The sequence below is a fragment of the Lepidochelys olivacea genome, assembly GCF_965140295.1.
Source record: "Lepidochelys olivacea isolate rLepOli2 genome assembly, chromosome: 6".
Taxonomy (NCBI): domain Eukaryota; kingdom Metazoa; phylum Chordata; order Testudines; family Cheloniidae; genus Lepidochelys; species Lepidochelys olivacea.
In genome coordinates this window covers 117,349,901-117,591,087 of record NC_140416.1, presented here as the reverse complement: position 1 = coordinate 117,591,087, position 241,187 = coordinate 117,349,901, and the positions used below count along the sequence as shown (strand labels likewise).

The following is a 241,187-nucleotide window of genomic DNA, read 5'->3' as shown; positions in this document are numbered from 1 at the left end:
GATCTCTGAGTTGTTATTGCTCTTGATTGCTGCAGCTCTGCAGGGGACAAAGATTCTCTGTTTCATCCATTTAGAATTCTCAAAAATGTAAACAGGAAGAAAAAGGCCATGCAAGGCTGCAAATGTATCACAACTGGTATTCCAATTCCTCACTGCCATCTAACATTCGGCCATCTCCTCCCCGTGATTTCCTCCTTCCTACCCATTTAGGATCTTAAGCTGTTTTTACTGTGTTTTATTTTTAAAGTATCACGATGGATCATTTTTAAAAACAAATCTGTACCTGTTCACATGTACAGATAAGGGTTTGGGGAGGGCGTCTCTGTGTATCTCTAGCTGTATATTTTATCACACCTCTCCAGTGCAGTTATTTTTAGATACGTTTTGTATTTATTTGGTGTTTCATTTCCCCTCTTTTTACGATAGATGCCCCATGCATTACAGCCTGGGATTTCCCTTGCTCTGCCCAAGGCATGTGCCAAGAGACCTTTGATACTCCCTTTATTTTAACCAACTCTCTAATTACATTTGTCCCCAAAGAGGAAAACTGCCTTGTTAATTACTCTGGATGGGGGGTTGGTTTTTTTTCTTTAACTCTGGGGTTTTAAAAGTCCATATGTGCTCATGGAGCGAGTGAAGCCCTGCGTTGTAAAGCAGCCATATGTTAGATACAATAGGCTTCCCCAAGAAAGTAAAACTCAAATTTAAACTACCAAAAGCTCTGCTTATATAGGTTAAAATCTTCCATTGATCCTAATGCAGAGGGACAGTTCCCACTTGTTGTAGCAAAATTCCTTATCATGTTTCCAATCTGTTCTACCAATAAGCTTTGCTTCTCTGATGCATTATAGCCCCTGGTTTTTCCCCCACTTCTTGTCCTTATGGCTTTCCAGCAGTGGCATTGGCACTGATGTTGTATCTATGTCTAAAGCCCCAGAAAGAGGCACGGGTCACTTGCTGGTTTAACCTAGTATGAATGGTGGATTCTCTGTAACTTGAAGTCTTTAAACCATGATTTGAGGATTTCAGTAACTCAGCCAGAGGTTAGGGGTCTATTACAGGAGTGGGTGGGTGAGGTTCTGTGGTCTGCGATGTGCAGGAGGTCAGACTACATGATTGTGATGGTCCCTTCTGACCTTAAAGTCTATGAGAGATCCTGCAGGAGGTGTAAAAAGTGGAGTGTGATTTTTTTAGGTATAATATAAAAGGGCTGTGTCCATGGCCCTTCCCTCTTCTCGCTGTACGCCCTGTCTCTGAGCGATCTCATCCACTCACACAGCTTTGGCTCCCACAGAATCAAAATGTAGGACAGGAAAGGACCTTGATGGCTCATCTAGTCCAGACCCCTGCATTGAGGCAGGACTAAGTATTATCTAGACCATTCCTGACAGGCGTTTGTCTAACCTGTTTTTAAAAACCTCCAGTGACGGAGATCTCGCAACCTGCCTAGGTAATTTTGTTCCAGTGGTTAACTACCCTTATAGGGAAAAGTTTTTCCTAACGTCTAACCTAAATTTCCCTTCCTTCAATTTAAGCCCATTGCTTCTTGTCCTGTTCTCAGTGGATAAGGAGAACACTTTATCATCCTCCTCTTTATAACAACACTTTATAGCAACCATCTCCACTGATCTCTCCCTCTGCTGCTTCCATCCAATCCCACCTCTCCACCTATCTCTCTTGGAAGTCTTATCTTACACTATACATGGCCAAACCAGAACTCCTTATGTTCCATTCCAAACCTGAGCACATCCAGGCCGTATGCAAATTCTGCCACCACGTCCTCCTCAGCAGCAAGAGATGTCCTTTTCTTCCCATCTCCACAAGCAAATCATTCCTTTAGCCCTCCTTATATTCTGCCTTGACTGGTCCTTCTCTCTGGCCCTCCAAACACATACTCCATCCCCCTTGAATCTACCCAAAATGTAGATACTGAACTGATCTCCCTTGCTTGCTTTGAGCACATTAGTCCCCTCAGTTGAAGGAACTGCACTGTCTCCGTGTTTCCAAAAATGTCAAATAAAGCTTCTTGCCACGGCCTTCAAAGCTCTACGCCATTCTGCCAGGGCTACAGCACTCACAGAAAAGAATTAGCAGGTGCTTAGCACCCACCAGCAGACAGCTTCCCCTCTCCTCCCCCCACCCCCCCCAGCGCCTCCCACCCGCCGGCGACCCCACTGATCCACTTCTCTCCTTCCTTCCCAGCACCTCCCACCTGCCGCAATCAGCTGTTCTGCGGCGTGCAGGAGGCACTGGGGGGGAGGAGCAGGGATGGGCATGCTCAGGGGAGGGGTGGAACTGACAGGAAGAGGCAGGTGGGGCGGGAAGAGGCGAGGTGAGGTCTTGGGGGAAGGGGTGGAGTGGGGGTGGGGCCGGGGCCTGGGGCTGAGTGAGGGTTGAGCACCCCTAAGGAAAGTAGGAAGCTGGCGCCTGTGGCCTCTCCAGCAGTTGATTCCTTTCATCTGGTTCTTTAGGCCTGGTGCGACCACCCCAAGCACATCTTCTAGGCTGCCGCGAGCGGGACAGCTAAATCGTTCCCGCCAAGTTGTTTACGGTGAATTGAGCTGACACATTCATTGCCTGTTTGTTGTTCCTCGTCCTCTAAAATCTGTCCTTAACCGGCAAGCTCTCAGGGCCAGACACCATATTTTCTTCAATGTCTGGAACCTGCCTAGCATGCCGTAGACAGTACCATACAGGTGCTGAAGAATAACAACAATAATAATGTACCATGAGTGTGAGATTGACAGTAACTGAGCTACCAGTGGGATTTCCAGGCACGGCATTGTGTACATTAAAAAGGCTCATTCTTCCCTCAGTACACATATTAATGAGCAGACTGTGTGTGCAATGAGGGGCTACACAGACCCCTCCTCCCCCATCCCCTAGTGATTGCTATGGCCAACCATCCGCCCTCCCTGTACAATGCAGATAACCATCCTGTCCCAAGATGCTCGGCTTCCCTGCAGAGGAGACCCACACAATACAGCAAATCCTGCTGGGACAGGTTATACAAACCCCGCACCAGTAAAGAAGGGGTTAAGGAGCTGCTCTGGGTTCATGTTGCCCCACTCTGCCACACCTGCAAAGCATGGAGGAGGAGCTCCAGAGACGAGCAGGCCACTCACTAGAGCAGCAGACAGTGGAGGTGAACTGACCTCCACTCTCAGCTCCTGGGAAGGAGCACAGCAGGAGGGCCAGTCGCCTGGGCCCTCTAGCTGTGGGGACTTCTCCAAACAACTTGCTACAGAAGGGACTCATTACACTCAAAAGGTCTGAGACTTTACCTTTGATTTCAGTTGTTTAATGTGTCTACCCCCTTGGGAAAGGGTAGGAAGTGACCCAAGGAAGCAGCAGAACTTAGTTGCCCATCACTGGGACCCAGATTGGAACCTGGTGGAGTGGGTGGGCCTGAGGTCCCCTACCAACCCCTGGGTGGTGCAGAAGGTGGAAAGCCTACCCCTGATATGAGAGAATCCGGACAAGAGAAGGCCCTGACACCAGAAGGGTCAAGATCCCAGGACTTGCACCGAGGGGAGGCCTGGGGCCCCTCACCTGAACGTAGGGCTCTCCCTGTGTTGGACTCTTGATATACTCGAAAAGGGATGGACATAAATATGTGACCTGGATGGTGGGCTGAGTGATTAGGGGAAAGGCAGACCATCATAGTGCTGGAAAAGCTGTCAGCAGGGTACACCAGGAAAGAGAGGAACCTGCTATGCCCATGCCTGGCCACAAAGATACCTGCAGTGAGTGAACGCCTTCATATCTGCTTCATAACCAAGTTATCCCCATGGCACATTCTCCAGACTGTGTTCTTGGGACCTAGTGTTCAACTGAGCAACCCAGGATAGTGGAGCTGCCAAGCTTCACGTTTACCTAATGGTTCAATAGTTCAGTCAAACAGAGATTTAATGGCACATCAAGTTAGGTTAGAACATTACAAGGCTCACTTGCATGACAAACAGGCATCGAGATGGGGTCAGCATCCCTCTTGCAGCTCCATAGAGAAGGAGAAAAATATCTCTGGCTCTGAAAATGCATAAGAAAGTCTCCAGGGACTTTGCTCTTTTGAGTTCTGTTGCCTTTTGTTATTTCTAGTTTTTTATTCCTATTAGGGCTGTCAATTAATCGTGGTTAACTCACACGATTAACTCAAAAAAATTAATCGCGATTAATCTCACTTATAACAATAGAATACCAATTGAAATGTATTAAATATTTTTGGATATTTTTTCTACATTTTCAATATTGATTTCAATTACAACACAGAACACAAAGTGCACAGTGCTCACTTTATTATTATTTTTTATTACAAATATATGCACTGTAAAAATGATAAACAAAAGAAATAGTATTTTTCAATTCACCTCATACAAGTAGTGAAGTGCAGTCTCTTTATCATGAAAGTTGAACTTACAAATGCAGATTTTTTTTGTTACATAACTGCACTCAAAAACAAAACAGTGTAAAACTTTAGAGCCTACAAATCCACTCAGTCCTACTTCTTATTCTGCCAATTGCTAAACAAACAAGTTTGTTTACATTGACAGGAGATACTGCTGCCTGCTTCTTATTTTATGTCACCTGAAAGCGAGAACAAGCATTTGCATGGTACTTCTGTAGCTGATGTTGCAAGGTATTCACATGCCAGATTTGCTAAACATTTGTATGCCCCTTCATGCTTCAGCCACCATTCCAGAGGACATGCTTCCATGCTGATTATGCTCATTAAAAAATAATGCGTCAATTAAATTTGTGACTGTACTCCTTGGGGGGAGAATTGTATGTCTGCTGTTCTATTTTACCCGCATTCTGCCATATATTTCATGTTATAGCAGTCTCGGATGATGACCCAGCACATGTTCGTTTTTAGAACACTTTCACAGCAGATTTGACAAAAAGCAAAGAAGGGTACCGAGGTGAAATTTCTAAAAATAGCTCCAGCACTCGACCCAAGGTTTAAGAATCTGAAGTGCCATCCAAAATCTGAGAGGTATGAGGTGTGGAGCATGCTTTTAAAAGTCTTAAAAGAGCAACACTCTGATGAGAGAACTACAGAACCCAAACCACCAAAAATGAAAATCAACCTTCCCCTGGTGGCATCTGACTCAGATGATGAAAATGAACATGCGTCGGTCTGCGCTGTTCTGGATTGTTGTCCAACAGAACCCATCATCAGCATGGAAGCATGTCCTCTGGAATGGTGGTTGAAGCATGAAGGGACATATGAATCTTTAGCACATCTGGTATGTAAATATCTTGCAATGCCAGCTAAAACAGTGCCATGCGAATGCCTGTTCTCACTTTCAGGTGACATTGTAAACAAGAAGTGGGCAGCATTAACTCCTGCAAATTGTAACCTACCTTGTTTGTCTGTGTGATTGGCTGACCAAGAGGTAGGACTGAGTGGACTTGTAGGCGCTAAAGTTTTACATTGTTTTATTTTTGAATGCAGTTATTTTTTGTACATAATTCTACATTGTAAGTTCAACTTTCATGATAAAGAGATTGCACTACAGTACTCGTATGAGGTGAATTGAAAAAAAATTGTTTCTTTACAGTGCAAATATTTGTAATAAAAAATAAATTGAGCGCTGTTCACTTTGTATTCTGTGTTGTAATTGATATTAATATATTTGAAAATGTAGTACACATCCAAAAATAATGGTATTCTATTGTTTAACAGCATGATTAATCGTGATTAACTTTTTAAATTGCTTGACAGCCCTAATTCCTATGGAAGATCCAAAAGTAGGCTAAGCCCTTTTAGACCTCAATCATTCATTTCATGTGTTTGTCACAAGCCATATTAAAATGACATGCGCAGAAAAAGCTGATGGTGAATGATGGAAACTCTGCTATTTCTAATCATTAATATTCCCCAAATCAGACCAGTCCAACGAGCAATTAATGGATGTTGCCTCTGAATAATGTAGCCATTTCTTTACTCCGTTGCTGTTTCTCTTGCAACTTTGCCTCTTTTCCTGTGTTACAGGTCACAAGGAAACAAGTGAAAGCATCAATCACGCTTCAGATTAGGTCACTGCGAAGATCAGAAGCTAATCCATTAATATTTGGCAAAGAACACTGCCAAGTGAAATATATATCAAAGTTGAGTGTGCTGTACTGAAACATGCCTCCACAGCAATGGCATAAGAGACTTCACAGCCAAAACAAAGGGAATAGGATGAAATAAAGAGCAGAAAGACAGAGTGGGCTAGTGCACTTGGAGGTTGTACAACCTATCCACCCAGATATGCAGACTACAGACATGTAAAGTAGCACTCAATTCACAGACACAGATCTAGAGAATGGCCAAATCCCTCTAGCAGAGAAAGGTCTAACACAATCCAATGGCTGGAAATTGAAGCTAGACAAATTCAGACTGGAAATAAGGTATACATTTTTTATGGTGAATTTAATTAACCACTGAAACAATTTACCAATTTACCAAGGTGGATCCTCCATCACTAACAATTTTAAAATCAAGATGCGATGTTTTTTCTAAAATGTCTGCTCTAGGAATTATTTTGGGGAAGTTCTCTGGCATGTGTTATACAGAAGGTCAGACTAGATTATCACAATGGTCCCCTCTGGCCTAGGAATCTATGAATCTGTGAAAAACCCCGACTCCAAACACTGCCAGAATTTAGGGAGATCTCAAATTTGAACCCAGATCTGGATTCAAATATTATGGATTGAGACTCTCTATTGCAGGTGATACAAATAAGGATGCACTGTAATAATGTAATGTTTATTAGGATGGAGCAGGTCCTCAAGGAATCCATTTTGAAGCACTTGGAGAGGAAGGTGATCAGGAACAGTCAACAGGGATTCACCAAGGGCAAGTCATGCCTGACCAACCTGATTGCCTTCTATGATGAGATATGGGGAAAGTGGTGGATGTGCTATATCTTGACTTTAGCAAAGCTTTTGATACAGTCTCCCACAGTATTCTTGCCAGCAAATTAAAAAAGTATGGATTGGATGAATGGACTATAAGGTGGATAGAAAGCTGGCTAGATCGTCGGGCTCAACAGGTAGTGGTCAACGGCGCAATGTTGAGTTGGCAGCCGGTATCAAGCGGAGTGTCCCAGGGGTCAGTCCTGGGGCTGGTTTTGTTCAACATCTTATTATTGATCTGGATGATGGGATGGATTGCACTCTCAGCAAGTTTGCAGATGACACTAAGCTTAGGGGGAGAGGTAGATATGCTGGAGGGTAGGGATAGGGTCCAGAGTGACCTAGACAAATTGGGGGATTGGGCCAAAAGAAATCTGATGAGGTTCAACAAGAACAAGTGCAGAGTCCTGCACTTAGGACAGAAGAATCCCATGCACCGCTACAGGCTGGGGACCGACTGGCTAAGCAGCAGTTCTGCAGAAAGGACCTGGGGATTACAGTGGACGAGAAGCTGGATAAAAGTCAGGAGTGTGCCCTCATTGCCAAGAAGGCCAACGGCATATTGGGCTGTATTAGTAGGAGCATTGCCAGCAGATCAAGGGAAGTGATTATTCCCCTCTATTCGGCCACACCTGGAGCGTTGTGTCCAGTTTTGGTCCCCCCACTACAGAAGAGATGTGGACAAATTGGAGAGAGTCCAGTGGAGAGCAACAAAAATTATTAGAGGGTTGGAGCACATGACTTACAAGGAGAGGCTGAGGGAACTGGGGTTATTTAGTCTGTAGAAGAGAAGATTGAGGGGGGGATTTGATAGCAGCCTTCAACTACCTGAAATGGGGTTCCAAAGAGGATGGAGCTTGGCTGTTCTCAGTGGTGGCAGATGACAGAACAAGAAGCAATGGTCTCATGTTGCAGTGGGGGAGGTCTAGGTTGGATATTAGGAAACACTATTTTACTAGGAGGGTGGTGAAGTACTGGAATGGGTTACCTAGAGAGGTGGTGGAATCTCCATCCTTAGAGGTTTTTAAGGCCCAGCTTGACAAAGCCTTGGCTGGGATGATTTAGTTGGTGTTGGTCCTGCTTTGAGCAAGTGATTGGACTAGAGGACCTCCTGAGGTCTCTTCCAACCGTAATATTCTGATTCTATGTCTGCGGTGAATCTAAAACTGTTGTCCAATCTTTGAATGCCACCATAGTGTAAGCATTAGAGCTAGTTGGGAATTTTTCATTGGGAACAAAAAAAAAGTTTAGAGAAAATGCAGTTTCCACAAAATCTCAAGTATCTTTGTGGGAAAATTTTGATTTTTCCTCATGGAAAATTTCCTCACATTCAAATTAAAACATTTCAATTTGTAGAACATTCCTTTCAGATTAGTTTGACACTGAACTCCATCCTCCTGGTCTGCCACTGTACCTCATGGGAGCTGTATTTTGGGTGCCTCATGTGTCCATTCTCTTCTCCTGGCTGGGCTCACTGGCTCTTCTACATCTCCCATGATACACCACAGTTTCCCCTGTGGTCAACTGCTATGGTGCTTTATGGAAGAGCCACAACCATGGTGCATCATGGGAGATGTAGTCTGACTGGAAAACTCAACCCTAGAGAAGAATAGGGACATGAAGAACCTGAACTGCAACTCCCATGAGGCACTGCAGCAGCTCAGGCAGACACAGTTAAATGTTGAACCAACTCAAAATGAAACATTGACAAACCAAACTGAAATGTTTTGACATTTCTGAGTTGAAATAGTTTCAAACTTTGTTCCACAAAAAAATGTGTTAATTAAAATGTTTTCCCCCATTCATGACAAAAACAGGTGTCAAAATATCAGAATTATTAGACTTCCCCTTGAGATGTCAATTCCAATTTTTGACCAGCTCTGGTCAGAACACAGTACTTTAAAATACATACATTTAAAAATTAATCTATTCAGAAGGATGTTGTATCAGCAAAAAACAAAGACAAGACTTCCACGTAGTCACATCATGATGGGCTAGATTAGGCCCCAGTTCTGCACTGCAGCACAAGGCAGTACGATTTTATAGCCCACTCATCTGCACAGATACTGGGTCTAGACACTGTGGTGGGGGGAACAGGGGCTCCATGCCCAATGCTCTGCTTATGAAGGGAGTTCAGAATGATAGGAAAAGGAGCAGAGCAATGGCTTGGTTCCCCAGAATGTATGTGGGAAACATGCCGTGCTTTGTAAATGGCTGATGAAGCATACTTAGGCGAGCAAAGCAAAGAACATGCATTGCTGGGGGCTAGCACATGACACAGAACAAGGCTTCAGGAAGACACCAGATGGGCATTTAACAGTGCAGGACTTTACAATAGAACTGCGAAGAGAAAGGAAGGGCAGGGCTGCGAGATTAGAGGAGCCTAGGCATGACGTGGGGCCATCTGATCATATGCTCTCCTGACTGACAGCCCTGCAACCCCACTGAACTCAATAGCATTGCCTGGGGTATGAGTTGAGGCAGAGTACAGCTCAGATGTTTGCAGCCGTGTATTGACCCAAGCCATATAGATAAACTTCCTGAACAATGGAAATGGATTTCAGAGCAGGGTTTTTGGTTATCCCATGGGGAGAATGTCCCAGAGCAGTTATCCTATCGCACAATCATAACTGGGCATTAAGGCTAAAGTCAATGGAAAATGACTGCTCTTTTAGGGCCCAAATGAGAACTTATAAGCAAGGGACAGTGCGGAGGAAGGGCATTATTATCATTTAAAATGTAAAGAAACTCGGGGGGGAAATATATACAACAGTATCTTTAGTGAGAATTGAGAGAATACAAAGTCAAAGCTGTGTCTTGAAAATTAAAATACTGCAGATCTAATCAGTGGTAAAATGATCATAATTATTTGCAATTACTTAGTTTTATGGCTGCAAGGAACTGACATGCATCATTGGTTGCATCTTCAATGCCTGTTCGGTCACACTGCGCAGTTCAGGGGCCTGCACAGGAAGAAGAGAGATCAGGCCTCATCTCTACTGTCTGCTAGAATGGCAAAAACCATCTGGGGAAATCACTTATTTTCTGGAGTTTTAATGATTCAGGTAAAAATTTGGTTTCACCCTAAACAGGCGCTGTATGTTTGTGGAGTCAGGTTATCATATAATGAGGACTTTTCACACCATAGGATACGTTTTGTAAAGCTGCTTCAGCGTATCCTTAGCAACTGCTTCCCTTCTCATGTTGGAACATATCCAACTCTCAGCCTTACAGCCTGTTTTTACTGAGTTTAACCCTAATAAATAGTCTCTATTAATAAGTAAGCAACCTGTCCAACCTGCTGAGCTACAGGTCTGAGCATGTCCCTCCATAGAAATTACTCAAATTATTTCAGGATGAATGTGTCCAAATAATTGCAATTAATTAGTGAATATGTATATGAATAACTGCTGTCTGTGGGATGGAATCAGAGCTATTCAGCTGTGTGTGACACAGACCCTATATAGCTCCTACTTGTTAGAGACTTTATGTTAGGTCAGGTGTAGGGGCCTGTGCTCTTTGGATGATGAGGATCTGGGGTCAATCCCTGCTATCACCTTGCAGCTTCAAGTGACACAGCCTGGTCATAGGCAGCTGAAACAGGTTTGTTTGTATCTCTGCAGGGACTATGTGGCTGTGACCCTTGGCTCTTTGATCAGCCCTGCTTTTGAAAGCTGTGAATGGTTAATTGTTCCCTATTGGTGACAGGCGGAGCTGAACACAGAGGCCTAGTTTTGCTTGGCAAACTTGTGAGCTGCAAACAGATTTATTTTTTGGAGGACCTGGGTCAACCGACCCAATACAAAATATTTCATTTAGATTTTCCCATGAGAAAAATCAAAAACGTTCACCTCTACCTTACCCCTGCCTGCCTCCTGTGCCAGCTGCAGGGCTGGCATGAGAGTGGCTCTGCAGAGTCCCTGTGACTGGAGGATTCTCCTGTGCTGGAGCGATCGCTCTGTGATCTCTCTTTTAAGCCCACTTTGCACTGCTGGTGTGACGCAAAGCAGCTGCACTCCAGCCTACTGCTTAGTTTTTACTATTTTTTACTATCTCCTTTATTAAAAAAAGCTAAGCTAAAAGATCCTGAGCCTAGTTCCCAGGTGTAACAGGCACTGCTCCATTGACTTCAGTGCCACCAGCAGAGAGTTTAGCCCTCCTGACTTACACTTATAGAAGTGCTAATCGGAATGCATCTATGTTTCTAGACACAGCATTAATTCTGCTGTGGGCCAGACACAGAACATACAGTACATCCCATGAAATACTCAGTGCAGGCATTTAGCTCTCAGTTGCATATAAAATATCTTTATTAAATCTGGGCTGTATAAACACTAGTGGCTTTCTAGCAAAATGTAACATTCATTCTCCAAGCCCCACCCTCTAAAATCATCAACTCTGTGCACTCACGTCTGCGTTCCTACTCCATGAGAGACGCCCATTGACTCAGTTATGGGCATTTTTGCCAGTTGTTTTCCATCTCAAAGCTGTTTTCTTCCCTCAGGCTATTGGACAAAGGGCCCAAACCACCACTGCTGACTTAGGTAAAGTGCCCAAGGGGAGCAAGGAACACAAGCCTGGGTCCAAAGCGTCTATATTTTGTGGTTTCTAAGAATGAGATAACAAATGTGATTTTATTAATAGTCAATAGGCACTTCAAAGCAAAAATGTAGCTCAGAAATTAATCGTTCTGTACCTGCTGCCTGAGATTTATGTTGACTCCAAAAATGACACAGGAATGAACTGAAAGCTAAATGTATAAACCAGTTTCTACAAATACAACTGAAAGAACTTTAATTGCTACAGAACCTGTTCCAGCCAAATAAGTTAGGGAAGTGTCTAATTTTTTGACTCCACGAATTAGAATAATTTGTTGGTACTTTAGATATTGAATTAGCATCTAGATAGAGCTGGGTGAAATAATTCTCAGCACTGACAAGACTCATGTCAAATAATGGTTTCCCAGATTTCTCAAAAGTTTGGTACAGTTCTGTTGATGTTGTTTGTGGTTTCCAATATGTATGTTACCCCCAAAAAGGCTCAGAATGATCTTCCCAGGAGGAAATGCCTAATATCTATATTTAGATATAGACAGGCTCTGGCTGTGGAAATTTGCATACAACATATTTATTTGCCTCAGTTGTATTACAAATGATGTTGGAGATCAATGCAAAATTTCACAGTTTGTAAATATTTATAAACTTTTTTTTGGGAAGGGGGCGGAATTTTCAACATTCATAGTGATCGTTTTGTGGAGTAAAACTTTTCACAACTCTAGACAAAGAGTCAATCCAGCCTGAAAAATAACTGTAGGTGAAGAGTATCTGTATCTAACACACCATCGTACTAGGCATGATGGGCAGACACAAGGTGTACATCTACACTACAAAACACAAAGAAACCCACAGCTGCGGGTCTATAGACTTGGGCCTGTGCTCCAGTGCTAAAAATATCAGCGTAGACATTCCTGCTCAGGCTGGAGCCTCGGTTATGAAGCCTGGTGTCTGGGGTGGGTCTAAGAGCCTGAGCTCCAACCTGAGCAGGGACATCTACTCAGGTATTTTTAGCACTGGAGTGCAAGCCCTGTGAGCCCAAGCCTTTTGACCCATGCTCTGAGACTCACTGCAGTGGGGATGTTTTTGCAATGTGTTTGTACCCAAGGTGCAGTCTTCCTTTCTGGCTCCCTTCCTTGGAATGCGGGACTCCATAGTCCAACGGTCCAAGGGACTGAAACCAGGGTCGAGACCTCCCAAGCCTCCCCAGTTAATTATTCATGCTCTCGCAGAATTCCATTTTCTTGGGCACCCTAGTTTATCATTTAACTCTTCGGGGCTGGTGGCAAGTAAAGTAAGGAACATAGGCTGTGCACAGGAACTTCTTAGCCATGCTCACTTTATTCATAGCCTGCACAAGTGCATTACAGATCTTTGCAAACAATAAATGCCTGAACACAGCTATCCCCCTTCAGTGCCCTCACTGCTCCTGAGAGTCCTTGGATTTGGTCAGTAACTTTAGGTAAAGGCAAAGCCTTTCCTCCATCAGTGTCTTTTGGTTCTGGCATTGGTATGGCTTGCTCAGAGCATATTCTGACACCTTTTCTGTTTCTCTTCTTTCTATGCTCCAACCCCCCTGTCAGTTGCTGGGCAAAGAGTCATTAAAAGCCAATGGCTATGCTGGTATAACCCCATTGTCCCACCAGAACAGAATCATCCAGTGTTGATGGCACTGTTTCGTCTTCCCAGACACAGTCTGTTTCAGCTTCAAAACAAGTTCTAATCTACACTGAAGGTCGCAATCATAAATGCTGTTCATAAAGCAAAAAGGGATGTATAAACTGACCCAGACTTATTCCTCAAAGTGTCATGGAGGGCACATAAGTGGGCGTGTTAAAATACACATTAGCTGGCCTGAGGCAGTTCATTGGGCAGGGGAGGAGGGAGCATACAGGGGGCTTTAGTGGAGCTGACAGACTAAGTAGCGAAGGTAAGGCTTGACGCACATGGAGACTGAACTACCCTCTGAACCTTATGACATGGGCTCTGCCCTCAACATATTGGCTAGGCTACTGCCAAAAGCTTCTTTTGCTACAGCCCTTACTGAAACTGTTGGGTAGTTAAATAAGACTCCAGGAAAATTATAGACCTCCAGGGAGGAAGATGGCCTGGTGGCTAAGGCACAAGCTGGAGACTCAGGAGATGTGGGTTCAATGTCTAGATCAACCATATCTTTATGGCGTGATCTTGGGTCACTTAATGTCCTCTGTAAAATGGGGATGAGAAAGTTGGGCACCTTAGCAGGGTGTTGTATGGATAAAACCCCAATACTGGCAACTCTCATGAATCTAGTGAATTTAGAGTCTTTTTTTAACTGTCTCATGAAAACATGAAAAACAGTAATTTTCCCTTATACAAAATGGCCACCATCACCCACTACTATCAATGGGGCTGAAGGCAGCAAAATGCCACCATTCCCTACAGTCGCTTTGCATGTGGAAGTGAGCCTACCCCTAACAAAGATGGCTGCAAATTCCTATTGTTTTCAGTGAGACTGAAGCCATACCCACAGGCAAAATGGCTGCCATACAATGGTTTGCGCAGCTGGACAGAACACAGGGACTATGAGAGACAGCAGAGGCATGGTCAAAGGTGCATGGGGAGACTGAGGAGGGAGCTGGAGGCAGATTTAAGGGTTACAGGGGAATGTAGGCAAGAAGGGGATGCAGGCTCAGGAGGAGATGAAGAGAAATGGGGTCATATGAGGAGCAAGAGGTAACCTAAGATTGTGCAGGAGGAGTCTTGGAGTGCGGTGGAAGATGGAGGGGGTCAGATGGCAGCTTCCCCACTCTGGGGGTAGTGAAGGGAAAGGAGAGTCCCCTCTGAGCAGCCGGCTGAAAGATCACCTTTCTGCATGTGTATTTAAGACTGGATTTTGACCCTTAAAAGCTCATATGAATTGGCGGGGGTGGGGGCTGATTCATGATTTTTGAATGGGTAGGTCTGGCGATACTGAAATCCATGAGTGGCTGTGAGGGGCTCAGATACCATGGTGATTGGGGCCATAAGTGGAACTAAAGGGAGAACTATTCCAATAGGTTTCCAGAGGACAAAGTTCAGTTTGAAGAGAGAAGAAAACAAGAGACAGCAGAGCAAACATAAGAGCTTAATGGCGGAATAGCTTTTAATGGGAATAAAACATGAAATCTCTACATATAAAAGAAGCTGGGACTTATCCTTACCTAAACTCATTAGGGTTAATGGCTACCCTTACATGCTGCACTGTGTAAGTCTTGCTTGTCTATGGCTTTATAGTTAGTGCCAGAATCACCTCCAGGACACTTTGCTTCCTCCTGCTAGAAACAGCCGCATTGATTTTATTTCAGAGTGCTAGCCTGTTAGTCTGTATCAGCAAAAAGAACGAGGAGGACTTGTGGCACCTTAGAGACTAACAAATTTATTGGAGCATAAGCTTTCATGGGCTACAGCTCACTTCATCGGATGCATGCAGTGGAAAATACAGTAGGAAGATAGATATATAGATAGATAGATACACACAGAGAACATGAAAAAATGGGTGTTGCCATACACACTATAACAAGAGTGATCAGTAAAGGTGAGCTATTATCAGCAGGAGAAAAAAAAACCTTTTGTAGTGATAATCAGGATGGCCCATTTCCAACAGTTGACAAGAAGGTGTGAGTAACAGTAGGGGGAAAAATAAGCATGGGGAAATAGTTTTACTTTGTGTAATGACCCATCCACTCCCAGTGTTTATTCAAGTCTACTTTAATGGTGTCCAGTTTGCAAATTAATTCCAATTCAACAGTTTCTCGTTGGAGTCTGTTTTTGAAGTTTTTTGTTGTTGTAGTATTGTGACTTTTAGGTCTGGAATCGAGTGATCAGGGAGATTGAAGTGTTCTCCAACTGGTTTTTGAATGTTCTACTTCTTGATGTCTGATTTGTGTCCATATATTCTTTTACGTAGAGAGGCATTGCTGGCACATGATGGCATATGTCACATTGGTAGAGTGCAGGTGAATGAGCCTCTGATAGTGTGGCTGATGTGATTAGGTCCTATGATGGTGTCCTCTGAATAGATATGTGGACACAGTTGGCAGTGGGCTTTGTTGCAAGGATAGGTTCCTGGGTTAGTGGTTCTGTTGTGTAGCGTGTGGTCGTTGGTAAGTATTTGCTTCAGGTTGTGGGGCTGTCTGTCAGCAAGGACTAGCCTGTCTCCCAAGATCTGTGAAAGTGATGGCTCGTCCTTCAGGATAGGTTGTAGATCCTTGATGATGCACTGGAGAGGCCCAACTAAGAGGTCTTCCAGAAGTCTTCCAGGGATACATCAATTCATCTAGATATTTGCCTCGTTTTACAACAGCTACATAAAAAGCACTAGCGAAGTCAGGACAAACTAAAATTTCGTACAGACACTGACTTGTTTATAAGCTCTATATGCTATACACTGAAATGTAAGTACAAGATTTGTATTCCAATTGATGTATTTTATAATTGTATGGTAAAAATGAGAAATTAAGCAGTTTTTCAGTGATAGTGTGCTGTGACACTTTTGTATTTTTATGTCTGGTTTTGTAAGCAAGTCGTTTTTAAGTCAGGTGTAACTTGGGGGTCCACATGACAAATCAGACTCTTGAAAGGGGTTCAGTAGTCTGGAAAGGTTGAGAGCCGCTGACTTAGAATATCCCTAAGGCTTCTCTAACTTACATTAGGGGCTGGAATGGTCCTGGGTCAGGGAACTGCAATGGTGGACTAGAGCCAACTTTCCCCTCCCTGCACTGCAGCTGGGCCATAGCTGAGGATCTAGGCCAGAGTCTCTGATTCATGTGAAACTTTAAGCACCTTTAAATCTGTAAATGGTAAAAGCCTCCCCCTCCATTCACTTGCACTGTCCCCTGCCTCTGCGTCCCATCCAGGTAAAACTCTAATACACACGCACAACTCCCTTTGGCTTGCCTGGCTCCCTTATCAGTTCATTTCCAGGTGTTCTAATGGCTGGAGTTTGCAAGGGTGCGGGAGGTGGTTTCTAAAGAAAAGGCATTGCTGGCTGTGGAGGTTAGCTGGACTTTCATCCCTAACTCTGCCTTAACTAAATATTTGTGTGGGAATGATTCCACGCTGAAAATGCTTTTTACTGCTCAGTTTGGGAGTACACAAGGTTGTCATAGGCCAAATCCTGCCCATTTTGCAGACAAGGGAGAAAATGCCTTTCATATGTCTGGGCCTGTCCTCTGGAGAAACTCCTACAGTCACGTTGATGCAATTTATCAGACAGGCAGCTTCTTCCTTTACTGATGTATCCTCAGAGTGCAAATGCGTCTTCCTTTTCCTGCTTTGTGAGGAAATGATTTATCCTGAGTTCCGGCTAGAATGATTCTCTGGTATTCGGATGGTGAAATTTACCAAAGTGCACGAGTTCCCCGTACCCATCTTAATTCCCATCAAAGTACTGTGGTGGTACATGTGCTGCAAAGAATAACATTATTTCATCCCCAGGGGACACAATTTCTTATTTATTAGACCCTTAATAGGTTAGATCCGTTGGAGTCATTTGTCTCTCCCAGAGTTCCTTACAGGCAGCGGGTGCCATGTTATAACCCAGTTTGTCTTCACAGTACATTCTGTTTGTCTTACACTGTACGTTGCTGAAATATTTACTGGGAGATGTAGCTTTGTCTCTTTCTACACTATTTGTATACAACGCATGCTTTCACCAGAGGGGTGAAAACAATCAATCAATCTCTCCTAATATATACTTGCCTAGTGTACTAAAGTGTCTTATAACCATTCTATTTTCCACACTCTCTTTCACTTTTGTTTATTTATTTTCAAATGCATGAAATCTTTGACTAGAAATATATGCCAGCTTGCGTGGCTGGCATAAACTGCTTAGAGAAAAATGTGACAGTGATATGAAAGGGAAATTCAAACATCAACATCAAATCCTTAGACATATTTCAAAGAGTTTCCTGTCTTTCAAATCATTCAGGGCCAGGCTGTGCGCCTCTTACTTGCATTTGGTGAGCAGCTACTCTCACACGTAGTCCAGCTAACTTCAGTGGGATTCCTCATGTGCTTAAAATAGGGCACAGTCCTAAACATCTTGCTGACTTAGGGCCAGATTGTGCCTCCCCAACTCCAGTGATGGTCTCAGCTCTTTGCAGAATATGGTACTGCTCAGTGACCTCACTTCAACAAAGCACTTAACTTTGTGCTTAAATTTAAGCACATGCTTAAGGTCCTCCTGATTCAGCAAGTCATTTAAGAACATGCTCAAGTATTTGGCTGAATCAGAGCATCGTGAATGATGGCACAGTTTAGCCCAAGGAGAGTTTAAATGGTCATCCAGGAATTCCTTTATTGCCATTCTGTGTAAATACAGATTAGACTCACTACATTGTTTGTACATCTGCAAATTCCTTCTACAAACCAGAGAGAATATAGCTTACATAGTCAGCTTTGAGAAAGTGTTCATTTAAAAATAAAAGGAAATAGAATAATAGAATCGTAGGACTGCAAGAGACCTCGAGAGGTCATCTAGTCAGTCCCCTGCACTCACGGCAGGACTAAGTATTATCTAGATATGCAACCATAATATCAGCCAATCCAAATGAAACCCATGAACTCAATCATGCCCTGTGCTAACTCCCATCTGAGCTGCCCCAGAGGACAGTTTTTAGACAAAAAACCAGCATAGCTCTATGCCAGTCCCTACTGGGAGCCACCCTGATAATTTTATATTTACTTGCAATATATTATTCAGCCACTAGCTGTCTTTGTATATTGTATAGAGTTCCAGGCACATAGGCATGGTCCCTTGTAAACAAGGGAGATAGAGCAGGAACTCAAGCTGTGTTGGAAGCTTGATTGTTTGAAGATCTGGTCATAGTTGTTTTCTGTAATAAATGCCTTCTGTTTTAGAAGATCAGTGAGTCCATATATCATGACATGAGGTGTGCCAGGGGTCAGAAGGGATGGGTTGGGTACAGTGCACTCTGGTGACCCTGTGCCAACAAAATATCACATAGGGAGATGTAGGGAAATGTTCCTGCTGCTGTAAATATGAACAGGACAGGCTGCTTTAATTTATGCTGAGGGCTGAATAAACCTCACCCAGACCCACGATTACTGTGGGTGGAAAATTAACATAATACTACCTCTGTCCCGCATTCTTCCAGGTGCATTAAGTTCAGCTCAGGCTCAGGATTGAGCTCCATGAGTTTTGCATCAATACTGAATGAATCCATTCTAGATTTTCATGTTGAGTTGAATTCCAACCCCTTCAGCAGCAGCCTTCTTGGTTGTAAGCAGACCCTTGGTAATGCACAAATGAGAGGACAAAAAGGTGTGCATAGGTTTTTAATGATAAATTTCTCTCTCTCAGGACTAGTGCACAGTTTTCCACACCTTGAAAACTGTGTGGTTTTACCCAACCCATCCCTTCTGACCCCTGGCACACCTCATGTCATGATATATGGAATCATTGATCTTCTAGAACAGAAGGCATTGATTACAGAAAACAACCAGGACTAGATCTTTCACACCTTGAGGTATACTAACATGTTACCCAAGACTATGTCCCATCAATGTTTACCACATAAATCCTGGTTTCCCAATGGGAACAACTGGCTCACAGTACAGCCAGGGTTAAAGAAACCCTCTGAAAACCACACACATGCTTCTCTTCTGCAACATTCCTGGCAGAGGCTTGTACTTCTATCATTTGCAAAACCAGCTACATGTGCTGTGTTGAACTATAACTGGAATTCTGACTCCATTATTATGACCTCCGTTAGACAAGCTAGCCAGCTGCTGGAGTGTAAAATTTAAGTTCTCGGGCTTTCCCAAGAAAACGGTAACACCACAGTGAATGAAGCTGAATAGAGAGTCAAGACAGCTCCAATACATCTGCTGCAAGCGAAACCAATTGAGTGTGTAAACAAATCTTTCTTAAAAGTCTATATAGGGCCATGTGCTCCCATTTCTTTCACACCTCAACATGTAGCAACTTACTGCAAACCTGCTTCTGGCTTGTGCCCCAGTGCTACCCACTTCTCTTGGCTGCACCCATTAGTTTCCACTTGCTGAGTGTCCTGATCATTTTGCCATGGGCTTTTGTTTGCTCTCCTCTTGAAACCAGCGGGGAGGTTTGGCCACCAGAATCAGCAAATCTTGGGCCATCCGCTGGGGACGGCACTATCTGCATAAGAGTCTCGGGGCCGCTGCACAGTTCCCATGACTCAGCTTCTGAGTGGATTCTCATGTCGAAAGCCTGCCTGAACCAGAGGTAATCATGTGGCATGGAGTCACTGCTTCCAGGTTCGTTCCCATCCTTTTTGCTGGCACCACCCCGAAGCCACAGACCTCCAGCCCTGTGGAGGGGCTGTCACAGTGTCTTTAGGCCAGCGTTTGACCCCCTTATCTTGTCCCAGTTGTCTGCTTGCTTCACTGCACAGCAATGGGCAGCACTTGAAGAAGCTAAAGCTCCCTACTGGCTTGACTGCCGTACCAATTTACAGCACAAACATTGGTCCCAAGAGCTGCAGACTTCGGAGTGTGATCTGAAGAAATGTGGGAAAAGTCAGAATTAAGATACAGTCACTTCCGTGCATAAAAGCCAAGTCAATTATTACTACACACAATTGAGCTGCATTAACTTGCTTTAGGCAGAAATCCACATCCCAGCATGGCAAGCTTTCCTTTTCACTGCTGTCCAAAGCATATGGGAGGCATCTGCAAATGCTGCGAATTTGCGACCTTCATCCCAGATTGCAAGGGTCTTGGGAACGCTTGCTGCATACATCCTGGTCCCATCTTTGCGTGTCTGCTGCATGTGTGAGAGTCCAGTGCTCTGCCTTGCTCACACAGTGTGTCTACAGATTTTGAATCACTAGACTGGGTGCTTCCAGCCATGCTCTCTGTGTTATTTCTATGATGCTGGCAGACCAGGTGCCAGGTCATGCCAAGGCCCCAGGACTCACTAAACATTGACAAATGCATAGCTGGAAACCAATCTGGTTCACCTGTATGTTGGCCTTGTTAAAATAGATGTTAAGTTGATAAGAATGTGTTTAGATGGTAGGATGCTGCATGTATTAATCTCACTTATCTGTACCCAGTGTTATAAAGCAATAGTAAATGTTTGCGTTGTAAACCTCTGTAACTGTGTAACTCACCAGACAGGAAAGGAGCATTAGTTAATGTAAAGTGCTCCTGTTGCACAAACGAAGGCACATTCATGAAGCATCAAAGGACAGAGACCTTGTTGACCGCACTCCTCACATCCTCCAGGAAGGGGAGACCTGCGCATGGACTCATCCCATCATCTTGGATTCTGGGGTGAAGGAGTTAAAAATCCCTGACAAGGGGAAACTTGTTTCTTTTTGCTGCTCGGACTCTAAAGGCGCAAGAATCACTAAGCATCAGCAAAAGACACCCCTACCCCCACCCCACAGCTGCTTTGCCTGGGTTAGCCCCAAAGGACATAGAGAGTCTGCTTGTGATAGAAGTTTCTATAATCTTTTGAAACTCCAGGCTGATCCCCATCTGTGTGTGTATGTGTTACCTGCTTTCACCTGATAAATAACTCTCTTTTTTTTTTTCTTAGTTAATAAATCTTTAGTTACTGTGTTACAGGATTGGCTACCAGCATTGTCTTTGGTTTGATCTGAGATACAACTGACCTGGGGTAAGTGACTGGTCCTTTGGGACTGGAAATAACCTGAGGATTCTTGTGTTTTTTTAGTGTAAGGCACCATGTATCACATAGTCCAGCTTGCCTGGATAGCAAGATAGACTAGAATGCCCAAGGGACCATAATAGTGCTTTTAGGAGTTCACACTTATTATTGGGTTGGTTAAATCTAATTCTAGAACATGCAATCAGTTTGGGGTTTGTGCCCTGCTCTTGACAGTCTGCCCTGAGACTGGCACTCACAGTCGTGATCCACTCCAGACAGAGTGACCACTTCAAAGGACATTTTTTCTCATGGCATGATACTTAATATATTAAATGGCCCATTTGGTAGTTTGTTTATATTTTGGCACCTTTTTACTACAAAGGGGAACATACGGCCCTGATTTCTTACCTTCATTTTTGGGATGGCTGGTACAAAACATGCAGCATTGAAAATAATTTAGAAAATGGGGGAATATAACAACTCTGGGCTTCATTTTTCAGAAACTGGTCAATGACAATAGAAATGTTTATCTGTTTCATTTTGTCTGTTAACAGGGTCCAATTACGCGCCTTTAGAAATTATAAGCATTTAAAGGGACATCACCCCATCACTCCTCACTTCCAAACAAAGTCTTTATAAATATCTCAGGAGTCATAAATCATTATGACTGTATACACAGAGTGTTCTGTGCTGTAACTCATCACCAGAGTACAATTGTAACTCCTTCGCTGTATTACTTGTATTTGCTTGCCTAAAGTAACCATCACGTATCTTCAGTGAGCAGTAAAGAGGGGGCATTTCAGCTCACGCGTGCTGTGCTCCCAAACAAAAGCTGTCTTTGAATCAGAGCTAAGGTTGAAAGTAGGCTGTCAATTAATCACAGTTAACACAAGTGATTAACACAAAACAAATTAACTAGATTTTTTTAAATAGCCATGATTAATCACAGTTTTAATTGCACAGATAAACAAAAATAGAATACCAATTTAAATTTATTGTACATATTTTGAATGTTTTTTTACATTTTCAAATATATTGATTTCAGTTACAACACAGAGTACAAAGTGTACAGTGCTCACTTTATTACACTTTATTACTTTATTTATTTTTATTACAAATATTTGCACTATAAAAAACCCCAAAAGAAATAGTATTTTTCAGTTCACCGCATACAAGTACTGTGGCGCAATCTCTTTGTCATGAAATTGCAACTTACAAATGTAGACTTTTTTTTATATAACTGCACAGAACAAAACAATGTAAAACTTTAGAGCCTACAAGTCCACTCAGTCCTACTTCTTGTTCACCCAATCGCTAAGACAAACAAGTGTCTTTACTTTTACAGGAGACAATGCTGCCCACTTCTCATTTACAATGTCACTTGAAAGTGAGAACAGGCGTTCGCATGACACTGTTGCAGCCGGCAGTGCAAGGTATTTATGTGCCAGCTATGCTAAATGTTTGTATACCTCTTCATGCTTCGACTTGTAGGTGCTAACATTTTACATTGTTTTGTTTTTGAGTGCAGTTATGTAAAAATAAATTATACATTTGTAACTTGCACTTTCACAATAAAGAGATTGCACTACATTGGTGGCCACTGTACTTGTGGTATGTGGTGTTTTTCTTAAAGCCCTCAACTCCTGGAGTCATGTGATTACATTGGAATCTGTATTCACTTTTTTTTTTTAAGGGAGTTTCTGGCTTTCATGGTTGCCGAAAAAAAACATGAAAATGTGTACTCTGAAAGAAAATAAAAAGACCCAACTTCTACTATTTTTAAAAATCTCATGGTTTGGAGGGGCCCAACTCCTATTCCTTGAATACTTGGAGTTGGCAATACTGAACAGACAGGAGTCTCTTTGCTGCAGTAAATAATTTTGAAAGAAAGAAAGCTTACAGCTTGGATCTCAATTTAAAGAATAGCACCAAGCCAGAACGATCTGAAAGTCCAAGAACGCATTGAGGCAGTGAGCCTGAAGTTTACAACTTGGCTTCAATGGAGCTCTGCACAGCAGTCCGCCTCTGCATAGTAAGCTGCAGGATCAGGGGCTTGCGTCGTCTCTCGCACCTACATGGAGCCCCACATACTTCACCGGTGCAGCTTTGTAGGTTGCAGGATTGGGGCCTTAGTGTGAAATCGTTGTTATGTTTTGCACATGGACCTCATGCTTTCCGTTTGAAAAGCACAGCCTGTGTGGGCAAGTTTAATACCCAGAAATCATTCACAATGTAAACACGGGCACAGTCTTAATTAAGGAGAATGCCTGTAATCTGTGTCCACTGAATGCATCCGATGAAGTGAGCTGTAGCTCACGAAAGCTTATGCTCAAATAAATTGGTTAGTCTCTAAGGGGCCACCAGTCCTCCTGTTCTTTTTGCAAATACAGACTAACACGGCTGTTACTCTGAAACCTGTAATCTGTGTGTTTGTGTACAAGCAAGCTCTGTGTTTTCCTTCACTTACTACCAGCAGTGATGTATCATGCTTCAGGGTCTAAGCAATACTCTGTTTTGCTATTTTGTAACTGGAAATAAAAATAATTTGCTTGAAATTAGCCCACAGATTAACACCCTCTAACTGTTGCTTTGATAACATACATCCTAACCAAAATCATTAGTCCTGTAGTTCATAATTCTTTTCTTGTACATCTTCCTACAAATTCTCAGCAAGTAGGATTAGTTTGGGATGGTTTTTCACATGCAGTTCGGTTTGTTTGATAAGATTTTTTAGACTGTTTAATCCAGTGGTGCCCAACCTTATTACAACCATATAAACCTAAGCACAACCTTGTGTGGGCCAAACAGATTCTACATATTTTAATAAGATTTAAAGACACCCGTATTGATTTATATTTTAAGTTCAGCTTGTTTCATATGTATTTAGATAGGTTGTTTCTATATACAGTATTGTCTAATTACACACGTGTGTAAATTAAAATAATGTAACCATGATGACAAAACGCTAATGAATCGGCTGTTAACATATTGTGTTGAAGCAGGTCTTAGGCCTTATGAATTGCTCTGGTAGGCTACAGGTTGGGCACCCCTCGCTTAATCAATAGAATATATAGATTCTGCAGGTAGTTTTAGGGCAAAAATCTGCACACCTGCCTGAAAACAGATATGCAAAGTATCTGAACTATAAAAGTTCTAACGTGGCACTGCAAGACTTTTCTGCAAAGCAGGCGGCTTAGTTTCAATAAGCACTGAATTCAGTTCAACTCTCTTTTCACTCTCTTTATCTCTCTAGGTTGGCTAGTTTATTTTCAATGTGAAATTATTAAAGCGTTGTGTTAGGACAGAAAATGTAAAATGCTGAGAAATGTTTTCTTCATGTAATAATTGTAAAAAGTTTTGCAAGCTACTAAATTGTTATCTGATGTCCTTCAGCTCCCTTGTTTCTCTTCCAAATTCAGTACTCTATTGTACTGAATTTACTAAAAGAAAACAGGCCAGCTCTTTAGCTGGTATAATTTGACACACCTCTGACACTGCCTCACTCTTTCATCTTGGGCCAGTCACTTAGGGCTAGGCTGCACCTGAGGCTGCATGGCTGCAAAATGGCACTAGAGGGCATAAGACCCCCTCCATGTTGCCATATAGCCTCCCTGGACATTGGTTGTAGGTCCATAGAGGTAGGTGGAAGTTATGTGTCTGCTCCTCCAAAGCGGGAGCAGGAAATGGACAGGAGTCGGTGAAACCTTGTCTCTGACTTCTCAGTGCACTGGCCAGCACTGCTGAACCAGCACAGAGGGCTGGTAATCTACTATGGGGATGGGCCAATAGCAGAAAAGGAATCGTATCTCTGAGTCACAATTTACTTTTTGAAGTGTTTTTGGTGGGGCACAGCTAACGCAGGGGAGACCATAATTGTACAGGTTTCAGAGTAGCAGCCGTGTTAGTCTGTATTCACAAAAAGAAAAGGAGGACTTGTGGCACCTTAGAGACTAACCAATTTATTTGAGCATAAGCTTTCGTGAGCTACAGCTCACTTCATCGGATCATAATTGTACAGTCTAGCCTTTAGTCTCTCACCGTCTATAAAGATGGGCTAATAACATTTATACCTACTTCATAGGATCAGTCAGTGTTTGTAAATGAATTGAAAGATAGAACATGTTAAGTGTCACTATAGAAAGATAACATCTCATTATTTCAGGTTTATTGGACACCAGGATCACTTTATGACACTTTAAAGGAACTTCTTTCCCTGCATCTGTGCCAACATATGGGAGATGGGGAAAACCCTGCTTTAAACAGATGGACAGTAGTCCAATAGAAACAATGACAACTTTTATAGGCAGCTACAAAGTTGATTTAATCCAGGAGCAATGAGTGTTGAATGGCCAAAAAAAAAAAAGACATATAGAAGATGGACCTGAATGTTCACTGCTGTGTTTGTTTAGTAGGTCCTTGCTGTTATGCATTGAGGCATGTTTTGTAATAGGTCTCTCCCTTTGTTTGATTTGGATTCTTCTTGCAGTGTTAAAAACTAATAAAAACAAGGCTATTTAGTTTCTTTTTTTTAAAAAAAAATAAGTCTATAAAAACTCCTATTGCAAGCCCTAGGTGCCTGTTACCAAATCCAATCCGCTAGTGTAAAATTACTGGAAAGTCTTTTGAGGAGCACATTGTATGTTATGTTGGAACTGCACACATCTCCAGAGCTCATGGGTGGCAAGATCAAACTGAACATGCACATGCTGGGTGGATTTCAGGATACTGTGTGAACAGAAATGTTATAAACCTGATTTTGAGACATGATCTGGAATTTTGCAAAGAGAAATGTTGTGCCTGTGATTAATTCTGTGCATCTAACTACCAGATTTGTGGATATGTTAATAACATGAGGTGTACCTACAATTAATCACAAGTAGGTGCAAAATTGGAAGCTGGATTGTGGCCTTTTGGGGGGGGGAAAAAGAGAGGCTATCCGGGTATGTTATATCGTGTCAGAAAAGGGTCCTTTATCATGGTGGAAGACTGATTTTCAGAAGGTCGGTTATTCCATCTGTGATCCTCAGGGTTTATTCAGTTGAGATATTCCTGCCTCTTTGTGCAGTCCTCCAAATCTTTTAATCACTGACTTCAACTCTCAATTTTTACAGTTAGTCTGTCTAATTCTGTGATACATAGTAAAGGAAAAGGGGAGCTCATAATCAGTCATTATCCACAATTAAGTCAAGTGTGAGAAAAATCAGACCTTGGATATTTTTGTGAGTGAATATAGAATTACCCCCAACAAAGGTTTTATGATAGGCAGTTGCAGACTATCCCCTCACAATTAATCAGTTACATGGAGCAACTCAAGAGTTTTAAATTATCTTTGTCTCACAGTAAAGACTGGGATGTTTGATGACTTTGTCTTTCTTGTTTCTGAATGACTACTGTTAGGTGCTCAAGTACTTGACTTCTTTATAATTTCCAACTAAGTTATTAATTAACTGACACTAGCAACCCCCCAACCTCTCCAAACTCAGCATCAGAAGTGAGCTCCCCGCAGACCAGAATGCACCAATTCAGAATGGCACTAGACCCTGTCAGAACAACAGATGCAAAATCTGTAGATATATCTCCACTATTACAATGATCAATACCGCCCCCCCCCCCCCGCCACACACACTTCTCTCAAGATCCGTGGGTCCTACACATACCTACCACAACATGTGGTGCATCTCATCCAGCACACTAAATGCCCCAACAACTATGTGGGTGAAACCAGAACATCACTACGCTCTCACATGAACTCACACAGGAAAATGATAAAAGACAAAAACACCTTATCACCTGTGGGTGAAAACTTTTCTCAAAGTGATCACTCTGCATCTGACCTCTCAGTCTTCATCCTCAAAGGAAACCTGCACAGCACTTTCAAAAGACAAGCCTGGAAGCTTAAATTCATAACTCTGCTAGACACTAAAAATCATGAATAAAATAGACACTGGATTTATCTTATTACAAAAATCTATCATGCACTAACAACCCCCCCCCTTAAAAAGAAAAGGAGTACTTGTGGCACTTTAGAGACTAACAAATTTATTTGAGCATAAGCTTTCGTGAGCTACAGCCGATGAAGTGAGCTGTAGCTCACGAAAGCTTATGCTCAGATAAATTAGTTAGTCTCTAAGGTGCCACAAGTCCTCCTTTTCTTTTTGCAGATACAGACTAACAGGGCTGCTACTCTGAACCCACCCCTTGTCTCCCCCTCCTTCTCCCCCCCCCCCCGCCCCAGGGGTGTTAACAGGCCACTTCACCTTGAATGGTCCCTTGAAATACGTGTTAACTACTTATGCTAAAAAACAATCTGTTCCACATTGTATTTAGCTCTGGCACTTTTATTTCCCAGACAAGAAGAAGAGCTCTGTGTAAGCTCAAAAGCGTGTCTCTCTCTTACCAACAGATGCTGGCCCAATAGAAAATATTACCTCATCCACTTTGTCTCTTTTATATCCTGGGACCCACGCAGCTACAACATACATTTGGATACTGTATCCAATTAGTTTCCTTTAGTACCCGGCATTTAGGCTTTGTGTACAGGGTTGCTGGTATTAGTAGACTGGCATAGCTATGCTGGCAAACCCTCTTAGTGTAGACACTGCAGCTTATACTGGAAAAAAAACTGATTTTGCTGGTGTAGCTCAGAAGTAGTCAATTATTTTTTTCAAGGTCCAGATTTGTTGGTCACGGTACAGTCCCGGTCCAGATTCCAGAGAAACATATTTCACACGTCAATAACAATAAGTAAATAAAAAGATTTTGTGGTCCATTCAAAAGCATCTGGCGGTACGGATTTGGCCCACGGTCTACCTCTTCACTACCTCTGGTATAGTTGATACCAGTTCTCCATATGAACTGAGCTATACCATCAAAAGGACTTTTATGCTGGTATAATTGCAACTGCACTAGGGCTTTTGCCAATATAAACATATAGTTATTTAAAAAATAAAAATCACACACCTAAGCAGCATTAGCATTCCTGGGAAAGTCTCTAGGGTAGACCTGGCCTTGTGTAGGTAAATAAGGTGGAAAGAAGTGTATAGTACTCAAACTTCTTAGTTTGAATATTAAAAGTCTTAATTCAAAGCCCATTGAAGTGAAAGGGTGTCTTTCCATTCATTTCAAGGGGTATTGAATCAGGCCCTAAATATCCCATGTAAGTGCTTATTATTATTGTTATGATGAAGCATAGCACCAGTTTTCAGTTTCAACCTCTTGCCTATAAACTTTTCAGGGCAACCATATTAATAAAACTGTTCAGATTAGCCTAATATATTGCGCTGTTATGATTATGGGTCCTATGGCAGAGGTAGAGGATGTGTAACTAGTACCATTGTTTCTGAGCATTTCTACATGATGAGTCTCTTGGTTAAAGTGGTGAGTGAGAAGTCTATAAACTGAATAAAGGGAGGACTTGTGGCACCTAAGAGACTAACAAATTTATTTGAGCATAAGCTTTCGTGAGCTACAGCTCACTTCATCTGATGCATTCAGTGGAAAATACAGTGGGGAGATGTATATACACAGAGAACATGAAACAATGGGTGTTACCATACACACTGTAATGAGAGTGATCAGGAAAGGTGAGCAATTACCAGCAGGAGAGCGGGGGTGGGGGGAACCTTTTGTAGTGATAATCAAGGTGGGCCATGCTCACCTTACCCGATCACTCTCATTACAGTGTGTATGGTAACACCCATTGTTTCATGTTCTCTGTGTATATAAATCTCCCCACTGTATTTTCCACTGAATACATCTGATGAAGTGAGCTATAGCTCATGAAAGCTTATGCTCAAATACATTTGTTAGTCTCTAAGGTGCCACAAGTCCTCCTTTTCTTTTTGCGGATACAGACTAACACGGCTGCTACTCTGAAACCTATAAACTGAATAGAGTTAAAAAAACAAAACAAGAGATGGTGAAATGAAAAGAGAAAGTGGCAGGGCCACTCCACCCTGTCAAATCCTTTTTCAGCATCACTTGAAACATCCATAAAAGGTGAGTAACTATCTCACAGTGACAAGGTAAGCTGTGACACCATAGGAGATGTCTGGTTACCACAGAAGTCAAATCTTCTATTAACCCAGCCTTGTCCTAATCATAGAATACCAGGGTTGGAAGGGACCTCAGGAGGTCATCTAGTCCAACCCCCTGCTCAAAGCAGGACCAATCCCCAATTTTTGCCCCAGATCCCAAATGGCCCCCTCAAGGATTGAACTCACAACCCTGGTGTAAGCAGGCCAATGCTCAAACCACTGAGCTATCCCTCCCTCCAAATGAATTCATTTGAAACTGATTTCAGTGAAAACTCCACCTAGCTTTTGTGTTGTGGATGCTAATGCCATACTTTGGGTGGAGGAGGGCTTGGGGGAGAATGGAAGCCACTCAGAATCCTTATTAACCCTGGCCTTGGTGATTACATTGTCCCAGCAATTCATTAATCTTCTAAAGGCTTTAGTGATGGGAAAAGCAGTGCGCTCTTGAGCAAAGGACTAGGAAGTGGAATCCCATTCTGTTCTGAGCCCAGCTCTGCCACTCATTCACTGTGTGATCATTGGTCTAGTCATCTAAACACTCTGTGTCTGTTACCTCACCTGAAAAGCGGGGAGAATACTTACCTGCTTCTCCTTGTCCCATTAGTCAGCATCAGCAGTGCAGATGCATAGAGCATAGACTAATAGAAATGCAGGGCTGGAACAGACTTTGAGAAAGAATCGGGTCACCCTCTGTACTGAAGCAGGATCAAGTAAACCCAGACCAGCGCTGACAGGGGTTCATCTAACATGTTCTTTAAAACTTCCGGTGGTGGGGATTCCACAAGCTCCCTTGGAAGCTTATTCCAGAGCTTAACTATCCTGATAGTTAGAAAGTTTTTCCTAATATCTAACCTAAAGCTCCCTTGCTGCAGATTAAGCCCATTCCTTCTTGTTCTACCTCCAGTGAATATGGAGAACAATTGGATCAATCCTTTTTATAAGAGCCCTTAATATATTTGAAGACTATCAGGTGTCTTGAGACTAAAGATGCACGTTTTTTTTTTTTAAATCTTTCCTCATAGGTCAGGGCCTTTTATTATTTTTGTTTCTCTCTTCTAGACCCTTTCCAATTTATCCACATCTTTCTTAAAGTCTGGCACCCAGAATTGGACACATTACTCCAGCTGATGCCTCACCAAATGCCAGCTAGAGCGGAACAATTACCTCCCGTTAACACACCATGGAATATTAGCCTTTTCACAGCTGCATCACCTTGTTGACTCCTATTCAATGTCTGATCCACCATAACCCCCAGATCCTTTTCACTCATATTGCAATCTCACTAGTTATTTCCCATTTTGCAACTGATTTCTCTTTACTAAGTCAAGTACTTTGCACTTGTCTTTACTGAATGTGTGACTGACACACCTTTTACAAACCCGCTGGCCAGGTCTGACAGTCTTGGTTTGAAATAGTTTTCCTTCTCCTAGGTGGACTGCCTGCCATGGCGAACAAACACCACCTGCCTGCTAGAGGGACAGAGAAGTGAAATTACTTGCGCAAGGCCACCCTGCAGGTCTCTGGTAGAGCCAGGAATAGAACCCACCTCTCTGGAGTTCTGTTCTGTACCCTCTCTACTGTACCACGCCAGTGAGGAGAATACATACCTACCTCACCTAACATTGTCAGGCTTAGTCAATGCATGTTTGTAAACCATTTTGTCATCTCTCGTATGGCAGGCACTACAGGAAGTCAAAGGAAATTGTAATGCCAGAATTCAGCAGAGTTGTAGGCTAAATTATAGCTGACAGTGTAAAGAACATTCTGGGAGGGGATTGTTAAATGTATCGATGTACAAAACAAACTAGAGAACACTCAACAGAATGAGTAATCTATTAATCTGGCCTCGCAGCAGCGGATTATAACTTTTAAAACTTCCATTTAGATTGTTAAGAAAAAACAACTGCTGAATAAAAATAATGATGTCCTTGCTTTGAACTGGGATTATTTGAAGGAGAGAAGCACCTAACTCCCTTAAGGCTCCTTTGAACATCCCAGATTTATACTAGAAAGCCCTGAAGAAGTGTAGGTGCTGTGTAATCTGAAGAAAATAAAAACACCTGTGGGGGAATAAAGTCATCAGCAATTTGAAACTAATAAAAACCCACCTTGTCATAAATATAAAGGGAAGGGTAACCACATTTCTGTATACAGGGCTATAAAATCCCTCCTAGCCAGAAGCAAAACCCTTTCACCTGTAAAGGGTTAAGAAGCTAAGATAACCTCGCTGGCACCTGACCCAAAATGACCAATGAGAGGACAAGATACTTTCAAATCTGGAGGCGGAGGGAACAAAGGGTTCTGTCTGTCTGTGTGATGCTTTTGCCGGGAACAGATCAGAAATGCAAGCCTTCCAACTCCTGTTAACTTAGTAAGTAATCTAGCTAGAAAATGCATTTGATTTTCTTTTGTTTAATGGCTGGTAAAATAAGATGTGCTGGAGGGAATGTATATTCCTGTTTTTGTGTCTTTTTGTAACTTAAGGTTTTGCCTGAGGGATTCTCTATGTTTTGAATCTAATTACCCTGAAAGGTATTTACCATCCTGATTTTACAGAGGTGATTCTTTTACCTTTTCTTTAATTAAAATTCTTCTTTTAAGAACCTGATTGATTTTTCATTGTTCTTAAGATCCAAGGGTTTGGGTCTGTGCTCACGTGTACCAATTGGTGAGGATTATTATCAAGCCTTCCCCAGGAAAGAGGGTGTAGGGCTTGGGGGGATATTTTGGGGAAAGATGTCTCCAAGTGGTCTCTTTCCCCGGTTCTTTGTTAAAATGCTTGGTGGTGGCAGCATACTGTTCAAGGACAAGGCAAAGTTTGTACCTTGGGGAAGTTTTTAACCTAAGCTGGTAAGAATAAGTTTAGGGGGTCATTCATGTAGGTCCCCACATCTGTACCCTAGAGTTCAGAGTGGGAAAGAGACCTTGACACACCTCGAGGAGATGGAAGAGCTTAAGGGGCTCATGAATTGGAAATGGAACTCAGAACTTTTGGTATGTTTGGCAATCTAATTTTTTTTTGTGTGCTACAAAACAGTACGCAGGGAATTTGAGCCAGCAGTTCCCTGTGCAGGGTGGAGGAGAGAGATTCTTACAGTGACAATGCCAGTAACAATGCATTTATTCTTTACCCTTAGCATTCTAAAAGGAGGTGCTTTTCATGCAGATTTACGAAGTGCTTGAATGAAATATCCGAAACCGTACAAACAGCCTGAGTTTCATAGAGTACCAAAAGAACATTTTACACACACGCTCTCTAATAAACAGCAGTGAAAGGGGGAAATAATTCTATCCCAGCAGTCTGGAGAACTCATAGACCACTGCAGCTCCAGTCCTGTGGTTTATGAAATCACCAGGAACCCTGAGAGGAATGGATTCCGTAGCTCTCGCTGCGCGACGTCCATTATTTTCTGCATAATCACGAGAAAAATGGAGAAAAATTGTTGGAAGAAGGGTGACTTTTTCGGAGCAGCGGGGAAGCTCTTTACAGCCCAGGGGGTTTTTAGACTGAAGTGAGTTAAGTGCCTCTTCAGCAGCCCAAAACCTGAGCCACTTTGGATGATAATATTGGTGTATTTATTGAATCAAAGAAGGTTTGTAGCTGGCCTGTTGCCAACAACCTTTCAGAAGAAGAATAGGCCTAATAACAGTTTCCTTTTAAAATCCCATTAACTTGCATGGGGTCTGGATAACATTCCCATCTCGATAGCAGTGCTGTTCTAGGGGTTGGTCTCTGCTCATCTGTAATTCCTACATTTGGCATGGTCAAGGGACAGTCCTGAGTTGGGGTGTGGAGAGGACCAGATTTTACTTAAGATTGGTTTTTGAGGTGAAGATTAATTACATGGATGCCAGGCCATCGGAGAAACTGGAGCTTTACCTTGCATCGTAGATCTTGAGATGTGTGAGACATCTTTGAGCTTTCGAAACATGCTCAATTGACAGTTCTATAAACTGAAGGCCTGTCGGTGGGGTTGATTTTCCCCTGTCCTTGGTCTAGTCATTTACACCTATACCAAGTGAGGGTGAAATCCTGTCACTCTCATTTTGGTAGCATTTGACAACCACTTTGCCCTAACCTTGCCCACGTGTAAGTGGTCTTCATAGATTCCAAGGCCAGAAGGGACCATTGTGACCATCTAGTCTGACATCCTGTAGAACCAGAGAAATTTCCCCAAATAATTCCTAGAACAGATCTTTTAGAAAAAACATCTAATCTTGATTTTAAAATGGTCAGCAATGGAGAATCCACCACAACCCCTGGTGAACTCTTCCAATGGTTAATTACTCTCACTGTCAACAATTTACCCCTTATTTCCAGTCTGAATTTATCTAGCTTCAACCTCCAGCCATTGGATCACCTTCCTCTGCTAGCCTGAAGAATCCATTATTAATATTAATATATGACTGTAAGCAAGTCATCCCTTAACCTTCTCTTTGTTAAGCTAAATGGAGCTCTTCGAGTCTGTCACTATAAGGCAGGTTTTCTCATCCTTGAATCATTCTCGTGGCTCTTCTCTGAATCCTCTCCAATTTCTCAACATTTTCCTTGGATTGTGGGCATCACAACTGGACACAATAATGCTGGTGCGACTGCTGCTGGAATAAATGCAGAGATAAAATAACCTTTCTACTCCTACTTATGTTTAGCTGACTATCCACCATGACCCCCAAATCTTTTTTGGAGTCACTGCTTCCCAGGATAGATTCCCCAATCCTGTAAGTATGATCTATATTCTTTCCTCCTATATATATATATATATATATATATATATATATATATACACACACACACATCTACCCATATTAAAGTGCACATTGTTTGCTTGTGCCCAGTTTACCAAGCAATCCAGATTGCTCTGAATCAGTGACCTGTCCTCTTCGTTATTTACCACCCTCCCAGTTTGGGTCATCTACAAACTATTAGTGACAATTTTATTTTATTTTTCCAAGTCATTAATAACAAATTAAATAGTTTAGGGCCAATCCCCAATCCCCATGGGACCCCAGTAGAAACACACCCGTTTGATAAATGATTTCCTGTTTACAGTTACATTTTAAGACCTATCAGTTAGCCAGTTTTTAATCCATTTAATGTGTGCCCTGTTCATTTTATATCATTCTAGTTTTTTAATCAAAATGTCATGCAGTATCCAATCAAAACGCCTTCTGAAAGTCTAAGTATATTATGCCAACACTATTATTTTTTTAAATCAACCAAACGTGTAATCTCAAAAAAGAAAAAAAAAAAGGGGGGAGATCAAGTTAGGATCTATTTCCCACAAACCCATGTTGATTTGCATTAATTACATGCCCTCCGTTAACTCTTTATAAGAGTCCTGTATCAGCTGCTCCATTAGCTTGCCCATGATCTGTCAGGCTGACAGGGCTACGACCAGATGACAGGCAGTAGAAGAGAATCAGGTTCTATCTGCACAGAATGATTTAACACGGAGGCAATGACAGTGCAGGGTTCCCCAGCCAATGAAATGGAATGTTGTTCTGCAGGGACTCTGTTTGGCATACCCCATAAACAGCAAAATATTAATGTCAGCTTTTCAATGGACAGAGTTACTGGAGGTAGCTACACGAATTCAAAGTCAACTCTTACTCACACCCCCACCGTGGGGGAAAAAATATTGAAACTGAAGTTGGTAATCTACCTGTGACTAAGCAGCATGCAATGGACCCACCGCTAATTGGACTGACCATGGCTTTTCCCCCAAGTCAGTTTGCCAGCTCCCATGCATTGCCTGCTGTCAGCGCCTCTCTGTCCTCCTGTGAATATTTGCATTACTGCAGCTAGCTTCAGCTTGGGAAAGTCCTGCATTGGTGTAGGCAAGGCATGGAGAGATATGCCAGGAGTAGGAGGGGGCACTCTGCCCAATCCTCTGTCAGCAGAGCTTCCCTATGAGAGTGCTCCTGCAGGTACAGTTTAGAGTGTCTTAGGCCATCACACAGGGAAACGTAGCTTTGTATGAGACATTTTATGTCACAAAAACACAGTATCCCTAACCCGCAGATTTAGCAACGAACGCTAGCACGTCCTCCGGCAAAGCAAGGATCTTGCATAAGGCACAAACGGTGCAACCAAAAAGAAACATAAATCTGCAAACAGATTTGCAGCATTGAAGCTATAACCAGAGAGCAAATAGAAACCTTCACCTGCCCCTTCCATGAAAAATTGTCTATGGCTACATTCAACCAATAACCTCCCAGGCTAAACTAGGAGCCCACATCAGTCCAGCCAGAGACTTTGGGTCTGAGTTTCCTCTTTTACACTAGTTTTTACACCAGTATAGTGCCACTGACTTTAAAGTGCTATATCTGATTTACGTAACTATCAAATCAGTCTCAAGCCCTTTGTATTAAAAAATAATCCAGTTACGGAACTACAGTAGCTTGTGACAATATGAAGGATACCATGAGCATGTACCTCTTATTGAAACAGACATACTGAGCAAGGGGAATTTGTACAAGTGTGCTGCTCGCTGCATCTTCACAACCCAACATTGCTCAGAGGTACAAAGAAGTCTTAACGCTGCAGTTACTGGACTTGCAGGCTGCCAGCAGATCTTGATAGGTCTTCAGTGGCTCAGCACCCCCAGCCATGTCACAAAGTCCAAGTGAACCACTTCTGGGGTATTAAGGAGTCCAACAAATGAATAATTTTTTTGCCCTTGCTAGGGTCTTCAGCCCAGACTCTGGGCCCTTCAAATTCAGCCCTTTGTTTGGGCTCCCAAATAAGCCTTGTCCCCTTCTTGGGGTTTATGCCACCTTACCTGTGGCCAGTCAGGGAACCTAGCTTGCCCACTGCTCCAGGTTCCAGCCCAGGGACCCTACCCACAGCAGCCACGTACTGCTTACTCCAAACCTCTGCTGCTATTTCCCTGGGCCCATTGAAAGCCAGTGAGACAGACTCCCAAGGGCCAGATTTATAAAGGCATTTAGGCACCTAAAGATGCAGATAGGTGCCAAGTGGGATTTTCAGAAGGGTCTAGGCACCTACTTCCCATTGGCTAGCAGAGCTGGGTTGCAATCAGACCTGCAACCTAGAGGTGAAAAGCCCTTTGGTTCCAGAGGGTGAAGTTCTGCAGGTGTGCAAGGCTCAGAATGCAGCAGAAACCTCATGTTTCCATCATGCCATGCTGAGACCCGCCTAGGCGGCTCTGAGCTTCCGCTGCACATCGCAGAGCCCATCTCGCTCTGCAAGAGTTGTGGAAATAAGAACTTTCCGCTTCTGAGGATGTGGCCTCATCCAACTAACTGAGCAACCACTGCAAGGCAGCTTTGCAAAGGGTGAAATTCACAGTCAGCCCACTTCCATCTCCTCCACATGAATTCCATTGGAAGCACTAATTTGAGGTCTTCAGTGGGATTAAGTGATGCACAGATGTTGCCCCCCTCTGCACAGGTGTGTGTGTGTGTAAAAGTCACCCATACGGGATATAAACAAAGTCTCTTGCTTTAGGTTTTTATACTGCACTCCTCTGAACATAGTATGGGTGTAATTTCCAGCTCAGGTGAACACACCCATGCTAACTCTGAGCAAGCCAGAGCACTAAAAATAGAAATATAACTGCAGCGGTGCAAGTGGCAGGACAGGCTAGCCGCCTTGAATATGTACCTACGATCTCAGATGGGATTGTACTAGAACGACTAGCCTGTCCCACTTTCTGTGCCACCACGCTGCTTTTTAGCACACTAGCTGGATCAGAGCTAGCTCAGGAATGTCTGCTGGAGCTGGAGATGACAACTGCAGCTCCAGTGTAGACATACCCTGTTACTCAAAAGCCATGGCTCTCCTTAAAGTCTCTTCCACTCAAACAAGCAGGGTCAGATCCACAGCTGGGGTAAATTTGCATAGGTCCATTGGCTTCATGGACCTAGATTCTCAGCTGGTGTAAATAAGTGTAGATCCTAGACTCTAATGCCCCTTTTCACCTCTTTCTCCAGGTCATTATGGAGCTCCATGTCTTCTGAGATTACTACCCCTCTTGCTTAAGGCAGCTCATCACCTTTCACATTTATGCTTCTCTCTGTAGATAAATAGTGTCTAACACAAGATAGATAATTGCCTGTTAGCTTTTATTAGCTGGTATTTCCACAGCATGTATCTTGGAGCAACAGTCTCTCTGGCTCTTTGAAGCAACCTCCATACGCACAATGTCAGCTCTCTTCTGCATTGAATGGGAAAAAAGGAATGACCAAAGCTGGGTTTACCCTGAACCTCGAACGTTTACAATGCCAAAAATCCTGCGGCAGCAACGCTGAGCCTGGGTTGAGTGCTGGGCTCATGCTACAGGGCTAAACATAGCAGTTTGCACACTGCTGCTCGGGCTCCAAGACCCACTCCCTCACTGGGCTCAGGCTCCAGCTGGAGTGGGAATGTCTTCACTATGATTTTTAGCCGCTATCGTGAGCCCAAGTCAATTTACCTAGGCTCCAAGACTCGTTGCCACCGGAGTGGGGAGGGGAAGGAGTTTGGCTGTGTGTGGATGTACAAGACAGCTATTGAGGGACTGTGGTCAATAGGCACAGGCAAGGAGTTGCCTAGAAAGAAGACCCTGAAGGCAGGAGACCCAGCTTCTGGCTTTAGTATTATTATTTACTATTTGTATTGCAGTATCACCTAGGAGCCTTAGTTAGTGATCAGGGAGGGACTCCCTTGTGGCACACTGTACACACTCAGCAAAATGTTGGCCAGGGCCTCAGAGACCTTCCCTTCTAAATATTTAATGGAATACAACAGGTAGAGATGACAGATGGGAAGCGTAAGGTAACAGGGAGGCGGTTCTGATTAGCATAATAAGCAGATGAACATTCTAGGCAGATTTCAAAGGGGTAGCCGTGTTAGTCTGTATCAGCAAAAACAATGAGGAGTCCTTGTAGCACCTTAGAGACTAACAAATTTATTTGGGCATAAGCTTTCATGGGCTAAAACCCACTTCATCAGATGCATGGATGAAAAATACAGTAAGCACTATATATTACAGCACATGAAAAGATGGGAGTTGCCTTACCAAGTGAGGGGTCACTGCTAACGAGGCCAATTCAGTTAAGGTGGATGTGGCCTATTCTCAACAGTTGACAAGAAGGGGTGACTATCAAGAGAGGGAAAATTACTTTTTGTAGTGACCCATTCACTCCCAGCCTTTATTCAGGCCTAATTTCAAGGTGTCAAGTTTGCAAATTAATTCCAGTTCTTCAGTTTCTTGTTGAGCTATAGCTCAAGAAAGCTTATGCTCAAATAAATTGGTTAATCTCTAAGGTGCCACAAGTACTCCTTTTCTTTTTGCAAATACAGACTAACACGGCTGTTACTCTGAAACTTGTTGAAGTCTGTTTCTGAAGTTTTTTGTTGAAGAATGGCCACTTTTAAGTCTGTTATTGAGTGTCCAGGGAGAAGGGACCAATCCTGGCAACTGCAACAGCTGTAGAGTGAAAGACTCTACAAAGGCTTTTAGGGCCTATGTTATTAATGGCTTGCTAGGCCATCATCAGCAAGCCTGTGTGTCATAGCTCATTACCACTCCTCTGAGTTATCCATGCCCCACAGGTTAAAGCTGCTTGCAGAAAGGAAGCAGGAAAAGGAATCACATTCTGGAGGCCACATGTAAGCAACAGTAGAGGATTTCCATACAGACTGTTTAAAGTTCTTTCAAACCATACATTTTCAAGCCACTATTATGGAAATTTGAGTGCTGTGATTCAATTACTACAGTGACATTTCTGGTGGGAATTCTTAATTAAAGGCAGCGTCTAGTCACAGTCTGCTCACTAATTATTCCTGACAGTTGTCCCTTCTTTGAGGACATATTAAAATAAAAGAAAAATCTCTTGACTGCAATAAATATTCCTAAGGGTCTATTAATAACAACAAGGCCCAGAGTCAGGAAATCATGGAAGCATATGCTTAACTCTAAGCATGTTAGTACTCATATCCCTATTCAATACAATACTTAAATGTGTGCTAAACTTTATGCTCATATTTAAATCCAATTGAAGTCAATGGGAACTTCTCACATACTTAAAGTTAAGCACCTGCTTACCTGCTTTTGCTGAATCAGGGCCTCAGACTGCTAACCCTCCAGAGCTAAATCGTGGTTTGGGAAGTACATTGTTTCCCCTTTGAGTCTGGGAAACACCGATTCTAGGCATTGCATTACCCTGCTCTCTTGGGTGCCAGTAGCTCCTTTGAATCCTGTGGACAGACTGGGGTCATAGCTATTAGCGATAACACCGGTTTAGGATAGGGTTTGTTTTCAAAGAAGGACTCACAAATCAGTTACTGAAACACAAAATATATCATAAGAGTCTAGTGTAACCAGGTATGCTACTCACTGCTACTGCGCCTCCTTGTGGCTCACCTGGGGATTAGTTCTTCACTGGTCCGATACCCCATCCTTGGGTTGTTTGACCTGTTGTGTGTGTGTGTATGTGTGTGTGTGTGTCTCTCTCTCTCGTCCTCTCTGGACTCAGGTTACTTCCTCTTCATGGCTTGGCCCTCTGCCCAGGTCACTACAGTTTCCTCCTTCCTGGGTATCAAAGTCTTAGAATTATAGGAGATTAGGGTTGGAAGAGACCTTAGGAGGTCATCTAGTCCAACCCCCTGCTCAAAGCAGGACCAACACCAACTAAATCATCCCAGCCAAGGCTTTGTCAAGCTGGGCCTTAAAAACCTCTAAGGATGGAGATTCCACCACCTCCCTAGGTAACCCGTTCCAGTGCTTCACCACCCTCCTAGTGAAATAGTGTTTCCTAATATCCAACCTAGACTTCCCCCACAGCAACCATTACTCCTTGTTCTGTCATCTGCCACCACTGAGAACAGCCAAGCTCCATCCTCTTTGGAACCCCCTTTCAGGTAGTTGAAGGCTGCTATCAAATCTCTCCTCACTCTTCTCTTCTGCAAACTAAACAAGCCCAGTTCCCTCAGCCTCTCCTCGTAAGTCATGTGCCTCGGCCCCTTAATCATTTTCATTGCCCTCCGCTGGACTCTCTCCAATTTGTCCACATCCTTTCTGTAGTGGGGTGACCAAAACTGGACGCAATACTCCAGATGTGGCCTTACCAGTGCCGAATAGAGGTGAATAATCACTTCCTTTGATCTACTGGCAACGCTCCTACTAATGCAGCCCAATATGCCGTTAGTCTTCTTGACAACAAGGGCACACTGCTGACTCATATCCAGCTTCTCATCCACTGTAATCCTGTAGCGGTGCATGGGATTCTTCTGTCCTAAGTGCAGGACTCTGCATTTGTCCTTGTTGAACCTGATTCGATTTTTTTTGGCCCAATCCTCCAATTTGTCTAAGTCACTCTGGACCCTATCCCTACCCTCCAGCGTATCTACCTCTCCCCCCAGTTTAATGTCATCTGCAAACTTGCTGAGGGTGCAATTCATCCCATCATCCAGATCAAGTCCCACTGGACAAACCAAATCAGGCAGTCTTCCAATCCACTGTCCTCACATGCCACTTCCCCAGTGGTCAGTAGGGGCACATGGGCCCACGTATTACGCTGCGTTCCAGCCCAAGGATCCAATGCCCAGCAACCACAGTCTGCTCCAGCTCCCAGGCCTTGTCACTAGTTCCTTGGATTCCTTCCTACCTTTCTTCTCTGTCTTCTGCCCCCGACATTACCACTGGAACTTCCTCTGCTCCCTGTAGCTATTTCACCTCCTCTCAGGTTCTTGCCAGAGTCTGTGTTCCCAAACAGGATCCCATGGCTTACTCTTCCTTGTGCCGTGCCGTGCCTTGGGAGTAACTGCAGAGTGCCTTCCTACTCTTCTTACCACCAGCTTCCTCTCTTTATGCCTGTCTGAGCTCTTCCCTAGCTGGGCTTCATCTCTAGGCCTTGTCAGCCCTGGCTCTCCCCCAGATGCAGCCTGTTAAGGGTTAATTGGCCCTTTTTACCTAGCCAGGTAGACACCCCATCACACCTGATCTCAGAAAGACAAAACATACCTTCCCCAAACTGAAGACCTGACCCAATTCCAATGGAAGCCAGTAGAGATCCTTCAATGAGCTCCAGAGGAGCAGTAGAAGATGATTGACCTTCGTGAGACAAAAATTTGGGATTTTGTTTAGATGTTTGTCTGCGACAATTTGGCACAAGTCCACAGCCTAGCCCTAGCAAAGATTAAATAAAGGCTACTGGCCATTTTTCTGTTCATTTAGATCAGCTGGGGGCAGAGCAAGGATCTACAATCATACGAGCTGCTGCTATTTTCTTGTCCAAAAACAGCCCTAACAGGTTTTAAAAATGTGACCATTTCTGCATCCAATTACCAATTGCCTGAGCTGTCCCTGACAGTGACCTTTTACATACTAACCGAAATTTCACTTCCGCAGCCACATGAAAGCTATGTCCTAGGGCTACTAACATTATTGATCTTACATATGTCTAGCTCAGAAAACTTTTCTTGGGTCCAGTGAGCACCCCACACCTCCCTGTGAGACTTTTCTCCAGCAGAGAGTGACTCAATCTAGACACAAAATCAATAAATAACATCACATTTAAAGGCCTTGTCTACACTACACAGCTTTCGTTGACAAAACGGTGGAGGTGTACACACAGCAATGCTCCTCCTGCCGATTTAACTCCCCTGCTATGCCGACAAAATAAAACCACCTTGACTTTTTGCGACGTAGTTAGAGTGACACAGCGTCAGTGTAGACACTGCACTTGTTTATTTTGCCCTAATTGACCTCCAGGATGTGTCCCACAATGCCCATCATGACCGCTTTGGTCAGCACTTTGAACTCCACTGCCAGGCCGTGCACAGTCATGTGCCCCTCCCCCATCTAAAGGCCTGTGAATTTTTGAAATTCCTCTTCCTGTTTGCTGGTGTGGACCGTTCACACAGTATCTTCCCAGTGGACCATGCCAGCTTTTCGCAACAGGCGCGCTCCTGCATGGAGTACACCAGAGCTGTGGAGCTGCTAGGTCTGGAGGGTGAGGGAGCTGTGCAGTCACACATGGGCGGAGGGTATCCAAGGCAGGGGAAGGCTCAGCGTACCCAAACTGCGTACTCCACCCCCAGGCCCCCTCCTGCTTCTCACTGTGCTCTGCTGCGGGCACAGATCTTCCTTCCCATGTGGCCGGGGCCCCGGGCCAGTGGCACTGGAACTGGGGTGTGAGGAAGGGGGCCATAGCCCTCCCACTTTTTGCCGGGGCAGACCCTGCCCCCTTCCCCTCCCCCCGCCCGCCCCCTCCCCCCCCCGCCAGGCCAATGTGGAGCCGGGCCAGGGAGCCCGAGCAGCTGCGTGGAGCCATGGTGGACCCGACACCTGCCCGGGGGGCTGAGAGCAGCCCTCAGCCCGTATCCCCATGGTCCAAGACTCCACGCTGCGTCCTCAAAGCTGCCCATGTGGCTCTCCCCGACCCGGACCCAGCCCCAGGGGGCAGGGCCTCAGAGCCACAGCCTGGCCACAGTAAGAGCTGTGCAGGCAGCTGTGAGGAGCCTTGAGTCATGGACCCTCCACTTGCCCCAGGCGGGCGAGGGAGCCCGGGGACAGGGACAAAGAGGCTGCTTGGGCCGCCTGCAGTGCAGGCAGGTAGAGGGTCCACCACGGCTCCCCCAGGGCCAGATTATGAGGGGCCTAAGGCTAATGGGCTGGAAAGGCCTAAGTAAAAATTACATATTGCAAAAAAAATTAAGTCATCAAACATTTCTCTACATACATATTACAGATTTATTTATGTAAAATTAACAAGTTTAGTCTACTCTCACCACACTCAATTCTTCAAACAGATACTTTTGAGTAAGAGGTAGCAGGAGGGTTGCTACGCTGTCCTTCTCTTAGGCCCCCTTCCTCCGAGGTAGTGGAGTGAACACTGCAACATTCTCCATCCGGCTCACCTCTTTCAATCTTGTGCTTCTACCCTCAGCTCTCTCCTGGCACAGTGCAAGGCCAAGCCCTGCAGGTGTTTCCCCCAAGCTATGGCCTCTACACCACATAGTCTATCTCCCTCCCTCTGACTGCAGTCTGGGAGGCAGCCAGCTTTTATTATGTAAAAGAAAACCACTCAGGTGTAAAATCCACTGAAGTAGAGGAAGTAGTTGTGGGAAAATTACATTGGGTGGCATTGTATTTTAGGCTGTCTTGCTCTGAAAGCTGTCTCCCAATGTTGCACTGGCTGAGGACAATGAATTACTGTTTTCAACTTTTACCCAAATATTATTTGTGGAATCATACCCAGTTTGTGTAGTTAATCTGCAGTGATTCATCACATCAGGCCATTCTGTTACCAAGCTCTTCCACAATTAGGATCATAAAATAGAATCATAGGACTGGAAGGGACCTCGAGAGGTGATGTAGTCTGGTCCCCTGCACTCATGGGAGGACCAAGTATTATCTATTCTAGAATTCAGAGTAACAGCTGTGTTAGTCTGTATTTGCAAAAAGAAAAGGAGGACTTGTGGCACCTTAGAGACTAACCAATTTATTTGAGCATAAGCTTTCATGAGCTACAGCTCACTTCATCGGATGCATACTGTGGAAAATACAGAAGATGTTTTTATACACACAAACCATGAAAAAATGGGTGTTTATCACTACAAAAGGTTTTCTCCCCCACCCCACTCTCCTGCTGGTAATAGCTTATCTAAAGTGATCACTCTCCTTACAATGTGTATGATAATCAAGGTGGGCCATTTACAGCACAAATCCAGGTTTTCTTCCCCCTCCCCACCCCACCCCCACACAAACCCACTCTCCTGTTGGTAACAGCTTATCTAAAGTGATCACTCTCCTTACAATGTGTATGATAATCAAGGTGGGCCATTTCCAGCACAAATGCAGGGTTTAACAAGAACGTCTGAGGAACAGTGGTGGTGGGGGTGGGGGAATAATAAACAAGGGGAAATAGGTTACTTTTTATAATGACTCAACCATTCCCAGTCTCTATTCAAGCCTAAGTTAATTGTATCCAATTTGCAAATTAATTCCAATTCAGCAGTCTCTCGTTGGAGTCTGTTTTCGAAGTTTTTTTGTTGAAGGATAGTCACTTTGAGATCAGAAATCGCGTGACCAGAGAGATTGAAGTGTTCTTCAACTGGTTTATGAATGTTATAATTCTTGACATCTGATTTGTGTCCATTTATTCTTTTACGTAGAGACTGTCCAGTTTGACCAATGTACATGGCAGAGGGGCATTGCTGGCACATGATGGCATATATCACATTGGTAGATGTGCAGGTGAACGAGCCTCTGATAGTGTGGCTGATGTTATTAGGCCCTGTGATGGTGTCCCCTAAATAGATATGTGGGCACAGTTGGCAACGGGCTTTGTTGCAAGGATAGGTTCCTGGGTTAGTGGTTCTGTTGTGTGGTATGTGTTTGCTGGTGAGTATTCGCTTCAGGTTGGGGGGCTGTCTGTAGGCAAGGACTGGCCTGTCTCCCAAGATTTGTGAGAGTGTTGGGTCATCCTTCAGGATAGGTTGTAGATCCTTGATAATGCATTGGAGGGGTTTTAGTTGGGGGCTGAAGGTGACGGCTAGTGGCGTTCTGTTATTTTCTTTGTTGGGCCTGTCCTGTAGTAGGTGACTTCTGGGTACTCTTCTGGCTCTATCAATCTGTTTCTTCACTTCCGCAGGTGGGTATTGTAGTTGTAAGAGTGCTTGATAGAGATCTTGTAGGTGTTTGTCTCTGTCTGAGGGGTTGGAGCTTTAGATAAGCTATTACCAACAGGAGAGTGGGTTGAGGGGGGAGGGGGAAGAAAACCTGGATTTGTGCTGGAAATGGCCCACCTTGATTATCATACACATTGTAAGGAGAGGGATCACTTTAGATAAGCTATTACCAGCAGGAGAGTAGGGTGGAGGGAGAGAAAACCTTTTGTAGTGATAAACACCCATTTTTTCATGGTTTGTGTGTATAAAAACATCTTCTGTATTTTCCACAGTATGCATCCGATGAAGTGAGCTGTAGCTCATGAAAGCTTATGCTCAAATAAATTGGTCAGTCTCTAAGGTGCCACAAGTCCTCCTTTTCTATTCTAGAATGTGTGATCAGCAGCTCTGACATGAGGTTTTTTAAGCATGAGTTCTGTGTGCACCAGCCCCTATAGTTTGCATTTGTTTGTTTTAAGCTTTCTGTAAAAAAAAGGTAACAGCTAGAAGGGACAGATCTTTAGATGGTTGCTCAGTCATAATATTTAGCACTTCTGTACTATGTTAGCTCTTCAAAATCACTATACAAACATTAAACAAACTTAATCTAAAGACTTCCAGCTTTTGAATGACTAGGAGTTGACAAAACAGAGCTATTCCCTGTTGTGTTCTCTGCCCCCCTGAACAAAAAGACTTCCCTGAAAATCAGCATCTTAAAAGAACCATTAAGGATCTTTCAAAAGAACAGTCCAACCAAGGCTGCTGTAGGGATACCCTTGTTATATCAGATCTGGTGTTTGTTTAAGGCTGGTGTAGAATGAAAGGAGAGCTTCCTGTTTCATTTGCATGTGTAAATCGAGCAGACCTTGCTCCTTTTTTCCTTTTAAAGTGCTCAGAGTTTAGGGGAGAAAAGTGAATGAGATTCTGCTTATACCAGGTGTGAAAAAGCAGAAGGGATCAAAATCTATTCTTGTGCAAAAATCTGTTCTCCCTGAAGTCAACAAGGCTACACAGGTGTCACTGTCAGCAGGAATTGGCCTGTGTTCTCATTCCCTTCCCGAATCACACCCCATGCTTGCTCAACATTTTCCACTTGGGAAAGAAGTTAGTTTAAGTTGGGGCACAAAAAAGAGGCCTAACTTCAGGTTTATTTAGCTTTAAGTTTTTGGAATGAAACTCAAAAGAAATCAAATATGAGGTACTTTTATGATGGCTTGAACTGCTAGAGAACCCGCAAATGGACAGAACCTATTCAGCCAGTCTTTCTATCATAGCCTGCTAAGAAGTGGATTTAAAATCCTCAAGGGAGAGGGGAGGGAGAAACCTACAGCATTGTGTGTTCAGCTTCCTCCAGTGCCTTTGCAACCCCTTAAAAGTACAAAGATGCGTTGGCCTGTGGAGCTAGGCTGAGCATAAGGAAAGAACTTGGTGGCCTGTGCATCCCAGTGCAGAAAAATACATCAAAGAAAAATCTTGGATGTCTTTGCTTTTTAGTACAGTTCAATACAGTATTGAACACCGTGCATCAGAACTCTGAAGCCCCTCGATGGAAGGTTCTGTAAAAGTTAAAGGACTGGTATCCGGAATGGGATGTTTTGTTTTGTTTTTCCTACAAATGTGTGGGAATTCGTTCCTTATACGTGTGAGGGGCAATCATTCTGGCTGGAGCTGGATGGTGTGTGTGCAGGTTCTGTGCAAGCCTCCTCCCTACTGCTCTGGTGCTGCCTCTTCCCCTGCCACCCCCACAGGCACTCACCAGTTGGCCAGAAACAGGACCCACCCAGCACACATGGAAGGCGATGATGATGGGCATTAGGGCCCGGAGGCAGCGTCTTGGAGCAGCCTGACAGCCTCAGCCCAGGAGCGGGACAGGGGGAGCCTCCTCCTTTCCTGACAGCTAAGCCGAGCTCCGGAGAGATGGGGTGCGGGGGACAGTGGCTGCTCAACCTACAGCCACAGCTGGCATGGTTCCAATGGTAATCGGATTGTTAGAGTCCGGTCAGCAGTGTTAACGGGATCCTTGGCAGTGTGTTCCTGCAGCGCGTCGTCCGTCCCTGCCAGCTGAGCTTCTTCCAACCCAGAGGGGGCTGCTTTGCCTTTCCCCTCACCCCGGCCGCGCCCCCTGCCTGACCAGTAGGGCCTAAAAATAGGAGGGCCTAAGGCTATAGCCTTATTAGCCTAATGGTTAATCTGGCCCTGGGCTCCCCACAGCTGCCCACCCAGCCCTTACATGCCCGCCCCGCCCACTGTAGCCAGGTCAGGGAGAGCAGATGGGGCAGCTGTAGGGAGCGATGGGGCAGGGGGCGGCTTTTGCCACCATCTTTAATTTTTTCCATCCATGCACGGAATAAATGTTATGTGCACCGAGGGATGTGTACCACCAGTAGAAACAAAAAACCTAGATATAATATATATTTTGTAAACTTTACCGTAGGGATAATTACTCCAGCCAGGACGGTTTAGGCATTTTAGAACTCACTACTCAAAGAACTAAATTTAAGTGTAAGAGAAATAAAAATTATGAAATGCATAGACCAGTCAAAACAGTAAAATAACACACACTGAAAGAATAAAATTACAGAGAATACATGTGCACTGCAGGAAGTACCAAGAAGTAACAACAATAATACAAGTACTTGTTGGGAGGTGAGTGTGAAAGAGACAGTGTGTGTGTGACCCAGAGACTGTGTGTGTGTGTGTGTGTGTGTGTGTGTGTGTGAGACACAGAGACAGAGAGTGTGTGTGTGAGAGAGAGAGAGAGACACCCACACCCACATAGAGACTCTGTGAGTGTGTGTGTGTGTCACAGAGACTGTGTGTGTGCTGGCTGCTTGGGGAGTTTCTGAGAGATGCCATGCGCTGTCTCTTTAAGGCACTCACTGAAAGCTCTCCTGCTCTGTCCTGACCCCTGAACACTGTCTCCCCTTCCCCACTCTGTGGAGATGGGGTACATGATGTGGGGGAGACCAGGGGGTCTGATTCAGTTCTTTTGTTGTACACCCAGTGATTTCATTATGGGTCTTGGGTGTGACTTGAAAGCAAATATTGGGCCTAAAGAAGATAACTATGTTAAAATCTCGATAACTTATTCTTATTCCAGCCTGTGCTTCTCATATTATATTGTGTTCTATGCCGTTCATGTCAATTCCCATAAGGATGTTCCTCCTATCTCTTTTACTGTGCCCTCACTGGACTTTCCTGATATCTCTATGGCTGTATATGTTATGCATCTTGTTGAGTATGAAATACAGTCCTTATGGATATCTTCTCTTCTTGCCTTTTGAACCTTTTGCGTACTGCTACTGCTGAGATATGCCATAGTAAGATGTAAGAAAACTTGACTCCTGCATCCAAATTTGTGTTTACTTAGGCTAAAACATTACATACAATTAATTGTACCTTGAATTTTAATTTCCTCCCAAATGTACAATTAATCCTCCTGGATGACTGTCCACAGCTTTATCTTGTGCAAATAGCTTATTTTAGAGTCCCAGTCGTATACTAGCAGTCCAGGATTGCTATGCTGACTTAATTGAAGTTGGATCTCTTGAAAGAGTAATTTATAAAATACAGAATGAAAACCAGAGAACAGTGTAGGCTGGGAGAATTTTCTTGGGCCACATTAAAAGTGGCTTGAATATTAATCTTGCGTATACATGACAACTTGCATCACCAAGCTGATGACAGCACAGCTTAATAGAACATTCCACATTATCATGTGAAAAGGATCATCAGACTCAGGTTTTCAAATTTATTTTATTTTGATGGTTTATTTGTTTGTTCTGGTTTTTGTTTTTTCCTTCCTATCTCATATCTCATTTAAAAAACAAACAAACAACCTGGAAAGATCCATAAAGCCACTACCTGATCCTGCTTCGGTTCCTTTCTTAAGACCCACCTCTGCCATGATATCTACAAAGTGCTACCAGCTGAGAGCGGTGAGGTGGTGGGCTGAGATCTCCTGAGGTATGATCAGAGGGTCATTTTAATGTTACCTCATCCTTCCATCCCTTCCATTTGTTCCATCCACTTTAATCATAACCTAAGCCCTCCCTGGTCCCGCAATCAGTGACACTGCACACATGCATAAAGGACCCTGGAGTGTGAACTCTGGTGCAGTGACTGTCTTTTGACGGCATACTAGAATAATGCTAAGCACAACGAGGCTGTTTTAGCGTGGTAGCCGTGTTAGTCTGTATCAGCAAAAACAACGAGGAGTCCTTGTGGCACCTTAGAGACTAACAAATTTATCTGGGCATAAGCTTTCGTGGGCTAGAACCCACTTCATCAGATGGAGTGGAAAATACAGGAGCAGGTATAAATATATGAAAAGATGGGAGTTGCCTTACCAAGTGTGAGGTCAGCCTAAGGAGACAATTCAATTAACAGCAGGATACCAAGGGAGGAAAAATAACTTTTGTAGTGGTAATGAGAGTGGCCCATTTCAAACAGTTGACAAGAAGGTGTGAGTAACAGTAGGGGAAAATTAGGTTTAGGTTTTGTAATGACCCAACCACTCCCAGTCTTTATTCAGGCCTAATTTGATAGTGTCCAGTTTGCAAATTAATTCCAGTTCTGCAGTTTCATGTTGGAGTCTGCAAAAAGAAAAGGAGGACTTGTGGCACCTTAGAGACGAACAAATTTATTTGAGCATAAGCTTTCGTGAGCTACAGCATCCGATGAAGTGAGCTGTAGCTCACGAAAACATATGCTCAAATAAATTTGTTAGTCTCTAAAGTGCCACAAGTACTCCTGTTCTTTTTGCGGATACAGACTAACAGGGCTGCTCCTCTGAAACATGTTGGAGTCTGTTTTTGAAGTTTTTTGTTGAAGAATTGCCACTTTTAGGTCTCTTATTGACTGACCAGGGAGATTGAAGTGTTCTCCTACTGGTTTTTGAATGTTATAATTCCTGATGTCAGATTTGTGTCCATTTAAGGCTGTGTTCTTTGACAGGTACTCCAGGCACTATTGCAATAAAAATAAAGAATAATAAATCTAGTGTCTTATCATGTCTTATGTGTTGGTCTTAGCATGTTTATGCCTTTGTGTATATGTCTTATTATCGTTGGACTGTTTTTGCATATTATGTGTATTTGTTAAATGCTTTAATAATTAATACCATTTGTGAAACAAGACTGCACGGTTTAAATGCATGTTCTGTCTCTCTAGCACCATTGTGAAAAGCACATGCCTGTTCCCACTTCTGAGAATGTTTTAATGTTGATTATTAAAGAGGTCTAATAAATTATTTGTTATTTCTATTATTATTATCTGGGTGGTTTTGGGTGGGGCGATGCAAGTTTTAGGGGGGGAAATCTTTAGCCTCCTAGACTATGCAAATTAAAAGGGATGCTAATTTCTTTGGCGTTTCCAGCAGTTAGAAGAGAAAGAGGAGCCCGGCTGCAGGAGCACCGAACAAAGAATTGTTGCCTGTTATTAGGGAGGCAGTTATTACAGCAGCAGCTGACAGCTCTGTCTCTGTCTCTCTGGCATGAGAAACTGCTGGGGCTGTGGATTTCACCGTGTTATTTCTAGTGAATGACTCCGTCATTGTGGCTGATTAGCCTAGTGAACTGTGTTCACTGCGTTTTGATCTGTCCCCCCCCCCCCAGCTCAATTGTTTGCCAAGCCCCGAACAGGGAACTTTTCCTTGCTCTAAATGGCACGCGGTTCCAGGGCAGTCCCCCCAACCCCTGCCAAGGGAAGCGGCGTGCTGTCCATGACAACGGGGTAGTGGAAGAAACGGAGAGGTCGATGGGAGGAAAACAAAAGCCAGGGGTGCTAACTGCGCACCAAGCAGGCACAGCTGGGCCGCCTGGGGCATTGGACGGGGGAATCGGGGCTCGGCTGACCCGGCTAGGGCAACGTCCCAGTGTGCACAGCAAACTCTTCCTTGCTAGGTTTGTGCCAGGCGGGAGCGGGGGACAGGGTGGCCGGCCCTCCAGCCGTTAGGGTGACCAGACAGCAAATGGGAAAAATTGGGGTGGGGGGGTGTAACAGGAGCCTATATAAGAAAAAGACCCCCCAATCGGGACTGTCCCTATAAAATGGGGACATCTGGTCCCGCTACCCGGCGTGTCTTGGAGGCTCCAGGAATTAACAATTCGTCTTTACAGGTTGTGTCATGGGATGAGGCCTCCAGGAACAGTCCAAGCAAAACCGAGGACCCTGGGGTGGGGTGTGTGTGTGGGGGGCTGCTGAATGACAAAGGGCAGCCCCGCTGCGCCAGCCGGCTCCATCCTCCCTGCCGGGCACGCTCCCCGCTGCTGCAGCGTGCCCGCTGGGGAAGCATTCCAGCTGGGGCTGGGGGCAGAGGGGGGGCTTGGGAAGTGTAGTCCCAGCTGCACGGCGGCCGTGGGCACGGCAAGGCGCCGCCGCACTCCAACTCCCAGCAGGCGCTGGGGCGGGAGGGGTGGCTCACCGAGGCCCAGCGCATGCGCAGCCCCGGCCACCGTCTATCCTATTAGGCCGAGCGGGGATGATGTCACCTGCAGGCTGGCGAGCGCCCGGGCGGCGGGGACGGGAACTGGCGGAGCGGCTGCTCGGGTAGGCAGGGCTGCGGCGCTGGCTGCTAAGGATGCCCGGGGTCTGCAGGTAAGGGCGGGCGGCGGCGGCGGCGGCTCTCGCTCTCCCGCCGGGCAAGCGCAGGGGCGAGCTGGGCTGGGCTGGGCGAGCCCCGGGCGCGGGGGGCTGCGCCGAGCCGGGCGCTCGCTCCCAGCCCGGGGAAAGTCGGTCACGGCTGAACCGGCCGCTCAGGTCGCGGGTGGGACCGCGAGAGGACAGCGCCGGCTCCGCGGGTGGCTGCCGGCGCGGAAAATGGCTGATCGCAGGCGGCTTCTGCGGGGATGCCCCCTCGCCAGCGAGGCGAGCTTTCCACCCCGGGGGCGGGCTGGGCGAGCAGCTGGGGCCGATCAGCCCCCCGCCTCCTCCGGGCGGCAGCTGCATCTCCGCCGGGGGCCGGCTAACAAAGAGGGACGTTCCCCCTCGGCTCCGGCTTGGGCGCTGCCCCCGGAGCCATGGCCCGAGCCTGGCTCCCAGCGGGCGGCCGGTCAAGATGCGGCGGCGAGCCGCACCTGGGCGTCAGGGGCGCCTGAAACCGAGCGGCCAGGCTCGGGCGTCCGAGCTCCCTGGGGGTGTGGCACCGGAGCGCCTCGGACCCCCAGAGGGGTGTGACACCCGCGGTGGGGTGGGGCTTCCTCTCTCCAGGATCCCAGCCCCCGCAATGCCCTGGCCCGCTCGCTGCCCCCTGCCGAGCTCGGCGAGCCCAAGGCAGGGCTGGGGCTTGGCCGCCTCTCGCTTCTGCAGCCCAGTGCCGGCGGCGGCCCCGGGCAAGCCGCTGGGCGGAAAAGAGGCGAATCAGGTTTCCCCAGTGGGTGACATTGAAACTGCGGCCGGGTTTCCGCTCCCCGGGCGAAGGACCAGGGCGCCGCGGGGGGGGGGGGGGCTCCCGTGGGCTCGAGCTCCTGGGGGCTCGCTTTGGAGCCGCGCCGGGGCAGGAGATCAGCAGTGAGCCGGGGGCGCTGGACCCTCGGCGGGGGGGGGGGGGGAGCGGAGAAGCACCTGGCTGCTCCGCATCCTGACTAGTTGTCGTCAAATCCGGAGCGAGCTGGGCTGCAGGAGAGTGTCTGCAAGAGCAGGGGAGATGGGGGTGGGTGGGTATTATGACTCTGGTTGCTATGGTTATTCCTGCCACTGGAGCCTCTAGTATTTCCTCTGCTCTGTCTTGGGGGGGCTCTTGCTCATAGCTGGGGAGGGTGTGGCTAGTGGGTGTGCCCAGTGCCATCCCCATTAACCTAGGGGTGTGTTTCCTACCGGCGACCCTCCCAGAATACTGGAGGAAGAACAGCAGGGCTGGAGTAAACCGCAGACCTGGATCTGCCTCCCCATTGTACAGACCGTGGTTTGTGTGTAAAGCAGCCTTGGAAGCCAGCCGCCTTCTGCTCCCACTGTATCCCCCATGAAACTGGCCAAAGGATGGTATTGACATGGCTGCCGGCTCAGGCAGTGGCTCATGGGCTCAAGCTCCTCGCCTTGGCTTGCTTGGGCATCTGTGATCTGGCCCCTATGGAGCCACCAATGAACCCCCCATCTCTAGCTGGCAACCTTCTGCTGACTGGAGAGGGGAAGCCACTGACTGAGAGAATAAAAATGAACAGCCAGGAGAGGGGTGAACAGGAGCGGAGGAAGATGGGAGAGGGAAACTGAGCGTGGTTGCTTCACTTGGACAAGTCGCAAATTGAGATGGGGGAAGTACATGGTGGCCTCTGTCAGTGGGTTGGGAACCATTGGCCTAGCTGTTTCTCTTCCCCCGTCTACTTACTGCTCCCCCTTGGTTGCTCTCGCTCCTTTGTGGGAGTGAGGATGCTGTGCCTACCTGTTTATCTAATGGCATCTGAACAGACGTGTAGGGAACATGCACGATACCCCACAGGGTGTTTCTGTTTATCCTCCTGCTGACACAACCACTTACTTATGACTTGTAGCAAGAGGAGTGTGAGTTGTAGGCTTTTAAACATGATTTTTACGGACACAAGGTCCAAAACTTGCTTTTCAAATACACTTTTCCTAAGTTTCCAGTTGTCTGGCTGGTGGTTGGGACAGACTTTGAGATGCATATTGTTGCTAACAGAGTAATGGTCATTGTTTATGGAGTATCAGGAAGAGTTCCTGTCACTCTGCAAAACTAAGACGATAAGGTCCCCTCCTCTGAGGACATTACAGTCTAACTCAGCATTACAGTAGTGTGTGATGGGGGGAATTACTGTGTATACTAACTGTTGTTGTTATTATTTGTAATACAATATCCTAGTTATGGCAATGTCATAGACCAGGATCCCATTGTGGGAGGTGTTGTACAAACTGAACAAAAAGAGGGTCACACTCCAAGGGGCTTACAAATGAAGTTATGAAATACCAGTGTTAGAGGGAGAATGGGCGTGTGGTTCATGTATAAGACTCGTGATCTGGGATCTACTGCAGATTTGCTCTGTGACCTGGGGTAGTCACTCAAGCCACAGTTTTCAACAGTGTCTATTCATTTTGGTTGCTCCCATTTTTTCAGTGACTAATTTGACATTGAGGATCTGATCTTTGTTGGGTTTTTTTTAATGTTCAGTTTTTTAGAGGTGCTGAGTGCCTGGACCCCCAACACCTCTGAAAAATCCTGATCCCTTGGAATTCAATGGCAAAACACTTATTAACCCCAATGAAGTAAAGATTTCATCCTTAGTGTCCAAAGATGAATGCCTAAAAGTAGTAGCCACTTCTGAAATGCTACTCATTCAGTGTTGGACATTATAGCTTATGTGCTGGGGAATGTTGACAGGATGCTGGGGCGTAAATAACAAAAAAGTTTTAAAGTGGAACGTCTATTCCTCGCTTCTCCTCTAATATTAAACAACTCAATGTACCAGAAGAAATATCTCTCCCACTCACACATCTCCTCAGTTTAACCCTTGAGAATATCACCTAGTAAAGTAAAATGCCAAAAGATCTCTGGAGGACTTTAAAGATCCATTGGTTCAAACAAGTCCCACTATCTCTTGTGTGGCTAGATACCAGCCAGAGAGGAGAAAGAAGAGGTGTAGCTGTTGGGGCAATGACCCAGATGATGGTAGTCAGAAGAGGGCAAAATTATAGTTTGTTTCCTTTTCTAACCCAGGTCTCAAACCAGTCATGATCCACCCTGATGCCTCAGCTATCCTGTTCTGCCAGTTTGTCCCCTAGAGGTTGATTTTGATATTGCATGCTAAATCTCTTGATACTGATTGTTCCAACTTTCTTTTTTTTCTCCTGTTAATAATAGCCCACCTTAATGGATTGGTCTCCTTAGGGCTGGTATGGCAACCCCCATTTTTTCATGTTCTGTGTGTGTGTGTGTGTGTGTCTTCCTACTGTATTTTCCACTATATGCATCTGATGAAGTGGGATTTAGCCCACGAAAGCTTATGCTCAAATAAATTTGTTAGTCTCCAAGGTGCCACAGGTACTCCTCGTTCTTTCTTCCAACTCTTTGAGCCATAAATGTCTGTCTCCTTCCACTTTCTGGAAGTGAAATTTACAAACTGCATTTCTTCATAGCAATGATTTCTGCTAGGGGGATCAGTGAACCGTCTTCCTGCAAGTGCTGAATTTGTCATCTCCATGAGGATTAAATTAGTCCCACAGTGTCAGAATCTGTTACCTGAGTCGGATCAAATTTGCTCCTCAAACCGGCAGATTGAACTATGTATGGTATTTATTTTTAAGCCAAACATACACCTCCCATATTACTGTCTTGATTAATCAATTACAGAAGAATAGGAAAACCCCAAGTATAGTACAAAATATTCAGGTGTTGTGTCTACCCTGAATATGTTCTGTTTGCAATTGCCTTATATTGGAACAAAATAGCAAAAGGAACTTCAAGCTTTTCAATTCATTTTGTAGCTATGGCCTTGGTCTTCCAAGGTGTGACTTCAGTGGCAGCCGAAGGCACTCCGTGCTTCACAGTTCTGTGCCCTGTTTGCCCCTGGGTTTATTTGTGATGGGAGTCAGCCCCTTTCTCTGGTGTTACTATAGGAAGTCCTTCAGATTCCATCAGCGAACCAGGCATACATCCAGTTTTAGTATCTGATTTAGACCCTGTGCTGGCCCCAGTGAAGTAAACAGGATGGGTAGAGTATAAGGTAGAGTAGAATTTGTACATTAATACTTTAAACTGCGTAAAACCAGTCTCGATCTGAGGCTCCTTTTCCTCTTGCTTCCAGTGGGGGAATGAGGGAATGTAGCAGGAAGATGCCCTCTTTCAGTTACACTCTCTGCTAACACTTCTGTGGCACTCTAGACAGCCCTTCCCTTAGATTCAGAAGATGGGAAGAAGGCAGGGGCAAGGGCGAGACAGCAAGTCTGACTGGATTATGTTTATCTCTTTGCTTGTTTCCCTTCTGAGCTGTCATTGTTTCTATTCACCTCCCAACTGAGAAGTCCCTCCTACTGAAAACACTCAGGAGGTGCAAAGATATTCACAGCTTCTTGCAAGTCTTGTTTACCTGCTCGTCTGGAACACAACTCCTGCAATCTAGGTTCTTCCAAGTGCCAGGACTTCCTGGATTTGCTTGCCCTTTACATGCTCTGTCTATCAGCTGTTGGAAAAAACCAGCGGGAACCTGGCAGGGGAAAGAAGGCAATGGAGTGTCACAAGCAAAAGTTTAGGGTTTTTTGGGGGAGAAAAGGAGCAGAATGTGCGTAGTTAAACTTATCTTATGTTCCCTGATAAATCTGCAACTCTTGTCGGGCTTTGAGGTAAAAGTGTTTCTACTAAAAAGTTGGAAGACTCCACATTATTATGTATTTTTTGTGGGGGCTGATGCAGATTAATGTTAGACTTTTTTTGAGGTTCCAGTTATAAAGGGTTCAAGATTCATAGATATTTTTAATAAATGGTTAGTGTTCAATAGGTTGTTTATAAGCCCTTCTGTTGATGTGCATATAATCCTCTCTAACACAATCTGAGAGGTCTAACATGGTTATTATAAAAAGAAAAGGAGTACTTGTGGCACCTTAGAGACTAACCAATTTATTTGAGCATGAGCTTTCGTGAGCTACAGCTCAATAAATTTACTAAGCCCACCTTTCATAAAGTGTGGTTCTTTCCCCCACCCCGGTATTCAAATATACACTTAAATTGTTAGCATTAGTCATTCCTATTTCTCTTAAGTGTTTAAAACATAAATTGTCAATCTTTGTATCTTTCAAGAGAGCTCTGGGCTGACTCGCAGTGTCAGAATGTCCTTTGCAGCAATGCTTCAAGTATTCATGGGTTTAATTCTTTCATGTGCCACCAGCAGATAAAGTCAAGGCTCCCAGCTGTCATCTTGGGCGATTTCTGAAGCCTGCTTGACAAGATTTCTCCAGGCTTCTTTTACAAACAAGGATTTTGTTGGACACTTGGGTTCCTGGCTTGACTGTCATAATTAAATAATTGAACTTTTCCAAAAGTTGCAACTGCCATGAATCAGCTCTTGGCGCCATGTTAAGCAAGGTGTGCTTCCTCTGTTGGAATTGAATATGATTTAACCAGAGCTGTTAAGTAAGCTGTATAAAAATGCACTACAGATTTAAAAAAAAATCTGCATTTTATTGTTGAGCTAAAAAGCTCACATGGATCCGTTTCCAAGTGCTGTTAGTTTCATGCTTTAAAATTCAGTTCATGTCCTTACTGAATTTTTTAAAGATAATGCGTGTGTGGTTGCACTTTGTAACAAATAAGTGGTGGGCTATAGAAAGAGGCATGATTTAATCCTGGGACTGGAGATGAAGCTAGGAATGCTCAAAAGTTTCCAGTTCTGATACTGATTCCATCTGTGGCTTTGGACAAGTTACTTAAACTTGTTGCTTTAGTTTCCCTATCTGTATAACTTAGATTATAGTACTTGCCTGCCACGTGGGGGGGATGTGAGGATTAATTAAAGTGTTTGTAAAGCAGTTAAGTATGTGAGTATTAGCTTGACTAAACAATTGCATTAGTCCCTCCTCCTGTTGCTCTATCTTTAACATTCCATTTAATGCAAGAAGTCCTACCGAGCAGATTACAGAACCACTGGGCTTGATTTGCTCTCCAGCCCCTCCTTGGTATGTGAGATTGCAATTTGCACAGCACACTCTTTGCTAATAAGGAAGGGTGGGGTGGGGGGGTGAAGAGGGAGGGAGGTTGCTCATCTTTAGCTAGGGACCGGTGGTGGTGGTGGTATTTGTATACAAATATCTAAGAGCCCCAGTCATAGCCTAGAACCCCCTTCTGCGAGGCACTGTATAAAGAGAACAAAAGACAGTTCCCCACCCCTGAAGAGCTTACTATTGAAGTATAAAAACATGGGACAGCAGATGGATGCCGACAGACTGACAGGAGAGTGCAAGGAAACAATGGGACAATATTGGTGAGCATGATAGGCAGTCATCTTTGCACCAGCAGCTTAACAGGTGTCAAGTTCTTTCTTTTTTCTTTCTTTCTTTTTTTTTTGGTAGGCATCACAGCAAAGAAGAGAGGAGGAGGGTTTTTGGAGGAGGAGGTAGTTTTCGGGGTGTTTGTGGGGAGCTCTGCCCAAGCATGAGGGGCAGCGTAGCAGAAAGGTGCTTGTTTGAAAATGTCGCTGATGGTGACTGGCATCATGAGCCTATCTGAGGCAGGAGTCGACATTCTTGATGGTCAATGAGAGGGAAGGGCCTTGAAAGTGAAGATTAGCAGCTTGGGTTTGATGTGACCGAGAGAACCCTGTATCTGTGATAGGAGAGGAGGGAATGGACGGCAAGTTCAGGGGAGGGGGACGGTCTGGTTGTATCCTGTCAGTTTTCACTTGGAAGAAATGGAGAACCTTTGCAGACAGAGTGATGAAGGCAGGAGGAGGTGGCGGTGGGGAGGGTTTGAGGAATGAGTTGCCATTGGTGAAGAGGTGTCTGGGATTCAGTTAAACTGGAGAAGCAGAGCTGTGTAGTGAGGGAGATGACAGTACTGGGGGAGGAGAGAACGAATGTGCCATGGAGGAAGTTAGCCTGGTCACAGGATTTCCACCAGCGATGCTCTGCAGAGCACGCACCGGAGTGGAGGAAGTGGGTGTTGAGGGCAAATGAGGGTTGGCAGGGTAGATCTTCTCATGGAAGAGAGGGGCAAAAGAATCAAGGGTGGAGGAGGAGTGAAGCAAGGACAGAATCAACAACCAGATTGGCAGAAGAAAGGGAGGAGAGGGCGGAGAGCAGACGAGAAGTCCTCAATGCTGGTGGATTGGAAGCCCCAGAATGGCCAAGGGACGGGGGTGTGATGTGGGAGTGACGGATGATGCAGAAAGAGAGACTGGTGATGCTCAGGGAGGGGAAATGCAGCAGGTGAGAGAGCCGTGGGGGGGCGACCAAGTCGAGTGAACAGTCCTGTTGGTGAGTGGGAGTCAAATAAAGAGGTGAGGACGAGGGGATATGCAGTGAAGGATCAGGTGGATCATCGACATGAAAACTGAAGTCACTGAGGATGCATGTGGGAGAATCTGAGGAGAGAAAGAGAGAGCACCAGGAAGGCTGATGGGGAGGAGTTGGGTGGATAATAGATGACCACTACATTTGCCCTGTTACCCTCCCCTAGGGATTGAGCCAGTAGACAGACTTTCAGTGATGCCAACTCTTATGATTTTATTGTAGTCCAGTAATTATTTTTTTATGCTCCAGGGCCTGGAGTCCTGTGATTGTGAGAATTTCAGCTTTCCTTTCAAAAATAAAAATAAAATTAAGCTTCTAGCCCTTATGGTTACAGAGAAAAGCCTGAAGCACTGTAAGCATTCCGCAACCTGAAAGCAAATGAAAAGAACCCAAATATATTAGTGTTTGTCTTAAAAGCCATGAGATTGTTAAAATCTCATGATTTTTGGAATGCTTGGGTTGACAATACTGGACTTTAAACTGCAGTCAGGGATTGATAGGTCACTTTGCAGAAGCTGCGTTTGAGCAGGAGGGAGGGGGGAGCTGCAGTGAATGGACACAGCATTCCAGTATCTTGGCCTTGCCCACTCCAAGTGCAGCGTTTCCTCTTGGACTTTCCAGTGCTGCGGGGCTCTGGCGACTCTTGCACCTAGGGACATGGAGCCCATTTTTCTCATCTGAAAGAACAGACAGTGTAACACAGTATCATGTAGATTTCCCTAATAGGGATTTCATACTCTGGGTTTGTGTACACTGGTATTCAAAATTGTTCATCAGCTTCCCTGGAAAACTATAGCTGCTTTTCCCCTCCCCGCCTCCATCACTGCCCTGAAAGCTGTGGCCACAAGAAAAGCCCCTGGTGGCTGCATGCAAGAAATGCTGCCCTATAAAGCAACGTTTACACTCCCAGGCAGTTAATGCTTGGCAACTGGGTGTCTGGTATCTTGAACAGAAGGATGGCGCTTGGAAATGCAAGAGTCTGTTTTAAACACCAAGCAGTGGAAGATTTCAGGGTATTGAAATATTCGGAGACTTTAAGACCAGAAGGCATCATTTATGATCAATTAGCCTGGCCTCCTGTATGAAACAGGCCAAACCATTTCACCCACTAATTCCTGCATCAAGCCAATGTCTTGTGGTGGAGCTAGAGTGCTCTGTTCAGATAGGCATCCAGTCTTGATATAAAGACTTCAAGTGATGGCAAACCCACTACATTGCTTAGTAAGCTGTTCCATTGATTAGTTCCCAATGGCTTAAGGGGCAAATTTTTAATCTCTAGCTCGAATTTATCTTCCTTTGGTTGCTAGCTGCTGGGCCTTGTTATGCTTTTGTATGCTAAATTAAGGAGTCCTCTGTTGGAAATCTCCCCACTTATAGACAGTGGTCAAGTCACCTCTTAACCTTTTTGATAAGCTAAAGACATTGAATAGCCCAAGGCTCACTATAAGGCAGGTTTCCCAGACTTCCGTTCATTTTTGTAGCTCTTTTCTGAACCCTTTCAGATTCCCCCCCCCCCCCGATATCTTTACAAGCCACAGCAGCCATTACCTCTTGCTGGGTATGGGCGCTCTCCTAGCGTGGCTAAAGGCATTTGTTACAGGCCCTTCTGCATGGCCTTTTTGGAAGAAATGGCATCTTCCTTCTTCAAGTATTTCTCTGCACACCTACTCCACTGAGAGCTCTTAGAAGGCATCCTACTGGGAGAATTCCGCTCCACTGCATGAATGGGGCCTTACAAATTATTTAAGAGCAATTTGCCTTGTCAGGCAAGTGGCTTCACGTCTTGCTTATCAAAAGGAATGTAGAAGGCAATACTTAACTATGCACATCTAGCTACTTGATGGTTAACTAAATCATGTCTTCCATGTTTGTACTGGTTCGTGAGCTTCCATTCAAGCTTATTGGCCCAAGTAGTTCCTTGTCTCACCCAGGAGGTTTGGGGCTAGTGAGGTGAAGTTAATTGATATCACAGACAAGTGTCTCTCTTTACAATGAAGTGTACATTCTGTGAGGTCTAACCTCTGGCACCCATTGAAGTCCATGACCATATATCCACCAGCATAAATGGGAAGAAGATTGAGCCTGATGGTGTTTCACTGACCATAGTATGATGTGCTCCAATGAAAAATAAGGCGGTCTTTCAGCATCTGTGCCCATTGAAATACTGAGTCTGGCTAAATACCGCCTCTGCCCACAAAGAGAGACCCTCGAAGTGAATAGGAAAAATGGAGCCATCTCTTCTAAACTCTACTGGAACCCTCTGGTATAGGGACTCTTGCACCACTCCTTTCCCTGCTGCAGGGGTAGCGATGAAAAAGACCCAACCAGGACCTGGTGTCATGCTGACTTTCAGTTGTGGTTTTGTTCCTTTAGAATTGTGTCTAGGAGACAATGTCTTGCCCTGCCCCCAGATCAGTGGGGTACAGAGGGGAGCTTTGATTGACTTTGTCACCGCATCCCTGTGTTGTACTCTGTGCAGATTAGCTGTGCTGCCCTCCCCTAGATCTGGTGCATATTTCCCAACAAAGGAGGTGTGTGGGGTTTCCACTGAGCTCTCTGCCAAGATTGAACGGACAGGACAAAATTTTATTACCCAGGATTCTCTTAAACTTGGCAGAACTTCTTAAGATATATCAGGATTTTACATAAGGAGCTGCTGATGCTTATTAGAAAATGCCACAAAAACATCACAGGGTATGTCTACACTGCAGTTAAATACTCAGCTGGCCCGTGCCAGCTGACCTGGGCTTTCAGGACTCAGGCTAAGGGGCTATTTAATTGTGGTGTAGGTGGTGTAGATGTTTAGACTCTGGTTGCAGCCCAAGTTCTGGGACCCTCCAACCTCATGGGGTCCTAGAGCCCAGGGTCAAGCCCAAGCATCTATACTACAATTAAACATCCCCTTAGCCTGAGCTCTGAGAGCCCAAGTCAGCTGGCAGGGCCCAGCCACAGGTGTCTAATTGCAGTGTAGACATACCCATAGCCTGCCTTTCTGCTAAACTCAGCTGGTTATTTTCTATCTCTTCCTGCTCTTCATGCAAATGTTGCCTGCCATAAACAGGCTCTTCTGAGTTCATTTCCTTGTGCTTATTTTTCACCTGTCATTTACATTTGTCAGTGACAACATAATAATCTCCGTAGCAATTGATTGGGAAGTCATAAAGCAGAGACCATGGCTCAAGGTGGGGAATAAACCACAGCAGGAGGAAAGCAGGTGAAAATAGGGCACATGAACTGCTTACGCTGTCCGATGGCTTCCAAGTTTCCCATCATGCATCAGCAGTCCTTTATTATTATGCGATGTTTGGATAGCGTGCCGAAGGCTATAAAGGGCAGAGCTGCTTTAATATGATCCATAAAATGCTCTGGGCTCCTGCCCTGTCCCATGCTAAAGCAACCCATAGTGGGAAGATGAGGACTATCCCGGACGTGGAAGCATGAATTGCCATGGACATGGAATGCATGAAAAGGTAAGGATGAAAATTACTATGGGGAAATATAAATTGCTTAGCTAACTCTGGGCCAGACCCTCAGGGGCATGTCTGGGGAAGGAGTGGCTGATGTCAGGAGCCCAGAGCATTCTGTGCTTGATGATCTTCTGATGTAATGCCATCCAGGTTGTCCATTACAAATCAGTATAGATTAGAGCAGCCTTTAGGCTGCTAGAGACCAGTTTGGCTCCCAGCCAGTCCCAGGATTGGGAAGGCAGGCGAGGCAGTTTAGAGCTGCTTGCCCCCACCCGCACGGAGCTTTGCTATGGCACAGCTGCGAGGTAGTCCTGCATTTTGAATGGATGGCCACTTGCAATGTTGATCCCTTCTGGCCCAAACACGTTTGGGTGATGCTACCTTCCATCACAGTCTCTCTGCCATCTAACTTGCTGCTGTTCTGTAGCTGTTACCTAGTGTATTTTCCTTGCAAATGTATAAGAACCCAAAAGGATTTAGTGCTGGTCTGGGGCTGTGGCGTAATCCATTTGTCTGGCTGGAAGGCTGTCTGAACAAGCAAGTCTTGTTTGCCCCCTCCCCCCCATCTCCTAGTAAATGGGTGGGACTTAAAGGAGCTGTAAACTCTTGTGTGACCCTATGAAATGTCTCTACTATAAGTAAGGGACGTACAGCTGGTTCCCTCAAGGATGCTTGTGTGTATGTAAGTGGCTGTAAATCTGTTAATTTAAAGACTTCTGTTCCATGACCGACAGGGACCCCTCATTTTAACATTCCTTTGTGTTTGCTGCTTTTGCTCTTTGGTCGGCACAGTGTCATCTCCTGATATGGGATGAATGCAGACTTGTGTGAGGGGCAAATGCGTCCGCGAAAATTTGTGTACCCTTTTCAGGCCCACCTTGATGGAAACTCTGTGAAAGCAAACACTTTACTCAGTGCAGTGCCCATAGAAGAGGGTCTGTTTGAACTATACTAATCCCTGTTGCCTCCAGAACAGCCTTGTTTACAAGAGATGGTATTTCAAATGTGTATCCTGGTAAAATATCTTACATAACTGATTTGCGTGCTAGACACCAATGTGTGCAAGTGTTTGGTTTTAAAACCAAACATGTTCTCGAATGCAGGAGTTAATCCACATACCTCCTTCCTTGTTCTGAAATATATCAAGACATTTTGTAGGAGGTTGAAGGCTCTTCTGAGTGTATTATTCCATTTTTGAACTCCAATTATTTTCTATGAAGATTGTCTGCCTGGCAAATTGCATGTGAAATAACTGTGGCTATGAAACCACCAAAAACTCAACCAATTGCATAGGACAAAAAAAGGAAACATTTTTATAGCACATTAAATACTGTAATCTGTGCAGTCAGTTTACTCTCAGATCCATAGTTGGAAACCAATTTCTTTTAATATTAATAGTTTTTCTGGAACTTAATTTTGTCATAAATGCTATTCTTCCATTTGTGAGGCCCATAAACATTTCTTAATCCACGAATGAAACAAAACTGCACTTAATTGTTTAAAATTACATGAGACACTCAATATACTGAGAATCAAATTATATAATCTTTGAATTAATAAAGCATATAATTTCAGTGCAAGAAATGGGATGTCTTCTCGGATAACTTATGAGAATCCTGTAGAAAATGGTAACCTTTCTATAGTTTGAGATGGCTTTTGTGTAAAAAAACAAAACAAACAAAAACCACCTAAACTTTTCTAATAAATATACAGGAATTGTATCCCTGCTACACAATTTTATAAGGTGACTGAAAAATCCCATAGAAAAGAGAGAATTTCCTAAAGTCTAGTTTGTGGGTTTCCATAGAATCCTACAAAGTTAAATCATTATTAAATTCTGTAGGGCTCTTCCATATGGCTAGAGGCTTTAATAAGTCAGTGTACTGTCATTCTTTCTCTAATATTACATTAACTGGAAGCTAATGTACTTCTTCTGTTAAGTGATGTGTCAAGGCTGGTGTATATGTTATCCCAGTGCTGGTGAAGTGTTCTACAGAGAGCTGGTTGGAAAATGGTGGTGGTTTTCTTTCCCTACAGAAAATGTTGACTTTTTTTTTTCCAGTGAAAAACTGAAATATTTCAACTGAAAACCACGGTAGTTTGATTCGGAAGTGCTGCTGCAGTGCCTTATGGGAGTTGTGGTCCAGTTGTCTTATGTCCCCTTTGTGTATGGGCCAAGCTCCCAGGTGGGACTATGTTGTCCATGGCCTGCCCTGTTGGTGAGGGGAGGTAGTATGTAATCGTGGTTGCAGTCCAGCTGGGGAGTCCAACTAATAGAGGAGAATGGGGATATGAGACAACTGAACTACAACTCCCATGAGGCACCATGATGGCATGTCTGAATCAGAATATATCAGTTTTCATGTGTTTGGCTTTTTGACAAATCAAAAATTTTTGGCAGAAAACACACACTTGTTGGCTGTGAAGAGCGTAACTCGGTTGAAATCAAATTTTCTATCAAACAGTTTCGTCAGAAAATTTTCTGACCACCCCATGAGCTATATCTGGCACTGCTAGTTTCATGTCGAGCCCTGGGAACCTTGCAAGGGGGTGGGTCGCTGAGCTCGAGTGTCTACACTGCAGCTTTTAACCTGTGAGCCCAACTCAAGTGACTTGGGTTTGGAGACTTGGTGCCTCAGGGTTGTTTTTGTTGTTGTTGTGGTAGTGGTGTAGATTTACCCAATGATTCTAGGCTCTTTCACGGGGGAAAAGAAGTCCTGATCCTCACCAAACACCCGTTTCAGCATCTTTGCATCTTTGCTGCTTTTGCAGCCCTGTAATTTAGCTATTGTATAATTTCTAATAAGCAGTTATGAGTATGGCTTTTATGTTGTTTAAATTATTGTACAGCAATTTGAGTGGGCGTAGGCGCCGGGGGAACTGGTAGTAAACCTCCCGCTCTGTGTGTTTAAGAAACTTTTATAACAAAAACAATACTTTTTGAATTATATAAAAACTAGGAGCATTTGCCTTCCAGGAGAGAGAACCCCAGCCCCCTGGAATCTTAGTGGCATATTAGCATAGAAGCAATGTGTTCTATCTCTGCATTTATACTCTCTCCCATCAAACATCATAGCATTTCATCACCTTACAGTCACTGATGAACGTAGCCTACCTCTTAGCACCCGATGCAGTTGAGAGAGAGAGAGTGTGCAGAGGGAGCTGAGGCATGGATCACCTAAGGGCCTGATGCAAAGTCTATCAAAGTCAATTGAGTTCTTTTCCATTGGCTTTGAACAAGTCTTGTACAACCTGATCTAAAGGCGCACAGGCTGGGAAGTGGACCCATATTTCCTGAGTCTCATCTGTTTGACAGTACCATGGAAAAATGTGCATCTAGTTGAGGAAATGTCAGTTTGCAGTGGAAAGGATGGGCAGTTAGCTCTTATTAAAATGTAACTTTAAAGAATTCTCATTAGCTATTGTTTAAAGAAACTGAAATACAGTAGCTATTCATTAGATGTAGTGTTCATTAGGTATAGTGTATTTCAAATGTGAAGCAGAAGAGAGACCGAACGGCTTTGTTTTCTAGCTAATCTGCTTTTTAAAACACACACAGTCTTCTTGTTCCTAATTCACTATCTAGTTACTGTTACTCATTTTAAGGACACTCAGGAAAATGTGCTCCTGAACTATTACATTCCTTCTAGCATCTCTTTCTTCTTCAGCTGGAGTTCACAGAGTATAATGGGCAGATTAACAACCTTATTTGTGGAATAACCCGTCTTTGTGCAGGTCTGGCTAAAAACCAATTAAGTTTGTCCTGATCTCTAAATAAGATTTTTGTCAAATGTCTTTATCCAACTGCAGTGTTACTGTCCACTAATAGAGGGATTAAAATAGCCGATGGTGTAGACTGTATGCTGGATAAATAGAGAAGAATTTAGTCGTGCTTGAGGGTTCCATAGGTGCATAAACTTGTCTCTTCAGTTGTTTTTGCAGCTCAATTTCCTAGGATTAAAATCTCTGGTTACTTTATGTGCGAAACCCAAGTATAGCACAGCAGATGTAGGGTCTTACCAAAAGCCCGTTGTACAAAATGAAAGTCTCCTAACTGATTTTGGTGGACTTTGGATCAGGATATTAATGCAGCCATCTACTTGAGAGAGAGATTTTTTGGTGCATGACTGTGTAATTCTATAATGCCAAACAGGAAGGCCAAGACTTTTAAAACTGACTAGTGATTGATATATAATATTTTGGTTGCCTAACTTGAGATACCTTTTTTAAAAGGGGCACGCGCTCTCTCTCTCTCTCCCCCTCCAAAAAGTGCTGGAAAATCAGGTCCCATTAAGGTACTTCAAGTTGGGCAGAACCCTGGATCATTAGTCACTTTTGAAAATCTTTGTCTAAAAAGGGCTTGGTCAGCTTTTTATATCGGCTACAATAGAACGGTTTGCCTGCGTGGTACTGATTATTGTGTGTAATAGTGCAGCAAGCCTTGCATTGTGTGTCACAGCCTTGATTGGAAAGAAATCTAAACACAAACTATCTAGATGTGAGCATTTGTCAAGAGTACCCCAAATGTTTACTCCATCCACAACAAGAGAAACTAGTTCTGTGATCACTTTTAAAATAAAAAAAAATAACGAAGATGCATTTTATACTGTTCTCTGAAGGTACTGCTATATATTTCCCCTAAATATTTCTAGATCATGATGTAGAATTGCAAAGCTGTATGGTTTTTAATCCAGGCAAACTGGAAAACAAGTGCCCCCATTTTTTTTTTTTTAAAGGTTGAAAACAATTATTTTACAAATTTAAAGTAAGAGACTGATGGTATAGAGAACGGGATGAAATGTAATCACCTTATCTATTGCATTAATGCCTTGCATCTTTTTTTCTTATCTACCAAGGTGGTAAGAGAAGGAGGGATATAAGACAAACTATAAAATTAGCAGAAGAACCGATCATCTGATCACTGTTGCATTTGGGGTATCATTTATGGTGCTTTATCTATAATGGCATGTGGCTCAGTCCAATGTGGACTGGACACGTATGATGCCAGCACTTCACTGTGACACTCCTAGAAGGATCATGCCTCAAGTGTTGACATGTTTTGTACGTGGTGGGTCAAATGCTAGGTTTCAGGTATCATCATTTATTTCATTGGCCACTAGGTCATACGGTAGTGTACCTTTATTGTAAAACACAGAGGAAAGAACCACTGTTGCAGTGGTTTATATTAGATCAGATAGAGTAGACTTACGAGCCAATCTAACATTGCTATGTCTCTTTATTCTGTCTCTAACATTGCTATGTCTCTTTATTCTGCATGGGTCATTTCTCCATCAACCTGCTTCTTGAAGACTGGAATTTCTGCTCTTAAATTACTTGTGGAAATACTTGGCCTTTTTTAAAATATAAAAGCCAGGTAGGAGGTATGAAGACATGGATTTCAAGATTTGAGAGATTCCAGCTAATTAGGGCTGCTTTCAGGCCCCAGTTCGGTGAAGCACTTAAGCATGTGCCGAACTTTAAGCATGTGTGTAGTCCTGTTCACGTCAATCCATATTTGTTCTGTGCAATGTGATACTTGAGTTGTACATCTAAGGGGAAAAATGAGAATAAATCTGAAATGCAGTCAGCCCATTTCTGTAACAGACACGTTTATTTACTTGAATGCCTTCTGCTAACAAATGCAAAGTGAGTGACTATCTTTACTGAGATCTTGTAATGTTTCAGAATGGATGTGGCAGATGGCCAAATAGTCTTTCGGTGACTTGAGTGGCTGTATGGGTAAGTCAACCCATGTACTCCTTGCTGTGTTAGCAAGTTTGTCTTGTGAAGTCCATGACTGAAAAACCAAGATGCTTAACACTAGTAGACGTAAAAATGCTCTGTAGCAGGCCACACCGGTGCTTGTATTTACCCAGGGGGTAGGAGCTTGTGTCCTTTCCCAGACTCCTTCCTGTTGTTGTGGGTCTGAGCAAGAGCTGTGAGGTGATATGACATGGCTATCACAGCTGGCAGAGACACTGTTTACTCAGCAGAAGAATCTAATAATACCCCAAGCGTTTGCTGTGTCTGAGTTACCTGAGCCCAAACAAACCACAAGGAAGGAATCCGGTGTCATTAAGAGTCTGAACAGAGGAAGCATGCAGTGCACCCAGTGCTGATGTCTACAGCCCAGTGTGTGTGGGGGGGAAATCCTGGCCTTTCTCGTTTTCGGGGAAGGAGAGGGTGTACAGCCCAAAAAGGGTGGAACAGTGGCTCTGCTGCAGGGCATGGATGCAGAGGGATAGGCAGGATGCAGACAGCCCAGAATAGGAGGTTCTGCTCCCTGGGTCTAGTGGAGTAGAGGAAGGGTTCATTTACTAATTCCCTGAGCCACTGCAGAACCCTCTGGTCAAATCCCAGTCTTTGCTAAGTAGGGCGGCTTAGCATCTAGATGGGAGCCCTTCTAGAGCAGCATATATAAGGCAACGAGGAGCCTTTGTGCCTATCCTGCTGCCTAGCCAGTGTTGAACAGTCCTTCGCTATATACAAATATTTTCCTATTAAAGCTGCCCAGGAGCAGAACTCTCCTCCTACTCCCCCACATGCCACTAGATTGTGGAGGGCAAACGTGTGGGACTTGGGCAATGGGAGATGAATTCCTGGGGGAAGCACAGATTAAAATGACTTTAGTATGGTGGGCGCAAATCCTGTCAACTTCTGTTTACTTACCACCACACGAAAAAAACCCACCCCACTTCGCTAGGCTGGGGCTACTTGGACTCAAACTATTGCCAGTCCAAACTGTAGTTGGCTAACTTCACGCTGACTCTGGAGGGAGAGAGCCTCACGTCGGAAAAGCTTCTGATTGCTAAGAGCTATGGGTTTTTTTTGGCTTGTACTAACCCAGGTTCAGAACACAGTCAGTCTAGGCCAGAGGGTTTGCTCTGACAGAAGCAGACCGGTCAATCTATAACAGCGAGGAGTTATAGCTCTGGGTTTATGAGGCAAATGGATGTCTGAAAATGTGCTAATGCGGATCACATTGGGAGGCAAAGGCAATAACAGACTGTGAGGCTAAAACAGTGGCTCTCAACCTCTCTAGACTACTGTAGTCATTTCAGGAGTCTTATTTGCCTTGCGTACCCCAAGTTTCACCTCACTTAAAGCCTATTCACTTACAAAATTAGGCATAAAAATATAAGTGTCACAGCACACTCTGACTGAAAAACTGCTCATTTTCACTGTATAATTATAAAATCAACTGGAATATAAATACTGTACTTACATTTCAGTGTATAGTACATACAGCACTATAAACAAGTAACTGTGTGAAATGTTAGTTTGTACTGACTTCGCTAGTGCTTTTCATCTAGCCTGTTGTAAAACTAGGCAAATATCTAGATGAGTTGATGTACCCCCAGGGGGTACACGTGAGAGAACCACTTGGCTAGAAAATCTTCTTCTTTTTTTTCTTGCATATTTTAAAATCCAGTGACTGTGGTGCAAGCATCTAACCGTAGCCAAAGATTGCATGAAGGGAAACAAATTCTCTCTATCTCTGGTAGATCTGCTAGGGTAGAATATATTTCTGAATAAAAGGAAGTAAAATGTAACTACCCTGCCTCCTGTTCCACAAGAACAGCCAATCTAAGGGGAAGGATTAGGAGAACAGCAAACATTGGGCCTGATCCTACAGTTGGCTCTGTAGGGGTGAGACCGTGTGCCTGCATAGTGCCCTGTGTAAAAGCAATGGGCCTCCATACAGATACAAGGGTCTGCTCATATAAATCCCGTTGCAGGATTAGGGCCATGGATTAATCGCCTTGGGACAGGGCGCTGTCATGTTGGTCCGCAAAGTGCAGTACATGGCTGTGTTTCAGATGGTAATTTGAGCCGCTCGGTGCCCAGGTGAAGAGCAGGATGTAGAAATGAGCCAATGCAGTGGCAGTGCATGCATTTTGAAAGGGCTTTTATGTGCGCATTTCAAGCGTAGTGCAGGCAGCCATGCTGGAAACGCTAGGGCAAGCCGCAGAAGTAACCACGGTTGCAGGGGTGCTGCCCAGTGGGGGTGTGTACTTGCAAATGAGCAGGGAATTGGGTAAGTCTGGGGACAGATGTGAGCATTGCAGTATTGCCAGTCCAGAGCATTCTGAACTCGTGAGAAAAACCGTGACATTTTAAAAAATAAATGTTGGGTGCTTTTTTTGGGGGGGCCATCCAGTTTTTGAGCCTACAGGGTGCACTTGGGTCACATTTTCAAGCATTTGTCTGAAAACATGAGCACTGGAAATGTGTTGGTTTTTTTTTAAACTATATCTGATATTCATCTGCAGTAACATGAATCCAGGAGCTGTGGCTTTAAGAAAAACATCAAATATCAAAAGAGTCATGGGGAAAATTGCAAGACTTGGCAACCCTGCCAATGCCTTTTCTCTGGTCACAGCCTTCAGTGCAGAAGTTGAGGATTGCTCTTCTTTTCTGAAGCATCTTTGATAAGGAATTCAAAACAGCAAAGACTAATTCCTCAGGATCATTTAAAGAAATGCATGTTAAAATTCTGTGTGTACGCAGCATTCACGGTAAGCAAGAGTTGTGTGAATCTTATAATATTGTATGTAAATGTACAGTACGCGTATAAGGGTTGCACTTGGTTACTATCTTGATTCTAATCGCTTAAGCAAAAGGTTGGATTGTACTGAGAATTGCGCGCATGCATGTCTTATTTAAAGTGCTCTTTGGTATGTGGACTCTCGTGATGTGACTGAATTGGAATAGACAGAGCAGTAGAGGGTCCACAGCCAGAGAGCTGATCTGACAGCTGGAAGTCAGAGCTTGTCCTACTGCAAGTCCAATGTTTACCCTCTTGGAAGTGATTAGTTTAAAAACCTTTTGGGGGGGCATAGTTTGGGGCACTTTAACTGTTCTTTAAGATAAAGGGTTAGAAGCACAGGAGAAGGTGGCATGAGAAACAAGTAAATACCACACCCAGACAGTATGGTGATATGCAGGTTTTAAAAATAAAGAGTGTGTGTGTGTGTGTGTGTGTGTGTGCACGTGTGTAAATAAACAGTCCAGCGTGATCTCTTGCCCCTTGACTTGCCATTTGCAGTTTAGTGTTTTTTTTTAAAAAAAATAACTCGTGGTTGACTAAAATATCTGGTAAGACATTAATATAGTTGCCTCTTTCCTATAATGCATCCAGCTATCTGAAACAGAGCAGCACTCAGGGGTGGTACCTGATTTCAGACTATGGAAAGAAGAGATCTGTTACTAGGTCTGGTCTTCCTGCCCTCATGGTAGATTGCTCTGATAGCAACTATTCAAACTGTGTGTTTGAATAAGACCAGGCATGAAAATCGGTCACTTGGAAGGGTTAAAATTACAGGGCAAAATGTTAGGAATCTCTCTCTCCTTCTCCCTCAACCTTTCTGAATCCTTGTTCTTCAGTGAAATTCCCCTTGGTATCTTCAGCCTCCCCCATTCCTCCTGCTGGAATGGCTGGTGCTCACTGGAAGTGTTGAGAATAACAAGTAAATTATTGCTATGCTGGTTGGTTGCGTTTTTTGGAAGTTGTCCTGTAGAGCTGCATTATGTGACTTTTACATTGCTTCAAAATAAAGCCCTGAGATCGTCCTGTTAGTTTGGATGTTGATTGTGAATGGCAGCTAAATAAAATGCCCACTGTTTAACTTTTTTAGGTTTGCATGCATGCACACACCGTAAGAAAAAATGCCAGCCTAGAGGTTCTAGCCGCCCTTGATTTAACTTTAAAATGTAAGAGTGAATGTATGCCCCAGCATAACTAAAGGACAGCAAAACGATTCTATTGAACCTGCCCCCAGAAAACCAGGCAATGCGAAAGATCAAATGTATCTCTTTCCTGATGTCTTCCTTCAATGTGTTACACCTCTTTCTCTCTGCTTCCTCACACAACCTGAATACACAGTAATCAAGAGCGGGCATTGCATAGTGTGCTACCCTTCTCTCCTGGGTATACGTGACTGGGGTGAGGCAGGGAATGAAAGTCTGATAGACTGAACTCCAAGAATGCACAGTATAAGAAAATATAGAAAAAGGAATACATGCTAACTTGTCTTAATGGGGCAGAAGAGCTCTAGAGGCTTTATTGGAATATCTCATCATGCACTTGTTAGCTGTGTACTGTATGGTAATATTTTGTGTATGTATCTGCATGCATGCACATGTGCTGAAAGCTCTGAATTTTGACAACTCTCCACTTCAAATAGCTGGTGCCTTTCTGAAACTGGATTCACTTCAAAATTGTCGGGCTGTGTGACTCTTACAGTCTGTGGGTTGCAAACCCTCAATTGCTGTTTACAGGTATCACTGGCTGTGTGTGCTAGCCAAGGAAACTCGCTACTGCAATTATGGAATTAAATGTAAATCAATTCCCTCTTAAAGAGACACACACCCTTTTATTTGGTTTAGTCAGTAATCTCTTTTCCTTGTCTTCCTGTGGGACAACCACAGGTATGGCAATATGCTGAGGTTGGTCTGGTTACAATAACACTTCCATGTGCAGAAAGAGAACAAATTCTTCTCTATTAATTACTTGGAGTGCTATGAAATTGCTGCAATAAGTCATCTTCTGTGTCCACTGAAGGTAGGACATGAAGTAATTGGCTTAATTTGCAGCAAAGGAAAATTAGATTAGATATGAGGAGAAGCTTTCTAACTATAAAGATAGTTAAGCACTGGACTAGGCTTTGAAGGGACGTTGTGGAATCCCTGTCATGGGAGGTTTTTAAGAATTGATTAGATGAACACCAGTGAGGGATGGTCTGGGTTTACTTGGTCCTGCCTCAGTGAAGGGGGCTGGACTAGATGGCCTCTTGAGGTGCTTTTCTGCTCAATACTTCTCTGAGATTGGTGCCGGTTCTGACTCTGAAAGGATCAGCTATTTAAAGGCTAGGCACTTTGGTTTGAAAATTCTGCAGTTGGGCTCGTTAGTCCCTATGTAGGTACCCCAGTAAAAGTGGCCTGACTTTCAGGGCAGTGGTGAGGGGGGGTCAAGAGATCATTATTTACGTGGATCCCAACTTGCTACACAAGTGGTTCAGGTGGCTGTTCTTACCCTGGTAGCCTTGCTACCGCAGGGTGTAAGTGGGGTGTGCACAGGAGCTTCGCCCCAGGTTGGGGAGCTGGATTTTGTACACGCTCAACTTCTTTCTGCATTTCACCCCCACAGAACCTGATTGGCTCACTTGAAAGCCAAATCCTGCAGCCCTTACTCAGGCTAAACTGCTTGTGACCTTCCCGAGGCTGTTTGTGTGCAAAACTTCCTTCTTAAGACTTCCCACTGTAGTTGTGATCTACACTGCACTGTCCATGGTAGCAGTAGCGGTAGACCAGCCAGAGTAGGCCTACGCAACATGGTGACCTGTCAGCGTTAGCATAGCCACTGTGACTACTACTGGTGAGCTGCAGTGATGGGAAATAAGCATAGTGCAGACAAGGCCTTAGCCTGTCTAGTCCCTGTCGGTGGTTCTCCCTATGGAGTATGTTAAGCAGGTGAATGTCCTGTTTTTTGCTTTTTCAGCTCTATACAAAGCAAACACATTTTTTATGATGTCCATCTTGCATTCTTTCTGTACAGACCCTCTTAAAACTTCATGGCCCTGTTGAATTATCTAGTAATGGGGAAACATCTTGACTAGCATGAAGCAAAGGAAATGCAAACTTCCCCCCCATCTCAGAAAAATACCTTGGTCCATGTATATCTAGAATATAGTATGGCAGATAAGCCATTACTTTCAGACACAAAGGTCTGATGACATGCCCTCTGGGCCTACGGCCGGTGGTTCCTTTTGGTAGTCAAAGCTCTTCAGTAGCAAAAACAAAAGCTCTAGTTACATCCACACCTTTATCACGGTGTAGAATTTAACTATACATTTACAGTAGTTGGAGAAATACCTATTCTTTTTATCACAAGAGTTAACCAGAATACCAGCAGGAGGAACAATTTAACCTAAGCAGTTTCTGATATGAAAAACGGAGAATATAGCGGTAGGGGAATGTGCAAGTGAATGGCTCTGATTAAGACCGGTCCAATGTGGCTTTTAATCTTTAACTCTGCTGCCCTTAAAGGAGGGTGGCGGGGAATGTTGGCTCCTTCAATTGAGAACTCAACGTTCATTGACATTTATTCTGTGAAGTTAGTTTGTGCAGAATAGCTTCTTGACGGTGGGGTAAGTGATAAGATATGACAAGTGTATGTTACTGTGAAAAATCCGTGTGTGTGTAATAGGCCCTTGTTAATGTGAACTAGTAACTGCTGGGTGATCCCAGTGCAGATGAATGAAGGATATTGCATCACTGAATGTAATCTATTTGTTGAGAACTAGCCTCGATTTTGATATGATTGAGGTGAGGTGTTTCTAGCGGGGGGAGGAGAGGGAAGTGTCCATAGGGATTGGCATGAGGCCTGATGCTCATCGTTCGTTTCATCAGTGATTTGGAAGGATTAAATGTGTAGGTGCCCCAATGATTGGGGAAACGGTAAATAAAGCTCAGGAGAAGGCAGTCCTACAGCGAGATTTGGTATGGTATTTTATGGTATGAGATCATTTGGTATGGTATTTTAATACCGCTAAATGCAAGGTCATGCTTCTAGAGACCAGGAGTGCAGGCCATATCTACAGAATGGGGGACTGTGCTCTGAAAAGGATTTCAGGGTCCTAGGGTACGTCAGCATAGAGATAAGACCTGTGACACAGCTGCAGCTGACTCAGGCTCATGGGGCTCAGGCTGTGGGGCTATAAAATGTCATTGTAGATATTCAGGCTTGGGCTGGAGCCTGGGCTCTAAGCCCCTGCGTGGCGGGGTGGGGTGGGGTGGGGGTGGAGGGGCTCAGAAGCTGGGCTCCAGCCTGAGTCCAAATGTCTACAGGGCAGTTTTTAGCCTTGCAACCTGAGTCAGCTGATCCGGCCTCTGAGACTCAGTGCCAGGGTGTTTTTTAGCACTGTGTAGACATTCCTATAGTGGATAGGCAATGCCATATGAACTCCCAGTGTGGTGCTGTGGCAAAAATGGCTAATCTGATCCTTGGGTGTATAAACAGAGGACTAATGAGCAGGAATAAGGAGGTGATTTTTACCTCTGTACATGGTGTGGTTGAGACTGAGACTAGAATACTGTGTACAGATCTGTTGTCCATATTTTTAGAAGGAGGTTGGAAAAACTGGAAAAGGTGCAGAGAAGAGACACAAACACTACTCAAGGACTGGAGGAAAATGCCTTACGGTGGACAACTTAGAGCTCTATCTGTTCAGTTTATCAAACGGAAAGTTCAGAGATGATTTTGTTAGTGTGTATGTACCCGTCATAAGGAGAAAATACCAGGCTCTAACACGCTCTTCAATTACTGGCAAAAAAGCATAACAATAACAGCTGGAAGTTGAAGCCAGACGAATTCAAACTGTTAAAAAAAAGTGCCAAATTTCTAGTGAGGGTGAGTCACCATTGGAACAAATTGCAAAGGAAGTAGTGGATTCTCCACCATTTGATGTCTCCAGATCAGGACTGGAGACCTATCTGGAAGATATGCTTTAGTCAAACCCAAGTTACTGGGCTCCATCGGAGAACTTCTTGAAGTTTAATGCCCTGTGATATACAGGAGGGCAGACAAGATGATCTAATGGTACCCCTGTCCTTAATCTATGAAAATGATTCTTCATAGTTTGCAAGTGATACATACATTTGTCTTAGTACCTTTAGATTTCATTACTGCTGAAGAGACTTCAGCGAGTGCTCTGCTGTTAAATCTTAGTTTTAGAATTGGGCCAAGACGTCGGTGTGTGTGTGAGAGAAAATGACTGAGTTAGTAGATCAGAAAGACGAAAGCTACTGGGATGATGTACATATTTTTAATTATGCCGCAGGCTTGAAGTTTAGAAAGAGACATTTTTATTCCCAGATTCAACAGGTTTTGGTAAGGAATGTCTTATTTTGAAAAGCTGAGTATATTTTTATTGAGGTAGCGCCTAGGAGTCCAAGTCATGGAACAGGACCTCCTCCTGCTGGGTGTTGTGCGACCACATCTTTGTATCCCCATCTGTAAAATACGCGAAAGAGAACAATTTCCGCAGTTAGCACTGGGCTGGGGATTTTCATTTTCTCAGGGAATTTGATGTTGGGCTCCTAACTCATTATATCTCCTTTTGGCTTCTGTGGGACTGCTTGCATGCTTTAAAGCCATGTGCTTTGCCAGATTGGGGCCTTAGTTTCCAGACTTCTCCAACTATGTGAGAGGATCACTTGACTGCCCTCTCTCGTTCGTGTGTGTGTGTGGGGCGCAGGGGAAGAGGAAGGGCTGAATGTCAAAGAATTATATCCATCCAATGAAGTGAGCTGTAGCTCACGAAAGCTTATGCTCAAATAAATTGGTTAGTCTCTAAGGTGCCACAAGTCCTCCTTTTCTTTTTGCAAATACAGACTAACACGGCTGCTACTCTGAAACATGCACTGATGGTGTCTCCATCTATTCAGTAAGCTGTTAAGCAAGCAACACTTCCCGTTCTTCAGTCAGAAATGTGTTTTTCTCAGATCAGCACTTGCCATGTGCCTCTGAAATAACTATGTAGAGTGGATCAGTTGCAGAAGAGACCTTGCATACATCTATGAGAGCAGAAAAACTTGACACATAATGAACTCGCAATACTGGGCAAAGAAATAACTGCTAGTGCGCTCTTCAACAATTCTAGCTGCTGTTCAGAAATGACCGAGCCCATGAAATAAATGGGACTAAGGCAGTGTGTGGGGATTTGGTTTTGTTAAACAGCATTGCAAGCATGCTGCTTTCATTATTTGTGGGACTCTGTAACTGAAAGCTTAGTTTCCCCTTGCATGGGAAGAAGGCTGTCACCTGAGACCCGCAAGTTGCCATAAGGAAACACCTGTGCCTGTTCCCACAGGCCGGCACTTCTACACGCTTTCAACACGCAGCACTTGTGGATTGGTTGTCTCGAAATTCTCTCTCTCACAAAACAGTCACTGTTTTAAAAAAGTCTACGTTTGTCAACACATGTGGCACAACTATGCACCCGCACATATTTCCTGTTCCTGGCCTAAACACAGAGGAAAGCTGTGGCATTGCAGATACCCCTGTGTTGTAAAAATTGGCTGACTTCCTACTGTTTTTGCAGTGTCAAATTGCTGACTTCCGAACTGTGGCCACTGCATTTTGATACCCTGTTGCATAAAAAAGTAATGTGCCTGCTTAGGATTGAAGCAGGTCCCCGTACAGCAAAACCCACAGGAATATGATACTAGTTCTTAGGTCATCACCATTTGACCATGCACATTCCTTGCCCTCTTGTGCATATAGATTATTGGTAAGAGGTTCTCTATGGTAACCAGTGTGCTCCTGGGAATTAGGGAGTAAATGACATATTAGTGGGAGGAAGTTTGCTTCAGAATTGACATTTAAAAAGCATTCTATAAACATAGCTGCCAGTTGAGGTGTTCCAGGGGTGTCCCCATTCTTCTCCTATTTGTGCTGAGCCCATTCAGTGGGAGCTGGCGTATGGGAATGCTGTCTGTCTTTCACTTGGAGAACTACTGCATTCAGGCCCACAGACAGAGGAGGGAAGTACTAACCACGCTGCTAGCAGCAGTTGGTACAGTGAATGGGACATGCATGGTAGGACCCTTGGACTAGTTCTCCCCACTGGTAGCATGATCCTTCTCTAAAAGAAAAAATGCAATGTGGGGTGTGTATTTAGAATGTGACCTTTTATTTGTCACTTATACCTCTACAATGCATGTGTCTCAGTTGCTCCCTGCCATGATCCACCTGCTCTTGGGGATATGTCTTGATTTAGTAGCGTAGCACTGTACAGAACTTCTCCTGTAGCTTTAATAAGGCCAGGCAATGTTTTTTGGCTTGGGTTGGTAGAGCATGAGAGAATTGGCTTGTCTCCTGCTTGCACCATGCAGGAGGTATTGAGGAGACAGAATAATAGAAATGTAGGGCCAGAAGGTATGGCTCATTGAAAGCTCTCCAGCACCTGAGTGTAAGGGTTCCTTTTCCTCCATTACATTTTAAAGCAGCATTTGAATCCCCGACTTGGATGCTGGAGACTCTTTTGGTACCAGAAAGACCATAGAGTCTATCTGTTCTGCCACTAGAATTGGAGAGATGGTTAGCCCCGGTCTTCCCTGGGTGCCCTTAGTTCCTTGTCCACAGGGGCAGAATAACAATTAGAACTGTTCAACTTTTTGTTTGGGGTCGCATTTCCATTTTGTCTTGGTTAGGCAGAGCCCCTATCCTGGGCCATTCCCAGACTCCTGGAATGGCAGAGAAAGATTGTTCCATGGGCTGATCAGGAGGAGGGCTCTGATAATCTGTGGTCTTGTCTGCCCTGAGGATTTCCACCAATGGTAGCCAGCGACAGGGTCTGCAATATTAGTGCAAAACCCCTGCGTAGGAAGACAAAGCCACTATAGGTTGCGACGTGCACTTGTACCAGTTTCAAGCAGGGATAAAATGCACTGGTGCTAATTGGAATTTAGAGGCTTTGCTGACCTACGCAAGAGGTTTTCACTGATTGCACATCACCAATGGCCATAGCAGGCACAGATCCCCAGTGCACACGGCCTGGGTAGACAACCTGATTGCCCTTTGGGTAGGGCTGGATGACTTCAAAAAGAGTGATTTCCCTGCTCTGTCCCCAGTACAGGATGTTTCTGAGAGGCATAGCACCTTGCACCACAAAAGGGCCTCTATAGAAATGTAGGTCTGGAAGGGATCTCAAGAGGTCATCCAGGCTAGCCCCCTGCTCTGAGGTCCAAGTAAACCTAGACCATCCCTGACAAGTCTTTGTCAAGCCTGTTCTTAAAATCCTCCAATGATGGGGGTTCCACAGACTCCCTCGGAAGCCTGTTTCAGAGCTTAACTACCCTTAGAGTTAGAAAGTTTTTTCCAGTATCTAACCTAAATATCACTTCTCCTTTTCGTCATTGGTTTCCTCATGTTACACTGGGGCGTTCAACTTGGAGAGAACAGAGGCAGCTGGGGTTATATAGAGAAATCCTCAGGGCAGACAAGGCCACAGATTATCAGAGCCCTCCTCCTGATCAGCCCATGGAACAATCTTTCTCTGCCATTCCATGAGTCTGGGAATGGCCCAGGATAGGGGCTCTGCCTAACCAAGACAGAATGGAAATACGACCCCAAACAAAGAGTTGAATGGTTCTAATTGTTGTTCTGCCCCTGTGGACCAGGAACTAAGGGCACCCATGTTATCACTCTTTCTTGTTGTTAAAGATTAAACGTGGCGGCTGTGTCTGATCCCATCTCTGGGAGGCATGGGCCATGAGCTGTGGTATGTAATTTGTGTCAAGTTATGCTCTCTTGACATTATCAGAGGGTTCAGCTCTGCTGTTTGGAGCTTCAGTTCCCTGAGTTGCTGCAGAGGATATTGAGCTGTAGTTTAAGCTGTCTAGTTTGGTTTCTCCAAAGCACATATGACGGGACCTCTTGTTCAGATGCTGCTGTGCCAATGGAGCCACTGAAGGTCCAGGTTTTAGTCTTCCTGATGTGGAAGCATTTTTCACTAAGCTGATTGAGCCAACAAAACCCATTGTATAGGGAGCATGATGTAACCACAAACTGTGCAGTTCTCTCTCCACCTCCTAACTTTTGCCTGAATGGAAATGGACCTCTGGTTTTAATCCATGTCCCCAGCTGTGAGTTGAAAGCACCATGAAAGCTGGCAGAGAGGGTGGTGTGTGGGATGGGCATGCATGAGGGGCAGCACCTGAGTAAGAGCCTGAGCTAACTGTGCAGGGAAGACAGACCTTTATGGTAGGGTTGCCAGGTGTCAGGTTTTTGACCAGAATGCCTCAGTTGAAAAGAGACCCTGGTGGCTCCGGTCAGCACCACCGACCAGGCCATTAAAAGTCTGGTTGGCGGCGTAGGCAATCTCCCTACTCAGCTCCGCGCGACTCCCGGGAAGTTGCCAACATCTCCCTCTGGCTTCTAGGTGGAGGGACAGCCATGGGGGCTCTGCGCACTGCCCCCAGCGCCAGCTCAGCTGTTCCCATTGGCCAGAAACTACGGCCAATGGGAGCTGTGGGGGCGGCGCCTGTAGGCGCAGGCAGTGCGGAGAGCCATGTGGTCGCGCCTCTGCTTAGGAGTTGGAGGGAGCTGCCTAAGGTAAGTGCTGCCTGGAGCCCGCACCCCCTCCTACACACCAACCCCCTGCCCCAACCCAGAGCCCCACCCTAGACCCTGCATCCCCAGCCGGAGCCCTAACCCCCCCTACCCCAGCCCGGATCCCTCTCCTGCACCCCGGACACCTCATTTCCAGCCCCACCCCAGAGCCCGTACCTGCTTCCAGAGCCTTCACCCCCATCCCCACACCCCAACCCCTTGCCTCATCCCGGATCCTCCTTCTGCAACCTGAACCCTTCATTTCTAGCCCCAGCCTGGAGCCCTCTACTGCACCAAACCTCTCATCTCTGGCCCCACCACAGAGCCCATACCCCCAGCTGGAGCCCTCATCCCCTTCCATACCCCTGTCCGAGTCTGGAGCTCTTTCCTGCACCCCAAACCCCTCATCTCTGGCCCGGAGCCCTCACCGCCACTACCCCCCACACCTCTGCCCCAGCCCAATGAAAATGAGCGAGGGTAGGGGTGAGCAGGGGGTGAAGCCTTGGAAAAGGGGTGGGGCAGGGAGCCGAACCAGGGTGTTCAGTTTTCTGCAAATAGAAAGTTGGCATGCCCACTTTAGTGGGGAACAGTCACTTTGGGGGACAAAGCGAGTAGATTAAGACAAAGGTATGGGTTATATCTGAAGCAACTGGAATTCTGTTCAGAACAACTGTCACAAGTGCCTCGTCGTTCTTAGGAGCACTGGGAGTTGTCTTGTGTCAAGACTTGTGTAGCTGCTGCTGTCAGATGATCTCGGCAACTGGGTCGTGTGAGGTTTGCTTAGGAGCCACCTGGAGTCAATTGTCTGCAGTTACTTAACACTGCTACATCAACACAGGAGGGCGTCTAGCTTCATCAGAAGGGTTCTTCCTGAACTATCCATCATCCGTCCCAGGGTGGTTAGCTTCCTACAGTGCAGTGGTTCTTTGTGCACTTGGTTATTTGGAGCTGCAGAAGGGAAGTTGGGCAAACCAACAAAAGGGCCACTCCTCTGTCAAGCTAACTGCTTTCCCATCCTGTTGTGTGGCAACATCACCATCATCCTCACCACACTCTTCCAGGTGGGGGGCAATCACAGTTAAGCTAAGGATACAAATGGAGGTGTGCGAAGGGTTCTGTGTCTGTAAAACTGATGACCTGTGTCCTAGAACTAGTCTGTCTACTCCGGACCTTGCTAGCATTGGTGCTTTAGCTGGGTGACTATTTCCTGAGGGGAGCAAACCCGATCCCATTTCCCTACCAACAAACATGCTCGCTCGCGTGCTTTCTCAAAATACAGCAGCAATCAATCAATCAATAAATACCATTCCTCCCAGGACAAAAATTCTATGGATCTCTGTCCCACAGTGCAGCTCGCATGGCAGCGTGGATGGTTAGAACTGGGTCAACAGCAGAGCCCACAAGCCTGATTTTTGTCTCGCCCTGTTTGACTGAATGAAGTCATTTCCAAGGGCATTTTCCACGAATCAATACCTCTGTCCTGTTTTCATGCCTTGGAGGCTTCATTTGCTCTGCATACTGCACAAAATGTTGCCCCTGTCCTGTGTCATACTGCAGAGATTTCCGCTTTTCGAGGGAGGGACGTTATTGGAGTCCACCAAAGGCAACATGTTGTGTAGAGCCAACGTTTCTCTCCCCTTTGAAATTGCATTTGATAATTTGGGATAAAGGTAGGTGTGTGTATGTAAAATAATCTCTCTCGAGGATGCATGTGGAACTTGGGGAATTTGTTAATATGCCAAACAATTCCTGATGTTTATAGGACTGAGGAAACCTAACCCAAGAATGGGGTTGTTATGGCTTTTGAAGGATCACACTGTTGGGAAATGTACCTGTAACGGAGATTTCCTTTTCATATTTCAGCATGGCATTTCCTGCTAAGTGGAATTGAAAAATTCCTCTTGCAATGCACCACAGTCTCTTCCTAACACTGCTTTTGCCAGCCAAAGAATATGCATCTCATACTAGCATGTGTATTTAGGAGACCTAATACAGTAGCCTCCTATGAGAGGCACACTCAGTCCACAGCTGCAGCACACAGAGGGGAGGGAAAGGTGGCTTTTGGCCATCTTTGCACCACGCCTGCTCCTGGGCTGACCAGAGTGAAACTGCTTCATTAGACTTCTGTTTTCTTACTTCTTCATGTCTGTCCCACCCCAGAGCTACTCTTAACTCATGTGGGCTAGAATGGTCCCTAAGGACTATTCCTCCAGCTTGGGATCATCACGGCACTGCATGTTCCAGTTATGTACCCATCCCATCAGCTTCCCTGATCTAAGTTCACTTGCCAAGAGAACCCTCAGGTAGAGTTTTCAGGTCACTTTGTGCCTCTCCAGGATCAGGCCCAGGGCTTGAGACTGGGAATCTGGAAATATCCACAGATCCCAAATTAGAGGAAAGAGTGAGTTTGGTTCTGGGTTCCTTTATTTCTGCTATAATAGCACAGAAGCTGTACACTATACTCCCAGCCTTTACCTTCTCCTCTCCCTTCAAAAATCTTTCTTCCCTTTGTTTTAACACTTACCTGCTGTTAGCCCCTTTCTGTACCATATGATGTCTAATTTTGGAGCGAAATCCCATATATCAGTGTTGATGGAATCCCTTTTCTCCTACTCATGCCTTAGGCTAATTGGTGCCAGTGTCTGGTCCTAAATATCCAGCTCTGGCCTGGAAGAAAATAACTCTGCTAGGGCATGCTCCAGAGCCCTTCGAAATCCACTGAAAGATGGATCAGGCTCTTTTTGGCTGGAAGAGAGGCCAGGTGGTTTTCTGAAGGCTGGCTAGAGCCTTTTTTTAATTGGTGTGTCTATTTTATGTGCATATGCTTTTACTGTACTCCTTTATTTTTATGCACGCTCTGACACGCAGTTATAAAAATGATGCAGCACCCAGCGCTTGTACTCTGAAGGCTGGATACAGAGCTGCTTTTTGCACGAGACAGCAGAATGGAACAAAATGCAGGGCCAAAGCACTGATGTGCTAAAGCAAATTGGAGTAGTGATATAATGATGTCGTTTAAATAATCCCCGGACCGATTTTCATTGCCGATTTCTTTCTCTGGAGTTCCTCTCTCCCCCCGGAAGGGGCTCACCAAATCAGGATTCACACTTGGAAAGGGAGCTTGTCTATATAACACTGGTATCTCTGGGTGTAAATGGGATTGGATACTTAATGGTGGTGACTCTCTCTCATGCACAAAGTCAAATCAATTGATTACCAAGGTTGGGTTTGAGATTAAATATCCCCTTGTGCCATATTGGTAGATACCAGGGTGGGAGAGAAGTAGAGAGGGTGGAAATGGGCTGTCTTCGTCTGAGGGAGGAAAAGGAGTGTCCATGTGTGATCAGGTGAGCACACCCCTGGTAGTTTATTCTGTTTATACAGTCCTAAGCGTAATGTCCAGGCACTACTGTAATACAGGGCAAACAATGCACCTTGTTGCAATGTGTGGGGAGGTGGAGGTTGTTGATGGGCCTTCCAGGCCTCCCTGCATGGCTGTCCAGCCTTGCCTGTGCTGTACATAGCCAGGAAGCTGCAGCACCCTTGTGTCTCATGTGCTCCCCAGAGCTCTTTGATGAGCAGACTTCAGCCATTCTTGTTCTCCGTAGTTGCAGTCTGCATCAGAGGAGAGAGACGGATGCACTGTGCTCCCCAACAGGGACTCTATTTTTGTTCGTTCTTCCCTTCTTGTAAAAATAGGTGGTTTTGAACATGTCTGGCTGCTCTTTGTGTATGGGGGAAGAAACTTAGTATTTCCCATGAACACAGCTAAGAATTTCTAAGTATTGCACGTTTAGAAATGTGGCCAGCCGCTCAAGAGTCATGTGAATATCTGCTCAGAGCACTTGACTTTCATTGTGGTCTAATTTTAGCTAATGTCGACAGAATCCCTTAAGGGTATGTTAGACTTTAAACCTCCCCCTTCCCTTATTTTTGTTTTGTTTTTTTGGAAGGGTGTGATTCTTTTTTGGTTTCTTTTCTTTTGCAGACAGCACACACAAAAATATCACCTTGGCTCTCAATTACAGTCTGGCTAGGTCAGGTTTTTGAATTTACGAGATTTAATCAGGATAATTAGTTACTGTCTGTTTGTAACTTTGTTTTTGCTCCAGAGCTTCCAAAGGGCATATTTGTCTTTCAGCGTTCTGTCTGAGCTTTGCTTAATTGTTTAGGACAGCATCTCATTTCCTCAAGTTCTCTGTCACTCTTATGTAAGTCAAAAACACAGGCCAGATTCTGCTTGGCAGGTACAAAATCGTGAATCTAGATTAACGTCTCTGACTTCAAAGAACCGCTCCTAATTTACACTGGTGTAAATGAGAACAGGATTTGGCCCCATGTCATTATGTAGCAGTAAATATTAAAGATCAGAGGATTGTATTTTTGATTTATGCTTACTGACCGAACCAATATAATGTGGCTGCTTTTAATCAAATTTTAATATAGCCTCCTGGACTGGATAGTCTTGATTATATCACCTGAATGCTACTTTTTTTAATGTCTTCTAATATTCTGATAGGAAGAAAGGGATTTTGGGTATAGTGTTTGAATTTATTTTTTGAATTTATAAATGGGAAAGGGACACTGCCAACTTAATCACCCTTCTGTCTGGAAACATGTTTCTCTCCCCTCAGTTATGGTGATCTAAGTTGGAGAGACCTTGTCATTGTTCAGTATGTTGCATATGATTTTGTATAGTCAGTTTCCCCTTTTTGTTTGTGTGGGGAACAGGGGGAAAGCACACTAGAAAACAGGAAAATGTGATTGTAAAACCACAGCAGGAGGCAGGTGTGGTACTGAAATGACTTTTGACTCCTCCTAATATAGCCAATTAGAAATTATGTCTGATGTCCCTTTAACATTCAGAGGCCCAAAGAGCAGTTTAGTAGATCAGGTCCCTTATTATCATACTTATCATAATTATCATACATTAGAAAGGAAGTGTGACTAAATTGTGGCTGGAAACTACACAGAATTAGCAGATTGCCTTTGTTTTCCTTTTTGCTTAGTACTAAAATGGTGGTGGAACAACCCCTGTGATTCTGAGGCACCTGTAGCCCTTACGTTCTGTATCAATGACTGTAGGTTATTGTGTTGAATATCCTGTATGTAAATTTAGGGGCTGATAGTATGCACTTTGACTATTTTTTATTACGATTTTCTGCCTGTGTGAGAGAAATATCTTTAAGGCCAGAAGGGACCATTACTCTGACCTCCACCAGAATGCAAATTTCTTCTAGTAACTCCTGTATTGCACCCAATAACTGGCGTTTAATTAGCTTTTATCATGGGATGAAACTCACCTCTGGGTGGAGGGCCAACACAACTGTTAAGTAGGGCCAACAGGGCCTAAATGGGACTTCAGTGATTTGTAGTCCTTTTGCTCAACCTCTGCACAGGTGAATTTTGTCTGTAGTCACCAAGGGTAATTTCTTCTCTGCAAACTGAACAGTGCTTTGGTTATAATTCGGAAAGCAGGCAGGGAGAGGAAGTGTTAGGTGAGAAATGCATGTCCAAGCTCCATGCTATTCTTGCACTGAAATTTGCAAATCTGACCTTAAATGTGTTTGAAAGCATCTTCCTGCTTTCTGATGCAGTGGTTATAATGTGAATTGTAGCAGAAAAATTCTATCTACAAGAGGAATTTAGGGTTTTAAAAATACTGTATTTGAATCCTAATATTAGAGCACATAATTCTTAGGATCTCTTTTGGGCTAGAATCTAACAATCAAGAGCAGCAATATAGCATTTCACATAGTTTACCTTTTCCACTTTCTCCCATTAGAAGACATTTGTATTTTAAACATGTTTTCTGTTATAACAGTTCCTGGCATTAAAAGCCATCCTTTTAACGCACAGTACGTTTCCTTGTGAGCTTGCCTTGGGTTAGGAATTCACATAGTGTTGGTCTTGTGACTTTGCTGTAAAAGTATGATCATTTTAGTGCATTCCTCTTTCGGCGTTTTGAAATGTGATAGCATATACTGTAACTGACTAATATCTGGAGGCAAAATGCTAGTTATCCACAGTTCTCTGAGCATATTAAACTGAAAACGTAGAAAATAACTAGGGGGAGAAAAGAATTTAGCATTTATTGCTGTTCATCAGATGGTAAAATGGCAAATGTACTGTGGGACTTAAATTGGGAATGAGGTTGCCAGTGACACTAACCCAGTTCTAGAGTTCACTTCCAAAACAAACTTTTGATGGTGTGTACATTGTGTATTGGATTCCAGTGTTCTTGTCTGCCGCTGCTCAGAAATGTTAATTTACCATGATTAAAGTAATCTCACTTTCCTTGGCCGTCAGTCCAGCTCGTCTCATGAGCTGCTGTTGGTTTCCTTCATGTCCTATCTCCTGGTAGGGCACATGCTTACATTTGAAATGCTTTACACTTGTATGTTCTGTGGGGTGGATGCTGTATATTCCATTAGGAAGCTGCGGCTGGAAGGAAATTTGGAAAAAAGCTGAACTTCTTCCTTTGAGGTTTCTTGTAAATAGGCAGTTTTATCATGTCTGGTTCACCATGGGCAATATGTATTGAGTTGCTGTTGACTGATTTTTAAGGAGTGTCTCCTTTTCCTGACTTCCCAGGACCAAGAAAAGAACAAAGTTCTAGAAACTTGCTTTGCAAATTACTGCAACCAGCAATCTTTTTTAATGAGGGGTGTGTCTGTGTGTTAGTAAACAGATTCCTTTTTTTTTAAGAAGTCAATTTAAGAGGCAAAACTTAAAAGCGATACTGTCAGCATGAATTTTTTGCAGGTTTGACTAAGTTTAAAAAGACAATTTTGTGAGAGCACCTTTTAAATAATGTCCTCAAATTTTTAAAAAAGAAATTTAAAGTTTCAATGATCTTCCTGCCCCCTGTTGATGTTCAGAAGTCCCCTTTTTTGGGTGAGCCTGACAGTGACAACAAACATGATTGGGTTTATTCTTCCTCCAGCCCTTTCTCATCTCTGCATGTTCCTGCCTTCTGCCCTTTGTTTGTTTCAGCTCTGCTGTGGCTACTGAGAAGACTCTCTGTAGGGAGCTACCCCCAGAGGAATGCATCATGGTAGTACATGAAACAGGAAATGCAACTGCCCATCAGTAAAACAATGAAACTGACTGTGCCTTTGCATTGTGGGCCTAGTGACCAAAACAGACACATCATTTTCTCTAATCTCTTCCGTTCTAATCATCTTGGGAGTAACCTGTACCTTCTATAATTAAAGTGTTAGGGATGGAAATATTTCTTTTAGTAATTGTCCTTCTTTCCCCCCGCCCCCAACTTGATATGACTAGGCCGGATGGTGGGTTATGAAATTAAAGTCAATAGACATCTTGTCTCTTGCACAGTATATTACGACTCTAGCTTCCCTTTGGAGCTTTAGAACCTGCATTAAAGCCCTGCTCCATTAAATCAGGTGTGAGTTAGGGAGTTAATTTTGGCTGGAATGTATGCTGCCTTTTTAAATGACCTCTAACGTGAATGGGGAATGATACTGAACATAGCTTAAATTGCTACCTGAGACTTGGTGCCTTGTATCTGCTACACCTCTCCTCTCCAACACGCAAGGAGTGTGGATCCCTCCCCCAGAATCTGGCCATTGGAACCCTGACCTCAGGCATGTGCTACAGAAACTGTTGGATGTCACGCATTGTAGAAAACTCTGCTCCTGTCCCCATTCCAGCTCTTCTTGCCAAACCAGGACTCTGTCCTAGGTCTTCCTACTTCTGCAGAGCCCAGGAACAGGGAGCAGTGAGGAATTTCTTTCCTCTGTGCGGTACTGCCCTTCCAAACTCTCAAAATGTGCATATTTGTGTCTGGTAGCACTGTGCCTTCTCTAAGCTTGGTATAGACATTCACTCACAATCCTCCTAGCAGCCCTAGTAAGTAGATGAGTGTCGCCCCCTGATTACAGCTCGGTGACCCTTAGCTTCTCTGTGCTGAAGGCTAAGCGAGCTAGGGATGTGACTCCCCTTCCCCCCCAGCTTGTGACACTGTCAAGGTTCCTCCCCCACTCTGAACTCTAGGGTACAGATGTGGGGACCTGCATGAAAAACCTCCTAAGCTTATCTTTACCAGCTTAGGTCAAAACTTCCCCAAGGTACAAAATATTCCACCCGTTGTCCTTGGACTGGCCGCTACCACCACCAAACTAATACTGGTTACTGGGGAAGAGCTGTTTGGACGCGTCCTTCCCCCAAAAATACTTCCCAAAACCTTGCACCCCACTTCCTGGACAAGGTTTGGTAAAAAGCCTCACCAATTTGCCTAGGTGACTACAGACCCAGACCCTTGGATCTTAAGAACAATGAACAATCCTCCCAACACTTGCACCCCCCCCTTTCCTGGGAAATGTTGGATAAAAAGCCTCACCAATTTGCATAGGTGACCACAGACCCAAACCCTTGGATCTGAGAACAATGAAAAAGCATTCAGTTTTTTACAAGAAGACTTTTAATAAAAAATAGAAGTAAATAGAAATAAAGAAATCCCCCCTGTAAAATCAGGATGGTAGATATCTTACAGGGTAATTAGATTCAAAAACATAGAGAACCCCTCTAGGCAAAACCTTAAGTTACAAAAAAGATACACAGACAGAAATAGTTATTCTATTCAGCACAATTCTTTTCTCAGCCATTTAAAGAAATCCTAATCTAACACATACCTAGCTAGATTACTTACTAAAAGTTCTAAGACTCCATTCCTGTTCTGTCCCTGGCAAAAGCAGCATACAGACAGACACAGACCCTTTGTTTCTCTCCCTCCTCCCAGCTTTTGAAAGTATCTTGTCTCCTCATTGGTCATTTTGGTCAGGTGCCAGCGAGGTTACCTTTAGCTTCTTAACCCTTTACAGGTGAGAGGAGCTTTCCCCTGGCCAGGAGGGATTTCAAAGGGGTTTACCCTTCCCTTTATATTTATGACAGACACATACTCATGCTTGCTCTCATCAAGCTAACAAAAGTATAAATAGCAGTATAGCCATGGTAGCAGCCATGAAGGCAGGCTGAGTATAAACCAGCCTGAAACTGGCCGGTAGGTACTCCATGCCAACGCTCCCACCACCACTGAGTGCTACCGCGGCTATGTGTACCTGAGCAGGGGCATCATGCCCCGAACTCCTCATGTAGGTGTGCGGTCCTCACAGACACGTGTGTAGGTAGAACACAAACAGAATTTCCCCTTTTCGTGATCATCAGGTGTGGGCCACGAGAGCAATAGTATCCAAACGATGTCAGCTGGATTTATCTAAGCTGCTCTCGCTCAAGTCTGGTATAAAATACTAAGGAACGGGTTAGCCATTGCTGACTAGAACTTTGGCCATCTTTGTCACTTCTCAAGATGCTGAGAATAAAACTCTGGAGACCTAATTAAAAGGAGGAAATCTGTTGATGTTCGGATTCTAGTTCTGCCTCCCAGAAGGGCAGTATATTTATTAAAGCATTGTTGGATATGAAACACCCCACTTAAAAACTAGTGGACAGTTTTTCTTGGAATATCCTCTTTTCCGCACATCATTCTTTAATGTGTTAATAAGTGTTCCTTCTGAACCTCTGCTTCCTACTACCTGATACAGGAAGGACACAGCCCTAATGTTGATTAGTATATTATAAAGCATTTCCTCAGCTGAGCCATATATGCACCCCGTATGGTATGTTACACTGAAAATATATTGTGAACTACAATTACAAATTTAATCCTGGACTTCTGTGCAGGTCATGACTCGTGAGTAACATAGAGCTAATGGTCAGTCTCCTAATTAGACCACCCACTGAGAGCTCACCATATAAATATGTGGACAGCCCATGGCCTGCTGTTAGAATCCAGTATAATGTACCTTTTATGTAACGTCCTTCGGGGGGGGTGTTCTTGCACGCTAGACAGTCCGACCTAAGTATGGCTTCCAGGACTTTGCAGCTTCAGAGAAATTTGGAGTTTAGAGTCAATCTACAGACTCTATTGTGTCCCTGCGAAAGGGCCTTTTCAAGCCTTCTGGTGGGGAAGATGGCTTTCATAGTGCAAACAGATGCACTGCTGCAGCTAGAAAGGCGAACGTGGACTGAAAACAGCAACACCAAGGATACTATACCTCAGCATTTGGGTCTGTTAGGCTCCTTTCTTAAAAAAGAGCATTGTTACATAGCCTGGATTTGAGTGAGTGTGTGTGTGTGAGGGGGTTCTTTAAAAAGCCCTGAAGGCCAAATTTTGCCCTCCATTACCCTTTCAGCTGTTTTCATTTCCACAGTGTTGCACAGGTGTAAATGAGGGGCAAAGTTTGGCCCACAAACTATAGTAGTGTAGAAGTGGCACATAGGGTTGCCAACCTTCCAGGTTTGTCCTGGAGCAGTAATACTCAGATTGAGGCTCGTGAGCCCCAAGTGGCTCTTTAATGTGTCTTCTGCAGATCTTTGCAGCACACAATATTAAAACAGTGTGATATAATTATTAACCAATCACAATGCTTTGATTATGTTATCAACCAATTGTCATTGATAAAATAATAATACTTGGTCAGCCATTTTGCTGTGAGAATAACCCTATATAAACTAAATATTTCTCATCATATTGTTTAAATATGAATATATAGTACTATCTGCAACAGTGAATTCATACAACTGTGGCTCTTTTGGGTAATATTGATTGGCTCATTTGGCTCCTGAACCGTTGAGGTCTGAATGTCACTGTCCTGGAGTTTCCAGGAATTAAAGATTAATCCTTAATTAAAGATTATGTAATGCGATGAAACCTCCAGGAATACGTCCAACAAAATTGGCAGTCCTAGTGGCGCACAGTCCTAGTTGTAGGAGATTCGGGCAAGTAACTTCTAATCTAATTCCAATGATGGTTCTTCCCCTCCCCCCCCCTCCTTGTTTGCTAATTGTTGACCAACGTATGCGTGTGCTGCCTTAAATGTATTCGCTGAACAGATATTGAAGATTAATCCTTGGTCTCTAGTAAATCCAAGTGCAGTTCACTGCAGGCATTTGAAATTCCAGCTGCTTTGGATACGCAAAGTTCCCAGGGTATTTTCCAATCACTAACTGGATGTGTCACTCCTAGAATCAGATTTCTGATGCAGTTCTGAATTCCCAATTGCACTCTAGAAATACTGTGCAGTATTACCTAAAAAGCTGCTGTTTATATGCACACTTCTGCTAGCAAACTCATGCTAAAGTATTTGCAGAATGGGCTCTAGGAATATCTACATTAACTATCCAAACTAATACTCAAAAGGCTTCCCCCCCCCCCCCCCCCCCCCGCCCCAGCATTCACTCAGTGCTGTTGGTCTTGGTGCATAGCTAGTACTGTATTTACCCTGTAGTCTCCCTCTGGCATGTAACATGAATTTGCTGTTAGAGGGCCCTATTAGTTTGCCTGATCCTTAGCTGACCAGGGAATCAGAGACTCCACTGAAGTAAATGAAAGTTGCAGGCATTCAGCCCTTTTCATGATCAGGTTCAGAGTATTCAGGAAAACTGCCTGCATTTTAAAAATTATTGATGCAGTAATTGGCATAGTAGCACTGGGGGAATGTTCCAATAAAAAGACTGACACTGTAATCAGTTGGGGGCTCTTAATATTTTGTAATTAGTGTAGCTACCATTTTGGGGTCTGAGCCAAACCCCATTGAAATCAATGTGGTCTTTCCATTGACTTCGGGTCAGGGCATGGATCAGTGTTCACTTTGCACTCCCCATCAGTACCCAGCTGGGGCTGGGAAGCTAATGATCCAACCAGTGGACCAAACTTGGTGATGAATCCTGGTCACATGCCGCCTGAGGCACGTAAGAAGATTTACTTTAGTGAGCTTTAGATCACAAGCTTGGAGCACAAGGCATGGTGGAAATGGACGAATAGTGTCAGAATTCCTTGTCTGTTATGAGACTGGAGGCCATGTGGTGACTTTCAGCTATTCAAGACATGTGGTGACAACTTTGTTATATGTCCCACTGTCTTAGTGCTAAGCTAGTGTGAATTTTTTTTAAAAGGGGTTTTAAAAAATGAAAAGCTGCTCAATTGTGTGTGTCATGTAAGTCAAAAAATAGCTAAGACACCAGAACCATAGCTTGCCTTAAACAGCTGGAGCTGGAGAGATGAAAACTCATTAGGCCGCAATGCATTCTTTTTTCAGTAGCCCTTACGCCTGTTGTTAATTGTATTGTGGTCACGCCTGGAGGCCCCAATCAGGCCAGGGTCCCATCCTCCTTACTATTGTACAAACATTTAATAGCAACGATAGAGATCGCGGTGGGAAAGATGCCCAAACCTTGTCTAGCAGTACGGCTGCCGCTGACAGAGGAGTGTGGCCAATTAAGGGACCCATTTTTTGCCACTGTAAACACAACCACAAAGGGAAGGTTTGAGTTCCGATCTCAGCATTACGATTTTGAGAACCTGTAGCTCTAGGCTAAAATCCATTCACTTGGCATTCTTTTGACCAACTCCAACTTTGGATCAAGCCCATTTTTAGGAGATTAATGGGTCAGACTAGGTCTATTTGTCAAGGGTTCTTTCTAGTTAGTACCACACATGAACTACCTGCTCAAACAGGTGAGTATCCATAAACTCATTACATGCACAGACTTACCAGGGAAGGATGTTAAGCATCTCTTTCTGGATTTTTGGACAACGCACACGGAGCACTTGATTTGCTCATGGCAAGTCCATGATGCCAAAACATTAAAGATCTGAATCTATTTAGAATCATAGAATCATAGAATATGAGGGTTGGAAGGGACCTCAGGAGGTCATCTTGTCCAACCCCCTGCTCAAAACAGGACCAAATCCCCAATTTTTGCCCCAGATCCCTAAATGGCCCCCTCAAGGATTGAACTCACAACCCTGGGTTTAGCAGGCCAATGCTCAAACCACTGAGCTATCCCTCCCCCCGAAGGGAGGATTATTATTTATTCAGTAAGGCTCATTTTCTTTCTAATTTATAATCCAATAGCAGCTTTATTTACAGCAGTGTCAATTACTTCTATTTCGATTATAAAATTGTCTGGCAAGATGACCGAGTCTATCTAAAATTCCGATCTGTAACAAGTCTAAGATATGTTCATTGTATATTTGGCTGAATGATAGCATTTGTTGGCAGGTCAACCATCTTGATTTTAACTGTATCAATGTGCCAATTAATTCTAACACCACCGTTTCTTCTCAAAGCCAGCTATGTGGGCAAAGAGTGCATGAATAAACTGGCAAAGAAATTTTTATGCTGCAGGTAAATAAAACAGATGTAAGGAAAAAGGCCACTGCCTATGCCTATGTGAACTTGATGCCAATGATCGGCATTGTACGTGTGCTAGCCGTGAAGCAAATGAGAATTGTTCATTTAGTTCATTTATGAGAGAGCTGCAAATTCCTCCTTTTATGATGGAACTTTCTTTTAATAAATAAACATAGAACATCCGTGTTTGACAGGGGCAACATTATGCTTCATGGAGCACAGTAATGTGCATCGTTTAAAAGACCCTCAGTTGTACAAGAGAATGCATGGGCTCAGTGTTCCATGGACTTTCAGCAGGCCTCTGGGAGCAAATGTCTGCAATTCTGATTGGGCCCTTTGCAGGATTGGCACCTAAAATTGTGTATTCTGTTCTTCATCAAAAGCCTAACATGCTTTCACATCTGCTAATTAAATCATGCAATACAAGGGAAACAAGAAGGTTGCAGACTAACTTGTAAGTAGCCATCTGTTGAAGACTTGACAGGGATGCAAAGGATGCACAGTTAGACACAATTAGGCATATAAAATGTTACAGAAAACTGCAGTTGCGGGGGAACGTTTGTAATAGTGTATTGGGGTGGGGGGAAATTGAAATTGTTGGGTGTATTTGGGGGAAAGGTTTATTAAAATTGAGCATTGACAGTAATTCTGCATATTCAGTCCCTTCCAAAATGTGTTTAACACGCTGGGTTTGACAGTTGTTTTACTGACACATGGTGAAAGTAAGAGTTGAGCGCTTCATTCATAGCCTAGTAATCTCATTAATGATGCACAGGGTTTATTAAGGAAGTTGATAGGTGTTTCCCTCTTTACTAGGCAATAAACTTTCTCCCTGGCAAGGGACTGTCCCACAGATCTACTTGGCAAAGAAATGTAAAATTCCCTTCCCTCCATGCTCAGGTCTTGTTGGAAGCTGTAAAATTGTTTCTCCTGCATGGTCTTAAAAGGACATACATTGTTTAAGCTCACTGGGAGTGTAAGTGGCTGAAGTAAGTGTTTGGGTTTTGTTTTGGAAAGTTATATGTATTTTAAGCAACAATCTGTAGTACATTATTAGTGTGAAACAAGATTTAATTGATGCTTTGATGGCATCATCTGTGTCTCCTTAAAAAATCAGCTGGTAGAATTCAAATAGGAGCTGCCATGAGAGCTTCTGTGTTGTTTAGTGTAGTACCGGGGAGGCAGCATGGCCTAGTAGTAAGAGCAGGGAGCTGAGAGTTTTTGGGACAAGACAGTTACCCTCTCTGTGCCTCCGTATCCCTATCTGTGAAATGCAAAGATGATACCTGTGCCCTTCACAAGAGTGTTGAGACTTAGTCAACTTAATGCTTGTAAGGAGTTTTGCTGTCATGGCAGGGAAAGCGCTGACAGAAATTCTAAGTACTGCTGTTACTCTGGGCTGTATAGTCTGTAGCTAGAGGAGTTAAAGGTTCACATACAAGATCCCTAGCAGCCAATATCCATAAGCTGATACGAAACACGGGAGTCTCCAAACAGGTTCTAAGAACAGTACACTAGTCTAAATCCAAGCACCCTCTTACTTCCCTGGAGATGAATGTGGGGGAGAGAAGGTGGAAGGCTGATTTCTCGTCCGCTCACTGAACCTTACTGATGCGCTCCTAACTTTTTTCAGATCTACCACTTGGCTAGTAGGTGTCAGGTAAACTTTCCAAACCCTGCCTTCTCTCCGGTTTTCACTTGTCTATCTCTATTCCTGTTAATGTTTTGCTTATCTCTTTTGTCCTAGCCACATCTGCCTTCTGTTTTCCCTAGTAAGAACACAGCTGAAGGACTGGGAGCCACATTAATACTGTATAACGTGCATTAGCTTATTAGGAACCATGTCCATGTGTGCTGAATAAACACCTAGATTAGCTTGAGAATAGTCATGTGATTGAGTTGCATAGTGCGCATTCCATTTTTTCATTATGTATCCGAAAACTACTGAAGGCCTAATTTATATAACATATATGTATTTCAAGTGCTCCTATTACTCTGGTAATTTAGATTTTTGAACACCAAGCAGAGTAAAGGCACAGATGATTTTTCCAGAAAGTGGTCTTGTCCTGCAGCTTACATTAGTCATTGGGAACAGCAGGTGCTCAGCATCTTTGAAAATCGCCGCCAGTTTTATGTAGTCACCTAAATATGAATTAAGGTGCCAGATTTTAGGCAAGCAACTTTGAATGTTTTGGCCTGTCATCTCTTGTTTTAAAGGCATGTTTTCAGATATTTTGCTCCCTGCAGCCATATTCGTGGTCTTAGTGCAGTGGATCAAGAGTTGGTAAGGTAACTAAATCCAATGCACATCTCTCCAAACAACTATTTAAGGTGAAAATAGTTGTTAGAACTGGAATGCGCTATAAAACAATTAAAATCCAAGAGCACTTTCCTTGCGGTCCACTACAGATGATGATCATAGGACTACAAAGGAACTCACGCTAATCCTCATGGAGACGTTTCTTCATATCCATTTAGGGCATCCCATCCTGATTCGCAGACTTTCTCTCTAAGAGAGACAACACTTGCGTTCACCTTTGTATGCTATTCATCATAGAGAAACACTACACTTTCATCTGTAGTGAAACTGATACACAGCGTGTTGGATTTCTTTCTAACCCTGCAATACCTCATTCTTCAGATGTAGAGCCTTCATCCATAATAGGAGAGTCATGCATGGAAACACTGAATAATGGTGTGGTGGTGGCTTCTGAAAAGCATCCAGTCTTTACTGCAACAATACTCTCTAGTACGTGTATTGATCAGTGACTAGAGATCATAATTCCATGAGCACCAGTGCGGATAAAGGACCTTTTTTGCACAACTGGCCACTGCCTTGTTTCAATCAAAGTGATATGCACTTGTCATGGAACATTGGCTCATTGAGTATCCCAATCACAATAGGATTATCCCACTATTGCAAATCATAGAGATTCAGCCTCCCAAGACACAGATTTTTGCAGCTCCTCATGTTTGCACTGGGAAATTCACAGGAAGAAAACCAGGCATGAATTTTCTATCAGAACTTGAGTTTGTAATAAGACATGAGTCTTATCCAGTGATGAGCTGCCAAAATCCTAACAACGGGTTCCCTCCTCCCCCCACGAGGGGGTCGTTGCCCACCCCCGCCCCCCGGGTCTCCTGCTCCATCCACCCCCCCGACTGCCCCCAGAACTGTGCAGGAGGGTCTTGTAGGCCATCATAGTGGGTGCCCACCCCACCCCTAACAGCCAGAGGTACCTGCCGGGGGACGAGGTGGGGAGTCCCAGAGGTGCTTACCTGGGGCAGCTCCCAGGAAGCATCCAGCAGGTCCCTCTGGCTCCTAGAGGTGGGGGAGCGTAGCTGGGGGTGGGGGGTGGCTGCTCCCCCACTGATCCATCAAAAGTGGCGCCTTAGGCGCCGACTCCCTGGGTGCTCCAGGGCTGGAGCACCCACGGGGAAAATTGGTGGCAGAGCACCCACTGGCAGCTCCCCGCCCCGCGCCTGGCCCCAGCTCACCTCCGCTCCATCTCCGCCTCCTCCCCTGAAAGCACCGACCTGCTCTGCTTCTCCACGCCCCCCCGGCTTCCCACGAATCAGCTGTTCAGCGGGAAGCCGGGGCAGGCTGAGAAGCAGGCAGCGGCTTCCTGCTCAGGCCCAGGGAGGCGGAGGTGAGCTGGGGCAGGGAGCGGTTTCCCTGCGTGCCCCGCCCCCGGCTTACCTGCTGCTGCGCAAGTGGCCCTCCTCACGCCCCCCCGCCCCAGCTAACCTGCGCATCCCTGAGCCTGAGCGGGAAGCCGCGGCCTCCTTCTCAGCCTGCCTTGGCTTCCTGCGCGAATCAGGTGTTCGGTGGGAAGCCGGGGGGGGGGGCAGGAGGGGAGACAGAGAAGCAGGCGGCGGCTTCATACTCAGGCTGAGGATGGCGGAGGTGAGCTGGGAGCGGTTCCCCTGCACGCCTCCCCCCCCGGGTTACCCTCCTCATGCCCCCCTGCCCCAGCTCACCTGTGCAGGAAGCCGGTGGCCTGCTTCTCAGCCTGCCCCAGCTTCCCGCGCGAACAGCTGATTCGCGGGAAGCCGGGGGATGGGGGGGGCGGAGAAGCAGAGCGGGGCGCGCGTGTTCAGGGGAGGAGGCAGAGCGGAGGTGAGGTGGGGTTGGGGGTGGGGCAGGGAGCTGCCGGTGGGTGCTCTGCACCCACCAAATTTTCCCCTTGGTGCTCCAGGGCTGGAGTACCCGTGGAGGTGGCGCCTAAGGTGCCACTTTTGGCCGGTTAAATTTAGAAGCCCTTTTAGAACTGGTTGTCCCTCGCGGAACAACCGGTGCTAAAAGGGTTTCTCAATTTGACAACCAGTTCTAGTGAACCGGCTCCAGCTCACCACTGGTCTTATCCTGCCATTTCCTCCTTGCATGACTAAAGCTTAGAAAACGTTACCTTTTGAATTGTAGTATGTGATATAATTGAATCCCTTGAACCAATAAGGAAAGTGCAGCCCTGCGTACTAGTGGGGTTTTCCCCCTTATGGTACATGCTCATCCTAGAGAACTGAGGAAATACACAGACGCTGTCTTGCTCACTGATCTTCTGATTGTGGATATGACTAGACCATGAGTTGAAAAAGATTGTTCAGTCTTACTGACCCTATAAAACACTGGCAGTATCAGAACATGGGCAGGGAAGATATGATGGGCTGATAGGCACAAAAAAGCCTGATAAAGGCTACTCTAAGTTGCAGGCTTCCAGTGAGAAGCACAATTGTGCACCTCAGCTTCTAGCACAACTGTCTGCTTCAGAGTCCATAAAAGAGGTTTCCGGGGTTCCTTCTGCCATGTCCAGCAGAGTGCAGGAGATACTCTCTCATTGGAGAGCAGGTCTGAAGTGATGTCAGCCAAATAAAACATCTTGGAAATAAGTTAGAAACCTCTAAACAGGGACTCTAGAACCCAGAGCCCAAAGGGAGAAGGGTTGAATCATTGCATAGGCACTGTGTAGAGAAATGTCAGTGGTGGAAGGAGTGGGCAGCATTATATCAAAAACTTGGGTGATCTGGGTGTCCCTGAAAATGCTTGTAGGTTGAGGTGAATGAACAGGATTCCAGTGCAGAAACCTTGAAGGACCAGCTTCTGAACCCCTTAAACCCAGTGAGGAGCATCTTACCTTGCAAGTATCTCTGACCAACTTCAGTGGGAAAGCATCTCCTTGTTTGTAAAGGTATTGGATTCCAGCCCCAGGTGGGCGCGAGTGGATCACTGAGGTCAGGCACAGTGCTATTAAGAGAGGCTGGAAGCACTGAGTATTCTTACTCCTCCTGTTTTTTGTGAGTGTCTCAGCTGAGGAAATTTCTTGACAGGAAGGGCTGGTGTTTTCATCTTTGTACAGCATTGGTAAGAAGGCATGACTGAATCACATGGGCAGGTATGAAGATGCTCTAAAACTGGCCAAGTTAAAAGCCCAAACACCTCCACAGAGATGGGAAGAACACTGTTGTGCAAACAAAATAGCTTATCTGGTGACTCAGATCTCTCCTCCAAGGTAAAATTACAGCCGCATCATGATTGCTCCTCTCACAGCCAGAATGTTATTGTTGCACAAGACCTTTGTTTCTTGGCTTGGTTATTAGGAGAACCTTTAGGTTTTGTAAGCACTCTGTTTACACTAACTCTTCTGATGTCTGTAACACAGTTCAGTTTTGCATGTGCACTGATTTTGCTCAGCAGCTGTGCCAACTTAAATCTTGACCTATCGGGGTTAGAGATGTGTACACCCTAAGCATTTGTCATGACAGCATTTCCTGTATGAGCAAGCATGCTTGTTCTCCTGTTTTTGCTCTACATTGAGGTTTGGCCTGAATGTGAATAGGCAATGAAAACATCGGGGGTGGGTAGAAAGCTGGCTAAATTGTCGGGCTCAACGGGTAGTGATCAATGGCTCCATGTCTAGTTGGCAGCCGGTATCAAGTGGAGTGCCCCAGGGGTCGGTCCTGGGGCCGGTTTTATTCAATATCTTCATAAATGATCTGGAGGATGGTGTGGATTGCACTCTCAGCAAATTTGCGGATGATACTAAACTGGGAGGAGTGGTAGATACGCTGGAGGGGAGGGATAGGATACAGAAGGACCTAGACAAATTGGAGGATTGGGCCAAAAGGAATCTGATGAGGTTCAATAAGGATAAGTGCAGGGTCCTGCACTTAGGACGGAAGAACCCAATGCACAGCTACAGACTAGGGACCGAATGGCTAGGCAGCAGTTCTGCAGAAAAGGACCTAGGGGTGACAGTGGACGAGAAGCTGGATATGAGTCAGCAGTGTGCCCTTGTTGCCAAGAAGGCCAATGGCATTTTGGGATGTATAAGTAGGGGCATAGCGAGCAGATCGAGGGATGTGATCGTTCCCCTCTATTTGACATTGGTGAGGCCTCATCTGGAGTACTGTGTCCAGTTTTGGGCCCCACACTTCAAGAAGGATGTGGATAAATTGGAGAGAGTCCAGCGAAGGGCAACAAAAATGATTAGGGGACTGGAACACATGAGTTATGAGGAGAGGCTGAGGGAGCTGGGATTGTTTAGCCTGCAGAAGAGAAGAATGAGGGGGGATTTGATAGCTGCTTTCAACTACCTGAAAGGGGGTTCCAAAGAGGATGGCTCTAGACTGTTCTCAATGGTAGCAGATGACAGAACGAGGAGTAATGGTCTCAAGTTGCAGTGGGGGAGGTTTAGATTGGATATTAGGAAAAACTTTTTCACTAAGAGGGTGGTGAAACACTGGAATGCGTTACCTAGGGAGGTGGTAGAATCTCCTTCCTTAGAGGTTTTTAAGGTCAGGCTTGACAAAGCCCTGGCTGGGATGATTTAACTGGGAATTGGTCCTGCTTTGAGCAGGGGGTTGGACTAGATGACCTTCTGGGGTCCCTTCCAACCCTGATATTCTATGATTCTATGATTCTATGGTGGAAGAGCAGCTACAAAGTCAGTCATGGCAGAGTACACGGGCACACCTGTCATGCTGCAAACTCCTAATGTTCAAAAACCCCAAGTCTGGCCCTTAAAAATCATATTACCAAAAAAAAAAAATGGTGGGTCCTTTTTCGTTGCCTTCTGGTTTCTCAGCCATTTGGCTGCCCTAAGGTCACCTTTTCAAGTTCTCCTCTACAACCGTGAGGACAAGAAACTTTTTAAAATGAAAGCTGAGATTCTCATGTAATTGCCCCAGGAGCAGGAAGGTTAAGTAAAACCGCAAATGTCCTAGAATTCACAAGGAAATCACAGGAGTTGGGTCCTTTTATGAAATGTTCATGTCCATAATCAGTAGAAATTCTTAACAACGCACTCTTCTCTGTAAATGTGGGAAATGGCTGCTGTGAGAACTGAGGTAATGAACCTTCAGAAGGAAAGGTTTGGTACTAGAAGCAAAAACTTGTTAAATGGAGAAGGTATTCCTAAATTATAAGCATTTCAGTGCTGGGACTTATAGGTAGACACAGTATCTAATGCCTGGCCTTTATTTAGAGCTGCATTGGTTTATCTCTAAATTGGTTTAAAAACAGATTTAGTTAAACCGGTGTCAAAACCTGAGTGCATGGTCTTAAATTGATTTAAATTTGGTTTATATCGATTTTCGTTGAAGTCAATCCCTTACTCAGTTAAGCTAAATCTGTTTTAAAATGGCTCCAATCTACTTACATGTGTCCATCCGGGGATTTATGCTGAACTAACTAAATCGTATTAAAGTCACGTCTTAACTGATGCAAGTTTGAATATAGACCAGGCACCAGTCAAGATTAGGACTTCTGGGTACTGCAGTAATATACAAGGCAGAGTCTTCTGGCAAAATGGGACAGGGCCATAATTTCTCTGTGTTCCATTTAAATTAGCTAAATAAACCTCAAGCAATGTAAAGCCTTGATTAGTCTTCAGGGCAGGTAATTAAAACAGTTATATAAATTTCACTTTTTGTCTAATTTAAATTTCTCTCTGGAGAATTAATATTCTCCTGTAGCTTAGTGGCCCTCTTTAATGATGTTGTTAAATAGAACACAGGATCTTTAAAGTAGTGGTTTGTGATGAATATTGTGATACTGCATTCACGTTCACTGGTCTGTGTGACTTTTTTTTTCCTTTTGCCAGTTAAGTTGCCTATTTGTTTTCAATGGAAACAGAAGTCTTTTAGTTTTATGTATTAGATTAAAATGTGGTGTTTTTACAGCCACTTTATTAACAGAATTAGCTTGGGTACAGTAGGGTATTTACCAGAACTCTTTCTGTGGAACTGTGAAAAATCAGATCTTGAGTAAAATGCAGTGTCTCTTACACAGCTTTTAATGCATATGTTTCATAAAGCACTGGGAAGAATTTTTGTATTGCTGTGGAAATGAAAATTCGCCAGCAGTGTAGCTTTTGTTGTAAAATGACCATTTTATTAACATTTAAGGTAAAAAAATCACATTTAAGAAAAAAAATCTTTACTAATAAATTTTAATGTAAAAGTTGAAGATTATTTTTTTAAATTAACTTATTTCTAATACTGTTAATTTATACTGACTGCTATTGGCATTTTGCTGTGTTTGGGCAAATCCTACAGGGAATGTAGAATTAGATCTTTAGAAATGTATTAACGTTAGGGTTTTTTTAAAAACCTCTCGCTTTCAAAACTAAAATGTGGGCTGATGCTACTTGACTGTCACTTTAAAATAAAAATTGGCTGATTTAATGCCATAATATTCTGGAGTCTAAATGGTGGTCTCAGATGTGAGTTTAATGAATTACATGTTTCTGCTTATTAATTAAAGGTAAAGGACACACTCCATGGGCAGTAGCCTGTATTTTAAGTGTGTATAATTGCAAATCTCAACACCTGACCCCAAATTAGCCAATTGGGACTAGCCTGGGAAGCTGTCGTTTGTTGCTATGGTGATAGGACTAGGTGGTGGTGCATTGGTGTACGTTAAATGTTTGGTACTGAATGATTTGAAAATTCTGTTTCTGATACCAAATTAATTAGAGCCTTGCCGGGGAAAACTCCATTACTTACACTGATGCCTTACAACTGCACAGGTTCTCACACTCTGGGGATTAACAATGAAATGGGGAGCAGTGAAATGAAAAGTTTAGCAACCAAGTCTTTGCATTCAATCAATCGAGGCCAGAGTACAAACGGTGACTGGCTCTCGGCAAGGAAGAAAAAGGAGACTTTAAAGTAAAGCCAGGCATTTAAGTAACTGTTTTAATTGTCTTGGAGGGAAAAGGTTAATTAGCCAACAACTGTAAGTGCAACTCCTGCCCAACTTGCTATGAGCGTCTGTTGAATTGTTGCTATTTACAAAGCTTTCCATCATCAAAGTAAATACTTTTGAACCTGAATACATCTCATAAATGAAGCAGCTTGGAGTAACTTGTTAAAACATGCAGGGGAATGCTGAGATGAGAGCCCTCTTTTGGCAGCCCTGTGAGCTCTCTGCTCTTTTGAAAGGTGGTCTGTACATCTGTAGTGTGGATGGCTGCCTAATTATCCAATAAAGCAATTGCCATACACGGCTAATTATAGGTAAAGTGAATGATACAATGGAACGGATGAAATGGCCAGATAACATCGGCCTCCTTTAGGCTTCTTTTCTGAGGCTTGCCTGTGGCTGTTCTCACTGCGTCTTGGTTAAACAAGTAATTAAACCCAGCAAAGATACTGGGGCCACATCTCTTACTGGGGCAAATTGGCACAGTGCGTGGGGGCTAGGATGGCTGCTGGCACATCCTGAAAATACTGGACTTTGGGAATGGCATGACCTCAACCCTGCCGCTGTGACCTCATACCCATGGTGCTTGCTAGCATCCACCACATGGAGGATGCCATTTTGCAGAGTGCGCTGCCCTGCTGTGACCTTACACACATGTTGCCTGCAAGGTCACACCATACACAAGTTGCCGTTTTGCAGAGTGCACCACCCTGCCCCCCGGGGCCTGACAGGTGTAAGAGCTCACGGTGGCAGGGGCGGAGCAGGGGCACTCTGCCAAATGGCATCCTCCCTGCATCCACCGTGATTCCAGACGAAACCACATCCAGTTTTATATCTGTACCGGACAGGGACAAACCTTAGCAAAATAAGCCTGGCTGGCTCAAAACCAGACAAATAGCCTGCCTGAGCTGTGACAGTTGTACCAGCTTCTGACCTACTCTTCTCCTCTACTGAGTTGGACCCAGGTGGGGTGTGTCTGCAGTTTGGCAGTCCTTTGTCTATGTAACGGGGTTTGAAATGAGGGGTAGCCCCGTCCCACACAGACAAGCTGCTGATCTCCCTGCAAGCCCCTCTGCTAACCCTAGTCTCATTTCAGAAACGAGCTAGCTTAGTTTGAAACTGAAAGGGGTCTTGCGATTGCTAGGAGATGGGGACTTTGGTTGGCTAGTGCAGCTTTGGCCAGCCCAGCTACCCCTGTGACCCTTTGCTTTGTGTATAGGTTTGAAATTAACAGCTGTTAAGCGCATCCATCATTATTGTCCTAGATGTTCTTGACAGACCATTTAGTAACATTTTATTGACCTGCTTTGCTGCACTTTGCTTAAAGCCTGGTGTTAGTATCTCACTGGCTTATCAGTAGCTCCCCTTTTCCTGCCTCCTGGAGCGGCTCCAACATCATTTACTCTTATGCTATAGACGTTGAGCTGCTTCTCAGGTAATGGTATCTTAGGGTATGTCTTCACTACCCGCCGGATTGGCGGGTAGCGATCGATCCAGCTGGGATCGATTTATCGCCTCTAGTCTAGACATGATAAATTGACCCCTGAGCGCTCTCCCATCGACTTCTGTACTCCAGCGCCGTGAGAGGTGCGGGCAGAGTCAGTGGGGGAGCGGCAGCAGTCGACTCACCGCGGTAAGTCGATCTAAGTACATCAACTTCAGCTACATTATTCATGGCTTAGTCTTTCTATTATTGTCCGTGGAGCCAGGGCCTTTTCACTTATTCCCTGCACTCTTATTTCTGTGGTACTGCTTGGGTCAATGTTTAGTGTAAACACCCCGAGGTCTAGGGTTTAAATGCAGGCATGCTTGGGAAATTTCGTGAGCATCCTGTCTCCTAGCTTTCATATTTTCAGGGCACTTGTCGGCATCCAGTTTTGCTATTAATCCCTCCTTGAATGTTAAGTGGTCCTGAAAAGGCTTTCTCTTACCCTCGGAGCTCCACTACAATGCATGTTTGTTCTGACAATAGCCTCTTCAACAGCTGCTTCCCAAAAGGCGGAAAAAAAAAATGGGGGGCGGGGGGTGGGGAGAAGAGGAGGATTTAAATGGAAAGGCCCCTTGACAGGATTTTCATTGCAGAAGAATTCTTGAGTGGAAAAACTTTCTATGGTTCCTTTTGAAGCTGCTTTTTCAGCATTTTGGGGGGACCTCCCCAGCACCTGCATACAGTGCCCTTCCTGGAGAGCAGTTTGCATGTTTTTAAGCCTCACATCTTGACCTTCCTCCCAGACTCTCTTGGAGAGAATCTATCAGTGGAGCAAAGCTGTGCATGCATGTTTGAAAGTGTAGTGACCTGATCTTGAGAAGTCAATTATGTGTGTTGTGGGAGTATAAGATTCAAAGTGGTTTTTGTGGTTTTCTTTTAAAAAAAAAAATAAACTTTTTTTGTTGGAAAGGTGCAAGGATGAGATTTCTAATATTGGGTTGGTTTTTACCCCAACACGCCCAAAACTCAAGGTTTGTCCCTGATTATGGGTTTTTCATTTTTCCTGAAGTATGTGGCAGTTAACTGCAGGGTGCTGATGGAGTGCAAGTAAGAAAAGAAGGTGTACAATGAATTGCTGGAAACACGCATTGAGCTCGTAGGCAATTCAGCTTCCTGTTTAAATAAGTAATTGTGGCCTCCTGGAAATCATATATAATCTTCCATCTGGCTGACCAGAAAACCTTTGTCAGCACAGTAAATGTAGTGCTTTTTATGCCCCAAACTCTTGATCCAGAAATGTCTTCTGTACTTTTATATAGCCATGGCATAGGTAGTGCTGAAGGACACAGTAGATATATGACGAGGAGAAACTTTTCCATATCTTCATAGTCTTTATGGCCAGAAGGCAGCACTAGGATTGTTGTCTGGCTTCCTGTAATAATACAAGCCGAAGAACCTTGCCCAGCAATTCCTGCATCAAGCCCTTACTTCTGTTTTAGCAGCAAGCATACTGTCATCCCTCCTCTGCTGCTTGGTAGCAGATGTTGAGGTTTTGCAGGTCAGATTCCTATTGGAGGAAAAACCAGTGATGTGGAGTCTGAGTATATTCTAAGTGTGATGTGTTTTGTTGTTTACCCACACACCAGTCCTGGAACAGAGATGCAGCAAACAGCATGCAGGCAACCTCTTCTGGGAATTTCAGCCCAGTTCCCAGGGAGCAACTCTGCCTCAAGAATTTACCTTAATTAGAGAGATTAAGGCAGAGAACAACTTCCCTTGCTGTTTGCCATCGCGCCCCCGAAGAAGTGCATCAGAATAACAAAGCATGCTTTCCAAGACTAGAAACTTTTTAACGTGCCAAGAAAAAACCTGAGGCTGTAATAGCGCTAGCTAACGTCTACTCCTTTCAGTAGCCGGTACAACATAAATTACTGTTCTTGCCTCAGCACTTTAGCGGTGATGTGCTTAGACTATGGCTGGTGCATTAGAAAGAAAACTGCTGATTTTTCCAGTACCAGGTATGGTGGTGTGACATAGATTAATCTGTTAACCTTTGACTATGAGCACTTGATTGTTTACTGGAACAGTGTATAGATTGACATGAGTTCTTTGGATACCTCTATGTATTTTTAATGGCTAAATTCACAGCCTTGCTATAAACTTATTTGGCCTTAAATGGAGTGAAATGTGTTCTTACAAAACAACAGGCCCAGATATACGTTTTAATTTTTGATGAAAACTAGAGTAGCTTATAATAAAAATACAAAAGGTAGTAAACACCTTTGATGTGAGAGCTTTTATGGTGCTAGCAGATGGGGCTTCCGAGGATCTAGCTGACAGGCAGGACAGAGTTAGCATACAAATTTGAGAATTTTCCAATTTCATCTACAGGAAATTAGTGAAACTGTGAATTTGGAATTCATTTATATTTAATCAAAAAGTATAGGGTGTAAAATCTGTTTTAGTTCATGAGGGATAGGAGACTATAAATTCAGAAAAAACCCAGGATGTATATATGTTTATAATCTCCCAAATTGTAGGGCTGTGAGATTGAAATATTCTCAGAACAGGGGCCTGGAAGAAGAACCTCTACAGATGAGGGGATAGGTCAGTCTCCCTGTTAATTCAGCTGTTTCCTCTGCTGATAGTGACAGTAATGCATTGTGGGGGGAAGGGGGAGATGTTCAGGTTTCAACATCAACCTGAACTCTGCCCCTGCATCTCTGTCCACCTTCCACATACAGGCTGGAGACTACCCCATTTGGCATATGCAAATGAAATCTGTCCTGATGAGTATTTATAGTTGAGTATATGGAGCACCTGCTCTTGGGAGGCAGTGGTATAATGATATAAGTCACCCTTCTAGCTTGGAGTAGGTCAGTGGGGAAGGTGGAGAACACCCGCTGTTTGTTGGGGGTATGAAGGACAGACACTTAACTCCAGGAGATGTTGCTAATGATGCTGGAAACATCCCTACATTTGTCATGAGCTGCGCAGCTGATTGGTGCCAGCGCTGTGTGTAGGATCTCAGTGGGAACCGGTGACTTTGTGACTGATCTGAGGGAAGAGGAGCCAGGGGCTGGCAGTACCCGGTTACCTGAAGTACCAGGAGGCTCCCATCCATGCCAGGCAATTCTCTTCTCAGGTACCTGTAGTACAGCCATGTCTGTGGCTGTTTCTATTGACTGGCCAGGGTAAAAATGGATATTTGGGCTGTGACATCCCCACAAGAAAGGGGGTGTGTGTGATGGTGAAATGCTGAAGCTGAGATCAGGGACCCAAGGGGCATGCACAAGGGTGAAGAGCTGGTGGGCCTGGTAAGGGTGCTGGTCACTTAGCCTAGAGCAGTGGTTCTCAACATCTTTACCATTGTGAGCCGCATATGCAGCTCTCTGTGTTATGTCAGCTGCATCCACACACTATATATACTACCTATATGGCTATGAGGATGTCACGTGGGGCTGCAGCTCTGTGCTGATTGGGCTGCAAGCGGGCTGCAGCCTGGGGGTTGAGAAGCACTGGACTAGAGCAAGAACTTGAGGTAACGTCTCTGTCAAAGCTTAGCTAGAGAGCTGGTTCCAGTCCACCGTGAGAGTGTATAAAACATCTCTAAGGTCTCCAACTGCTAATCGCTGCCATGCTTCACCTTGGTAAAAACAGCCCTGGGCGTGAGTCTCCTCTGCAGCGTGTGGAAACCATTGCAGTTTATGTATAAAGCTGTTTTATGAGTGGATCAAGAAAAGAGCAATTTACAAACATTGAAATTGGCTACTTCTGTCAAAGTCTCAGCTCAAAAACCACTTCTCCACTTGCACACTCATTTAAAACCAACACAAAAATTCTCCTCCTGTGCAGTCCAGGCCCAGAGATATTTTTATGCAAGAAAGAGTTTTTTGGGAATCTGCCTGGGGTTGGTGACAGGCATCTGTATTTATATCTAATGGAAACGATCTTGCTTCCTTGACTAAGGGCTCACAATTGCAACTCCCTAATACTGATGCAAGCTGCTGCTGTTGGCTGGTGCTGGGTTTTAAGTACTCCAAGCTCCTGATCCTAAGGAGAAATTAGCTATTAGCTGTCACCTGGGCACGAGCAGTTTTGCTCTAATGCTTTTTCCAACCAAAGTTTCCACTCCAAGAGTGATTTGTATGGCTCTGCTGGGCCCCAATCAGGGCCCCATTATGTTAGGCACCATCCTGTCTCTGAACCACAGAGCTTACAATTGAAGTCTAACTAGAAGACAGGTAGGTATGGCAGACAGACCAGGAGAGCCCAAGGTAACTTTGAGACTAAAATGGTGAAAGGAAACAACATATTGTCGATTGCCTGACTCTTCTCTGTGGATCTCTTAAATCTTAGTGTATGGTTCTATTAGAAAATCCAGAGGGAGCTTCTAGCTTGTGCTGCTATGGGAGGCTGCACTGGGGTTAGTGCTGGAGAAAAAAATCTGGAATATATTTTTTTTCCTCTTACAGAAAATTGCCAACATAAAGCCTGCTGGAGTGATTATTTTTATTTGTTTGGCAGTAGCACTGCCAAAGTGCTAGGTACTGTACACATATAGGAAGACTGATCCCTTCTTAAAGAGTGTCCCCATTAAGACCATAAGGGAAGATGAAACCAAAGGTTTGGGGGCAGAGTGGAGTCTGTATTCCCTTATGGGGTTGCTCATCACACCCTAACTTCAATGAACAGCTACAGTTACCACATGACTACTAGATTATCAGCCTTGAATACGTGCCACATTAGCGAGTAGTGAGTGCATAGAAATTCAGAGTTTTGAATATTACAAAAATGTGTTTGTAGGATAGGGCTGCATGAGAGAATACGTTTCTGGGTGCCATACACTTCTAGTGATCCATGGTCTAGTTAGTAGCATTCATGACAATCTCACAAGTTTTCTGTGCAGGCAGAATGCCTCCCAACCTGAATAAGCAGATGAGGTCACTGATTCAGTGACCTGAGAGAAATATCTCAGAGTTTACATCAGCTTTGATAGTTAAAACCTCATAGGCTTCGATGAAACTGTGTGCGTGGAGGAAGAGTTTAAATATGGTAAAAGATATTTAACTCCTTAAGTGTTGGGCAGAGGAGCACATTGTGTGTTACAGCATTTATGGAAAACAAGCTGCCCCTCACACGGTTAAACTAAATGAGCAGTGGTCTCTCTCCCTCCATTGTATTCAGGAGCAAGAAACTCGAAGGATCCATGCTGGCTGGACACTTGATGACAAGACCAGTATCTGTCCTCTCAAATTTGGACCAACGCCAAAGCATGTTACTGTCAGTGCAAAGGAATTTAGATAGTATTTCTGTTACAAACACCATTGGTAACAAAAGTAAAAAGCACTATCTCAGTATTTCCGCATCCTTCGTCTTCTCCCTCTGCCCCACCTCCCATCTAATCTACATGGAGGCCATGACTTTAAAAAATAGGAGCCTGAAGTTTGGCTCCTGAAATCCATCTTGAGGCATCTAAATAGTCGCGCATGTTTTCAAAAGTGCGGCGTGTGACAGTTGCCATCTTGGCCAGCCCCAGGGATTGATGTGGGGACCCCCAGAGCTAAAAGCACGAATCGCTTGAGCTCAAGAGCCAGGTTCTGTAGCTGGCCTGTAACAGCCTCTCATCCTCTGGCTCAGGCATATTGTGTGTGTGTGTGTGTGTGTGTGTACACAACATGCGTTTACTTACTTACACACTCCCAAAAGGCCCTGTCTCCTTCACTGCCTCTTACCCCCTAAGGCCCCACCCCTGCACACCACGCACCACCGTGAGCCCCAGGAGCAGCTTGGCCCTGGAGGTGGTGGCAGCTGCTACGGTCCCTCCTGCTGTCCACGTTAGGGTTGCCACAGATAGAAAACAGACACCAGGGCTTGTCAAATGGCACACAAGCTGAAACCCAGACTGTCTGGGTGAAAACTCTAGGCTACCATGAGCACTCGTGGCTTCTACTGAACTTAGCGGGAGTTGCTGGGAGCTCATTACCTCTGAAAAATCAGGCTACTTACGTAGCCACCTAAAAATGGATTGAAGAATGTAACATTAGGCTCCTATCTTGGCGAGTATGTCTGATTTGGGTCCATAAGTCCTTGTTTCTGTTAAAGCCTAACCTGTATCTTCTGACTGTTTGGTGAGTGGCTGGAAAGATAGCTCTGATTAACTTGAACTAATGCTGTGTTTCATTTTTCACGGTTGTATTAAAAGACCTTTGCATAAAAGCAGGCCAAATAACGTGAAAGGGAGGGAAGGTGGTTTGATTAAAAAAACTCGCTGCTGCTTTGTATTTCCAGGCGGCCACAGGAGAGGAATCTGGGGGTGTAGCATTGTGCTGTAGAACAGTATGCAAGGTTATGGCAGACCAGACAGAGCAAATTAGATTCTGTTGAATGAGGCAAAAAGTAGAGGAGGGACAAAGGAGTTCTCCTTCTAATAGGGAGCCTGGAATACAGGTGCCTCTGTAGCTCATAACTTCATGGAAATTGTATGGAAATTGTTCTTGCAAATTTTTTTACTAAAAGGGTTTTGACCCCAAAACATGTGATGCTTCTCACTGATCACCGTTTTCTGTCCTGAAAAATGGGCTATCTCATCCCCTTCTCCAAATCCAGTCATCAGTACCTTTCCTGACTGCCAGTCTGTCCTTTCTAGCCTCTCTGCGGTTCCTGTTTCACTCCCCTCCACTTACACTGATTGTAGGATGGCCATCTGCAGATGACTCAGTATTTTGATGCCTTCACTCCCCTCCACCTTGCTGTCCCCAGTCCTTGCTCTGTCTGCAATCATAGCAACTGAAGCTGCTCCCAGAACATGTCTGGGCAAAGTCCTGTTCTCATGATGTCCTATTACGCCTTAATCCTCTCTTCTCTCAGCTCCCTCTTGCTCACTGTAGTGGCTGCACTTCTCCTCCCTCAATGATGTGATTTTTCCCCTGGGCTCCATCATTGGCCCACCACTCCTCTCCCCCCTCTTTAATCTCTCTGGGTGGTGACGTTCACTACCTTTGGTCTGGGCACAGGACTGGGAACCTGGAACTTCTCAGGTCTAATCCCAGTCTTGATGTTTGCCTTAAGGCCTTGGACAAGCCACGTAGGACAGAATTTTCAGAAGCATCCTCTCATTTTTGGTGTCTCAGGCTTTGAATAGTCATCTTGACTCACAGGGCCTGATCTTCAGAGGCAATGAGCTCCAGTTTGGCAGGAGTTGTGAATGCTCAGCACTTCTGAAAATCAGGCCTCCAGTATCCCAGATTGAGCCCCCCAAAATTAGTGGGCATGCTTGGAAATTGTTTTCCTTCACATCTCTGTCTCTGTTTCTCCATCTATGCAATGTGTCTAAGAATTACTCCTCTACCTCACCAGAGTGTGCTGAGAGTTAAAGTTAGTAAAGCCCTCTTGGAAACGAAAAGTGCTTTGTGAATGCTGAGTGGTGGTGGTGTCATATGAGTATCCTGTAATGAGAATGAGAAAGTGTCTATTGCTGGTGTGTAGTGACTGAGAACTCCCTTGCATAGCTGCTTGAATGACTGGTTATCTAAGCTTGGAGAAAACAAATTCTCTTAGTCTTCCCCACTTGCCAAAAGTACATCTCTGTAATTAATTATATATTCTGTCATTACGGTTCCTCCTCTGACTCCCCTGAGGGAATAAAACCAGACATGAATGCAGAAGAAGGGAGACAGCCAAAAAAAACCTTTTTGCTTCAGAATATACTTGCATACTAGTGCCTTGTGGAAAACCAGGTTTACTTGCAAGTCATAACCCCATTGCTGCCCGACACGTGAGCAGTCTTGGCAAAAGCCAGTATTGTGTCCACCTGACAGATAGAATGATTCTTTTGCAATAGAGAGAATTCTATATGTTCTCCACGCTCTGGTGTAACAGCAAAAGGAAACGATCATGGTATTTCAGTGGCATAGCTATTGCTTGCCCTGTTCATGTGGGTTCAAGGAAGTCTGAGACCTCCGAGAAACAATTTTAATTTAAGGCTCAGATCCTGCAAACAGTTGAGCAAATGAATAGCTTCACTCATGTGAGTAACCTTACTGATTTCAGTGAGATTACTTGTGTGTAAGTTTGTTCAGGATCAAGGCCTAACTCCTGCCTTAGTTCTCCAGGGCTGCATAATATTCTGGTACTTTTCTGGGTTTTTCTCCTTGCCTTTTTGGCTGCATTTTCTACAGGAAATTCTAGATACAAATAAATTCTTACATGACCTAGAGGGTGGTGGTTATATTGGGGAAGAGTCTAGGAGCCCTCATCATGGCCCAGGATCCCATTGTTCTAGGCCAGGGGTGTGCAAACTTTTTGGCCCGAGGGCCACATGTGGGTATGGAAACTGTATGGCGGGCCATGAATGCTCACGAAATTGGGGGTTGGGGTGCATGAGGGCTCCTGCTGGGGGTGTGGACTCTGGGGAAGGGCTGGGGGTGCTGGAGGGTAATCTGGGCTGGGACCGAGGAGTTCAGAGGGTGGGAGGGGGATCAAGATTGGGGGACGGGAAGGAGGCAGGTTTTGGGCGGCGCTTACCTCAGGCAGCTCCCAGAAACAGCGGCATGTCCCCCCTCCAGCTCTTATGCGGAGGTGCAGCCAGGCAGCTCTGCGCTCTGCCCTGTGTGCAGGCGCCGCCCCTGCAGCTCCTGTTGGCTGTGGTTCCCAGCCAATGGGAGCTGCAGGGGCGGCACTTGGGGTGGGGGCAGCATGCAGAGCCCCCTGGCTGCCCCTACGCACAGGAGCTGGAGTGGGGATATCATAGAATCCTAGAATATCAGGGTTGGAAGGGACCTCAGGAGGTCATCTAGTCCAACCCCCTGCTCAAAGCAGGACCAGTCCCCAACTAAATCATCCCAGCCAGGGCTTTGTCAAGCCTGACCTTAAAAACTTCTAAGGAAGGCGATTCCACCATCTCCCTAGGTAACGCATTCCAGTGTTTCACCACCCTCCTAGTGAAAATTTTTTTTTCCTAATATCCAACCTAAAACTCCCCCACTGCAACTTGAGACCATTACTCCTCGTTCTGTCATCTGCTACCACTGAGAACAGTCTAGATCTATCCTCTTTGGAACTCCCTTTCAGGTAGTTGAAAGCAGCTATCAAATCCCCCCACATTCTTCTCTTCTGCAGACTAAACAATCCAGTTCCCTCAGCCTCTCCTCATAAATCATGTGTTCCAGCCCCCTAATCATTTTTGTTGCCCTCCGCTGGATGTTTTTCCAATTTTCCACATCCTTCTTGTAGTGTGGGGCCCAAAACTGGACACAGTACTCCAGATGAGGCCTCACCAATATCGAATAGAGGGGAACAATCTGCTGGCAATGCCCCTACTTATGCATCCCAAAATGCCATTGGCCTTCTTGGCAACAGTGGGATGCTGTTGACTCATATCCAGCTTCTTGTCCACTGTAACCCCTAGGTCCTTTTCTGCAGAACTGCTGCCTAGCCATTCGGTTCCTAGTCTGTAGCGGTGCATGGGATTCTTCCATCCTAAGTGCAGGACTCTGCACTTGTCCTTGTTGAACCTCATCAGATTTCTTTTGGCCCAATCCTCTAATTTATCTAGGACCCTCTGTATCCTATCCCTACCCTCCAGCGTATCTACCTCTTCTCCCAGTTTAGTGTCATCTGCAAACTTGCTGAGGGTGCAATCCACACCATCCTCCAGATCATTTATGAAGATATTGAACAAAACTGGCCCCAGGACCGACCCTTGGGGCACTCCACTTGATACCGACTGCCAACTAGACATGGAGCCGTTGATCCCGACAATCTAGCCAGCGTTCTATCCACCTTGTAGTCCATTCATCCAGCCCATACTTTAACTTGCTGGCAAGAATACTGTGGGAGACACTGTCAAAAGCTTTGCTAAAGTCAAGCAACAATACATCCACTGCTTTCCCTTCATCCACAGAACCAGTAATCTCATTATAGAAGGCGATTAGATTAGTCAGGCATGACCTTCCCTTGGTGAATCCATGCTGACTGTTCCTGATCACTTTCCTCTCCTCTAAGTGCTTCAGAATTGATTCCTTAAGGATCTGCTCCATGATTTTTCCAGGGACTGAGGCGAGGCTGACTGGCCTGTAGTTCCCAGGATCCTCCTCCTTCCCTTTTTTAAAGATGGGCACTACATTAGCCTTTTTCCAGTTGTCCGGGACCTCCAATTGCCATGAGTCTTCAAAGATAATGGCCAATGGCTCTGCAATCACATCCGCCAACTCCTTTAGCACTCTCGGATGCAGCGCATCCGGCCCCATGGACTTGTGCTCGTCCAGCTTTTCTAAATAGTCCCGAACCACTTCTTTCTCCACAGAGGGCTGGTCACCTCCTCCCCAGGCTGTGCTGCCCAGTGCAGTAATCTGGGAGCTGACTTTGTTCGTGAAGACCGAGGCAAAAAAAGCATTGAGTACTTCAGCTTTTTCCATATCCTCTGTCACTAGGTTGCCTCCCTCATTCAGTCAGGGGCCCACGCTTTCCTTGACTTTCTTCTTGTTGCTAACATGCCTGAAGAAACCCTTCTTGTTACTCTTAACATCTCTTGCTAGCTGCAGCTCCAGATGTGATTTGGCCTTCCTGATTTCACTCCTGCATGCCCGAGCAATATTTTTATACTCTTCCCTGGTCATTTGTCCAATCTTCCACTTCTTGTGAGCTTCTTTTTTGTGTTTTAAGATCAACAAGGATTTCACTGTTAAGCCAACCAGGCTGGTCGCCTGCCATATTTACTATTCTTTCTACACATCGGGATGGTTTGTCCCTGTAACTTCAATAAGGATTCTTTAAAATACAGCCAGCTCTCCTGGACTCCTTTCCCCCTCATGTTATTCTCCCAGGGGATCCTGTCCATCAGTTCCCTGAGGGAGTCGAAGTCTGCTTTCCTGAAGTCCAGGGTCCATATTCTGCTGCTCTCCTTTCTTCCCTGTGTCAGGATCCTGAACTCAACCGTCACTGCCTCCCAGGGTCCCATCCACTTTTGCTTTCCCTACTACTTCTTCCCGGTTTGTGAGCAGCAGGTCAAGAAGAGCTCTGCCCCTAGTTGGTTCCTCCAGCACTTGCACCAGGAAATTGTCCCCTACACTTTCTAAAAACTTCCTGGATTGTCTATGCACCGCTGTATTGCTCTCCCAGCAGATAACAGGGTGATTGAAGTCTCCCCTGAGAACCAGGGCCTGCGATCTAGTAACTTCCATTAGTTGCCGGAAGAAAGCCTTGTCCATCTCATCCCCCTGGTCCGGTGGTCTGTAGCAGACTCCCACCACAACATCACCCTTGTCGCTCACGCTTCTAAACTTAATCCAGAGACACTCAGGTTTTTCTGCAGTTTCAAACCGGAGCTCTGAGCAGTCATACTGCTCTTACATACAATGCAACTCCCCTACCTTTTCTGCCCTGCCTGCCCTTCCTGAACAGTTTATATCCATCCATGACAGTACTCCAGTCATGTGAGTTATCCCACCAAGTCTCTGTTATTCCAATCACATCATAATTCCTTGACTGTGCCAGGACTTCCAGTTCTCCCTGCTTGTTTCCCAGGCGTCTTGCATTTGTGTAAAGGCACTTGAGAAAACTTGCTGTTTGTCCTGCTTTCTTAGTATGAGGCAGGAGCCCTCCCCTTTGACGCTCTCCTGCTTGTGCTTCCTCCCGATATCCCACGTCCCCACTTACCTCAGGGCTTTGGTCTCCTTCCCCTGGTGAACCTAGTTTAAAGCCCTCCTCACTAGGTTAGCCAGCCTGCTTGCAAAGATGCTCTTCCCTCTCTTCGTTAGGTGGAGCCCGTCTCTGCCTAGCACTCCTCCTTCTTGGAACACCTTCCCATAATCAAAGAATCCAAAGCCTTCTCTCCGACACCACCTGCGTAGCCATTCGTTGGCTTCCACGATTTGACGTTCTCTACCCAGGCCTTTTCATTCCACGGGGAGGATGGACGAACACCACTTGCGCCTCAAACTCCTTTATCCTTCTTCCCAGAGCCATGTAGTCCGCAGTGATCTGCTCAAGGTCATTCTTGGCAGTATCATTGGTGCCCACGTGGAGAAGCAGGAAGGGGTAGCGATCGGAGGGCTTGATGTGTCTCGGCAGTCTCTCCGTCACATCATGAATCCTAGCTCCTGGCAAGCAGCAGACTTCTCGGTTTTCCCGGTCAGGGCGGCAGATAGATGACTCAGTCCCCCTGAGGAGAGAGCCCCGACCACCACCACCCGCCTCCTTCTCTTGGGAGCAGTGGTCGTGGAACCTCCATCCTTAGGACAGTGCATCTTATGCCTTCCAATCAGTGGAGTCTCCTTGTGTTCCCTTCCCTCAGATGTATCATCTAGTCCACTCTCCGCATCAGTACCTGTGGAGAGAACATGAAAAAGGTTATTTACCTGTATCTGCGTTGCTGGTACATGGACGCTCCCCTTTCTTCTTCTGGAGGTCACCATGCTGCCAAATTTCTTTACCATCCTCCTGTCCCCGCTGCACAGCCTGCTCTGAATCTTCAGAACATTGTGCCTGTAGAAGCATATCCTGATGTCGTCTGTCCAGGAAATCTTCAGGTTTTCTTATGCAACTCAGGGTCGATACTTGTTTCTCCAGACCTTGAACCTTCTCTTCCAATATGGAGACCAGCTTGCACTTTGTACAGACAAAGTCGCTTCTGTCCTATGGAAGAAAGACAAACATGGCACATCCATTGCAGGTCACAACAGCTGAACGCTCCCCATCCATATTGCCTTCCTTCTATGAGCTTCCTCAGGAGTTGTAGTAACTACTCAGAGAAGCCGGCAAGATGTAAGCCTCAGTGGGCTCTCCCCAGGCAAACTCCCTCTGTTAGCCTCTCTGCTGTCGCTGCTTCCAGGAGTCGTGCAGGCTGGAGTGCCGGAGCAGGGCAAGCCCCAGGCCCTGCTTAATAGGGAGAGCTCAAGGGCTGGATTAAACTGTCCTGGAGGGCCAGATATGGCTCCTGGGCTGTGGTTTGCCCACCTCTGTTCTAGGTGCTGTACAAACACAGAACAAAGAGACAGAATCCCTGACTCAAGGAGTTTACAATCTGACCAGGTACTTTTAGATTGTATTAACTTAATCTCAGCCGGAAGGGTGATTAAACCTAACAGGAGCTGAAGAATCCACCCCCTCCCTTTACGTCTTCAAATCCAAGACTAGATGCTTTCTGGAAAGTATGGCTAAAAAGACAAGTTATTGGGCCTCAATTCTATGGCCTGTGTTATACAGGAGGTCAGACTTGATGGTGTAATAGTCCCTTCTGACCTTGAAATCCTATGAACCTAATTAGGGTTGTACCCTCTATATGTATGTCCTGCTCACACTCATGTTTAAAGTGTAACTTTGGGAAATTTGGGGACTTTTACAGAAAGTTAAGCTGAATGACTTGTTCTCAAAGTGACATTGTCCCTTCCCAATGTCTAACAAATTCTGCGTAAACAATAAAGTGGAATGATAAGGCCTTGAACCCCAGACTTTGTACTATAGATGCAATAGGCATGTTTTGAAGTGTTCTAGCTGAAGAACATGTCAGGAAGCAGAGTTTTGACTTTTATCCTTCACATTAATGAATATTCAGCAGCATTTGTACTGTTTGCCTGCTAGCTAAGGCTCTTCTCTCCTTTTCAAGTTTTTTACTGTTTCTTGATAGTAACTGCAATTTGCTGGGCTTGTATCTATGTCTTGCAAACGATACATAAACATCAAGACTGCAGTTGTATAGTAATTATGAATCCCAATAGCTCTAGAGCTGCAGCCAGCTCAAAAATACCTTGTCTGAGTGGCCACGTCTGTCTTTTAAATACTAAAATAGAAATAAATCTTTACCTTGTCTCATCCTTGTTCTTTCATTCAGACTTAAATCTATTGATGTTTTTATGTAAGCTAGGATCTTTGAAAACACCAGATGTGTTCTGAGGATAGCGTCTATATATTTATAGCTTTCAGTTTGAAAATCTGAAATGGAAGAAGAGAACTAAAGTTCCGGTCCTGTGGTGAAGGTATGGGATTTGCATGGGAGGGGAGCATCATGAAATAGGTTTCTTTTCCTAGCTCTGCCACTGATTCATTGCATCGCTTTAGGCCAGCGGTTCTCAAACTGTGGGTCAGGACCCCAAAGTGGGTCATGATCCCATTTTAACGGAGTCGCCAGGGTTGGCATTAGACTTTGTGGGGCCTTAGCTGAAGCCTGAGCCCCACCGCCCGGGGCCAAAGCCCAAGGGCTTCAGTCTTGGGCAGCAGGGCTCGGCTAACAGGCTCCGTGCCCGGGGCTGAAGCCCTTCGGCTTTGCGCGCACGCCGCCACCCTCTTCCCACTGCCCAGAGTGGCGGGGCTCGGATAGGCTCAGGCTTTGGTCCGCCCTCCTGGGGTCGTGTAGTAATTTTTGTTGTCAGAAGGGGGTCGCAGTGCAATGAAATTTGGGAACCCCTGCTTTAGGCAAATCACTTCCCCATGCTCTATTTCCCTATCTGTAGAGTAGGGAAAATGGTACTTGGGGGGCCTTTTAAAAATCTGTGAATTTGCCTTCCCTATTGAGAAGACATGTTTGTTTTGGGAAACTTTTGGTTGTGGGGAGCAAAACTTTCTTGCCAGGTGTGGGATACCTTTTAAAAAACACTTTTTGATTCCAGCATACTGCAGATTAATTGAGCTTGTAACTCTCAGGTAGCAAGTGACAATAAGAGATTTCACGGCTGTGCAAGCAAATCAAATGGTCACATTTGTGTAAACCCTGAGGTGTGTAATGTGAAATGAGATTTCAGGCTGTGATGTTGAGAAGGGACACTTTAATTTAAGCTTGGATGCAGGGGAGGATTGTGCAGACCTAGGGCTTGTACCTCCTTTAAAAAAATTACTTAAATTTGACTTTTAAAAATGGCTTCCCTTAATTAAAAATAACATTTCCAGAGCTAGATCCTCAGCTGGTGTAAAATGGGCCAAGTTCTCTTGACTGCCCTGGTGTGTTACTGGCTCACAGTAGCTGAGGATCTGCCCCGGAATCGTAAAGGTTGTCCTCTAATGCTGAAAACTTTAGCTGACCGTGTAGACCAGACAGAACTGTTTGCAGTACCAACACACTAAGTCTAAAATATTTTTTAATAATGCTGCAAGAGGTCCACACGAGCTAAAAAAGAGTAGTGTAGTATAGCATGGGGCTAATTGGCATCAGAGTGACTTTTGACCTGTCTTGGAGTGAGACAATAAAAGATAGAGAAGGAATCGGAGGGCTTGGGTCAGTTCTTCTTGTAGCTCTCAGCACTGTAACAGAACGGTGGTGTATCCCACCGTCTTTCATCTACAGCAATTGCCTACTGGTAACTTCTCGATTTAGCTACAGTTGGGGAAAAAAAAAAGATTATGGCCATAAGAGAACAAAGGTATCTTTTAATTAGCACAGTCAAGGTTGCTGGAACTGTAAATGTCAAACCGGAACAGAAATCTTCGGCATGTAAATGTCACTTTGCAAGTTGTGTATGTTGGGTGCCTTTGATTCTGAGTCTCTTCTCAGTAGATCTCAACACACTTGGACAAAGTGGATACTCAAGCATTTCCTGTCCCCTCTCTTTCTGTAGGATTTAGTAGCTAGAAGGAAGGGACACAGAAGATTTTGGCCATGGCCCCAAGAAAAAGAAGTGGACGGGGGATTTCATTCATCTTCTGCTGCTTCCGAAGCAACGACCATCCGGAGATCACCTACCGGCTTCGCAATGACAGCAACTTCGCCCTACAGACCATGGAGCCGGCGTTGCCAATGCCCCCGGTGGAAGAGCTGGATGTCATGTTCAGTGAGCTTGTGGTGAGTGTTGCATGTTTCTCGTGGCAATGGGGTAGCTATTTTTGGGAGGGCACCACAGAAAAACATTGGGCCCCATCCTGCTCATGACGTCCATGGCAAATATCCCACTGACTTTAATAGGTGCAAGGTCAGGAGGAGTAATTTCAAATGAGCTTTTAATTGACAGGAACATCAGGGTTTGCTGCTGTCGGTGATTGGACGGCCCCCTGAGCCTTGAATTCCCATTGGATGCACCGGTGACTTCCAGCTATGCATGGGGAATTCCATTGGTTGATACAGAGCTCCTATAAAAGAGTATTACTCTCTCCCCACAGAACATGTGGAGTTTTGAGGCTCTTTTCATCTCACTCCTGGAAGAAAACCCACTCTAGTGTCAGTCTTTTTCCCCAGACCGCATTCTGTTCATGGTGGCTGTTTCCTTTTCAGTATATTGCTTTGTTTGGGTCTGATGATGTGCCTGAGAAGTACATATTCCCTGCCCTGTGGGCTCTAGTTCAGGCATAGATGATGCCATGATGCTTGTGAAAGAGACTCTAACCATGCCTGAGCCAGGAGGCCATAAGCACGTAGCGTAGGCTGGCATGGCGGGTAACTTTCCACACACGGCGCTGCCAGTGCAGCCTAGTCGGTCCTCACCTGCACCCCAGTCTTGGATCTCTCCCAAGGGCAGGCTGCCAACTGAGCTGAATTTTTTGATTGGTCTCATCCGTAGCCCTGTTTAAACCTATCTCCTTGTCAGTTGTGATTCCCAGAGTGGAAGGGCAGGCTGTGGTGCAGAACCACTGGTAAAGGGGCTGGAATGGTTGGGTGGGAAGCAGCTCGGTAGATGGAGCTTAGGCATCTTGGAGAGTTAATGCTCTGGAAGTAGAAATGTAGGTAGCTGGCCCAGCTGAGAGCGGTCTCCCATTGCTCCATGGCTGCTGCTACATGGCATGACTGGCCAAGGGAGGACTGAGAGCACCGGCTGATCAGAAAAGCAGATGGATCTATCCCAGCGCTGTGGCAATGCAGGTGGCCATGAGGCCTAAGCAGTAAATATGGACATGTCCTCTACTCTATACTAATAGTGTGTTCGTGTTCCAACTGCTGCAATCTCCCCCTTCTCTGCAGCCCATGGGGATGTGGTAATCCCCCAAGTGGCATGTGGCTTCTTAAACTGTAATTTTGGGCAGCAGGAGTGAGGGCAGTGAGCATGAGGCTGAGGGCAGAATGGTGGTGTTTTGGTTCTTGTTCTGGTGCGACAGTTCCTTTGCTAGGCTGCCTCTTGACAGGGCCCCACGGTATACTCAAAGCATCAATGATTCTTGTGCCCTGTATGCTCTGATTGGAAGGGGAAGGAAATAAAGTGCACGTAAACCCAAGTGTTAGCATTACAGCTGAGCGGAATTTGGAATTTCTGTCCCACCGGAAATGCCGACCTTTCAGCACTTGGTTTTTGTCCCAAATCAAAATGAAAAATTGAAATGTTTTTTTTTGTGGAACAGAATTTTGCCCCAATTTTGACATTCCTAAAGGCAAAATGTTTTGGTTTTTAGTTTGTTGAACTGACTCAAAACTAAGTATTTCGGGTCAGTTCAACATTAATGGATTTTGCCATTGTGGTTTGTTACCTCATAGGAGTTGTATTTTGGGAGCTTAATGCACCCATTCTCCCATATGGGTCAGGCTTCCTGGATTGTATCTCCTGTCATGTAGCTTGGTCAGATGGGAAATCCATATTGCACTATGGGAGATGCAGTCTTCCAGGGCATTTGGCCCATAGGAGATACTGGGGCCTGTATAACGACTCCGATAAGGAAATATAATTTATTATTTTGTTGAACTGATTAGAAACATTTCAGGTTGATTCAATAAAACAATGTCCAGGTTGAACCGACCCAAAACAAAATATTTCCATTTGCTTTTCCTGGTGGAAAATTGAAAAATTTCAGCTAAATCTAAATCTTCCCATGGAGCATCTTGATTTTGTGGAAAATGAGTTTTTTCCCTGGAAAGCCTTTCAATGGAAAATTCCTGGCCAGCTCTGGTTAGCATCGCCAAACTGAACGTAAGAGCGTGCTATGATCCAGCGTCAGGTTCGCCACGCTAAGCCTACAGATCCATCTAGCGATGGGGGAGCGTCCCTGGAGAATCAGGGTTTGGAGGCTTATCAGAACCAATTAAACACCAGGCCTGGGGTTCATACGGAATCCCTGCCTACACAAGAGGCCCTGAGAGCTCTCCTTCCCACTAGCCCTGAAGGATATGTTGGTTTCTTTTTGCATGGAAAGACTGTCCTGCTACCTCTTCCAATGCCTCATTGGTGTATGGACCACTCTCCACGCATGATTTTTAGGGAGGCAGTTACACTCCTCCTGGCTGGCCTCAGGTGATTAGGTGGTGTCTAAGTGACTCCTCTCCTCCCTCTGCCCACACACACACTGCTAGGAAGCAGCCACTCCTTGCTGTCAGGTTTTTTGTTTTCCCCTAACAGGCTGGGAGAATGAGCTCAAAATTCAGCCACTCCCTGTGACAGGAGTCAGCTATGGCCCACTGCTAGCCACCTGATTGCATGAGGGCAGACTAATCCAATGGGAGGAAACAGCGCCCGTACCCTAGAACTGTGTAACCAGTCGCAACACAACAGGTCTGCCTGAAATTCAAAGAAACCATGTGGAAACCCTGCAGCCAAGCTCCCACTTCTTGCTTCCCCCTTTCCCCATTACAAATATCTACAAGAAACTCTCAGGGATTTTCCCAGTGTTTGCAAGACTGTTCCGATTTCTCTGACATTTTGCAAACTCAAAAATAGGCAGATTTTCACCAGGGAGAGTTTAAAAATAAATACAAATGTTGCTGCAAACCCTTTTGGCCAGCTCGTCTTGCTACACCCAGCCCCTTCATCTTACTGCTCGCAGTAACCTGTCGGAGTTGAGTATTCGATTTCAGCATTAGTTAAATGATTTGGAAAATGTCCCACTGTTTCTGTATAAGCCCACTGTGTAACATTTGGAACAGCGACAGGAAAACCAGCTGGGGGTGCTGGGCTGATTTTACGCTTGCTGAAGCCTGACAGGGGCTGAAAGGTGTGTCTTTAAAACCCTGGCAGCCCTGATGCTGCCACACAGTTCACAGTCGACAACTTGGAACCGCTCTATGAGCGGCTTCTTCCCTCTGTTTGTTTAAAAAGAGGTTTTGAATCCACTTAATTACTTTGGCAAACAAGGACGAGGTGATTTGAAATATGCAGAAAGAATCTTGAGGCTTCACGCATTGAAGTTGATGTTAGGGCAGGCCTAGAGTTATAGGGTTTTTTCTAGGTTGTACTTGTTTATGCCATGTATCAGCGATGTGATATGATTTGTTTTACACTAGCACCCAGCATCCCTGGCTGGGATCAGGGCCCTGTTGGGCTAAGCAGTGTGCAAACACTTGCTTTCTACAAATCAACAAACATTAGTGTGAGAGGCTAGCTTCAAATGTACATTGCCAGTGCGTTAGCTTTTAATCTGTAAAGCATTCTTCTTGGGAGTTGGGTAACAGTCTAAAAACGCTCTCCCACGTTCAGCCCCCAGTTTGACTTGTGGAATCCTATTGTTATTGACGAGAGTAGCACCTAGAGGGTCCCCACCAAGATCAAAGCCCCAGTGAGGTTCAAGCTGTAGGTGTAAATTGCAGCTCAAGGAGCCCACCCCAAGCTAGCTCTGATCAAGCTAGCTCCCTAAAAGCAGAGTGTAGCCATGCTGGCACAGGCAGCGGGAGTGGCTAGCTGCCCCAAGGACATGCATAGTGTCCCGGGTGTGCCAGTACTCAGGGCAGTGAGTCCCTCCTGCAGCGTATGCGGCTGGTAGCTAGGCTCCACTTTTAGCACGCTAGCTCGATCAGAGCTACAGCGGGTATGTCTGCTTGAGCTGGGATTTATGCCTCCGGCTCAAAGGGCAGACCTACCCGCAAAGAGGTTAAGTGACTTGCCCAAGATCACACAGGAAGTTGATGGCACAGCTTTAACACAGATCTTCTGAGTCCCAGTCCAATGCATCTAACCATAAGGCCATCTGTCTTTGGCTCTTTCTAGCCATATTTCTCTGCTTTTTATTGTCGTAGACTGTGGGACCTCATGAAGAATTGTCTTCCCCCCTCCCCACAACTCACTCCCCAAAAAATAAAATAGAATTGGGATTTAAGCAATATATTATCTCAGATATTTTAGTCTGGAGACTTGGCAGTACCATCCAGGAGCTCTGATGATGAAATAAGGCTAGCCTTTTGTTCTTGGGTGGATCATACAGCAAGCACCAGTAGTTGCAAGTTCAGCAAACTCAGTGTTGCAAATCCCATTTATTCTCATACCTAGTGTGACAAGTCTGCTTCCTTTGAGTCAGTCCTGGAAAACTTATCGGGGTTGGATGTTTAGGATGTGACTATTCATTTGAAAACCTGTCACATTCTTAACATGTGAGCAATCAGCGATAGTTCCAGAGCAGAGACCGAAGACCAGAGATTGTGCACTGAATGTGTGATGGAGGCGTCGGATGCACCTACCCCAAACTCGGGTTTGCCAAAGGCTTACCTTCTGCTGCCCACCGCGCCCGCGGTCTTTAGTAATCTTGGGTGCAATCCAGTTGATTTTAGCTGGTGTACCGAGACTTCCACAGTGATGTTTGCTTTTGATCTAATGATACCCTGAACTGTCTCCAGACCTGTGGATATACAGATGTTTCTCTAGAGGAACAGCAACAAAACAGGGAGCCAGATTCTTTAGGTAGATTGTTAAGCTAATCAGGCCAGCGTCTAAACTTCTGCTCCTAGTGATCCTGACAGGAAGAGGACAATTCATACTTGTCTAGCAGTCTGTGGCCTCTTTTTGTCTTGGAGAACATGAAAATATTGCAATTTTTGCTGGCAGACGTTCACTCTTCCTCTTCTTCTTCCTTCCACACGACGTCAATGACTTTGCAGCTGGGAGTTGTGGGAATGCAGCTCCAATGGGCACCAGGCCGCATCTGAAAGAGTTCATTGTCTCTTGTTCTGTCGGGACTTCAGTGACCCAGAGCCACCCAAGGAGGAGCAGCTGTGTGGACATAGGCCTCCACAAAATCAAAGTGTTCCACTGCAAGTTAGCTGCTGTGTGCTTCACGGTTCCCTGGGAACTGTTCAGGTTGCTGGGACAACCTGCAGGGCTTTTTATGAACGCCAAGCTGGGTGATGCCACCAGCTTTGACTTTCAAATTTTGCTGAAAAATCCTTTCATACTCTAACCAAAACAGTCCAATGTGTTCTATGAGCTCTAGACAGGAAGAGTTCACTTTCACTTGGACCTAATGAGGAGGTGTAGCCCCAGCAGGCAACATTGGTTTGTTTTATACTGTTGCCCCTTTTTCAGATACCTGAGTCCCACTGCTCACACCAGCATTGCCCCTCTGCCAAATGGTAGCAGAATTCTGGGGCCTTCCAGGTTGGCTTCCCATTGGAAACCAGTGACATGGATTCTTGGTATATTCACACTGTAACTTTCTTTATTTCCACATATACACTAGACCTGGAACAGAGGCAGTCGCAAACAGCATGCAGGCATCTCAGCCCACGCTCCAATGCATGGCTTCCAGGAGGCTCATCTTTCTCAAGAATTGCCTCCAAATACAGTGAAAAGGCAGAGAGTTTGCTCTCTGCTATCTTCCACAGCTTCTCTTAAAATGCTATTGCATATTGAGGCTAACAACAATATAGCATTTCTTCAAAGACTAAAATCTTGTTTGCACGCTAAGCAAAAGAATTTTCAAGTCTGTGTAACAGCACCATCTGGTAGCTTCTACCATAACAATACTTCACCTTTCATGCCTACAACTAGTCTTTCCATGGACTCAGTGAATGATTGATTCCCTCACAGCTCCTTAGTACCTGCTGTTATGTTGAAATTGGGGGCGGGATAGCTCAGTGGTTTGAGGATTGGCCTGCTAAACTCAGGGTTTTGAGCTCAATCCTTGAGGGGGCCATTTAGGGATCTGGGGCAAAAATTGGGCATTGGTCCTGCTTTGAGAGGGGGTTGGACTAGATGACCTCCTGAGGTCCCTTCCAACCCTGATATTCTGTGATTCTATGATTCTCAAACATGGAGTGTGTTGTGTTGCACAACATCCCCCGCGGGTTAGGCAAGTATTATATGCACTTCACAGGTGGATAAAGGGAAGCACAGAGAAGTTAAATGCTTTGCCCAAGGAAAGTCAAAATGAGTTGGTGGCAATAGATTGGAACTCAGGAGACCTGAGCCCCAATCACTAGATAAGTTCTTCAAAGTATTCCCTAACACAGAGGCATTTTATTGTGGCTTGTGCTGAAGGCAGTGACGAGGGCACAGGGGGATAATGTAGTGTAAATTTTAATTACTGAATTTACTACAGCTGGCTGAAGATATTTCTCCCAAGGCACGACAGAAACAGCTACTGTTTGGCTTGTGGCTGCTGCAGCATGCTGTCCTTCCTGCACACAGTTACCTTAATAAAATTGTAAGAACGACTCCAGCCAGGCTGGGGTATGAGGACTGGATGCCGTAGGTGTTATGTCCCTGCCCCGCATTGGGAATCGGATGATGCTCTCTCAGCTGCTGCTAAATGTGGGCTGTGAAGTTGCCTGAAGAGCAACTTGTTGTTTATCATTTTCTTTTGGGGTTTCACCACAGAGCGTTGGCTAAGGCACGGCCCCATTGTGCTAGGCGCTGTACATACGGTTAGCAAGAGACCGTCCCCGCACTGAAGGGCTCGCCATCAGGAAAATTTGCAAGTCTTGGTGCTGTTCTGTGGATGTCACTTTGGCTTCCCCCTCAGAGCAGCAGGGAGGCAGCTGGTGTGTGAAGACTGGTAGGCTGGGGAGGAAACCCAGCTGAGAGGTAGCAACACAATGGGACACAGTTACCAGCAAGGGTTACCAGATTCCCAGAGTGTCTGCTGATGAAGGTTTAACCCTCCCCCTTTAGATAGCAGGATTGACACTCACAACCAGTGTGATGGTCCCTTCATCCTCTCTGTCTGTGTGTCTTCTCCTCACTCTGAGCTTTCTAAGTGGTGTCAGATGTGTTCACTGCAGAATTGGTTTCAGCAACGCTATCATCCCATAAATAAAATAGCAACACGCAAGATAACGGGCTGATTTAACCACCTGAATCTTCAAACAAGCTGGTGATCTAGGTTTACGTTGTTTCCCAGTGGGGTACCTCATGCCTGGAGCAGGCTGTATGAAACCAATTGTATTCTGTTCAGCATCTTCTCCATTGTTTTAGTAGAAGTGGTTGCCAAGGTACTTGGGCCCAGATCTTCAAGGGTATGTGATACCACCTTTGAGGATCCCTTCTGCTCAGATGTCCAGTGAGCTGCGTAGTGTGTCTGAAGGTGTGGTAAAGAGGTTCCAAGCAGAGACACTGTAGCTTCTGATGTAAGGCATTTTGCTCCCCAACCTTTGTTAAATGGGCATGGGGGAGAAAAAAACTAGTCTGCTTCCAGGAGCAGGTGATTCACCACAGTTGCACCTTGAGAAATATTCCAGAGCCTCACTCGCTGCCAAGCCCTGCATCAGGCTGGCTCATTTTTCCAGCTGATGAAATCCAAACACTCAGAGGGATTTTCCAAAATGCCTCAGTGACTCAGGAGGACACGTCACATCTGAAGGTTGAAGAGACGTTTACTTCTAAATCACTTTGGTTCTTTTGAAAATCCCACTCACTGCTCCCTATGGGGCCAGCCACTGCCACTCCTTGGTCAACCAGGAATTCATCCAGAGCAGTGTTTTCTTTTCTCTCACACTTCTACATCCCAAAAGCTGTGGAGCGCTGGGCAGGGAGACCTGCATCCCTAGCTCCAGTTGGCTTGGGTGGAACAGACCCTTAATTGCAAAGAATCGTTGATATTCTGAGTTATTTGTGACCGCATTAAGCGGTAATCTACTGGAGGGGAAGATATGTTCTCTGACGTGGCGCAATTTCTAGCTTCCCCTTCTGTAACACTGAACTCTGCTACTTCATTCAGGTGCATGATGGATCAATTGGAATGAGAGATGCTTTTTATTAATAAAAAGCTGTTTGTGGTTCTAATATGCGTTTTTGTTTTGATATACTTGTAACATTTCTATTCTTCAGTGTAGTGTGTTAGAGATTTGACTTTCAATTATCCTACTACGTGTAGGAAAGAACATCCCAAATCATTGAGATTAACGCTGCATTACCTTTTAAACAGCCCATCGTGTTTATATTGCGCTGTTGTACTACTCTGTTCCTACCGTACGTGATGGTCCTAAAATGTATAATCACGATTTTTAATCCTGGGATTTCATACGACTTTGTGAACACTGCATGGCTAAGCCTACATGCCATCACTGAACAGCAGCCAACAACAAGATGGACACTCCATGCATTTTAATAAGTCAATTGTGTGAAGGCTTCTGTTTTGTGCGACCCATTTTGATTACTGCGGTTTTATTTGCATCGGCGACTTCGAGCACTTTTGAAGGATTTCCACTCTCCGTGTTTGCCATGTGTTTGTGCAATGGGGCATCTGCTGAGGCTTCACATTCTGCAAGTATAGATGACTTCATAGGGAGGATGAGAGAGAGGGAACAAACCTCATGGGATAGATGTTAATCATATAACTTACTGAGTGACTGGAAGGCACTCAGATGCTATCACAATGAGGGTGATCTTATGTAGAAAAGAATGGAGTCTTTGAATCCAAGGGCCTAGTTGTATACTTGTTCATAGTATCTTTAAACTCTGATCCCAGAGCAACTAACTACTCATGGGAAAACTGTTGAAGCTTCACTTTTTGAAGTAATACACTAGTTGCAACATTACTGTGTATGTAAAACTTTAGCAGATCAATAATTCATGGCTTTCCTCTGGGGACTCTGAGAACAGCAGCCCTCTCTCCTAGCCACTAGCCCCTTAAGCACTTAGTTATTTGGTGTTTATCTTTTAATGTTTATGAACTCTGTAGAGCAGTGGGCATGCTAATGCTTGTAAATTAATAGTTTTTTTTTTTTTAAAGCTGCATTAGCAATCCATTAACTTCACTAAGCATTCAAAATGCTGTTTAGAACTCAGGATTGTCAGTAGAAGTAACATAGAAATTAGAAGAAGGTGACGTATCAAACACTGATGTGTTAATAAGAAGGGCAACTGGGAAATTAATTATTAATTGAGATTGTAATTAAAATTGATCCTGCTAGTAAATGATTTCTCTCTTTTTGGTTTCTGTTCTTTTTAGTTTCTGGTTAGAAGAGTGTGAATTTTTGCCGATGCAGAAGACATGGCATTCAGGCAAAAGCTGATGCATCAGATGCAAGGCAAAGCTTTCATATTTAAAACTTACATGCAAATGAATGCTATGGGCATAGGTGCTGTTCCTAGCCACATGGTCACTGCACTACCAGGAATTTCATGATGCTGAGATCCCCTTAGTCTGAGAAAAGCGTATGTAAGACAAAATTTTATTCTAAAGTTATTTAAAATATGTCCCATTCAAAAATGGAGATGTATTTATTGCACAAATCAAATGGAGCTATGAGAAGTTTAATATTTGCCCCATTGGGTTGGATTCTGTGGACCTCATGGGCCCAACTCCCATTTGTGTACAGTGGATCCTGTGGTTGGGTCTGCTACATACTTATTCCTGAGAAAAGTCACATGGATGTTAGGAGACCCAACGGAGGTCAGAGAATCCTGTGAGGTTGCTTTTTTGCAGAACGAGGGTTTGACTTCGGTGTCTTGGTAATAGTGTGTAAATGGCCACAAAAATAGCTTCAAGTACCCCCATTTTTATGAAGTCTTTCTTTATGGTTACTCTCACTTAAGTTATTCCCTCAAGGGGACAGGAATTGGGGTCATTTTGTTTGTTACTACTTGAATTACGGTAGCACCGAGGGTCTTCAACAGAGATCAGGACGCCATTGAGCTAGGTGCTGCACATATACACCCTGAGAGGCAGGAGGAAGGACAGATTATATTTCCCATGTTCTAGATGGGAAGCTGAGGCAAAGAGAGAGTAAGTGATTTGCCCAGGGTCACACAGGGGTTCTGTAGCAGAGCCAGGAACTGAACCCAGATCTCTTGAGTCCTTAAGCACAAAACCAGCTTCCTTTCAAATGTAAATTCACTTCTTGTGGGGAAAAATCACTGGTTGGTTCATGTGTTTTCTTAAAATCGCTCCAAGAGGACACTGCAAGGCAAAGACTACTTCAGTGGGATGCCCCAATTCCCGTTCATTAAATACCAACCACTTGGACAGCTGGGTTTTGCTTGTGCTCCTTCCAAAACCTCACGAGCTAGTGATTGCTCTGTATTTGCGATCTATATAGTTGTTTGTCTTTCTCTGCTCCACCTGTCACTCACTAGGTAATAACCCCATACGTGTTTCTCCCACCTTTATGTTTTACGCAATTGCGAGTAATCTCTTAAACATATGTTTTGATCAGTAACTGTCTGATCTAGAAGTCACACACCGACTCATCTAGGAAATGAGAGATTTCTGCCCACACGTGTTCTACAGACTGGAATAAAATAATCCAGTGCGACGCTCTATCTCAGCTGAACTGTTTGTGCAATGGCAATATCTGTTACTACTACCAAAACAGCACGCAGGCATTCCTTGGTGTAAGGGCCTCGCTCTGTCAAACCTGTAATTTTGTGAAGGGACCGTATTCTAATACGGTGTGAACACCTGTCGCAGGTGGAAGGTGAGCAAGGAAACGTTTGCTTCAGAGGAAAACAGCTCCAAGGTGGAAAAATGACACATTCTACCCGTGAAGTGGCTTCCATGCTGTATACAACAGAAGAGGAGTGTAAGCGGTGTGTGTCTGGATAGCTTGGTCACTAGCGCATCAGACTCGTAGGCTTACACGTACACAGCAGCTGGGAGGTGTGAATCCCAGCCTGGGAAGATGTGCACATGCTAGCTCCTCTTGAGCGAATGCCGTAAAAATAGCAGCGTGGCCCAGTGGTGCGGATGGTGACTTGGGTTAGCTACCTGAAACGTACCTAGGATCTCTGGTGGGGTTGTAGTCACAGGGCTAGCCTGACCTGCCACCCATGCCGCCGCAACCATGCTGCTATTTTCCGCATGCTAGCTCAAGTAGAACTAACACATTTATGTCTTACTGAGCTGGGAATTGCACCTGCTAGCTGCAGTGTAGATGTACCCTTAATTGGAGGGTCCCGGGTTCAAGTCCCTCTTCGAGCACACATGCTTCTGGTGCTGGCCATTGTTGGAGACAGGAGGTTAAACTAGGTGGACCATGGGTCTAATCCAGTCTGGCTATTCCTGTTCCTACCTGCTCGGGTTTTGTACTGTGTTCTTCATGCATTAGTAAGGATTACAGGCAAGAGTGAATGGAGAGAGGTATTGCTTTGCTGTTAGTGTGGCTAAGAAATAGCCTGAGCAGGGAGGAGTTTTGCTAAAAATCATTCTTGGCTTTCCTCCAGATCATTTTTGCAGATTCATAGGAAATACCATGATGGAGTTGTGATACCAACTTCATGTCCAGAGAGTTGGTTAAGTTACCATAAGGTCTGTAAAAAGAACAGGAGTACTTGTGGCACCTTGGAGACTAACAAATTTATTAGAGCATAAGTTTTCGTGAGCTACAGCTCACTTCATCGGATGCAAAGGGTCTGTCTGTGTGATGCTTTTGCTGGGAACAGATCAGGAATGCTCTTCATAACTCCTTAAGTTAGTAAGTAATCTAGCTAGAAATGCATTAGATTTCCTTTTGTTTGTTGGCTGGTAAAATAGCTGTGCTGAATGGAATGTATATTCCTGTTTTTGTGTCTTTTTGTAACTTAAGGTTTTGCCTAGAGGGATTCTCTATGTTTTGCATCTGTAAGGTATTTACCATCCTGATTTTACAGAGGTGATTCTTTTACTTTTTCTTTAATTAAAATTCTTCTTTTAAGAACCTGATTGCTTTTTCATTGTTCTTAAGATCCAAGGGTTTGGGTCTGTGTTCACCTATGCAAATTGGTGAGGATTTTTATCAAGCCTTTCCCAGGAAAGGGGGTGTAGGGCTGGGGGGTGGGGGGAGATATTTTGGGGGGAAGACTGGGCTCTTTCCCTGTTCTTTAACATGCTTGGTGGTGGCAGCATAGGGTTCAAGGACAAGCTGGTAAGAATAAGCTTAGGGGGTCTTTCATACAGGTCCCCACACCTGTACCCTAGAGTTCAGAGTGGGGAAGGAACCTTGACATTCTATGCATCTGATGAAGTGAGCTGTAGCTCACGAAAGCTTGTGCTCTAATAAATTTGTTAGTCTCTAAGGTGCCACAAGTACTCCTTTTTCTTTTTGCGAATACAGACTAACACGGCTGCTACTCTGAAACCTGTCATAAGGTCTGTGGAGCCAGACGTTGTACATTGTATCCAGTATCAGTGCCGTTCAGTCCAGTCTCTCTGACCCCAAAGGTAGTCTTCCTCAGAGCACCATGCAAAGAAAGAGAATCACAATTCCCCTGGCCCTAAGGCCTTGTCTACGCTAGAAAATTAGGTTGCTTTAACTACATCTGTCAGGGGCATGAAAAGTCAACACTCCTGAGTCGCGGCATTAAGCTGACCTAAGTCCCTGTGTAGATGGAACTAGGTCAACAGAAGAATTCTTCCATCAACCTAGCTACCACCTCTCGGGGAGCTGGATTACCTACGCCGATGAGCGAATCCTTCCCATCTGCATAGGTTGTGTCTACACAGAAGTACTACAGTGGTGCAGCTGTGCCGCAGTGGAGTTTTAAGTGTGGACAAACCTTAGACACCTACACCACTGCCTTCTTTAAGATTGGGGCAAAAGCTTCCCCCTCCACAGGGCACCCCAAAATGGAATACCCCATCTTTACTAGCCTTACAAATTGGGTTGTCTTAAAGGCAAAGGTTAGCTCAGGCGTATAGCCTAGACGTTAAGCAGAATGTGAACACAGCTACAAAGAATTAGTTGAGCAAGAAGGGACTTGCATATTATAACACCAGCTGCTGCCAGCTTCTGCTAAACATCTCACTAAGGAGCTGAATCACAAGATCCAGAAATTCCATCCTCCAGGGATGTCTCTTTGATTTTAACTCACAGACTGTACAAAGCACACTTGTCCTATGGGGCGGGAGTGTCAAAAACAACAGAACCAGGGGTTCTGGGCTCTTTCAATGGAAATATCCCTGTAGAGAGGTAGAAGTTTAGGGGTCCAGGGGTGTACAAAAAACAGGCTTTCCTGTTCGCCCCAGAACAGCCACTTCTTGTATCCAAGGAACCCAGTTTCACATTGTCAGTGTCCAAAACCAATTGGGAGCTGCCCCTTCCTCTGGCACAGCTGCAGTCTGCGTACACAATAAGCAAAGTCGTCTTTGGCTGCATCTGTCCAGTCCTGCGTGCATAGCTGTTCATCTCAGTGATGTTTCAATAACACTTGTTTTATTCCCTGTTAGATCCTCCAATGTATCTCTGGTGGTACACAGCTGGGCACATCGAGCTGGGCAATTTTTGAGCAGTTTGCTGCAAAACCAATCATTCATGAGTACAAAACCAGTTGAACATGGGTGCCTCCCATTAGGCATCTAAATCCATATCTATACACCTAATAAATTGGCCTGATTTTTTTCTTGTTTCTTTTTAGAGGTGATGAGGGGTTCTTGGCACTTCGTAACAACCTGGCCACTTACTAAATATATAAATACAGACTTGGGTGCCTGGAACTTCACTTAAGTGACAACTCTACTTATTGTAGTACAGGATAGACACACCAGGTGCAGTTATTGCCCAGAGAAGCTTATGGTCTGTTTGATTCATGATTTGTATTAATCTCCAGAAATAATGGTCTTTCACAGTAACAGATCATCAATAAGACAATAGTTACTATTTATTTTGTTTTCAAAATGAGCCTGTAACTGTAAATATTAAGAGGATTTAAAGTGAGGAGCCCATGTTCCCATAATACAGCCACAGTCCAGCTAGGATGTAAAATTTCACTCTTGGGTTCAGTAGCTTGCAATGGACCGCTGTTTTCAGAGTGGTTGGTGCAGTAATCCGTGCTTTGCCGGTACCGGGTGTTTGTTTAAACAGCAAGAAAAAAGTTTCCATTTGACATCAGCAAAGAGGTCAGAAGAGGCAATGCATTTGCTTAAAGGAAGGAGAGGATTAGATGGGGTGCAGAGGGAAAAATGCTGATTGCAACTTTCCTTCACACTGCAGCATACTTGGGTAAATCAAATGGATGACCTCTGAGAAGAACAACTGGAAAGAAACAAAAATGTGGGTGGGACCTCCAAGATAAGAAGTAGATGCAGACTTCAACCAGTGTGTGTTTTAAATTCCCATATTGTACCAGTTAATGCAAAATTTGCTACCTATTTTCAAAAGTGAGTCTCAGCTTAAAGAAGAAAAGTTCTAGTTTCTGAGCAGCTAGTATTATTGGCATCCTTCTAATCCATCTGCTTGGTTTCTCATCCCTGTGGACTCTTCCCAGTCCTTGGAGTGTTTAGCGATATTCATGTAGTTACATCCTGCGATCATATATTGCACCTGCTTTTTATAATGCTGCTCATTCACTGGTCGCTGCTTACTGCTGGATGTGGAGGAAAAACCACAATATAAACACCAGATTTTAAAGAAGTTTATTTAAAAAAAAAATACCTTGAGCCCTGCTACATTTTGCATAAGTTCATTTTTCCCCTCCTTGTAACAGTCTCCTCAACATGCTGTGTTTAAAACTACACAGGTACCCAAGTGTCTGTTCAGCATCATAGGGCAGACTAGACTAAGGCCATGTATACACTGCAGAGTTAAGTTGACCTCATTTACATCGGCATACAGCTGCCACAGTAATTACATCGCTTGTGCATGTCTACACTTTGCTTCTTGTGTCGGTGATGCATGTCCTAACCAGGAACACCTGTATTGACTGTACAGTACTGTTAGCGTGGGGCATTGTGGGATGGCTCCTGAAAGCCAGTAACAGTTGTCATAAGCAATGCAGTGTCTTCACTGACGCTGCGTCGACCTCGGATCTACCCCACTGGTGGTGTTAAGTCGGCGTAGCAGGGGAGTTACATCTGTGGGAGTGAAATTTAACTGTAGACTTTTCCATAGTGAAGGTCGACATAAGCTGCCTTGCATCAACCTAATTCTGTAGTGTAGACAGTAAGTGAAGCTGGGGGGGAGGGGAGCGGCCGCTTCTGCTCTGAGGACAAGTGGCGCTTTTTTAATTTATAGGCGCCTTTTTTAATTTTTACTCACCCGGCGGCACTCCAGGTCTTCGGTGGCGGGGGCCTTCACGCGCTCCGGCTCGGCGGGGGCCTTCATGCGCTCCGGGGCCTTGGCGGCATTTCGTACCTGGCGCGCCGCCCGGTGAGGACAAGTGCGTGGCACCTTTCTTCCTATCCGTGCCCCTGTTTCTCACGTCTGCTGCCCCTGTTTGTTCCACCGAGCTACGCCACTGAGCGTAGACCAGACCTGAAGCGTGACAAAGAGCAATGCATGCAGCATCCCAACCTGCAAGTCACTGATTTATCTCGGCAAGCTAACAGGGTTTCGTTCCTTAATAGACTCTTTCTACAAAAGTGTTCAATGTCCATTCACAAGTATTTGCCCAGCAGTCCAAAGAAAGTGGTGCTGTGGCTTGCATTTCAAAAGGCTGCTTTGCACCCATCCGACTGTTCTTAATTCCGGTTAAGACCGACAGACGAAGGAGTTTGGTTGCGTAAACCTGGTAATCATTTAATGAACGGAGGCTGTGCTGGCCATTGTGTAAAAGGAATTCCATGAGGTAAATAGATCACTTGAAACTTCACACCGTTTCCACTGACTCGCAGACTGTTGTTTGTATTGCAGTTGCACCTAGGAGCCCCAGTCACAGACCAGGCCCCTATCGTGCTAGGCACTGTACAAAACAGAACAGGGCTGTGGTGTTGCCCTGGAGAGATGCTCATAGACTGACTCTTTGTACTGCAAGAACTGGAGCTGCCAGCTTTGATTAGTTTGATTTGTGTGGACATAGCCCAGTTTTTCCAGCTGGCACTGTGACCCTTTGGGAATAGGTCTGTCAAGTTATGGGTTCCGTGTTGTCTTTTGAAAGTCACTTGGAGGGTAACCTTCATTGTTTGTTTAGAGCCTCTATCTTGTAGCAGGGACTAGACAGCCACTGGAGAGGCTACATTTGGGAAGCTGTGACAGAGCAATCAAAGGCGATCAACATTGAATGGCTCTGTCTTAGTGGAACAATGGGCTTGCTGCTGGGTTAGTGGTCCAGGAACCTATCCTTGCAACAAAGCCAGTTGCCAACTGTGCCCACATCTATTCAGGGGGCACCATCACAGGGCCTAATAACATCAGCCACACTATCAAAGGCTCGTTCACCTGCACATCCACCAATGTGATATATGCCATCATGTGCCAGCAATGCCCCTCTGCCATGTACGTTGGTCAAACTGGACAGTCTCTACGTAAAAGAATAAATGGACACAAATCAGATGTCAAGAATTCTAACATTCATAAACCAGTCAGAGAACACTTCAATCTCTCTGGTCACGCGATTACAGACATGAAAGTTGTGATATTACAACAAAAAAACTTCAAAACCAGACTCCAGTGAGAGACTGTTGAATTGGAATTCATTTGCAAATTGGATACAATTAACTTAGGCTTGAATAGAGACTGGGAGTGGCTAAGTCATTATTCAAGGTAACCTATTTCCCCTTGTTTTTTCCTACCCCCCACCCCCAAGACGTTCTTGTTAAACCCTGGATTTGTGCTGGAAATGGCCCACCTTGATTATTATACACACTGTAAGGAGAGTGATCACTTTAGATAAGCTATTACCAGCAGGAGAGTGGGGTAGGGGGAGAGAAAACCTTTTGTAGTGGTAAACACCAATTTTTTCATGCTTTGTGTGTATAAAAAGATCTTATACATTTTCCACAGTATGCATCCGATGAAGTGAGCTGTAGCTCATGAAAGCTTATGCTCAAATTGGTTAGTCTCTAAGGTGCCACAAGTACTGCTTTTCTTTTTGCGAATACAGACTAACACGGCTGCTACTCTGAAACGGGGATGGTAAGGTCACACCAAGGGGAATGCAGCCAGGAGTTCGTTGTTTTCCTCAGATCCAGCTCTAGTGCTGTTTAGGAGGAAAAAGGAGGCAAGAAATTCCATTGCTCAGCCCATGTGTGCTTGTTTTACTGCCACCTGGTCACTGAAAGGTGAAACTAGAAAACTAGTGCGTTGCTAGCCAGGCGGACCCTGGGGAACATGGCTAAGCAACTGGGAGGGCTGTGGCACTTGTTCCAGGATCCAGGCAGCCAGACTGCAAATTCCAGCTGCCCAAGGAGGGCGTTGGATGTGGGGTCTGCACATGGGAGTGCGCTTGAGAGACCCAAAATGAGGAACAGTGATAAATCACTGCCCAGACCCAGGGGCTTGGAAATGTGAGAGATTCAGGAGCTGGATCCAATCACAACAGCCTGGTGTCCATTCAAAGGGTTGGCAGGATCGTTTTGTGACATGTACTTTGATGCTATTAAATATCAGTGGATATAAAATAAGGGGGAGATTTTCCAAGGCACCCCAACTCCCAGAGATATTCAAGAGTAAATAGGTGCCTAACTGCCCTTTTTGCCTTTGAAAATCTCTCCTTGAGTATTGGGATGCTCGTTGGTGTCGTCATTCCTGTATTCCCATTTGATAAACTTATTTTTTCCAAGTTACTTCACTTTAAAGCGTTTCCTCTGGGTGAATTGGTGATGGCTGAACTTTATTATTAAGTTTTGTGTAAAAGCCCAGCACTTCCTCCCTTCCTGCCACTTTCACTGATTGATTGGGATTTGTTGGCTTACAGAATACAGAAGATGTTGCATATCAAGCTTTCCACCGTGGCATATGTGACACTCAAGAAAGGGTTAAATTACTAGATTAGTGTCCTTCCCTCCAACTAAGATCCGTTAATGAGTTTATTCGGCTAAGACTCCGTGTCCTACTGCAGGGCCTTGGTGAGTGGAGTTTTACACCACTAGTCAGAGTTGGAATTTGGATCTCTTACTGCTCGTGTAGTTGAATGTTTGTTTCTTTCATCGACGATGCCTCATTTTCCCAACATATCCTGGCTCTAAGTCCCATCTCTTTCCCTGGAATGATACAGATAATATATTAACAAAAATAATTAAGAATAAAAATGTTCTGAATCCCTTGGTCATGTCCGTGTCATCTCTCATCTCAACTTCTACTGTGATCACCACCATGACTCCCCACCTCTTCTGTCCCTCTCCCCTCCAGGTTTATAAAAATCACCTCCTGCCACCTCACTCGTGTCTTCCCTTTCTTAGGCGCATAAGCCACTGGAGGAACCTATCTGCATCAAGATCAAAGTCCTTCAAAGCTTTTCGTAGATTTTTTTAAAGGACTGTTGTGATTATCTAGTCTGGCCTCCTGCATAACACAGCCCATAGGATTTCCCTATATTAATTCCTGCTTCAAATCCAATAGTTGTGCTTGAACTAGAGCGTCGTCTTTAGAGAAAATCATCCTATTTTGATTTTAAAATGTCCAGTGATGGAGAATCCACCACAACCCTTGGTAAGTTCTTCTAGTGGTTAATTATCCTCACTGTTAAAAAGTGCATCTTATTTCTAGTCTGAATTTGTCTAGATTCAATTTCCAGCGATTGTATCTTGCTCTACCTTTGTCTGCTAGATTGAGAGGTCTCTCTCATCTAATTTCTGTTGCCCATGTAGGTACTTGCACAATCCAACTTCTGCACAAGTCTTTCCATTCCCACCTCCTGCTTCCTAGGTTTCTCTCAAGTGATTTTTGGGTGTTTTGTTTTGTTTTTTGCTTGCATGGTCCAGATTTTGTCTTGTTAGAACAACCTGTGGTGGGTGTCTGGCAAGGACCCCTCCAAAAAAACCTTCTGAGTAACCACCAGTTCTGTGGAGCGTTCCAGCTCGGAGCCCTCTTTCTTGTGGTTGTGCTTTTAAACCACGGGTGGGCAAACTACGGCCTGCGGGATTGGCCCCCCGGTGGTGCTGCAGGTCCCGCGCTGCTCTCAGAAGCAGCTGGTGTAGGTAGGAGTTTACTACAATAGCAGTTTCTTACAATCCATTACATATCAGTAGCACGTTCCTACGCAGAGCAGTTTAATACACTATACCAGCCGCTTCCCTGCGCGGCGTGGGGCCAGGGCAGGTGGGCAGGGAGCCTGCCCTAGCCCCAGTGCGTGTCGCTGCCACCCTGGAGCCACTTTAGGTAAGCAGCGCTGGGCTGGAGCCTGAACCCCTCCTGCACCCCACCCCCAACTCCCTGAGTGTACCTCGCACCCCTCCTGCACCCCAACCTCCTGCCCTGAGCCCCCTGCCACACCTCTCCTGCACCCCAACCCTCTGCCCCAATCCCTTGCCCTGAGCCCGTTCCTGCACACTGCACTCCCTCCTGCACCCCAACCCCCTGCATACAGTTTCCCCACCCCGATGTGGCCTTCGGCCCAAAAAGTTTTCCCACCCCTGTTTTAAACTGTAAGCTCTTTCAAGGCAGGGACTCTTGTTTGTTTGGCTTATCCTCTTTTGCATCACTACCTCTTATTACTTTCTCGTTTTTGTCTGAACCCTTCAGTGCTGTTACTCCAGACACATTATTCACCCCATGCTTTAAAATTTACCGCTTTCTCTCCCGGAAAGGAAACTACACTAAACACACAGTAGTGCTTCCCAACACTCTTTGCTACACAGTTCACCATTTAAAGTAATGAACTTAAAACCCACCTGGTTTTAAAACTAACTTTGAGAGAAATACTGTATATTAGCAGCTTGCACTACTTGTGCTTAGGGGAGAGAGACTTCAGAGCAGCCACAGTTGTTCCAGTGAAATGCCTTGAAATGTTAGCAAAGCAACTCGTTACGCTGCTGTGTTGTACCTACCAGAAGCAACCTATAAAGCCTTTTGAATTAAATCCCCAATATGTTTTCAAACTCTCCTCTTCAAATAGAGTTTTGGCGTGCAAGTGGGTGTCCTCATCTAAAGGTTAATAGTTTAACTGTATGGGATAAATATTTGAAAGTAGCATATCTGTTTCCAGTAAAAACACTCTGGGTAGAGACTTCCTTTTAGTAGCAGACTGAGTTTTGTTATTTTACGTGCCTTAGATGTAATTGAAATGGAATATTTTTAAAATGGCAAATCTTTCTGCGTGAGTATGCCAAGAGTGGAGTGCAAAGGCTGGTGGAGGACAGGGCTGAAGTGCAATGAAAGGAGGGGTGGAGGTGGACGTGTGTGTGTGTGTGTGTGTAACCCAGCCTCTACTATGCCAGACTAGCCTGTGTTCTCCTGTCACTGAGATGGGGATTTAAGAATGAGAGCACAAATGGACTACAAAGTCAATGGTCAGCTGGAATCTCCCGGTGTCTGAGTCAGTACGGTGCATGATTGTTAATTGGATCTACACAGGAATTTGAGGTTGCACACTGCAACTATGCACTGTTCTGGCTCTGTGGCAGAGTTGCAAGTGAACCTTGTAAATTGAGAGTTGAACTGTTGGCTTCAAAAACTGGAAATAGAATTCCTTTTCCTACCCCTAGTTTCAAAGAGATTGTGGGTTTGAAGGACAATCTGTGGCTGCTTAATTTTGAGTGGTTTCAGAGTAGCAGCCGTGTTAGTCTGTATCCGCAAAAAGAAAAGGAGTACTTGTGGCACCTTAGAGACTAACCAATTTATCTGAGCACAAGCTTTCGTGAGCTACAGCTCACTTCATCGGATGCATTCAGTGGAAAATACAGTGGGGAGATTTATATACACAGAGAACATGAAACAATGGGTGTTACCACACTCACTGTAACAAGAGTGATCAGGTAAGGTGAGCTATTACCAGCAGGAGAGACCCGGGGGCGGGAGGGGAACCTTTTGTAGTGATAATCAAGGTGGGCCATTTCCAGCAGTTGACAAGAATGTCTGAGGAACAGCGGGGGGGGATAAACAAGGGGAAATAGTTTTACTTTGTGTAATGACACATCCACTCCCAGTCTTTATTCAGGCCTAAGTTAATTGTATCCAGTTTGCAAATTAATTCCAATTCAGCAGTCTCTCCTTGGAGTCTGTTTTTGAAGTTTTTTTTGTTGCAGAATTGCCACTTTTAGGTCTGTAATTGAGTGACCAGAGAGATTGAAGTGTTCTCCAACTGGTTTTTGAATGTTATAATTCTTGACATCTGATTTGTGTCCATTTATTCTTTTATGTAGACACTGTCCAGTTTGGCCAATGTACATGGCAGAGGACCATTGCTGGCACATGATGGCATATATCACTTTGGTAGATGTGCAGGTGAACGAGCCTCTGATAGTGTGGCTGATGTGATTAAGCCCTATGATGGTGTCCCCTGAATAGATATGTGGACCCAGTTGGCAATGGGCTTTGTTGCAAGGATAGGTTCCTGGGTTAGTGGTTCTGTTGTGTGGTGTGTGGTTGCTGATGAGTATTTGCTTCAGGTTGGGGGGCTGTCTGTAAGCCAGGACTGGCCTGTCTCCCTAGATCTGTGAGAGTGATGGGTCGTCCTTCAGGATAGGTTGTAGATCCTTGATGATGCGTTGGAGAGGTTTTAGTTGGGGGCTGAAGGTGATGGCTAGTGGCGTTCTGTTATTTTCTTTGTTGGGCCTGTCCTGTAGTAGGTGACTTCTGGGTACTCTTCTGGCTCTGTCCATCTGTTTCTTCACTTTCGCAGGTGGGTGTTGTAGTTGTAAGAACGCTTGATAGAGATCTTGTAGGTGTTTGTCTCTGTCTGAAGGGTTGGAGCAAATGCAGTTGTATCGTAGAGCTTGGCTGTAGACAATGGATCATGTGGTGTGGTCTGGATGAAAGCTGGAGGCATGTAGGTAGGCATAGGTCAGTAGGTTTCCGGTATAGGGTAGTGGTTATGTGACCATTGCTATTTAGCGCCATAGTGTCCAGGAAGTGTGTCGTGTCTTCCCCCCCTCCAACCCCCCGCTGTTCCTCAGACGTTCCTGTCAACTGCTGGAAATGGCCCACCTTGATTATCCCTACAAAAGGTCGTCCCCCCCGCCCCCTCCGCTCTCCTCCTGGTAATAGCTCACCTTACCTGATCACTCTCGTTACAGTGTGTATGGTAACACCCATTGTTTCATGTTCTCTGTGTATATAAATCTCCCCACTGTATTTTCCACTGAATCCATCCAATGAAGTGAGCTGTAGCTCATGAAAGCTTGTGCTCAAATAAATTTGTTAGCCTCTAAGGTGCCACAGGTCCTCCTTTTCTTTTTAATTTTGAGTGTCCATGGAGCAGAATAACATGACCCTTTCCTGGGTTACAAATCCTCTGGAGTGCATAAAATCCAAAAAGCCAGAAATGACCTTTACACATACAGCACAGCATAGTTTCCATGGATCCAAATGACTGAAGAATCAGGCCTTCACTCTTATGTTTCTGTTATTGCTGACAATAACACTCATTAGTGACTGATTATGGGGAATTTCACGTTCATTTGTTGCCACATGTTATTGACTTAAACATCCCTCTTTCAAGTATAATCTAGGATGTCATTGAGTAGGTGTTTCTGAGTAACACAGTGCTGTGTTCTACAATTAAGCACTGGAAATTGAATACAGTGAAATGGACTGTGTTAATGATAAATACATTTTCAAGTTGTAAAAATTTATCAATCTAGCATCTATGCACCCACCGTATGTTCTACTCTCACCACCACGACCACCACCTTTTCCTCTGGCTGTTTTGTCAGACTAATCCTCCTTTGTTTTTTGTCAAAATGCCTAAAATCAAAGCACATTTTTTTAAGTTGGCTCAAAATGAAAAGTTTCCACCTAACTTGAAATTTTTCGATTACTGAAAAGTTTTGGAAAAGTTTTTGGTTTTGGTTCAACCGGAAGCAAAACTTTGTTTCAAATTTTCAGAATTGCTCAGGAACCAAAAACATCCGTTCTTCACCCAGCTCTATCTTTTCTTTGATCTCTATTTCCACTTATGTCATTAAGTCTTAACTTCTGCACAAATTGTTTACAACGCAGTAAATATTATTGAGAGTCTAACTTTAAAATATAAAGCAGTGGCAGTCTACAAAGCATACCCCATGGGTATGGTAACTTTAAAAACAGTAACCCATGCTTAGCCATTAGTTAGACTTGTGCAACCATTTTCATAACATTTATTATATCAGCGTGTAGAGGCCCCAGCTGAGATCAATGCCCCATTGTGCTGGGCACTACACACACGCATAGTAAGACACCGTCACTTTTTCCAAAGGGTGTTAGTCTAAATAAACAAAACAGACAAAGGATGGGAGAAAGGAAGTATTAACTTCATTTTACAGATGGGGAGCTGAGGCATAGAGATTGTGACGTGCTGCAGGTTATAGAGGAAGCCTGTTGTGGAGTCAGATATTGAGCCTTGATTTCTCAAGTCCCAGTCCTTTCCTTAGCCACAACATCATCACAGATTTCAGTGGATGCTGGATCGTGCTCTAATGTAGGGCTTGTCTATTGTGCTTCCTATGCTGAAAAAAGATGGGAGTTTTTATTGCCCTTTTGTGCTTGGATTTGTATTCCTTTCTCTTTCCCTTATCAACTTATTTTGCTTAATAGAATTTTTTTAACTGTAATGATTGCTATAGTAATCTGTGCTTCTAGAAACCCAGGACTTTGCTAGTACGTGCAAGAAGATTTACAGCAAAGTCAGTTTGCGCATTGATTTGAACAAATGATCAATAAATGTAAGACTTAAAGCTCCGCAATGTGTGTGTAATGGAAAAGGTTCCAAGATATCTGTTCTGAGTCGGACTAATGTCCTTGGGAAGTGAAATGAAATATGTCCAATGGATTTTTAGATAAACTTGTATCCAGCTCACTTTTCCCCCTTCTGCCTACTGAAACTGTACTGTAAGTGAATAGCATTGTGATGCACAATAGCTTCTACTAACGGAGGTGTGCAATAGTAATGCATCCGTTTTTAAAACTTAATTTCCTTTTTACTGTAATCAAAAAAGCCAGGGTACATGCTTCTGTACAGGGTGAACTGATGTGCTTTGTGCATGGACAGCCATAGTTTTTTGGGTTTTGTTTTACAAGATGTAGACTTACTTTCCTATATCCTTGATTATACTGAATGGAATGTGTGCCTGGATTATACCAGCTGGACTGTTGCATGTAGGGCTGCCAGCCCTCCAGGATTGTCCTGGAGTCTATAGGAATTAAAGGTTAATCTTTTATTAAAGATTGTCATGTGATGAAAGCTCCAGGAATACGTCCAACCAAAATTGGCAACCCTAGCTGCATGGCTTGTAAATTCTTTGAGGCGGGGACCATCATTCTTCTGTGTTTGCATTGTGCTCATAACAATGGGGCCCTGATCCCTGAATGGGCCCCTGGAGGCTGCCCCGTTACAAAAAAAACCAAATAATTTTATTTATTAAAATTAAAATTCAGCCAGATAAACTCTTGTATGCTAAAAAAGCCACGGAGCTTGCCTCTCAGGTCCTGAGGCTGATGCACACACTGGTCTGTTCCTGGGGCCATTTGTAATGTGGATGGTCAACATGTTTAACTGCATCTCCAAAACATCCATCAGACAACATGATTTTAGGATGCCAGATTCTCTGATGAAAATCCACGTCCCTGGGATCAGTGTTCACTTTGGAAACACCCCTTTCTGCTCTGCCTGGACATTTATTTAATGTCCCTATAAAAGCCTTGACGTATGTCTAGCTGCTGGAGACGATGATGCTGTGAGAATGTTCCAGTCTCCTGATGACTGGCATGTTTCTTAACGAGACTTGAAAGTAAAAATAGATGGTTTCTCTATAAGCAAAAAATGTGGTCAACCTAACGGCTGTCTTAAACACAAAACCCTAGCACAACGGGAACTCTAGGGCAGCGGAGCATCTCTTTGTGAATCTCTTAATTCTAAAAATACAGCTTCTATTTCCAGCTCTTGCCAATGGAGCTGGGTATGAGGGAGGACTCTTTCTGTGGCAAACTGAACTCAGGTGCTAGTTTCAGGATGATACCATGTTCTTTTTCAAGTCACAACCATGGCCTGCCTTGAGCTCCATAGGTCATCCAACGGCAAAGCAGAGTAGACAGAGTGGTGAGACGCAGGAGACTTCTGCAGCAAATTTGGTAGATTACTGAAGTAGTTCTTGCATCCCTTGTACAGCCATGCTCATTCTACCTCTGAGCACTGGAATGAACTCTGGAGCTTTGGGTTCAATTCCTGCCCTTACCACAGCCTTTCTGTGTGACTTTGGGCAAGTCACTTACCTTCTCTGTGCATCAGTTCCCCATCTGTAGAATGGGATGATACCAGTTCCTTTCTCTAGCAGTTTGCCAGTCTTGTGTGTTTAGACTGTAAGGTCTTTGGGACTGATGCTGGCTCTTGCTATGTGTTTATACAGCACCTAACACAGTGGGGGCAGCAATCTTGGTTGGGCCTTCTAGGTGCTGCTGTAATACAAATAATAAGAATGTGGATGCTAGGAGTAGTCTGCTTCCATGAGGATATGCAGAGTAAGAAGTGATTATTCAAGTTGGCTGGGAAGGTCCTAGTTACCCATTCTGCATCATGCTTGTCTTAGACATATTACTTCATATGGAGCTTTAACTCTCTGTTCTGTACAGTTACTCTCAGCCTGCTGTCATAAATACGAAGTTTGGGTCCAGCTCTTGCTTAGATGGGTGTACTTGGTAAAATGCATGTCTTTCTAAATGGTAATAAGGGCATTTTCCAGAAGGAACTGGGCAAAGAGATTTACATCCTACTGGCTTCTGGAATCCGCTTGTGATGCCAAAGTTAAACAGGGGTCATGAATAATAAAGATAATTATCATCATTGATCCTGAGAAATCAATAGTTTTTGGGAGGGTGGGAGGTTCTGTGGCAGTCATTCTGCTGTGTTGTAGCTCTCCATTGACTTACATCACCTACCTGATTTTTTATTTTTTTATTGATTTATTTGTGATTAAAATTGTGTTTGTATTTTTGCCCCACCAGGATGAACTTGACCTCACAGACAAACACCGAGAAGCCATGTTTGCACTTCCGGCAGAAAAGAAATGGCAGATCTACTGCAGTAAGAAAAAAGTAAGAGACTTTGGTTCTGCGTGTCCGCGTGTGAGCGAAATGGACATGGGTTTGTCTTCTGTATTCCTTATTTTCTGGAAAAGTTCTTTAAAATTTATTAGAAAGCAGTAACCTTTCTATAAGGCTTGTTGAACCATACTGTAGCATTGAATAAGAATGCATCTGTACTACGGAGTACTAGAGAATGTCTCAGGAAAAAATATAGAAAGCATCTTCTTGCCTGCTAAAATCATTGGATTTTAGAGTAACTTCTACAAAACTCTGATCTATTTCTGTGGGGCTCGAAATGGTTTTATCCCTTTTTAAGTTCTAGAGCACTTCAGTGTAAAGGATATTTGACCACCTGCCCTCCCCCAATTAAATATAGATTCCCTCCCCCTACCCCAACACATACACACTGATGAGGATCAGACTATTTCGTCCCTTCCCCAGAATACCTCCCTTCAAGGCCTTGAAATTGCCACAAACAACTTTCTAGCCAAGCAGGAGTGGGAAGGAATCTCTGCAGTGCTGAAGTCTCTTGCTCTTGGCTAGAGGAGTTTCTGCTGAATTATGCACACAACAGTTGTTCCCTCTCTTCCTCCTCCCTCCCCACCCACCCCCCCCCCCCTTTGAATGCACTGCTGTTGTGATCTGCAGCTCCACCAGCCATCAAAGGGTGGTCCCAAGAATCCAGTCCTGATTTTTTCATGATGGCAGGCTCTGTTGAAATAGCTTTCCGTTTTCATTCTGAAAACCTGCTGACTTGACTATGAATTTGAGATTAGTATTGCAAAAATATAGGAATTCTAGACTGGATCAGACCTGAGGTTCATCTAGTCTAGTATTTGATCTCTGGCAGCGGCCATCACCGAATGCTTTGGAGGGCAGTGTAGGAACCCCGCAGTAGGGAAATGTGGTTAATCTGCCCCTGACGCTAGGTTTCTTGTTAGTGACTGACTTAAGCTCCAAAGTCTGAGGTTTAATATTCCTTTCAAAGTTTTGCTGTCATTGGCTCTTCATATGGATATCAAGAATAATTAATCTCTTTTTAGAATCATGTTCTTGGACTCAATGACTTCCAGTGACAGTGAGTTCCACAGTCTAATTACACATTGTATGAAAGTTTCTTTCCATCAGTTTTGAATTTGCCACCTTTTAATTTAATTGAATGTCCCCTTGCTCTTGTGTTACGAGACAGAGAATGATCTCCCTTTCTCCAAAAATATTGGAATAAACATTGGCTGCATTATGGAAGACCTGGAAAACTCTGCTGTACAGTAGGTGGGGTGGGAAGTTTTATAGGGCATAAAGGCTGAGATGGTAAGGTATAGTCCAAACAAGACTGAATATAATTTGTATACTTGACTGCTTTCACTATGAAGTTTGTCATCTTCCAGGTGATGGATGGCCCCCACGTATCTTACACTGAAATCTTCTAGAATTAAAAAGGGATAAAGCCAGTAGGGTTCTACAGAATTAAAATAACGTGACTCTGATAAAAACCAAGACTGTCATTAAATCACCAATTCATTAATAAAGAAATTGTCTGAAACCATGTTAATTGGACTGTAGGTGCAGTAGAATCCAGGTACGATACAGCACTGGCTGCCTTTTCCATGTCTGATGGAGTGAAATCTTGATGCCCTCCTAATGGGCACACAACTGCAAAGTTTGAATTTACGCACAAGTGGCATGAGCATATCTGCTAGTGCTATTAAATTTCCTGTTAGAAAATGGAGTATAAGTGATGTATAGATGTATATGCATATGTTTCTAACACCTCTGCTCCTGGTAACCAGCATTGTAGGGTAAGGGCAGTCAAAGACCCGTTTTTGTTTTTAATAATAATGATACTGTCTCTTCTAACAACTGAAAAACTTATAAAACTGGGAAGGGAGGAGACTGGCTTTGAAGTGGTTACAAAATATAGCGCCATACCTTAAATAGTTCTTCTATTGACCTGATCACTCCCCACCACAGTTGCCATTAAACGTGACATTGGGAGGGAAGGGAAAAGACAACTTCATGCTGTTGAAATGATGCCATTGAAACTATTAACATCGACTAAGGCATTTTAAAAAAACTCTTTCCCCTTTTCTTCCCAACAGCCATCTTCTTGTCCTTTTTGTTAGCCTAATGTTCTGATGGCCCATGATTTATTCAGTGCATTAAATCATTCCTCACACTGGTCAGATGGTGAATCTCTCTTCTTCTTCTCTCTTCTCCCCAGTTATCCTCTTGTAGTTTGTACTGAGAGGGCTTTAAAGTGCTAGCTCTTTAATGGGTGGGGCAAGTCAAATCTAGGGATGGGTTGACCCTGGGGAGTTTGGGATTCACAACAGAGCTCACTAACCTTTTCCTCTCTCCCCCCACATACCCTCCCCTGCCTGTAATTTTAAACCAAGGAGAGCTGCCAGAGTTCAGATGTGCTGAGAGAGAGACAAGTCTGATCAGATACGAGATAGTGATCTACTTGCAGCTCATACATTGTGTCTGGTGTTTCTAAGGCACCTAGGATTTAAACTGTCTGGCCAGGAGTTCTGCAACCCCCCTTTATTGTGGGTGGTCTCCTCTAAGCAGAGTACAAGCTGTTTTTGTATGTTTTTGATGTTTTTGAGCCCATGATGCTCCTGGGTTTCAAAATTAGTTAGTGTCCATGCGTCCCTAATAACTTCTTTTTATTAGGGAGACAAATTCTTCTACTTGTTCCATAAAACTCACTTCCAGTGATGGCTTCCAGGGCCTGCGATGCACCCAAACATGGCTTTTTTTTTTTTTCTTTTCAATTTTGGACAATGCTTCATGGAGAAGTCCCCTGAACGGATTCAGTCTTGAGGTGGAGAGCTCGTGTCTGGCCATGGAGTTCTAGAATGCCAGGGGTCGTGGAATTTGACAGCTGGACTCATTGCCTATGCCAGCAGTTCAGTGGTGGATCCATCGCATACTAGTAATTTTTCAACCTTGCTGGAAAAGTTGGACGTGAAATACCAGAGATTTCTGGGGTCCTCTCGTAAATTGCATCCACTCTCTTTTTAAAGGCATAAGTCTCATACTATGTACTATTCAGTGGCACCAACCCTTTCCTTCGTGATGTTAGGCCAACAGAAGGCTTATACTGCTCTTGTAGGATTACGTTGGAAGCCTCTAGTGAATAACATTGAAATCTATCGTACAATAGGACTAAAATATCTCGGGCTTAAATTTGAGGGGAGAAGAAAAGTTAACAAATTAATAGGCACAGTTCTTAACCAGCAAGACAAGAAGAAGAAAATTCTGGTTCATCACTGCCTCCAGGTTCGATGGTGTCATCCACTAGCACATTTGGATAAGCACAGGAGCAATTAAGTCTTAAATCAAGCACAACCCTATAATTATATGGTGAATGGAGCCTACATGTTATCTAACCTGTTGGAGTAGGGTTTTGCCGGGACTAACATACTCTCTTCATTCCCTGTTCCAGCACATGCATGCCTTACAAATTGCTTGCAACAGTTCGACCTCGCAAGGATTTTTAAAGTAACTAATCAAAGAAATATATTGGATCTTAAAAATGTAATCCTGTGGAGCAATTGGATTCCAGTAATTCTGGGTTACATTCAGGTACCCTGCTCTCCTCCCTAATCTGGTGGTTCTTAGCCACTCCCACTCTGAACATGTGATAACCCTGGCAGCCTGGGTTAGCCACAGAGCATGTGAAGAATCTTATTTCCAAGTAAATATGTAGTCGATCTGAGGGAGGGAATAAATGCTGCTGAACAAATGCTTTAATAGGTAGGTATAGGTTCTAGAACAGTGGCCACCAACCAGTCAGCCAGTTGATCGCAATCTCCAGGCCACTAAAAGCCCAGCGACGCAGCGGGGCTCAAGCGGGCTGCCTGCCTGCCCTGGCCCCACACCGCTCCCGCAAGCGGCTGGCTACTGGCATGTCTCTGTGGCCCCTGGGTGAAGGGGGGAAGTTGACTCCATGCACTCCTCCTGCCCTCAGCACCATCCCCGCAGCTCCCATTGGCCTGCAACCTGGATCTATAAACCACAACTGACACTAATAAGTAAAACGCATAAAATGTCCAATGGATTCTGAGAGATTAGGTGCAGTGTGACCATATGACCCCTGTACCCAAACTCCCTCCCAGAGCTTGCACCCCTCACTCCTGCACCCTAACCGCCTGCCCCAGACTCAGCCTGGAGCCCCCTCCCACACTCCGCACCCCAACCCCCTGCCCCAGCCCGGTGAAAGCAAGTGAGGGTGGGGGAGAGTGAGAGGGGAATAGAGTGAGTGGGGTGGGGCTTTGGGGAAGGGGTGAGGTAGATCCTAAATTGATTTTAAGTTCAAAAAGTGATCTTGTGCGTAAAAAGGTTAGAGACCACCGTTCTAGAAGGAAGAAATTGCAAGTTTTAAAATAATTCAGGAGAGACCATTTTATATCTGGGATGCCTTAGGTGTTGAGATTTCATGGTGAGGATCTCAGGTTAACAATCTAAGCAAAATTGTTGATTCTGATCAGCTGCTTTGTTATAAATCTCGCTTGGGTATTTAAAAAAAATAAATGCAAACCATCTACGTGCTAGTCTCGAATATCTGGCTCCTCAGCAAAAAGTTGGAAGGTCTCTTTGATATTCTCTAGCTAGAAACACATTCTGTTTTTCAGCAGGGGAAGGATAGTCCATGGACTAGGACTGGGGCTTACCTGCGTTGCCTTAAATTGCTAAGCACATTCAGAGTGGCCAAGATTGTCACATGACTTTAAAAACTCTGTATAGGTTGAAATTTTTGGATTGCCTGGCCCTGATTTAATATCAAGTCATTGTCTGAAAGAATTAAAATGTAGTTTAACACTGACTCCTGCCTGGCTGGACCAATGAGATTGGCTCCAGCACTGTTTGACTGAATTAAGCTGACTCTCTCTTCTCAGCCAGTGAGGTCCACGATGTGTCAACTGTAGCAGCTCTTGCACCTGTCTTTGATGGTGCTGGCTACTGTCAGAGTCCAGACACTGGACTAGATGGTCTTTGGGGTGACCTAGTATGACAAGTTCTGCACCCCATTTCTAGGGTCCCCCGTCTTCCTTTTATTCGGTGCTGCTTCTCTGCTCTGACCTTGAAGCAGGCTTAGATATTCACAGTTGCAGATCAGGACCAAAACAGGGCTCACTAGCAATCAAGCCTCCTCAGAGAGGGCAGCGAGGCAGTGCAGAGTTTCAAAGTAGCCGTCTGTGAACAGACAGTGCATCATCAATGACCTCCTCCCCTTTGGGGTTTGCTTCCAAATCTCCTGTCTTTTCAGGGTCCAAAACCCAAAAGGCCATGCTCGAGTCATGGTCACATGTGTTCTCGGATAGGAGACAATTCTCATGGCTTTACTGTGACACAATCTCCTGTCTCTGGACACTATAATTTAAACATGCTGTCTAAGTCCTAAAGCTTCTGCAAATGAATGAAGTTGCATCATCCTGCAATAACTGGGCTGGTACATTAAGCCCTAACTCCACTCTGTCTTCTAAGGGTATGTGCACACTACAGCAGGATCTGTAAATCCCTGTTTGGGTAGATGCAGCTCTGATTAAGCTAGCATTATAAAAAAAAACCAGTGTACCTATGGCGGCATGGGTGGCACCTTTATACAACACCAGGTAGGGCCTTAGTTATCTATTCCGGTGGCTAGCCTGTGCCACCATGTCTACTCTGCTGTTGTTAGCACAGTAGCTCAATCAAAGCTAGCACGGATGCATCTACCCCAGCTGGAAATCGCACCTCCAGCTACAATGTAGAAGTATCTTCAGTTGTAGCAGGAATCTGTTTTGCTCTGAAAGGCGCTGGCCTATGGAGGACTCCGCTATGCCATGGGACCCTTGATGTGGACTGTGGCGGCTGCTGAGGAGGTACGCGGTTGCCCCATATCAAAGGCATGTGATACCCCCTTCAAAGCCACGTGTGCACAAAACAATGAAACGCCAACAGACGTGCCAAGACTTTTGGGGTTTTTTTTCCTTTTAATGCTATGGTAGTTGACAAAAGAGACTGGAGCATTTCAGAGTCCTGAGAACGCTTGCTTCTGTGACAGGAATGTGACATCTGTTCCCAGCTTCTGGCAAACAGAGGCTTGGGATGCTCAGACACTCATGAGACCCTTAACTTTTATATTTGAAGGGTGGGGAGGGGAGAGTGGCATTCATGGCCAAATTTTGCGAGGGGTTGTCTTTCAACCTATTGACTTCGGCCTTCGGGTCGGTCACTTTGTAGCATGTACATGACTGGCTCATCCAAATGACATCATGTGAGACTGCACCGTGCCCTCACTGGAAAGCTGAGGTGTAACCCTTGGGGTGGGAGCAAGGCTTTGCACGATCCTATCGGTACCCACACAACCTTGCCGCATGACAGTCCCAGCGCGGCAGCTGCTCCTCCTGACTTGCAGCAGCTGTAGCCACCATCTTGGATTCACAGGGTTTTCTGGCTCTCTCACAACTGGCTGCTTTGATTCTTAAACTGATGGTGCTGGAAGTATTACAAGATGGCAGCTGATGAGAAACAAAACAACCCTACTTAGAGGGATTTGAATTGATTATTTAGTGGGAGCCATGTCGGGGGGAGAAAAAGCCATGTTATGTACAATAGCAAGTCTGTGGGCAGTGACCCAAACAGGGAGTGGAGCAAGCATTAAACAGAACAGTCATGCAGCACTCAGATCAGGAAAGGGATTTAAGGATTATTGTAGAAAGATCCTTTGAAGTTGTCAGTCCAGTGTATGGCTATAATAAAGAAGGGTAAAGAGGATACGGATATGCATCAACAGAAGGATAAAATACAAATTTAAAAGTAATATCAGACAAAGACTTGTTTTATAACTTATCTAAACCACTTTCTTCTCTGCTGTTCCCTTTCTCCTAGAAAGGACATTGTTAGAAAGTGTGGGGAGGAAGGGGAGTGATTCTAGCTTTTAAGTTTTTTGGCTTTGAGGTCAGGATAGAGAGTGCTTCAAGATGACCCTACGGCAGAGAAGTCCCAGTTACAAAGTGAGTAAATAAATAACACTTATTCCGTAGCACCTCTTAATTGCAAAACGTCATGGCCCATTTCAGCTGAAGTACAAACTTCAGTCTGTTGAAGAAGCTCCCAAGTCAGATGGGGAAATGCAGGGTTCATGCAGAACCTGATCACACACAACCATGTGGAATGGGCTGCTAGCTAGAATCTGCTGTAACAAATACAGTAGGGCTATGACTTTTTAAAAACTAACTCTCTGGTCGCATACTACATTTGTAAAAGCAAAGTGCGGGTTGGGAAGGAATGAAACATTAGCTGAAGAGACGGTACAACTCAGAGCAGTATGAGTAATGTGATTTTTGAAAGTGCAAAGACATCTTAGTGCAATTAATATCAGGTGCAAATAAGTGAAATATTGAACAGTGTGCAGTTAAAGTCTACATTTGAAATCTAAACTCTCAAGTCAGGATTCTACTGTAGTATAAACTGGAAACAACTAAGTGCAGAGTGGATTTTGAAGAAGAATGGGGTAAATAGAAAAGTGATTGTTAAATGATCTCCCCCCACCCCCCAGCCAAAAGACCTTTTTTCCTGTGTCAGTGCCTTTCACCTGTATCTCTGGGGATCTTCATATTCTGGTTAACAATTGTGTTCATATCTTTGTCCGGTGGCTTATTTAGTAGTTTGGCGAGATATCTGTATCTCCTTCACTTGAAAACCATTTTCACTGTGGTACTGGAGACTGACAAAGATATTTTAAAAAAAAAAAAATCACTTGGAATTTTGCCCTGTTTGGTCATCTGGGTTGAATGAAAAACATTTCACGGCCTGTTTGCATCCTGAATATGCCTACAATTGTTGTTGCTACAACAGGTTGAAATATTATGCCAGATGCAGCATTCTGCAGATGATATTTTTAACTTTTCTCACTGCAAGGTACAGAAAATGGCTGTTTACATGGCTGGGGGTGTTTTTCAATAGGAAATGTTTGTAGTTCTTATCTTTAAAGGTAATTCCCTTTTTAGTTCCAATCACAACACACTCTTTTGTTTAAGAGAGGTTTTTCCCAGTCTCCGGCCAAAAACTGCATCTGTTAGCAATCTTTTGGATTTTAAACTGAAGCTTTTTAAACAATGAACCATCTGACCATGAAGGCATCTGGTCATGCTGTATTTGCTTATTGTTAGAATAATTTTTAAACCTTGGGAAAAGCAAGGAGTGTGTGTAGCGGGGTGTTAGCATTAGAGAAAATAGACTGGTGTATAATGCAATGTGCTTATCAGGATGCTGAGGTTATCGGATCAAGGAGCAATCCTATTAAATTTCAGCACTTCTCGGCAACACTTGTTCTAGCAGTACCATTTCAAAAGCATTTGGCATTGTAGTGGAGAACATTATTAGTTGCGTGTTGATTAAATGGACACCTTCTGAAACTAAGTGGCTGGGGTGAAGCTAAATATTTAGAGGGCCAATGTGAGCAAAATTCTCTGTTCCACTAACTTCAATCTGAGTTGGCTACACTGAAAGATGGAGGAAAGGGGGGAATGTATCTCAATTTTAGTTTGCTTTGTGAATTTGTCAGCACTGGGTATGTATGGTTTCAGAGTAGCAGCCGTGTTAGTCTGTATTCGCAAAAAGAAAAGGAGTACTTATGGCACCTTAGAGACTAACACACTGTAACGAGAGTGATCACCTAAGGTAAGGTATTACCAGCAGGAGAGCAGGGGGGGCGGGAGGGGGAGAAAACCTTTTGTAGTGATAATCAAGGTGGGCCATTTCCAGCAGTTGACAAGAACGTCTGAGGAATGGTGGTGGGGGGGAATAAACATGGGGAAATAGTTTTACTTTGTGTAATGACTCATCCACTCCTAGTCTCTATTCAAGCCTAAATTAATTGTATCCAGTTTGCAAATTAATTCCAATTCAGCAGTCTCTCCTTGGAGTCTGTTTTTGAAGTTTTTTTGTTGAAGAATTGCCACTTTAAGGTCTGTAATCAAGTGACCAGAGAGATTGAAGTGTTCTCCAACTGGTTTTTGAATGTTATAATTCTTGACATCTGATTTGTGTCCATTTATTCTTTTACGTAGAGACTGTCCAGTTTGACCAATGTACATGGCAGAGGGGCATTGCTGGCACATGATGGCATGTATCACTTTGGTAGATGTGCAGGTGAACGAGCCTCTGATAGTGTGGCTGATGTGATTAGGCCCTATGATGGTGTCCCCTGAATAGATATGTGGACCCAGTTGGCAACGGGCTTTGTTGCAAGGATAGGTTCCTGGGTTAGTGGTTCTGTTGTGTGGTGTGTGGTTGCTGATGAGTATTTGCTTCAGGGTGGGGGGCTGTCTGTAAGCCAGGACTGGCCTGTCTCCCAAGATCTGTGAGAGTGATAAGTCGTCCTTCAGGATAGGTTGTAGATCCTTGATGATGCACTGGAGAGGTTTTAGTTGGGGGCTGAAGGTGATGGCTAGTGGCGTTCTGTTAGTCAGTTTTGCTCTTTGCTCGCTTGTTTTGTTTGGGTCTTTCAAGAGGAACAAGGGAGAGAGAAATTATTTGGCAAAAAAAGAATGTGATTGCAAAGCCATTAGCTGTTTGCAGAGAAATTCAGAGGCAGGGGATGTACCTGAAGCTACTTTTAATTCATTTTCTAAGATATTGGCTGTTTTTCTTAAACTTCAAGAAGATCTTTCAAGAATTCTGTGGCTGAATTGCTACATAGTGCTCTCATAGCATCATGAAGGGATCCATATAAGTACATAGATAAAATTTGACGGTATGTTGAGGGATGCCACTGTCACAATTGCAGGGCTAGCTGCATCTCTGTCCCCTTTCTGAGCAGAGACCCAGTGTCTCGGATATGTAGACCTTTTCCTGTTCTGGTCTCTCCCTGTGCGTCCCCTCAGGCCTTTACCTCCTCTGCGGTGGAATTTTGTAATTCCCCCGCTCCTAGATCAGGCCCGGGTTTGCTGTGCCAGCCGTTCTTATCCTGCAAGTCTGACCAAGTTCATGCATGCGCAGTTCTTTCCTTTGGGAATTAGTGGCCAGTGGCGTATACTGGCCAGCCAGCCGCCTTAAAACAAAGCATTGTTTGTTTGTTTTAGAAGTAGGAACAAATCACTTAGAGAAAAATGGCGCCTGTTTTTGTTTTTTTTAAATAACAAGGTCTGCATAAATGCCTGTCTTATCTAAAGGCTTTACCGTGCCCTGATGGCAACGTGCGCAGGCCTGAGTGCCCCAGACACCCCAGCAGGTGCCTGCGTCTCAGTCTGGTTCCCCCTTTCTCTGGAGAGGCCCTTTTAAAACCCTGCTATAGTTCGTTGTTCTTCTTGTTCCTGGGCTTTGAACCCTTCCTGATCTAAACCAGTTCGGCAGGTTGGCTGGAAAGGGAGGTGAAATCACCAAAGTTAGTAATTCTGGCATTGTCCTGTAGCATCTCTCAAGTATTTGCTCAGAGGTGGCTATCCTGAGCCTGTCTTCCTTCCTGCCTGTTTCTGCAGACAGCTGTCTATTGAGTTAGCCCAGTGAATTCATACAGTAAATATCCCAATAAACAGGGCAGTATACGGTGTTAATAAATTATTACAGCGCAGCTCCAAACCCACCCTGACCACCCCGCAGGCTGTCTGCGCTGCAATTGTCAGGCAAAGGGCATTACGGGCAGTCACGGCAGCTCATTCATAGTAGCACTGCTGTTTCTCCTCCCTTCTCCAGGCCTGGCTTTTGTTCATTGTGGAGATGCTAATTTAGCACTTGCCAGAAACTAAGAGTCTTGGGTTCACTGCTAGATGGAAGTGCTGTGGCCAAAGGGCAACAAAATGCTGTTCTGTCGTGTTGTGATCTGAGTGTCTGAAGCTTTGAGCTGAGGACTAGGGTGGTAGTTACAATACGGAAGGGAACTTCAGGGTAGTCTTTATTCTTGTGATGTTGCTTCTGGGGCTGTTTTCTAAATTCTTTGCAGGTTGGGGTGAGCTGTTTGTCTTAGAGCTGCTGCAAATGTCCGAATGAAAAACCTCTTTAGGAAGGGCCTGGATGATGGCCCAAATTTTGCATGTGCACGTGTCACAGCAAACGAGACTCTACAAGTTCTGAACAGGGCGGTTGAACAAACTCTTTTGTGCTTCTCACTAAGCTGCTGTGGGCATTGGGTGCTTTAGGACTGCCTAGAGAACAAGCAGTCAGTGAGCCATTGATGCAGAGTGGTGAGAAAGTGAGTGGCGGAGACTTGCTGGGAGAGCATTCTTGTCTCCTGCAGCAGAAAGCGCAAAAAGGGTACAAAATGCCCCAGGAGGTGGGAGATGGTGAATGGGGTGTAGAGAGTAGATTAAAATTCAAATCACATTTGTAGCAAAGCAGCACCTCGTTTATAAGATGTGCCATATGATGAAAACAAAACTGTCACCCACTGCCCTGCCAGTGCACATCCACCAGGGCATACAGACTACTGACCTTCCCCTGAAAGTGCTAATGAGGCACCTTGTCTCATTGCTACTTCCCCTAAGGGGACGAGATTGACTAGGTTTGTTAATTAGGCTTGTACAGTAGCAGTTACCAATGACTTTACGGATGGTGTGAAACAGAGTGCTCACAGTATCTGTCAATTTCACACAGCCAAGAGAAGCGACAGTACTGTGCAAGAGCTCATTTGGATCAGAGTCCATTTCATCTTTATTTGCCAGGTTGCTGGAAGCTGGAATGGAAAGACATTTAAAGGGATAGAGGAGACAGAGAGCAACAAGCATGTTGACCAGATGGTGTTTTCTGCAAAAATTATAGGACATCAAACTACCAAAACTATGTATGTGACAGGCCGATCAGTTGCCTGAAATGCTTTACAATAAATATTACATATTGAAACAAACAACTGATTATGCTACATAGTGTTTAATATACCGTAATTCACCTATTGTTTGTCTTAAAATAGCAGTTCCTAGTAAGCAACAAAATGACACTGGATTCTGAGCGTTAGATTGGGATCTGGCCTAGCTTTTAAAAAGCACAAGTGAAGGAAGCTTTCCCTCAAGGAGGAGCGACCTGTACAACCACTGTACACTCACCTAGTGAATTTAAAGGGACACCTGCAAATATCCTCGCTCCCTCCATCTAAGCAAGGGAGAGCAAAGGCATTATCCGAAGAGGTTATTAAAGAAAATGAACAAGTTGTGAGAACCTGAAGGAATTCAGGAGCTGGCCAACCGGACACGTTTAGACAGCAGTCTCCTAGTATATCCTCTGCATTCACAAAAGCATATGTACAACCTACCTATTGAGATCACACAGTGCATAGAATCACTGGCAGAGTGGCTTTCTATACCCTGAATTTCTTCTGTTCCTCCCTCCATCTGTTCTTCATAATTATACGGACAATTAGCACCAGTGTGATTCATGTCTGCAATTCTTTCCTTACATTAATCAGCAGCGACAGACAGGTTGCTATTGCAGCCTGGGGGAAAGATGAGGCAACGCCTCCATCAGCTGTTGCTACTTCTGTCGGACAAGAGATCATGGATTCCAGTTCTACAGCTAGAGCTCACGTCCTGCTGATGCAGGACTTAGAGGTGCTGTACAGTGAGAAGGTGCCACGTGTATCTAAACCAAAGATCCCATGGCCCCTGTGTCCTGCCCAGCATTTCCCTTCTTAGTAAGATGGTACTGATGGGTGGAAAGCTGAACCAACCACAGCCCTTTTAGGCAGGCTTTCAAAACCCCTTTTTGCCTTGTTTCCATCCCCCCACATCATTGATTCCTCTCTGCTGTTTCTACCCTGCATTGTACAAGTGAGGCCTGAAGACTTTTAAGGAGGTTAATTTGTAGGGTACATCCAGATGCCACGGTCTCATTTGTCTATAGGGGTATGTGATGGGAGGATATATAGGTGGCCCCCCAGCCACCTCTTGCAGGTGTGGAGCCCAGCTGCTGGTTATTTTCAGCCACTGGCTTGCCAGTGTTCATATCCCTTTCCATTTCCAAGGTGACCTTCCCCGAGAAAAGGGCTAGGAACTTACTACTACTACTTAATGAAAGCTGAAATGCAACTTCACATGTCCAGTTTCTCCCAGTCTGGGGGTGGGAATCTGGGGGCTCTGCAAAGCCCTGAGGTCAAAGCCTTTTGTGAGCAGTCGCTGAGCACATGTTCTGCATTCGTCTGAGTCACGGCATTGCCATTAATCAATCCCGTTACTCTTGAGAAGCATTACGTGAAATGTATTGCATGGAAACCAAACTGTGCTCCACAGTAAGATCTCACTCATATGCACTCTGCTCATTTTCACACCCAAAAATTCACACGCAGTGAGGTCTCTGCTCAGTGAAGACTTATGAGCTGGTTCTGCTGTTTACGGTGGGGCTTCATCAGTCACTGGAGCACTGCAGGCTTTTGACCTGAATAATTACAGCTCAGCGACCCTCTGCAAACATCTGAAGGAAGTCCATATTGTGCTGCATTGTCCTTGTTCTTCCACTGTACTTTGCTCCTTTGCTCACCAAGTGGCAGTATTAAGTGATCTACGCTGAGTTTGCCCGGTTGTTAGCATGAATTAATGAGGTTCTGCTGCACTTAATTGAGAGAGGTCTTTAAACAAGGAGGCAGCGATAAGAGAACTCAAGGGGGAAGCTGAGAAAAGGGAAATATTTGTAATTCGGCAAGTTAATTCTAAGGGAAAAGTTGTCTGTTGTGGTGTTCAGCTTTCCTCTTTAGAGACCTTTTTGCTCCACCACTTCCTTTCACTCTGACACAAACAGCGCTTCCCTCTCCCTTTCAGCCTGGGATGCAGGCATGTGTCCTGTCTTGCATGCCCATCGGCAGATGGCAGGAAGCTGTGCTGAGCCCTTCCAACACTTCCCACAGCTGTGATGGAGCCACAGGTGCGAAAGGGAAGTTGTAACATCTGTCCAAACAGTGGGTGGCCATTGGAAGAGGGGCTGCTGTGAGGATCACCTGCACCCTCCCCTTTTTATTTCTCCTTTATCTCCAGCTTGCTGCTGTTGCTCTGTATCTGATTCCCCGTCCCTCCTGGGAGGAAGCCCAGGATGTAGTAGAGAGGGAGGAATCTAGTGGTTACGTTAGCCTAGCCCATCAACGCCTAGGCTTGTGAGGCTAAGCAGTTCTGGCATCTTTCCTGTGGCCCTCCTCTCTGGAGTGTTGAATTAGTGGTAGGAACCAAATGATGTATCTGTAAAGGAATTTTAAGTGCTTGTTGCAAGGGGCAATGATCATGCGGGTGACAGGCCAGGTATCCCTATGGGGCTGTGCAATATTTCCATGCTGTACTTCCTCAGGGCCAACTAAGACAGCTTATGCTGTGTCTCTCTAGATGTCATTGCTTTGCTACGCTACAGGAGAAATCCTCTTGCCGTGCTTCAGATTCTGGATCCTCTGAGCCTCCCAGGAAACCATCTCATTTAACCTCTGCCTGTTTTCCCTCCAGGCCTAAAATGCCAGATGGGGAATGGGGTCAAGTGAAGGGTAATTGCTCATTGCCATTCAGCAGGGGAGGAGCCCCATTAAAATCAAATGACTCCAGATAGAAAGTGAAATGAGGCAAGCACAATGGGGACTGTGATAATATCTGAGGTCTGTATTCCCCACCCCCAGTGCCTGAGGATCCCCTGGTGTTTGTGTGTGGGAATACAGATACACGTGCCTGTGCTGGGCTCGCTTCATGTGATCCTGAAATACAGCCGTGTAAGGGGTTGGAATGTGGAGCCTAGCTGCAGGGCCAGGTAGGGTGGGAAGTGAAGGAATCCAAGAGAGTTTAGTCGGCAGGATTTAGTTACGGACTCTTGTTGGGATGGAATTCGACCGGGAGTCCAGGACTGCTCCCCTCATGGGGTGCAGGGAGGAAGCCATGGTATCTTGAATGACCATAAGTGATCTGTACTTCAGTTAACTGCTTGGTCACCTTTGTTCCTGCTATGGTTCCAGTAGTGTAGAAATGCCCCCCAACACCACGCGGGGCACTGATTTTATTTATTGATTTATTTTTGGTCCTAAACTAGGAGAATGCCAAGTATTGAGTTTCGGCATCATGTCTCAAAGATTACAGTGCCCCCCCACCCCCACCCCGGAGACCTCTCTAAGAGCACTGATCAGGCCTCTGCCTTACTTGGGTTGTCATGTCCTACGTGACTGGAACTCAAGATGATGTGGCTCTAGACGCCTGCGTGTTCATCATATGGGATACTTCTAACATCACTCTCTAAATAGGGATTACCGTCGAAGCCTCCGAATTTCCATGTCAGTATCTGGTGACTGTAGGAATGTGACTGAAACTGCCTCCTGGGATTAGCCTGAAGCATTGGCTAGCGGCCTTTGCCATACCATGATTCTGTGTGGCAACAGAAAGTTTCAGGGTCCCAAAGGGATGGGTTTACGACCCTCACATTGATAACCCATGGTCTACGGTTCCCTACCCTTCTTAACAAATTCTTGCCCTCTTGTAGTGGTCTGTGCAAAGTCACACTATGTATGACACGGCATTTTGCTGATTTTCTGAGAGCAAGTGCAAGCACATTAGAAAATGGCTTTTGATCATCCTAAAAGTTACCCAGTCAGTTAGTAGATGTGGGGTCTGAGCTAAAAGGATCCAACAGTAGAAATATTTTAGATTTGGCTTTGTGTGTGTGTCCAAATATGTTAATATACCGATCAGCAGGACCAAGTTGTGACTGGTGCCACTGATGTGTACTACCTCATGGTTTTATAGATTCCCTTGCTTGTGAGGATGTAGGAGATAGACTGTCCTTCAGGCAGGAGATATCAGTCACTCCTGAATAAACCTAGTGCAACTTGGCATGGAGAAACCTCCTTTTACTTCCAGTAAAAGTGATGGTCTCTCTGAGTAGCCTGGCATCAGGCAGTGCTTGAATCCTCTTGGCTCTTGTCAGCCACTTGTAATTTACTAGTATGCTACTCCTAAATTCCTCCTACTGCCCAGTTCAGCTTCCAAACTACGGTAAGTGTGAATACTCTAACAGCAGAGGCAAAAAGTAGCCCATGTTTCCTTGAGTAGCATATTTTTTTGCAAATAATTAGGGCTGTCAATCACAGTTAACTCAAGCAATTAGTTAAAAACAAATTAACTGGATTAAAAAAAATCATGATTAATCGGAGTTTTAATCACACTGTTAATAATACCCATTTTCATTTATTATAAATGTTTGAATTTTTTTCTACATTTTCAAATATATTTATTTCAATTACAACACAGAATACAAAGTGCACAGTGCTCACTTTATATTATTATTTTTGATTACAAATATTTGTCCTGTAAAGAAGATAAAGAAATAGTATTTTTCAGTTCACCAGCTACCAGTACTGTAGTGCAATCTTTGTCATGAACGTGCAACTTACAAATGTAGATTTTTTTGTTACATAACTGCACTCAAGACCAAAACAATTAAAACTTTAGAGGCTATGACTCCATTTAGTCCTACTTCTTGTTTAGCCAGTCACTAAGAAAAACAAGTTTGTTTACATTTACGGAAGATAATGCTGACCACTTCTATTTACAGTGTCAACTGAAAGTGAGAACAGGCGTTCACATGGCGCTGTTGTAGGCATGGGCGTTGCAAGGTATTTACATGCCAGATGCACTAAACATTTGCATGCCCCCTTCATGCTTCGGCCACCATTCCAGAGGACATGGTTCTATGCTGATGATGCTTGTTAATACATGTGTGAATAAAATTTGTGACTCAACTCCTTGGGGGAGAATTGTATGTCTCCTGCTCCATAGTTTTACCTGCATTCTGCCATATATTTCATGTTATGGCAGTCTTGGATGATGACACCAGCGTATGTTGTTCAATTTAAGAACAAGTATCAGAGGGGTAGCTGTGTTTGTCTGGATCTGTGAAAGCGGCAAAGAGTCCTGTGGCACCTTATAGACTAACAGACGTATTGGAGCATAAACTTTTGTGGGTGAATACCCACTTCATCAGATGCATGGGAGAATACTTTCACTACAGATTTGACAAAACGCGAAGAAGGTACCAATGTAAGATTTCTAAAGATAACTACGGCACTCAACTGAAGGTTTAAGAATCTGAAGTGCCATCAAGAATCTGAGAAGTACGAGGTGTGGAACATGCTGTCAGAAGTCTTAAAAGAGCAACACTCTCTGATTTGGAAACTACAGAACCCGAACCACCAAAAAAGGAGATCAGCCCTCTGTTGAAGGTATCTGACTCGAATGATGAAAATGAACATGCTTTGGTCCGCACTGCTTTGGATTGGATAGTTACCGAGCAGAACCTGTCGGCATGGAAAGCATGTCCCCCGGGAATCGTGATCGAAGCATGAAGGGGCATACGAATGTTTAGCATATCTCGCATGTCAATACCGTGCAACACTGGCTACGAGAGTGCCATGCAAATGCCCGGTCTCACTTTCAGCTCACATTGTAAATAAGAAGCCAGCAGCATTATTTCCCATAAATGTAAAGAAACTTGTTTGGCTTAGCGTTTCCCTGAACAAGAAGTAGGACTGAGTGGACTTGTAGGCTCTAAAGTTTTACATTGTTTTGTTTTTGAGTGTGGTTATGGAGGAAAAAAAAATTCTACATTTGTAAGGTGCGCTTTCACAACGAGGAGACTGCACTACAGTACTTGTACGAGGTGAATTGAAAAATATTTTTTTATCTTCTTTACAGTGCAAATATTTGCAATAAAAAATAATAGTGAGCACTGTACACTTGTATTCTGTGTGGTAATTGAAATCAATATATTTGAAAATGTAGAAAACGTCCAAAAATATTTAAATAAATGGTATTCTATTTGTTTAACAGTATGATTAAAACTGCAATTAATCACCATTATATTTTTATCTCACGATTGATCGTGATCAATTCTTTTAATTGTTTGACAGCCCTACAAATATTTTTTGCTTATCAGATTTAATAATCTTATGAGTGAGCATTCATTCTCCTCTGTGAAAAGATACCATATATTTTGTTCTTCTTGCTTACGTTCATAAATATATATTATCCCTGATTTATTTATTTATTTTATTTTTTAGAGAAGTGATTGTTCTTGCTGATTAGCACCCAAATATTCTCTCCATGAATCACAGCAGCTGCACAGCTCAAGCCAGGGTTACGACGTTTTTGCAAAGAGCCTGCTTTGCCATCCGAAGGTTGTGTGAGAGAATGGATGTGCTTATTATAGGGATTATCGTTGGCATAGCAAGTAGTTGTCTGTGCAAAATTCTAAACTGAAGGCATGAATGACCATACAACCAGATGCAAAAGCACTTAGCATATGGGGAGTGCTTTCCTTAATATTTAAGCAATGATTTTGCTCATGAACAGGACATACCTGTTTAGCTCACTTACATTTTGCACTCCCTTGAAATGCTAATGTCACTTAGCTTGTGCAAATAAGAGGAGGCGGCTCTTTTTTTTTAGAGCAAACATTTTATTTTTGCTCTATATTAAGCAAATTCTGCAGGCTCCCCATAGGAACACTATGCTTGATGTGTCACTGAAGTGTATTGCTCAGTGAGTGTGCAACAAGATTCTAACTTAACCTCCAAGAAATCCATGTTTTTTTTTACTTTAGTTGTGAGATTCAAAAGTATCTTGGCAAGAGGCACTTGCTGACAACTGACCTGTTAGACACACGGTTGCTGGAGGAAGAACTTTGTGCATAGGCCTCCACCCACTTACAAACCATTGAGGGCGCTCCCAGTCCCCACAAAGGCAGAAGGACTTCTTGCTCCACCACACCTCGCAGAAGGCTCTGGAGGTAGTCCACTTGTCAGCCCTCCATCCATCACGCAAAGCAGGGTCTGAGTGTATCTGAATGTAAGGTGCTGTGGTATGCCGCCAAATGAGGACGCTACAGCTAACGTGGCCTGTGCAAATACATGCTAGTGATCACGTGCTCTACCTTAGGGTGGGTTTGTTTAGATGTTTTTCTGTGGCCTTCATCATTGTCTTATCTGAGCGTCTCACTAACAGTTATGAATTTAACCTCACAGCGTCTCTGTGAGCTAGGGAAGTACTGACCCCGTTTTACAGATGATGGAGGCGGAGGGAGTCAGAGAGCTTGAGTGATTTGCTCAAGGTCACTCAGCAAGTCTGTAGCAAATAACAGAACCCAGATCTTCTGAATTCAAGTCCGTTACCTTGAATGTGAAGCCAGGGTCTCATTTTGATCTTATCTGACACTGATGTAAAAGTGGTTGCAGCTCTACTGACTTCACTGGAATTACACCAGCATAGGGGAGAGCATCGTTCATCGTGCAGTAACGAAGCATGCCTGGAAAGTCACCAAATTCAGAAGGTTTTGGACTAAATGGGGAGGGGAAGGGGTGGGCAAATTCCACAGTTCCAGAACCCTCACCGAGATTCCCCTGCCAGCTACCACGCGCTCTTTTACAATGCCAGGGGTCCAGTTTTGGGCACCACAGCAGGCTGCAGCTGTTTGGCTAGGGGAGAGAGGTCATCCCCCAGGTAGGCCAGTCCCAGGCCATTTAGGGCTTTTAAGGTGTTGGTTACAACCTATAACTCCACCTGCAGAGCAACAGGCAGCCAGTGCAGATCCCGGAGCACCAATGTCACAAGCTCCCAGAGACTGATACAGCTGCCGTCTCCAAATGGTTGTAGGGTGTAGCCCCCTGGGGAGCGCATTGCAGCGGTCTAATCTTGAGGTAAGACAGGCATTTAGAACAGGAGCACAGTCTGAGTCTGAAAGGGAAGGCTGCATCAGATGGTAAGTTGCTGTGTGTGTTGCTGCTGTCAATGTGATTGTCCAACAGCAGCTGGGGGCCTGAAGTTGCATTGCCTAGTAACTGGCAGATGTACTCCCTCCATCAAAAGGATCGATGTTCCCTCCAGTTGCTTCACCCAGCACAGTCGTCATCCCCTCAATCTCATTTGGGTTGAGTTTCAGATAACTAGGGGGCATGGATGAGACCGATCAGCCTGACGCGGCCTGAGTGCTGCACTGCTTTATCCAAGCTGGATGAGCTAGAGACCTATGATTGGGTGCCATCAGCATGCTGAAAACCCATGACTCCTTATGAGCCCTCACCTACCCATTAACCAGGAGGGGTGGCAGAACGGTGCCCTGCAGGACCCCATGCCTGAGAGCTCGTCAGGAAGAGGCACAGACATCCACAACTCTCCATTGAGGTCTCTCTAAGACAGTGGTTCTTAACCTTTACTGCAACCTGCCTGCGCCCCTTTGGTTCTCAAAATATGTTCTCGGACCCCTTATCAAAAATCGTTGAAGTAGGTCAGTTCTTTAAACCTAGATATAGTCGTTTGTAAATTACAGTAATTGTTAAAAAATGTATAATGTTAATAAATACATAGGTTTGATGAAACAAAGTAGTAGGAGCTTAATTTGTGCTTTTGATGATTTACCTTCTAAAAAAATCTGGCATGTCTCGCACCCCCAGAAAGGGCATCTCGCACCCCAGGTTAAGAACCACTGCTCTAAGAGAAGGACAGAGACACCAAAGAGCAACCATGCTGTCATAAATATAAAGGGAAGGGTAAACCCCTTTGAAATCCCTCCTGGCCAGGGGAAAGCTCCTCTCACCTGTAAAGGGTTAAGAAGCTAAAGGTAACCTCGCTGGCACCTGACCAAAATGACCAATGAGGAGACAAGATACTTTCAAAAGCTGGGAGGAGGGAGAGAAACAAAGGGTCTGGGTCTGTCTGTAGTCCTCTTGGCCGGGGACAGAACAGGAATGGAGTCTTAGAACTTTTAGTAAGTAATCTAGCTAGGTATGTGTTAGATTATGATTTCTTTAAATGGCTGAGAAAAGAATTGTGCTGAATAGAATAACTATTTCTGTCTGTGTATCTTTTTTGTAACTTAAGGTTTTGCCTAGAGGGGTTCTCTATGTTTTTGAATCTAATTACCCTGTAAGATATCTACCATCCTGATTTTACAGGGGGGATTTCTTTATTTCTATTTACTTCTATTTTTTATTAAAAGTCTTCTTGTAAAACACTGAATGCTTTTTCATTGTTCTAAGATCCAAGGGTCTGGGTCTGTAGTCACCTAGGCAAATTGGTGAGGCTTTTTATCCAACATTTCCCAGGAAAGGGGGAGTGCAAGTGTTGGGAGGATTGTTCATTGTTCTTAAGATCCAAGGGTCTGGGTCTGTAGTCACCTAGGCAAATTGGTGAGGCTTTTTACCAAACCTTGTCCAGGAAGTGGGGTGCAAGGTTTTGGGAAGTATTTTGGGGGGAAGGACGCGTCCAAACAGCTCTTCCCCAGTAACCAGTATTAGTTTGGTGGTGGTAGCGGCCTGTCCAAGGGGTAATATTTTGTACCTTGGGGAAGTTTTGACCTAAGCTGGTAAAGATAAGCTTAGGAGGTTTTTCATGCAGGTCCCCACATCTGTACCCTAGAGTTCAGAGTGGGGGAGGAACCTTGACACATGCCCATTCTCACCAGGGTCCTATTCCAGACAGGCAGGGCCAGCCTTAGGGGCAGGTGTTCAGTGTGCCAGCTTCCAGAGGGCACCAAATCAGCATCCAGGGGATGCCAAGTTGGAGGGGGTTGGCTTTTCGCTCAGCCGCTTCCGGGGGGCGGGGGGGACCAAAAACATTTTTCGCCCTGGGGCGGCAAAACACCTAGGGCAGGCCCTACACACAGGACCTTGGGTTGCCCCTGACAACAGCCAATCCAGCCAGCCCTGAAGGAGTCATTTGTTTGTCGCTTCATTTCCCATTTCTCTCTTCCCCTTGTGTCTGGTTTGAAGAAAGTGACTCAGCCGACCATCATGGTGTGTGAATAACTCTCACTTCTGCTTTAGCCCAGTCATATCACTAGGGATGAACTCAGGCTAAGATTTTTCCAAAGTGACAAGCGATTTTGAGTGCATCGATCTTTTAGGTGTCCAGCTTGTGACACCTTCAGAGGGTCTGGCTCCTGGAGGCTGAAGGATAAGCACCTCCTGAAAAATCAGACTTCTTTAAAGGGTTCAGGTTGGGCCTCAAAAAATTGATGCCCCCAGTTTCACTAGTTTGTTTTACAGGCTTTCCTGTTGTAGCTGCTTTGTAAAGTTAGATTGTACTCTGTGTACCTGTCTTTATTTTTGTATTACATTCTGTTGCAAACACAGCTAAAAGATTAACATTTCCTTTTAAAGCCTTATTGGATAAGACCAAAGCAGTCCTGTGTTGCATGAAGGCTGATAGGTTCTTGCACATTACTGGGAAATTTTTTAAAAAGTTGATCTAAGCAAAATGTACCTGCATTTTCTTCCTGGAATTGAGTATGCAGGCCCTGATTGGAGCAGGGACATGGAACTTAGCATTTCTGAGCTTTGGCAGCCAAGGTAAACTTATTGAGATGTGTAGCGAGGCGAGGACTCAACGGCACAGCAGTGCCTCCTGCTGGTTGTCTTGAGAATTAGCTCAATTCCAGCACAGAGCGCCCTCTGCAGGCTGGTGGCTCACCTGCTGTAGCCCCGTGTCCCTCCTGGACCCCGGTGCCTCTTTACCTCAGGGTTCTGCCCCAGCAGTTCCCCCACTCTCTCTGGGTCTCCCCTCCCAGGGGAACCCCCCAACCCTCTAAACCCACCTTGCCTCAGTGACTACTGCCAGTCATCATCTAGCCCCCGCTCACTGGGGCAGACTGCAGTCTGTAAACCACCCGTCACTGGCCAGGGGGTTTGGACCTGCTGCCTCTGCCTAACCCCGGACTGCACCTCTGCAGCCCCAGTCCCTTCTTTAGACCTTGCCCAATGCCTGCAGCCTGGGGAGTTACCAGGCTGGAGCTCCCCAGCTCCTTTTGCCTTTTCCCAGCACTACTCTACCTCAGGTACCCTTCTCTCCCAGGCAGCCAGGTCCTTCTCTCTCCAGAGCTAGAGAGAGACTCCTCCAGCTCCTGGCCTCCAGCCCTCTTATAAGGAGGGCCAGCTGGGCCCTGAGTGAGCTGGCCACAGCTGTGGCTGCTTCCCCAATCGGCCTAGCTTGGCTGCTCCCCTGCCTATTGGAGTGGGGCAGGTGCCCCACTACATTTGGCATAAATATCAGTGACTTTAGAGCCATCCACACAGAAGCAGGCTCTGTAAAACATCAGAAGTTACTTGAGGTTCATTAGATTTTGCACCGGTCTCTTGTCATGACACTTTTTTTTTTTTTTGGTTCTAACTTACTAAAAAATCTCCAGTCTGTTTATTCCCTAATGGGTGTAAAATGTCAGGGGGAGTTGACTCGGACATTGAATAAAACCCCCTGGTACTTGTGGGTGAGGGGGTAGGAAAACACCTAACTAAAGCAGAGGATGGAGGGTCCACATAAGGTTTTCTCAGTCAGAAAGGTGGCGCTTTCTCGTAAACTTCCTGATGTCTACAGGAGCTGAGGCTTGCAGACAGGTTTATATCAATGGCAGGATTTCCCTAGGGTAGGGATTTAGTTAATGCAGCCACTGAATAGAAAAATCAACTTGACCTTGTTACCACCAAGCCAGCTCATCAGCACACATGGGAGGGGGTGGTGAGGGGAGACTCTCTGTGAGCATGTCCCTGTGGAGATCACTCACTCACAAACACACTACACAGTCCAGTTGGAGACTGGGGTTTATCTCCCCCACCCCAAAAGGAAAGGGCACAGGGCCTGCCTGCAAAGGTGTCAGATCCCAAAGTTCTGGCTTCTAGTAGTGTCCTCTTCTTCCACCCCTTCAGCAGGTTCAGAGTCACACTCAACAGCGGCATGCCCTGGCTGTGCTTGTTCCTCAGTCCTTAGGTCACTGGAGAAGGAAATTCAGCCATGGGGGAACAATATATACCCCAGGCCCAGCCACTCTCCCCCAGTAAAGACACTCAAGCGGAAGGGGGCACAGATTTGTCAAAGTGGTTGAACTCTTCGTTTGCACCTCAGTCTTGGGGGCATGAGGGTGTCTGGGCTGTTTATTCAAAATCCATCTAGTTAAACGTCTGTAAACTTAAGGTTTCAGAGTAACAGCCATGTTAGTCTGTATTCGCAAAAAGAAAAGGAGTACTTGTGGCACCTTAGAGACTAACCAATTTATTAGAGCATAAGCTTTCGTGAGCAAGCTGTAGAAGCTTGAGGCACTGGGAGTTGCCTGAGGGTTAATGATCGGGTGGGAAGACTTGATGGCCTGTGCAGAAATTTGCCAGGACACCTTTTATAGGAAGGGGCTGCTACAGTTCTGCACAGGAAGTGATTTTTATTATTGTGGGAGCATCTCTGGTCAATGGCCTTGAAAGTGCTGAGAACTAAATTGACTAGAAAACCAGGGCAAGTTCTGGAACTCATTGAAAGCACTCAGCCTGGAGGCTGAAGCTATTGCTTAAAGGATCAGAACTGCATTTGCTAGTGTATTGTTACCTGCTATTAAATTGCTTTGTGTACGTGAATGGAGGAACAACACATTTACTCTTGTCATTAGGGGCATCTTCTCATTGGGTGTCGACTCTGGAAAGTGTAGCCGGAGGAGCTAGCCTGAAAACCAAATTCCATTTCCAGCTGTGACTCTCTCATTGCAAGGAATGGGTTGGTCTTGAGTCTTTTCATCACTGAGATCAGCTGGAGAGCTGATGCTAATGGTCCTTGGATGTAATCATTGGTGGGGCTGGAGAAGTTGGCTGCTGGAGGCAAAGCCTTTTTGGTGGAGAACTCGAGTTTAGAATTTGCCCTCCTCATGGATCTGACCATTTTTGTTTTAATACTGAAATGCTGCTATGTGCCTTGTGGGATTTGTAGTTTGGATGCTTTGTGCTCCCTTTCTTTCAATGGGATGGGATCCCCAGTGGGACTACATCTCCCATGATGAACAGTCTTCCCTCACTGACCTGAGACTGTGGTGTTGCTTTTTGACTTCTCCCAAAAAATTTTGAGTTTTCAGAGGAGAGGGTGGGATGCAGAAATGTTCCAACCAGCTCTAATCAGAACCCTGAAATCGGTGAGGGAGCAAAGAGATTCCTATGTGAGAACAACCCGAGATATCCTGATGCTGCCAGTCCTTTTAAAGACTTGTTGGATGATCTCTTGAGAAGCTGAAACCTCCCTCCTCCCCTTGACTTCAGTGTGAATCGAGGGTGCTCAGCACCTCGGAGAAAATGAGGTCATTGTTTCATAGCAAGTATGTCTGACTTATCACTAACAAAATAGGAACAACAATTGTTCTGAAGAGGCTGCTGCTACCTTAGCTGTGCCAGGCCCAACAGTTTCAGGGGCTTTTAAGCCAGTAGGGTCAGATCTGGAGTGTTTGTGCTGGTTATTGACATGCTATGTTGTTGACATTAGGGAATTCCATCAGAACCAGGGTGTTGACCGAGATGGCGAAATGTATCTGATGCAGATGGTACTTATTAACACTTGGGGAAAAGTTAGGGAGTTTCTTAATAAATGCTAAAGTCCATGGAGCAGAGAAGCCAATTTTATTTTTCATGTTCTAAAACATATATGCTCTAGCTCAAACAAAGTTATGGGCTTGAAACAAGAATAACTGGGTGAAATTATATGGCCTGTGTATTATACAGAAGGTCCAACTAGATGATTACAATCTTGCCTTAAACTCAATCAACCTATGAATGCAAACTTCAGTTTTCTCTTACTTTTCAAAGCAGAAGATAAACTAAAGTCTTTTTTTTTAAAGAAAAAGTACTATGTGACTTTTGTCTTTGTATTTAGTTGTAACCTTGTGGAGAGGGGAGGTGGGGGTTATACACAGTGTAATTGTTTTTCTGTGGATTCTAATACTGATTCTTGGCAGCGAGCCATCAGCGCAAGCTAACGGTTTTCTCTGGGACTGACCTAATTTTACTGTTGTATCACTTGGTAATATACGCTGCTGGTGTGAGACAGCTGGTGCTCCCTTCCCTCCACGGGGGCGCTGGGGAACTGACAGTGAATTCACCAACCTTGTAAGTGAGGGAAACAGGTTCATTTGCAGACTTGGCTCTCTTACAAGGTAATCTGGTGTTTCTGATGCACCAGCAGCAGACTCGTTGTGTGCTGGATATTTCTACAGGGAAACTTGCAATTAAAGCTTGCATCAACCTGCTCATGTCAAGGGTCACTTGAACTGGAAAGAACTTTTTCTTCATGTCTCTGTGTGATCCTAGACACTAACTCTTGGACAAATAATCTCTGTGCCATCCCTGCCTTCACTCCTCCATCCTCCCCAAAAAACCTCACTCCAAACAATGTTGACAATATGACTGCCTGGCATTTCTGTTATCAGTGCAATTCTCAAGGCTAGAATTAAAGCTGAATCAGGATTTCTGTTACAAATCCTTATATTTCTTAGGTCTAAATAGCTCAGCTAGGAAAAAAGGTTTGATTGCGAGGGGGAGAGGGATTAATGTAGCATCCAGATTTAAGCCTTGGAGTGTAAAAATAGTAATTTTGTCCCTTTAAATCTGGCTGGCTATGTGGGAAACCGCCTACAGAATTGAACAGTAGTTCTGTCTGTGGCAGGGGAAACAAAGTGTTTCTGAAGCCAGCCCCAAACTAAAATGTTATCATTGCAGTCCTACATCAGTGAGCAAACCACCCTGGTATTTGCAAGGATGGATGTGTGTGGGCTGGGGGAGGGTCTTGTTGTAGGACAGTATGGGTCTTTGTCCTCCTCTAGTGGCAGGCCCACATAAGAGGATAACAAATATATTGCACCTGCCAGCTACGAGGGCTAGTGTTTTAGCACAAGTGCTAGAGGCTCGTGCTTTGAATGTGAGAGGTCTTGGGTTCAAATCCCTTCCAGCGGCCAAAGCGGGGTTCGTTACCTGGGGATTGGCCTTGTGTGTTGTTGTAACTGGGTGTACCAGGATGAGTCAACAAAACTTTAGAAAGCTACAGCTTGAATTGCTTTTGTAATTCCGAGCCACAGGCTAACGCAAGCAAAACATGGGTTTTTGTGTTCGGAACATTGCTGTAACTATTCCCAGGAGTGTACAGGAATATGTGCACTGTCTAGCCTTGTGTCAGTCAGTCAGCATAACCCTGTTGCTATAAGGGACTGGTGCCATGGAATCTGGTGTGTTGCAAATATTGTGATGTTAGATGGTTGTTCTAGTCCCTGTGTCCCTATGGCTGCACTTCAGGTGAGCATGTCTCTCGAGCCCTTGATCTGAGATTTTTCGTTAGCAGTGTCTGTTCGGCTTGTGCGTGCGCCCTATGCCTCCTCATGCCGTATAACTTTCTATAACCAAAGACCATCCAGATTGTTGCTTTGAGAATCAAGAGTGAACTTTCAGATGTGTGGAGAGCATTTTGCAGGTCTCGAAAGAGCAAACAAATCTGGAAGTGTCTGTCATTGAGAAACTGTTAGCATGAGAGCATGTTCCTGAACCCGTAAACAGCTTTATTTCCTGTCTCGTATGCTTCCTTGCTATGCCATGTCACCAGTGTAAATTTGATCTCTTCCAAGTGACTCATGTACAAGGACACAGGAGAGCCTGAAAAGCTATCTGGTGTATTCCACCCAGCAGCGTGTCGTAATCTCCAGCCAAGAGAGCTGGACTCTAAATCATGCAGCATAGCTCAATGGTTTTCAGCCCCTCGAGAATGAATCCAAAGGCAGGAGTCAGCAGTTGTTTAAATTAGGAATGTTATGAGCCTTTTTCTATACACTCATTACTTCCAGCTAAGCCGGGAGTACCCCATACACCATCCTCCACTCCAGGGGGCTAAGGGGCCTGCAGCACCTCTGAGGATTACCACTGGCAACTGATGGAGTATGGGACAGTGGTGTAGAAAAAAGTCGAAAGCCCTTGAAAGAGTGTAGTTTGAGTGGTCATTACCTCTAACATCTGTGGAGAAATCATAACCCCCCAGGTAGAGAGTCTTGTATCTATAGTGAAGTGTCTAATGGCCCATTTTGAGTTTTGGTAAATGATGGCTACTTCCTAAAAGAGTGAAATATGGTTTATATCCAGTTTATTTACTCTGGGTCAGTTGTAGCAAACTACATCAAAAGCAGCCTCACTGCATTCAGCAAAGCTACGCAGTCAAAAGCTTTCAACAGAAGAAATTTTAAAGTTCCAGTACTGAGAGATCTGGGTTAAGTTGTTCTCTAAGGACCTTGGAACCAGAAGATTGCCACAGTTAAATCGGGAAGCGTTTAGTTAAAAGCAGACATTGTAACCCTGATTGCATGTAAAGACCTTGTCCCATAGAGCTTTGGGGTTAAAAAGACCAAATAATATACCTAGATCAGAATGCTTGGGATGGTGGGCTCAGAATGTAGGAAATCTCATTGACTTTAAAGCCAGAAAGGACCATCATAATCTAGTCTGCTCTAAATCAAACTTAAACTGGTATAATGGAATTATTGTGTGCTGTGTGTTCAGTCTTCATAAAAGAATGTAAAAGGAAAGTAACCCTTATTTCTCCTGATGAGTTTCTTTTTGTTTTCAGGACCAGGAAGAAAATAAAGGAGCCACTAGCTGGCCTGAGTTTTACATTGATCAGCTAAATTCAATGGCTGCTGTAAGTAGTTTTACAACTGTTTTTCTGGCATATGTAGAATAAACAAAAGTGTTCTTTAGCAATGTAGTTATTCTGTAATCAACTGTTACACTTCAGAATATTACAGTCCTCAAATCCATGCTAAATTCTGCCTCCTTTCCCTCTCAATACACTTACTGTCTCCCAGTGTGCGTTTTACATAAGGTGTACGTATGCACGCACACAGGGTAAGCAGCTGAAATGTCATGGCATGATGCGTAACATGCAGTTTGGCTTGCGTTCACCCTTATGTCAGAAATGTAAGGCTGGAAGGGACCCCAAGATGTCAGATCCTGCCCCCGGCGCTAAGGCAGGACCAAGTAAACTTACACCATCCCTGACAGGTGTTTGTCCAACCTGTCCTTCTAAACCTCCAACGATGAGAATTCCACAGCCTCCCTTGGAAGCTTATTCCAGGGTTTAGCTACCTGTTATAGTTAGATTTTCCTCAGATCTCATCTAAATCTCCTGTGCTGCATATTAAGCCCATTACTACTTGTTGTATGGTCAGTGGACACGGAGAATAATTGATCACCAACCTCTTTATAACAGCCCTTAACTTATTTGAAGACTTATCAGGTCTCTCCTCAGTCTTCTTTTCTCACAACTAAACATGCCCAGTTGTGTTTTTTTAACCTTTTCGTCATAAATCCGGTTTTCTAAACCTTATATCATTTTTGTTGCTCTCCTCTGGTCTCTCTCCAGTGTGTCCACATTTTTCCTAACATTTAGCACCCAGAAATGGACACAGTACTCCTGCTGAAACCTCACAATTGCCAAGTAGAGCGGAACAGTTAGCTCCCTTCTCTTACGTACGACACTCCTGTTAATTCACCCCAGAATGATTTTAGCCTTTTTCACAACTGCCTCACGTTGTCTCCTATTCAGTTTGTGATCCACTCCAACCCTCAGATCCTTTTCAGCAGTACTACTGCATCACCAGTTGTTCCCCTGTTGCAATTGCTGTCCTGTCAGGCCGAGCTGTGAGTCAGCTACAATAACTAGACTGAAGATGAAGGTGGATATTAGGAAAAACTTTTTCACTAGGAGTGTGGTGAAGCACTGGAATGTGTTACCTAGGGAGGTGGTGGAATCTCCTTCCTTTGAGGTTTTTAAGGTCAGGCTTGACAAAGCCCTGGCTGGGATGATTTAGTTGGGGATTGGCCCTGCTTTGAGCAGGGAGTTGGACTACATGACGACCTGAGGTCCCTTCAAACCCTGATATTCTATGATGCTATGAACAGGGCTGCTGTACAGTTCTGCTGCATTTTTCAAAGGAACATGAGTGAATTCTAGTGGGGGCTGGGTGCCAGACTCCTTTATTTTCCTTTGAAAATTCCAGCCCCAGTGTCTCTTCAGTATCTACTATTTGCAACAAATCTGGATCCCTGCTAATCTTGTTACTGACCCCTCCTATGTTGGTTGGCCCTGACAGTCACACTGTGGGTTTCTTGATATGTGAATCTTGGAGACTATGGATGGAAACATTTTTCAAGGGCTATGGACTTTGCATTGTGATGCAACTAAGCATTCTATGCATACACCATAACTGCATCTTTCTGATGTGCATGCAGGCAGGAGTGTGTTTCTGCATACAAAATGATTATTGTTACAGTCACTTTGCCCAGCCTTATGCAAGACACAAATACAGATATGGTCCTCGCTATGAGAACTTGCAAGCTGAAAGACACAGATCAAGCAAGAATGCTTTGGGAGACCGCAGTGCACTTGCTTTAATAGCTGCTTTTCAAACCACAGTTGCTTGGCATTTTAAAGTCTTTCCTTTTTTCCATCCCTCTTCAAATATCAAAATCTTTCTTCAAGCACTGATTGCCACTATAAGTGGGTATGTAGTTAGACTATCCTGAGAGGCAACACTTAATTGCACGCGGCTCAGCAAATCACTTCACCTGAAGATTAGTATGAATGGTAGAAGCAAAGATCTTAATGAATTCAAAATGTTCAAGACGATTAGTAGTCAAGGGCCTGATTTGACACCCTTTGAAATCCTACATGTCTCAGTGTTGCAGCTCTTGCTGCATAATGACATTGAACACTCTAGGGCTTGTCTACACTTTCCGGAGGATTGATGCTGTGGCGATCGATGCATTGGTGGTCGATTTAGCGGCTCTAGTGAAGACCCACTAAATCGACCGCCGATCACTCTCCCGTCTCCCGAGAAGAGTAAGGGGAGTTGATGGGAGAGCATCTCCCTGTGATAAGTCGATCTAAGCTACAGTGATTTGAGTTACACTAGTCACGTAACTCAAATTGCGTAGCTTAGATCTACTTTTCCCTTTAGTGTAGACAGGGCCCTAGTTAACTTTACATTCAGACTTCCATTATAATCCTGGTGTTTTCTCATCCTCAAAAACTTTTTTTTTAAGCAGAAACTCCCCATATTTGGTGTCAGTTCAGAGGCAATATATTTTCTTCTGGTCAGTTGCCTTTTAGTTACGGGAGTGTTGATAAGATCAGTCTCGGCTCCAGTAACTTGGAATGAATGAAAATCATCAGGCTTGCTATGTAGCTATGGGGCAGGCGCTCAGTACCACAGCATTAGAGCCTTAGCAATATCCTGGGTAGAGAGGCAAATGGAGAAGCATGGGGGAAGATAGGCTAGCCCAGATTGGGGGAAGCTGGAGAGGCAGGGAAACAGGTAGGCTGGAGAAGGTGAAGAGAAACTTGGGGTGTAGTTTGGGAAGATCTTTGTGCATGTGCTCAGAGAAGGGGGAGAGCTGGCTGGGCTGGGAGTAGCCATGTGTAGGAGCTGAGTTTTTGTGATCAAAGCTTTTCTGCACTTCGGGAGCTCTGCAGTGCCTTTGATCTCCTGGCAGTGCGGCACATCGTTAAAGGGGCATAAGGGATGAACGTAGCTTTTTGCTTTTATTGGCATCTTGAAGCTCTGAACTTGTCTTTCCCTCTTTGGCTTCACCTGTACTCTGTTGTCCAGGCCATGAGGCAAGCCGCCCAGGCAGCTTTCATGAAGAGCAGCTAGCTACCCTATGGTATCGTAGGCAAAGACGCATGTCCGAGACCGCTACAATGAGTGGGGGCCCAATTCTGCCACCCACACTCACCTCAAGTACTACTTCCCCGCGTGAGTAGCGCCCCTGATCTAAGGGGCAGCTCAGAGTGAAATGTTTACCTCCTGGAAGGATGGCAGAGCTGGATCTGTCGCGACTACAATGGAGGAAGTGTCTGTTGAAGCAACAGCCCATTCGGATGCCCCCAGCTGTCCAAGCAACTGCAATGGAGCAGTGCCACGTGTGTGTGCTGTGTATACAGAATGTTTGTTTCTAGTTACTGTAATGGCTCTAACAGGAGGCCCTTGATCAAAGAGAAGAGACACAGTAGCTACACATACCCTGCTTTTTGGGCAGTCAGCGTCTTACCTAGTTACGCCGGCAGGCGTTACTGTCTGGTAGAGGCAGCTGCAGTTAGCCATTGGCTATTTTTACAGAATGGACTAAGGGTGACGCTCGCTCCCATCTCCACCACAGTCCGGGTAATCAGGCTTGTGTGGGGAGCTCGGCAGGGAGCACAACCCTTCCCATCCCCCCAATGGATGGGAGTGGGGCTTGGCAGGGAGCAAAACCCTCCCCATCCCCACCATGGAGGGACAAGCCCTTCAGGGCTGTCTTGTGACCCCTCCATGGTCCCTGCACAGTCACAGGGTCTGAGCCCACTGGATCATTGTGAGTGCGAATCCTCCTCTAAAATGACCAGCCACCATGCTGCAGCGTCCTCTTGTGCTCCCCTGTCCTTCTGTGCAGGGACAGTGGAAGACTGATGTGATTCTTGTGCAGGCTCCCTGGGCATCTGGGTTAATGTTCTCCTAAATGCTTAAAGAATTACAGTACTCCTAATCCTGCCCAGGCAGCATGGTGCATATCAATCTGTCTGCGGAAATGGAGATCCTCGGGGGTGTTATGTTACAAGGTACTGCAATTGTTTTGTTCTGTATTTTTATTTCTGCCTCTTGGAAACCTGTCTCTCCAAGGACTGACCTACTGATTAGACCCTAAACTTCCATTTAGTTTCATCTAGCCCTGACAGTTGCAGAGCAAGCATTCCAAGTGTGAATCAGCACTGGGTGCTCTGTATGAGTTTGCAGATAGGCAGCCTGAAACAATAGGTCTGAGCTGCACAAACTGCTCCATTCATCTCTATGGTGTGTTGACTCTGGAACCTAATGGTAACCCAGAGGACGGCATGTACTACTTCACTGCTGGTCATTCAACTAACATGTTGGTCCATTGCTGTTGGACACAGTGGAGCAGATGCTGCTGTCGAGGCTTGCTGCGGTGGAGAAGTGAGAGGTCAAGTTAAATATGCATGTGCTCACATGGGGAAGAGGGGAAAAAGCTGTAACCCTTATGTACTGGTAAAAGTCTCCACTGCTTCCCTAAAGCTTCAGCTGTGCCCTGCCCTGTTGTCTAACATTCTGGCTTCTGCTTGGCACTTCAATAGCACAGCTATGCACTGTCAGTTCAAACGCCTGTGGCACGCTGAAATGGGACAATGCACTGGCTGTATTAATCTTCCCAAAAGTCTGGAGTTTGGTGCTTTTTTCCCCCCGAAGTGAACCTGCTGCAGAATTCAGCATTGGCTCATCACATCAAAACTGGAAGCCTTTCCCAGGGCTAGAGCTCGCTGCAGAGCACACAGGGCCTTGAGTTGCAGCAGTATCTACTGACTATGTAACACACAAACTCCCTGCTGCATCGGCATTTCATCCCTTCCAGCTTCATGAGCATCCTACGAAATGTTGGAAAATAAGTCTTCATAACGGCTCAGTGTTGGTCCAGCTCTGCTTCTGTTGTTGTAATCATGGGATTTTTCCCATTGATTCGAATGGAAGCAGGGCAACAGCTGAGTACACCTACCTAGATCAGAGAGAGAGAGACCCCTCTCTGGATGGGCTTTCTTTATTTGATCACCTGAAAGCTATATTAAGGTGGTATCTCAGGTGTCCCTCTTGCTGGGTCTGAGGGAATCTTTGAGCCCTTTTTTTGTGACAGCCTGGCTGACCAGTGGGAGGTTTCAGAGCTACTCAAAGTAGTCCAGGGCTGCTCATCAATATGTGACCCCTTTCCCTCCTTTCCTTGTGTAAATGAGAATTCTGCAAGCCACCATCTCCCCTGAATGAAAAGCCCCTTCTCCCTTTGCTGAAAGGAACAAATACAGGCAGTTGCCTATTTGCTGCCAGTCGGAGACGCTCTATTCCTTTTGCCCGTGTGTTTGCAATTTTCCCATGGTTCGGTAAGCCTAGTGTGGCTAAAGCTCATATTGGTGTTCCTCAGATGTGGGCACTGGGTTATGGGATCATAAATGCCTCAACTATTCATTGTCCTAGTGTATATAAAACACTTCAGCTGTGCTGGAGGAGATTAAATGTACCCCACTGGATTTCAGTTGAATTTTACAGTGGATTGCTCTCATGGAGCGGTGACATCATCCATCAGACATTTCTGCAGGGCAGCTTCCTCCCTTGTAACACGGCGGTGACAGCTGTCCAATTGCATCACCAACCAGCAGGCAGCTTGAGCGGAAGCAATAACCATTTTAAAAAAACAAACAAACCCCCCCCCCCTCCTCAGGGTTTTTTTGTTCACCTTTGCTTGGAGTCTCACGGGTCTCCCTTTTCCTCTGTTTTGAAACAAAATCCAGGGGTCCAATGAGGGGGAAAGCCAATGAGTAATGTGCGGGACCAAGCTGATGCCTTTGTGGGTATCCCTGATCTATAAATCCATAATACTCGCTGTTAACAGTAATGTGCAAGAGAGAGACCGGCTAAATTTAACACACGTGTTTAAAACCCATTTTATGTGTGTTTAAATGCAGGCTCAGGCCTCTTTTATGTTCAAACTTGCGTACTCCTTCTGGATGTTACCCACTCGTGACTTTTATTGTGAGTCTTGTGATGTTTCATGTCTGTCTTAATGCCCAGCTCCTGACTTTGTGTGACTTTTATGGGAGAAGCTCAGCTCTGATTGTAAAAAGGAAGAGAAAAGCTTGAAAATGGGAACTCTACAGGCTGAAAAACCAGACTGTGGGGCGCGAGGGGGGATGACATCCAGTGTTTGGTTTTAAAAAAAACAACCACCTCATGATTTTGGGGGGCCTGACTCATCATATTTTTGGCTGGGTTTGGCAGTATTGTGGTCACCCACATTCCTGTCTCCCCACTAAAGCAGAAGGAGTTACTATTTTACAGAGAAAGATAAAGGAGGGGAGCCTCTTCTAGTGGTTAGAGCATAGGATCAGGAGTCGGGAGATTTGGCTTCTCTTTCTGGCTGTGGCCAATGTGCAAGTCATTTGGGCCCAAATCCTCAGAAGTATTTAGGCCCCTAGCTCCTGTTGAAACCAGTGTGAGTTGGGTGCCTGAATGCTTGAGGATCAGGGTCCTAGCCCCTCTCTACTTCAGTTTCCTTAGCTATTAAATGGGGGCGATCCCCCCGAAGTCAGAGGCTTGCTGAGGGCCAAGGAATGAATATCTGGGAAGCGGTAAGGCCAGCTAGATGGCTGGAATCTGGCCAGCCTCTCTGGAAAGTCTGGACTACCTTCCCAGTCAGGGTTCCTTGCCTCAGTGGGACCAGCAGGATCTGTGACAGACAGAAAAACCGCAGCTGTTGAGTGGTTTATATGGAGTGAGCCCAGTTCCCGGTGGACCAGCATTCGCGTGCCCCCAGCCCCACCGTGACGTGCACTGATTGATTTGCCCCCTGGATGGCGACTTCAGCAGCGGCCAGGGCTTGAACCGGCTGTCAAGACTGAACTACTCACTTGCCTATGCTGATTTAAGTAGCCTATCCAAGTCCATATTTGAGGCTCCCGGTCACCTGGGAAGCCTGCCGGTATCAATGCCTCTAGCTGTGCCTGCGCCCATCACAAGGTCACAACTGCTAAGCTTCACACAAGCAAAATTAAAGCTAAATAATGTAAACATGTATGCAACCGGTGTATAGACCTATCCACAGCATATAGTTAATCCAAGGTGGGCTATTTACAGCTGGCAGATTATTTCCATGAGTATTTAGTAAGGCTTTTCTTTTTTTGGACCAACATGAATGTGGAGCACCTGAAATTAAGGGTGTGTCAGCTCCAGATATTTAAGGGACTTCCACTCAGACACCAACTCTGCTACAGAGTCCTTTGGTCCATTCAGATCTGCTGACAGGGTAGTGTAGAGTGATAGCCTTTATGCACTGCCCTCGCACTTACCCTGTGAAGGACTGGCTTGAATTTTTAATCTAGAGACAGCTGTGTTGTAAACGGAGTCCATTGAGTATGCAGCATAACATCCACCCCTTATCTCATGATCAAGGAACTGCAGCTGAAGCTCCGGTGGTGAAATGGATTGGCCTTTACCCATGAGCAGGAGAGGCAGAGCCCTCCAATGGGGAGGGAATGGGACTCTTCAGATCTGGGTCCAATTCCTGGTTCTGCCTCTAGCCTGCTGTGTGGCACTTCTCCTCTCTGGGCCTCTGCTGCCACTCCCATCTTTAGTCTGGTCTGTTCAGGGTAAATCTGGACTTCATGCTGGAGGGGTCAATCCCAGCTGGAGAAGACATAACCTGCGCTAGTTCAGATCAAGCTAGCATGCTAATGATAGACACGTCGCTGCAGTGGTGTGAGCGTCAGGAGGGGTTAGCCGCCCAAGGACAGGCCTAGCAACTCAGGATCCTACTCAGGGCAGCTAGCCCCTCCTGCGGTTTGCACTGCCATGGCTATGCTTCTGTTTTCAGCACGCTCATTCAATCAGAGCTGGGTCAGGTATGTCTCCTCATGCTGGAAATTACACTTCCAGCTCCAAGTGCAGTCCTACCTTTAGATTAGACTTAGTCTATAAGTCAGAAGGGACCATCACGATCATCTAGTCTGACCTCCTGCACGTTGCAGGCCACAGAACTTTATCCATCCACTTCTGGAATAGACCCCTAACCTCTATCTGTTACACTGAAGTCCTCAAATTATGATTTAAAGACTTCAAGTCACAGAGAATCCGCCATCTGCGCTATTTAAACCTACAAGTGCCCCGTGCCTCAACAGTGTGGCCTCTTTATAGCAAGGGCAGATTCTTACAATGTGCGTTGTACAAAGGGACTGCGATCTCAGTTGGGGCCTCAAGGTGCTACCATAATGCAAATTAGGGACTAGTTTTAGATATAAGATTCACTGCCTGTTATGTTAAATTGCCGAGTTTGGAATGAAGTTCTTCCTGGCTACTAAATAGAAAGAAAACCTGAGCTTTTCAGGGCAGGAGCTTTCTTTTTGTTCTGTGTCTGTAGCCCACCTGGTACAATGAGGTCCTGGTCTGTGACTGGGACTCTTATTCCGACTGCAATACAAATAAATATTTCCTCCTAGAGTATTACGGTGCACACAGTTTGACGATTACTAGGTACATCTGCTCAGTGACCTGTTTGATCGAAGTTACATATTACAACGAATGTTCGTTTTGCTATTGCAGTGGTTAGTCTCTAAGGTGCCACAGGTCCTCCTTTTCTTTTTGCGAATACAGACTAACGGCTGCTACTCTGAAACCTGTAATTATGTGTTTACTCTGCTGACAGAGAGCCGAACCCTGTTGTATAAACCTGTCTTTCTCCATTTACAGAGAAAATCGCTGATAGCTTTGGAAAAAGAAGATGAGGAGGAGAGAAATAAAACAATAGAGAGTTTGAAGACGGCACTGAGGACAAAACCAATGAGGCAATTATTTTCTCTTTCCTTGCTTTGGTGCCACCATTTTCCAACACAAGCAGCTGCAGTTAGTCCATCCTGTAAAAATACCGAATTGCAAAGGGTGATGCTCACTCTGATCTCCATCACAGTCCAACACAGGAATCTTAAAATAGAAAAGGAGGACTTGTGGCACCTTAGAGACTAACCAATTTATCTGAGCATGAGCTTTCGTGAGCTACAGCTCACTTCATCGGATGCATTCAGTGGAAAACACAGTGGGGAGATTTATATACACAGAGAACATGAAACAATGGGTGTTACCATACACACTGTAATAGCTCAGCTTAAGTGATCACTCTCCTTACAGTGTGTATGGTAACACCCATTGTTGCATGTTCTCTGTGTATATAAATCTCCCCACTGTATTTTCCACTGAATGCATCCAATGAAGTGAGCTGTAGCTAACAAAAACTTATGCTCGGATAAATTTGTTAGTCTCTAAGGTGCCACAAGTCCTCCTTTTTCTTTTTGCAAATACAGACTAACACGGGTGCTACTCTGAAACCTGTTAAAATAGAAATATCTGTTTATATTATTGATAGATGAGAGGCATAATCAGCGTTGAACAGGAGACTTGGAGCTGCGGAGTCCTGAACTGCAATCTCAGCTCAGACCTTAGCTACTTTGTGGGACTACCAGCTCTCCTTTAGTCTCCTCATCTGTAAGATGGGACATGATGATCTCAACTAGGACTGTGTGGGACCCAGAATTCCCATTTTGAAGGAAATTCTGTGCTTTTGAAATTTTGCTTTCACTCCAGATTGGAGTGGCACTCTGAAAATTCAAATTTCCCTTGAAAATTTGGGGAGAAAATTGTTTTGGGTCAATCAAAACCTTTTGATTTGGTTTTGACTCATTTTATATTTTGCTAAAATATAATAAAAACCCTGAAAGTTATTCTGAAAAAAAAAAATGAAATGCTTCATACTGATTTCCCCCCCTTTCTAAATGCAATTTTGCAGAAATCAACCCGTGCCAGCTAACACTTTAGATTTAATCAAATCAGTATTTTTCTGGCAGAAGACTGTTTTGTTGGAAAGTTTTCAACCAACTTCAATATCTACTTCATGGGGTGTCCCTTTGAGTATGAAAAGTGCTGCAAATGTGTGTGGCTCCATAAAGTATTTCCACTTCACATTTAAAAAACAGGTTGTGAAACAAACAGAGCTGGATGCATCACCAAAGGGGACTATGGCATTAGGCATCCAACTCCCACTGAAATCCCAGGAGATTCATTTCCTTAGGTGCCTTTGAAAATCCCAGCCTCTGATTTGGGGCAAAACTTTTCAAAGGTGCCCAAGTGATTTAGGAGCCTAAATCCCCCATTGAAAGTCAATGGGATTTTGGGGCTTTAAACATCACTGAAAATGAGTGTTACTCTCAGGCCTCCTCATTCTCCAGGTGAAGCCAGTGGCAAAAGTATCAAATGACTTTCTCCTGAGGGCTTGCAGAGACTGCGAGCTGGTGTGAGGCAAGCTGGAGTGTAAATCTGCAGCGCCCTAATGTGCCAGGCGCTCACTGGCCGTGTGGACCCTGCTACCACATGTTGAACATTCCCTGGTGCATTTTCATCTGCTCCACTTTGAAACAGGAGCGGATCAAAGCGCCCTCGGGCACTTTTAGTGCGCTATAACGGGATCCAAAGGGCCAGTTCGTGCACAACAAACTAGTGTGTGTTGTAGATTTACACCCCCCAGTTTGCCAGGCGCTAATTTGCCATCTAGACAAGCCCTCAGATTGTGATTAACCCTTTTACTGCTGGGCATCTGCCATTGTCTGTTACCATACACTGGAATCAACAGCATGCTCTTTGTGTGTTCATCCATTTAGCGGGTACCTTCTGCCAGGAGAGAATGCACCTGCCATACATGGCATCATTTGAGTGAGTTAACAAATGCAATACAGTCTAATGTGTAGATCAAGGGATTCTTTCCATTGGTTTTAATGTGATATTCTTCGTGACAGGTTTGTAACCAGATTTATCGACTTGGATGGCTTGACGTGTATTCTGAACTTTCTGAAAAGCATGGACTATGAGACCTCAGAGTCTCGAATACATACCTCTCTCATTGGGTGTATAAAAGCACTAATGAACAACTCTCAAGGACGGGCTCATGTCCTGGCCCATCCAGAGAGTATTAATGTAATTGCTCAGAGTCTGAGCACCGAGAACATAAAGACAAAGGTGGCAGTGCTGGAAATCATGGGCGCTGTGTGCCTGGTTCCTGGGGGCCACAAAAAGGTATTGGAGGCCATGCTGCACTACCAGAAATACGCCAGCGAAAGGACTCGCTTTCAGGTACGTGGTCTTCCGTTTTCTCTTCATGCTTCATAAACTCCTTTCCTCAGGTTTACACGGTGTTTGTGAGGGGAAAGATCATCTGCCCTGCCCTGCTCTGTTCCCCTTGTGCTATCCGATTGGAAATCGGATGCAAGCCCCTAGCTACTCAGAGACACCTCCTGCACCTCTTTCTCAGGGGGCACATGGAGAGTGGGCGAGGCCAGGGCACAACGCACTCTGGCCGTCTCCAGCCAGGGGATAGCCTTTTGGGGACCATTGCCAGATAGTGCAAGTTAGAGTACCCCCTGAGTTGCTCTGGTATGAGCCAGGGCTGAGCAGAAAACCAGGGAATTGGAACTGGGGCTCTCCCCTGCATCTCCGTGTTTTACCTGGCAGAGGCCGGATGTAGTCTTGGAGCCTGAAAATCCCCGCTGTCCTGCAAGCTGAATTCCATTGAATAAGAGTTACTGGTTTATAAGGAAATAAAACAAACTAACTTGCTTTTGCAGAGCAACTAGAATCTTAAAGCTCCAGGACTATAACACCCCCGGAAGATATGATGTAACAATTTGACATTAGCAGTATATGTCAAGGCAGGGAATGTTAAGCAGCACTATACAGCTGTAGAAGTGTGTGTCTAGCCATTTAAACCCTGTAAATGGGTTACCATTATCAGAAGTGCATGGGGCTCATCAGGTTTCTGGGAGCCCACAAACGAGTCATTCAAATCTTCGTGGTTTGTTGTTTCTGCGGTGCATTTTTTCACCCTGTGGCATATCGGTCTGTTTGGCAGACGCTGATGAATGACTTGGATAAAAGCACGGGAAGGTATCGAGACGAAGTGAATTTAAAGACAGCCATCATGTCCTTCATTAACGCGGTCCTGAGCCAAGGGGCTGGAGTGGTAAGTTGTGTGTGGCTCTTTGGGGGGGCTCTTTCAAATAGAGTTTTAGTAGAGCTGCGTCCTGCAATGTTCACCCTTTGTCTTTTCTTTTCAGGAAAGTCTGGATTTCAGACTCCATCTTAGATATGAATTTCTAATGCTGGGAATTCAACCAGTCATTGATAAACTAAGGGAGCATGAAAATTCAACGTTAGACAGGTGAGGAAAACTATTCCATAACTTGCAGCTCATCTGCTGGATTCATCCTTTTCTTGGGGGCCAGCTTCCTCTTTTTAAGGACTCCCTCGCCGGTGCTCAGAGTGGCAGCCACATGTTTCTAGATTCTTTGGCTCTAAGCAGAATCCATGTAGTATAACATTTGGCAAAAGTCTGCTTAAACCGCACTGAAGTTAATGGAGGTTTACTCAGCACCTGCCCCATTGTTATGCACGTTGAAAGCTTACACTTCTCAGCCATCTAGGGTGAAATTCACCCCTGTGCAGAGGGCAGGCTCAGGGCCTATCTTCACCCTAATCTTAATCCACTTCACCCTAATTTTAAATTTTTAAGTGGCGTTATAGACCTTGTGAGTTTCACCCCTAGTTTGTCCGAGCATAATTTTTCCTTCTTCCATAGGGCTGTCAGAGAGAGAGAACATTACTATGATACTTAACCAGACCAAAATCTGACTAAGGTGTTCTTAAGCATTTTGGAGTGTATAGTTGACAGGCCTTACTCTGATAACTGATGTTTTTGCTATTACTGTTTAAATTTGCAGATGTTGCTGGTATTCTCTAGAAAATCATTGCTAATTATTGATTTTGAAACCCTTCAAATCAGTTGATTACTCTTATCTATCTTATAAGTGCTATTTTAAATATCTGTTTTCCAAATTGTTTGTTTTTTCTTCCCCACCAGGCATTTAGATTTTTTTGAAATGCTTAGAAATGAAGATGAACTGGAATTTGCCAAAAGATTTGAACTAGTATGTATGCTGCCTATTGTTGTAATTATTGTTGTTTGTTTGAAATCAGCATATTGTGGTCTTGGTTAAAATTGGGAGATTGTGGGGAAGCCTGAATTCTGAATTGATGTTGGGAAAACCACTTATTCGTTCTCTGCTTCTGTGCCCTTTCTGTAAAATGGGGATAATACTTGCATCAGAGAGGTTTGCAGTCTACATGGACTGATATTTGGAAAGTATTCTTGTATGGAAGAGGCAGTAGGACAATGGGATGGGATTCGCGAGTTCCTAGCTCAGTTACAGGCTCCTGGTGCAACCTCCAGCAAGTCATTTAATCTGCCCTGTGCCCTGGTTTCTTCTTGGAATGATGATACTTTCTTACCTAGCCAGGGGTGTGTTGAGGATAAATTCATAAATGTTAAGGCACTGAAATACTTTGACTGACCCATATAAGTACCTAAATAGACTGATCCTAGGGTAGATTGTGTCCTACCCATTTCATATTATTTTATTAATTTATTTTTTAGATTACGTCCTTTGTCTTTCATGCAGTGCTCTAGCACCGAGCTGGTTGGCTCAAGTTCTCTTTGGCTTGTTGACCTGCCATTGGGAGAGCTGTGAAAATGCGAAGTAGCATCATTGGGTCTGCGTTTTTTATTTTTACCTTTTGAGTTGAATTTGTTCCATAGGTTCACGTAGACACGAAGAGTGCCACTCAGATGTTTGAACTGACGAGGAAGAGGCTGACTCACACAGAAGCGTATCCGCACTTTATGTCTATCCTTCATCACTGTCTCCAAATGCCTTGTGAGTAGACAAATCCATTTACAGCCCTTCAGGAGGGCATAAGGAATTGATGTTGCATGTGGCTTTGTATTCAGCCCTGCCAGAAAATCTCTGATTTTACCTGGAGCTGAAATAGAGCAATTACTGTACACAATGCATAATACAATATGAATGCCTTTTAATTTCTTAATCTTTGGCAGCAAACTAAAGCTAGCATGGGGAGAGGCGGAGTGCAGAAGTGGGCGGAGTACTAGATTGGGAATTGGGAGACCTGGCTTCTAGTTCCAGATCTGCCACTGACCTACTGTGTGATCTTGGCCAAGTCACTTTCCCTATCTGTCTTCTCTGTTGAAGCCTTGTTTACACTTGTGACATATAGGGGTCAGCGTAGCTACCCGCCGCAGCAAAAGGCAGGCTGCATCCACGCTGCAGTGTGTAGCTACGTGCACCCTGGAAAGGCTCTGGTAGGGGTAGGGAACTGCTAGAGCCTTTCCCCACTGCGAGAGCCTTTCACTGTGGCAGGGAAAGGCTCATACAACTGGACACGACATTGCTAAAAATAGCAGAGTAGTCACTGGAGGCACTGCTTGGATGTGTAGAGAGCAATGTAGGGTGGACACATACCGTAAGAGTCAGGCATGTCTCTGCTCACCTAAGCAGTGCCTGACTGTCTACACTGCGATTTATTTCTGTGCTAGTTGGGCATGCAGTGTCTGTACTCTACACACCAACGCAAGTGTGGACCCACCCTTAGATTTTAAGCTTTTTGTGACAGAAACTCTGTGTATCTTACAATGCCTAACAGCAGCAGCCTGATCTCAGGTGGGGCCTCTAGACACACTGTAAATAAACTTTTATTTTTACAAATGCATGCTTGTGTGGTTCCGTTTGATGCGGTGGAAAAGCAGCTTCCAAAAACCCCTTACTTTTTTGTTTCTTTCTCTCCCACTACTACTTATTCTCTTTCTCTTTTTAGTTAAAAGAACCGGCAACACTGTCCAGTACTGGCTACTGCTTGATAGGATTGTACAGCAAATAGTCATACAGAATGACAAAGGGCAGGACCCCGACTCCACTCCCTTGGAAAACTTTAATATTAAAAATGTCGTCCGGATGTAAGTGCGTGGCCTCCTTTGGGAACAGTATGCTCAGAGGACAAGTAGTTGTCCTAATGCTGTGTTTTGAAGTGGCTGTGATCTGTTAAAGCTATAAGGTTAATTCACGCACTCAAGGCAGCTTTAGCAATCTGCTCTTAGTTTTCCTTTAAACAGCTTAGTATTTAATAACTTGAAAGTGGACTTTGCTTTTCAGCCTTCTGTTCTTGAACATCTGAAGTAGAGCAGGGTGAACTGTTTGTGGGGAATGATATTTAATATAGTCCCTCTTCCCGTTTGTGTATTCTGTATGGTAGACTTTGATATTTAGGAATTTGTTTGTTTGAACTTACTCAATAAAATGTGCCTATGAACCATGCTCAGCCTATGGATTGCCCATGAACTATTTCCTCTGGCTATTCTTTCCTGTATTCCTTATTCATAATTGTATTTGTACGGTGATTGGCCACCTAAACTGAAGGTCATTTCTGTCTCCTAACTGAGTGACTCCAAAACCCACAGAGCTTTCAAGATGGCCGTGCAAAGACTTGGCAAACAAAAATTTGCCAGTATGAATGTTCATGAAAGCAAATAGAAGATGTTCTCAACACCAGTGAAGTCAGTTTGGGATTTGTATTCAACAAGTATTTGCAAATGCTATTTTGCAGTCTACACACAACTTTTATCTCGTTTATTGCTTTTTGTATTATTTTCTATGTTAGATTATTTCCTAAACTTACTTTTCTATTCTTTTTAGGTTAGTTAATGAAAATGAAGTTAAGCAGTGGAAAGAGCAAGCAGAAAAAATGCGAAAAGGTGAATGACAGAAAAATATAAAATATTAAGTTTAAATCTAATACGTACATACATAACTTAAGATAAAGTGTGTGCGTGTGTATACACACACACATGCACACGCAAACTGGAATCTTCACTGATTTTTATCAGTGGGAGTTGTGCATCTAACTAGGTTAAAACTATGCTATATCCATAGTGCCCATGACTAGAGATGGTCAAAAATGCCAATTTATTTTTTTACAAGAAATTTTGAGGACAAAAGTCTGTTTTCAGTTAAAATGTATTGGTTTTATTATTGAAAAACTGAAACCCAATGTTTTTCAACTTTTTTTTGTCCAAAAAAAACCCAAAAAACCCCCACTTAGACCAAAATATGAATTTTCTGAAGAATTTTTAGTTTTGGTTGAAACACTGTTCTTTTGCATTTGGGGAAATGTTTTGGTGGAAAAATCTCGAGTGTCATGTTCTAATATGGCATGTAAATTAAATCCATTTTAAATGCTCTGCTAGCCAAGAGCAAGCCTGCTCTTTATCTCCCTTGGTACAGCAATGTAGGTCCCTGACTTTCCGGGCCCAGCTATGCTATTTTACTGCCGTGGGACCTCAGCTCGACAGTCTCACCGCCTCCCATTCAGTTATGCACCGTCGTTTAACCCTCGCTTAAACTTGGGGTACTCCAAAACCTGGTCTTGTGAGCAGAAGAACTAGTTCTTGGTACATTGTGGATTAGATGTTTATGGCAGAATTAACAGGATGGGTAACAGTGGGACATCTGGGCTCAGCAGGGAGGCTTCTCTTGATTCAGCAAAGCACTTAAGCATGTGCCTAAGTCCCATTGACTCTAATGGGTTTAGGTGGCTAAAGTTAAGAGCTTTGCTGAATAGGGGGCTAAATTAAGGCAGGGCAGCCTAGACTACAGTATCAGGCACAAAAGCCTGAAATATCAGTGTTGATATCTACATCAGTGGTTGAGAGAGTCTGACTTATGACCTCTCCAAAGCTACTGTTCTCAGCAATACTAAGGATAAAATCCTGGCGCTATTGAAATCAATGGGAGATTTGCCATTGACTTCAGTAGGCTCAGGATTTCACCCTGTTTGTGTGTAACTTAAGAAAAAGAAAAGTTCATTGGCGAACTCCTTGTCGCTGTGTATGATCTGTCTTAAAGTCACACTAAATACAGTGGCTAGTCCTGGCCATCATGTTTGAGAAGGGGTTAATGCCCTTTGCACAAGCGGGGAAGGGAAGTAAATGGTCCTAGTTTGTCCTGTTGACTCAACAATCTTTCCTTTCTCTTTGTTGTTGGCTTTACTTTTTCTTTTGAAATCAAGGATTTTATTCTGGTGCACACGTGCGCGTGTATGTGTATAGTTTGCCATCAGGAAGAACGTGTAGTTAAGTGACTTCATGAAATTTTTTGGGGGCGGGGGGGCTAGAACACAACGAGCTTCAGCAGAAATTGGAAAAGAAGGAGAGAGAGTGCGATGCCAAGACTCAGGAGAAAGAGGAGATGATGCAGACCTTAAGTAAGATGAAAGAGAAACTCGAAAAAGAGTCCACAGAGCACAAGCACGTCAAGCAACAGGTGGCAGACCTCACAGCACAGCTCCATGAGCTGAATAGGGTAAGGGCACGCTACAAACTTCCCATTTATGGTGCAGTTCCAGATTCTCTCTCACTGCAGTAAACAGAGAATGTAGATGAAGAAATCTGGATACAAAACTGTCTTGAGTGTGGGAAAGGCCCAACTGTGTTTGCAAGAAATCAGAGTTGTAGTTAATTGGAGAAGGGACAGCTTTAAACCTTGGAAATAGCCTTATTAGGCCGATGGCTATTGCCTTGTTCCTTGGTTGCCTCCCATGTAGGCTTGTTAGATGCTCTTTTACATAGAAACCCATTTTGGGTCAACTGGAAGTTAAACAGGATGTGAATCCATTACAGCTACCAGCTACTGGCCTAGCACCTTAGCTGAAGCTGTAGACCCGTGCTTTTAACTTTGGAAGTCCCTGGTTCAATCCCAGGTGTCCGTCAAGATGGTGGATGTAAATAGTGGCCCTTTGGGGATTCAAACTGCTAGGGGCCTCTGGTGCTCAAGCCGAGCTTCTAGAGGAGATATGTAATCCCTTGGCCACCCCAACGCTCTGTATCCATCCTCTGAGGATGTCAGCTGGATACAACACACAGCAATGGAGCCTTGCTCTTTAGCTCAAGCTGTAGAGACTCATGCCTTCCAGGAGGTGCCCAGTTCAATCTCCAGTGTCTTCCAGGATGGCAGCTATCCCGATGCCCTGTCCTGGACCTTTGCCGGGAAGTGCAGGACATCCTAAACTGGTTTCCTGATTGTTTAAGAATGTGTCAGCTCTTGACATCCATCTTAACTAACAGAGCCCTCTGTGAGCAGCACCTGGTCTAGGTTAATGTGCATAAGGGCTTAAAATGATTGACTGTAGCCCCCTTTTGTAACTACGCTCGTTCTCTCTCTTTCAGAGGACAATATTTGCTCCTGTTCCAGGAGGGCCCCCGTTGCCACCTGGAGCACCTGGTGGACCTTTACCTTCTCAGGCTCTAGGAGCCCTTCTTCCCCCTCCTCCACCCCCTCTACCTGGTGGAATCCTTCCTCCGCCGCCCCCACCTCCCCCTCCTGGTGGCCCACCCCCTCCACCTGGCCCCCCTCCCCTAGGCGGGATAACCCCGCCTCCTGGAGCACCGCTGGGCTCAGCCCTCAAAAAGAAAAACATCCCACAGCCGACGAATGCCCTCAAATCCTTCAACTGGTCTAAGCTGCCTGAGGTAAGCCCTGCGTTCTCACTTGCTGTTTGACATGCCACTTTCTTCTCCATAAAGAGATCATGGATCCGACCGTTAAATGATTTTGTTTTCCTAGCAAGGAAAAGAGTCTCGCTCCATCGCTTGACCTTTGTGCAGGTATCTGGGACGAGTGATGCGTGGCCTATGTAGCCTATTCATATAACTGAGGGCGGCGCGTGATGCACCACGTGTCAGCAGTGTTTGAAACGGCCGATTTCACTGTGATCAAGAAACCTAGCATCTAATAACGTTGGTATGTTTCAGAACAAGCTGGCAGGCACCGTGTGGACTGACATTGATGATGCAAAAGTGTTTAAAATCCTTGATCTTGAAGACCTTGAAAGGACGTTCTCTGCTTACCAGAGACAGCAGGTAATGGTCTGGTGTGTGTGTTGCACAGATTCAATCATTCCATGTCAGATGTGATCTCAGAAGATACATTTTATCATTATTTCACCCTAATGCCATTTTAACTTGTCAGCTCAGCTGGTTCACACTCCCTGTGCATGCCTGTGTTTTGCATTTAAACGTTGGTTAGCTGCCTGATACAGATCTATTTACACCGCATACACACCTGACTGCATGCTTTACAGTGTAAGCGGAGGCATGTAAGGAAGATGGATCGCAAAAGAAATTATTGGGAATGGTTAAAAATAACACACAGATGTGGTTACAATGTAGTCATGTTTTTGGATCACTTCTAAGAGCAAATGCTTCACTTCTACATATTGGGCTGAAAATTCATGTCTGTCTCAAGCCATGTGTGGATCTCATTCCTTATTTTTTTAGCAAGCCCAGAGTGAAGTTTGAGTATTAAACAAAAAATGATACTGCAAACAAGTCTCAGCTTTTAATTTTAATTTGTTATAAGCCTTATGGGACAGTGTAATAGAGCTGGACTCACCCAGCGCTTCCTGCTGGTTGTCCTTGGGAATTAGCTCATCAGCCTCTGGAGCGCCCTCTGCTGTCTCGTGATCCACCTTACCGCCGGCCCCAGTACCTCCCAGGGCCCGGAGCCCCCTCCCACTGGAGTGCTGACCCCTGGCAGTAAACCCCAACAATCCCTGAGGGTCTCCCCTCCGCAGGGAACCCCCACCCACTACCCCCACCTCGCCTCAGTCTTGGCTACTGCTAGTCATCGCTTAGCCCCACTCCCCGGGGCAGACTGCTGTGTGTCTCAGCCACTCATCACAGGCAAGGGGGTTTGGATCTGCTGCCTATATTTACCCATGGGCTGCCCCCTTGCAACTCCAGTACCTAATAGGCCCTAATCTAGGCCTCTCAGCCTGGGGGTTTCCAGGCCGGAGCTCCCCTGCTCCCAAGGCCTTTCCCCCTCAGCCCTGCTCCACTCTAGGTATTCCCTCAGGTCCCTGCAGCCAGGCCCTTCCCTATCTGAATGCAGAGAGAGAATGGGTAAGCTTCAGCCTAGCAACCCCTTTATAGGCCCAGCTGCGGCCTGATTGGGGCATGTCCCAGCTGTGGCCATTTCCCCACTCAGCCTAGCTTTTCTTGCCCTCAGCCCTGGCTCTCTCCCAGGGCTGGCTGTTAAGCCCCACAGGGCAGGAGCGGGTAACCACCCTGCTACAGACTGTTTCAGCAAATAACTTCAGTACATAAGGATAGACACCTGCTTTCCTGAACTGGGGGCATGGATGGGCAAGAGATGGAGATTTTTAATGTGGTATGAGGGTCAACAGAGACTGAGAGCTGCCAAAAGAGATGGGACTGCAGGGGAATTCATAGCGCTAAGCGTGGTGAACTCTGCCTAGTCAGTTGTCCAGAACGATCAGTGGGTGTTCTGCTAGTTGCTGGTGCAGAGGGACTTTGCAGGGAACAAGTGGATTCAACAGATAAACATGCACCTTCTGTAAGAAGCTTAATTTCTTTCTGATGCTAATCAAGGTAGAGATCACCGCCAGATTAGAACAGGGCAGAGGTCGAGAGTTCCCTAAGAAAAGGAAGCACAGCGAGAGTGTATTTTGAAGCAGGTCACTTAGCGTGATTCGTTCCCCCTTGCTTTAAGTTTGATGAAGGTGCAGTTGGGTTCCATTCTTGAATTTGTAGAATAGTCTGCAAAAAGGTTCGTGGCACAGTGGAAGGTGAGAGAGGAATAAGAAATGGGAGGGAAGCAAGAACTGGAGAGCTAGTGGGTAGCTTGTGTCTTTGTCCTCCTAGCTATCAGTGTGAGCCAGTTAATCCACAGGTAGATTAGATATGAGACTATTACAAGGCAGAGGGTTAAAAATAATTTGTCTCTCAGCTGACAGTACAGCTGGATGAAGCCTCAAATAGCTGCATTGGCTGTAGAGCCAATATATGTAGGGAATATTTCAAATGCTCTGGAGAGGAGGGCTCAGGAGGGACAAAAACACCTAATTTGAGCAGCCGTTGATCTGTAACTAATGCCAATGGCCTGGTTGGGAGAGCAGGTGATAGTAATGAAAGATAAAGCACAGAGCATGGACCAAAGATGTTTTGAAAGGGCTCTCAATACCTCCCGGCACCAGAACGCATAGAGGCTGGAGACATGACCAGCGAAACACGTTCTCCAGCACTTCTGAACAGCCGTTGCTGCCAAGTCTGCTCAGCCTGAGTAGATGGGTACTGGTGAGCGTTGAAATGTGGATAGTTCTAGAGAGGAGCTAGAATCAAAAGGAGCTTTGAGAGTGAGTGGGGGGGGGGGGAATCAGGAATTCATCAAAGTCAAACTTTTTGGGTGAATGAGGAATTTGTCATAGTAAAGCAAAAGGCTGGGGAGGGGCTGGCACAAGACATTGAAATAAGCAGTGTTGGGGAAGGTCAGGAAAGCAGAAAGGAGTGGTGTTCCTTCCCTGAAGGGTGTGTATCTGTTGCCTGTGACTCTCAGAAGTGACTGGGTGTATAAATGATCACCCACGCCCGAGCATGGTGCATCCTTTGCATATTTCAATTAAATTGTGTTCTCAACATTGTGTGCATGCGTTCTTGCTCTGTGTGTGTACACACACCCCTGCACGTAGAGAACAATGTTGAGAACATCGAATATTTATGTATTTGTCTTAAAATATTTCAAAATACTCAACAGTATTTAGAGGGATTCTCTCAAGATTTTAAGAACACAAATCCCTGTTACTGGTAACACACCACTGACTAATACAGGTAAAGGGTTAATTAACATCAATATTACTTTTTTTGCCATTAGTAGAGCATTTCAGCGGCTTCTGGCACATCACTCTGCTTGGACAGTGGAACCTACATGGATCAGCTGAACTTTCTGGTCTGTGTCCACAGGGCTCTTACATTGGAGTCTCTGATCTCTCAAAGGAATGTTGTGAAATTGGAGGGGACACATTTCAAGACCCATCTCTGACTATAGTTCAGGGGACATATTGTTTTCTGCAAAATCATTTTTGTGACAGAACCCAGATTTTGGACCTCAGCTAGGTGGTAATGTTGCTTTCAAGTGACCATGATGAATAGTAATAGTACATAAGGCATTAAGCACAGCTGGAGAGCAGCATCAGTAAGGGCCAGGGCGGGGCAAGTGGTCATTTGGCCAAAGCACAGGACTGGGAGTCAGGAAATCTGAGTTCTGTTCCACTTTAGTTATATTTGGAACAGTGCCTTTCAATATACTACCACCAACAAACCAGGCCACTCGAGGCCAAATCTTCCTCCAGCAATTACTCCCCATTTACAGCCTTCATCTTCCTCACCCCTGCCAAATTCCCTTCCCTTTCAAATGCCTGGGGGAAAAAATGAACTTTGCGCTGTGGTCTGAAGGTCCTCAGATCCTGGCTTTGTAAATAACCCGCTTTGTGCCACCCTGTATTTATTTAATCTGCACTCCCTGAAATATCCACATCCAAGGACGTTCCATTTCAGCACAGTTACAAAATGGCATATGCCTGTGTAGCTCTGTGTGTGTTGTCTGTCTTTATGGAAAAGAATTATGAACCATTTCTGCACATTTGCAGCATTTGTCTGGCTTTTTTATTTTTGCCCTGCTATGCATGGTCCTTCCGCACCCTCCCCCCCCCACCCCCGTCACACACACACACACTCACTCTCTCTCTCTCTCTCTCTCTCTCTCTCTCTCAAAACCTGCTTAGCCAGATGGATACACTGTATTCTGCCTGCAAACCAGCCAAGCACTAGCCTGGGTGTGGGCAAACTTTTTGGCCCAAGGGCCACATCTGGGTATAGAAATTGTATGGCGGGCCATGAATGCCCACGAAATTGGGGTTGGGGTGTAGGAGGGGGTGAAGGCTCTGGCTGGGGGTGCGGGCTCTGGGGTGGGGCCAGAAATGAGGAGTTCAAGGTGTGGGAGGGGACTTCGGGGTGGAGCAGGGGATTGGGATGCGCGGGGAGGGATGAGGGCTCCGGCTGGAGGTGTGGGCTCTGGGGTGGGGCTGGGGATGAGGGGTTTGGGGTGTAAGAGGGTGCTCCAGGCTGGGACCGAGGGGTTCAGAGTGTGGGAGGGGGCTCTGGGATGGGGCAGGGGATTGGGGCACAGGGGTGTATGAGGGCTCTGGCTGGGAGTACAGGCTCTAGGGTGGGGCTGGGGGTGAGGGATTTGGGGTGCAGGAGGGTGCTCCGGGCTGGAATCGAAGGGGTCAGAGGGTGGCGGGGAGATCAGGGTAGGGGTTGGGGCGCGGGTGGGCCCCAGGGGTGCAGGCTCCAGGCGGCACTTACCTCAAACAGCTCCCAGATTCACCTCGCCTCTGACTCCCACGCACATCAGGTTACAACGCCACCCACTCTGAAATTTGGCCTAGTCGCCCCTAAGTCATGATAGAGAGGTGGCCACGGCCACATTTGATTGAGTGGTGCTGTGGCCTGGCCAAAAAGTGGTCAGGTCCTGGCCTGATTTGCCCCTCTCCCATACACACACCTCCCATGGCCTATGGTTACTACCATGATGAGAATGGTATAAGAACCTAGATAGGACAGAATAGAACAGGTCTTTCAGGGCTTTTTTGGGCTGAGAGTTTATCCCTGAAGCTAGGAAATAGTTCCCCTTTAATAAAGCAAAGTGGAGAGAGGGATCCCCTCCCCTGGGTACCATGCAAATACTTTAAGATTAGAATTAAGGGTTCGAGGGGACTGATTAGATGGAGGATTTTTGTAAAGAAAGAAATCGGTTTCTCTTTAACCCTCTTCTCCACCTTCATGACCTCATTAGAGGACAGAGTGAAGGTTGTTTGGGAGCTGTAACTGCATTTCCATACCTTAACGTCTTTGGATTGATTTAAAATATCCCAGGAATGCAATGCTTCCTTGGAGATGATTACAACGTTCTTATAACTGCTTTTATCCTTGCTGAGCTGTGCTCTCACTGAATGTTTGCGGGGGGCTCAAGTCTGGGAATGTTTAAAAAATAAAAAAAAGTTTTGGGCATCCTTTGTGCCCAACTCATTAGGGAAGCTGCTCAGGAACAGCTTATTTGTGTGAAATGATGCTCCTGAGAGTTCTTCCAGAGTTGGGTAACCCATGGAGTTAAATCGTGGCTGTGCAAGGCAGAGCTGCATAGGATCGATCTGAATTGGCCCATGCAAGTTTTCTAAGAATAAAAAAAAAAAAACCCACTAAGGCAGTTTGTATATTGATTTGGTGCCTGTCACTTTCCCTTTCGTACATTCTAGACACCCGTGCAGACATGCATTCCAAGGGTCTAGACCCACAAAGATTTAGGCATGTGCCAATGGGACCACTCCCAGTGGTAAAAATTAATTACGGATTGGGACCCAACTCCCCATACCTCTTCTCACCAATTTATCCCCTTCCCTGTGTACCAAGCAGATTTCCTGAGAAATGCACTGAATCTTGAGGGAGAGGAAGGAATACTGACCCCCACCCCCAACAAAGCTGAAAGCAAGATTCAGGGCACCACTTTTGCTGCTGCTGTTCAAATGCTACAAAAATGTGAAACCTGCAAAAAGGGGGCTACTACCCAGGGAATGAAGAATCTGGAAACTAAAGCCCTGTCCCTAATGGAAGCAGAAACATGCTTAGCTCCAGCAGTGTTTCAAGGTGGAGTTAGAGCATCATCACTCTGCTCCAGCTAGTCACAACTCTAGGTCCTTGTGAAGCTTCGTGTATTGCTGTTTGTGAAAGAGATCTCTGGCACGTCAGCTTAGCAGGCAGTGACAGTGGAGTTCAGGCCAGTGTTTTGCTGATCTTCCTTTGTATTTTGGCTAGGGTTTTTTTTCCCTGGTTGGATTAAATTTAGTTCAAAACTCTAGGAAGCTTTTACAAATTCATTTTGGATCTTTATTGAAGCGAAAAATTGCATTGTGGAAAGAAAAGGCTAAAATTCAGGTTCATTACTAGGTGTTAGTTTAATCAATGCCCAAAACTTCTGGAGTAATTTATATAACCACTTCCCCTTTCTCTCTTCCCCCCCACCCCATTCATGAGCTAATAAACTGATTGGCGGAAAGTCAGCAGGAATCTACGTAAAAAGGCTTCCTTTAAAATTGCTGTAGTGATGGAAGTCTGTTCAGGGATTAATAATAAGTTAAAACAGCCATCCGGACTGTCAGTTGCTTTCTAGCATAATGGCCAGGAAGGAAACATGATTGTGTAGTAACTGGATTTGGAGTAAATCTAACACTGAAGTCATTTTGATTCAAAAAGGTGTATTTCTGCACCTTTGAACATTACTCCAGATTGCACATCTGAATGATGGGGTCTTTAGAGCTATGCAGAGTGACCCTAGCATACAAATAGGGAAAACCCATGTTGGTGGCTTCATGATAAAACCCCATTCCACCAGGCTGCAGATTTGTGCAGCTGTGGTTGATGCTACAGGGGCATGCCTAAGTCCACTAAATATCTGGGGAACTGAGCAATGGCAAAGTTTAATCTGGGTATGGGGAGGGTATTTCTCTTGTCCTAGCAAGGTTGCCTAGCTCCCAAGTAGCTTTTCCCCTGTGAGACAGTTCTTGGGCAAACACGTTGCCATGGTAAAGTTTTGCCGTTGCAAAGTTTGCTCTGGAGGGAGAATCTCATTTTCATTTCAAAGCCCTGTTTTTTTTCCTGGCAGATGTGTTGACGTTTCACTCCTTGAAATTCCCAAAAACTCATTGAAATTGCAATTTTCTCCCCAGTGTTTGCTTAACGAGCACTGGTGCTATTCCACAGCTTTTTTTGATTCTTGCATGAAAGGATCGCAGAATTTCAGAACGTTTGGAGGGATTTCCTATCTTCCATTTATCGGGGGTAGCCGTGTTAGTCTGTTAGGCCTCCATGCATCTGAAGAAGTGGGGGTTTTACCCACGAAAGCTTATGCCCAAATAAATCTGTTAGTCTTTAAGGTGCCACCGGACTTCCTGTTGTTTCTATCTTCCATGTTTCGCTTTAACACCCTGTTTTAGAGTGCCTTTGCATGGTTCATTGATGAAACAGCAGATACCAATGCTTCCCCTGCCTGTCACTGTTTTGCGTGCTTTTCCCATTCAGTGCCCTTTCATTTATGTTCTTTTACTGCTCAGTGCATTTTCATTTTCATTATCCATTGTCAGAATTCGTATGCCCCAGGTGCTTCTCTTGCAGTAGAGACCTCTGTATTATACGTTCTTCCTGACTATGCTTTAACTCTTTTTTCTTTTGCTGTGACCACTGAATTGCACTTGGTTTTACTGCCTTTTCCATGCTTCTGCTATGGCTGTAGGACTTCTGTGTGAACAATAACTCCAAACAGGTAAGTGAGCTTCTGCTGAAATCTTATGTTTTTATTAACATGATGATTTTGCTAATGTTTAGTTTGAGCAATTAATGCAGGTTTAGCACACTTACCTAGAAGTAGGATAGCGCTATATGCCATACTACTGGATATTATATTTTAATAATTGTAAAAGATGATTAATATTTTAATTAGAATTTTTTTAAAAAGCGCCACACAGCATAACCTGAGAAAGTATAGTGATAATACCAAACCTCCTCCATGCTTTTTGACATGTCCTGTGCAGATTTGCCTTAGGTACAAGAGTTTGAGAACAAGTGTAAAATTTTAAAATGGGTCTTAAGTGCTTTTGGGAAAAAAGTGGCTTAGTTTATCCTAAAGGCCATTGACTTTTAATGAGAGATGGACTTACAACTCTTTTGAAAATGGGACTTAAGTTTCCAAGTCACTAAGATGCTTTTGAATATTGGTTTTATTCCTAGGGATAAGATTTTTCAAAAGCACTCAAAGTTGGCCCATTGAAGTTCCTGGGAGAAGAGTTGGGCCAACACTTAAGTACTTTTGAAAAATCTCATTCCTAGATGGTAACAGGATCAAAAGGTACTTAGTTATTTTGGACTGCAAATGTCTTCCATAACAGAAATGTATGTCTTTGCTCACTTTAAACCCTGGAAGTATGAAGTGGTCTGATGCCCAAGCTAAATGGCTATGCATTTTGAGAGACAACTGCTAGCATTATCACCTTCCTTCCCAGTGTTCTGTTCCTTGGGAAATCATTGGAATAGGCAGGTATTCACCTATTAACATTAATCCAAGATTATTGCAACAGTGTAAATAAAATCAGAGGAAATGTGACCACTTGTGTAGCTCAGTAATATTCATTATGTTTGTTACGATGTATTTTATACCATGGATAGAATCATAGCAATGTAGAAGGGACCTTGAGAGGTCATCTAGTCCATACCACCCTGTGCTGATGCAGGACCAAGTAAACTTAGACCATCCCTGACAGGTGTTTGTTTAACCTGTTCTTAAAAACCTTTGGTAGCCTGTTCCAGTACTTAATTATCCTTGTTGTTAGAAAGTTTTCCTAATATCTAACATAAATATCCCTTGTTGCAAATTAAGCTGCTTACTTTTTGTCCTACTTTCAGTGGACATAGAGAACAATTGATCACCATCCTCTTTAAAAGAGCCCTTAACATATTTGAAGACTGTTCTCAGATCCCTCCTCAGTCGTCTTTTCTCCAGACTACCCGGGCCCAGTTATTTTAACCTTTCCTCATAAGCCAGGTTTACTAAATCTCTGACCGTTTTTGTTCTGCTGCATGTGTAACTGCAATTTCGTATATTGTAAATCATTTGAGGGAGATTGTCAAACCTACCAAGGATTTAGGAACACAAGTCCTGTTGACTTGTACTCTTGAATCCCATAGATGTTTTTGGAAGTCTCCCCCTTAAAGGGTAATAAATGCTGCAGGTTGTGGTCACTTTGTATTTGAGTATTACTGTGTGAGTGGATGCTGCAGATGTTTAGAGTGGCAGTAGAAGAACTAAAGTGATCTTGAGTCTGTGACCATCCATAACACAGCATTTCAATAGAAGATCTAATGAAGTATCTCAAATACATATGCTAGGAAAGGCTTGCTTTATTTATTCATTAGTGTATGTGCGTTTGTAGATTCTCAAACTTTCCTGTGTGAAAACATATTTACATTTCTACCTGGTGGCTTTCAAAGCATGCTCTGGTTTATAAAATGGCTTATTATATTTCAGTTACAGGCTACAGGTTTTAATGCTAAGCCTTAGTGACATTCATGATTAATGAAGACCAGTTATATATGATACTGGTGTGTGCGGAGGGTTCCAAATGTGGATATGCTGTGTTTCTTCATATTTTCTCATCATGCTTTTTGTAGAAAGAAGATGCCATCGATGACACACTGAGTTCCAGACATAAAGTCAAGGAGCTTTCGGTAATAGATGGCCGGAGAGCTCAGAACTGCAATATTCTTCTCTCCAGGTATTGTTAATCTTTTCCCTTCAAGGAAACTGGTTATTAGGTGCTACTTGTGTCCTGTGAGAGGACCTAGAGACTTTTTACTAACTGTATCATTCTAAGTTCTGATACTTGTGAGCTGTAAAGAATAATGTGCCCTGAACTGGAGATCATGCTGTAATTCCCTCTCGAGGGATTCTAATAACTGAAACTCTGGGAATAAAACCAGAGGAGTTTCACTGACACCTGAACCCAGATATGGAATTACATCTTCCATTTATGTATAGTTTTGCAGAGGCAAATGCATTTAATAGGATACACGAGAATGCCTGATGTCAGTGCGGGAATGCTACGGGAACCATTGTTGCTGTTCAGAAAGGTTTAATTTTTATATCCTTTTTATACCCCAGATTTTCTTTACTTTTTTGGTGATATTTAAGAAGGACTCTGCTAAAATCATAAAGGGAAATAGATTCTAAATGCTCAATTAGGCAGAATACCCAAGGGTAACTGGCCTCTGAGACATGGTAATTATTATATTTAGGCTCCTGAACAGTGGGGAGTGCTGTTTGGAAACTGATGTCCAATACTAGTAATGAGGGTTCAATGCACAACTTTTGATTTTTGGAGTGTGAATGATTTTCAGATTCAAACTATGCTTCTAGAATTAGGAGCAACAAGGGAAGGTTTGGCAAGAGATACTAAAGAATAGAGAGAATTATAGACCCCACTACATTTCCAAAGATATTTATATTCATCAAGACTATATAATTCATTTGAAGAGGTTCAGAGCTATAAGCAAAACCCCTCTGACTTTGCCCTGGATGTGATGTAATTGGACTCCCTTGATGAAATTAGTCTCATAGTCTGGAAGGGGTTACATCATTGCTTAATTACTATGAGTAATTTAATCTAGTCTTTAAAACTAAATTCTGTTTACATGCTAAAAGGAGCACTTTAGCAGAGTAAATGGATTAGACTAATTTTATGTGAAAATACAAGCCAGTCTAGTCTGGAGTGCAAATGTGAATGATTAAATAAATGATAAATACTTTTTAAAAAATACCTTTCCTGTCCCATTTAGAAAATGTCTCCTTCAGTACATGAAAATGTTGACATTACATATAAGCTAAGAATCACTTTAAAGGAAATTCCATGTGGAATTTGGGTAGGTCCAGTTTTTCAACTTCTCAATGCCTAAATTCCATGTTTCATAGAAATGTAGGGCTAGAAGGGACCTCGAGAGATCACCAAATCCAGCCCCCTGTGCGGGAGCAGGGCCAAATAAACCTAGACCATCCCTGACAGGTGTTTGTCCAACCTGTTCTTAAAATCTCCAGTGATGGGGATTCCACAGTTCCTTGGTAGCCTGTTCCAGTACTTAACTACTCTTATAGTTAGGAAACTTTTCCTGATGTCTAACCTAAATCTCCCTTGCTTCAGATTAAGCCCATTACTACTTGTGCTTCTTTTAGCAGCCATGAAGAACAATTACTCACAGTCCTCTTTATAACAGTCGTTACATTTGGAGAGTGTTATCAGGTCCGTCCCCATCCCGCCCTCCCTCCCTCCCCCCGGTCTTCTTTTCTCAAAACTAAACATGGCCAGTTTTTTAACCTTTTCTCATTGGTCTGGTTTTCTAAACATTTTATTGTTTTTGTTGCTGTCCTCTGGCTCTCTCCAATTTATCCTAAAGGGTGGTGCCCAGAATGGACACAGGACTCCATGTGTGTCCTCACCAGTGCTGAGTGGGATAATTACCTCCTGTGTCTGTCTTCACTCCTGTTAATGCATCCCAGAATATTAGCTTTTTTCACAACTGCATCACATTATTGACTCTTATTCAGTGTGTGATCCACTATAAACCCCAGATCCTTTTCAGCTGCACCACCACCTAGCCAGGGAATCCCCATTTTGTAGTTGTGCATTTGATTTTTTCCTTCCTAAGTAAACTATTTTGCCCTTGTCTTTATTGAATTGCATCTTGTTTATTTCTCTAATTTGTCAAGGTTGTTCTAAATTCTAATCCTGTACTCCAAAGTGCTTGCAACCCCTCCTGTCATGGCCTATGGGTCTCGACTGGAGGCCCACAAGCTTCCTAGGAGCAGCCATGCTCCAACCCTCCACCTGGCAGCCTGCTTGCAATAATTTGCCTGAGACCTATGAAAGCCAGCCCCAATGTGAGGTTCTGCCCCAAAGTCCTATTGGCAAAGTCCAAGAGCAGCTGATTGGGCACTGGTCCTACATAAGCCAGTGTTAGGAGCAGGAAGCTGTCTGAACAACTGGGCACCACCCTGCTCTGCACTATGTGCCTTGTGCGCCCCACTCCGGTTTCTCTGGCTTGACTCCTGACACCTGAATTGTGGTTCCCAGTCTCCTCTTGTCTCCTGCTTCTGACCTCTCGGTATCCTGACCCAGCCAACTCTTGACTCCTGTCTCGTGCGTGTGGATTCTAGTTCTGGCTGCTAGGTCTGGCTGCCCACCACTCGTCTATGACTGCTCCCAGCTTGGTGTCACCTGCAAGTTTTAAAAGCATCCGGTCCACTCTATTATTCAAGTCATTAATGAAAACATTGAATAGTACTAGACCCACAACTGACCCCTGCGGAACCCCACCAGATACACCCTCCTGGTTTGACAGCGAACAATTGATAACTACTCTTTGAATACAGTCTTTCAACCACTTATGCACCCACCATGTAGTACTTTCATCTAGATCAGATCTCCCTAGTTTGCTTGTGAGCATGTCATGTAGGACTGTGTGAAAAACCTTCCTAAAATCAAGATACATCACATCTACTGCTTCCCCCTACACCCTCTCCACAAGTCCAGTAACCCTGTGAAAGAAGGAAATTAGGTTGGTTTGCCATATTTGTTCGTTATAACCCTATTATCCTCCAGGCATTGACAAATTGATAGTTTAATAATTTGTTCCAGTATCTTTCCAAGTATCAGAGTTAGGCTGACTGGTCTATAATTCTCTGGGCCCTCCTTTTTAAAGATAGGGACTATGTTTGCCCTTTACCCGTCCTCTGTGACCTCACCCGTCCTCAATGTGTTCTAGAAGATGATTACTGGCAGTTCCAAGATTGCATCTGCTAGTTCCTCAAGTACCCTAGGATGAATTTCATCAGGCCGTGCCAGCTTGAATACATTTAACTTTATCTAAATATTCTTTAACCTGTTCTTTCCCTATATTGGCTTAAGTTCCTTCCCCCTTATTTTTAATATTAATTGTGTTGAGTTTCTGGTCACCATTAACCTTTTCAGTGAAGACTGAAGCAAAATAGGCATTAAACACCTCAGCCTTCTTGATGTCATCAGTTACTAGCAATCCTTCCCCACTAAGCAGAGGACCTACGTTTTGCTTTGTCTGTCTTTTGTTCCTAATGTATTTAAAGAACTCTCTGGCCACATTCCTAGCAAGTCAAGACCCGGGGCCTGGGTGGAAGCGTCCAGAATCAGAATGCCTGTCATGTGCAGGCAGAGGGAGCGCTAACGGTGGAGTTGAGGTGCCATTTTCCTCCCATTGTGGGATCTTCCTTGTATAATATCTGCAAGTTAAGGAGAGGAAAAAACCCAACCCCGATCTCTGTCTGCCTTTGCTGGTGAACTCCACTGGCTAACTCCTTTAGTCTCCCAGCCTCCTCCATCTCACCAACCCGATGTCTAGATAAGAGTAAATAAAAATAATGTTTCAGAAAAGGGGAGGCTTATTTTCCTTGTAAAATTATGCAATATCTCTTTAAAAATACCTTTTTTTTTTTTTTTAAAGCATGGTTAATTTTCACTGGCGTGCATTTCTTCAGTGTATCCTAGATGTCTCACTTTGTCCTGGAGACAAAGTTGACCCTCAGTACAGCAAACTGTATGTAAACCTTTGCATTTCAAATGTCGTCCCCCTCCCCCCCCCCCCCAGCTATTTGCTGCCTTATCTCCAAAGATTTGCTTAAAAAAGGGGGACAGGAAAAGAAATGTTAACTCAGAATAAGCTCGAAAAGGGGTGGGAAAATATTAAATAAAAAGTCTCATCATTGAGGAAATTTCCCTAAACAGGGCAATTTAAAGGAAAATAACTTAACATTTAGAAAGTTGGTTGTCTCACTTCCTGACAAGTTAAGTTGATTGTGTTTGTTTGCCTTGTGAACTGGCTTTGGCCCCAGTTTAACTAAGCATTTAAGCATGTGCTTATTTTAAGCACATGAATGGTCCTTTTGACTTTGGTTGGGGCTACTCACGTACTGAATTTTAAAGCATATTTTTAAGAGCCTTGCTTAATCAGGACCTCAGTTTGTTTTTCTAACAAGTCTTCCCCCTCCAATGTGGAGCTGGTGAGGAACCAGTAGCCCCTGTTCTTCATAACCCACCCTCTCATTAGACTGGTAATGAGGGCAGTGCATAAGCCAGCTGATTCCTTTCTTCATGGGAAGTGACCTGAGCCTGACTGAGGACTCTGGTGTTTTCTTCGTGCCTCTGACACTGGCTTCCTCTGTGGCCTTGAACAAGTCACATAACTTGTCTGCCTCAGTTTCCCCTTCTGTAAGATTGGCTTAAATATTCTTATCTCCCTAATAGGATGTGTTGAATATTAGTTAATATTTGTAAGTTGGTTTGACTGTGGAAAACGCCAAATAGTCTTACTAACAGGGGAATGCTATGGGCTTTTGCGGGAATTTTTAAACTACAGTATATTATTTTTTTATATTCTCCTTAATCTAAGAAGTGAAATAAGCCAAAAATAGACACTTGGCAGATCCAAATAGAGCTTATTTGCTAAAATGGGCTGTTTGATGTTTCCTTAATCTTCAGCCTGCAGTTAAGTACAGCCTGGACTCTGTGTGCTGGACAATAGCAGTTCTGTAGCTGAGGTAATTTGACCTGGTGTGAGCTTTTACTGAGCTTGAAGGACAGGCCTGTCTTTGACTGACTGCATGAGTTTGGTGCCTGTTTTCAATTTAATGACACAGGAGGACCAGCCACTCTGTCATGCCGACATTTTACTTCACAGCATGTTTGGAGAGGCTTGTGGGGTTTATATAACTGTAACTTTCAGAGCTTCAGTAGCAGCCCTAAGGTTGATCCTGCAAACCTTTGCTGCTGTAAGTAGTGAAGCCAGTAGAATTACAGTAGCAAGCGCTGTGCTCTGCAGTAAGGCCAACATCCTCAAAGATATTTAGGTGCCTAATTCCTGTTGAAATCAATGCAAGTTAGGCGCCTCAGTACCTTTGAGGATCTGGGCCCAAGTGTTTGCAGGATCAAGGCCCATGTTAAGTTATTTGTGCAGTGCCATAAAGCTACACAACTCTTTACAAGCTGGTGAGAAATCAGGTCCCTGCCCCTTAAAGCTTGCAGACTGCTTACTCTTAACACAAAATGGATTAGAAGAAGGAGGGCCTCGTTAAGAAGGATGGCCTTGCGGGGAAGGCATTGCATAGGATGCTGCAGTATTTAGTGCACTAGCCTGAGACTTTGGAGCTCTAGGTTCAACTCTTTGCTCTGCCACATACTTCTTGGGTGATCTTGGGCAAGTCACTTAGCCTCTGTGTGCCTTAGTTCCCTATTTGTAAAATGGGGATAATAGCATTGCCCTGCCTCCTAGGTATTGTGAGGACAAATTTATGTACTTTGTTCTATGGTGTATTGTGTGAACCTAAAGAGAGTTACTTAGTTGTCTCACAGTGAATGCTGTCCTGTTTCTGTATCTGTGGAACACCAGTAGACGTTTTTATTGGAGTTTTGCATGTGAAAAGACTGCACAGTCAGCTCTTCATTTAGCCTAGACGTTGGTAAGCTAAACAGCATTGTCTGGTTTGCAGCGTGGAAAGATTACGGCTGGCTAGATACTTTATCTCTCTTTCTTGCTGTTTGCTTTTCTTGTTTTGGGAGAAATTGCTGCTTAGTGAGATCACTAGGTTTTCCTCAAACTAGTAATGTAACATGGAAATATTTTTGACATTTCTTTTTTTAGTATACTCAAAGCATGCTGATGTCAATGCATTTTGGGCCTCTTTCAACAAACCACCACATCACAGCTTCTGCTCTGGTCAGGTTTTTCTAGTGCAGGAGGCATGTAGTGTGTTTTGTAAGATGCAAATGAATACGTTAGTGTCTCTATTTCTAAGTCTCGTGTAGGTGAATGGCTGGTTTTGTTTCTCTCTTCTGCGAGCCTGTGTTGAGCATGTTTCTTAATTCAATGTGGCTTTTCAAGAGGCCGCGCCTCTTTCAATGTGGAATTTGTTTTTTCCTTTCACACTTATTAGGTTCTCCATTTGCCTCTCCAAAGCTGCCCCAAATACCCTGCATTGGTCAAGCTTGTGAACTGTCACTTTGCATCTCTAAGTTGCGGGGTTTAAATCCCCGTGACAGCAAATACTGTGACCCAGTTCCTCTCAGACGGTTTGCGTTCGACAGCTGCTGCCAGCAGTGATAGGCTTGTAGCTTTCACTGGCCTCTTTCCCATCAAATTGTCTGAGAAGTTGTTTAATTCCAGCACCGGGTGATTTCTCTCTAAAGATATTAAGGAACACTCTAGTTCTAAGAAGCGTTGCAATTCTGGGCATTCATTTTGGGTCACTTCTGGGAAAAGTTTTTAAACTCGGCATATAACGAGCAGGCTTTATGAAAAGTCTGTAGTAGGACTCCAGTTCAGATAGGGCCCAGGATGTTTGTGATGGAAATGTAATTATTGCCTATTGGCTGAACAGTGACCTACATGGCATCAGTTAGCGGTCTGTGCCCTAGCTCCCATGCATGGGTATAAAACTAGCTTTATGTAGTCACCTAGAAAATGTACTGTTACACCTGGCACTAATCATGACCCTTGTTAGTAGTCTGCACAGGAAAACCAGAGGCTAGCTGGGTAAGGAGACTGAGCTGTGTGCTTCTCCCTAGAGGTGGTACCTCACAGATCCAGAATAGGGATCACTGGAGGAGGGTGAGGGCAGGTGGCATTGCCACTTTTCAGGCCATGCTTTTAGTTTGAATTCAGTCTTCGGTGATCTTGGTACAGGCCAGACTGACCCAGTAACTGGCCAAGTCAGAGGGGTTGGATGTGTTAGAACATGAAACCACCCAGAATACCACCCCGAAGACCACTGCAGTTCCCTGCGTTCTGGTTCTGTCATCTGGTAGAATGTGGCCGTTCAGTGGAGCTAATGCGTTCGTTTCTGGGGGAGGGTGCAAAGCTTTTTGATGTGACGCTAGTCTGCCTGGGGGCTGCTTAACCATCTAAAAGCCAGAGGGACAGGGCTGCTCCCTGGCAGGAGTGAAGCTAATGTGGTGGCCCTCAAGTTAAGCTTCAGGAGAGGACAAGTTCAACAACCCCATTGGGACTGATCAAAGTAAGGGAGCGGTTGCATTTCTGTGTCCACCAGAGAAAACCATTCTATAGTTTTGTCATATGAAACCAATGATTTCATGCCTGTTTCAGCCTTTGAACTGTTTGCAGACCACAAGCAGCATAAGCCTTGTCCAACTGTTTGAGGTGATGCAGTGAGATTTCATTGGCGCGGCAAGCTACACAAGTGTGACTGAAGTGTGTAATCCTAAATAAACAAACCCGATGGACCCTGCAGGTCTGATTATCTCAGTCTTGGCCCCTACCGCAGTAGCATCCGAGCATCCCGCAGGCGTTGGTGTGTCTGTCCTCACTGCAGCCCTGTGATGAGAGGGCCGTGCTATGCCCATTTAGCAGGTGGGGAACTGAGGCCCAGGTGACTTGCCCAAGATCACATAGAAGAATTGGCTCCAATTCCCATTTCAAAGACAGATTTCCTGAGTCCCAGCCAGAACCCTTCCCCCTAGGCCATCCTTCCCCCCTGCTAGATGTCTGTCCGAGACAGGGAGGATACACCCAGCATACAGCTACCTGTTGCTGCAGGTTTGACACACACACACACCCACCCCATGTCCATTTTACAGCAGTGCCCATGCCTTCCCACAGGTCAGGCACCATTTTTCCTCCTCATTTTTGGATGAGCTCTCTTGTGATGCCCTTGTATTGTAGGCATTGGTGTCGAAAGTAAAGGAGAACTGAATAGAGTAGAATAAAACTGAGCTTAAAGTGAACTTTGAGCAAATACTTTCGGGACTTTTTTTTTTCTGACTCTTCACCCCCAGTCTTGAAATCTTAAAGATTCAAAGTAATGGAGAATCCATCACATCCCGTGATAGGTTATTCCAATGGGCCATTGCTCTTACTGTTTAAATCAAGATGTGCCTTCCTATTTGAATGTCTGTATCTTCAACTTCCAGCAATCAGATCTCGTTATGTCTTTGTTTGCTAAATTAGAACTCTCTCTATTATCAGAAATCTTCTCCCAGTGTGGGTACTATTAAACCACTATCAGGTCCCCTCTTGACCTTCTTTTTGTTAAGCTAAATAGATGGAACTTAAGTCTCTTTAAAGCAGTGATACTCAGACTTCAGTGGTTCAGAAGCCAAATTAGTGATCAATGTTACCCAAAAGAGCCACAGTTGTGCAAATTCGTGGTTTTTATTTACTATACATATGCCTCTAAAGAAGGGGTTTTTTTACCCACGAAAGCTTATGCCCAAATGAATCTGTTTGCCTTTAAGGTACCATCGGACTCCTCGTTGTCTATATAGGCCTTGAATCATTCTTGTGGCTCTTTTTTGAAATCTGTCCAATATTGCAATATCCTTTTTGAAGCACGAATACCAGAATTGGACAATGTTTCCAGTAATGGTCTCAACAATGCCATATACAATCGCAACAAATAATACTTCACATTAATAGATCCGGTTAATTAAGCACAATTGGCTGTTTTCAAATGTTAACTTGTTGTTTGCACTTTTTAAAGACTCTTTTTTGTGTATATAGATGTAGTTCTCTGCTTTTAACAATGCTTTTTGAATCCTAAGAATTCAGACAATTTTCCCCCAAATGAGCAAATTCTATTTCTGAAAATACATTGTAGTTATTTTTGCACAGGAATACCAAAATGATTGTTTGCTAAATTATTTCCTGTAACTGTTGTGTGGCTAAACCACTGCCATGCTTTGGTTAGGAGCTGATTTCATGTGCAGCTGAATGTGGTATTTATTCACTCAGGGTGTAATTCACTCTGCGCACAGGGGGCTAGCATGATGCCCATGCACCACTCAAATCCTGTTTAAGCCCATAGGGATGATGGTTAGAATAATTTTACAATTGGAAAAGTGTGTGTGGTCACTCTCTCATAACTTGTAAATAAACAGCTGAACGGATTGTGCTCAAATTTTACCAAGGGCAGGAGTGGGAAATGGCTTTCAGGCAGAGAGAATGCATAGACAATCAATGCAAGAAAGTGAACTTTTCAGTAGATTGGTGTGTGTGAAATCCAGGGAATTACAATGCTGACTTTAACCATCCCTACCAGCTCCTGATACTGCAACATGTGAAAGTTCTGTTGTTTTTTTTCCTTGTGCGAGTTCACCCTATAACGCTCTCTCTTGTAGGCATGCATTTAAAGGGAAACAGAGGCTGTGCTGTTCAAACCAAGGCTAAATGAGGTGGAATCCAGACAAAGCCTCGGAGGGTGCTAAGAGCACACAAATAGACACAGTGCTGAAAATAAAACAGCCCCGGTGTTCCAATAATATGCAAATGCCATGCTCACTCCCTGGAATGAACACCCTTTCATTAACTCTACAGAGGGGCGTATTTTCCGTTTGCATCTAAATTATTCCATCCACCATAATGCAAAATAGGAAGAGAAGCAAGCAAAGCCCTCCCAGCAAGCTGGGAAGGGAAGTCTGCAGATGCATTTAGCCCTAATCTCTGGCTGGTGAAACCAAGGAGGAGGAGCTGAATGTGGTGTAGGGTGGTGGTGGTGGTGGTGGTGGTTGTTTTGTTTTGTTTTGTTCCCCTTCCCCACATCCCCCCCCCACCAATCCGTTGACTGAAGTGGGGCCAGGATGTCATCCAAAGTGCCTAGATTCTGTGGTGTTTGGTGCCAAATCAATAGGGAGTATAGCAAATGATTTTTTTACTTGTTGTTCTGCATTTGCCTACCTTTTCAGAAGGAATTAATGGCTTGCCTATGTGGAGAGTTAGGCTGTGAATCCACAGCACACTAGCTTGCTTTGCACTAACTGGCCATGTGGACCATGCTGCTGTGCATTAAACGGTCCATAGTGAGCTCTGACGTACAGCTGTTTGGAAACAGCAGTGCTGTAGCAGGGTCTGCATGGAGGCTCAATGTGCAGTAAACTAGTACGGTAGAGTCCACGCATGAACTCTCCATGTAGACAAGCCCTAGTAATTTTGGGTGCCTCCATTTTTTGGCTTCCAGCCTGAGACACAGGAAAGGGGTTGATTTTCAAAAGGCACTGAGCCCCCGTTCTCTGGAAATCAAGCGGTTGGGTGTCTCATGTTGGGCACCCAAAAATTGAGACACCCAGAATGACTAGTTACGGCTGAAAATTTCAGCTGTTGTTTTTTGAGGTAGTTTCTTGTTTTAATAGACTCCAACCTGAGGTCCTCTGGTGTCAGAGGAAGTGGAAAAAGTAAATTAAACCTCAAAAAGATGTCAAGGGGCAGCAAAAGTTTGCTAATTTACACACACACAGTTTGTCCAATAATCACGTGAAAATAATAATAATGAGCCAAATCCAGCAATCCTGACTTAGTCAAAGTCCCGTTAAAGTCAATTGGGAAATTGCCTGAGTCAGCGTAACCAACTGGTGAGTTGCAGGCCCGTGTCTGTACCCGATCCACAGAGGATATGAGCATATTACAGCCCCATCTAGGAAGTATTGACTCTAGCTCAAACTATAGCAGCTCATGCTGTTGGCTCTGGAAGTCAATCCCCAGTGTGTCGGCCAAGATGGCGGCTGTCACATCAGGACCTTAACATTTGGCTCCATAAAAAAGAAATGAATTGCCGTGTTATGGATATAACAGACTGTGTAGCGGTGTTTTAAAAAAGGGTGTCTGACAAGAACGCACACACTTTCAGAGAACATTCCCAGGCCACTTTGCAGCAGGAGGAAAGGTAAATATCACCAGGTCTCCTCTTCGGTTGTGAAGATCGATCTTCTGCAGCTTTCCGTAGGCTTCCAAATGATCTGGTCTTGTAACCGAATGAGCCCTTGACCGAGCCGCGTCATTGCCTCCAAGGTGCAGTACATACAATGGAGTGATTGACCCAGGCCCGGGGTGTGGAATGGACGGAAAGGAAGGATTTTAACTATAAACACTTGTATAATTGCCAATTTTTAACATGCTAACTGGCCAAATAATAAGTGTCTGCTGAAAAACAACCAGATAATAAGTCAAAGGGAGGAAGATATTATTCCCCTCCACTCTCCTTCTGTGTCATTCATGGCATGGAGTAGAAGAGCCGTCTTGTTATTCAGGTGTTAAATTATATAATGGGATGAAACTAACCTTTCCTTCCAGCTTGCATTGCCCTCCCCCTGACCTTGTAATATGAGGAATTCCACAGCAGTGAGTCAAACAGAAAAGGGTCCTGCTGGCATCCCTGGAGCTGATCTCTGATTCTTATGTAAGGCCCTGAGGGAAGTTCAGATCTGCGGAAAGGATTTGCCGTATTGTCGAGGGGTGTGCTTGGGTTACTGGATGAGTCTTGCCTAAATTGTCCAGGCAAAACAGCATCATGAAGAACCAATGTTGATAACGCAAATACTAGGCTGCATTTCATGTGTGAATGACAGTCTTCTGAACATCCGTTTGTCATTTCCCAGGCTGAAATTATCAAATGATGAAATCAAACATGCAATTTTAACAATGGATGAACAAGAGGACTTGCCGAAAGACATGTTAGAGCAGGTGAGTGACAGACGCTTACTGTCATGCTAATTGTTGCGCCTGGTTGTTAGTATTGGATGCCTTTCAAAATAAGGCAAAGACTTGTGACAGATTATTGAATGGTGGGCTTAAAATGACTCCGAAGGAGTAGCTGGGATTTGCGACACAGAAATGAGCTTGTCCCCAGAGCCTTTACAACACCTTCGCTCTCCAAAGCAGAGGATGTGCCACTCAGAAAATGTGACCTAAACAGTATTTACTGATCATGTTTTCATAACCACAGAGCCTTGTGCTCAGATTCCAGCAATGCATTTGACATCATAGGGGACTGCTCAGTCCAATCAATGGTTTGCTGTTGCTAGACAAAATCCCAATTTCTGGAAGTACATCAGATGAGGAGTCTCCTGCACCAGTGCTATTCCAGTTTTAGGCTCTCACTCCTTTTAAAACCGATGGAGTTCTGTTTGTGCATAGCTGGAGCAGTGCAGCAGTGAGTCTGGCCCCAGGTCCTTTCCTTGCAGTGCTGTTTTGCAGGTTCCCTGAGCTAGGGCTCACATTGGTATGCAGAGCATGAAGATGACATTCTGTTCAAGCTAGAACTGGCAAGTGTAGATTCATTGTGACTTCTGTGCACGCCATGTTACTTCCATACGAATCTGATTAGTCACTGGGACTCCCAGCCCATGAATGCGATCAGGCAATGTTGTCACAATCCTGATTTCTTTATTGATTGAACTCCTACAGGGCATTTGGCCCTTCACAAAGAAACCAGACACAAGGCTCCAGCTCCTTGGAGTAAGTGCTTTCATTCAGATCAGTGACACACAGTACATGGGGTGCAGTGGAGGTAGGAATTAGAAGTGAATCAAAAGGAAAGGCTTGTTATGTCCTAATGGAGGCGGGGCAGATGCCCCTCCTTGGCATGATTTTATTTAAAGAGCCATTTTATAAAAGCAGTAGGCGCCTGAGTGCGGTGATGCTTTTTGACTAACATCACCACACCTAGGGCTAAGCTCTCCGTGTGGGAGGGCAGCTCCGCACCCCGGAGTGCCTCATTGCTTGAGCAATGTTGTCTCTGGGGGACTCTAGCTCTGCCAGATCAATTCACTCCAGGCAGAAATGTGAAATTATGGGTTTATTTATCCGTTTAAAAAGTAAGGGCCATTGCTTTAGCCAAACATGCAGAATTCAAATGGCAAGTCAAGAGTCTTGGTCTTGCTGTGAACCCCTTTGCACAGCAGCATTGGCATAGTCAGCCAGCTGAGGAACCACCTGCTATGGGGATATCCCCAGATGGCAGTTCCCTGCCTTCCCAGACAAAAGGGGGCGCACGTTTAGTCCTCCTGTCCAGTCCCTAGGGGCTGCAGGCAGCTGGGTGTAATTGAGAGCTGCTCTGTGTTGGTTTATTCTCGTTGGAATTTCCTGAGGGCTGACTGTTTCATGCTCAGATGGCTGCACTGCTGGTGTCCATTTGGGAAGGCATGTCATCCACCAGCCTGGCACAGGGTCCCCTAGCCGGTGAGAGATGGTAACAAGTCACTTGGCGATGCTGGAATAGGAGAGCTTAGCATCAGTGAGGGGTCAAGGGCCGCCGCAAGCTGCAGGCTGCTTTGACCAGTTGTAGGTGTGTCACTTTAAGCAGAGGAGATGACACCATGGCTGCAAGCTCCCCCACGTGCTTTCCTCTGCCCACCAGCATCGCCTCCCTCTCACTCCAGTTCAGCTTCAATCAGCTGTTCCTTATCCAGCAGCTGATTTCAGTCAAGCAACCAGGCAGTGATGCTGGTGGTGCATTGACAGAAGACTGAGGGCCGCTTTCCCGGCAGTACCAAAGAGGCACTGATCTACATTCTAGCCAGCTCAATGCCTGAACTAAAATACCTGAGTTCTAATCCCAGCTTTGACATTCAATTGCTGTGAGACCTTGGTCATCTCAGGGAAATAAACAAGAGCTATCCACTGTCTGTAAAGCAGAGATAATACTTCTACCTCCAGAGCAGAGTTAGGAGGATTAATTAGCTGGAATATAATTTGCAAGTAAAAACACCCTGATGGCAACCAGGGCTGGTTAGAAAACAAGAATTCCATTTTCTGAAAAGTTTTGAGGTTTGTTATCATGGGGCTAAGACCTTTTGAAACTTTTCATGGAAAAAGCATGAGAGACACACCCCTGAATAGCTTGGTGGTGATGACACTCACCTGGAAAGTGGGAGACCCAGGAATCCCTGCTCTAGATCAGGCAGAATCAAGACATGAACCTGAGTCATCCACATCCTATTGTGGGCTCTTGAATAGTTTGGGGTGGTTCTCGCTCTCTGTTGCGTTCTGGACCTGGGGGAGGTGTTGGTGTGGAAGTAGACACAGCAATGTTTCATTTTCTATTCATTTGTTAATAAAGCCAAAGCTCCTTATAAGAAAGGGACTGCATAAAAACAAGTGTAGGTCTCATGTCTAAATTGTTTTTCCTTTTAGCTCCTGAAATTTGTTCCTGAGAAAGGCGATATTGACCTCCTGGAGGAGCACAAACATGAATTGGATCGCATGGCCAAGGCTGACAGGTTCCTCTTTGAAATGAGCAGGTATGCTTGCATCTACCAGCTGCAGAATGTCAGCAGGTTACACACTAGACCTATTGGAATGGCAGCTGAGCAGATTAGTCACAGTGCTTCTATAAAATATTTGGCTAATGGAGCTAGATAATCTTGTGTAATGCAGCTGGAGTCTAATGAGGCCTGGCTTGAAAATCCACTTGGATATTTTTATTTATTTTGCAGCTCACATATACTTGTGTGAGCCTGTTGCCTTGCTGCCCTGGGGATAAATTAGGAACTTCCATCTGCAACCTTCATCTCCCAATGCGGAATGCTTAAAGCTAGAACTCTCTGCAGAGAGTGTGGTTAAGAGTAGAAAGCACTGTCCAAATTATGCAAGACAGGAGCAATTTTTCCTTTCTCAGTGCTGTGGCCCAGATTCTCAGCTGTTATAAAACAGTAGAACTCTCATGGATTTAAACCAGCTGAAGATCTGGCCCTCTGTCTAGAAATTTTTACCATAAACCGTAGTTTGCATTACCCAGGGGAAAAAAATAACCTTGCAAACGGTGCTGCATTTTCAGGACCTATGAACATAAGGTTTGCCATGCTGGCAAAGATCTTCAAGCCAACAGATTCCAAAGCCTTGCCTCCAGCAGTGACATATCTTTAATGCTTCAGAGGAACTTGGCCAACTGTAGAGGGCAGCTTTTTTGGTACTGAAGACTCCAGGTTCTACATAGCTGGTAGCTGTGTTGTCTGTCTGTCTGTGCTGCTATGGCCCATTTCAAAAGTATTGAGCACTCTGTTCAGGAGAGCATCTCTGTTCAGGACAGCTCATGAGCACATAGAATCATAGAAGATTAGGGTTGGAAGAGACCTCAGGAGGTCATCTAGTTCAACCCCCTGCTCAAAGCAGGACCATGCTTAAGGCACATTGAATTCAATGGGACTGAAGTCTGTATCTAAAGTTAAGCAAGTGGTGATATAATGCCCTGAAGGGGGATGGACTTCAGCATGCATTTACCTGGATTGGGGCCTAAGAGATGGCAGTTTAAGGCATCATCTTTTCTGTCCCGCTACAGTTCAAAGAGAAAGGTGTTCTCAAGGTAAAATTGGCCCTTCCTGTCTGCAGCTGTGAATAGTGGAGTGGCTGAGTCCCATTGGTAGCAAATGAATTTCAATGTGTGCATCTTTTACTCTGACAGGATAAATCACTATCAGCAAAGGCTGCAGTCCCTTTACTTCAAAAAGAAGTTTGCAGAGAGAGTTGCAGAAATTAAGCCCAAGATTGAATGTAAGTAAATGGGGATTTTGTTGTTTGTTTTTATTGGTTTGCTAGACAGCTTTTGCTAGTATGTGAAGTATTCCCCAATTTTCACATCACTCATAAAGCCCAGACTCGCTCAACGTATTCTTCACAATAAAACCAAATATGTTTGTGTCTAACAAGGCCCTGGAATCCAGAAACGGAAATCTGTTTCTAAACAGCAATAGTTTCCCTCCTGATGCACTAGTGTATTGATTTGTTGTTGTAGCGTTGCCCTTTCAGTTTGTTTTTTAAATGGGGGTTGGAGGCAGAGCACTGAGGTTTTTATCTCAAAACTAAATCAACCCAAGCTATGTAGAGGTAGCAAATATATATGAAGAGGGAGAGGTCAGATTTTGGATGTATTGGTATCAACAGGATTGCTTTAAGGAAGAGGTGATTATTAATACTTTCAAATGTTTTGAGAAATTATTTAGAATAGCTTGAATTCATCAACCCCAATAGGTAGTTGTCAAGCTGGTTGGAGTGGCTCATGAATGTGAGTGCCAACCTCAGGGCAGCCTATTACAAGTCAGGGCTCAAATACCAAACTGGTTGTGTGATCTGTACTTAGATTTCACCAGCCAAGTATTGAGCATGAACTCCTCAAGCATTGTAACAGCCTTAACATGGAGCTACAGACAGTCCCCTTGGACACTTGGGACCTATTTTGACAGTTAGGCAAGCCTGCCTTTGTGATAGATGGTCCCTTACACCAAAAATCACAGCAATGCTCTGGTTACTCCCAGTCCCAAAGGACCAGTCACTTACCTCAGGTCAATGTACCTTAGATCTCTCACCAAAGACAACACTTGTAGCCTATTAACTGGGAAAAAGAAATGCGTTATTTACGAGGTTAAAGCAGGTAATATACATGCATAGATGAGTTACAGGCTTAGGTTTCAAAGGTAATAGAAACTGCTGTAATGTGCAAGCTCCGTATGGAAATTAGGGCTAAGCCAAGCTAAGCAGTTTGGGGGTCCCTTGCTTTTGCTTAGAAAAGTTTCCCTCTCAAATTCCAAACAGCACAGTGTTAAAGATCCTTTGGTCATGGATTTACTTTCGATGGGGTGAGGGTTCATGCACATCCCCTCTTCCTGGGTATGGGGGGAGTGATCAACAAAGTCTTTTATCCACTGATGTTCCACAATGGCTTGTCTGGTGTCTCTAGGCCTTCTTCGGGTCGGCAGGAGATGACACCTCTTGTGTTAAACTAGTACGCCTCTTCCCTGATATAACGCGACCCGATATTACACGGGTTCGCTTACAACGCAGTAAAGCAGGCCTCCCCCACAGCCAGGGTCTTGGAGGCAGGAGCTGTGGGGGGGAACTTCTGGGGGCTCCGCAGGCCCAGAGTGGCCCAGGTGATTAGCGGGGGGGGCCGGGAGCAGCCCGCTCCGCTTCCCTTGCCCTGGCCTGAGCTGTGTCTCTCGGGGGAGGGCCTTGGGGGAAGGGATTCCTCTCCTCCTCCTCACCCACCGCACTCACTGGCAGTGGCAGAAGTGGAGCAGCCCAGCCCCAGCCTGCTCTACTCTGCCAGTTCCCAGCCGTGGCGCTCCGCTTCCCGCCGCAGGTGAGTGTGTGGGGGTGTCTTTTTTTCCCCAACGTCACTGGCAGCGGGAAGCAGAGCACCGCAGCTGGGAGCTGGCGGAGTGGAGCGGGCTGGGGTAACGTTGCTCCGCTTCCCACCGCTGCCGGTGAGTACCTGTCAGGGGGTCGGGGCAGTCGGGACAGAGAGCAGGGGGGTTGGGTAGAAGGTGGGGTCCTGGGGGTGATTAGGGACGGGGGTCTCTGGAGGGGGCAGTCAGGGGACAAGGAGCATGGGGGCCAAAGCAAGTTCAGTATAACACTGTTTCACATATAACGCGGTAAGATTTTTTTGGCTCCTGAGGACCGCATTATATCGGGGTAGAGGTGTATGTCACACTTGGAAATGCTTCTCTCCTGACTGTGGGGTTTCCAATTTCAGAGCCAACACTTCTATAGTTACAAAGCAAACACTTAAATATTACCTTATGACATGGGATACAGGTATTACAAGTGAGCAACTCACAATGGTTTCATAAAGTCCAAACACTAACACATTATCAACTTCACATGTCTCTTAACAATGCTAACACACAGGTGAGCCGGCATGCATTTGTCAGTGCTCAGTGAGGCGAGGGGCCTTGGCATTAGCTGACACCTGGTCTGCCAGCATCACAGTGGTAATCTGCAACATTTGGTCTGCAGTTCCAGATAGCTTTTGTTGTGGTGGCTTGGTATTTAAAGTAACCATCAAACTAGTCTGTGTATTATGTATTGCAAGAACCTAACTGCAGCAAAAACTTTTTTTCCCCCCTTTTAGCAATCCGCACTGGCTCAAAGGAGGTGCTTCAGAGTAACAGCCTGAAGCAGTTGTTGGAGGTGGTTCTAGCCTTTGGAAACTACATGAATAAAGGCCAGAGAGGCAATGCCTTTGGGTTCAAAATCATCAGCCTAAACAAGATTGCAGACACGAAGTCCAGCATTGACAAGTGAGTGGCTCATCCTGTCACACTGGTGAAAGCATTTATGGATTTTGAATAGCTCAGAGGATCCATAATTACTCCCTTCTTCATAGGTGTGGGGGGATCAGTCAGTGTTTCACAATGTCTAATTTGGTTTCAGTGGGCCTCTTGTAAGCAAGACCTAATACCTTCAGTAGGAAGCCAGTATTTTATACTAGTTCATACATCTTCCCTGTTCGAGTTACACAGTTACAGAGGTTTACAATGCAAACACTCAATATAACTTTATACCGGGGGATACAGATGTTGTCTGTGAGATCAATACATGCAGCATCCTACAAACGTTTCATCAAGTATAAACACACTCTTATAACACTACTATCTGTTTTAACAATAGTAACACACAGGTGAGACAGACTGGTTTCCAGCTATGCATTTGTCAGTGTTCAGTGAGGCCTAGAGGCCTTGGCATGAGCTGGCACCTGGTCTGCCAGCATCACAATTGCGTTTCTGGGCATGCTCAAGGATACCTTAGACATAACAGTGTTAGGCACCTAAGAAATCCCTTGGACAGACACCAACCATATAACATCAGGGGGTTGAGGAAATGCCATTGAAATGATTCCCACCAGTTACCATGAGTAGGTTACCTCTGTGTCTCTAGCAGGCTCTGGGAAGGAACATTAGCGGATCCTGCAAAGGCAGGACCATTTAGGTTTCATGCACACCTCATTGTACTGTTCAGTCCGAAGATTGGGGTGGTTGATCACTGGGTCTGCTTTGAATGGAGTATTTGTGCTGCAGGCCAGGGGTGACTTTTGGTCCCTTTCTGTAGAGTTATAGATCAATTTATAAAATGCGCCTGAATACATCGCAGGGCGCATCCCCCACTTGGACCAACACAAGGAATTTTGCTGCCCTGAGCATCCCTCCAGTGCTGGGCCATGCAGCCAGGCCAGAGCTGTGTTGGTGGGGCACCCAGGTATCCTGCTGGTTCTGTGGGGAAAGGGATGGTTGGGAAGCCCCAGCTTCTCTCTCTCACACCCCACCCCAGCCTGTCCTGGAGTCGGGGGTTGGCCAGACTGGCTCCCAGCTCCAGTCACCTCATGGTGAATGAGAGCTGCTGCAAAGTGCAGGGGCTCCCTCGAAGGGGCTGCAGCCATGCTGGGGCAGCTCTCAGATGGTGCAGGGTGCGGTGAGAAGCAGCCAGGCTGGAGGCACCGGTACAAAATGGGCCCAGAGGCAGTCTGTGTCTAATGCTGGCACCCTACAAAATGTAATAAAACATGCCATTTCCTCTTTGCCAAAACGAGAGGGGAGGACACTTCTCTGGACTGTCTCCCTCCAGCCACCCTTTTCAGCAGGTGCTTGAGAGAATCCATGGGCCCTTGCCCTGTGACCTAGCTGTCAACAGACTTGAATTGTGTTGGACCAGGGGGGAATGACGTTGTAGAGCAGCGGTTTTCAAACTTTTGGTACTGGTGACCCCTTTCACACAGTAAGCCTCTGAGTGTGAGCCCCTTATACATTAAAAATGGAGGGGTAATTTAATTTGGGCCTGGAGCTGACAGCTCACGACCCCTAGGCAACCACCTTGCGATCCCCTGAGGGTCACGATCCCCAGTTCGAGAACCCATGTTCAAGAGTGTAGTGCCCTCCACTGAGAATCCTTGATCACCAGCCCCTAGGTGTCTGCTTGTAGGGGCTCCTGGCCTGAGCTCCCCAGTTGACCTCTGCTCCTGTGGGGAGAGAGGCAGCCTCCATGACAGCCAGATACAAGCCCTGTAAGAAATTATAAACCAAAGTCCATACCTGGAACTGCATAGGAAATGGATGCAGTTCCTAAAGCACCGAGGTAACATGTCCCCTGCATCTAACGTTGCCTAACAGGCAAGCAGCCACCTTCTACACCAGGCCTGGGTGGAGAGCATCAGCCACCTCTGGGGTGGAATGCAGTTGTTGTTTGACAGTGTGCCCAATGCTACCCTGCCATCGGGACAGGAAGTGAAGAATGTTGTAACTAATTGGAACTCCCGGAAGAGTTTAGACACGTAGAATGTAATGACCCAAATAAGAATTTGGCCAGGATACTGGGGCTAATACCCAACTTCTGAGGCTAGTGACAGTTTAATGTCTGTAATGTCGTCTTTCTTTTATCATAGGAACATCACCCTTTTGCACTATCTCATAACTATAGTTGAGAAGAAATATCCCAAAGTCTTCAGTCTTCATGAAGAGCTGCGAGACATCCCTCAAGCAGCCAAAGTAAAGTAGGTAGAAGTTAAGGTGGCAACTTTAAACCAACAGAATATTGTACGTGTGATAATATTCCTGCGTTCTTCTTTGCTTGCATTTCTTCAGATGAGCTCTCTCCCCGACCAGTGTCTGGAATCCACCATTTAGAGAGAGAGGCTGTTGACAAAGCACACGTCAACTGTAGAGGGTTTTAAACCCCTGACTTAACAGAAAAGAATTGTAAATCTCTTAATTGGGACAAGATTAGAGCCACTCAGAACAGCCGTGTCCTGTTACGCTTACTGCAGAAGCCTTTATACTCTGTTTATGAATGTAGACGCAATTTTAAAATGAATGAATTTTGTACAAAGATGGGGTTGCAGATATAGGTCAGATATTTCAATATGAATGCAATGGCATTGTCTGCACAAATATGTGTACTCCTTTTTCTGCATGTGACCTGACTTTAGGGCATGCAAAGCGGGGAGCTGTTCACCCAAGCATGTCTAAACCAATAATGCAAGCCTTGTGGCATCTGCTGCATTCTTTGAAAATGTGGCCCATTGCTTACTAAATTCTGCCCACTTGTTTTTTAAACCAGTTGCAAGTGGATTGGATTTCTCTATAACCAGACTGAGGCCCTGGTTCAGTAAAGCTCTTAAGCACATGCTTAAGTCACACTAAAATGAATGAGGTTTCAAAATGTGTATGCTTTGCTGCTGTGGGGTTTGAGTGTGTATTAATAACTCAAAGGTGCAGGCATGTCTAAGGCTGAACTGCATGTGTCTGAGGATATATTGATACATATTAAAAGGGACAATGTTAGATTGTTTAATCCTAAATTCTCGGGTTGGGGTGAGATGGATATGTGTAGAATTTACAAAACCTCGTAATGGCCTGTGTTTTTTTAGTTTCAAAGGGCCCTTTTAATGCAAAGTTTAGATTCACTGTCCAAGACCAGTGACATGCAAAATGCCATCACCAGGTAGACCGGTCAAGAGGATGCTTGGACCTGGTGTTGAATATGGGTGGAGACACAATGGGAGCAGAGAGTAGTGTTTGGGGTGGGGGAGGCCTTATATAAATGATTGGAATAACAGAGACTTGGTGGGATAACTCACATGACTGGAGTACTGTCATGGATGGTTATAAACTGTTCAGGAAGGACAGAGGGCAGAAAAGGTGGGGGAGTAGCACTGTATGTAAGGGAGCAGTATGACTGCTCAGAGCTCCTGTACGAAACTGCAAAAAATCCTGAGTGTCTCTGGATTAAGTTTAGAAGTGTGAGCAACAAGAGTGATGTAGTAGTGGGAGTCTGCTATAGACCACCGGACCAGGGGATGAGGTGGATAAGGCTTTCTTCCGGCAGCTCGCAGAAGCTACTAGATCGCATGCCCTGGTTCTCATGGGTGACTTTAATTTTCTTGATATCTGCTGGGAGAGCAATACAGCGGTGCATAGACAATCCAGGAAGTTTTTGGAAAGCGTAGGGGACAATTTCCTGGTGCAAGTGCTAGAGGAGCCAACTAGGGGGGGAGCTTTTCTTGACGTGCTGCTCACAAACCAGGAAGAATTAGTGGGGGAAGCAAAAGTGGATGGGAATCTGGGAGGCAGTGACCATGAGTTGGTTGAGTTCAAGATCCTGACACAGGGAAGAAAGGTAAGCAGCAGGATACGGACCCTGGACTTCAGGAAAGCAGACTTCGACTCCCTCAGGGAACGGATGGGTAGGATCCCCTGGGGGACTAACATGAAGGGGAAAGGAGTCCAGGAGAGCTGGCTGTATTTCAAGGAATCCCTGTTGAGGTTACAGGGACAAACCATCCCGATGTGTTGAAAGAAGAGTAAATATGGCAGGCGACCAGCTTGGCTTAATGGTGAAATCCTAGCGGATCTTAAACATAAAAAAGAAGCTTACAAGAAGTGGAAGGTTGGACATATGACCAGGGAAGAGTATAAAAATATTGCTCGGGCATATAGGAATGAAATCAGGAGGGCCAAATCGCACCTGGAGCTGCAGCTAGCGAGAGATGTCAAGAGTAACAAGAAGAGTTTCTTCAGGTATGTTGGCAACAAGAAGAAAGCCAAGGGAAGTGTGGGCCCCTTACTGAATGAGGGAGGCAACCTAGTGACAGAGGATGTGGAAAAAGCTAATGTACTCAATGCTTTTTTTGCCTCTGTCTTCACGAACAAGGTCAGCTCCCAGACTGCTGCGCTGGGCATCACAACATGGGGAATAGATGGCCAGCCCTCTGTGGAGAAAGAGGTGGTTAGGGACTATTTAGAAAAGCTGAACGTGCACAAGTCCATGGGGCCGGACGAGTTGCATCCGAGAGTGCTAAAGGAATTGGTGGCTGTGGTTGCAGAGCCATTGGCCATTATCTTTGAAAACTCATGGCGAACGGGGGAAGTTCCGGATGACTGGAAAAAGGCTAATGTAGTGCCAATCTTTAAAAAAGGGAAGGAGGAGGATCCTGGGAACTACAGGCCAGTCAGCCTCACCTCAGACCCCGGAAAAATCATGGAGCAGGTCCTCAAAGAATCAATCCTGAAGCACTTACATGAGAGGAAAGTGATCAGGAACAGTTAGCATGGATTCACCAAGGGAAGGTCATGCCTGACTAATCTAATCACCTTCTATGATGAGATTGCTGGTTCTGTGGATGAAGGGAAAGCAGTGGATGTATTGTTTCTTGACTTTAGCAAAGCTTTTGACACGGTCTCCCACAGTATTCTTGTCAGCAAGTTAAAGAAGTATGGGCTGGATGAATGGACGATAAGGTGGGTAGAAAGTTGGCTAGATTGTCGGGCTCAACGGGTAGTGATCAATGGCTCCATGTCTAGTTGGCAGCCGGTGTCAAGTGGAGTGCCCCCAGAGTCAGTCCTGGGGCTGATTTTGTTCAATATCTTCATAAATGATCTGGAGGATGGTGTGGATTGCACTCTCAGCAAATTTGCGGATGATACTAAACTGGGAGGAGTGGTAGATACGCTGGAGGGCAGGGATAGGATACAGAAGGACCTAGACAAATTGGAGGATTGGGCCAAAAGAAATCTGATGAGGTTCAATAAGGATAAGTGCAGGGTCCTGCACTTAGGACGGAAGAACCCAATGCACAGCTACAGACTAAGGACCGAATGGCTAGGCAGCAGTTCTGCGGAAAAGGACCTAGGGGTGACAGTGGACGAGAAGCTGGATATGAGTCAGCAGTGTGCCATTGTTGCCAAGAAGGCCAATGTCATTTTGGGATGTATAAGTAGGGGCATAGAAAGCAGATTGAGGGATGTGATCGTCCCTCTCTATTCGACATTGGTGAGGCCTCATCTGGAGTATTGTGTCCAGTTTTGGGCCCCACACTACAAGAAGGATGTGGATAAATTGGAGAGAGTCCAGCGAAGGGCAACAAAAATAATTAGGGGTCTGGAACACATGACTTCTGAGGAGAGGCTGAGAGAACTGGGATTGTTTAGTCTGCAGAAGAGAAGAATGAGGGGGGATTTGATAGCTGCTTTCAACTACCTGAGAGGTGGTTCCAGAGAGGATGGTTCTAGACTATTCTCAGTGGTAGAAGAGGACAGGACAAGGAGTAATGGTCTCAAGTTGCAGTGGGGGAGGTTTAGGTTGGATATTAGGAAAAACTTTTTCACTAGGAGGGTGGTGAAACACTGGAATGAGTTACCTAGGGAGGTGGTAGAATCTCCTTCCTTAGAAGTTTTTAAGGTCAGGCTTGACAAAGCACTGGCTGGGATGATTTAATTGGAGATTGGTCCTGCTTTAAGCAGGGGGTTGGACTAGATGACCTCCTGAGGTCCCTTCCAACCCTGATATTCTATGATTCTATGAAATGAGGTTAATCCCCTAACCCTACAACCAGCTCCCTGCAGACCCTGTGGGTCTTTGTATCCTTCCACTCCGGGGTGATGGTGGTTATTGCCACTCTGAGGGGAAAGACGCTGAGGAGAGTTCCCCTATGGTATTCATCTAAAAATTCCTGGGACTGGAAGATTGAAGGACTGTCAGCTGGGGAGCAGGAAGTGTCTAACTTACTGTCTCCTTCCCCAGCCCCTCAGGGAGAGGAGGAAAAATCTTTGCTCCGATAAGCCATAAGACCTCTCCACAGCTGACAGCTCTTCTAGAGATGCCGTCAGGCTGCTGGGCCTATTGAGCCTTCCCACTCAGCCATTTTGATCTGTTTTGGGACTTCACAGAGCCCCCATTTGATCTGATGTCATTCCCCTGTGTCCCAATGGCTATATGTGGCATTTGGGAGGTGGAAGGGAACGGGGAGCAGGGGGAGACAAACAGTGCCCCTGAGGAAGAATTTGGTGGCCCCACCATGCTACCTGGCTACCGGGAGAGTCGCGGATAAAGTTGCCTCCCCCCAAACATATGCAAGTCTCCACAGATGGGTTCTACGCCAAGATTTGGCCCATGATTTTTTTAACTTGAGACTGTTTGTTTTATAACTAAGTGTGAGTAACTCAAAATAAACAACCGTAACCAGTTACACATTCATCAGTCTCTTTGGGCACTGTGCATCAACATAACTTGCTGCCTGAAAGCTGCTCATCTGAAAACAGGAAGCACCGTGAGGGATTATTTTAAATGGGGAAAACAAAGTTGACTCGAGCACAGAGTTCTGTAATTCATTGGGAAAGGCTTAAAATTAAAGTGTTGCAATTTTCAACAGCATGACTGAGCTGGAGAAAGAAATAAACACCTTGAGGAGCGGACTGAGGGCTGTGGAAACTGTAAGTATTATTTACCCACTTAATAGTCCACTCTGATTCCAAGCTTCATAGCATCCATCCTTAGGGAAGCAGGACAGGAAGCCCTTAGCAAAGCTGCTTTTATCTTACTTCCTGGAGATCAGTTTGTCTTTCCTTCCTGCCCTGCATGTGTGCCTGTTCTCTCAAGGCTGCTTCGGGACGGCAGTTACTGTATGCTGGTTATAAATCAGCCAAACGCCGAGTAGATTCACAGGGAGTTGGAGTAAGTTTAGTTATTTGCTGTGTTGACCAAAACCATGAAGAGTACTCAGCTTGCAACTCTAAAACTGCCCGTCATGGAGCCCCCGGATCAGACAGCAGGTCCTCTTGCTTGATCTTGAGCTCACATGAGGCGTGAGAAGGAAATGGTGAACAAATGGACTGAAAGATATCTCCAGGCACGTAGAAGAAGGGGATCTATTGATAGTTGGGTGGCTCTCTACAATTCCATGTATAGATGTAGACAGAGAGTGAGCACCAAAATAATCCTGACCTGGTGACCTGACAGTACATTGAGCCTATAAGTGAGGAGAGGGCACGTTTTGCCGTGCAATTCCTAAGCATCCTGTTGTGCCCAGCTCCCTTCGATGATAGCAACTGCGCCTTGAGCAGTACTGACTGCGTGTGAACATATGTGTGAAAATAATAGCAGTTTGGGGAACTAACTACTGCAAGAAAAGTAATAGGCTTTCTATAGTTTTTCTGATAACTCTTGCATTTGATAGTGTAAAGAGATGGTGGTGGAGTTAAAGCTTCAGTTTTGCTCTTTTTTTTTTTTTTTTTTTTTTTTTTTTTAGGGGAAAGCCCTGCATAAATGAGACCAGGTTGTAGGTTTGATACTGTTGGTTCAGCTTTATTTGATTTCTGCAGAGGCTTGGGGAATGTTGTCAGCCTTAATGTGAAAATTCAAGAGGAACCACTAGAAAACAGCCAACTAGCTATGGAGAACACTGTGTGCCCTTCTGTAGCTACACGGCAGCAAAATGCTAATCTGGGAAGCTGTGGTTCTGCCAGTACCACTCCTTCGGCAGACAAATTCCAAACAGTTTAGCTGGTTTCAGAGGGGAAATAAAACAGAAAATTGTCCTGTTTATGCACAGTCACACCCCAAGGAATTGGGCAGAATAGGAAGAGATAAGAGTCAATTATTGCTCTGGCAAAGCTTTCCGGAAAGGTAGTCCTAGAATGAGGCCTGCCACCTCTGGGTGTGTTTTGCCATGCATCACTTCTGCTCAGTGTACCTGCTCTGAGTAAAGAGGATGTGTCCCTGGTCTCTGTTTGCCAGAAGCTGGGAGTGGGCATTGGGATGGATCACTTGATGATTACTTGTTCTGTTCATTCCCTCTGAAGCACTTGGCATTGGCCACTGTCAGAAGACAGGATATTGGGCCAGATGGACCTTTGCTCTGACCCGGTATGCCTGTTCTTATGTTCTCATGTATTTCGACACCCTGCTTTCTCGCAAGAACAGAGAGTCAGTGTCACATCTTTGTGACACCTAGCTCCTTGGGTTTATTGTCAGACCATCTAGTAAAGTAATTGAAGTCTTACCTGTGTTATAGCTTCTACATGGGGAAAGAGACTTGCAAAGCGTGGTTTAAGATAGGATAAATTTGGGGTTTGTTAAATATGCTCAATCCTATGTCCCTTTTTAAACAGACACTGACCAGAATTAAATTTATTTCCTTAAGGAACTGGAATACCAGAAATCGCAGCTCTCTCAGCCTGGAGACAAGTTTGTGTCGGTGGTCAGCCAGTTCATCACGTTAGCCAGCTTTGGCTTCTCTGACGTTGAAGATCTTCTGATGGAAGCTAAAGAACTGGTAAGATCCCTGGTATAATCCATAGGGAATTACTTTAGAGGGGAGTGGTTCGGTATTAAAGGATCTTCTGACATTGTGTCGTATGTCCATAGATCTACCCCAAAGGATAGAAACAATAGATCAACTACTCGCATTAGATTTTTATCAAAAAAAACCTTCCCTCAAACTCAGTGGTGGTTTTTTTTTTTGTTTAAGAACTTGAACAGTTGAGCATTTCAAAGTCAGAAACACTGTTGCTGGATGCTGTGGTAAGTGGTCTCCTACAAAGATTGAGGATAGTGAGCAGGCATGCTATTGTATCTAGTGATTGATTGATTAGCAGAAAATACAGCCAGTACATACACCAATACGTGTGATCAATTGCAAACAGAAAAGACACACTCCCTGGAAGTGACATAACCTCACTCTTCTATTCTGAGACCTGTGTGGCTGACCCTGCTATCTCCGGAGAAAGAGAGGACTAACCCAGTGATGACTGAAGCCTTTCTCAAATCCTGCAGTTTATGGGCTCGTCTGCCCTAGAGCACTTTGTGTTTCAGTCGGTGTCACTACTAGCAGAGTGCGCGCATGTGCACACAAATACACACCCCCACACACCGCCACACACACCCTTCCGCCTGCCCATAAATGCCCTCCAGGCATGGCCCTCAGATATCTTCTCCCCAACTCCAGCACCACAGGTCTTCAGCCCTCCTCCCGCCCCATCTGACCATGTCCTCTGACCGTCTCCCCCCGTACCGTACCACTCCACTCCATAGAAATGCCACCTCCACTCCTGATCTGCAGGGTGCAGAGTGGGGTTGTGGGATTCTCAGCCAGCAGGTCTCTGAAGTTCCCTGGCTGAGGGAATGATTGAAGGTGGGACCTGTCGGCAGTCACAGCCCCATGGGCCGCATCCATGCTGGCGCTCAGCAGATTGAGCTGCAGTGGGCACTCACCCGTACCAGCTATCAGGGTAACTTAATGCTGCCCTTTGGCCAATCAGCTGGTACACTCTTATGTATAGACGCAAGGTGCATTTCAGTCAGTGGAGATGCTCCAGTTGACGGCTCGCTCTAGTGTCGACAAGTCCTAAGTGTCACTCAAGGCCTGCTCTAAAACAGCTGAGCTGCTGCTTCGACAGCTGTTAGACAGTGCAGCAGCCAGGCAGTGGGCCCCGCGTTGTGTTCAGTTTATGTGATGCCCACCTTTAAAAGGCTCCTCTGGGTTTGAGTCTCGTTATCGCTATTTTTGGGGACGCTAGGTCAATCTTCTGGAAAGTTCCGGGTGGTAGGAGGGTAACGTTTTCAGAATTGCCTAAGACTTTGCCCTGCAGTTTGGACTAAGGGGTGTGAATTGCAGAACGTACTAGTTGTGCTGTGCTGTACCTCCCCTGTGTGGACGCTGAGGGTGCAAGGCACCTAGATCGTGTGAACATTGTCCTCTTTTCAATGGGACTATGTTAGCGCAAGGTAGGTACCTTGTAGCTTGTGCCCTCAATGCCCACAGAGGGGAGTAACAGCGCAACACACTGGTGTGTGATGCAATTCACAACCCTGTAAGCACTTCAGTTCCTAAGTCTCATTGAAAGTCAATGGGACTTACCTTTAAAAATCTGGCCCTTTATAGTCTATTTAGGGGCTAAAAGGTGAGGATAGGTGTCTAGTGGGATTTTCAAAAGCAGTGCCTAGCTGCCATTGACTTCAATGGGAATCAGTCACATGGGTGCTTTGGAAAATTCCACTAGGCACCTATTTGTATCTTTAGGCCCCTAAATACCTTTTAAAATCTGGTCCTTAATATTCTAAGTTCCACTGACTTTCAATGAGACTTAGGAAGTGGCTAAGTCTCTTTTGAAAATAAGTGCATTTAGGCACTTTCAAAAATGTTACCCGTAATCTTTATCCTTACTTAGCAGAGTGGAAACAAAAGTAACTAGTAAATGGTTTTTTTTGTTCGAGTTTTTTTTAAAACTCGATAATCTCAAAAACGTACAATCACAATTTTAACAAGCTTTAGACGCGCGCGCTCTCTCTCTCTCTGCCTTGCCTTTCCTTCTCCCAAGCTGCAAATAAGTGCAAGGAACGTCGGTCCAAAGGATAACTTCTATCAGTTTTAAAGAAACCTAGAAGCAGGGGCTTATAATGGAAGTCTTGCGTCAACCTTAGCTGCAGTGTTGCTATAATCACATTAATTGTCCATGAATGGTACTATAGGTCTTGCAAACTCCTACTCCTCTAACTGGTGTAGTTTCTAAGCTGAATAATAAATGCCTTTTAAAAGCTTCACTAACACATTTGGTTTTAATATTGAACCATGTGGCAACAATAAATAATACCCCCAAAAAATACTTCAAAGAAAACTTAAAAGTGCAAGTTTCCTGCCCCTGCCGTGTCTACTATTAGTTTTATGTCTTCAGTCTTTGGCACCACAATATTTTGCTTCCTTGTTTTTACTACTGCTTAGTTAATAAAACCGAGTTAGGTAATAAAGGATGTTAAGCAGAAACAGGAGTGTAAAATTTCTTACATGATTTAAAAAAGGGGCATTTAAAGGAACAGCCAACTGGAAAATCTTCTCTTAAAAGCCATCACTTAATGAGCAGAAGACAAAGTATGACTTTTTTTTTCTTTCGGTAAACTGAGACTAGAATTAATAGATAATCATTTCCCCTTTAATTCCATGTGCCATCAAATACCACCTTAAATATTATTCTGGTTATCTGTCAGGCAGATAGTTTTCAGGAAAGGATTTTATTGGTTCAGTGGATTCTCTCACTAGCTTACTAAACTAGTCCTTCCTGTTCTTTCCCCAGTTTACCAAGGCAGTGAAGTACTTTGGGGAAGACTCGAGCAAAATGCAGCCAGATGAGTTCTTTGGGATCTTTGATCAGTTTCTTCAAGCTGTGACTGAGGCCAAGCAGGAGAACGAAAACCTGAGGAAAAGGAAGGAGGAGGAGGAGCGTCGGGCACGCATGGAAGCACAGGTTAGAAGAAAACCTGCTCGCTACAATCTTTAGTGTTCGTACTGTAGGCCTGGTTGAGTCAATGTCTGCGTGTGCATCAGGATGCTAGACAGGGAGGAGAAGGGTGGGGAGGAACTGAGACGGGGACTGTTTCATTAGCATGTACTCAGAAATGTAGGATTCATTTCAGTCCTCAGGGCTAGTGTGGGGTGGGACTTTGGAAGTTCTGCATCTTGACCTAATTCTGCTGCCTTTGACATGGATGGTGGAACTTCCAGTGACTTCAATGGGAACAGTTAAGCCTATGCTGAGAACTTTTGGAAATCCCACCTGGAACCACCTAGGTCCGTCTCTTCCCCTTGAGAGGAAGGATGGTCTTGTGAAGAGTGCACTGGACTGGGATGTAGAAGACCTGGGTCCAGCCTATCCAGCTGTGCCCCGGACTGCCTGTGATCTCGGACAAGTCATTTCATCTCTCTGAGTCTGTTTCCAAGCTGTAAAATGGGGATAAGACTGACTTGATTTCTCCCACCTTAGTGTGTCTTGTCTGTTTAGACTGTGAGGTCTCCAGGAAAGCCCCTCCCCCCCCACCTAAATCAACAAGGATGGTTAGCTTTATAGAGCAGGGAATCTCTCTCTCTGTGCATGTGCAGCCCACGGGACAATGGTGCCTCCATCTCAGGTGGGTCCTCTAAGTGCAACTGTAATACAAATAGTACATGCTGCTAATTGCTTCTCTTCAAAGCATAATCAATTTTGCTCCAGGCAGCAGAGTCAAAAGGGACCTGTGGCTTTTAAGATAACCATAGATTGCAGTCCAATACAGGTCCCTAATGACTTCAGATCAGGCACAACTATTTTGCCTTTGGAAACTGTGTGAGCCAGGACGGAAGTGAAATCTTGCATTAAGCCAGATGTTTCATAGATTCGAAGGCCAGAAGGGACCATTGTGATCATCTAGTCTGACCTCCTGTATGATACAGGCCCCAGAACTTCCTCAAAATAATTCCTAGAGCAGAGCTTTTAAGAAAAACCTCCATGCTTGATTTAAAAATTGTTAGTGATGGAGAATCTAGCACAACCCTCAGTAAATTGTTCAGTGGTTAATTACTCCCACCGTTAAAAAGTTCTGTCTTATATCCAGTCTCAATTTGCCTAGTTTCAACTTCAAGCCATTGGATCATGTTAGACCTTTTTCTGCTAGACGGAAGAGCCCATTAAATATTCGTTCCCCTTATAGGTCCTCATAGACTGTAATCAAGTCACCCCTTAGCTTTCTTTTCATTAAGCTAACTAGATTGAGCTCTTTGAGTCTATCACTGTAAGGCATGTTTTCTATTCCTTGAATCATTCTTGAGGCTCTTCTCTGAGCCCTCTCCAATGTATCAACATCCTTCTCGAATTGTGGGTACCAACGCTGGACACAGTATTCCAGCAGCCGTTGTACCAGTGTCAAATACAGACACTCTCTGCTACTACTCAAAATTCCCCTGTTTATGCATCTCAGGATCACATGAGCTCTTTTGGCCACAGTATCACAGTGCGAGCTGGGGGCATGGATCAGCCTTAACGTCACACTCCCCATCAGTGGCCTGGCCGAGCAAGCTAACGATCTAACCAGACACCCAACCAGTGGTGAATCCTGGTCACGTGCTGCCTGAGGCATGTTGCACATACACTAAGAAGAAGTGGGAGCTCGTGTTCAGCTGATTATCCAACACGAGCCCTAAATCTTTTTCAGAGTCACCTTATGAGAGTCCTGGCGGCTGCAGTTTCCTGCTGTGGACAAGTCACCATCTCAGTAGGCAGGCAACGCTGCAGACTCAGTTTCTCAGTATGTGGCCTCTCATGATCTGATGGGAAAAAGGAGCCAAGTTCATTGGGGTGCTCAACTCCACATAGCTTATTGAGCTTGCCCCAAGGATAATTTTGGCCCCACTGTGTTCAGTTCTGATAACTGGTATAAAGGTTTTGATAGTCACTATGGCGTGCCTGAGCAGAGGTGCCGGAGCCTCTTTCATAGGAGAGAAGGACAAAACCGGGATTGTTCTCCCAAAAGCAACGCCAGCGGTGTGATGTTGCTGCACTGTGCATAGGAAGCACGCCATTTTACCACAGTCACTGTCCTGGAATCCCACCGATATACGTAGCTGCTAAGCAGCGACCAAAATAGATAACGACGTCTACTGGCCAGCTGTCGAACATACACTGGTTCTGGGGCACTTGTGATGGTGTTTTTAAGTAAAGGATGAGATCGCTGTGGAGTGGGGGTCCGTCACACAAAGGCTGCTCCCTGCTAGTGCCCTAAGGGGCTTAGATCACCCCAAATAGACTGGGGACAAATGGGGCTGTGGCCTTTGTCTTCTGTCTCCATCCCTGCCCCTTGTATTCAGCCAGCATTGCCAGGCCTGGCTGAAAACACCAAAAGAATTTCATCAATTTTTCTCTTATTTCCTTCCTCCCATTGAAATATGTAAAAGTGTGTCTCTGACTAGCTCGATCACTGATCTGAACATGAGGGAATGTTAGTTGAATTTTTCCTTTTAATTTTTTGAATGGGGTTTTTTTTCCAATACTGAAATCCAGAAAATCTCAATGTTTCGGCCAGGCCAGGCACGGACAGGGGCGTGCGCTGCTGCCCCCAAAGGGTGTGTTGCGCGGCGGGCCCGCTTCCCGTGCACACTGTGGGGGCGCAGCACACGTGCACTGCAGACCCGGGGGCTCCCGAAAGTGCTGCTAGACCAGGGCTGGCCGGCCTGCGGCCCCGGAGCCCCGTGCGGCTCTTCAGAAGTTTAACTTGCGGCTCCTCGTCTAGGCACCAGCTCCGGGGCTGGAGCTACAAGCACCAACTTTCCAGTGGGTTGGGGGGTGCTCACGGCTCAACCCCGGGCCCTGCCCCCACTCCACCTTTTCCTGCTCCCTCCCCTGAGCCTGCTGGGCCCTCGCTCCTCCCCCTCCAAGCCTCCTGCACGCCACGAAACAGCTGATCGGGTGGTGCGGGGAGGAAGGAAGCGGGAGGTGCTGATCGGCAGGGTTGCCGGTGAGAGGGAGGCGCTGGGAGCGGGGCGGGTGGGAGCTGATGGGGGGCTGCTGAGGTATTACTGTGGCTCTTTAGGGGCGATGTACATTGGTAAATGCTGGCTCCTTCTCAGCCTCAGGTTGGCCACCCCTGGGCTAGAGCAACATAGCTCTAGTCACAGCGGTACCTGAAGGCTTATTACACCAGCAGGCTGTCCTGCTTTAACCGTGTCGGCACAGTTAAAGCAATACGGCCCCGTACTCTGGATTCAGGTATACTGGGATGTCTGTGCTTTATGCTGCTATTGCTTTCCGGTTTGAGAGGGAGAATAAGTAGGCCAGTCAGTCACCTCTGTACTAACATAACTGCATCCATTCACGTGGTTGTAGCAATATAGCCATTTCGATTTAAAAAGAAAATCACACCCCGGTCCACAGAGGGAGGATGGTAAATTACTTAAATGTAGACCAGGCCAAAAACCGAAAACAAGGCCTTAAATTATATACATCAGGGTCCTTTCAGGTCAATGTGTTACAAAAAATGAGCTGGATTATTTTTCTTCTTGGTTCCCCCCCCACCCCCACCAGCTGAAAGAACAGCGCGAGCGGGAGCGCAAGGCCAGAAAGGCGAAAGAAAACAGTGAGGAAGGTGGGGAGTTTGACGACCTCGTTTCGGCTTTACGGTCAGGTGAAGTCTTTGACAAAGACCTTTCGAAACTGAAACGGAATCGCAAGCGCATCACCAACCAGCTGATGGACAGCAGCCGCGAGAGGCCGGTCACCAAACTCAACTTCTGATCCTTTGGTTTTGTAAACATTTTTTTAGAAAACTGATTAGCAGTCTTTTTGAAGTGGCTAGGATTTTTCATTATACTGCCTTGTAATTCAAACCGAAACAGTGGCACACTCTTTCTGTCTGTGTGTGTGTGTGTGTGTTGTGTATATAAAAAGTCTGGTTGTTGGTATGTATGGAGAATATAAGTGTCTGTATGTCTCTGTCAAGCAGGACAGTGTATATATGTGTGCCACACAAACACGTATATAGACACTGGTGACTGAGTGCAAATTCCATTTTCTTTCCTTCAACCACATTGTTCAAAAAGTAGTTATTCTGGTGCACAAGCACAACATTGTGTCTCCTGAGAAAGAGATGACAAAAACATTCCTTGTAGTAAACAAAGGCATTGAGAAATATTTTCTACTTGGTCTCCCTTTGGAATTTTTTATCTTGGTGTAACTGGTGTCGGAGAGCACAGAGAGAAACAAAAATGGCACTGCTATCCTAACCATTGGTGCTGAGGTGTCATCACGGACTGCTGGGGATCAGCCTGGAGACCGCAGTGGTGGTGTAAGAATACAGTTATGGAAAGCCTTGCACACAGTCTGAAGTGTGTTTAAAAAAAAAAAGTCAAGTGGAAACAATCCATTTTATTATTATTCAAGACTTGAACATCTGTGCTCTTGTGCGGGTTCCAGGTAGTTCCGTACTGTACACTCTCTTGATAATCCCTTTTCAGTTGTTTTTGGGAAGCACTGTACTTCTCTTTCCACAACCCTTGCTCTTGATGAAGACAGATTATCACAGTGTGCTTATTGCTATAACAATACATAGACATAGTTCTAACTTGACAGCGTTTTCTTGCCCATGACAAATAGGAAGCGGGGGAGGGAGGGGCTCTCTGCTGAGACAAAGAGCATCAACTTTGTGTTGTCATTCCCCCCCCCCTTCCCTCCCCCCATTTTTCTATTCAGTGGGACAAACTGTATCCTCTGTAAGGCCAGGTCTGTGCTAAAAAGTTAAGTCAACCGAACTATGTCGCTCAGGGGTGTGAAAAATCTCCTGAGCGATGTAGTTAAGCCGACCTAACCCCTGGTGCAGACGGTGCTAGGTCAATGGAAGAATTCTTCTGTTGGCCTAGCAGCCTTCTCTCGAGGAGATAGACGACCTACAGTGACGGTAGTCGTAGCGGGTGTCTACACTGAAGCACTACAGCAGCGCAGCATGCGGTTATGCTGCTGTAGCTTTTCTAGTGTAGACGTAACCTAAATGTAGGTCAGAACTGAAGGTCATTTAAACCAATGCACAAAGGACTTGATCTGAAACCCATTGTGTCGATGGACAGGCCCCCATTGACTTCAGTGGGCTTTGAACCGGGCCGCTTGTTTTTAACAGACATACAGTAGCAATGATGCCAAGAAATATTTCTCTCTTAACAATGTACTTTTTCAAGTGGTTTGCTGTTTATATTGTCATTAAAATTTGTTAGCAAAACTACCTGTAAAATGTCAGTCCAAAAAAACCCCAAAGCTCAGGGAGTAAAATAGTAACAAGTAATAAATACATAAATTTTAAAAAAAAATTAAAAAATTGGAAAATAAAAAGTAAATGCCATTAACCTAGTAACACTTAATATTCTTAAATTATACAGAATATATGGAAGACTGTTACTTTTTGCTTTTATTTATTTGTGATGGTTTTATTTTTTTTAAACCAACAAACTTTTATACCATCAATATTCTTATCTTTTTGTTTTTTGTTCTTTTTCCTGTGGAGAGATTAGTTTGTCCCTGTTGTACTAGATATTAACACTATTCGAAATAAGTTTTTCATGTAATGGGTATTATCGGTGGGATTGGGATGTCATTTTTCCTATATGTACTGTATAGCAAATGTGCTGTTTAACCTAATTATATAAAAATATGGTTCTTAGCACCTAGAGCCAGCCCGGGGTCTCTGTGCTTTCTGAAAGCTGTGAAGTATCACTCTAAAAAGAGTTATCAAGAACGGTGGTCTTACAATATTTGTTTTTCCTCATTGCAACGTTCGACACACTGTAAGTATAAAAAAAAGCGTATAAAGCAGTAATAAATATAAAGTTATGGCTCAGTAAAGTCCTGCACCTCCTATCAAAGCAACTGCGAAACCTGCAAATTTTCGAAGATTGGGAGTGAAGCACTTTGTTTTAAGAAGAAGAAGAAGGGAAAAAAATGTTTAATGGTGATTCTTGTTCCTTAACTAAAGTGCCTCTATTTATATTTTCTATTTATGGCTTAAGAAATTTGGGCTGACACAATTTAGGGAACGGACTCTTTTTGGTGGGTGGGGGAGTCTCATGTCTGATGATCTGAGGAATGGTCAGTTAATTGTTTAGCTAGAATAATGCGTTTTGAAAAGGCCTCCAGCCCTGCATTGGGATCCCGCTTCCGCAGCCTGTGTAGCCAGGAGGTGCTCTCAGGCTTCACCCTGTGGGATTCCAGTGGAGGCTCAGGAGCTTAGTTGCCCTTCCAGATCATTCTTGTTTTCCGTTAGCCTGGTTATTGGGCTGCGTTTGCTATTTAGTTTTCTTTCCAAACAAAAGGCCGTGTGCAGGTAATTTCATGTGCCATTGCTGAAAACTACTTTTAAACAGGTGCTGGTGTCGGTAGCCACTCTTCTCTTGGATGTGTATTTTACAGATTTTTTTTTTTAATAATGCCAAAAAGGAAAAAATTACTTGTGAACTGAAGTATATGTCATGGACCTTCGTAGCTTAATAGTCAACCAAGTTAGGTGCAAGAATGTTAGTAGTTTAGCTGCCAGGAAATGCTGTGTATGTTATGAGACTGTACATTTTTTAAGATGGCAATATGCAATAAAGCAAAAGAATTGCATTGAGTGTACATCCACGGAGCCCACGAGTTATTTTTCAAGCCGCCTTGTAGAGCAGCCACTCCTGTGTGTCCTCAGAAGAAAGTGAAGCAGCCTATTTTGGATAGTTTCGAGTAGGCTGCCAATCCCTAAGGACAGATGAAACAAAAAACGTGTTGGTTTTTTTTAAATGAGTTCACAAAGGGCCAGATTCTAGTCTGTCTGTTGCCAGTGTAAGCCTGGAGTATCAACCTGTGTGCTGGTACAGTCTGCATATTGAGCACCTCACAGCCAGTGAATTCACTCTGGTGGCACCCCTGAAAGGGAAGGAATTTTTGTTCCTCAGCAAAATAGAGACAGTAGATTAAAAGCAAAGCTTTCCAAAAGCACTTAACTGACTCAAGAGTCTGAAAGTCAATGGGACTTAGACTCCTGAGTCAGGTAAGCCCTTTTGCCCTAAGTGACTCACCCCGGGTCGCTCAGGAAGTCTGTGGCAGTCGGGAATGGAGCCCAGAGTGAAGGAGGTGCTGCAGTTTAACAGAGCCTGGCCCAAGGCAGAGCAATAAAGTGAGGAGGGAGAGATCTACTCTTCGCTGTGGAGCAGAGGGGGTCTGAGGGAGGGGGAGAGCAATGAGGTTGGTCAGATTTGGGTATCTGAAGGGCAGGGAGATGAAAACATGGATGGGAGGGGAATAGCATAGACATGGGTAGGGTGGGAGGAACAGAAAGGGGAGAACAGGGCTACCTGAGCAGGGAACAGCTAAGTGAGGGGCTGGGGGGAGAAATGTATTTTTGCCTAGTGCCCTTGTGTGATCAAAAGGGCAGGTCAGCCGCTGGTTGCAGTCCGACCGGGCGCGGAGTCCGTGTGAAGTGTCTGCACCACTCACGCCCAGCTGTGTGAGTTGACATGGGACATAAGTGGTGCGTCGACCTCCTGCCATTGCTCTGCACAGAGCTGAGTGAGACCAGATTCCCGTGTGCAGAAACCAATTTCAGACGTTCCTGCAGGACCGATTGTGCATCCAGCCCCCACCCCTCCTGCTCAGAAGAGATTGCGGGCGGGGAAGGGCTTGGGAGAGGAGGTTGCTGTGTCGGTTAACTGGGGCCCGTGGCGAAGGCATTGCCGCCGAAGAGGATGCAGCAGTCAGCGCTGTGCTTGTTTACTAACGCGCGCCGTGACCATGAATGGAAAAGGGTGTCTTTGTTTCTGAGGCACAATCATTTATATGTATCCTCTTCCTAACCTTTGAAACTGTCTCTTGTGATTATTGAATTCCTTATGCCTGGATCCGGGGAACAGCGAGTCCCTGCGGATGCCCTTGGGTCTGGTGCCACGAAGGAGACAGGGCTGGGCAATACTGAGCAGACATTGCTGGCTGGGTACCGATCGCAGCCAAGCAGAGCGGTGAGTTGTGGCACCTGCCATGTTTCTGATCACACTGGTCTAGCCCATCTGCTGATCCTAGTGCTTTTGTTTCTGGAAATCTTTAGAGCATAAGAACAGCTGGACCCACAGTCCGTCTAGCCCGGTATCCTGTCTTCCGACAGCAGCCGGTGCCAAATGCGTCAGGGGGAATGAACAGAACAGCGCAACTGTGTCTCCTCCATCCCTGGTCACTCAGCCCCCAGCTTCTGGCAGTCAGAGGTTTTGGGACACCTGGGTCTCTGACCACCTTGGCTAATAGCCATTGACAGATCTATCCTCCATGAACTTTAATTTTCTTTTCTCAGGCAGCCACCCTGTGACCTACTTCAGGCAAACGGCTCACTGGCTGCATGGGGCGGGGGAGGTGAGAGGGCTCAGGAATCCTCATCCCCCGCCCCCCCCCATCTCCTTCTGTCTCTGAAGTGCAGATACAAGACAGAATCCCAACATAGCGGCTCCTTGAACAGCAGCCCGGGCCCAGCGGGTGTAGCCAGAGGTGCGCTGTGGCCCTAGTCCCAGCATGCTTATTGCCATGCGGCAGCAGAGGCCAGCTGGGAGTGGAGCAGAGGGGCACTGATTCACAATGATCCTGTTTGAAGCAGGGGCAATAGCACTTCCCTAGATGGCCCCTGCGTAGGTAGAATGGCCCTGGAATGTTCTGCTCAGCTGTTGCCACTCCTGCCAATGGCTCCGGGTGGCAAGGCAGCATTTTGTGCTCCAGGCCAAGGAGCCCCCTTGGGACTGCAGGGAGCAAGAGAGATCAGCCTCTCCTTTATTGCCTCTGGGCTGAGGGTGGGGAGATCTGCATGTTGCACTTCAGCCGGCTTGTGAA

At 44.9% G+C, this 241,187-nt stretch overlaps 1 protein-coding gene across 2 annotated transcripts; it reads left to right on the top strand.

The window, feature by feature from the left end:
- The first annotated feature begins 51,222 nt into the window (after positions 1-51,222).
- On the top strand, positions 51,223-238,961 carry DAAM1 (dishevelled associated activator of morphogenesis 1). 2 transcript variants are annotated; one of them, XM_084632791.1, is made up of 26 exons: positions 51,223-51,348; positions 119,680-119,903; positions 145,887-145,976; positions 174,290-174,361; positions 183,003-183,097; positions 185,096-185,429; positions 186,205-186,315; positions 186,410-186,513; positions 187,213-187,279; positions 187,948-188,065; positions 189,021-189,159; positions 189,896-189,954; positions 191,373-191,560; positions 192,424-192,726; positions 193,009-193,116; positions 200,399-200,428; positions 202,330-202,433; positions 214,119-214,203; positions 216,655-216,761; positions 217,922-218,010; positions 220,370-220,538; positions 222,674-222,781; positions 227,438-227,498; positions 229,208-229,339; positions 232,134-232,304; positions 235,890-238,961. In XM_084632791.1, exons 2-26 carry the CDS (start codon positions 119,721-119,723, stop codon positions 236,097-236,099), a joined length of 3,237 nt encoding a protein of 1,078 aa, XP_084488917.1. In that variant the 5' UTR covers positions 51,223-51,348; positions 119,680-119,720; the 3' UTR covers positions 236,100-238,961. The 2 variants fall into 2 exon arrangements, with proteins under 2 accessions (XP_084488917.1, XP_084488918.1); XM_084632792.1 differs by lacking the exon at positions 200,399-200,428.
- Positions 238,962-241,187: the final 2,226 nt, after the last annotated feature.

Coding starts and splice junctions, on each gene's coding strand:
- DAAM1 (XM_084632791.1), top strand. CDS start 119,721: ATGGCCCCAAGAAAAAGAAGTGGACGGGGGATTTCATTCATCTTCTGC. Junction 202,434..214,118: donor TGCAATATTCTTCTCTCCAG/GTATTGTTAATC, acceptor GTCATTTCCCAG/GCTGAAATTATCAAATGATG. Junction 222,782..227,437: donor CCTCAAGCAGCCAAAGTAAA/GTAGGTAGAAGT, acceptor AATTTTCAACAG/CATGACTGAGCTGGAGAAAG.